We start from the raw sequence: 288,358 nt of genomic DNA, 5'->3' as shown, positions 1-288,358 counted from the left end.
GTGAGAGTCCAGATGGAAGGTGGAAGCAAGATGAGAGATGACCAGAGACTAAATTGAGGCAAAAATATGCATGTGAAGAGGTCAGGAGAGAACTTGAGAGCAACTGAGACACAGAATAGAAGTATTTGGCATCTGAATAATTCTAGTTTTGTCACTTAGGCTTTGAAGCACAAGCATTAACTGAGTTAGGGATTCAGGGGCAAAGTGGTCATGGGTGAAGGTGGTATCTTTGCACTTAGGCATGTTGAGTTTGAGATGTCCTTTAGATGGTTGCTTGTGTAGTGTTCAGGAAAGAGGTGGAGGCTGAAGATATAAATTTAGAGCCACAAGTATGTGGGGAATAGTTGAGATATGAAAGTGGTTAGGATTTCCTGAAGTGAAACTGTAATAGATTAGAAGAAAATAAAACCATGTGGAGTAACAATATTTAAGGTGAACAGAAGAAGAAATTCTGTAAGAAAACTCACACATGATTGAGGAAGGAGAAGAATCATGTTCAGCAATTTGGGCTGGGATCCCTGGGGCAATTCCTCTGCAAGCCTCACATCTGCAATCAACTAGGTTCAGTTAGGCACTCTATCTCTGCAATGCTTTACAACCAACTGTTTGTGTCACATTTGCCAGTGTTGTTGGACAATGCAAGTGAGGTGTGAGTGTTTCTCAAAGGATGAAGAAATGGATTCCGCCTCTTCCAATAGGAGTATCAACAATATTGTAACACAAAGGCATAGATGGGAGGAAGGGAAGAATTTGTGGTCACCTACTATGGCTTAAAACCAAATATGGTTTCCTCCCTCCCTTCCTCACTCACACAGGAATTTAATCCCCAAAGTCTATGTCAATAGCATTAAGATGATGGAAAGCAAACTGACTAGTGTTTAGAGGTAGGACCCCCAGGAAGTGATTAGATTAGATTAGGTCATTAGAGTGGAGCCCTTATGATTGAATCCTAGTAGTGGCTTTTTAAGGAGAGAGAGAAATACCACACAAGTAGGAATATATGCATACATCCACCATGATGGGATGCAGCCAAAGGGGACCCTTATAAGGGCCTGTGCCATGTTGTGTGGACTTCAAACTTGCAAAATTTAAAGCTAAATAATTCTCTCTCCTTCCTCCTAATTAATAGGGATTGAACCCAGGGATACTTTACCATTAAGATTTATCCCAAGCCCTTTTTATTTTGAGACAGTCTTGCTCAGTTGATCAAGCTGACCTAGAACTCATGATCCTCCTGCCTCCTGAGTGGCTGGGATTACAGGCATGCACCACTATACTTGGCAACAAATGTCTTTTCTTTAGAAAGTAACTGATCTCAGGTATTTTGTTATAAAAATGAAAAATAGACTAACACATCACCTTTCAACTTATAAGATGGTTTTATTTTCCCTATTGTATAGATGAGAAAACAGAAAAGAGAATTTAAATAACTTACTTATATTTATAGGGATATGAAATGATAGAACCAGAGTTTAAACTCAGTCTGTCTTATTCTGTGTGAAGGGGCTGCAGGAAAGATGAACCCTTCCAGGGTATATCCCCAGTGATCCACCTCCACCAGCCATCCCCACCTGTCTAGAATTAACACCCTATTCTAACTAGGATGGACTGATTCAGTTACAGCTCTCATAACCTCATCATTGAAGCTCTGAATATTTCTGCATTAACATGGGAGCTTTTGGGGGACACCTCATATCTAAACTATACCCATACATAAAGGTAGGTATAGTATTTGTAAACTACTGATCAATTTCTGCTGTGAAGTTTTTATTCCAAATTAAATTGAAAGGGACTGTGTATTTTAAATTCTGTGATCCTAACTAGATGGAGAAGCATTCAAGGTTTTAGATTGTGTTGCCTTCACAGGATATAGGTACATGTTTATCAAAGCACACATGGTTAAACATGTATTCAAATATCCCTTTGTAGGAAAGTTGTGGTATAAGTAGAAACTCTTTTTTCACTATTCTTGGGAGACAGAGTTGATTAATGGTTAGGAGTATTGACTCTATAAAGCAAGACTGGCTAGGCTTGATGCAGCTGTGCTAATTGTTAGTTGGACAATCTTGGGCAAATTAATTAATCTCTGTAGGTCTCTATTTTCCCATCTGTACAGTGAGAATAATAATATTTGTTTCTATGAATAATTATACCTACCTCATAGGATTGTTGCAAAAGGTTAAAAGTATTTTAAAAAGTAATATCTTTAAATACTTAGAACAGTGTGTGGTATATATTAATAAGTATGCACATGTTTGCTATTGCCATTCTATTAAGTCCTAGTAGATCAATCAGAACTGGAAATTTCTGGAGTCACACTTGTAGTTCATTTATTATTTAAACAACAGAGAGTATTATCCTGGATGTGTTAGGTACTAGCTAGACTCTGGAAAACTAGAAACTGCCCATTTACATTTTCCGTAAAAAAGAAAAACTGACTATTCACATTTTCTCAAGTTTGTGACTAGGGTCTCTAGGTCCTTTGATCTAGAGCAGGATACTTGAGAGGGTGACCATGTTCTGTGGCTTACCCACAAAGAGCTCTGTCCCTTAGCAAGAATGAATAATGTGGGGAGCACACTGAGATTCCTCTACGCCAGCTCCTCCTGAAGCATGCGTGCGTGTCAACCTGCAGTCGTCAGAACTGCCAACACTGCTAATTGGGGGCGTCAGGAGAGGACCTGGTGAGGGAACATGCAGGTCCTGGAATTTGCTGGCCCCACATGGGTAACTTTTCTTCCTTTCCATTTCCTCTAACTAGTGTAAAACCAGGGTAATGAGGTTGCAAATTATTTACTCTGAAAATTCTGACTCTATTCCAGAGTTAAATCTTTTGTGCATGTTAAATGATTTGCATTATTAGAAGGACCAAGGAGCTCCTGTAGTGCATTCACTTTCATTTTACATGGAAAGAAGCCATGAACCCTTTCACTTTGCATTAAGGATAAAAACATGGAAGAGGGAGAGTGGGGTGAGAGAACTAATAATTACCGAGCACTTATTCTATGCTAGTGAGTTTATATATATATATATATATATATATATATATATATATATATATATATATATTGCCTGGGGAACCTAACCTAACTGAAGTCTGCGAGTTCAGGGGCCACATTTTTATTTATCTGTCTCTATCTCTATCTCTATCATAGCAACTATCACACTGCCTTGTTATATGGTAGATGCTTCGTGTTGTTGAATTATATGAATTTATACATGTTATGGGTGCACATGATCTTTCAGCTATTTAATCTTAGCTAAAGCTCATAGAATTTAAAATTACAGATTTAATCAGAGGAGATTGAGTAAGATAGTGGCTAAGATCCTCCTGCAACTCTCTTCCCACAGACACACCATTTTGAACAGCTGTTCATACACCAAAATACCTTCATAAGAGCTAAGGAAGCCAGCTGAGGGACGGAAGTGCCTGGTCTTAGTATCATAATAAGACAAGGCACATTGAAGAAGGCAGGAAGGAGAGTTGTCTGCATCATCTCTCCCATAACTCCTAGCATCTTGGTGAGAGACATCTCCCACTTGGGGGAGGTAAAAGGAATTAAGTCGGAACTGTAGACTTGAAATCCAGTACCAGGCCTACCACAGTGAAACTAACTGCCAGCCAAAATCCCTTGACCCTCAGGCCATTACCTGCAGACTGAACCCCTGAACTGTGTTAGAGGTGGCCAAGGGACTGCCTTGCCACCTCTCTGCGACCTTAGGCAGTGGAATAGGAGTGTTACGATTTAGATGTGGTGTCCCCCAAAAGCTCATATGTGAGACAACGCAAGAAGGTTTGGAGGAGAAATGACTGGGTTATAGCCTTAACCTAATCCGTGAAATAATCCCTGATGGGATTAACTGAGTGGTTACTGGAGGCAAATGGGGGTAGCTGGAGAGGTGGGTCATTGGGGGCAGGGCCATGGGGTACAGTGGAGACTCTCTCTCTGCTTCTTGATCACCATGTGAGCTGCTTCCCTCTGCCACACTCTTCCACCACATTGTTCCTGCCTCACCTGGAGCCCTGAAGAACGGAGCCAGCTATCATGGAGGTCCATGGTGAATCCTGATTGAGACCCCAAAATAGAGGCATCCATACCCAGGCCAGAACTTGCAGATGGACCCTACATGTGTTCCAGTGTGAGACCTGCACCCCAGGGGGATAGATGCAAATTTTGGCCTTCCTGTTGCCAAACTTGGAGTGCATCTGCAGTGCATACATCTTCTCCAGACTGCACAGGTCCCTACATCAGATGCAAACCAGCCTTGTCAACCAAGAGACTGTCTCCACTACCCCTTCCCCGATCTTGGGCTACACAGCTGTGCCCAGACCAGTATTTGCAAATTGAGCTCTAGACCTGTCCCAGAAACAGGGCAGAGACCCTAGTGGGGTGGACCTGTGTCTTGGCCTACATCACTTCCAGATTTGATGTAAGATTGGTTATACCTCTGAGACTGTGCAAGTCCTTGTGACTATAAGAATCAGGTATGACCTAGCTTACTATCAGCCTTGGTGGCCAAGGGACTACTTTCACTAACACTACCCCAGCCCTGGACAGCATAGCATGGAGCAAGACTTCATTCATTGGGGATAGAATAGGGCAGTAGTAGTCACAGGACTTTGCCTTGGAACTCAGTGCCAAGACAAGGAAACTTAACACTGGGCATGCCCCAGTGGCCCCCATCCCTAGGCCAGGGCTCATGGATGGAGTCTCTGAAGTAGCCCTGGTGCTGGGTGGAGACATATGCCTAATGCTATAAGACTATTTTGTTTGCAGCATCACCTGTGACTGTTTGCAGCCCTCTTTTGCCATGAGTCCACCTCAGGAGTAGACACCCCATACTAACATAGGTCCAGTGCTGCCCTGGTCTCAGTAGGCTGTAGGTTCAAGGTATGAACAATATTGTGGTCACAATCATGGTATAGGAACCCGGGATTTGTTCCTCTGCAGTTAATTAGGAGACTGGAGCTATTCCCTGCATAGTTCCTGACCATGGGCTGGTGACTATAGATGAGGTGTCTGGGCCTACCCTGCTCCAGGGAGAGGATTGTGGGGATTGACTACCCTTTCCAGGTTTCCCCTCAGTTCATGCTGAGTGAGATACCAGTTATGGCTTTGGTACCAGGATGCTTGGAGCATCCTCTAGCATTGAAACAGTGAGAACACACCTACATCAGATTCATATCAAACCTTGGGTTGAATGTGGCATCTTATGCTAAAATAGCAGAAGTGAACACAGGCCCAGAGAAAGTAAGCAGGCTGCTTAGAATTTTAGAAAAGACAGGCACAAAAAAAGCCAGGTTATGAGGACTGGAATAAATACCTAATCCTTCAATGCACACACAATGTTGTACACCTACAAGCATCAAGAACTTTCAGGAAACTGTTAACTCATCTATCCTTTAAAATAAGGTGCCCCAAACCACTCAGATAATAACCAATATGAGTGAACTCTCAGAGAATTTACAACTGCTGTTTTAAAGAAACTCAATGAACTTCAAGAAAACAGAAATGATTTAATACTCTAACAGAGAAACTGTACAGAGGGATAGAAATGGTTTTTAAAAAATTAAGTGGAAATTCTTGAATTAAAAAAATACATGGGTGATATTAAAAATGCAATAGAAGGCACTGATAGCAGAATAGACCAAGCAAAAGAAAAAAAAATAGCTCAAAACCAGACTATTTGAAAATACACTATTGGAAGAGGAGAAAGAAAAAAAGAATGAATAAAGTTGAAGAAAGCTTGTGGCAACTTTGGAATAGCATTAAAAGAATACATATTTGGGTTATGGGGGTTCAAGAGGGACTTAAGAATGCCAAAGGGGTAGAAAGTTTATTCAAAGAGATAATACCAAAATTCCCCAAACCCAAAGAAAGTTACAAATATCCAGGTACAGGAAAGTCAAAGATAACCAATAATCATTTTTATCACAATGAAGTCTACCCCAAGACATATTATACTTGAGCTCTCAAAGGTTAAAGAAAAACAGAAGATAAATAAATAGCAAAAGAGAGAGAGAGAGAGAGAAAGAGAGAGAGAGGGAGAGAAACCAATAACATATAAATGTATTTCAATTTGCCTGATAGCTGATTTCTCAGGAAAAACAAAAAACAAATACAAAAAAAAAATCATATGGGCCAGAAGAGAGTATACCATATTTTCACAGTACTAGAAAGGAAAAAAAAACACAACTGCTAACTGAAAATACTATACCCAGAAAAGCTATCCTTTAGAAATGAGGCGAGATAAAGACCATCCCAAACAAAAGCTGAGAGAATAATCTCCACCAGACCTGTATTATCAGAAATTCTAGAGGGAGTTCTTTAAACTGAAAGACAGAAACATTAATGAACAAGCGGAAAACATGAGAATGCTCTAGTTTTATAAACATGGCACATAAACCATTTGTTGCTTTAGCAGGAAGCCTAAAAACAAAACGATTAAAAGTAATAACTCTCCTAATATGTTAAGAGATAGATATAAAATGGGACATCAAAAATTCAAAATATGAGAAAGAGTGGGGTGCAAGCATAGAGATTTATTAGTATATTTCCACCTCCTTTCATGTCTTTATGATCATGTTACATTGATATCACTTTGAAATAGCTCATTATAATCAAAAGATATTTTTCTAAACCTCATCATAACCACAGAGCAAAAATCTGTGATAGACCCATTACTGTAAAATAGTACTTTGATCTCAAAGTTGTTTGCATTAACATGGACTGTATAAGTCTGTGAGTCTGGTGAAAAATAACCTTTTGATTATTTTTACTTACCCATAAAGAGGATTCCCCTCTTATCTTATGGTGGAATTTTGGCATTGAAGAGGAGTTGAAGAGAAAGTCAAATATTGGAAAGTTGGATGTGGAGGGGGACAGATGAAGCTATAGGACACAGGAGAAAGCATCTTGGCATCTCATGTTTCACCCCTCCCTATTATTCTTAGATATTTCAGGTCAGGAAATAGAATTGAGGTTAACTGATTGGAGACATCATCTTCTATGAGTTATTTGTGCCTTGTAGTATTTTGGAAATACATTAGACCAGTGATTCCCAAAGTTCAGTCACTTTTCTAATACGTTCATAATTTTTGCTAACACCTTAGTATCACCTGTATTAGTATTGATTTTACTTATTTATTTTGTGTTTTGTAACTTTATTTGACAATCAGTGATTAGTTTTTATCCACACTGACTGTAGATTTTTGGAAGTAGTAACAGGGACGTAAGTTATCGAAGTATAGAGCTTGTTTGGTGACTCTTTGTTCTTACTATGTTTTCTGAATCACTGCACATGGACACAATATGGGATATTCCTTATTTTTTTTGGCCCAGACGTCTGTGTTGAGCCTGGAATTCCATGCACACATCTGGAATCCTTGTTTCCTTCATGACAAATTTCCAGATCTCTTTGAGTGCCCAAGGACTTGTTATTCTAATTAGTTATACATGACAGTAGAATGCACTTTGACACATCATACATAAGTGGAGTATAACTTCTTATTCTTCATGTTGTACATGATGTGGAATCACACCAGTTGTATATGTGTACATATACATGTGTATATGTATACATAGGGTAATAATGTCTAATTCACTCTATTGTCCTTCCTACCCCCAGACTCCCTCCCCTCCCTTCATTCACCTCTACCCAATCCATAGTAACTCTATTCTTCCCTAGTATCCACCCCACTTATTGTGAATTAGAATCCACATATCAGAGAAAACATTTAGCCTTTGGTTCTTTGAGATCGGCTTATTTCCCTTAGCATGATATTCTCCAGCTCCATCCATTTACTGGCAAATGCCATCATTTTATTCTTCTTTAAGGCTGAGTAATATTTCATTCTCTCTCTCACTCTCTCTCTCTCTCTCTTTCTGTGTGTGTGTGTATCACATTTTCTTTATCCATTCATCTGCTGAAGAACACTAGGTTCTTCAACTCAACTATTTTGAGTTGAGCTGGTATAAACATTGATGTGGCTACATCACTACAGTATGTTGATTTTAAGTCCTTTGGGTATAAACTGAGGAGTGGGATAGCTGGGTCAAATGGTGGTTCTATCCCAAGTTTTCTGAGGAATCTCCATACTTCTTTCCATAATGGTTACACCCATTTGCAGTCCCACCAGTAATGTGTGAGTGTACCTTTTCTCCCACATTCTCATCAACATTTGTTGTTGCTTGTATTCTTGATAATTGCTATTCTAACTGAAGTGAGATGAAATCTTACAGTAGTTTTGATTTGCATTTCTCTAATTGCTAGAGATGTTAAACATTTTTTTCCATATATTTGTTGATTGATTGTATTTCTTCTATGAAGGGTCTGTTCAGTTTCTTAGCCCATTTATTGATTGGGTTATTTGTTTCTTTAATGTTAAGTTTTTTGAGTTCTTTATATAACCTGGAAACTAATGCTCTATCTGAGGTGCATGTGGTAAAGATTTTTTCACATTATATAGGCTCTCTCTTCATGTTATTGATTGTTCCTTTGCTGAGAAGAAATTTTTTAGTTTAAATCCATCTCATTTATTAATTCTTGATTTTTCTTCTTGCACTTTAGGAGTCTTGTTAAGGAAGTCAGATCCTAGGCTGACATGGTGAAGATTTAGACCTACTTTTTCTTCTATTAGGCACAGGGTCTCTGTTCTAGTGCTTAAGTCTTTGATTCATATTGAGTTCAGTTTCATGAAGGGTGAGAGATAGGGCTTTAATTTCATTTTTTAAATGTGGATTTCCAATTTTACCAGCACCATTTTCTCCAGTGAATGTTTTTGGCACCTTTGTCTAGTATGAGATAACTGTATTTATGTGGTTTTGTCTCTGTGTTTTCTATTCTGTTGGTCTATGTGTCTATTTTGGTGCCAATACCATGCCATTTCTTTTTACTATGGCTCTGTAATACAGTTTAAGATCTGGTATTGTGATCTGTCCTGCTTCACTCTCCTTGCTAAGGATTGTTTTGGCTATTCTGGGCCTCTTATTTTTCCAAATAAATTTCATGACTGCTTTTTCTAGTTCTATGAAGAATGTCATCAGAACCTTAATAGGAATTGCATTAAGTCTGTATAACACTTTTGATATTATGGCCATTTTGATAATATGAATTCTGCCTGTCCAGGAGCATGGGAGGTTTTTCAGTCTTCTAAGGTCTTCTTCAATTTCTTTCTTTAGTGTTCTGTAGTTTTCATTGCAGAGGTCTTTCACCTTTTTTGTTAGATTGATTCCCAAGTATTTTATTTCTGTTTTAGTCTATTGTGATTCTAATTCAATCGATGAGTTGAGGTCCAGGATTGGGAATGGGGTGTTTTTCCTAATTTCTCTTTCAGTGGATTCATTGCTGATACATAGGAACGCATTTGATTTATGGATGTTGAATTTATATCCTGCTACTTTGCTGAATTCATTTATGAGTTCTACAATTTTCCTGATGGAATTTTTTTGGATCTTCTAAATATAGAATCATGTCATGGCAAATAATGATAGTTTGAGTTCTTCTTTTCCTATTCGTATCCCTTTAATTTCTTTCTCCTTCTAATTGCTGTGGCTAGAGTTTCAAGGACTATGTTGAATAGAAGTGGTGAAAGAGGACATCACTGTCTTGTTCCAGTTTTTAGAGGGAATGCTTTCAACTTTTCTCCAGTTAGAATGATGTTGGCCTTGGGTTTAGCAAATATAGCTTTTACAATGTTGAGCTATGTTCCTACTATCTCTAGTTATTTTAGTGTTTTGAACATGAAGTGGTGTTGTATTTGTCAGATGTTTTTTCTGTGTCTATTGAGATGGACATATGATTCTTGTTTTAAGTCTATTGATGTGATAAATTATGTTTATTGATTTCTGTATGTTGAATTAACCTTGAATCCTGGGATGAACCCCACTTAATCATGGTGAACTATCTTTTTAATATGTTTTTGTGTTTTGGCTATTTGCCAAAATTTTATTGATAATTTTTGCATCTGTGTTCATCAGAGATATTTGTCTGAAGTTTTCTTTCCTTGATATATATATTATATATGTATATATATTATAATTTATGTACAGTGTGCATAAAATGTAATTTTATATATTTCTATATAATTTATATAGAATATGCAATATATTTCTGTGGAAATATATGAATTGTATCATAAATAAAATAACTATGTGTATTATATGCATAATTTTCTTTCTTTTCAAGTTTTTAGATTGTGGTATAAGAACTCATGAACTTAACTAGTTCATCTTGCCTTTTCTGATGCATGAATAGAAATTGATGGGGGGAATCCAAATAAGTGACTAATGCAAAGAAAATTTACTGCTAGTAAATTGTTTGATACTGTTGTCATAGCAAAACTCCTATAAAATTTACGATGATTTCTCAAGGTTTCAGAGAACAGGAATATTTTATTACAGAGTGCTTTTCCACATTAAAGAGGTTTAATTTAATTTAATATGCATTATTTACAAGCTCCTTGACCTTCTGGAACTCCTACCAACATTAATGGATATTTATGCCAGCTATCAATATGTACTAGGTCAAAAAACAAGGCCCAGGTAGGCTAATAAGTTGCTGCCCCTTTGAACTATTATTGTTTAAACTTGAATTAAACAGTTGAACATTGTGGAACAGACTCTAGGAAGGTCCCCAATGATCCATATCTCCTGATAGTCAAGAAGATATCCCGTCTCCTTGCAATTCCCTCTCCTTGATTGTGGGCTGGCTTACTTACTTCTAACCACTATAATATGGCAAATGGATGGGATGTCATTTCTATGTTACATAAAATTTTTATTTTGGTCTTACTAACAGACACTCTCAATGCTTTCTCAGTTTGTGCACTTTGATGAAATAAGTAGACGTGTTAGAGAAGCCCACATGGCAAGGAAACGAGGGTGGCCTCCAGCCAACATCCAGCTGGGAATTGAGCATGTGAGCTTAGAAGCAGGTCCTTCCCCCATCAGGCCTTCAAGTAAGATCCCCAGCCCCCCGCTGACACTTGATTCTGTCTTGTGATAGCCCTTATAACACAAGTGCATGATAAGCCATGCCTGGATTCCTGACTCATAGAAACTGGGAGGTAATAAGTATATGTTGTTTTAAGCTATTACATTTGTGGTAATTTGCTACACAATGATAGATAAATACAGGTATGGATGGGGCAGGGCTGCATGCAGTACCCAGCCAAAGCTTTGCTGTTAACTAGTACTATGGTTTAGATGTGTCCCCAACATTCATGTGTTGGAAGCTTGATTTGCAATATGGTGGTTAGTATTGGTAGGTAGGGGCCTAATGAGAAGGAATTGGGTCATGGAGGTAGAGCCCTCAAGAATGAATCAATGTTGTTATTGTGTGTTGTAAAACAGCTTTTCCCCTTGTACTTTGCCTCTCCTACATGTACCTGCTTACCCTTCTGCTTTTCTACCATGATACAATGCTGAACAAAAGTCCTCAGCAGATGCTGTTGCTATGCCCTGGGGTTCTTGGCATCCAGAATCATGAGCTTAATAAAGTTGTTTTCTTTGCCAATTACCCAGTCTGTGGTTTTATGTTATAGTAACAGAAAACAGACTAAGACAACTAGAACTACCTACCTTAAAAGATAATTTGGCTATCAACTGTGATAGCTGAACATACCCATCAGAGACCTCACCATCTGTACAGTTAGAATTCTTTTTTTTAACAGTCCAATTCAGTTTTATTTTTCACGAGAACATGCTAAGATAAGAATAAGTCAAATCATGTCAAGAAGTTATCCAATATAATGACACGGATAAGTTTCACAATACCAATTTTAAATTAATATTAATTTAAAATGAAATATAAGAAAGCTATGAATTACTGTACATACAAAGAAGGTATAAACTCATTACAAATATGATTATTCTTTGAAGTGTCATGCAAGGTATCAGCTATATTGTTAAATTCAATAAGGCTTTCAATCCACTTTTTTATTGGTTCTTCTTAGTTATAGATGAAAGTAGAATCTGTCTTGATAAAATTATACAAGCACGGAATATACATATTCTAATTAGGACCCCATTCTTCTGAGGGTACACAATGGTGGGATTCACTTAGGTATTTTCATATATGTACATGGAAAAATTATGTTACATTTATTCTACTGTCTTTCCTATTCCCCTCTCCCTTCTCCTTGTCCCCCTTTGTCTAATCTACTGAACTTCTCTTCTTCTCCTTCCCCCCTTTATTGTGATTTAGCTTCCACAAATCAGAAAAGCATTTGACCTGTTTTTTTTGGGGGGGGGATTTGCTTATTTCACTTAGCATGATAATCTCCAGATCCATCCATTTACTGGCTGATATCATATAAGTCATTCTTCTTTATGGTTGAGTAGTATTCTATTATGTATATTCTTTAAGCTCAAGTGAAAGAAACCCACTCACACTAGTTTAAATAAAAACAAGATTTATTGATTTGTCTACTTGAAAGATTAATAGTGTAATAAGCACCCCCAGTCTCAGTTCTACTAAAAAGAATTCTCTTTAACACTTTCTGGGATACCTGCAAATATTAGGTCCAATATTTGCATCTGTGAAGGTTTCTCCAAATTATTAACTTAAGATGCATGCCTACCCATATAGTGGGGAAGGAAGAAGGATATTACATTTGTAAGCTTCATCATATAATAGAGAGCTATCCAAACAAAAATTGGCATTTTGTCTTCAAAAGAGCAAGATGGTATACAGGGAAGGCAAAAAAACCCCAGCTGTCTATTATACTACTTTCTTCCCAGAATCTCATGAAAATATTACTTCCAACTGTGTACACAGTTCTATCCAAGAGAAATTTTGATAAATGCAGAATATAGATTTCTTTATAATTCCAATGACTTAAAATTTTATTACTACAATAAATAAATTCTATTTACTATTATAATGTTGCATATAAGAGTACAGTAGGTGAATTTTATTAACTAAGTTGTACCTTATAATCAGCAGGTCAAGAAACACTAAGAACATCTCAAAAGCTCTGCTTTGTGCTTGTTTTCAGTCATTATCCACATTCTCTACCTCTATCAAGGATAAATATGGTCCAGGGTTGATTAGTTTTGCCTATTTCTATATTTTACACAAAGAGAACAATACCCCATGCTCTCTTTGGTGTTTGGCTTCTTTGTCCAACATCACATTTCTAAGGTTCATCCATGTTGTTGTTATTATAGGTTGGTTGCACTTTTACATAGCATTTGTTGTGTAGATCCAGTCTACTGTGGGTGGGCACCTGGGAAATTTGCTTTGGGGCTATTATTTAGAGTTCTGCTAGAAACATGGTGGTGTTTGTCTTTCATTGAACACATGTGTGCATATTTCTGATGGGTGTTTATCTAGAAACACCATTGCCGGGCCTTGGGCATCGTATATGTTAAACTTTAGTGGATACTGCCAAACTGCTTTCCAGGGGGTTCTATCAATTCCACAAGTGGTGTATTTGGATTCTGGTTACTGCATATCCTTGTCAAGACTTAATATTTTCCATCTTTTTCATTAGTCATTCTCTTAGCTAAGTAAGATAATATTTTTTAAAATATTTATTTTTTAGTTATAGGTGGACACCATATCTTTATTTTATTTTTATGTGGTGCTGAGGATCGAACCCAGTGCCTCATGCATGGTAAGCGAGTGCTCTACCTCTGAGCCACAATCCCAGCCCTCTTAGCTAAGTATTAATATCACATTGTGGTTTTAATTTGTAATTCCCAGATGACTGAAGAAGAGGAATCCTTTTTTGATAAACTGGTTAGCTATTTGAATTTTTTTGGTCTTTTGACCATCATTCTATTGAGTACCTTTTCTTTTTCTTTTTTTTTTCCTTTTTTTAATTCATCTTTTTTCCCCTTTTTTCTTTTTGATTGGTAGTTGTTCTTCATATATTCTGGGTAGGAGAGATTTATCTACTATAATTGGAAATCATTCTTCAACTTTATGGTTGCTTTTCCACTTACATTTATGTCTTTTGATGAACACAGTTCTCGATTTTAACATCTTCTGTTAATTCTTTTTTTTTTTCATTTTATGTTTAGTGGGGCCGTGTGTGTGTGTGTGTGTGTGTGTGTGTGTGTATTCTGTTTAAGAAACCATTGAAAACTTAATTCCAGTGATCTTTCATCATACCTCGGTGATATTTTGGTGACATATGTCCAGGTGACTTCTCAAGTTAGTATTTTAGTTTCTTCTGAAGGAGTCTTGGTTTTCTCATTTCTGGGTAGAACTCAATAATCAACAAATGTGCCTTGGGCTGCTACATTTTAGTAAAACATTGTTTTTGTATTTTTTTTTTTTTTTGAGTCACTTCAACTCCCCTGTTTAGAGGAAACTCAAAATTTTTTCCCCCAACCTTTTTTTTTTTTTCCCAGAGACAGCTTAGCCTAAAGAATGAAACATCCATTTAATATAATGGGCCTATATTTAATGCTGTTTAATGGCAAATCTCTTACTCTGATCCACTATAAATGCATCTGCAGCATTGGAGAATAATCCCTTCCATACCAATATCGTGGTGCTGTTAGGCAAACAATAACAGCAATAATAACAATGAGATGATACAGTGGCCATGACGCCCCAGTACTCTATAGAGTAGCCACTGCCAAGAACATTGGCAAATAAAAATGAGTATGAAACAGAATCTTGAGGTGTACTGCCTATCAGAGGTGACAGGAAAAGTGTCACAAATGATCAAAACATTCTCTGGAGAGAAAATTAATTCACTAGGGAATAAATTAATTTGTTATCCCTGGAGAAGTTTCCTTTCTTATGCATTTCTTCCGAAGCACTGCAAAAAGCTTTGTAAGGTTATATGCAAATGATAGAACCAAGCCAGGAAGCAGAGCCAAATATGTAAAAGGTTCGCTTGCTGAATGTCAGTCTTTAATGTGACACATTTTATACAACGTACAAATTTATGGCTCTCTTTTGTTAGTTTCTGCTCAGAATCTGAGTATCTTTTTCACTATTATGAGAGACTAAATACTCTTTCAAATCCTGCCACTGATTAAAACTATCTTGGAAAACTTTGGAAGCACTTCTGTCAGCACCAGTTCACAAGACCCATCAGAAAACCTGTCTGCTTACTTTATAATGTTATTTTTAACCCAAAGTGACTCTGTCCTTCTTGGCATCAGACTTCATTTTGAAAGGTTTTAAAGTGTGTCTAAAATCACAACCACCTTCCAAACAAAATTGACATCATTCAGGTTGTTTATTCAGAAGTGCCTGGATATAGGGTTGCCAGTAAGAAAAACAACAACAAAACAAGAATATCCAGTTAAATTTGAATTTCAGAATCGACAACAAATATTTTTTAGGATGAGTATTTCCCAGGCTTATACCACATTCCCATTTCACTGAGCACCTGTATTTTGTCTGGTTCTGAGCATAATTCTAGAAATTTCTTCTGCAGTAGTCAGGTTCTGAAACCACTTTGAATCATGAGCACAACTGAATTAGAATACAGTCTCTACTATCTTGAAGGAGATAGCCCTCATTCACACATCTAATTTATGAGGTTCCTTTTTTTTAAAAAAAAAAATAAGACTTCACATTATCTTATTGTCAGTTTAATAACATGATCGGCAAGAAAAAGCATGCAATTACAGGTAAGAAACATAAAAAGTGTGTGGATTTCCTCAGCATTCATTATTTATTGCATATTGACTCCTATCTTTTAAAGTTAGCAAAGAAACAGTTCCTTGGAAACTTTTGAACATTAACTTATACTTATTTAATATGAGCCAGATCAACTATTTTTTAATATTTGGTTTTTTTTTTTAGTTGGATCAACTATGGTATTTATTCAAATACCATAAGGAACATAATGAGGAAAAATAGAAAGGTTCTATTACCACAAGTGAAAAGGGAAATTCCCCCACTGAAGACTGGTTTATGAGGCCCTGGCCCTAACTTTGTTTCCTCTGGCTACAGTGGTGAAAAGGCATGAGATTTTTTTCAGGGCAGCACCTTAGTTCCTCATGGCTTTGTTGTTTAACCATTATCTAGCAAGGACAACCTGTCTTTACATTATAACCCAAGCAATAAAATACCAGCGATACACACACACATGGTTTATAGAATTGAGAAAGTTGAGGCTGTAATGCATGAGAACAGGTTTTTTCATTTCAAGTATTCTTAGTAAAGCTCATTATTTACTCAGTGTTTTCCTGGCACAATACACCTTCTGTAAGAAACATGAATTTCCCTGAAATTCATTTTTCTTTGTGTTTTCAGTAATCTCCAGTTTTATTTTAAATATGGAAAAGTTACTTTTCCTTAAAAGAATATCAATGGAAGAATTTTGACCAAAAAGAACCTTTTCTCTTTCTGTCAACAAAGTTGTTTTTTTTTTTTTTCTTCAATACTTAGGCTTTCTTTGAGTAACCATTCTTCCCCTCTCCCAACATCAGGAATTATATTTCAGTGAGTAAAAAGTGAGGTTTTTAAACTTGAAAGAAAGTTGAGAGTTGTTATTGCTTCGGCAAATCTGAGTCGTGGCCTGTGGGTTGAGGATAATTAGGACATTAAAAATGAAAGACTTGCTAAGAGGTTCAAAGAATACAAGCAAATGGAAAAGAAAAGAGAAAGAATTATTAACTCTAAGAAAAGCAAAAGGTTAAGAAAGTTAATTTCTTCTTAGAACACTCTGTGACTTAACTGTGAGTAATATTTCTGCAATCAAAATGAAATACATGCAGAAATTTTCTCCAACAACAAAAAAAATCTCTATTGTGGATACTGGGAATGGGAAGTGTATACGTATGTATGAAGGTAGGGAAATCAGGGTGCTGGGTAGGAGATCTAAATTCTTAGTTATCCTAGTAGGAAGTTAATGAACAATATCTAAGTGTTTAGGGGCTCAAAGGCACCAAATGCAAAGTGATAAGGAGATGGAAAAGTTAATTGCTGTGTTTTGATCAGTTCTTGTTGCATACTTGTATTGAAATAGCACACGGTACCCCATAAATATGTGTGATTATTATGTGTTAATTAAAAATTTTTAAATGTTTAAGGAGATAGGTTAACTACCTCAACTTGATTATTGCTCACTATATATATGTATTGGATTATTACATGGCATTCATACATTTGCACAATTAAAATAATAATTAAAAAATAAAAATATAAAAAGAAAACACCTAAAGTTTAAAACATCAAGAGTTGCTAGTTAGAAACATGGAGGTCAAGACTAGAAGAAATAGCTAAAAGAATATAGTATTTTCTCTGGGGAGTAGAAATCAGAGGTTAGGACACTATTGTGTTATCTAAAAGTCTTACAGTGTCAATGAATGGGCTTTTAAATTCATGTACATGTATTATCTTAATATAACTAAAATTTTCATAAAATCATGAGTCCCCCAAAACTAAGATCACTCCAAAACTATCACATTTAAATAATAATAATAATAATAATAATAATAATAAAGCAAAAGCTAATTAGTTGAGGGCAGGGTTTGGTTTATATTTTTAGTTCCATATAAGTATTTAAGTGAGTAAACTTTAGGAACATAACTTGTTTGTAAAGGATGGAACTTTCTGTATTTCATATTCAATAATGGTATGATATCTGCCTTAGGATCCTAGGCATAGCCTCACTTTCGCATCTTACCTCATTGTTCAGCTCTTTCCCATTACATGTTTGAGTGAACTGCATTGCCTCTTAGATCACTTTAAAGCTCTGGCCTTTACAGAGCTGACATTTCTAGATCTATCTAGCTCAATTTTCCTAGAGATAACCATGGGAACTAAGGCCTCTTGGGCCCTTTCCTACGGAACTTCAAACCTCCTTCTTTTCTTTGGACTGTTCCTTTCAAGGATGTGAGAGGTTTGTAATGGCATGCACTGGGGAGAGATTTGCCAGATTAGGCAGACAGGGTGCCATGGAAGATAAATAATATTGACAATAGACTTGGCATAATCGAATGTTACAAACTTTCTGAATTCTTCAGTCAAGCCAAAAGCTTCCTATTTTGGGAGAAAAGAAAATACTAGTCTACTGATTTCAGTTCAGTCTGTCTCTGCTTTCCACTTGGGTAGCAAAATCCCTCCAAATGCTAGAATTTGAAAAGCAATCTGGGCTAATCTGGGAGCATTTGTTCCATTTGTGCTGCTCCAGGTTTGTACCCGGAGCCAATTATCCTTTGGCATCAAATGCCCATTAGTCAGTGAAAGTTCCAACAGATACCTGGTCCTGGTGGCTTCCCTCAGGAGACAAAAAGGCAGAAGAGACACCCACTGTGCCAGTGAGCAGAGCTCCTACTGCGAGGGGAGACACTCTTTCTCTTGCACTGCTAGAGAAAAGGAAATTCTGAGTGTTCATTCTTTGCTGTTGGCCTTCTCATTTTAGAAGTTCTGAGCCCATTTGCTTCAGTAGAAAGTTAGCTCCATGTTAGTTTTGTCACAGAGAGGATTGGACTGGACCCTTACCAGAATCTCCAAAGACAGCTTCCTATGCCATGTAGAGCTCAAGAATCAAGCGCATCTTGCTGCTCTGGTGTTGCCCTGATAGGACAACTCCCTCAGGCATTTCTTAGTCTTAAGTGCTGTAGAAGCACAACTTACCTTACACCTGAAATGCAGAAATTGAATCACAAATTAAATTAAAGAACAGGTAGGAATCTTTATAAGGCTTCATTACAAAACCTCCTAAACTATTAGAGTGATAAAAAGAGGAAAAAAAAGAAAGAGGGAATCTTATCAAAATAGAGGAAAGATCAGGACAGTAGAGGAAGGGGATTGAGGAGGAGGAAGAAGGGATGGGGAAAGCCAAGAACAGTGGGATGAATATGGCCAGACTTTGGTATGTGCGTGTATGAGTGCAGCTTGGTGGGTCCTGGCATTGGGTGTATCCACATGACACTTGTTGTGACACATGACTAAACCAGTCAGGGTCCCTCCAAGTGAATTTGGGGACTAAATAAAAACATGAACACAGAAAGTACCTTTTCTTTGGGTTCAGTGACTACTCCTCAGCTGCAGCTCCCACAAGGTGGCAAGGCAGGCAAGAAAGAGAGCGGGGAGCAAGTGCTGAACCCTTTTATTGGAGAGAAGCCATTCAAATGAGGCAAGGGGTCAGGTTTCAGGGGGTTGAGTCTAGCTTCGTGATGTCTTGCTGTCAGCAGATTGACTGACATCTTGGAAGGCCATGCCCATCTCATGTGCTGTGTGGGGATCGTAGGCAGAGCAAGCGAAAAGGACACATAGGTTGCCAGCCCAAACAGAGAGGCAATGTCAGTGCAGTCCATTTTGTGTGCCCAATGTTTATCGTTCACACACAGCCCATGGCTGGCTCGCCACATACGTAGCTCCTGTCCAGAGTGGCTCCCGACAGACACTGATTTAAAAAAGTAGAATGTTAAAAATTTAATATGCAATGCATCTTTTTCAGATATGTATTGTAAAGAACAAAAATTCAAGGGCTGAGTATATATGCTAACTAAAACAAAAGACAAACCAAAACAACAAAACAATTACTCTTATGGATGATTTTTCTGCTAATATAGTTTTTTTAAAACTTACCTCATAAGTCCTGTCTCCACATCTAGAATATAAGATTCTCAAAGTCAATAATTGGTTGTGTGATATATTTCTTTTTATCTCAGTTCCTAACCCAGAACTTACATACAATAAGTATTTGATATATAGTGCATGTTGATGACATTTATAAATACCTTCCTCTGTTTATATAAAATAACAATAAATATATATCACAGAAACCTGAGTTTAACTTAGGGTGTACTTATAAGTTTTCTACAATGATTAGACAGGGTAAAAATCTCTGTCCTGAACAATACTCTCCATTGTTAGAGGGAAAAGGAGCCACATATGCATTTAAATATAATAATAGTAATTAATAAAACAAGAAAAGCTAACTTTTATCAAGCACTTACTATATACCAGGAATCTCTTTAAGCAACTGATACATGTTAGCTCATTTCATCCTAAAATGTATTTTTTCTAATCACAGATATGTGAACATTGTCCTACAAAACTCATCCTGTGTTCAGACACCTGGTTATTTATTGATTTTGTGCAAGCAGATTGACATACTTACTCTATGACCCTAGTCAGAATGGTGCAGTAACACTTGTATGTTCATTTGAAATACATCCAGGAAATAGTTGATACATTGGCACAAAGGTGTGGTGTCTTTATCACAAAATTGGGAATTGTATGTATCACACATGAGGTGCAGAGGAACTAAAGAAACTCTTTTTTTTCTGATTAGAGATTTTGAAACTGAGAGGCCACTGCCTGTGTGACATGAAAAAAAACTTGCTCATTAGATGGGAATTCTCAAAGTACCTCCTGCCTAACAAAATCATCTTATAAAGCACAGAGTGATCCCACATGCAAACTTGGAATGGCTCTATTGAAAGTGAAATACAGCCTGTGACGTACAAGTTTAATGGGGCTGGTGGTTTAGCTCTGTAGATTTTCCCATCAGATGGGCAGCAGAAGCTGGCTTACCCCGTCTGGTATTCTCTATTGTTCCAGGGAAACAAAAGTCACACATAAGGAAAGCAAAGAGAAGTCAGCACCAACTCAGGGCCACCCATCACCCCACCCAAACCAGAAGAGCAGGAGGCCAGTGTGATGGAATATGTTGTTCTTTCTCCCACGAGCTGGACTCGGGGCTTCCTGACCTGTCCCTGAAATCCAGAACAAATGAAATCTGGAGAACAGGTCCCACCACCACAACCAGTAAAGAGAGCAGTCGCTGCAACTACAACAGAATCTATTGCTTTAAAGAAAATAATCATAAAATCTACAGGCAATGTAAACAGTCCCACCTATTTAGATTGGCCTGCTGACATTCTAGAATGTCAGAGGGAAGAGGAGAAACCACAGAGGGAAGGATTATTAGCAACTGATGTTGCCAGGAAAGGAGAATAAGTATTTTAGAGCTGAAGAGTCCAATGACCTGCTATTTATGAAAGAGACAACAGAGGCTTAAATAAAGGTTCAGAAACTTACCTAAGGTCACTCAACAGGCAGTATGAGAATCCAGGTTGTGACTTCTGGTTCAACATGCTTTCATTTATGGCTTTACTTTTTTTTCCCCCTCTCTCTCTTGATACAGGGGATTTAACCCAGGGGCATTTTACCCCTGAACTACATCCCCAATTCTTTTAAAAACTATTTTATTTTTGGACAAGGTCTCACTAAGTTACCAAGACTGGCCTTGAACTTGTGATCCTCCTTCAGCCTCTTGAGTAGCTGGAATTATAAGCATGTGCTACCATGCTCAGCTACTTAGTAAATAAATTAAAAAATGAAACAAGGCAATTATTTTTTAAATAAAAAATTTAGCAAAATCAAACAAGTACCACCTTCCAATAACTATTATTATTTTTTATATTTTTCCCTCCAACATTTATTTATTTTCATACATTTAGCTTAACCATGATCATTAACCATACATTTCTGTTTGGTTTGGAAACAAAAGTTGATTTTCTCACTGACAATTTAAGTAAATTCTTAATGTTCATTCATATTTATTTGTTGAACACCTACATGCACCAAATATTTTCAAATAAAACAGTGTCACTATCCTTGTAGAACTAATATTCTTGTGGAATAGACAGAGGATATATAAATAAAGATGTAATGAATAATGCTGTCCCATTAATGAGGATAATTTGTTCCTGAATAAAGGCCCCTGTGGTGGGGAATTATCATAGGCTAAAAATGTACCTAACATTAATTTTGACAGGAAAAATATATTTTTTTTCTTCTCAAGCCCTCATATCAACACCCATGTATCCTGAAACAACACCAACCACATTAAAATAGTGAAAATTACCTCATAGGTCTGAAGTTACCAAAGGATCTACGTCTTTATTCCCAGAGCAACCATATTACACTTAGTATGCATGGTAACATATGCTGAATGTGCTCCATGGCCTCCTGAGCCCAGGAAGTCCAACTCCCTCCTCTGAAATGTGAAGAATACCTCATGAATTAGGTTGAGGTATGAAGTCAACTGATTTGACAAAATTCTTGTATCACTTAACGCCCCCCCCCCCCATCCCAACACTCCTACCAGAGCAGAACTGAATAATGTAAAGGAAAGTTAAGACAGTGGTAGGAAGATTAACCAGATAAACAGATAAAGAAGATGGGGTAAAATGAGGACAGGCATATCTTATACAGAATAATCAGAGAAAAGAAAGGCCTGAGACATCAAAGCGACACTCAGGACAACTGTGAATGAGAGAGGAAGCCACTGGAACTATCTGAAAGAAAGCATTCTAGGAAGAGAACAGTAAGTACAAAGGCCCTGTGACAGAACTTGCTGGATTGCTCAAGTAATGGCAAGAATTTTGGTGTGAGAAGGCCCAGTGAGGAAGGACAAAATGGAAGAAGGTGAAACTTGCCTGGTGGCCAGGTGCTAGATTACAGAGGACCTTGGTTGTTATGCTCAAGACCTGAGTACTTTGGAAGGAAGTAGAATATTTCGAGCAAGGAGTGACACAGTCAGATTCATATGCAAAAACAGACTGTAGATCAGGGAAATAAATTAGGAGACTATCATTCAACTGACAGAAGATAGATTGAGTCAGGGTTACAGTGGTGCAGAGAGAAGTAGTAATGTTGCAGTTGTACTTTGAATATAAAGCCAACATGGTCTGTTTTGAGTTACGTGTGATACGTGAGAGAAGAGGAAGAATCAATACTATTAGTAAGCCTTATGCATACTTTGTGCCAAATCCTGCACACACACACACACACAGAGAGAGAGAAAGAGAGAGAGAGAGAGAGAGAGAGAGAGAGAGAGAGAGAGAGATATCACAATCCTATGTTTTTATATGCTCTTCTGTCCACTGAATTAAGGATAAATAAACAATGGCCTGGACATTTCTGACCATGTACCAATCATATATAAACACCTATGATCATGATTTCTAGGTGAAGCATGTGACAATAGGGGGTTATTTTGGGAGTATGTTTTCTTTAATTTTCCTCTTAAAGTGAGACAAAAGAGGCTTTTTATTTATTTATTTTTTCCTTAGAGGAAAGCACAAAAAAGCCTAGATATAGAATTCAATAAGATCACTCTCAGATTTCCAAATTTTGCTTTTAGAAACTTTGGGAATTTCTCAATTTCATAGGTTGTGGCAACACACCCTGCTACTATGTGGGGATTTAAAAGGATGAGCAAGCATCAGTCCCCTTTCCCAGGGAGTTTCTCATCAATCACAGGAGATGATAAAATGATACCAGTGATTAATAGAGACACCTCTCAGTGTCTTGCCAGCTCATCGCCCTCCTACCTGGATATCTCATCCCCCTTCCCCACCCTCACAGTCAATCTGGTCAGCCACAGTGAGAGCTCTCTCCTTCTGGCCACTGCTAATTTGATTAGTGGTCCATGAACATGTGACTTAAACCAAATCAAGAAACCAGATTTCTTCTCCAAAGGATTTAGAGTTAGACTCTAAAGTGATAATCAGCTTCTGCTGTCCACTGAATTAAAAACATAAGCACTGACTTGGGCATTTCTGTCCATATATCAATTGTAATGGAGAGAAAACCCATCTGGAAAGCCAGAGGGAAAGATGAAGCAGGCATACAGAGTGGCTCTCAAGTTCTGTTTTTGGCTTCAGAGATCCATGAGTTAATGGAGAGTCTTCAAACAAGTACTTTTATTTTATTTTTTATTTGTTTAAATTAGTTATACATGACAGTAGAATGCACTTATATACTTTGATGTATCATACATAGATGGGATATAATTTCTCATTTTTCTGAGTATACGTATTGTAGAATCACATTGGTCCTACAGTCACATACATATATACAGTAATAATGTCTGTTTCATTCTACTATTTTTCTTATCCACACATGCCCTGCCTTCCCTTTCTTTCACTTCCTTCTACCTAATCTAATGTTATTTATTTATTTTGCATTACAATTCTTTTTTTTTAATATTTATTTATTTATTTTTCGGTGGACACAACATCTTTGTTTGTATGTGGTGCTGAGGATCGAACCCGGGCCGCATGCATGCCAGGCGAGTGCGCTACCACTTGAGCCACATCCCCAGTCCCTATAAGAATGTTTAATAGCATTTTTTAATAGTAAAGAAAAACAAAGCTCAAATGCCCAACAATAGTTATGTCTAACATTTGGTATACATACTGAACAAAGATAAAAGGCTGCTGAGTAAACACTGGAGTTAAATAAAGGCATATACATATAATCAACTATAATTTATTTTATAAATAAATAAGAAAAAGTCACTGGCTGAAAAGGATTTGGTTTCCAGTATTATTTAATTTGCAGCCCCCCCCCCCCCCAATCAAATCTCCCTTCAAGCCAAAATGACAACTCTCCGTGCCAGGCAATCACAACCACCCTACTGGCCCCACAGATTTGGAGGAAAATGTTTGGTCTGCAGTTCTACAATTTTTATTTTAACCTGGTTCCAGTTTGAGGAGCCAGCAAACCCTTGCTTTTGGTAACCTGACTTTTTGGTATTGGTGATTGAATCCAGGGGTTCTTAACCACCAAGCCACATCCCCAGTCCTTTTTGAATTTTGAGACAGGGTCTCAAGCTGATTAGGGCTTGGCTAAGCTGCTGTGGCTGGTCTCGAATTTGCTATTCTTCTGCCTCAGGTTACTGGGATCACAGGCTTGAGCCACTGTGACCAGCTTACTTTTCAATTTAAGAGAGAGGGAGGGAGAGGAGAAACTGATCAGATTTAAGACCCACCCTAGGAATGTGCTTAACCTTTTTATTCAGCTTTGCGCTGATGTATGCAACCACAGAAGAAATATAACCTTCCCACAAAGTGGTTAAACCAGCAGCTACTGGTCTAGCATTCAGAAAGACGTGTTGCCTAAAGAATAGACTAGTGATGTGGCTCCAGTGGCCTCTGCAAAAGAGGCCTTGACAATCACCAGTGGACAGACACATAGTATCCAGCACTATCCTTGGGTCCTTCTCCTGAATTTCATGGGCAGGACCTGTGTGAGGGGAGTAGCCCGTACTTCTGTTGGAGAATGGCTGTAGTGCTTTCCAGGGCACAGCCTGGACGAATGATGCCAAACTTTCCAGACACAGATAAGTCAACCACAGTAGAACCAAGGCGACACTCAGGGCTCTGACCATCCCCAATTGGTCCCCCATCAATGACCAGGGACAAATGAGGCCAAAGGTCTTGGAACTCCTCAACATTCAGAGAACTGGCCTGGGAGCTGAGGTTGGCACTGGTGAGAGCAAGAGGTCCCCCAAACATCTGGGCCAAGTCCAGCATGAAGGCATGGTCAGGAATCCGGATACCTACAAGAGGAGTAAAGGGGTTCAGGTCACTGGACCTGGCAACAGGTCTTTGAGGAGTTCCTCGGGTACTCTCACTTGGCAATATCTGTAGACGTCGGCCATGCGGCCCAGGCATACGGCCAGCGGCTTGCTCTCGCTGCGGCCCTTGAGGCGGTACACAGCGTCCAGTGCTGTCGAGCAGCTCGCCAAGCAGGCCAGGCCGTACAGCGTGTCTGTGGGGACGGCCACCACGGCGCCGGCGCGCAGCTCGGCCACGGCGGCCCGTAGCGCCTCGGTCCAGCCAGCGCGCTCAGGAGCTGCGGCCGCAACAGCCGGGCCCCGGCGCCGCTAGAGCGGGGCTTGGCGGGCGGAGGAGGCGTCCGCTACGAGCGGAGCCCGTCGGCCCCTTGCTCAACCCCACGCTGGCAGCCACTGCGGCCCTCAGCCTACAATTCTTAATACACATAAATACCACACTTTTTGTATTTCTGTTTGTATATAAAGTGTGTTGACATCCAATTCAAATCTTCATACGTGTACTTTGTATAATGATGACCAACAAGTACTTTTAAAGGATATTTTTCCCCCAGTGTTGGGGATCTAGCCCAAGGTCTAGGGTACGCTAGGCAAGCACTCTACCACTGAGCTACATTCTCAGCCCTAAAACAAATGTAATACTATCCCACTATCAAGGCCAATAAATGACTATAAACATGCTAAGGGGACTCAAAGAGGGGGAGAGAGTACATCTGGTTGTGCAGCAGGTGGGATAAGGGATAATAAAGTATTTGTGTAAAATTTTAACAATTGAATCTATCTTAAATGAAAGGTTGAGAACATTAATTTTAAAACAATATTGGGGAGAATAATAAAATTAATGAAGATAGCTGTTTTCTAAAAAAGTAAGAGCTCTTAAGACAGATCCTATCCTTGCATGAGCTATGGCACAAATCAACACAATCTAGTCCATTTTCCACTTGGAAATAGTTATGACCAACTACCAGTCCATTTCCATTGTTCTCCTTCTAACTCCTTTGTTTTAAAATTAAAGAGGACATCCAGAAAAAGTCCTGTATTTCTACAAATAAAATATCTTCCAAAATAACATGAAATAATTTATAGTAATAATAATATATAAAACATAAAATAATAATATATAAAATTACAATGCTGTAATTTTCTATGTAAACTTCATCCCTATTTTCTTATTATGGGAAAAGTGGTAAATAAACATTTCCAACTAATGAGACTTGATTAAGAGGAAATGCAGGGCTGGGGATGTGGCTCAAGCGGTAGCGCGCTCGCCTGGCATGCGTGCGGCCCGGGTTCGATCCTCAGCACCACATACAAACAAAGATGTTGTGTCCGCTGAAAATTTAAAATAAATAAATAAATATTTAAAAAAAAAGAGGAAATGCAAACCTAATTTCACTCCAGGAAAACTTGTTTGGCTCTGTTGGCCTTTTCAATGTCTGTATCTTGACTTTCAGATGTAGCAAAGGGCCACAGATTACTTTTTTCTGGGAGAAAAGATGTTTTGACAAACTTTAAAAACATACCAAAACATGATATTTGAACAAAAAATTTGGTTTAATTTGACAGTTTTCATATAATATTAAATGTGAATATATCTGAAACTTAGGAGAACTATGCATTTAGAAGGTACTACATAAATAGGCATATGATGTTGTTATATATGTTTATAAGTACATTGATTAGTAAGAGAAATAAAGCTAAACTTAGTGGAAAAGTTCTGGAAAGAAACAAAAAAGTGAGCATTTATACCTTATAGCTAATATAATCTACCTTATTAAGGGAAGATATAGTTTTTATAGTATAATAAATTTAGATAGCAAGTCAATGAAATTTTACATTTGAAGGCAGCTCATGTTATTCATTTAGCTGTTGATTTATTAACATTTTGAAATACTAATTACTCCCAAACCAATTTTTATTATATCCTGGCATTTAGAACTTCTATAATCTCAAAATCTTGTCCTTCTTTCACTTTTCAACTTGCTTATAATCCCTTTATTTATTTATTTTTTTTAATTTTTTAGTTGTAGTTGGATACAATACCTTTATTTTATTCATTTAATCCCTTTATAATAGGTATAATTGTAACATTTTCTGTGTCATGAAGTGATACTAGCCATGTTTCCTTTTTTTAACTTTTTGGATTTTTTTATTCTAATTTGTTATATAGGAAAGCAGAATGCATTATAATTCTTATTACACATATAGAGCACAATTTTTCATATCTCTGGTTGTACACAAAGTAGAGTCACACCATTCGTGTCTTCATACATGTACTTAGGGTAATGATGTCCATCTCATTCCACTATCTTTCCTACCCCCATTTCCCCTCTAGTGCCTTTGCCCTATATAGTGCTCGTCTAATCCTCCAATGCTCCCCCTCCAACCCCATCACGAATCAAATCCTTTTATATCAGAGAAAACATTCAGCATTGGTTTTTTTGGGGGGATTGGCTAACTTCACTTAGCATTTTATTCTCCAACTCCATCCATTTACCTGTAAATGCCATTTTCAAAATGCTGAGTAATATTCCATTGTGTATATATATACCACATTTTCTTTATCCATTCATCTACTGAAGGGCATCTAGGTTGATTCCACAGTTCAGCTATTGTGAATAGTGCTGCTATAAACATTGATGTAGCTGTGTCCCTGGAGTATGCTGTTTTTAAGTCCTTTGGGTATAGACTGAGGAATGGGATAGCTGGGTCAAATGGTGGTTCCATTCCCAGTTTTCCAAGAATTCTCCATACTGCTTTCTATATTGGCTGAATCAACTTGCAGTCCCACCCACAAAGGATGAGTGTGCCTTTCCCCCCACATCCTCACCAACACTTTAATAAGTTTGTATTGTTTGTATTCTTAATAGCTGCCATTCTGACTGGAGTGAAATGAAATCTTAGAGTAGTTTTGATTTACATTTCTCTAATTGCTAGAGATGTTGAACATTTTTTTTATTATATTTGTTGATTGATTGTATGTCATCTTCTGAGAAGCATCTATTCAGTTCCTTGGCCCATTTATTAATTGGGTTATTTGGTTTTTTGGTGTTAAAATTTTTGAATTCTTTATATATCCTAGAGATTAGTGTTCTATCTGATGTGCATATGGTAAAAATTTGCACCCAAAGTATAGGTTCTCTATTTACCTCACTGATTGTTTCTTTTGCTGAGAAGCAGCTTTTTAGTTTGAATCAAAGGGAAAATAATTAGGGAAATCACAGGCTGTGTTTAACATCAGTACTTCCAAGCTATAAGTTGTACCAACCCCATTCTCAACAAATTGGAAAAGCAGCTAAATATGCAATGCCAGCACTCAACAGTGTCAGGGGCTATACACATATCATCTTATTTAACCTTCTTCGGCTCTGTGAGATGAGAATCAGTACCCCCATTTTAGATAAGAGAAACCAAGAAATAGAGGTAAGCATTTGCTTAAATATGGCTAAATAGGTGGCAAAACCAGAGTGTCAGGTTTAACCTTAAGCTAGTTGGCCTCTAATGATCAGAGAGTGTATTGGTCCTTAGCTGTGTGAGGCTCTGCCCTTAGTGCTAGGTGTCCAAAAGAAGATAAATTTTGTTTCTTCTATTTCACAGATCTCCTGGATATAGGTTGCCTGAAGAAAAGGGTTTTGCAAAGATGGTGAATGTTGGTTTATGTTAGAGAGCTAAATGGGAAATTGGGATAAAAGCTCAAGGGAATGGTAGGACTGGTTCCCCTTTATCTAAGCACTGACCCTCAGTGTCATGAGCTTCTTCTCAGCTAGGCCATTATCCAGAGATCTTGGTGACCAACAGTATATAAAATATTTGCTCCAACCCAGGACTATTGGCTTTAAAGAATTTTTCAGAAGCAGATTCAGTTTCTATAAGAGTTGAGCTGGACTTCTCTGTGTATTACTCTTACAGGTTCTTACCCACACACAGAGTAAATAGTTAAAGGTGTAGTAAATTTCACAAAGGTGGGACATAATTCCAAGCCACATATTTGTTTAAATGATTGGATTACTTGGATTTAGTTTCTATTTCCCTCTTTATTTCCTTCTGAAAATGATATAGAAAAAAAATGCCAGTTTATTAAAAACTAGAATTTGATACAGATTTCTTTACACACTACGTTAGGCTAAAGGCATTCTGTGATTGTTGATCAATCCAGCCATTCTGACTGGAGTGAAATGAAATCTTAGAGTAGTTTTGATTTGCAATGTTAAATTATGAAGATGTATTAAAATGGACAAGGACTGCCTGAAATAGATCAACGACTGGGCACATTTGGCTGGAGGGCTTATTGTAGGAGGAAAATCCAAGTCATATTACTTTATGATCTAACACATGTGATGCTAACAATTTTTCAAGGCAAGACACTTAAAATATGTTCCAAGTGTTGGTACCCAAACAAATATTTTCTTCCATATGCTTTCAGGTGTCTTCATTTAATGTGCACATTTGTGCCTACCTTTAACTCATATTTACATGTGGACTTTGTACAAAGCATTGTGATTAAGAGAACAAGCTTTGAAATCCAACCTGCATTAAGAATCTTTGTCTCCACCATTTCCTTGGGCAAGTGACTTCACCTTTCTAAAGCAGTTTTCCTCCTTTGAAAAGTGGAGATAATCCCTATCTCAAGGGTAATAGTAAAAATTACACTTGTTAATGGAAAAGGTTTCAGGCATGCATGTGTCATATCCTAAGTCTCATTTAAACAGCTGTTATTATTAATGTTGGAAATTACCATTTCCATCACAGGCTGCACGGGGATGGGAAGTGTTTGTTGAATAAAAACGCAGGTGACCCATCTCACAGACTTCTTCCTCTCCTTTATAATTGCTTACCTGTCCAAGGACTATGATCTCAGCTCACGCACTGCAGTTGTCAACTGCATCACCCATTAACCTGTCAAGTAAGACAATCTAAAAACTCCAGGCATACTTTCGAATAAGGATCTGGACTGTTGAACTGGAAAGCTAAACCTAGAGGCGTGACAATTGCCCTTCGACCCGTCCCCTGCTTATTTAAATGGTGCGTCCCTTCAGGTGTCGCTTGATAAAATTTGTGCTGAGCGCTCCTGGTGGATTCGCTGGACGCGGCAGGGCAGGAGGCTCCAGTTCTCACCTGCCCGAGTTCCCTGGTGCGTTGGCTGTCCTGGCCACCCGGTCGCGCACCTGGAGAGCGCTCAGCGCTGTGGGCAGATTCCCCAAGTCGCAGACTTCGGGCGCAGCTCGCAGTGGAGAGTGCTGGGACCATTACCAGCTGGTACCTCCGCTTACCTTCTTATCTGCTCTAAGGCTCCGGACTGCGGGAGACACCTGGAGGACGCCTCTAACCGCCCTAGGACACCAAGCCCGCGGCGCTCAGGAAATAGAAGAGAGCGCCGCCGGCAGCTGAGCTAAAACGCTGGGCGCGGGCTGCGCGTCGCGGGGCCACCAGTTTCCGCGCAGAGCACTGGCCACCGCCAAGCCATGGGCGCGCAGCGGGACATTGGCACCTTCGTGGTGTGGGACTATGTGGTCTTCGCCAGCATGCTGCTCATCTCTGCCGCCATCGGCATCTACTACGCCTTCGCGGGGGGCGGCCAGCAGACCTCCAAGGACTTTCTGATGGGCGGCCGCAGAATGACCGCCGTGCCCGTGGCGCTGTCCCTCTCCGCCAGTTTCATGTCAGCTGTCACGGTCCTGGGCACCCCCGCAGAGATCTACCGTTTTGGGATCATGTACAGCATCTTCGCCATCACCTATTTCTTTGTGGTGGTCATCAGCGCAGAGGTCTTCCTGCCGGTGTTCTACAAACTGGGGATTACCAGCACTTACGAGGTAAAGGGGAAGGTGGGGGACTTTTCAGGCTCCTGGAGGTATTTTCTTGGGGATGAATGGTCACTATCACATCAGAATCTTTCCTTGTCTCATCACCTGTCACCTTTCCCTTGAGGGAAAAGTGTTGTAATGACTATAAAACCTTGGGATTTATTCTCCTGAGCTCAATGAAAAAAGAGCCTTCCAAAGTAAACGGAATGATTGGACTTGTTGCTCCCTAGGGTCCTTTTTTACCTTTAACGTCTTTGATTCCCTGTCAAGGGGAAAGATTTTAAAACTCTTTGGGGCAGGGTGGAGGGGGCGTTGGGGAGGTTAAGTTGGTAAAGTCCCAGCTCCTCCATCTTCAAATAAATCTTCTAGTTCCAAATCCTTGTTCAACCCCCATTTACTTTTCCAGGATGACTGCTAGAGAATTTGCACCAAGTCAGAGAGGCAGGTACTCAAATTTTTAAGGTCCTGTTAACACTTGTCCAAGTACCTGCAAGGAGACCAAATTTTACCACCTACTAGCCCCGTGACCTTGGGCCACTTATTTAATTAGCCTCTTAAAACTATTTCCTCATCTCAAAAAGAAAATAATACTATCCACTTCATCCAGTTGTTGGAAGGATTAAATAAGATGATGCAAAGTATAGCATTCAGAATAATACCTAGAGAAGAGTAAGTGCTGGGGAGATGTTGGCCATAATTGATGTGGTGCTGGTAGAGGTGGTGGTAGTTTTCATGGGATCACTAGAAAAAAATACAGCTGGAAGAGTTTTAAACAGCTTTGCCATCTCTCTCTATGGAAAAGTGATTAAGGAAAACCATTTCTTCTATTTCACAAACCCTCTGGGTATAGGTTTCCTTAAATTGTCTATAGGAAAGGGTTTTGCAAAAAGATGAATGTTGGTTTATGTTAGAGAGCTAAATGGAAGGTGGGATAAAATCTCAAGGGAATGGTGGGACCCAGTTCAGTACCTTCAGTGGTTTCCTTCACCCAAGCACTGACCCTCAGTGCCATGGACAAGGCTGAAGTTTCTTCTCTGCTAAGCCATTATCCAAAGAGCTTGGCTTCTCTTCTCAGTGGCCTCTACTGTCTTAGAATCTATGAAGTGTTTGCTCCAACCTGGGATTTCTGGAAGGTGACTTCTCAGTGAGGCTGGTTCAACTGGTGTTGGGACTGGGCCCCAATGGCACAAGAAGTATTGGTGACAAATTCTGCCTGAGCTCTAGGGATGCCATCCACATTGAAGCACCCCATGAGAGCATAGCCTACTCTCTGTGGTCACTGTGTTTGGAAAAGCTGAAAGGGCTCAGTCATCATCCCAGAAGTGAGCAGGGTGGACTTTCTGTTTTGCTGGGAAGTGACAAACTGGCAGTCTCAGGACAAATTCAGTCCTCTGTTTGTGTATATATTGTTTTAAAAATTAATTTAGCATTTAATGATGAAGAAGAATTCAAAAATTCAAATAAAATTCCAGATTCTGAATTCTTTTGAAATTTCAGAAGACTGATAATGCTTGCTCAACCTTCCCTATGGCCACAAGAACTCCAGTAGGCAGTCGTTGCTCTAATTCTCTATACTGAGGCCTTTTTGTGTTCGCACAGTTATTTTCTTATGGTAGAGAAATTCTTATCTGCATTTATGTCTTTATCAAAAATCTAAAAAGAGAAAATGATAAAGGTATTGTTTTCAAATACAGTCATGAAAGTGCATTATTTCTTCAAGATTATTTCTTCAAGATATAAGAATATTCTGGAATGTTAAGCTTATGAAAAATTGGCCTATGTCACTCATGCATGTGCCTGATGGTACCTTTTCACATTCAAATCTGTGAGCTCTGACCTGTAGTTGACCAACTTGAAAACTTGGAAAGAGTTTGAATAATCTGGCAAGAGGATTTCTGTCTTGGCAGATGGATGCTGCTCTCATAATCACTGACCCATGCCTCTTTGGGGCTACAACATTAACTCAACCAGAAACAGATTTCCCACACATTTCTAATGATACAAGCTAAATGAGCAGGGATTCCAGCTTAAAAAATGACAAAAACTAACTTTTATTGAATATTTAATTCATGCTAGGCACTAGGCTACACGTTTTATATACATTATCTGACTCAACACTCCAAAAATCCTTACAAGGGAGGTACTCTCAGATCCCTGTTTTGCAGACAGAGATCCAGAGTAAGTTAAGCTAGTAAGAGAGTATGAAACAAAATGGACACACATCTAGCAGCGTACTTACTGGCTGTTTCTGCAGGCTCTAGTTGGTCTGTTGTAACTCTGAGCAGGGTTTATACCAGTGCAGAGAGAACCAGGGAAGCAATACAAGACACATGAACTAGTGAGTACATTGTGAGTGTCTATACTACTAGGCAATCAGGGACAGGAAAGTTAGACAAAATGCTGTGCTCCTATCGATTGATCACATCATAGGTTTCCTGTGGAATACTTTTTAGTTTAATGCTGAGAGGTGGAGTTACTTATACAGAATGTGCAGTGTAACATTGAGTGATGGTTACCTTGGCATTCTTGCTCAGATATGAAATCATTCCCTATTTACATTTCTATAGATAAAATTGGTTGTTACCAAGCAATTCTAATCTCTATTTTATCACTGCCTTCAAAATATATACCTGATAGGTGTTTAGCAACTTCCAGAACCATAGACAAGCAAGAAGTAAATTTGAGGAATCTAATTCAATCGATCACTTCTGTAGTATCTTTTGGGATCTAGCTAAATCTGAGTGTCCTAGACTCTATTTTGTTTTTTAATCATTTATTTCTACTAAAAGAGGTTGGCCAGGCATGGTAGCACATGCCTGTAATCTCAGCAGCTCAGGAGACTGAGGCAGAAGGATCACAAGTTCAAAGCCAGCCTCAGCAATGGTGAGGTGCTAAGCAACTCAGTGAGACCCTGTCTCTAAATAAAATACAAAATAGGGCTGGGGATGTGGTTCAGTGGTTGAGTGCCCTTGAGTTCAATGTCCAGTACCAAAAAAAAAAAAAAAAGGAAAGAAAGAAAAAAAAAAGAAGAAATCATAGTGTCCAAAGTTAGTCTGGAAACCCTAGAGCAATTCTCTAAGCCTACTGCATAGTGACTTGGGCTCCTGATTGGGTCTCCAGGTATTTCCTCTGCAGTCTAGTAAACTACTGGTGGCTGACCAAGACTATTGATGGACTTCTTGGTTTTGTCTTGAGTTGGTCACTGAGTCACATCTCTCGCACCTTTTATTTTTTATTTTGAGACAGGGTCTCACTAAGTTGCTGAGGCTGGCTTTGAACTTGGGATCCTCCTGCGTTTGCCCCCTCAACTTCTGGGATTACAGGTGTGCAACACTGTGCTCAGCTTGAGTTGGTCTTATATGGGCTTAAGCACATTGATTTTCCTGGATCAGCTGATTTTAGGGGAAAAATTACTATATATATATATATATATATATATATATATATATATATATATATATATATATATCGCACACGTGCGCATGCACACACGCACACACACACACACACACACACACACATAAGAGATTTTACTAAAATAATTCTGAAGAAACAATGCTGCCCTGTTTCCAGTCTCTAAATGTCTTCTAAAAAGTCCTTGAGTGAATTTGATACATGTAATTGACAAGGTTCATGGATTTAGATTCCACTAGCTTCTTAACATACTATTTTCAAATGCATAGTTATTTCACCATCCATTTATATCATTGGATAGTCTCCAAAACCCCACAAACTAAGAAAGGAAAGATGAGTTACTATAATCCTCATTTTCAAGAGAAAGAACCAGAGATTTGGAGAGTGCTTGCCTCAAGCTCATGAGTTAGGAGTGGGACTGGATCAGTAGCTGGAACTCTGTTCCCAAAGTCCTTGCACATGAGCTGTGTATTTGTTACCTTTTAAAAGGTCCTATTATGTGTCAGTGTCACCTATTTACCTAGAAGTCTTAAACACCCGGTCAGATTGCTTACTTAGTGTGGTTATCCCAACACTGAGGACTATAAATTTGTGCATTGGTCCTGTCAATAATTAGGTTGCAGTCTTGGTGTCCTTTCTGAGCCCCAGTGTCCTCTTCTCTAACATGGGCTTATACATAGTTCCTGCCTCACAGAGTTATTGGGAGGAAAATGTACACAGCAAGTCTCTGTAGTGTTAGCTGTGATTATGGAGTAAAAATCTCAGCTGTCTTTCCTCTGATTATTATCTAATGCTGGTTTTCTTTCCTCTTTTTGCCCCCTGTATATGATAAGACTGTTGTCAGCCTTAAACTTGTCTCTGTGTGTAGTCATGTTATTTAGGTTAAATATATTGGACTTCAGCTCTGCATTCTAATTCTGTAATATACTACATAGTATAGAAAATAAGCAGATTATGTTATAAGATATAGCAGATTTCAAGGAGGGTAGGAGAAATTGGCAGGGTTGTTGGCTCTGAACAGAATCTGACAGGTGCTATAAGTAAAAAAAAAAAGGTGTGTGTGTGTGTGTGTGCGCGCACGCACACAAGGACATGAGGGTAGTTCATTAAACAGAATAAAAAACAAGAGTAAGTAGGTCTTGGTAAAGACAGAAACAGAAGGTTCCTTTTGCCATTGGCCCCACCCCACCCTTAGGATCAGTCTGCTCCAATCACTTTCAGTCTTTGTTTCTTCCCTTCCATTGAGAGGAGAATCTCAGAAGCTGTAGTGGCATCATGTGACTTCTTCTTGCTCAAAAGAGGCTGGGGACCTTACCTGACAGATCCATCACAGTTATCTACTATAGGAAAGGGTTGATTCCCCAAGTGAATCAAAGGAAATGTACAGATCGGATGCTAAGAGAAAGGAGAGAACAAGATTCCTTACTCTTAAAACAAAACAAAACAAAACAAAAAAACAACCAAATATAATTTCATTCTTATCTTTCCAGGCTAATCTAGGGATGGAGAACAGATCAATGGTTAATAGAATTTAGAGATTTGAGAAGGTCTTGACTAGAAAGGGGCAAGCATGAGGGAGTTTTCTGGGGGTGATAGAGCTATTTTTATTCCAATTATGATGGAGATCACACAAATATGTATGTATTAAAAACCATTGAATTGTACTGTAAACCAAGAGTTAATTTTGCTTCATGAAAAGAATATTAAATAAAATAAAAACACAGAATACAAATCAGTCATCATAAATTTGCTTCAGATTTCTAACTGAAATCTTCTTTACCTCTTAAGCTGCTGATTTAAAAATAGTTTTCAGAAGATTCACATAATAACTATTTTTCTTTTTCTGGCAATAGTATTTAGAACTTCGATTTAACAGATGTGTTCGACTTTGTGGAACAGTCCTCTTCATTGTTCAAACAGTAAGTAGCTCTCCATTAATTTATTTTCTCTCGTCATATAAAATATTTTTTATCCATGGCATTTGAGTTAGCCTTACTCAGGAAACATGAGAATAAAGAGATGTTGAAAATATGAGAAAATGAAAAAGAAAAAAACTTTACTAGTATATAATATTAAACCTAAAAATTATTAAACGGTGTTGCAGCAAATGCTTTACTTTATGGAAAATGGGAGTGATTTAAGTGAATTTAAATATTGTGTTGATCAAGCAACAGCTATATTGCTTTAGGAAAACATGCTTCCCCTTTCCTGCTCAACCAAGCCGACAGTAAGGGCATTACTAGATGGCAAAGATATTTGAGGGAGCTGTGGTCAGTGACAGTAGGAATTCTAACAGAGGGAAAACAAGTTGTATGTTTCACAGTATTTTTTTTCAACATGTTGTGCAATAAATATGAAAAAAACTGATAGTAAGACATTAGGAAACAATTTTATTTGTTTGAAAGCATACTTTAGAAAAGGATCAGTGCTCTTTAAAATATTGTACTATAAGACCCAACTGAAGCAGTCCCTCAGAGTGCAAAGCAGTAGAATCACAAGCTCTGGAGGAGTTTTTAAAGACAGATACACAATCCAGTAATTCAAGACTATGCAAGTATAGATTTACTGGTTGACACAAATGGAAAGCAAGGATTTGCCATGCAGTCAGTGATATGTTTTTACTTCCTACTCTACATCCGGTTGCTGGAGGATTTTCATAGTCATTGTCTCATCATTTACATCCATCTTCCTCTTGGCAGTTAAGCACTTTAAAGCCTGAGTTCGCCCATCCAGATTGAGGAAGGAGTTTTCATTCTTATTCCTAATAACAATACTCTTTCTCCAATCAAACGTTTCTGAAGCATTTGCTCCAGCAGTTCAGAGTGTCTTTCTAAGTTATTTAACTCCATTCCATTTTATATCTTTGCAAATTATGTCACTTAAAATTTATCCATTCTTAATACTTGCAGAGTAAAGAAGTGCTTTTTAGGATCTAGCAGGGATTCTGATACAGAGCTGAAGGCTGGTAGCTTGCATTTGTCAACTGCTGAAATCTATGTATTTATGTTAAAAATGTCAACAGAAATAAGAAGTGGGAACCATTATTAGGAAGGCAGCCTGTCTCATTCATATCTTCAGCTTGGACAGAATAATGACTTTGGAAAGCTGGCTCAGTCTTGCAAAAAGAAGAGATTTATCACTTCCCACTTAAAGGACTTATTTCCGTATACCTACCCATGCAGTATGATCAAACATTCAGATGGTACATAATATGTTTTTACTATAAAGTGTTTTTATGGAATACTCTTGGAATTAGCCTGTGTGTGATATACTTAAAAGATCAATGCAATGAAACTGATATTTTGAGAAAGACTGAATTCATCCAACAAGTGTACACAGGTCAATAAATATAAGTTGAATGCATGAATGAAAAATAATATAAAAAAGATGGATTGTGGCTTTTGTTGGCTTTCAGAGTTTTTAGTGCAAATTTACACTTGGTCTAATTTATGTACACACAAACTTAAAACTTTAAACTGGATACTTTTTTAAAATGTTACTTTTTAAAACATCAATTAGATGGTGATTAGCAATAGTTTGGAGATTAAGAGTGTTCTCTTCTAAAGTTATAGTTTTTATTCGTTATTAATTGTTTTAAATCTAGGGAAATTTATTTCAAGTTTGAGTTGATGGGTCAGTGAACATTTGCACAAATCACCACATGAAAAATTGTATTTTTATAAAAATCTGCTCATAAATGATTTTTGTGTGACTATACCACCAAAGAACAATTAAACTTACTTAACATTTTTCAAGTTATTTGAATTTTATTAGATATATTGAAACTGCTGTTTTAATTCATAATTGACTTTACAGGAATAATCAATATTTTATTTTGTAGTTAATATGTAATTCATTTGAGTTTCTTTTTTTTTTTCCTCTTAGATCCTTTATACTGGAATTGTTATTTATGCTCCTGCCCTGGCTTTGAATCAAGGTACATTTTAGATCACCCAATCACATAAATCCCAGTTTAGGATTCATTTTCAGTAAGCCCTAATTTCTCTTTGGGAAGATGGAGAGATGCAGAAATATTTCCAGTTACCCATATTAGCTTTATGAGAAGAGTAGGGTGGTTTAGTGCCTATACTAGCTTCTTTGGGTTTCTGGATGAATATCTCCAGAATGTCTATAATTAGTAACAGGGCAGCCTGGCACTGGGTGGTGTCACTCTGGGATGTGTCCAGCAGCCATTTCTTCAGAACAAACGCCCCCTATAGGTTACATCATGAATGACTGAACTCTCTCTTTTGTGTCTATTACCTGGCGTCCATTTCCAAGAGTGTACTGTTCAGGTCCATGGTAAAATCTGGCAGGGAGGGCAGCTTTTCTACTCATAATATGGAAAAGAAAGCTCTGTGGTTGGAAATATCGGGTTCCTAGTGACAAGAAGACAGACGGTTACAGTATTATCATAAAATACCTATGAAGATCATATTGATCAACAGATTCCCTAGATTCTAGATTTGAGTTGACAAAAACAGAGAGATTGGGAGAGTTTATTAAAGCAAAGGTTCATATTTTCAAAAGGCTTTGGGGAAACCCCATGTCCTTTGAATTCGTATCAGTTGGAAGGGAGTTTATCTCTAAAACTTCCTTGTGAAATGGACAAGTGGACCTTGTGATGGTTAAGAATGTGGTGCAATTCCTGGAGTTAATATAATATAGAGGAAACCTACTAAATCCCTATTTTGTTTTCTTTGTTTTATGATGAATCTGATAGTTATTATCACCTACACTTACAAAGTGCAACAGTATCAATATAAAAGAAGAGTTTCATTATAGAATATGCTCTTGAACTCCGAATGCTAGGCATGTTTAGTGTCAATATTACCTACATCAGGAGTGGATTATTTCCAATGTCAAGAACTGAGCTATAAACGTCATAAGTTACCTATTGATTTTAAGTGTAATTAAAGATGTTAGAGTTTTAAAGACATAGTCACAGTATTTGGTGTGCAACAGAAGCTAAGTAAAAAATCATTTAACTGAATTGAAATTAAATATTCTCTAGGTGAAACCTTTTTTAATGTTCTTTTGGTGTTATGAAAGCTTCAAAAAAATAGGGAGAATAGTGCATTGAATCCTAATGTACCCACCACCCTACATTAATAATTATCAACTCATGGTCAATTTTAATTCACTCCCTATTTCCCTCATTAGATTATTTTGCTGTAAATGGAAATCTTATTTCATTTATACTTCAGTATGTCTTTAAAAACAAGGGCTTGTTTTTAAAAGAGAACTGTACCATCATCATATTTAAAACATTAAAATTAATTTCTTAATTTCATATTAAGTCAGTGTTTAGATTTCCCTGACTTTTTTTCAGTGTTTATTAGAATCAGGATCCAAATAAGCTTGTATAATTGCAATTAATTGATATATCTGTTGAATATATCTTTTTTCTAAAATTGAAAACCAGTTTTTTATTGAGGTATAGTTTATATGTAATAAAATGTATAGGGCACAAGTATACATTTGGGTGAATTTTAACAGTTGTGCATAGTCCCATAACTACCATCCAGCTCAAGATCTAAAATATTTTCATCATTGAATCCCAGAAATTTTGATTTTTATTAATGCTTCCTAATTCTAAATGATTTTTATGACCATAAATTAGTTTTCCCTGGTATTAGATTTTATCTAAGTAGAAGTATATAGAACCCTTTTGTATTTGTTTTCTTCAGTTAGCACAATGTTTTGAAATTAATTCATGTTGCTTCATGTATTGATAGTTCATTCCTTTTCATTGCTAGTGGTATTTCATCTACCAAAATCTGTTTATTTACTCCCCCACTGATGGACATCTGATTGTTTCCAGTTTTAAGGATGCCAAGAACATTCTGGCACTGTGTGTGGGGCGTGTGCTTGTGTGAGTGTGTGTGTGTGTGTTTTGTTTTGTTTTTAGACATCTATTTTCATTCCTATTGGAAAAGAAATACGTGAAAGTGGTGTAAAGTTAAACATACATCTATTCTGACCCAACTCAGGTTAGGTATATGTATGAAATTTAGGAGAAATTGACAAATAGCTTTCCAAATGTTTGTACCATTTTACATCCCATTCCACACTATGTGAGAATTTCAGTCATTCAACCTACCTGCAAACATTTGGAATTAATTTTTTTTCATTTTAGCCATTCTAGTAGGTATTATATGTTATTGTATTGTAGTTTTAATTTGTATTTTTCCTGATGACTACTGTTGTTGAGCTTATTGGCTCATGAATTTAAAATGACAAATAATCTAGTAAAAGATGGACAGAAAACTTGAACTGACACTTGACAGAAGCAGACATTCTTTCAATAGGTTATATGGTGATCCAACAATTTACTTAGGTCTTTTAAAATTTCTTGCAGTAATGTTTTGTAGTTTTTGATATTTAGGTCTTGGGCATAGTTTTCAGATTTATTCCTAGGTAACTGATTCTTATACTATTACAAATAGTATGCTTCATAATATAATTTTCAACTATTTATTGCAATTATATAAAAAGGCAGTTGATTTTTATGGTCTATCATAAGAACTTGCCAAATTTACTTTTAAATTCAAGTTCATCTGTGGAGATCCCTTAGGATTTCTTTTGCTGCTGTTTCTTTCTTTCTTTTTCTTTTTCTTTCTTTTTTTTTTTCTTTGATACCAGGGAATGAAACTCAGGGGTGCTTAACCACTGAGCCACATCCTCAGCCCTTTTTAAAATTTTCTGATTTTTGAGACAGGGTTTCACTAAGTGGCTTAGGGCCTTGCTAAATTGCTGAGGCTGGATCTAAACTTCAAATACTTCTCTCCAGCCTTCCAAGCTGCTGGGATCTCTTAGGATTTTTATGTTGTTCATGTATAGAGACACTTTTACTTATTTTCTAATCTTTCTGCATCGTAGTTCTCTTCCTTTTTTTTACTGCACTGTTAATGTTGGAAGTTACATTGATTAACTTTTGATTGTTAAATCAGTTTTGCCTTCTTGGGATAAACCACACTTGATCATAAGGTATTGTCCCTTTTACATATTACTGAATTCAATTTGCTAATATTTTGTTAAGGATTTTTAGAGTTCATGAGAACTCTGAAGTTTCCTTTTCCCATAATGTCTTTGTCAGATTTTTGTTTGTTTGTTTAGTTGTAGTTGGACACAATACAATTTATCTTTATGTGGTGCTGAGGATCGAACCCAGGGCCTTGCACTTACTAGGCAAGCAGTCTACCGCTGAGCCACAACCCCGGCCCTCTTTGTCAGATTTTTGTATCAGTTATATTAGCTTCATAAATGAGTTGGGAAGTGTTCCCTCTTATATATTTTTTGGGGATGGTACCAGGTATTGAACTCAGAGGAACTCAACCACTGAGCCACACCCCCAACTCTGTTTTGTATTTTTATTTAGAGATGGGGTCTTGCTGAGTTGCTTAATGCCTCATTTTTGCTGAGATTGGCTTTGAACTTGAGATTCTCCTGCCTCAGCCTCCCAAGCCATTGGGATTACAGGCATGCACCTCCATGACTGGCTCCTTCCTATATTTTTTGAATGAATTTGTATAAAGTTGTATATTTCTTTCTTAAATGCTTTATAGAGTTTACAGAGAAGGCATCTGGGCCTGATGTTTATTGGTTTCTGTGGAAAGATTTTGATTTATGGATTCTATTTCTTTATTAAATATAGTTATTAATGCTTCCTAATTCTTAGGAATAAAGTTTGATAAATTGTGTTTTTTAGAAAATCCATCCATCTTTCTAATTTACCAACTTAGTTGTCACTAAATTGTCTGGAATATCCTCTTTTTATCCTTGCTTATATATTTAGTAATGGCCATTCTAATTATTCCTGTGACTGTTAAGATACATTTTAAATCATTTTTATGGATATATTTTTTCTTTTGCTTATTTCAAGTTTAGCTTTTATAGCTTCCTAAGGTAGAAATTTATGTCACTGATTTAAAAATTTTCCTATTTTATAATGTGAACAATTTAAAGTTTGCATTCTTTTTAAGCAGTGCTTTGTCTGCATCCCACAGATTTTTAAGGCTTACATTCTTATTGTATCATTCAGTTAAAAGTATTTTCTAATTCCTCTTACAATTTATCAATGAATTATTAAGAAATGTGTTGCTTGATTTTCAAATACTTGGAAATTTTATAATGTATTATTTTGTTATGGATTTCTAAATTAATGCTGTTTTAGTGAGAGAACTATTATGATTTTATTCCTTTGGAATGTATTGAAATTTGCTTTATGGCTCAAGATATGGTTTCTCTTTCTGTCATTCCACGTGCTCCTGAAAAGAATATGTATATTGTGTGATTGTTGGTTAATAATGTTCTTCAAATATTCTGTATCTTGGCAGATTTTTGAAAACTTGTTCTGTCAATCACTTCAAATTTAGAAATATAGCTACTGATTTTTCTATTTCTCCCATTCTGTCAGTTTTTACTGAATAGAGTATGAAGCTCTTTTTCAAGTCTCTCTAATTAATAACCTACTTCATCTTTTTTTATCCCCTTGATATTTATCTTTTGCAGAAACTATGTTATTTGTTCTATCAAGTTTTCCAGGATTTTTATTTTACTGATTGCTCACACATCAGGTTTAATGTTTCTCAAGTCCTTGGCTTTTCTTGTAAATAGTAGTAGTTAGATTTCAGACTGCATTTTAGACTGCAGTGCAACCTTTTGAAAATATTTCCTAGGTAATGTATATAAACTATAGTTTTATTAGTTAATTAAGGCTTATAAAATGGGACATTTTAATTCTATTATTTCTTCTTTATTAATTAAAAGAAACACTTCTCTAAAGATAAACTTTATCTTGGTTTTTATTGGGTTATTCTGAAAAATAGTTTGTACAGGAAAGGCAGAAAAATGTCTTATTACTTGCTTATCAATTTTAAAATTAATAAGCTGCAGGGCTGAGGGTATAGCTCAATGGTAGAACACATACTTAGCATGTACAAGGTCCTAGGTTCAATCCCAACATCCCAAAATAAATAAATACAATAAATTGGTTTCCTACTATCCTCCTAAGGGCTTAGATTTAAAAAATATTATCATTATGAATTTATGACTTAAATATTGGATGTTATTTCATACCATTATGGATTGGTATTATTATAGATGCTGATACTGTCCCAATTTTTTTTAGAAGAGGCCTCTTCAGGTTGTCTCTTGATTTCTCAACCTTGATTGTGCATTGGGCACACTCTTGGGGAGCTTTTAAAAATATTTATCCCTGGGTTTCTATCCCCAGAATTCTGAGTTAATTGGCCTATTGAGTGACCCAGTCATTGGGATTTACAAATTTCCTTCGGTGATTTTATTGTGCAAAGTTGAGAACTATTGAGGATTAATAGAAATTCCAATATTGTAACTAATAATATGATGGAAAAAATGGTTAAAATTTTGTTCTTTGTAGTTTGTGTCCCAGAAGGGATTTATAAAAATTACTGTGTTTTAAAGTCTTGTGTGTTTATGCCACAAACTTGATATACAACTAGGTTCAGTTTATTTCATTTTGTTCTCACTTTGAAGGAGTTTATTTTTTAATTTCAGTTTTTAATAATTATATAGAATATGTATGCAGTTCTAAAGTTATATCTACACACCAAAATATGTTCAGAGAAGTCAAATTTATTTATATTCCTGTCTCCTCTATCCAGTTTCCTTCCTCTCTCATTGGTAGCTAATTTTTCTGTTTGTTTTAGATTTATCCTTCCATTTAAAAAATGTAACAAAGACTTCACTTCTCAGATAAATAGGATCAAACTATATATACTTTTCTCCATCTAAGTCCCATTTTAATAAGCATGTATCTTTCAAGGATTGGCAAAATCATATGTCTATCTGAACCACATCTACTGGGGAAAGATAGTAAATATCTTGACCCCTTTCAGTCTGAACAGCTACTTCACAGAATCAGTTTCTTAGATTAGATACAACATACATGCTTTTCTACATATTAAATTTAGCAAATGTTGGATCTGGGTATGGTGTCTGAGAGTAGAATTTACAACCATGTCCATTAACTCATCAAATATAATTTGTGTGACATGAGATTTTTTTTTCTAGTTTTAGGCAAGTGAGTATAGAGGTAGGTTCTCAGTCAGTGAGATCATGTTCCTCCATGATAATTTTTGAGAAGTGTTGTTATGCATATTTCAGTTATGTATGCATGCTCTTTTCTTCTACAGTCACAGGATTTGATCTGTGGGGTGCGGTAGTGGCAACTGGGGTGGTCTGCACATTCTACTGCACGCTGGTATGTCAAATATATTATTTCCCCTTTTAATCTACTTACTTGATTTGCAAAATTGAAATTTCTAGTAGTTGTGTACTGCAATCTGGTTGTTCATACTTACTCTTTTGTTCCTGAGTACCACAGTCTAACTTTGGTAAGAAACATTGGCTTGGGGTAAAATTTGATTCTTTGTAGAACATGGATTAAACTGAAAATTTTTTCTTTCATATGACCTGTGGCATTGGTTCCTATTATCTCCTGATTTTCCTTACTGCTATTAAGTTATAGCTTTTCTCATCACAGAAAACTATGATAACTTACCATTGTCCATAGGGAAGAGTGACAAAATATGTAAAAAAAAAACTTTATGGTAGGACACTGGAATTAGCAGAGGTGCTGATCCTTAGCACTGGTACAAATCTTATGGGATCTTGGTATTCCAGGTATCAACCCTTTAGTTGTTGGATATTGTAGAAGATGTGGTCCTCAGGCAGGGGCTTATGAAGCTCAGGTCATAGGAGCTAGAAAGGCTTGTGAAAAAAAGATTTTAGTATTTCAACAACCAATATGGGTGCATACTGATTGGAAATCAGCCCTGCTTATAGGATAAATTCCACAATGTTGACTTATGCAATTCAACTCTGAATTTGCTTCCTAACAATCTGCCCATGCCACTTCACTCCATTCTAAAATACATATCTCCCCACATTCACAGGCCATGTAGTATGCTGGTCAGTCTATGCTTTTGCCCAAGCTATTTTCTGTACTGGGAGAACTTTCTATCTTTGCCTGTGCTTATGCCTGAAAGCTTGGCTTAAATAGCTCCTTAATTTTAAAGATTCTCCCAACCTGATCATCTCTCTTGAGTGCATTTCTTGTTCATGATCCATGTTTGCTTCACTTTTGTACAGCACAGTGTATAAGTACGTAGACACTTAATGATATTTTACAGAAGCATTAATCCCAATACACTTTTCCCTTGAAGGGTGGTCTTAAAGCAGTTATCTGGACAGATGTTTTTCAAGTTGGAATCATGATAGCTGGATTTGCATCTGTGATTATACAGTCTGCAGTGATTCAAGGTGGCATCAATGGGATTTTAAATGATGCCTATAATGGTGGAAGATTAAACTTCTGGAAGTAAGTTGCTATTTACCTCTTGGTTAACAGTTAACAGAATATACCTTTTGTTTTCCCTTTATTGAAATAGTAGGTTTATGTTAGAAAGCAAGCTAACAAACAACTAATGATTTGATGCAGCAAGTTGAAACTGGTGAGTAAATGTGTGAGGATCCCACCAGCTTTATAGGTGGTTAAAGTAGTCATACGGTTCTTAGTTGCCTGGTGTTAGGATAATACTTCCTCCTGAAAAGAAAAAAGAAATTATTTTCTTGCAGACAACCAAAGTCTGGAACAGGTTGAAAAGTGAAATAAGGTGATAAGGGAAAAGATATTGGAAAAATAAGAAAAGAATGTCTCTTGGGAGACAAATACTTAAAGGCAGCGATTCCTTTTTGATCATTCTTCATTTCAAACATTGCCAAGGATTTCTCTTTTGAATTACCTTGGCAATATGTAGTATGTTAATATGACATATTATTACTATACATTATTATTTTAGGTATGTGCCCCTGTATATTATTTCTGAAAATCAACTAGAAAAGTTTTGGCTGATGCCTCAAGTGACAGTGTAGCACAGGATATAATGTGTCTTAAACAGCTGTGCTGTTTAAAAAAAAAAAGTGGAAGCCAGGTGCAGTGGCACATGCCTATAATTCTAGTTACCTGGCCGACCGGGGCAAGAGGGTTGCAAGTTAAGGATATCTTGGACAACTTTGTGAGACTTTGTTTCAAAAATATTTTTAAAGGGCTGGTTATAGCTCAGTGGCAGAACAGTTGCATAGCATGTGCAAGGCCCTAGGTTTGATCCCCAGAAGCACACATACACACATGAATAAAAATCATGGAATGAAGAAAATGAAGATATTTCAACCCACCTGAAATCAAAACAATGGCTATTTTGACTGATAGATAGCCATTTAGACTACAATGGAGAACTGAGAGTTTCCCCAAAGTAAACCTGGGTTGTGCTCACCAGAAGAGGGGGGAATGGATGCCAGGAGCTAAGCCACACAGCACCAGCCCTCAATATGATATTTTTAAAAATAAAATTAGATGTTTTTGTGACCTTAACTTGGAAGATTGCCAACCATTAAGTAATAATGAAAAGTCCTATTGTAATTCAGAATTCTCAAGTGTTTTCCTTCTTATTCTGAATTGTTTTGAGAACATGGTGGACAAAATGTCGCTCTGAGATGAATGAAGAAAAGGATGAAAATCACAGAATTATTAGTTGGTGATGGACCTTTATTTATTTATATATGATGCTGAGTATAGAATTCAGTGCCCCACACATGCTAGGCAAGTACTCTACCACTGAACCAAAATCCCAGCCCCAGGTTAAGCTTTCTTTATAACAACATTTTGGACTTATGTACATGTCATTAAGTAGTTCTAAACTATTAATATTTAGCTTGTGCACACAATAGTTTAAGAAAATATGATTATAAGGACATGTTAGTTTTAGCAAGTGAAAATCTTTAAACTATTTCTTGAGCATGAATATAAACTAAAACTATGACTGTACATGTACAAAAAAAGGAATTATATACACAAAATCTGTTAGTTTTGTGTTCACTTCAGTACTATATTTATTGCTGTGGTGCACTTAGGAATACCTCTGTCTCTGTCTGTCTCTCTCCTGTGATTGCAGTATGGCACACTTCATTTACAATAGTTTACTAAGACCATGGGAGAAAAACTTATCTAAATGCTCAGAATGATCAGAATATTCATTTCTCTATAATCCTATCTTGAATTTCCAAATCTCTTAAAACAACAATTTTTATTTCATGGAATTTAAGTTAGAAATATTTCTATCTTTTATATTACTTAATAAATTTGTACATCCTTGGTATGTCTAGAGATATATGATTCCAAAAATATTCTAGAAAGATTTTCTTTAGTCCTTTTTCAATAGTTCAGCTTTGTTTTCTGCTTCTTTTCATTTAGCTTTAATCCTAACCCTCTGCAAAGACACACGTTCTGGACAATTATTATAGGAGGGACTTTCACATGGACCAGCATCTACGGTACCAACCAGTCACAAGTACAGAGATACATTTCCTGTAAAAGCAGATTCCAGGCAAAGCTGTAAGCCAAACTGTGGTGTATGAATCATTAATAACTATTAATTGTGGGAACTCATTTCATAAGTCAAATTTAGCTCAAGTTGAAATCTTAAGTGTCATGAAATTCCAGGAGATAAATTATATACTTGATTACAAAAGGACCAAGCAGAACAAAGTGGTACTGTAGGTTTAAAATTAGATATTTGAAAGTATTTATGTCAATTATTAAGTAAAACAAGCTTTATCAAATAAATAATCAGTTCTTATGCATCCATTTATATAAGGATGTATAGGGAATAAAATATAAATATATGGCCCTTGTCATAAGGGAACCTAATATCAAGTATATAAAAATGAAATAATATTAGAGAGATATAATAGTTCCATGAAATAATATAACAGAAGAAATGTTCCAAAGTATATATATGGTAACTTATATTTTATTTTCAAGCTCAGTCATGACTTTATAACCCTTCTCGAATTGTTGACTGCTTGAATGATCCTAGAAAAATTACTTATTCTCTCTGAGTCTCAGTTTCTAATTTTATGAAACGAATGTAAGAAATACCATAATTCTCATGGAAAGTTTTAAAAAATACTGTGCTTGGCACATGTATGGTGGGGTCTAGTAAGTGTTAATTCCTTTTTCTACTTCAGCTGTTTTAATGTGAAGGCAGAGGGTGGGTGGAGATTCCTGTTGACTTGGCAGAATGGATGATCGTAATCTGGGCAGGTGGAGAAGAGTGGGAAGGTGTTACAGGTTGATGGGGGGATTTGGACAAAAGCACAGGGTAGTAAGGCCAGCAGGGCCAGGGTCTCTTAAGCCCATCTTAGCTAGAGCAAAGACTATAAGATGGTAGCTGGCCTCAGATCAGGTTGGTGACCCTCATTCCCCATGTTGGCAAATAAGATTGACTTGCTTACATGCATTTAGGGACCTAAAAATTCCAAATAGATTAAAAGCACAGGGTAGTTGGGGTAGTGGGAAAAAAACCTGGCAATTCTATTTTACTCAAAGGAGTCAATTTTTCAGAGTCAATTGGTTTAGAAATTATCTAAGTCTTTGGAAAACTCCACAATGAAAGGTCTATGTAAATGTGGATTTAATAACTGGATATGGAATTCCTCAAAGGTGAGCTTAGGAATTCTGACATTTTAAGTCTTGAAATAATATAATTTATATATAGATATGATAGTCTGTTGGACTTCTAATCTGTGTTAAAGCCAAGGTTGCTCCTAAAGTAATTGTATCAATTATTTATGTCAATTATTAAGTATAATTGTCCACTTTCTTGGACAGCCAAGGAAGTTTTTCCTCTTTGGTTTCTTTTAGAATATGAAACAAATTTTATAACTGAATCAAGTTCCTTCAGATAACCCAATAAGTCTCCTAAACAAGAAGACTATCTGATCCCAGGAGACCCGTTTCCACTGATTTCTAATACTGCTGCCTAGGCCTACTGCTGTTGATTGATAAGGGACAATAACGTGGATAATCAAGCTATTTGAATACTATTAAAGTTTAATAAAATAATTTTGTTCTAGCAGCTTTGAACTCAGATATGAGTGAGGGAGGTGTTTGAACATTAGAGTGAGTATAATTTTGATGAATTGGAGATAAGATGCAGTTACTTGCACTTTTTAGACAAAAAAGAAAAATGGTGAAACTAGTGAATTTAAAGGAAAAAGCTAGCAATCTGTTGCTTGGTACCTATTGCAGCGTGGGTTCTCTAGGAAGCAGACTCTGAGATGAAAGTTAACACGGCAAGAGTTTATTAGGGAGCCACAACTTATATAAGGGAAGGCTTAGGAAGCAGGATTGGCCAGAGGGAGAGGGTAGACTGTAATGCAGTCTCAGTAGAGGCCACAAGGGGAGCTCTGGTCCTGGGGACTTCAGATTGGTCCCAAGTTAAAGAGTGAGGGAACTGGGCCTTTAAACCTCTGAATCCTCTAGTTATTGGATACAGGCTCCCTTTAGAGAAGGAGGCATGATTTTGAGGCACATACTTATTTTCAGGCTAAGGTAGTTCATGATATTTTCCATTCCAGACCCATTGGGAAAGATAACATAGCCACCTTGAGGAGAGAAATACTTACTAGTCAACAGATTATTAAGACAAAGCATTCAATGACATTTACAGCAATAATAGCTATAACCACCATTTAACAAGTATTTATTATATGCCAAGTATTGTGCTATATGAAATATACTGTTTTGTTTAATCTTGTAGCTCTGTGACAGGGGAAGTATATCTCCAGATGTAAGGGAAGAATCTAAGGATCACAGAGTCTAGGTTACTTGTTCAAGATCCCATATGCAGAGCCAGTGTATGCTCAGGGCTGAGTATAAACTCTCCTGGAGCATGCAGTAAAAGTTATAATGCTGAACTTGACTTGGGAAGAACCTGTTCAGGGAATACAAGGTTTTCTTTCATACTTAAATGGGCAGTCTTGTGAACTACTTTGAAACAAGTTTGGTGAGTAGCTATATAAATGCTAACCATACTTAGTAGTTTATAATTACATTACTTTTAAAGGGAAAATAAGTAACATTTACTGCTCTGTTGCCTATTAAAATACTTACTTCATGACATGAGGATCCAAACTAGTATAATTAGATACCATTATAAAGCTACCAATGCCCGTGGAATTCCAACCAAGAGGCAACTCTCATTCAATGGAAAACATCAACTGTTATAAATATTTCCAGGTATATGTTGAAGCAGAAGATTAGACTAGACTTTTAAAAGTGTAATTTGGTAACCCAAAATTAATGTACATTTGTTGAATATTATCTTGAAGCTCTCTCCTGTTAGAGCAACAGTTTTCTTAATCTTGGGAATAGAAATTACAATTTCAATTTGAGGCTTTGTTTTCCTTTCTTTAGGTCTCTCTACATCAATCTTGTGGGACTCTGGATAATCCTCGTCTGCTCAGTATTTTGTGGGCTTGCCCTGTATTCCAGGTACCATGACTGTGACCCTTGGACAGCCAAGAAAGTGTCTGCAGCAGACCAGGTTTGACGCCATGTCTTCTTCACACATGCATTAGAGACATTATAAAAGCATATCTGTCAGGGGGAGGAAGAGTCCTTGTCTTCATAGGAAAGAGCAAATGTGCACAGTTTTACCATATTTCAAAAGCATTTGGCCAAAATGTATTTTAGCAGATAGAGCAAAAATGAAGAGTGCTGTATCTAACATTAAAATGTTGAAATACCTGGAAAAATTTCAGGCCAGGTGTTAAATAGAAATAACTCAGGGCTAGGAGTAGAAATGTAAACATAGTTGAAAAAAAGTCTACATACAAACTGTGGTCCTGTGGAACATTTGGTGGGAGATGTTAGATTGCTCACTTATAAACAATTTATCTTCTGGTTTTTAAATCAAAGAGAAACAGATCTCGTAAGTAAACATGGGTTGAGTACTAACTATTTAATGAGATTCTGTGTCCAGAGTTTTTCATGCTTCATTTAATTCTCACAAGCCTGTAATCCTAATTTTATAGATGATAAAATGAATTTCAGAGAGGCTAATAAATAAGAATAACTAGGAGTGCTTAGCAGATACCATGGGCCAGGTACCATCACGGGTGCTTTATATAAATTTTAATTTTTTTATTATTTTCACAGCTGTGCTCTGAGTTAGGGACTATGATTATCTCCCTTTCAAAGATGAGGAAACTAAGGTAGAGAGGAGTTAAAGTAACTATCTCGTAAATCTGGAGCCAGGATTCAAACCCAGACAGGCTGCCACTGGAGTCCTGTGAACCTCTGTGCCATGCATTGTCTTTCAAAGAGTGTAGCTAGAATTCAAACTCGAGAGTACCTGACTCCAAAAAGCCTGTGTTCTTGCCAAAATTACTAAGACTTGCTTATACATCCAGCATCCAGGGGCCTCATAGGATGAAAACAAGACTCAATTTTTTGTGGATGCAAATGCTTTATTTACTTCAAGAAAAATAAATCTTTGTGGGATGATTAAATGACAGCTTCTTGAAGCTGCATGTCTCAACCCCATTTTAACTTGATCTGTTTGATAAACATTCCCTCTGAAGTTCTCATATACCCTGAAGATGGAGGCACTTTTTTGTTATATTCTTTCAAATCAAGAACTTTTTGATTTTTGTAAGTATTTATCATCTATGGTTTGTATCATTAAGACAAACAAGGATTTAAAGAATGTTTTCAATATGTATTTCCCTTACCCTGGGGCAAGAAACAAAATAAAACAAAACAAAAACAAACAAACAAAAAAACTCCAGAACATCTTACTTTTGAGACTCCTTGTTATACACTATATTCAAAGCATCTTGCTTCTTGCATCTAGAGAACTCTTGCTGAGACCACCCCTCCCATCACCACCACCACAATAGATGCTTCTAGTACTGTGTTGTTAGTTAAGAATGAATTCAACGAGGACATTCACTGAGGACACAATACTAATTAGACAGAGTCAGTGGATGATCAGATCAAATGTTATCCTCAGAAGTGCAAAGATATGTCTCCACTACACTGATGGTACACAGCCCAGGCAAGCACATCTAGTGTCTAGATATAATTTTACTATTTTCTTGCCTAGCAACCTTATCTCATTGATTCTACCTATACCTGAGGGAGTCATTCAGAGTATGAAGGAATCATACTGGTTATTTTTTGGGGGAAATTGATCATAAGGTAAAAAATTTTGGACCTCATTATGATACTAATGATAGATATTTTACTTTTGCTAATGATGGAATACTATTTAAAGTTAAACTTTTAAAAGTATCTTGGGAAAATTGGGTCTTGATTTCATTTGGGAAGAAGTTCTATCTTTTTCTTTCTTTCTTTTTTTTGAGAGTAAAGAATTTATAAGCTTCAGAGAAGGTGAAGAAAGTATTTCTAAAATAACAGAGATCTTTTCAATAGTGGAGAAAGGTCTTCCATCTCCCATCCATACATTGTTGCTAAAAGAAACCATAGAGGCTGTAGAAGCTGATAATACAGAGCATGACTTCTATTCTTCACTGTGGGACAAGTAATCAATAAAGGCTCAATGCAAATGAAGCATACTTTCTATCAAATTGTCCACTCAGGACTCTTTTGATTAAAAAAGTAATGTTTCAGAAAGATGGCCAAGTAATAAATATAGTCTTAAAGTCATATACCTGCCCATCCTTATTTAATATTTATTTTAAACATTTACATTATCAGAAAGCACTTGGTATCAATAACTCTGTAAAGAACACATTTCAGAGATTTCCTGATGTCACACTCTACCCATCACTATGTGCAAGTCAAATTTGGTCTTTAGTCTTGAGCAGTGACTGAAGTTCATTAAATAGCCTTGAGGTACCAAACAAAGAGGATGCTACTTTCTTAAACACAGATATGTGTAAAATGTTTCCTTAAGAATGGCTCTTACCAGTTAGACAGACGAAAGAAATCAAAGGCATAAAAATAGGAAAAGAAGAACTTATCACTATTGAAGAACTTATCACTATTTGCGGCAGACATGATTCTATACCTAGAAGACCCAAAAGGGTCTACAAAGAAACTACTAGAACTAATAAATGAATTCAGCAAAGTGGCAGGATATAAAATCAACACGCATAAATCAAAGGCATTTCTGTATAACAGAGACAAAACTTCTGAAATGGAAATGAGGAAAAATACCCTATTCACAATATCCTCAAAAAAAAAATACTTGGGAATCAACCTAACAAAAGAGGTGAAAGATTTATACGATGAAAACTATAGAACCCTAAAGAGAGAAATAGAAGAAGATCTTAGAAGATGGAAAAATATACCCTGTTCATGAATAGGCAGAACTAACATCATCAAAATGGCGATATTACCAAAAGTTCTCTATAGGTTTAATGCAATGCCAATCAAAATCCCAATGGCATTTCTTGTAGAAATACATAAAGCAATCATGAAATTCATATGGAAAAATAAAAGACCCAGAATAGCAAAAGCAACTCTAAGCAGGAAATGTGAATCAGGCGGTATAGCGATACCAGATTTCAAACTATACTACAGAGCAATAGTAACAAAAACAGCATGGTACTGGTACCAAAACAGGCGGGTGGACCAATGGTACAGAACAGAGGACACAGAGACTAATCCACAAAGTTACAAGTATCTTATATTTGATAAAGGGGCTAAAAGCATGCAATGGAGGAAGGATAGCATCTTCAACAAATGGTGCTGGGAAAACTGGAAATCCATATGCAACAAAATGAAACTGAATCCCCTTCTCTCGCCATGCACAAAAGTTAACTCAAAATGGATCAAGGAGCTTGATATCAAATCAGAGACTCTGCGTCTGATAGAAGAAAAAGTTGGCTCTGATCTACATATTGTGGGGTCGGGCTCCAAATTCCTTAATAGGACACCCATAGCACAAGAGTTAACAAGAATCAACAAATGGGACTTACTTAAACTAAAAAGTTTTTTCTCAGCAAGAGAAACAATAAGAGAGGTAAATAGGGAGCCTGCATCCTGGGAACAAATTTTTACTCCTCACACTTCAGATAAAGCCCTAATATCCAGAGTATACAAAGAACTCAAAAAATTAAACAATAAGATAACAAATAATCCAATCAACAAATGGGCCAAGGACCTGAACAGACACTTCTCAAAGGAGGACATACAATCAATCAACAAGTACATGAAAAAATGCTCACCATCTCTAGCAGTCAGAGAAATGCAAATCAAAACCACCATAAGATACCATCTCACTCCAGTAAGATTGGCAGCCATTATGAAGTCAAACAACAACAAGTGCTGGCGAGGATGTGGGGAAAAGGGTACACTTGTACATTGCTGGTGGGGCTGCAAATTGGTGCAGCCAATTTGGAAAGCAGTATGGAGATTCCTTGGAAAGCTGGGAATGGAACCACCATTTGACCCAGCTATTCCCCTTCTTGGACTATTCCCTAAAGACCTTAAAAGAGCGTACTATAGGGATACTGCTACAACGATGTTCATAGAAGCTCAATTCACAATAGCTAGACTGTGGAACCAACCTAGATGCCCTTCAATAGATGAATGGATAAAAAAATGTGGCATTTGTACACAATGGAGTATTACTCTGCACTAAAAAATGACAAAATCATGGAATTTGCAGGGAAATGGATGGCACTAGAGCAGATTATGCTAAGTGAAGCTAGCCAATCCCTAAAAAACAAATGCCAGATGTCATCTTTGATATAAGGAGGGCACTAAGAACAGAATAGGGAGGAAGAGCATGAGAAGAAGATCACCATTAAACAGGGATGAGAGCGGGGAGGGAAAGAGAGAGAGAAGGGAAATTGCATGGTAAAGGAAGGAGACCCTCATTATTATACAAAATTACATATAAGAGGAAGTGAGGGGAAAGGGGAAAAAAACAAGAGAGAGAAATGAATTAAAGTAGATGGGGTAGAGAGAGAAGATGGGAGGGGAGGGGAGGGGGGATAGTAGAGGATAGGAAAGGCAGCAGAATACAACAGACACTAGTATGGCAGTATTTAAAAAGTAGATGTGTAACCGATGTGAATCTGCAATATGTATAAGGGTAAAAATGGGAGTTCATAATCTGCTTGAATCAAATGTATGAAATATGATATGTCAAGAGCTTTGTAATGTTTTGAACAACTAATAATAAATAAATAAATAAATAAAATTCATTTTGATATAGAAAAAAAAGAATGGCTCTTACTATTTCATAAACTAAGAGCTGCTTTTATTGAGCATTTATTATATTCCATGTTCTATTCTAAAAGATCTACCTAGATTATGTAACTTACCTTTTACAGTATCTCAATGAGTTGTTATTATATTACCCTTTTTAGAGATGGGGGAACCTAGGTTCGGAGAAATTAAGCAATCGAAACCATATCTACCTGACTCCATAGCTTGTGTACTTAACTGTCTTTTGTTTCTTTAAGTGTTAGCAATTAAAGCTATTAAAGTTTTATGTGTTTGAAAATTTTAGTTATGTGAAGTAGCTCCTTCTGTTTATGAAAAAACACAGATACATTAGGTATTCATTGATTTTATTCAATTACAAATAATTTTTAGGCGTAAATTTTGGAATTTTTCAGCTCATGCCTTATCTGGTACTGGATATTCTGCGAGATTATCCGGGAGTTCCTGGACTTTTTGTGGCCTGTGCTTACAGTGGAACACTGAGGTATGAACTATGACCCTGTGAGCATGTTATTTCCTATAGGCATCTTTCTTTTCTTGTCGGTTACTTTGGGTGAAAAAGCTGCATTCTAGACATGACACAGATGACCCCAAACAGGCAAACTTCTCCATGTATCCTCTCTTGTTGGTCTGACTCTCTTATCTCTGTGGAGTAGCACCCTTTGTCATCAGACCCCACTTTCAACCTGGCTTCTGATCTCTAATATACCATAGCATATCCTATAGGGTCACAGAAATGATCACTTGAAGGTTCCTTTCACTGATCATCAAATATGGGTGCCTCTAGTCATGTTTAAAACATGCATGTGGCTGAAGCATAGTCAACTAACAAATTAGATTTCTTAATTGAATAATATTCACTGTATATAGTCTTGTGTTTTATTATTGAACTTACTCATTGCACTTTCTTCTTATGTTTGCTCCAGGGGATTGTTATCATCAACATGTACAGTATATGTTAATAAATTGATAAGATTGATATTTAGGGCATATATTACTAAGGATTGAGAACAGTCTTTTCTATGTACAAAAATATATTTTAATATCGTTATAAGATAAAACTGAGTAATATATGTAGATTCTTTTTATAGACAGAGGGTTAACTGGAAAGTAGAGGAAACATTAACTTATCCTTTCTCTTTTACTATTTAGCCTGTGGTTGTTGTTTGAATCATTCTTGGATGATAACAGCTTCCAGATAGAGGATGCTGTGATCACTGAAGATAACTTGGCAATCTGGTTACATTTTAGAAGTGTCAACTTGCTTCCTTCTTTTTTATTCCCACCAAAAGTATTTTTCAAAATTAAAATATTATGACTTAAAATGTTTTTTCCCCTTTCAGCACAGTGTCTTCCAGCATTAATGCCTTAGCAGCTGTAACTGTGGAAGATCTGATCAAGCCTCGCTTCCGGTCACTCTCAGAAAGGTCTCTGTCTTGGATTTCCCAAGGAATGAGTAAGTTTTTATATTCACAATTCCATTTTAGCTCGGAGATGACTTTTTTGAGGTACTAGAAATTCTTTTCCTCTGAAAAAATATAGTACCTCTGAGTGTGTGTGTGTGTGTGTGTGTGTATTTCCTATGGCTTAATGCAGACATGACCGTATTTGTAACCAAGATTTGGGAGATACTTCTAAGGTTTAATTGTTGGTGGATCATCCAGAACAATTCCCAGGGATCTATTTGGCTGTCCTTGATGATGATTAATAACAAATCAGCTTGCTAACATATGTCAGATTTTCATTCTTTTTTTCATTCATTTTTAATGGTTTTATGAACTCATTATGTTGATAATAAACTTTAAGGACATCATAAACAAGAACAGGACAGATAATTTGAATGTTTTTCCAATAATTTTGACCATAATGGTGACTGTTAATAACCTATCAAATGGAGAAGAATCAAGCTAAACATATTGGAAATACTATTTATATCAGGACTGAGAGGCACTGAAAAATCATTGCAATAGAAACTCTTTTCAAATAATTAATGTACTTAGCAAAGGAGTGGGTACTAGTATAAATAAGATAGGATAACAAAACATAAGGAATGTATTAATTTTACATGATAAGAAATTTCCCATTCATTTTTTCCCTATATTTTGAATTTCAGCATGGGAAATTATATGGTAATTTCAGGTAATTTTTGCTGGATGGATTTTTCAAAATAAAAAAATTGAGGGAATAATAGTTTCCTAGTTCTAAAAGCAACAGATGTACGTGGAGAAAATATGGAAAATACCAAAAATAAAAAAAAAAAAAAATCCCATGGTCTGCACAGCCTGACACAACTGGTGGTGGCTGGAGAATTTCCATAAAGAAATTTAGATAAAATAAGTTGGTAGAAGAGGAAATATATTTTTCCTGAAGTGACCTTGCTTTGCAAGTTTAACAAGAAAATCTTGGGGATGCTAATGGAGATTATGAGGGCCTAAGATTTCAATCCCCTGGTGTGGATTGCCCTTCCCAGGAGAAATGAATGCCGAAGGTAGGCAGAGTCCAATTTCTGATGTTTTATGAGTCTCCTCTCCTGCCTGATTGTCTGGATCAGAGATCTGGCAGGCTGAACACAGAGACCTGAGCCTTCCTTTATAGACAAATGTTTATGGAGGATTAAATTAATAACACAATAGTTCTTAGTTTTAAAATCCCTGTAGTTAATTCTAGGGATTCTTTCCTTATGTAATCTACTGATATAACTAATCCTGAGACACAATAGAAGGGCTTTATTTGTCCTGTTTGTACCCTGCTGACCTTGTAGGAACATACCTCTTTCCTTGTTTTGCTGGACCCAAGGCGTGTGGCCCGTCTTTCCTGAGTCATATTGTTCACTTTGATTCAGAAATGCAGTAGCCTATTCTATTGACAATTCCAATTCTCTGGGTCGAAATTTTACCCTGCCTCTTAAATCATGCATCTAGGTGTGCTGTATGGGGCTCTGTGTATTGGAATGGCTGCTCTGGCGTCACTCATGGGAACTTTGTTACAGGTAAGAGCTGACCCCCAAAGGTTAAAGTCTTAATCACTAAATTCTTTTTTTTTTAATGTTCATATGATCATCCTTCTGGACTTTTCTCCAAATATATATCTACACATGGATGTATCAAGGGATAGAGATGACTAAATTATTTAATTAAAAAAATTGAAATTGAACTTTTTATTTTGAGATAACTGCAGATCCACATATAATTGTAATACATAATTCAGAGAGATTGCGTATATCTTTCACTGGGTTTCCCTCAACGGTCACATCTTGCACAAACATCTTGCAATGAGAACTTCTTGATTGGACCACATCACAGCCAGGATGGTGACATTGGTGCAGTGAAGATACAGAACAATTCCATCACCACAAGGACCCCTCCAACAGAGGTCACCTTCACAGCCACACCTACTTCTCTCCTGTCTCACTTCCTCCGTGACCTTTAGTAATCGCCATTCTGTCCTCCAGTGCTATAATTTTGTTAGGTCGAGAATGTTGTATAAATTAAATCATATTGTCTGTATCCTCTGAGGTCTTCCTGGTTCTTGGTCTCAAAAGTGAATGTTGATAGAAACCTGGAAATTTTCGTACTATATGATGCGACTTTGGATCTTACAACGTCTATCTCAGCTGTCTTTCTCTGATACCACTTCAGTAGCATGAGGGAGAGTACTGCATCATTGCCACTTGGAGGTAGAAGTCCAGGTTCCCCACTTGGCCCAGTTAGCTCTTCAGGGAGCTCGTTGATATGCTGGTGTGTACGCTCCATAAAGCATACGAATGTGGTAGCATTAAGATTAAAGATAGCCATAGGCACTTAAGTGTCTTGCAGGGTGGATACTATGTGTCACTTAACAGTGTAATACAACCTGTCCCTGGGATTTTCCAGTCCTGGCTCAGGGACTTCCAGCAGACAAGGCTACCTCAGCACAGATGCAACTCTCCTAAACCTTAGGAAAAAAACTTACCCTTGCAAGAGTAGCTTAAACTCCCTTTGTGAAAGAAACACCCAGTAAATGATCCGGACTGAATACAGATAGAAGAAGGGGGAGATGATCTCCCAGACTCTGAGAATGGTCTCTGGATGGACACTCTCCCAATTGGTCTGACCCCTGAGTGTATTTGGCCCATGCCACTGGCTGGCTTTTGCTATCTTTTTTTTTTTTTTTTTCCCTGCTATCTTGTAAGAGCACTGTAAAACCCTTCATCACCTATGTCTTGTCTTTTCATTATTTAAGTCACAAACAAAAGAGATAATGGGGATCAAGATGTGCATTCTTAACATTCTTATTCAATAGAATCCCAATTGAAAAATAGTGTAAGTGACATATTGCATTTTATCTACCTAAAAGGGTTTTTTAAAAAAAGGCCCAAACTTCAAATTTAGTATTTATACATGAAAAAGAATTAGACTATGTAAACAGGAAATGTGTATTATGGTGAATTTCACTACTAGTAATAAAGTCCTCAAAAGAAAAAAAAAAGCACTGTAAGAGAGTACTTAAGACCCATCTTTAAGGCAAATTGAATAGAAGGGGAGAACTCGCCCTTGAAGAAGTGGGTTAACTAGGACTACCCACTGGCAATTAGGATGGAATAACTAAGTGAGCAGGTGAGTACTAACACTCATTTCTATGGGAGAATAGAGAAAGAGTAGCTGGGTACTGTCTCTGATCAAGACATCTGTGAAACCCTGTGGAACATTCACAGTGAGTGATTTTTATTCTGCTTTCTGGTCTGTTGCTGCCTCCTGTGCATGCCTTTGCTGTGGAAAGTGCCACCAGGCAAAACCTGCCACTGTTGTTACTAAGACCACTCTGGATCTAGTAAGGGCAGACAGTCTCCAAAGAGGAGGATGGTATTTATGCCAGGAGGATGTCTTGAAGCTGGAGTTATAACACCAGGGTCCACTCTCCAGCCTCCCCAGGCCCATTGCCCATGGAATGAGACCCATCCAGCCATGTGAAATAAGGACAGAGCAATGTCTTTTGGCAGTAAAATGTTGAAGGGTGCTCCAAGATTGGCTCATCTCCAACAGACCTCATGAGTTCTTCCTGATGATACTTAAGCAGACAGGGCCCATCCACCCACCGACCCAGACAGCTGAGCACCATTTTTTCCATCTACTAGAAGGATGACTTCACTGACAACATTGCTGCCTTATACCTGGGAGGGTGGCACAGACCAATCCATCAACCCTGACTACACTGGCACCTGGTAAGGCCTTTACTGGTGTATTTGCCCAGTAGTCTCTTGAGCCTCCTCCACCACTGTTTGCATAGCCTCCAACTCCTAAATAAACAGCTGTTGAGACTGGCAGCCATTTGAGATGGACAAGGCTCAAACTTTGGCTTGGTTGGACCATACCCAAGGTCAAGCATCTTTGATATCACCCATAGCACACACAGTATCTCCAGAGCTTATTGCTTGGTTTCAAGTCCTCTTAATCCTCCTGACTCACTCCCACATGCCATTGCTTTGTAATGAAGCAGTTCCAAGCCTGTTACTACTAGGTCTGTTCAACTCCTTCTACATCCTCATGTGGCCATTTTTCCAAGCCCCAGTGTGCCCACTGCCTTTTCCAGTTCCATGCAGTCTGATGTTTCACATCTAATTGTGCCTTCCCAGACTATTCATTGATCACTTGGAATTGAAGTTATCGTCATCTTCCGCCATGGGTCATTTTGGTCACCTACCAGGGGCCAACCTTTCAGCTTGCTGGATATGACTTCACTGACCTTCTGCCACTCATGCATACCCTGAAACTACTTTTGAACCACAAACTTCCCTCACCATTGGCGAGTCTGCCCTAAGTCTACAGCTGAACCCCCTCTCTCCTTATCTTAATGTTCAGTTAGACACTGAACCTATTCTATGCCCTCTGCTGATAATGCAGTTTGGTTCCTACCAGATTATTCTGAGGATGCCACTGACTCCTCCTCAATGTGCTAACAGCAGATATGTTTGAGACTTGAATGGCCATGGAGTATACTTTCAAGTTTAGGTACTTTCTAAGTTATTGACCTCTTCAGGGTCAGGAGGTGGAATGTAGTATACTATGAGACTTATCGTGGCTTAATAACAGCCATAAACCCACTCAAGTGTCTTGCAGGATTAATACTGTGTGTCAATCAGCACTATGATGCAACCTGGCCTGGGGATTTCCAAGAAACAAAATCCCCTCAGCAAATACAACTTTTATAAACCTTAGAACAAAGGTTACCGTTGCAAGAATAGCTTCAACTCCCTCTGTGAAAGAAATACCTAGTAACTATACTGAATGCATTTTGTATAAGAAAGAGAGAAGAATCCCCCAGATTCTGAAAATGGTCTCAGGATAGAGAACCTCTAGGTCAATTAATCATCTGACCCTTTAAATATTTCTGTCCCATAATACCAACCTGCTCCCACTACCTAACTTGCAAGAATGCAGCTGGAATGAACGGCTTGAGGTGGTTTCTAAGACTCATCTTTTTTTTTTTTCTTTTTTTTGGTGGGAGGAAGGGTACCAGGGATTGAGCTCAGGGGCACTTGACCATTGAGCAATACCACCAGCCCTATTTTGTATTTTATTTAGAGACAGGGTCTCACTGAGTTAGCATCTCGCATTGCTGAGGCTAGCTTTGAACTTGCAATCCTCCTGTCTCAGCCTCCCGAACCTCATCTTTAATGTATAATGCAGTCAACCTCGGGGAAGCTGGTAAACTAGGACCTTCCAACACCCCAAAACATGATAGGAACTTGTGTCCACTGAAACCATGAGGGAGGTGGCTTTGTTCCTGCTGACCCTGGTGAAAGTCCTGATTCTCCACTAGGCTTTCTGTGACATTATTTAACGTAGGAGAACCCTGTTATAGGCAACCTACTTGGATTTTACTGGTATGGTTGTGGGTGGGGTGACAGTTTATTCTGTGGTGTTTGGATGGATAGCAGCCCTGTTGTCTAATTTTTCTTTTTCTAGGTGATTCCCTTTCTTGTCTTGTGTTTACAGAGGGCAGGATTTTATTTTGTTGGAGTTTTTTTTTTTTTCCTGTACCTAGAGCTCTTTCTGGGTTGGCTGATTTCCTTAGCCCTAAGACTGGGTATATAAAGCAAAAAGAAAACCCAGAGAACTCACCAGGTTGCTTGTCAGGCCCTGAGGTAGCCTGTCTGCCTTTCCTCACCCTTCAGATTCCTTTCATGTTCTTCTTCTTATGTTCAGTTTATGTGTAATGTCCAGGATTTTTAGCTTTATTAGCAAGTGGAATAGAAAAGAATATGTCCACTCTATCTTCTTGGAAGTGAAAAAACCTATATTCGTTTTTGTTGTTGTTGTTGTTGTTTTGTTTTAACCTAAGGGTCCCTCCCCTCCTGCAGCATTATTTTTTTGCAGGGAGAGAGTACTGGGGATTGAACTCAGGGACACTCAACCACTGAGTCACATCCCCAGTCCTATTTTGTATTTTATTTAGAGACAGAGCTCACTGAGTTGCTTAGCACCTTGCTTTTGATGAGGCTGGCTTTGAACTCAAAATCCTTCTGCCTCAGCTTCTGGAGCTACTGGGATTACAGGCATGCACCACTGTGTCCAACCTTGTTAGCTTTATTTTTATGGAGAATTATTTTAGGTTGGAAAGTTCCCTCCTGCTTCTGGAAGTTGTTGGGATGGAGAAGATAGCTGATCTTTGGAATGGTTTCTTGTGAACTTGGTGTGTACTTTGCCATCTTTAGCACATGTGCCCCAGCACTGGTCCCCTGCTCTGCCTAGAGCAACCTTCTTTTCTATCTCAACTGCTTAAGTTCTGTTTATCCTTTAACTTAAACGTTTTTTATTCAGACATACCTTCTCTGTTACCCAGCTAAGTTTTGAGTTTGCTTATGCTAAATGTGACCAGAGTGCTAGCAATTCCTTTATTATCTCCATTATCATGCTTTATTGCAGGTATGTGTTTGACGTTTGTTTTACTAAGTGGTCTGTAATTTCATGAGAGGGAGGATTATATCATTGTAATTCACCATTGTATGGGACATCTGGTGCCTACTGCAGTGCCCAGGAAAAAGTAGACAGCAAATTCAGCTTGAATGTACCTATTTAGCTATTGGCACATAAATACCCACTTCTCTGATCACCTTGGGTACTTTTTGACTCTATGGGCTCCTCCTCTGGGACTTTTGCACCTCTTAATGATCTAGAAACAAAGGTTAATGATGAGCAAAGTTGGAGCCCTCCAGAATCTTGCTTCAATCCTCAGGCTTGGGTCTGTTCTGATTGGTTGCTGCTTTGAGCATACAAGTTGTCAAAATAGTTTGATCTTGTCCCTTATTATATGAGAAAATGAATTGGTACAGAAGTTCCAGGCCTATCAGCACACCTAACCATAATGAAATAAACTGATTCTGAGTGTGCTTTTCTCCAGCATTACTGCTGTTAGCTCTTATTGCGTTGCCCACTTTTTCCAGTACTTTTGGCTCTGTCCTGATTGTATGCAATGAGATGTTGTGGCAGAACCATTATAACCCCAAGCCAGTTCTTCCTGAATTCATTGCAAACCACCGTCTTATTCCTCTATCAGATTCTTATTTAAATATCTGCCTTTATCCTGTCATAACTGGCTTCGTGGGTTGTGTGCAAAAGATGCAAAGATCTTTTGCATCTTCAGTGGAGTCTGTCTCACAGTCTAATAGATTCTGCTGTGAACCCACTCCTGATTGCTTCCTTGAGTCCATATCCCCTCAAACACCACTTCTCTCTCATCAGTTCCCACCCTTCTTTCTCTATCTCACAAGAAAGTCTTTAAAATTTGCTTTAATCAAATACTACAGTCCATAACTTTTTAGCATTTCCTTGACTTGGTATTTTCTCTCTTTGATTTAGTCTTTTTTTTTTTTTTAATTCTCCTTTCCTGTAGACAAACCAAAATGTCCTCAGTTCTTCTTTTTATGCTCTTGTCTATTCTTTATTTCTAATTAATATGTAAAGTTGTACATACTTATGGGGTTTCAATACATGTACACATTATGTGATGTTCAAATGAGGGTAAATATATTTATCCTTTCAAGTATTTACCATTTCTTCTAAGCTTTTTGGAAATATACAGTCCATAGTCATATCATTATCGATGGTCATTCTTTTTCTGTGCCACAGGATGCCAGAACTTATTTTTCCTATAAAACTCTAATTTGGTGCTTACTGACCAACCTTTCCTTATCCTCCCCTCCCCCCTACTGAGAAACACTATTGGGGACATGCATGTCTTGGAAGCTTCAGTTATTTGCATGTCTTCATGCTTCACATTGTCAATCTTTTTCACTCTCGTGGTTTTAGCATCTCTACATCAAAGGAAATGTTAGTTATCCAAGTAGATTTTAAATATATTTCTGCCTCATTTGGTTCATCTTTGTTTTAATCATATTTTTCATTCTAGTCCCATCCCTAGGGAACCGGATGAGGAATGGCACATGAGTTTCCTCCCCATCACTGCTCAACAGCAGTGCTTATCCACAGTCTTGCTTTGAGGAGTATTTTGAGACTATCAGAGCAAAGTGAGCGCTGCCCGCCATCAGAACATCGTGTTCTGATGAAGCCAGTTACGACAGGATGATCTGTGACGTGGGCATCCATTCGAGGGCTCCCACTGTCTCGTGACTCTGTCTTCTTGCTTTTTGATGCCTTTTTGGAGGATGCCTGAAGGAAAAGGTGGACAACTGAATTGAGAAGCAGAAGTTTCCAAGTCCCAGTGACCTTTTGCCAATGACAAGGCTGCCGTGAATCTGATTCTGATTTTCAGGAGGGGTTGAATACTTCAGATCCTCATCGTGATGAAATTACTTTGAAACATTTTTGTTTGGATTTGAAGCTGCTAATTGCTAACTTTATATTATTTTTGTAGGCAGCGCTCAGCATATTTGGCATGGTTGGTGGACCACTGTTGGGCTTGTTTTCTTTGGGCATTTTGGTTCCCTTTGCCAACTCAATTGTAAGTATAAAAAAATGAATATGTGAAAAGTTTACTTTTCCAACGAAAGAGGCAGTTTTACATCCCATTCTAACCGACCCCCATTATAAATATATGGTTGCTTTGAGATCTGTCATTTGTTACTTGTCTTGGTGACTGAAATTGCTCACTTGACTTTGATGCTTTGATGGAGGGTAGTGAAAGGCTATGCATTGTTGGGACCTTGTGTGTATAAAGCTGAATGGAAACTTCAAGAATCATACAGTGAAAATTTAAGTATCCATGATGTAGCTAAAGGAGAAACAGTTTTCATGCATTTATATTCTTGCCCTTCTTAAGAATTAATGGCTAGGATTTAAGGAAGGAAATCAGTAGGCTTAGACATGAGAGTTTTAAGAACAATAAAACCGAGGATATCTGTGAGTAGCCATAATACAGGAAAGAGAAGTAATAAGATTTTCACCACTTTTACCATGAAGATTATACACCTGATATTTATAACTCTACCATCAAAACATGGTGTCTAGCTCATAAGCAGTGATTATAATTAAGAATATTTATCCAGAAAGAGGTAATATCTCTGTTATCCTACATAGTCATGTCTGGGCTTAGAAAATCTAAATTTTATTTGGAATAAATAAAATACACATTATTTCTCTTAAAGCTACTTCTCTGAAAGGAGAAAGTTCACTGGTTCAGTTCTGCTATATGATGAAGTTCAAGAAAAAAATAAGAATGTATGTGTAGTTATTGCAGATATTTGTAGAGTGATTATTGGACTATGACTCAACATACAGAATTATATTTTCCTTATAAGGCATGGGCAATTGGCAGATATTAATAGGGGCTGTTATTAATTTTAATAAAATTCTCAATGAAGTGTCATGAAAAAGCTAGTTTGGTAGAAATTCACACAATTAAAGAGTATTTTGTCTCAGAAAGTTGAAGCTTTATAAGAGTCTTTGCAGTATGAAATGAATAATGGTTTGTTGAGTGTCTGAGAAAAAAAAAAAAGAAAGATCAGCTTTTGGTTCTTGACATTTGTTGCTACCACAAATGTCCTCCAAAAGAGCTGTAGATGATTAGGTCCTATTTGCCTTTTTGAGGAGGAGGTGGGGAGAATAACATACTATTTTTCTTCTTACCATAGGTTATCTGCCTTCCTTTTTTGGAGAGGCTTTATTCCCCCCCCCCCCCCGGCTTCCAGCCCCCTCCCTCATTCAGTGAATATTAATGGGCTGAACACTATCTTGGGAGTAGAGCTCTGGATATTTCTCCCTCATGAGTTTTATAATTTTGTGGATCCTTGATCAAGGGTGTTAGCTATTTATTGCTGTGAACAAAGTGTCTGACAAAAATAACTTAGAGGATGAAAAGTCTATTTTGGCTTACAGTTTCAGGGGTTCAGTCCATGGATGGCTGATTCCATTCCTCTGGGCCCAAGGTGAGGCAAAGCTCCATGGCAGAAATGTGTGGCAGAAGAGCCACTCTGTTCATGGCAGCCAGGAAGCAGAACAGGAAGGGACTGTAGGGCATTTAAACACCCCCAGTGACCTACTTCCTCTAGGTAAGGCCTACCTGCCTAATCACTCATCTAATTCATTCAAACCGGGGTGGACTGATTAGGTTATATTTCTCATAATCTAATTATCTCACCTCTGAATATTTCTGCAGTAACACAGGTGCTTTTAGGGGACACCTTATATCCAAAATATTACATCAAGCCATGTATCCCACTAAAAGTAAGCTAAGTCTGGCCTGTCCACAGATGGCCACCAACTATGCTAACCTCATCTTATTAAAGAAAGATCTGGGCTGGGGATGTGGCTCAAGTGGTAGCGCGCTCGCCTGGCATGCGTGCGGCCCGGGTTCGATCCTCAGCACCACATACAAACAAAGACGTTGTGTCCGCCGAGAACTAAAATATATATATATATATATATAAATTCTCTCTCTCTCTAAAAAAAGAAAGAAAGAAAGACCTTATGAAAATCCTTGTCCACAACATGGAATCTCCTGATCTGATCAACAACCCTCCCACTCTCCTACCAATACACTGTTCTGTTTCCTACACTGTGATTTCACTTTTATTTTCCCCCTAACTTCAGGTGCTCCTGCCTTTCCTCTCCATGTAGCGCCTAATGCTCAGGCCACCTTCATTGATCATGATTTCTAAATTTCACTACAGAAGGAGGGCCTTTCCAGCTCAGGGTTTACTTTTTCCCTGTCATTTGGAACCAGGGCTGAAATCATTCAAGAGCTAACAGAACCACTGGATTTCTGGTGAAAAGGGGGTACCCGAGTCTTATAACTTCAGAGGGCACAGATGACCAAATTCTCCCCTCTCTGTCTCCATTTACCTTTATAAAGTCTTGGTTTTGTTGAAGGCACTATCACAGTCATTTGTAAAAACTGTTTGCTAGCTTCTCCCTAGTTGTCCTACAGCTCAGTTACAATCATGCATGTTGTTAAATGTAAGGATAAACCTGATATGCTTTTTTGCACATGTGGAGTGCCATTTGCTCAGATTAAATGAATTGCTGGTGACAATTACCTTGCAGCCAATTATGTGACTATTTTCATTTTTTGGATATGAGAAAAAGAGAAGGCCAGAGAAGAGTACTGGCCACGGGAATAGTGGAAAAAATGAAAGTATGTGACATTTGAAAAGAAAAATGGGTAGGAATTCATGATTGGTTAGAAGTGATATGGAAAAGGAAAGGGGTTACAGAGTCTACAAAGGTCTGGACTGAGGGACCAGGGGCCAATGGTACCCATGACAAAAGGCAGCAATCCTGCAAGGAAGTCGAGTTTTAGAAAGGGAGCTGGTGAATTGGGCTTTGGATCATGTTGAACTTAACTTCTTAATGTTAATTCCCATTTCAAAGCACTCTGTATTTTTCTTTCAAAAGCATTTTCTTTCTCTAGGGAGCACTTTTGGGCCTCTTGGCTGGATTTGCCATTTCCTTATGGGTTGGAATTGGAGCTCAACTTTATCCTCCGCTTCCTGAGAGAACTCTGCCATTACCTCTGGAAATCTATGGCTGCAACAGCACGTACAATAGGACAGATTTGATGACAGCCACTGCAATGCCATTTTCTACAAGTGCTTTTCAAGTACACAACATTGAAAGGTACTAAGTTTTAAAATCTGTCTTTAAAATTTAAATGACAAATAGAGAACTCCAGTTGCTTTTTGTCTAGCCTGTAACACTGTGTTTTTTCTGATTCTGAAATGGGTATAGCCCATGTCGCTTTCTGGCTGTAACATCTTATTCAGCAATCGCAAAAGAAAAATTGGTATTTTCCTAATTTGTACAACAATTTCTGTCTTACCGAAAGATCTAAAGGAGACTTGAATATTTTTTTAATAACTTTATTTTGTTTATTTTTTTTTAATTTGGTGCTGAAGGTCAAACCCAGTGCCTCATACATATGAGGCAAGCACTCTACCACTGAGCCACCACCTCAGCCCTAGACTTGAATATTAATTTAAAAATTCTGTTATGGATAAACTCTACCAAACACCAGCTCTATCTGCTTAAAGAATTATCTCTCTTTGAAAAACTTTACAATGAAAAACTCAATTATAAAAAAATATTGTTTATACATCTTTGAAATAGATCCTTTACTGCTGTGGTTTAGATAGTTGCCCCCCAAAAGCTCATGCACAATAAAGTTTAGAGGTGAAATGATTGGGTTATGAGAGTTTTAACCAATCAGAACATTAATCCTCTGATAGGGATTTAACTGGGTGGTAACTATAGGCAGGTAGGATGTGGCTGGAGAAGGTGGGTCATTGGAGTGTGCCTTTGGGGTATATATTTTGTCCCTGGTGAGGGCAGAAGTCTTTCTCTGCTTCCTTATAAGATGTCCTGAGCCGCTTTCCTCTGCCACACCCTTCCACCAGGATGTTCTGTCTCACCTCAGACTCAGAGTAATGAAGTTGGCCATCTATGGACTGAGACCTCTGAAACCATGAAACCAAATAAACTTTTCCTCTTCTAATTGTTTTTATCAGGTCTTTTGGTCATAGTGGCAAAAAAGCTGCCTAAAATATCTATTTACTAAAGAAAGATTGTGAATCTTTAACACACTACCAATGAGTTACAGATGTGACCTTCTTGCTGGAGTTTTTAGTTGTGTGTGTGTGTGTGTATTTTTTTTTTTTTTTGGTACCGGAAATTAAACTAAGAGGCACTAGTGAGCCACATCCTGAGCCCTATTTTGTATTTTACTTGGATACAAGGTCTCACTGAGTTGCTTAGCCCCTTGTGGTTGCTGAGGCTGGCTTTGAACTCGCAATCCTCCTGCCTCAGCCTCCTAAGCCGCTGGGTATGTAGTATATTTTTGAGCCTATGAACACTTAATGAAATAATACACACTGTGTCTTATTTGAATAGACAATAATGTGAGGGCTAGAATTTGTAAAACTACAGGCTTAAAGTGCACAAATCTTGTGGATATGTTTGAGGAATGCAAAAATAAGGCCACTGTCCCCAAAGTGTTGCCACAGTGCCAGTTTGCATAAAATAACAATACTAGAGAATCATTGCTTAAGTGTCTAGATAAGGTGTCTTATTCTTAAAATGGACCCACTCCTGGAAGAAAGAACTTTGTTGTACAGCCATTATTAGCAAAGCCATTCTTGTCATGGAGGGAATTCAGCTATGAGAATGCTTGCTAATGGGACTACCAGGGGAGTTCAAGGCAGGGAAGCTCTTCATGTATAGAGAGAAAAGGTATTTCCAGAGTCTGGGGCACATTTGGCTGTCAAAATGAGGTGCTATGTGGACAGAGGCAAAAAACTTGGGAGGGAGTCTGGACAAGGATGAAAGCACTAATGGGAGGGGCTGGAAAAGTCACTAGAGTCAGAAAGGGAGGTGAGACTACGGGAAGCTAAAGAGGACATCCTGAATTTCTCTTAGCATTTTCCCCAATTCTGTAAGTATCTCCTTTAGTTTAAAAGTCTAAGGCAGAATGGTCATTTGGATTACTGAAACCAATAAACCAGCCAAGGCTTAATATGTGACTGGTACCATAATAATCACTTTTATATAGAGGAGGAAAAGTTTATTGGGGGCTCATGGTTTCAAAGGTCTCAATCCACAGATGGTCGACTCTATTGCCCTGGGCCAGAGATGAGGCAGAACATCAGGGGGTAAGGGCCCAGTGAAAGAAAACTACTCAGCTCATGGTGAGGGAAGGAAGCAGAGAAAAAGAGGAGAAAAGGGGTTACAGGGAAGATTGCCCTTCTAGGGCACTCCCCCAGCAACCTGCCTCCTCCAGCCATGCCTACCTGCTTACGGTTACCACCCAGTCAGTCCATTCAAATAGAATGGACTGATTAGGTTACAGCTCTCATAACTGAATCATTTCACCTCTGAACATTCCTGCATTAGCACAGTTCGGGGGGGGGGGACCTCATATCCAAACATAACCCCACTAGGTTTTACTACTAGTATTACATAAAATCATTGTGCATGCTAGGCAAGTGCTCTGCAACTGAGCTGCATCCCCAGCCCTACATGAAATCCTCAGATATGCTTTTGCTATCTTTTAGGACTCCACTAATGGATAATTGGTATTCTTTATCATATCTGTACTTCAGCACTCTTGGAACTTTGACAACGATAATTGTGGGGATGCTTATCAGTTTATCAACAGGTAATTATCTTAACATTAGTATTCTTGTATTTGCCTGTGTATCAGTTTTTCCTGTATCTGTTTTATAACTGTTAATGTTATTGTGATCTTGCTAACAACTAGTTTAATTATTTCTTCCATTTTACTCATGGGAAATTTGAGAGCCCAGACTTGAAATCAAAAGACTATTTGTGTTTGAATTTTGGATCTTTCACTTAGTAGCTGCATGAACCTAGGCAAGTCACATAACTACCTTGAAACTTAGTTTTCTTATGTGCAAAATGAGGATAATAGTTAACCAGGCTACTTCACAGATTGCTATGAGAGAAAACTAAAGTGTTTGAAGAAAACTATATAGTAGCTACTACAAAGATAAGGATTCTGTACATTATTTTTATAGCAACCCTATGCCAGAATCTTTTCATTGTCCCATACCAGTTCTTTGTAAGCTATAAAAAGGTATAAACATGAAGGAATAATAATTATAATCTTTATTCCTAAGCATAGTATAAAAGCTTCCAAAAAATGTTGATAGACTTTAAAAACTACATATGTTTTTTTTTTTTAAATCCAACTGATAATACACAGAGTATAAATTGCTATGGAGCTTTTATCTTGGAAATTTATTTTGTCTTCATTGTGTGAATTCTCTTGGCTTCCCTCCTATGTTGGGTTTGCTGGTGCTTATATCCCACTAGTTCTAATTCTTATTTACTTCCTTAATTGAATAAGCATAATAGAAGAGGTTTTGGAAACTTTGCATGTCTGAAAAAAACCCACTAAATTGAAAATAATGCACCTGTGTTCTGAGAGGACGTCTTAATTTTCTTGTAGGTTACTGGTCTTCTGTGGCTTGCCAGTGCCACACTACTTCTGACCCTTTGCCCGTGACCCATTTTCATAACTATTGACTTGCCCTCAGCCCTCAGCAAGGCCCTTTTAATCTGAAGACCCATGTCCTCCAGTTTGGGGCATTTTCTTGTCTTATTTCTTTTGTAATTTCTTATCATTTTCTGTTTTCTCTTTCTGGAAACTCCTGTTAGTCAAATGTTTGAGATGGACAATTCCTCTTATTTTCTTGTCTTTTCTCTCGAATTTTCTATCCCTGTGTCTTTTAGGTCTACTGTGTGGATTTTTTTTTTCAATTAATTTTCCAGTAATTCTCAAAGGTACACTTGTTCCAGTTTTGAGAATAGTCTGTGAGGAATGAGGCAGGCAGGAGGCTATTGCAGTAATCCAGGTGAGACATCACAGTGACTCTGGCTGGGGTAGTAGTTGGAAAGGGATGGACTCCTTAATTCCCCGCATCCCCTTCCACATATACATCCTTAGCACCCAAATTAGGGGAAGCCTGCACTGCCTTCTTTATCAAGGTGTTATAAATACTCTGAAATATTATACTTTGTCCAGATCTGTCTGATGTCTTTGCTTGCTTTATGCTACAAAGCTGATAATGCTGTGCCACTTTTTAAAACATACTATCGACTGTTATTTTTTGACACCTGGATATCACTGTCTTTCAAACTTCTGTGACATTGTATTAATTATAAAGTTTGTTACTACCTGTTACTCCTCGATTATTTTAAAGTATTCTGTTTCTTTTCCCAAAGTATTGTGCTTTTTCTAAGTAAAAACCACTAGCACGGTAGGTTTATTCCTTACCTCCTTTGATATTTATTATGACATATTTTAAACTTTTCTTACTAATTACCGTTATTCAGACCTGGAATAAACGTATCTCTCTTCTTATACTACTTGACCTTGAACTTTAGTCTACCCTCACTTTTAAAAAAGGAAATGGAATATTAGAGTACTCCCTTTGAATATTCCCTCCCCACCTTAAATACATTGATTCTGTACACAGAATCCCTCCCCACCTTAAATACACTGATAACTGTACACAGGTATGTATTTTATTTTAAAAGCTAATACTTTATCCAGGTGAGCAGACATCCAATAATAAAAAAAATACCTTCATTAATTTCATAAATGACTTATTCCTACTCAACACCAGCAGTGAGCACCTTGGAAAAACCTGGGAACATATAATTCTAAAATTCCTTAGGAAATATATTTTAAAACATACTGTTCATCAGTTAAATGTGGACAAATATTTTTGTAAATAGCCCACGAACCCTGAAGGCAGTGATTGTCTTACTCATCTCTGTCTCTGCAGCAGCTAGTAGAATCTTATCACATAGTAGGTACTCAGTAATGTTGAATGGATGAATTTAAAGCTCATCTTATCTCCAAAAATACATATTCTCATAATTTAAAGTCTAGTACTTATACAAAAGTGGTGGTTCACACACTTTAAAGGGCATAAAAATTATCTTGGAAACTTGGCAGAAATCAGGATTCAGTGGCCCTGGCAACAGGGGTTCTAATTTGGTCAGTCCAGACTGGAGTCTGGAAATCTGCATACTAAGCACATCTCCTAGATGATTTGGATAGAGATTATTTGAGAACCATAGACAGTTTTTAAATGCATCCTCTTGAGCCATAAATAAAATACCAAATAAAGAATTATTTTTCATGAAGCAAAACCTTAGGGAAGAAGATTTAAATCAAACATCAGTAATTATATCAATTTTCAGTTAATTTTTCAACAGTTCATAATTTCCTGATTTCTTTTTTTTAAAAAAATATTTTTGTAGTTGTCAGTGGACTTTTATTTATTGATACTTGGTGCTGAGAATCGAATGCAGTGCCTCACACATGCTAGGCAAGCGCTCTGCCACTGAGCCACAACCCCAGCCTGTTCCTGCATTTCTTCTCACACATCAGTATTTGTAGCCATAAAATTGGGGAAAGGCAGCTCTGCTAGCTCAAGCAGAGACAGATGGTTTGATATTTTATTGGTGGATCATGAAGGATACTTGTAAGCCAGTTTTCCTGTCAGAATAGGAGCAGATGACTTTCTTGTTGAGCACTAGCTGAAGCAGTTGCCTTAATTTTAAGAGCTAGTTATAATTTTTTTCTCTCTCCCTCTTTCCCTCCCTCTCTCTTACCCTCTTACCTTACAAGGCTCGTATTTATCATAGTGAGAGACTGACGGGGAATGGTGGGCTGAATCTTCAGCATGGTTTGAAAGTTTCTTTTTCTCTTCATGGTTTTTATGAGTCCACAGAGTTGAATGTATATAAATTAAATGCCTGTATGATGGGATGTCAACATGTAGTTATAGGTATCATTTTAGCAATGTAATCATATTTTTTGTTTTCCCTCCAGGGGGAAGAAAACAGAACTTAGACCCCAGATTCTTACTAACCAAACAGGACTTTTTATCCAATTTTGATATTTTTAAAAAAGTAAGTTGACTTTCATTTACCTTAAATTAGAAAACTCGGCTTTATCCCCTGAACAGAACACTAGTTCTCAGCTTTTTTTTTTTTTTTTTAACAGAAATGGACAGGGAAGGTATTTATCTTATCCTCTGATAATTCTGTGTGTCTGTGTCATTGTATCATCTGCTGGTTTATATCTGTTGTACATCTCTCCCTCAGTAGATTACAAAGCTGGTTTACAGAAATAGAAACCGTAGTAACAATGATTTGTCATTGAACAAATGAAGTTTCTTGTTTTCCTAATCACCATGTTAACATTTTCTTTTAGAAGCAGCATGATATAAGCTATAAATCTCATCCAGTGGAGGATCTTGGAACTGATAATCCTGCCTTCAACCATATTGAATTGAATTTCACAGATCAGAGGGGCAAGGTCAATGGGACTCGCTTGTGAAACACCTCCAAAGCAAGATGATTTTAAATGATGCCTCGATTCTGTGTTTTCTAGGATATTTAGATCAGATTTAGATCTATCTGTCTTTCTTTTGTCTGTCATGTTATGGGGCAATACATTTTTTGTTAAAGAGAAGTCCTAACTTTCTTCTCTTTCCATACTGATTCATTGATGCTACTCTGGAGTCAAGAGTTTCAGCATCAGCATTTCTCACTTTTATTTCAATGAAGATACGGTTGTGAAAGTTATGACTACATATAGGCTGGAAGGCTAATACACACATGTACCTGTGATACTTGTTGGCCAAAGGCATGTTTTTGGGGCATTATTGGGCAATATTTTCTGTGCCTTTAGTGCTAGCATGTAAGCTTTGTATTCACCAAAGTTGTAATTAATATTGAAAAGAACTATTCTCTCTTCTACCACTCTATTTGTAGAGAGCAATGAAGTGATAAATCTGTCTTGTCTAAATCTTTGCTTTTTATCCTGGTTCAGCCCAGAGCTCATAGTAGCTTTGGAACTGATTTTGGCTCAGGAAGGTGATCAAGAAGTGACCTGTCTGGGACAGAACAGGGACCCAGTGATCAAGGTCTTCTTGCATCTATTCTTGTGCCTTTAGGTTTCTTTCTGAGATTCTTGGCCATTGGCTACTTCTCTCTATTGCTTTTCTTAAACTATAGCTTTTGGATTCTGAACCTCTGACTGTGATTTTGTTGGTGGCGTCACTGGTGCCTGCCTTCCTGGATTCCTGTTGGGTCTGTTGCCCTGGGCTTGGATTATCTTGAAACACCTAACATGGATTATGCCACCCCAGCCCGCAGTTCAAAAAGTCCTAGCCTATAAATTATAAACTCCCATGAGCCTGGTACTGACTAAAGTACATTTGACATAGGTACTTTGGGATTTGATAATCTGAGAATGTTATATTTTTAAAAATGATTAAATTATGTGGAGTTAGATAATTACACTTCAGGCTATTAAGTTTTGAATTTTTGACTATCAACTAATTTGCAGTCAATTAAATTGATCGAAGGCACATATGCTTAGAAATCTCAAAATTCTAGTATATAGTTAAAAAGCTAAATTATAGATGACTATGACTATATTTCTAAGCTACGAATCTCATCCATCCAGTTCTAGACTTACTAAATATGTCGTTTGCTTTATGTTTTAAAATTTCAAGTAGAGTCTTAAAGTTGCTTAGCTGTTTATTTTGCTATGTCTGGTTACATGATTTCATCAATAACTTATTTTTTCTACATTACCCATATCAGATACTGTTTAAAAGTTTAATTTTTTTTTCAATTTTTTTACAAAAAATGAGAGAAATATTTAGATACATACAAATGTTTTTTAATTCAATAATTTCATGATTATTTTCTGATCTATCTTGTTTAGGAAGCCATGCCCTGTAAATTTAGGGTTGCTAGCTGACATTGAAATATGTGTAAAATAAGAAGTAGCATTTATCTAAAGCAAAAGAGGTTCATATCACATTTAAATTAACTATACATTCATAAATCTCTTATGTATTTAGATACTCTTTTTTAATTCCTATATTTGAAAGCTAACTTCAAGCTTTGTGAATCTATAATGTTTTAAGGAGTAAGAAGACATAATCTTGTTTGTTTCATGCAACTTTGATGGTTATTTAAGAATTTTAAATGCATATGTATGCAGAGTGCTTCAGTTTTGGAAATCAAAATCGGATTATATAAGTAACTTTTTCTTTTCTCTGACTGTGCAGGGGTTATGCAATATATTCTTAATAAGAAATATAATATGTCCATTCTTGTCCACTTTCCTTATGGCAAAATATATCTTGTGATATTTGGAACTTTCACTTTTACTTGCACAAACACATAAGAGTGCCAGATAAAATTCTGAAGACAATAAAGTGATATTATGAATTTAAAATAATTTATCTTAATTTCTAAATTTTAGAATAGAACCAAAAAGGGGGAAATGTTAATATATTGTAATATAAAGTAAGTAGTGTTTTACTCTTAGTTATTTTGAGTCACAACCTTAATGGGAGGAAAAGCCACATGGGTTGTTTGTCAATATATGTTGCTGTTGTCAAGTTGCATATCTTTGAATTTATACTTCACCCCATCAAATGATGGTACATAGCATTAAACTTCTGCCTACCTCACAGAAATAATGTGAGTGTAAAAGATCTGCTGGATCTCTTTGGCAGAATAGCACTTTTATTAATTCAAATAGTTACTTAATATTTTAATATTTGGGGGCATGAAATTTGAGACTAGAGTCATTTGCCAGGTTTTTTTTAATTGCATTGCTAATAATTTGCATTATCATGATGTAGACACAGGGCCTTCTTTAAAAAAAATGTGTACCAGAGGAATATTAAAATATATTTAGGAATCAGCAGGATTATTCCAATAGATAGAACAATGTAGATAAGTCCTATTCACTCTGCAGAGAAATGGAAATTATACAGGGTAAAATGTGAAACAGCATAAATTCATATTCATCTGTTTAGTTGCTTATGCAATCATTTTCTTTCTGTGCCAGAAGCTCTCAACCAGGGCCATTTGAAAATATCTGGAGACATTTTTTTTTTGTTGGCCACATGGAGGAAGAGATGCCACTGGTATCTAGTAGGTGGAATTCAGGGATATTGTAAGCATCCTAGGAACTAGGGTGGCTTCTCTCCCTTCAAACAAAAATCACTGAGCCAAAGATGTCCATAGTGTGTGGTTTGAGAAACCTCACCATGGAGGCTGACATTGGCTTTTCTGAAGTCCCAGCCTGGTTGTGCTGCTTCAGGAATGTGGCCTGACATTTCTATCTGAACATTCTCCTCCACAGGTAAAGTTGAAAATACCACTAGCATGTGGAACGTTATAATGCAGAATAATGACCTCATATTTTCACAGCATTTAAAAAATTTTAAGGACTATAGTATTGTGAATAGCTATTTAAACCAGTCATATAACAGTTTAGCTCCTCTCCATGGTTTCTCAAATTTTGACAAGCATCAAGATGAAGGAAATATTGAATGTATGAATAAAAGAATTTCATTATTTTATTTTATTTATGAAAACTACAGAAAACATAGTTTGTTTGTTCCTTTTCTTAAAAAAACTGAGTATTCATGATATAGATACATGGGATAGGGTGGGGTTGAGATGGGTTGAGTAACTCTGAATTGTTATGGGAAATTCTGAGTTTTCCCAAAAGATTATTGATAAAGAACCAATTGAGAGTCTGGGGCTGTAACTCAGATGTATAAGGCATGTCCAGCATATATGACACCCTGGGTTTGATCCCCAGCAAAAAGAAAAATGTCAACTAAGTGCATTATCATTTAGTTACTGAAAATTCATGATATGCTGTTAGATTTTATACCCATTGCTTATGACAACCTTGAGATAGTTGAATATTACACTGTATAACAGTTGAAAATATGATTTTTCAATTTGCTTTTTGAACTCTGCCAGATTGAATATAATTAATCTTATCAGCCTTTACAAAAAGATTTTTTTCTACTCTATTTATCACAAAAGGGCTTTTCCTAAATGCTGTACATAAATTATAAAAGTGTAAGCAAATAAACATGGAGGACTTTTGTCATTAAAGAATACTTTATATTTTAAATAATTAATGCTGTATTTGAAAATAAAAGTGCTGTTGGTTTGGTTATTCTTCAGAGAGGTCCATGATTGAAATTTTAATCTGCAGGGTGGCCCTATTGGAAGGTAGTATGATATTTGGGAAGTGGGTCTTAGTGGTGATCCTTAGGTCATTGAAGATAGCCCTCAAAAGGGATAGTTAGATGCCACCTTTTACTGTCCTCTCATTCAAAATGTGACCATTTGCTCCTACATGTACTCCCACCATGATGTACTACCCTCACCAGAGGCCAAACTAATGGGACTATCCAAACTTGAACTTGAACCACCAAAACCAAACTGAGCTAGCTAACTCTTTTTATAAAGTTAATTACTTTGGGTATTTCATGGTGATAATATGAAGCAGACTGATATAAGAAAGTACAAGATAAAGCACTAAAATAGTAACATTTTTTTTCTGTTCCCATTCAGATTTTTAATTGGGGGTAATTTAAAAATGGATCCAAATAATTGCTGATGATATCAGGACTTTGCACTAGAAACAGAAACTCTTAATCTGAACATTTTTCTTCCTCTTGAAAAAAAATATTAACTTGAAGTTTCAAATTTACATTCTTTTAATCTCAAGATAAAATTTGTTTGTGGGGTATAAAATCAAAAGGAGAGCTAAGCTAATGATTCAGGTACCAAAGATGACCATGTTTCTTTCCAATCACCCAATTTGGAGAAGTATAATAAAAGAAGCAGTTGCCACATTTCCTCTTTGGCAAGAAATGTTCACTTCTCTGATTTGCCTATTGTTCATATAATTAAAAGTACCTATGAACCTGTAATAATCCCACCATTATGTATAATTATAATGCACAAATAAAAAAAAATTAAAAAGACGAACTCAAAACAAAGTACCCATTTATTTCTTACCTATTCTATTCTTGATAGAGCAAAATGCAAATTCTCCATATGGAGGGAGTTCTACATGACATTTCACTGTAAAGGTCAGATCTCTATAATTCAAATTTATCAAAGAACAGAATGAATATTTTGGAAACTGCCTCAAACTTTCCTACTCATTCCCATTTGTAATCACTTATTTTTATTCATTTCCTCATTGTAAAGGCTATCTTACTAAAGTCTTACCCTTGTTAACGCCAAATCACCACCAGGCATTGGATTTTGTATCAGCTACAATTTACTGCTGGAACTCCACATCCATTTCTGTATGTTAGTATCAGGATTCAGAGTTCTCCTCATTCAGTTCTACTTTCCTTGGCTCTCTAATTCAGGGGCCTTATTCTCTTCTGGACAATGATATGGTCTGACACTATTTTTTTCTCATTATATTCTAGAATTTCTCAAACTTTCGTGTACATCAGAATTACCTGGAGGAATTGGTTAAAACACAGATTTCTGGGCTCCACTCCCAGAGTTTCTGATTTAGTAGCTCTGGCATGGGACTCAAGATCATCTCTCATTCTTTCCCCAAGGATGATGTGGTCTTGGAACCACATGTTTAAAAACTACGGTTTCACTTCATAGTTGTCTCTTTGAAAATTAAATCTGATGATTTATACCTCTGCTCAGAAATTTTTATCTCCTTATTGTCTAATAAATCCCACATCCTTTCACCTGATGGTCTTCTCAAGAATACATTTTGTCACTCTTTTTCATGTTAATAAGCCTATTACATGGAGCTTCCTGGGATTTGCTAAATATATAACCCACTCTCTTGCCTTCTTATTACTTTGCCTGATATCCCTTTTATTTAGATGCCCACCTTGTGTTCATATCTCAGATCTTTGAAAACATCTGCTCAATTGTTAGAACCTAGCTTATATACCACTACCCTTACTTCCTTTTTTTGTGGGTGATTTATCTTAGCTCCATTTAGCCATTTTGATGTGCCTCACATTTATAAATATGAACAACTACCTCTTCAGTGTTTCATGATATTCAATCCTGATGTTTCTGTCTATGTGGAGGGACCATCCAGTAGAGTCACAGTCCTTTGTCCCTTTATTCCTTTACTCTTCATGGAAACAAAGAGGGACTCTTGTGTCCAGTAAATTTGAGAGAGGAATTAGACATGGGACTAAAGGATTAAAATAAGTCTTTCCCACTTTGGGGTCTGCCTGGTTGAAGAATGTACTACTCCAGTCCAGCTATACTGACCTTTCTATTCCTTGAATTCAAGAAAACACACCCCTACTTTTTAGAAAGCTCTCCCTGATATCCACCTGGCTCCCGCTATGGACTTCCTGGTCTTTACTAAGATGTCACCTTCTAGGTGAGGTATTCTCTGATCTGTGTTTAAAATATTGATTTCCCTTACCACAGACATCTCAGAAATGCAGTGGATCATTAAGGAGTATTTTGCAAACTTATACTCCAATAAATTGAAAAATCTAGAAGATATGGATACATGTATAGAAGAGTATGATCTGCCAAAACTGAATCAAGAGGACATAGAAAACCTAAACAGATCAGTAACTTGTAATGAGATACAAGAAGAAATAAAAAGGCTTCCAACAAAGAAAAGCCCAGGACCAGATGGATTTTCAGTTGAATTCTACCAAACCTGTAAAGAAGAACTAAGCACTCCTCAAATTATTTGATGAAATAGAACACTTCCAAATTCATTCCATAAAGCTAGTATCACACTCATACCAAAACCAGATAAAGACACATCAAGGAAAGAAAACTATAGCCCAATATCCCTGATACAAAAATACTTAGTAAAATATTAGTAAAGTATATTCAACAACATATTAAGAAGATTGTACACCATGACTAAGTTGGTTTTATTACAGAGATGCAAGAATGGTTTAATATCTGCACATAAATAAATGTAATTTATTACATAAACAGAATTAAGGACAAAAATCACTCATCTCAATAGATGCATAGAAGGCTTTCAACAAGATTCAGCACCCATTCATGATAAAAACACTGAATAAACTAGGCACAGAAAGAACATACCTCAACATCATAAGAGCTACATGTGAGAAAAACAAAGCCAACCTCAGAGAAAACGGGAAAAAGCTGAAAGAATTTCCTTTAAAATCTGGAACAAGACAAGGATGTCCACTCTCATCACTCCTATTTAATATAGTGCTAGAAATGCTAGCCAGAGCAATTAGGCAAGAGAAGGAAATAAAAGGGATTAAAATAGGAAAGGAAGAAGTCAAATTATCAACCTTTGCAGATGATAAGATTCTATACCTAGAAGATCAAAAAACTCCATCAAAAGACTGCTAGAGCTAATAAATTTAGCAAAGTAACAGGTTACAAAATCAACATATAAAAATCAATAGCTTCTCTATATACCAACAATGAATCTCTTGAGAAAGAAATTAGGAAAACAATTCCATAATTCCATTCACAGTAGCAAAAAAACAAAATAAAACAACAACAATAAAAAAATAGGAAGAAATCTAACCAAGGAGGTGAAAGACCTCTACAATGAAAACTATTGAATGTTGAAGAAATAAAGAGGACCTCAGAAGATGGAAAGATCTCCCATGTTCATGAATAGGTAGAATTAATATTGTTAAAATGGCCATATTTCCAAAAGCAACACACAGATCTGAGGCAATCCTCATCAAAATACCAATGACATTCTTCACAGAACTAGAAAAGGCAGTTCTAAAATAATTTAGAAGAATAAAAGACCCAGAATAGCCAAAGCAATTTTAAGCCCCCAAAAATCAATGTTGGAGGTAGCATTTGTCTGACTTCAAATTACACTACAGAGTTATAGTAGCAAAAACTTTAAGGCACTGGCATGAAAACAGGCACATAGACCAATGGTACAGAATAGAAGACATAGAGACTAACCCACACATCTACAATCATCTGATCCTTGACAAAGGTGCTAAAAACATACCTTGGAGAAAAGATAGTCTTTTTAATAAATGATGCTGGGAAAACTGATTATTAATATGTAGAAGAATGAAACTAGACCTTTATCTCTCACCCTGTACAAAAATCAATTCAAAGTGCATCAAAGACTCCAGAGTTAGACCAGAAACTATGCAACTTCTACAAGAAAATATAGGGTCAACACTTGAGCTTTTAGGCCTAGGCAATAAAATCTCAGGAAATAATGCCAAGAGTTACTACACAGAACAGTGTCAAAGTGAAAAGCTTCTGCACTGCAAATGAAACATTTAGAAATGTGCAGAGAGACCCACATAATGAAAGAAAATCTTTGCTTGCTACTCTTCTGACAGAGGAATAATATCTAGAATATGTAATAAAAAATTATAAATGGAAAAATGAATTAAACAGACACTTCTAAAAAGAAGAAATATGAACGACCAACAAATACATGAAAACATGTTCAACATCATTAGCAATTAGGGAAATGCAAATCAAAACTAAAATGAGATTTCATCTCACACCAGTCAGAATGGCAGTCATCAGAAATACAAATAATAAGCTGGGTGTGGTGGCACATGCCTGTAATCCCAGTGACTTGGGAGGCTGAGATAGAAAGATCATGAGTTCAAAGCTAGCCTCAGCCATTTAGTGAGGCCCTAAGCAACTTAGAAAGACCCTATCTTAAAATAACAAATAAAAAGGGCTGGGGATGTGGCTAAGTGGTTAAGTGTACCTGGGTTCATTCCCCTGTTCAAATAATAATAATAATTTATAATAATAATAATAATAATAATTATTATTATTATTATAAATTATTATTATTATTATTGTTGGAGAGGATGTGGAGAAAAAGGAACAATTTTAGACTGTTGGTGGGACTGTAAATTAGTGCATCCACTATGAAAACCAGTATGGAGATCCTCAAAAGACTAGGCATGGAGCCACCATATGACCCAGGTATACCACTCCCTTGGTGTTACTTTCTGGGTTCTTCCTCCCTTCCCCTCTCTAATAACCATTTTAACTTGGGTGAGGTGGGTAGTATCTCATGGTAGTTTTGTGTGGCATTTACCTGATGGCTAATGTGTTGAGCATCTTTTTCATGTATTTATTGGCCATTTGTATTTCTACTTTTGAGAAGTGTGTTCAAATCATTTGCTCATTTTTAATTGCATTACTTGTCTTTTTTGTTGTTGTTGTTAAGTGTTTCAGTTCTTTATATATTCTTGATATTAATCCTCTGTCAGATGACTAGTTGGCAAATATTTTCTCCCATCCTGTAGATTGTCTCTTCACTCTGTGGATGGTTTCCTTTGATATGCAGAAGTTTTAAAATTTGATGTTAATTCATTTTGCTTTTGTTTCCTGTTGGGGTCTTTATCCATAGAAGTGTTGCTGGTCCCTATCTTTTGAAGTGTTCTCTCTATGCCTCCCTATAGAAGTTTTAGAGTTACATTAAATCCAGTTACATTTGATCCACTTTGAGTTTATTTTTGTACAGGGTGAGAGATAGGGATCAAATTTCAATCTCTGCATAAAGGTATCTAGTTTTTCCAGCACCATTTGTTAAAGAGACTCTTTTTTCCAATTTGTGTTTTTGACAGTGTTTTCAAGAACTGTAGTTGTAGTTATGTGACTTTATTTATGGGTTCTCTATTCTGTTCCATTAGTGTTAATGTCCATTTTTATGCCAATACTGTGCTGTTTTGTTACTGTGGCTTTGTCGTATGTCTTGAAATTGTGACACTCCCAGTTTTGCTCTTTTTGCTCAAGATTGGTTTGGCTGCTCAGGATCTTTTGTGCTTCCATATGAATTTTAGGATTGATTTTTTTCTAGTTCTGTTGGGATTTACAATTTCACATGCTATCCTGGTGGTAGTTATCTTTCCTATACAACTGAGTGTAGAACTCCTTTTTGTGTCCTTTGTATGTCTGGTCATGAATTTCCTTAGTTTTTGCTCATCTTAGAAGATCTTTATTTCTGCCTTGCTGGATATAGTAATCTTGGTTGGCAGTAATTTCGTTCAGGGTTTGAAATGCATCTTTCCATGCCCTCCTGACCAGTAGGGATCTTGCAGAGATATCTGTTAGTCTTATGTGGTTGTCCTTAAGTGTGACTTGTCACTTTTCTCTGGCAGATTTTAAAATTCTTTCTTTGTCCTATGCTTTTGACAGTTTGACTATAATGTGTTGCTGTATCTTTTTGGTCATGTCTATTGAGTTCTACAGATTTCTTGTACCCGAGTGTTCATGACTTTCCCAAGATTAGGAAAGTTTCCCACTATTATTTTATTGAATAGGTTCTTTGTTCCTTATCTTTATTTTTTTCCCATTTGGGTATGCTAATGATACAGGTGTTTGATTTTTTTTTTAATGGAGTCTATTATGGTTTGGATTTCAGGTGTCCCTCTTTGTTAATGCAGGAATGTACAGAGGTAAAATGATTTGATTTTGAGACCTGTAACCTCATCAGTCCATCTTAGTTTGAATGAGTGGTCAGTAACTGTAGGTAGACGGGGCATAGCTCAGGGAGGTGAGCAGTGGGGCCATGCCCTGGGAGAGTGCATCTTCCCTGTGACCCATTTATCCGCCGTCTCTCCTCCTAACCCTGCCACGAGCTGAGCAGCTTTCCTCTGCAGGGCCCTTCCTGCAGGATGTCCTGCCACACTTTGGACCCAAAGCAATGAAGTCCACGGACTCTGAGACCTCTGAATCTGTGAAGTCCTAACAAACTTTTCCTCCCCTAAGCCATTCTGGTTGGGTATTTTGGTCACATTGATGCAAAAACTAATTAAAATAGTGTCCTAAGAATCTTACATGCTTTCTTCATTCTGTATTTTTTTTTCTTATTTCTGTATGAATGTGTTATTTTGGAAGATGTGTCTTCAAACCTCTGATATTCCTTCTTCCACTTGACCTCATTGTTGTTGAGTCAGTTGAATTTTTTTCTCACTTATTAAGGTATTCATCTCTAAGATTCAAGATTGGTTCTTTATCAGAAACTCTATCTCTTGGCTAAATTTCTTTTTTTTTAAGAATTTTTAAAAAATATTTATTTTTTAGTTTTTGATGGACACAACATCTTTGTTTGTATGTGGTGCTGAGGATCGAACCCGGGCTGCACGCATGCCGGGCGAGCGTGCTACCGCTTCAGCCACATCCCCAGCCCCTAAATTTCTTATTCATACCTGCATTGTCTTCCTAATCATTTAGCAGTTTATCTGTATTCTCTTGGATTTCATTGACCACTGAGAATTGAACCCAGAGGTCTTCTACCACTGAACTACATTCCCAGCCCTTTTTATTTTTTATTTGGAGACAGGGTCTCTCTATATTTCCCAGGCTGGCCTTGAACTTGCCATCTTCCTGCCTCAGCCTCAAGAGTCACTGGTATTACGGGCATGCACCACCATGCCCAGCTTCATTGAACTTTTAAAAATCGTTCTTTTGATGGCAAGGTATTGGCATCAAATTAGCAACAGTGACATAGCCAAATCAATGTTTATAGCAGCTCAATTCACAATAGCTAAGTTATGAAACTAACCTAGATGCCCTTTAACAGATGAATGGATAAAGAAAATGGAATATTACTCGGCCATAAAGAAGAATGAAATTATCACATTTACAGGTAAATGAATAGAACTGGAGACTATCATGCTAAGTGAAATAAGCCTATCCCAAAAAACCAAAGGTCTACTGTTCTCTCTGATATGTGGATACTAACACAAAATAAGGTAGGGGGAGGGAATAATAAAAGTCCATTGGATTAGACAAAAGGGAAGGAAGGGAAGGGAAGAGAGATGAAAATAGACAAGACAGTATAATTAATTGGACATATCTTTCCTATGTTCATATGTGAATAGACAACTAGTGAAATTCCACATTATGTATAACCACAAGAATGAGATCCTAATTAGAATTAGTTATGTATAATATGTAAAAATATACTCTACCATCATGTATGCTTAAAAAGGACAAATAAAGGTAAATAAAAATGTTCCTTTGAATTCTGTGTCAGACATTTAATACACTTTGATATCTTTGTAATATTATGAGAAAGTTGTACTCTTTATGAGGTGTCATATTGCTTTTTCACATTTCTTGTGTTCCTGTATTGAGATTTGTTCTGGTAGAATGGATATCTCTGCATTTTTATGGGATGGCCTTTGGGGTATTGGTTTGCTATGTAATGTTATATCCATCCAGGTACTGCAATTTAATCTTCCTGTAGCTTCTTTGGCTGTGATTAGAGAGTTTGGGCACAGTGCATACTATATTGGAGTTTGTTATAGTTTGGATGTGAGGTGTCCCCCAAAAGCTCACGTTTGAGACAATGCAAGAAGGTTTGGAGAAGAAATGATCGGATTATAACATTAGCACGATTGGTGAATTAACCCCTGATGGGATTAACTGAGTGGTAACTGGAGGCAGGTGGGATGTGGCTAGAGGAAGTGGCTCATTGAGGACTCGATTAGGGGGTATATATTTTGTATCTGAAGAGTGGAGTCTCTCTCTGTTTCCTGATAGTCACGTGAGCCGCTTCCCTCTGCCACACTCTTCTGCCATGATGCTCAGCCTCACCTTCAGCCCTGAAGAATGGAGCCTGCTGGACTGAGACCTCTGAAATCATGAGCCCCCTCTTCTACAGTTGTGCTGCTCGGGTCATTTAGTCACAGCAGTGAAAAAAGCTGACTGAAACAGAGTTGGAGAGACACACTATTTCTGTGAATTGTGAAAGAGTCAGGACACTCTAGCAGTTCTGGCAGGTGTGGTGTAGACAGCAGAGTGTGTGGGGCACGCCCTGTGTGGGTACTCCTACAAAGAGGGTGACAGCCCCTGTTGGGTGATGGGTGTTTCCTTGGGCATTACTGATGTTGGCTCTTTACTTGAGTGGTACCTGGGTACTGGCTGCTCCGGTAGGAGAGGCCTGAAGCATTTGTTTGCTGATTAAACACTGTGTGGGTCCAGTTTCACAGGGAATGGGTGGAGGGGGAACCACAGCACCTCTTCTGTGGCCTTCACATTCAGTGCAGCCATCAGTGCATAATCAAAGTGTGGGGTGACCAAGGCAGGAGCCCTGCATAGATGCAGTGGAAGCAAAAGTTCTGTTATTTCTCTGCTGCTATTTTGAGCATGGTCACCCAGAAATGGGACCTCAGACTACCCTTAGCTGGGCACACCTGGGGATAAGGCATGGGCAGGGGGCTTTTCTCCCCTGATTCTTTCAGTTTCAGTGACCACCAGGACTTGAGTAGAGATGGGTTGTGGCTGGAGCCGGGTAAAATTCGTTTCAGCTGAGGTGCTTGCCAGAGCAAGTGAGTCAGGATGAGGCTAGTATTGGGCAGCGTTTCTGGATCTCTGGCTACAACAAGAGCCAGAGCGATATTTTCGGGGACTCCCCAGCAGGCCTCTGGAAGGAACCTCATATTTTTCCTCTGCCTTGTTAGTGACGGGTGTCTGGGCACCATGCTGGGAGATGGGTGGTGGGGACTGCTCGGTCAGCTGCTCTCAGTCTTGGCACCCATGTGAGACCACAGATAACCAGCCCCCTGGTCTCCGAGGGCAGGCTCCCGGATCCTCTGTTCCCCTCCATGTTGCAATCCCCCTTCCCCATACTGTAGGTTTGCGTCAGAGTCGCTCCTCAGTCTGGCTCACGAGGCAACTGCCCACCAATGCAGTGGGGTCCCAGATCTGGAATATGCAGGGGTCTCTGATCTCAGGAGTTGTTCAAACTCAGACAGTCATTCCTTTCTGAAGGTGTTTCCAGGCTACAGCACCCTGGGGGTTTTCTGGAAGATGCATTTCTTTCCTGAAGCCAGAACACTGTGTAGATTTCAGGTCTCATCTCTTTAGGCTGTGAGCCTGCAGGGCCATGAAGATTTCTGCTGGTGTCTGTCTGGTAGAGTTTTCTGGGACTCTCACTGTTACCTCTGCAGTGTGGAGACTTCCCCCCTTCCCTCTGTGGAGCCAGGGTGGGGCAGCAGGTACTGGGATTTACAAGGTTTTCACTTTTCTGCTGTTGAATTCCAACATTCTCCCAAGGTCACTCACCTTAATATGCAACTACACACACCTGTTGCTTTCTTCTTGGAGGACGAGCAGTTGAGTGCTGGCTACCTCTATTTGGCCATCTTGTTGAATCCCTGAAAACCTCAGACTTCTATCACTCTCTGAACTTGATGGTAAATATCTTCATTGTAATTTTTCCAGGGTTTTACACATCTGTCTCCCTTAGCTCTTGTGAAGGTAACTTGGTATGTCAGTAGCTGGTCAACTTTGTGTTCCCATGGGGGGACCATCACCAGAGGATCTTAGCTGCCATCTTGTTTGGCCTTCCCATTTATCAAGTGGCCCCACCTCTTAACAGCTCCACCACCTTCCAAGAGCACCAAGCTGAAGACCAAATCTTTAATAGGTGGGTTTTTCCAGATTGAAGCTATAGCCGTTGCTGTTATTATTGAATAATTATCATTTATTACATATTGTCCTCCAGTAAAACAAAAGCAATAAGTAGGGCAAGATTTTTGCAAGCTCTGTTTAATAGTTTCTCCAGTAGCTGGAATAGTGCTGATACCACAGAGGGTACTCACTGTGAACCCAAATGCATGCTTTTTGCCATGTGATAAGGCTTGGTGATATAAAGAACCTGCTTCCATAGGGACACCTGGGGTTTCAGTGCTAGTTCTGGCTAGATGTATATAATATTGAGATGTGTTATTAGGAAAACCTGTTCCTAAGCAGTTATCTGTGTCCCCCAACCATCCATAACCAATAGTATCAGTAATATTGTAATAAACAAGAGACCCAGTTTCTACCATAAGGGTTTAAAATCTAATAAGAAGATAGATAGGCAAAAACTGAGTAATTACAGTAACGTGTGATGAGTATCACAACTAGAGTGTTGCAGCATGTGTACCACACGAGATAAGCATTGAAAAATGAGTGATAGCAATGTACCATAAAGAACCTGACCCATTCACAGAACACTGTCCTGACCACCAGAGATAGAAGCTGAGATCTGAAAGACGAATAGACATTAGCTAAGCAGAGGGAAGGAAGGAGTAGTTTAGGTGGAGGTAATGGCATGTTTGAAAGCCTGGAAGGCAGAGAGGTGCATGACAAGAGTATTTATAAAAGAGTCCTAAGAGGTGAACAGTAACCTGGGCAGTGACCAGACTGTGGAGTATCATGTTAAAGATTTTAGAGGTTATGGGAATAAGAAGCCATTGAAGAATGGCTAGAAAAAACTGGCTAGGAAACCTAGTCACAGCACTTTGTATTGAATGATATGATCAGTTGATAGTTGCTACTGTAACTAAAATCATACTTGGGAATTGCTGCTCACCTACCTTTCTGCCAGTAATAGTCTCTAAATATTACATAAATATAACAGATTAAGTTTAGCTTGAATTATAGAACACATTAAAGTAATTTAGTTTCTGATCATAAAACATTAGTCGAATAAATGGTTAACAGTGTGTTCCCCATCCAACAGAACCAACGCCACTTGGGTACATGCTAGAATTAAAAACTCCCAGACCCACTAGAGACACCCTGAATTAGAAAAACTGATGTTGGGGCTCAGGTGATTCTAATGCATGCTGGTGTTTGAGAACGACGGGACTAGAAGATAATAATAATTAGTAAGAAAAACAAACTTAATTTACAATTAGAAAATAAACTAGATATAAATGATTTCATAAAAATGGTTAGGATATTTCTTCTTCTTTTTAGCAATATTTTGCATATTGAACCTCAACTCATCAAAATGACCACAACTTCTTAATTAGTGAAGTCTGAATTAATAAAAGCTGAAGATTCCCTCCTCAAGAGCTAATGTCTGTGCATGCAGAGTACAGCTATGCATAGAATCCCACCCAAAACTGCTTTAAGTAGTTCTCCTCCCAACCAGGAGGTTAATGGGATCTAAATTGAAGCCACTCGTGCAATTAAAACATTGTTAGCAAAACTTCCTTAATTTTTGGTTGAAAATATTATTCAATTGGTGTCTAAATCCTGACTGGAAAGATCATAACCAACACATATGATGTGATCACAGTCACTTTTAACTCCTTCACTAGGGCAAAAGATTGTATGAAGTTGAGTCCTTACACTTGGTTCTTTCATTTTGAGATAGATATTTATAGGAAAGTGAGTTTAAATTGATTTTATGCTATAAGCAAAAGTGTGTCTTCCATTTAGATTCATTTATTTTAAGAAGCACTGAAAACTTGACTGCATTACATTCTTTTAGGCAGTGGGGAAGGTGAAGGTGGGTTTCTGGACCTCCATCACTTCCAAGCTCCCTGTGGATGTAAGATTAGGCATGCATGCACTAGGAATGGTGCACAGGGAAAAGTGGTGAGTGGGCCACAGGGTGCGATAGGAAGTCTCCTTTTGGGGAGGAAGAGCCCTGTGGACAGGACTTAACATACTTACTGAAAAATTGGAATTTTATGGTGATGACATTTAATCATCAAAGCATGAATAATTATATTTCCTTTGTTTCAGAAAACTAGAAAGTATATGGTACCTCTCTAGGAAGTTTCCATTAGAAATATCAGCTAACATAAAATTTTGACACAAAGATTTAACTCTCCTTGCTAACTACTTTTATAACTTTATTTCCAGAATCACTACTTTTTTGGAAGAATGCAAAGAGCTAATTTAATGAAAATCATAAAACTGAATTAGGATATTTCTTATATTCTTAGGAAGACTCTTAAGATTCATTCAACACCTTCTCAAACTATGGTATATACTCATTTAGGCCTTATTTTTAAAATGTTCCACCATCAAGATAGAGAAAAAAGTTAATCAGAAATATTTCGCTGGCTATATTGTTTATTTTTGCATGCATTCATCCAATAAAGATTTTTTTATTTTAGAAATAAATTTGTACATATTTATGGGGTACAGTGTGATAATTTGCTATATGTGGAGTATGCAATCATCAAATCAGGGTAGTTTATATTTCCATCTCCAACATTTAAAGAAAATTTTTGATTAACATGTAATAGTTATACATATCTGAGTTACAGTGTGATAATTCACAATAATGTATTATATATTTTATAAATAATTAGAAGAGCTTGAAGACTCCAAACACAGCATAATGATGAGGAGATGGAAACATTAGTTACTGTGATTTGATCAGTGCACTCCATGTATGTGTATTGAAATTTATGCCTCATAAATATGTCTACAAACATTTTATTTCTTATGAAGTTTCTCAGAGATTATAACCTCTCTAACCTGCTTTGTCTTTCTCACCCCCAACACCTAACAGCATTTAAAGGTATTTGTTACATGTTCCTTGTACCACAAACAGGAAAGGGGGATAAGTGCACTCAGTGGGATAATGGGAAGAAATGAAGAAAGAAAAGAAATGAAGGAAAGGTGGGAGGAAAGGATAAAAGAAGGAAAGAAAAGAATTGTATGCTAGATACATATCATATCAGGAATTGATTGCCAGAGACACTTTGAATAACAAAGGTGGAATTCCACAGGCACAAGATATTTCTTGCCATAGAGTTGCCTAACATTCGGTTTATGGTCAGACCAGGTAAAAGGTAATACTTAATAAACATTCACCTATTTTTCCCGACTAATGCCTTGAATGGTCCTATACCTACTTCTGAAAGTTTATTGCCCACAAAACACGAGGAGGTGCTCATAAGTCCTCCATTGCACTGGGGAGCAGGAGAGCAGATGTGGATGTATCAAATCCAAGGACCCCTCTCCCCACGGCCATGGACATGGGGTGGGGCTTTAGACACTGTAGTCAAAAGTTGCAGTACTGAGTCAGGAATACAAGTTGTCTTTTTGGAGCTTCTCTTTGTATTTCTTTGGAAATTGCTCTCCTCAGGGTTGAGGAAGAAATATTTTACCCAATGTCTGAACATAAAACCCTGTTAATAACCTCTTGTCTTTCAGTGTCCATAAAGTACATGTCCTTCATTTGGGCCCTTCCCTGTCTAGTATTTCACTCTCTGGAACATCAGGTCAGAGGGAGTGCAGAGAGATGAAAGTAAGAAACGGTTGAACTTCAAGTCTACCCAAAGCCACGCTGGCCAATGATTCCCATCTCAAGGGATGGGATCCTTGGGAATCAGCTCAGGTGAATCCACAGTTAAGGTGGGACAGTGTTAGTGGACATTGTAATGGGGGCACTCTCATCTTTCCCAACTGGTGTGTAGTTAAGGTCACACACACACAGAAGTAACTAAGGAAGGTAGTTGCTCTGGTTTGACTGTGTGTCCCTCAAAGTTTCATGTGCTGATAGCTTGTTCCCAGTTATCAGTGTTGAGGCGGGTGGGACCCTTAGGAAGTGGGGTCTGGTGAGAGGTGGGTCACTGGAAAGATCAATGTAGTTCTCATGGGATCCCAGTTAGTTCTTGTAATAGTGGGTCATAATCAAAAGAGCAAGCCTGACTCCTGAATCTCTCTGGTTTCCTGTGTCAGCATAAGATCTCACCTTCTTCTGTACATGGCTGTTTCCCTTTTTGTTTCTCTGCCATGTCAGGTTGCAACCTGGGTTTCCTTCACTAGAGGACAAAAAAAATACCCAATCTTGAATTTTCAGCCCCAAAACTATGAGCTAAATAAATTTCTTTTCTTTATAAAGTACCCAGTTTCAGTTATTTTGTTAAAGCAACATACATATATTAATGTGATGGAACTGCAAATTTGTTTGACTGTAATAATCATTTCACTATGTGTATATATATCAAAATATCATGTTGTATAGCTCAAAAATATAAAATAAAAATAAATTTTGAACACTTTAACAAGACAGATTCTGTAGTTCCTGAAGAAGACAGTAATTACAACATATTTCCTCCTCCCCAAATAGGCAGCTCCTTCCTAGAATAAGTTAGAACGTGCTAGTAGGCAGGGTCATAAAAGTAACTATCGATTATTATATTCCAATATCCACAAACTGCATTTTCAAACTCTTCATAGTGATTTCTAATTAATCTGTTTGATATCCCAAGAAGATAGATGGAAAAGGTGACGAAGAAAATAATATAGCTTCTCTGGAGGGTGAAGTAATTTCTCAGGCGCGTTGCGGGTTTGATAGACCTCACATTGAAGGTCGTACTCTGCTATGATGCCTCTTAGTCTATGAGAAGAAAATACAACAGAATTTAAGGACAGCCAGCTGAAAATATTCCATGTGCATAAATTTATTTTAAATTTTATTGCATCACATTATACAAGCATTAAACATGGCTTCATGTTGATGACTATTTAAATGTGAAAATTCATCATTCATGTCAGTACGTTTTGGCTATTTACAAGTAAGGAATTTCTATGTACTTTATATATCTCTGTATTTGTATGTACATATGTAGGAATATATGACTATACATATGTACACACAGAAATACATCTATGGCCATACACATAGCTATAGATATGTCATATATAATAATCTCCTCAGAAAGATCTGAAATAAAAAAAAAAGAAAGAAAGAAAGAAAAAAAGTTGTAAACAGGGTCTTGTCTGTGTCATTTGGTGACAGGGAATTAGGACCACATGATGATATCCTAGGAATGTGTGTCCAGGTGTCCGAATACCCTTTTTAGCCCAGGGTCTGTAAAATTCACATGGAATCGAATGCAAAAAAGGTAGCAAACAGGCTGAAAAACAGGTCCAGTATACAAGTTCCCCTTGGTTTTAAAAACTTGAGAATGTAACTGCCCGTGACGTGCATGCTTGCTTGGTCGAGAATGGTCTATGGATAGACAGCAATTGTGTGCTGGACTGCAACGTGATCTCACAGCAGCGGGACTCCACCACCCATCCTCACTGGGCGCCCAGCCGCCCTGCGGCTGCCAGTGTCTGCAACATGCGCTGCGGTTGCATTTTTAGTCATTCACTTGAATGTGCTTTTGCACAGCTGGGAGAAGTAAACAAAATTCAGGTCCTTGGCCTGGAAATGAAGTATAACCTGGAAAGGGAAAAGAAGGCATCAAGATCTGCTGTACCCCATGGCTTCCCAGGATGTGCAATGCTTTGTCCTGAGGAGGCATTCAAGGAATTTGTAACCCCAAACTGAGTCAGGTATGGCATCAACATTATGATGCCTGCTTTACAGAGGAGCAGACTGAGTCAGAGAACACAAGTGAAGCAACATGGCAACTGTCTTGGGAATGGTGACAGGCACGATGCTTTCAAGAAAAAAATGAACAATGGTCCCTGTGGGAGGAAAGCAGCTGGTAGGAGTGAGGCCAGAAGGAACTGCAGTGATTGATTGCCAGCCAGCATAGCATCAAGGTGTGGATAATGCCACTCAATTACACCTTGGTCTCTGGCCACTGGAGCTCTCAGGAGCAATTCTCTTTGGTAATGTTTGTCTCCCACCAGACCCAAAGCCATCCGCATACAGTTGACCTTTCTCCTCCAAAAAAATGACCAGATCAAGAAAAGAGGTGATCAGAATGGGTAGACGGCCAAAGGCTTGGAGCACATCACAGAATCCCGGAAGGTTAAAGCAAGAATGTCTCCTAAAGTATTGTCTAGTCCAACTTCTTAACTTTTGAAAATGTGGAAGCTGAATCCACATGAATGCTCTGTGCAAAATCACACAAAAAGAGAAAGGAAAAGCCAGACAAAGACTCTGGCAGACCACAACATGATGCCTAACAACAATACAAATCCTGGCTGGTATTCTATAGACTTTATTGCTTAGCAAATTTCTTATATACATTGCCTATTTGAGCTGCATACTAATTCTGCTCAATAGGCAGGCTCAGAGATGTTAACAATCTTCCCAAAGTCACATAGCCATATAGCAGACATGGTAAATTATGGACTAGCAAAACCTTTCTTGCCTTTAGTGTAGCCGAGTGTAGTTTGGACTTGAGTATTCAACATCTATGTACCACTTTTATTCCCGTGGGCTTGGGTCTAGGCTATTTTCTCCAAGTCCATCCTCATATTCAACTCATAATAACCTTTTGGACAATTAACATGGAACTGGGTTGATACACATTTATTAACTTAACAATAAATGCCTGAGCAGGTTATCTCCTACATCTTAGCCTACAGGGAAAGTAAAGAACATAATGTTCCCCTATGTATGTTGTTTTTCCTTTGGAGGCCAAAGTTGGAAAATGCCTTCAAAATCAGTTTTCAATCACACGAAGGAGAGAGAATGGAAAGGCAAGGAAGACAAAAGAAATCCTATAATAATACTAGGCTCATGGAGTATCAGAACAGAGAGCTGCTGTAAATATCTCATCACTGAGGACACTGAGGTCTAGAGAAATTGACTTATCCAAGGTTACACAGCTAATAACTGATTGGTCAGGGAGGAAGTTTCAGAACCTTTTGGTAGGATGTGTGAGAACATTATGGAGTTTTCTAACAACGTATTCACCTTAATCCATCCTACCTTCATTAATCGAAGTGCATTTATTAGGTGCCCTGTGTCTAATATTACGTTAGCTAGTTGGAAGAATAAGGATTATATTCCATAGAGATTTCGATTACTTAAAATTGTGTGGAAGGAGGTTGAGAACTATTTGAAGTCCATAAATTAACAATACAAATCAGTGTATTTCAATACATGTAGTACTGATGGCATTAAGCAGAGAAGTTTAGGAGGAATGTCAGTGGGCTGACAGTCTGGGGAAGCCTTCTTGGAGGTATGGGTGCCGTGGATCAGGAAGCACTGCATGGGTGGTGGAGGCAAGGTCATGCTGGGTGAGATGAAAGGCTGACTTCAACCAGAAAACGGAGTGTGTTGCCCTGGATGCTAAAGAGAACCTCCTGGCTGGAGTAGAGGGAGAGGAAGGCTAACTCAGGGAACACCTGGGCCAGCTCGTAAAGGCCCTGACTGCCAGGCCAGAGTCTGCAGGGAGGTGAGAAGAGCAACCAGGAGGTGAGAAGCAGGGGAAGATCAAGTTGCAAAGATTAAGGGAACAAACTGGTTTTGGAAGCTTCTAAGGAGCTTATTTTAATCCCTGTTACTGGAACAATGGTGAGCTTTGTTTCAGCGTTTAAAGCAGCCCCTCCCATCCCCAGGCTCCTGGCCAGGGGCACACCTCTGCCCTACCTGGTCATGGCCACTCATTGTGATGTGCTTTTCCATTTTTCTTCCTCTCCTTTCGTTCCTTCTGGAGGCGCTCCAGTTCCGCCTCGTACATCATCTCCTGGATCAGGTACTTCTCTCTCCTCATGCGATCCCTCAGATCTTTGGGGAGGTCTGGGATCAGATAGGAAATGAGGTGCTTTATACAGAACACGAGGTGCTAGAAACACAACAGAGGAGAACACAACAGAGTCAGGTGTGTGGTCCATCCCTCTCTGGAAGGAGCTCCAGGGATTGGCTCAAGCAAAAGCCTGTGGGGTGTGTGGGAAGTGGGATGGGGCTGGGGAGGCAGCGGAGAAAAGACAACTGATGGGTGAGACCTGAACAGGGTCTGAGCGCTCTACCCAGGGAAGAGGGAGAGCAGTCAGGGGAGAAGGTGTGGAAGGCACCCCTGGAGAGTTCAAAGGAGAACCAGAAGATCCTACACCCTGGAATCAGGAAACCTAGGAGTGGGTCCTGGCTTGGCAGCTCTCACTATCTCACAGTATCTGTCTATCTGATAAGTCATTTAACTGCTCTGAGCCTCCATTCACTCATCTATAGAATATGTGGTACAGTGAAAATTATAAGAAGACATTTAAAAATGCTTTGTAGATGGCCAAATTTTTTATGAAACTTGGTCGTAAGAATTATCAGTAGATCCAGGGAAATGCTCCTTTCAGTTTTTGGTAAAACTGCCCCAAATTCTTTATCTGAAATACAAATAGGTGTAACTTTAGAATCATGGTGACTTCTGTTCATCTATATCCTGGAGACCAATAAAGTACCAGATGACAATGTAAAGGCCTTTAGAGTTCTCAAGTATTTATTAATGACAAAAATCATGTTCAATGGTTGTGCTAACGATTCTTCATTTTATTTGAAACTTGATAAACTTGACACATAGATTACATACAATTCTGCCAATTAAGAAACGTTTCTGTGTGTCTCCGGTATTTTTATTTATTTTTTCAATATTTTTTAGTTGTAGATGGACACAATACCTTTATTGATTTATTTTTATATGGTGCTGAGGATGGAACCTCATATGTACTAGGCAAAGTGCTCCACCACTGAGCTATAACCCCAGTCTGCTAGTATTTTGAAATAGTTAACAATGACATGTTGAGAGGAAAGGAAAAGTTCTTGAAAAGTTGAATACTAACCGAGTGAAGCTCCCTCTTTATTTTGTCTGAAAAACTGTAAGACTGTTAGGTTAAAATATCTTCTTCAAGTTGGGTATGGTGGCACATACCTGTAATCCCAGCAACTTTGGAGGCTGAGGCAGAAGGATCACAAGTTTGAGGCTAGCCTCAGCAACTTAACAAGGCTCTAAGCAACTCAGGGAAACCCTGTCTCAAAAAACATTTTTTAATAAGGGCTGAGGATGTGGCTTAGTAGTAAAGAGGCTCTGGGTTTAATCACCAGTACCCAAAACAAAAACCAAAATCTTCAAAAAGGAACTGACCCATCGAGAAGCTAATTTTCAGGAAAAAGCTGCTTAATATTATCTTTTCTTGGTTCCGTGGAGTGGAGAAAATAACCATGATGGAATAGTCTCCAAGAGTATGATGAAATTTTACATTTATGACTAAAGTTGCAGGAATGCCAACTATTTTAATAGCAATATTCTAAAAGACTGAAAGGAAATAGATGATATATTTTTATTGACACATAATACAAGAAATTGCTAGAAGATTATACTTTGTAAGTCTATTTTTAATCTTAGGTAATGAGTACTTATTTATGTGTTTGAGTATAAATAATTCCATGATGACATACAATCAGAGGTACCACTTGTAATATTCATTCATTTCAATGCTTCCGAACTATGTTCCTTGAATTCCTGCAACAGAATCATCGTGGAGGGCTAGTGAAAAAAAAAATCTTAGTCATGAAGTACCAGCATCTCTATAAATAGCAGTGGGAAACATTGTATTTTTCCTAAAGTTTAAGAATCACGGTCCTGAAATATTAAATTCAGAACCAATGATTTCTGACTTTTCCATTAACAATCAATCAGTAATGGACTTGCAAATATTTCTTGGAAAAATCAAACATTTCAATTAAAGAAAAAGAAAAGATAAAAAACACAACATACTATGATGATGCTACTTTTGGAAGTAGATAGTCACATTGCAAATACTCATCACTTAGCCTTTTGGATGGCTACTAGTGACTTCATTAGGTTAAAGAAAACCATGGAAATGGTTGAGAAAACTTACCTCAAACACAATGATAAAAGCCAATCGGGCTGCTAGAACGTGCCAGAACTGCAGTGTGTAGCCATAGGGCACAAGTGAATGAGGAGGGTCCCGGTAGTCTCTGTATCTATAAATGCACAAGAGAAGGTTGCATTCCAAAGTATGATTTTTCTGACCATCAGATCTCTCCCAGCCCCACTATATAGTCCTCATTCACTGGAGCAAAGTGTGAAAAGCTTTTCTATACTAGATTATCTGTTGCTTTGCTTGTCCAGCATTTCTTCTTCTGGTAAAATAATATCTCTTCTCCTCTGGGGAATCATCCATGGGATTGGACAGGGCTTGCCCCTCCCGCTCTCAACTCAAAGATGAGCCAGACTTCATCAGTAAGACGCATCATCAGTACATCTGTTAGAACCATGTGGATTATCACTAAATCCACCAGAGGTAAAAGCCTGGAATTGCTGGTGGCCATCGTAAGTTGTGTGGGGAGAGAGAGCCTGTTTGAGAATGGAGTAACTAAAACAAAGTGGAACCAGCAGTGAGGTAGGGTCCTACTGACCTCACTCATGTTTTGAGATCCAGTTGTTACTAAAGCCCATATCCCCTCTCTACTTTCTGATTTTTCTGAAACAATAAATCACTTTGTGCTTAAGTCAGTTTACACTGGATTCTTCCACTTGCTACTAGAGTCTTTCCTAAAATATCCTCCAATAGCTTTTGAATCAGCATTAAATTACACAGATGTTTGTTGAGCACCTATTTGTGTTCAGGCACTATTCTAGGAACTTCAATTCATGTCTCTATTTTATCTTCACCATTATCGTGGCTATCATAGATGGGAAAACTGAAAAGTGACTTGTCGATGTCATAAAGTTTCCATGCATTTTGAACCCAGTATTCTTTACATTATCTCTAGAAATTTAGAATGATTTGGAATTATTGGTTGTTTGACAGTTTTGCTATGTAGATATACCAAAATTCCTATCTCAATAAAAAATTATGATTATTTGGGTTCTCATGTGAGACAGTCTCTAACTTCAAAGTCAACGCTGATTTCCATATGAGGATACAGAATAATGTACTCTGAAGAGTATCTTTGAAACATATCAAGGAGAAAAATAAATTATGAGCTGTCACAATTATCATCATCACAATTACCATCTTAATTAGTATTAGTGTCTATGGATGGATACATAGCAATATGTATCATGATTATTTGTCATTAGAGTGATACTTGTGATGAAGAAATTAAGAAGGAATTGTGTTTTCTGCAGTATAGAAAACAAATGTTAATTCCTTTGCTTTAGTTATCTGCATTTCAGATACAGCCCAAGTAAATATTCTAGAAGTAAAGTAGCAATATGCATTTATCATACATATGTCTGACTATTAGACAAAAGTACATAAAAGAAAGGATCTTAAACTGTTTCTAGAGTTGTCTCGATTGACAACTTAAGCTTTTATACAATAGTGCTTACTATGGCTGAGAATTCTTTTTGATATATCAGTTTTCCTTATATATAAAATTGGAGTCTGTCTCACACATAACTCTACAATTCTTTTATTATATGCTTTTGCAGAGTATTATTGCAAATGCTTTTAGTTCCTGCTTCAACCTAAGCTTACCTCTGACTCTACTGATCTTTTCCATTAGGCAGAAGTTTGGAAAAAGGCCATGGGCAAATGCCATCTGGGCCTTTTATTTTGTTTGTTGCACTGGGAACTTAACCCAGGGCCTCCTGCATGCTAAGCTCTTGTACTCTACCACTAAGCTGCACCTCCAGCCCTGTTTCTCTTCTTTTGATGTGGTGCTATGTATTTGCAAAATGACTGGTTTCCTGTTCCCTGGCACTTGTACAAAAAAAAAAAAACACTTCCTTCTGCCGCTGTAGAAACAGCCATGAAGACGAGTTTCAAAGCTCATAAAATCAAAGTCATACTCTTTTAATCTTCAAAGACATTAGGTAGTCCAGTGGCATTAATGTTTGGAAGAAATTTTTTGAAGGGACTCAGAAATGTTTTCAGAAAATGACTTTTCAGTTCTTGGCTTCATTTTTACATATAGAAAGGCAGACTATTCCCTTTTAGCTTAAGTTGATGCATTTCTTAAAGCTGCCTCTATTTCTTAAGAAATGGATGACTGGCTTGTAAACAACATTTTTCTAGCACCAGGTATAGTTACTTCATTCCCATTTTCAAACTGTGAAAATGAGAGTAGATATGTATCAGAAAGAGTGAAAAGTGAACCTCCTGGGACCCCCACCCAAGTTAAGACGTAGAACGTGATCAGTGGTTTATAAATTCTTTGCTCCCATTCCCAGCCACCCTGAGAAGTCACTGCTATTCTAATTTTTGTAACAACCATCCTCTCGATTTTCTTTTAGAGTTTTGCCACCTACATAGGTTTTCCTAAATAAATAGTGCTTGAGTTTTCTCCTTGAACTCTATATAGATGAAATCATACTGTATACATTTTTCTGCAATGGCATCTTTAGTTGTGCAATATACTTTTGAGGTCTCATTTTATCCCATTTTCTATGTATCTGATAACCACAACAATATCTTTATCCTTTTCATTTCTATACATCATTAAGATCCTCAGGTACAAAGAATTGGCCCAATCATAATTCTTAATTTTTACAACATGAATTTGTTTCATTCATGGTCCTCTTTTAATTAATTTTTATATTGATTTATTTAAAACTTTAATCATATAAAGAACTCTCATAAATCCAACATGAAGCCCCCAAACTAAAACACTACCAGGAACTTACAGATACCTCTATACTCCTCCTTCATCCCCTTCCTCTGCCTCCCCTCTGCTGAATTTCATTTTGATCAACACATATTTGTGTGTGCGTGTATATATGCATACATTTGTCTGAATATTATACTGCTTAGTTTCATTTGTTTTGAACATGACCAAAGGACACTATACTGTATAGTTGTCTGGGGCTTATTTTTTACAGTACCACATTACAAGATGCATGTAGCTAACTTTTCACTTCTGTACAACAGATTTCTGTGTGCATATTGTACAGTCGTTTATATAGTATATGTTTAGATTTACTCATGGAGTGGTCACTTATGTTTTCCCTCAGCTTCTCTAACCATGGAAGGCCTAGAAACAAAACTCAAGTCCACCCAGTGCAACAAGTTCTCTTTGGGTAAAAGTTGGCTGCAACAATCTGCGTACTACTCTGGGTTCTGCCTTCATTTAGTTTTGGCTAGAGGATAACAATTTTTCTTCCTAGGTCGTTAATGTACTTGAGAAGACATTTAAAAAATTTTATCCACATGTTCAGAAGTTTTCAGCCTGAGAGCTGTTTCAAGTACACCTGTTACATGACTAAAAATAGAAGTCCCATGTTTCTATTTTTCAGGATGGAATATATACATCCAACCCACCTCTGTATTCCATCCCATTTCCCTGCTTTCCCTCTCCTGAATTTCATCTTTATCATTAACACACACATACACACACACACACATCAATAAATATATACATATTTGTTGAATAAATAAATAAATAAATATATACACACACACACACACAAATATATATAACCCTCAATTTAAAAACTTTGAATAAATCTGAAAATACTATTTTAGTACAGTTTTATGCTAAATAATGCTAAACAAAACATCCATAATTTAAATTAATGATAACAGCATTGACAATCCCATTCATATTAGTAATTTGTAGAAGGTATTTTATGCTATTATGTGGGACAAATAGGAAGAATTATGAGTCAGGAAGCAAAACATGAAACAAGCTCTCCATTTTATCTTATTTATTAATGACTGAAAGGTTCTTAACTTCAAAAAATATTTGGTGTTTTATTTTGAACCGTTTTATATTTGGACTCCTGTATGCCTCTAACAATCCTTGCTCGATCACTCTATGTATGAAACGGTCTCATGAGCACATGGAATATCTATTGAAGCAGGGAGGCATCAACTACTGTTGCTTGGTTGCTTACTTCCCAACCAGCTTTCAGCAGGGAGCAGGACTGTACTATTTTCCAGCCACTTTTCCTCATTTGACTTGTTCATACATGTGGAAGGAGGAAAGAAGTCATCTGGTGTCACCTGGCAGTCATTGGATCACCCGTGACGTGGTATGAGTATTTAAAGGGGTGGACTATGTGGTGTTGCTGCATAGCAATGGGGCCCACCTGGCTTCTCTTTTGATTTCTTGTCCTATTGGAGCTAGCTGTTCATGTCCAAGGTCATTGGACATTCATGTCTCCATTGTCTACATGATGAGTATAGAGTGTGTCACTTGTTCTTAATAGGCCAAACCAGTTTCCGCTCTCTAGGGTCTAGCTTCTCAGACTGGGACCAAGTAAACAAATCTGGGCTTCTGTAAGTCCCAAACATCTAGCTTATATGCCTGTGCCCATTTCACTGAGAAGCCTGTGCTCATTTCACTGAGAAAAGAACTGTAGGCAAAAGAAAGAGAACGGGCGAGTATACTTTTCAGAGTGTAGTTAAGAGGGTAACTTATAAAAGAAGGGTCATCTCATTTGGGCTCACAGAAAGCTGAAAATTCCTATCCAAGGGCATTGCTTATTAACTCCAGAAAGAACTACACTGGAGCCTCAGTATTACAGCTCTTCCCAGAGAGTCCTTTGCAGGTCTTTGCGGCATGTGGGAGAGTGTTACAGAGTGGCATGTGGTCCCTTTGCTAATGAATCTATTTAAAAAAAAACAACACTGTGATGAAAGTTAGGAGCCTTGAGTTCTACCTCCAGTCTTGTTGTGTCTTTTTAGACAAATCAAATACCACAACTGGGTCCTCTGCTTCCCATGCTGTCAATGAGGGGTTGAAGTGGCTCATTACATAGTCCCTCTATCCAAGGGTCCTCATGTTTTTGCTATTGGGAAAGCACAGAATATCATGATGGGAAATCCACAAAATTCTCATAACATCAACCAAAGTAGTAGGAGAAAAGATGCATTTGAACTTGATTCATTAAGCTTTTGATAAGTGATTTTTCTCATCTGGGATAATACTTCCTACCTTTGAAGGTTGATGTAATTATTAAATAAAATAACAGTTCCTGGCATATGGTAGGTGCTCAACAAATTCTTGTTCACATAATAATGAATAGGTAAATATCAAGAGGAACAGCTTGATTTCCTCTTAGAGGGGGAGACAGAGTGACAGTGAACATGTGTTGCAGAGGCTACTGAGGTAAAATCTGCAATCAGCTGGGACTCTGCTCATACATCTGAGTTGTTGAACATTTGGATGTGTCATGTTTTTCAGTATGGACAAGAGGGAGAAATGAACCAGGACAAGTGCTCTCAACAGCTGTCACTCAAACCACCTGTTCTTGGATCAGCTATGTAAGTCCTCACCACTATATTATCAGTTTTCCCCTTTAAACCAGAAGTTCTCTAATTTCAACTGCACCTGGGTGCTTTACACTACTGATATCTGAGTTTCAGCTCCTGAGAGTCTGTTTTAGTTGGCTTGGTTAGCACCCTGACAGGAGGTGTTTTTTAAATTCCACAGGGGATCTATAAATGCACAGTCAAGGCTGTGAACTACCATTTTAAACCCACTCAACCAGAAAGGGGTATGGGAGCAAAATCACCCCTTGGGAGACCTAGCCCAGCTCTGGAAGAGCCACTCTCAGAGTTCTGCACTTACCTGCAGTACTTGAGAGGAGTCCCTGAGAACTCACTGCCATCAGATTCAGGCTCAGACCGGTTCTCAAAGTCAGAAATTTGAAACACAGACAAGCTGGCATTCACATAGCCAACCATGCACCTGAAAGAGAATACAAATGTTATAATTAGAACACTGATCAGCCCTCCACCTCTAATTCACTCAAGGTTTTCTTCATAGAAGTCCCTGCAGTTGCAAGTGCCTTGAGCTACCCCTACCTTGTCGTAAGAACTGAAGCTGGGATTTGCTGAAAAGCCCTGGGCATATTGAATCAGGAGGGAGTCATTTCTTTTTTTCTAATCCCTTTGGCGCAGAATCATCATACAGAACATCATGACCCCAACCAATGCTTCAGCAAAATAGGTGAAAGAGAGAGCCCATGATGGGCATCAATCCGCATGGGAGTCACAGCCCCTCTTGTTGAGGATAAACACATACACAAATGCATTCCTTCTTTAAAAGTGAAGGAACTCATTCAAAACACCTAGAACATGATAGGGCAAACACGGTCCCCCTCCCACCCAGAACTCGCATCATATGCGCCAGACATGCTGCACTCTGAATCCATCCTACACGGTGTTTGGGCCTCTTTTCTGTTGGAATTCCTCACCCTTTCTTACTTATTCTTCAATGGTCAGTTGAAACACCATCCCTTCTGGAAAGACGTCCCCATTGAGAACCACACATGACTTTCACTCTGTGCTGGGAGGCAGTACGCTAGAATACTAAAGTCTTGGGCTTTAGGGTCAAATCTTAGCTCTGCTGTTTTCTAGCCACATAATCTTGGCAAGTTATGTGGTGTGTGTGTTGGGGGTAGAGCACAGAGGCATAGGGGATTGAACCCAGGGCCTTGCACTTGCCAGGCAAGTGCTCCACCACCGTGTTACACTCCCAGCCCTTGTAACTTCTCTCAGAGACAAAAGCACCTGCCTCAGAGGGTCATTGTGAGTATTAAATTAAATGAAGTATGTCCAGCATGTGCTCCGGTGCTTAGCCTCCAGCAAGATAAATGTGAGTGGTGATTATTCATGTTATTTATTTCTTGCACCTAACGGGAAGGCCATAAATAATTACTGACTGAATGAATAAATCATAGTCTTGATTCTCTTCATTAACATGTCTGATGTGATTATCCTGAGCTGCTGACATTAAGCCAAAATGGTGACGTGAGCAGTTCTACATGTTGTCTTGCTTGAGACAAATCACTGGATTTATCATGGCCTTAAAGAAATAAAAATCCAACGGAGTTCAAAGCCCCATCTGTCTAGTCACTTACAGGTTACACAAAAGGTCACTGGGTGTGTGACATGCCTCCACCCTCCCCTATTTTGATTCTGAAGAGCTGTTAGGACTGATGGCTCCCTCATCTATGAACTGCCCAGAGCTTGACATGAAAATAAATCAGTGCCTTGATGGCTATTAGATGTCACAGAGAGGGGGCTGGATTTTATGAAATACAGACTCTAGCAGAGCATTCTTAAGAGCTGAGCAGCAGGAAGAGAAAGGCGCTTTAGAAACTGACCCCACACAGGCCCAGCATTGAAATGGAATATTCCTGACTTCTCCTTCACTCTTATCTCACAAAGCAGCCCTGAGGCTTGATTGAGATTAAAGCTTCTGTCTGTTGCTTGCTCTCTTTAAAAACATTATTGACAAAATTTAAATTGAACACCTGTCCCATGGACAGTATCCTTCATTTTTCATCCCCAAGAATAAAGAGGATATATCTGTGAACCTATATATTAAGTATATGCACATAAAGCCAGTCACAAGCCCATGTGGAAATTGCATCTTTAATGAGTGGTCATCACCCTATCTGAGTGCAAAGAATCAAATGTGGGCCTAATATAGGAATGTGTAGTCTTCCCAGAGTCAGAGAAGAAGAGGGGCTGCTCATGCTGAGCTCTCGAGGCATCTTGCTAATTCTTTTCACCCCAGTAGAATCTTAGCTATTGCCAACATCAAATCATTGAAGCTATCATGATGATACGGTTTAGATGTGAGGTGTCCCCTGAAAGCTCACGTGTAAGACAATGCAAGAACGTTCAGAGAAGAAACGATTGGGTTGTGAGAGCCTTAACCCTATCAGTGATTTCATCCCCTGATAGAGATTAACTGAGTGGTAACTGAAGTGGTAGGGTGTGGCTGGAGGAGGTGGGCATGGCTTTGGGTATATATTTGTATCTGGTCAGTGGAGTCTTTCTGCTTCCTGATCTGTGATGTGAGCTGCTGGCCTCTGCCACCACCCTCTAGTGCCTTGATGTTCATCCTCACCGGGAGCCCTGAGGAACGGAGCTGGTCTTCTATGGACTAAGACCTCTGAAACCATGAGCTCTCAAGTGGACTCTTCCTCCTCTGAAATTGTTCTGGTCAGATCTTTTAGTCACAGCAACAAGATTTCCCACCCTTTTTCTGTATTTAGTCCAGTTGATGGTCTCCATGGGTCAACTCACTCAGGTACTGTTAGAGTAGGAGGGACTCAGACATAGCAGATCCCACAGGGGAAGTGAGTGGTACCAAAACAAGATGCGGCGGTAGGGGGGGGGGGAAGAGGTATCAGGTAAAGGAATTGCTGCAATGATAAAGTCAATTTTCTTAAAGGGCAGGTAGGTGGGCTCTGATGGTATTATCAAGAAAAGAAATTCAGAAAATGTCTTATTTATAAGAATAGCATTGTTTGAATTAGGAAACATCTGTTTCAACTAACTTCTAAAAACATCAAATTCATTTTAATGTGAGAACTAGAGGTTTAGATCAGGGCTAACGTACTTGCCTAGCATGCACAATTTTCTGGGTTCAGCACCCCAGTACCACATACACATACACCCCAAACAAAAGCAAAATGAAAACTTCAAATGTAAGAGTTCTGCTTTTAAAACCTTCATTACTAATTGTTTTCAATCCTTTAATATACAGGAAAAGGATGGACCAGTGATCATTATCACCAGTTTTAAGAGAAAGAGCAGAACCAGAAGTTGACTTTAAAGTTTGTGGATTTCAGAAAAAAAAACTCACTGAAGAATGTTTTTGAATTATGCTACCAAACTTGTCTTTGAGATTCAGGATATTGTGGCACCAATGCCCTGGAGGTAGGAATCAAAGGCTGAAAAAGCTAAGGGAAATTTGATTGGTTTTATACATTTAAAATCAAGTATGCTTTATAGATAAAGGTTCTCAGGCTAATAAGATGAGGATAGAAGAAAGTTCTGATTTCATTGCAACTTCTGATTTGTTGCAATAAAAATGTCCAGTATTATGAATGAGATGAAAAAGACCTCTGCACAGTAAACTTTACCTTTAAAAAACAACTTTGCGAATGGCGATGGTATCAACTGATTTAAGTGATTCTGACTTTGTACAAATATGTTACTTATTATTTATTAAGCAATATATTTGTAGGCAATTCTGTGCACATTTGAGCACTGAGTTCTTGATCAAGGTTTAACCCCTTATGAACCGCTGTTTTTATGGAAACATCAGCTTTGATTTATATCACTAACTAAGGTCATCATTTTGGGGCATATACCTCATGAGAACTTTAAGGCCTGCATGTGTCTCCATGGAATGTTTCAAAAATCATTACCTCATGTCTTCCTGATAATGAAATAATGACTTTATTATATTCAGTGGGAGAAAAGTAATCCAACTGGTTATTTGGGCTGCCTGGAAAAATATTTAGTTTGTGGACTGAAATTTTAACTCTCGTCGGCAGAAAAATTTTATAATACACATCTTCATGTTTTTACTTCATAACTTTTGTCTCTTGATGCCTGCTCAGAATTCTCTAAGCTTCTTTCTAAAGAACTCAAGTGAAGACACCCTGAAAGAGGAGGTGACCTCATTTGGCAAATAATGAGTAATCTGAGGTCGAATCAACCTAGCTAGAAGAGAATTAATATGTCTGGGGGAGAGAAAAAAAACATTTGAAAAAAAACCTTTGTGTACACAATGTGTAGAGGACATTGTTTCAAACCATTTATTTTAAGATCTGACTGAAAAAGTGAGAATGTCTCCCCCCTTCCCTACAGTGATGCTACTGAAGATGTGATGGCTGAGTATCTGTGACAATAGAGGGGCTGTGCTTGGAAGAAACAGGTGTAAACGACGTGGTCCTCATTCTCAAGTAGTTTACACTGTGGTTGGAAATGATACCCACATCACAGCCAGGAACAACCAGAGGCAGACCGAAAGGTGCTGGCACAGGAGTAGGTAAAGAAAGGCTGTTGGAAAAAGGAGATTCTATGCCAGGAAAGGCCAAAAGAACAGTAAGGAGGAGACACGGATGAACCTTGGAGTTCTGAAGAAGCAAGGAGATTGGGTTTGGATGGAGGACTTTTGCTTGAGGTTCAATTTAAACTGAAATATGGCATTTCCTTAGCTGGATTTAAAACATAAGTGGATTTGACGACCGCATATCCTGCCCCACCAAACCCATGACCTTGTAAAATTTGACAAAGTTATTACTAAGTTCAATCATTTCTAAAGCATTTCTAAATTGGAAAAAGAAGAAAAAGTCCTGAAAAGTAATAGAGTTACTGCTGGGGCAGAAAATAAGATTCATGAAGAAACATATGTAAATATAACTCTTTGAAAACAAGAAAAATGACCAATGGATTAAAAAGGCAGATCTATAAATCCAAAGTGGCAGAGGGCTCTTAAGTTAAAGAGCAAGGTTTACAAAGAACATTAGAGCCCCGAGGAACCCAATAAAACTGAAATAAGGAGGCTATTAGGTAAATTTTAATCATCATGAACATAACCTAGCAGAATGCTAAATTCTAAAAGCTTTGATTTACTGTCTGCTATGCAGAAATGTGTCCATTGTATTTTTTAGTTCTCCAAAAACCAAGACAGGTTTCACCATTATTGGAATTAGAAAGAACTGAAATAACTGTTAAGACCTAAATCCCAGGGGTTAGTTGAGCCAGATGACCATGTCCCCTTGGCTCCTGGGGAGGGCCGTGCAACTCTGAACGGAGCTCTATGAGTGTGCTTTAACTCGGTGTGGCTCCAACAGCAACTCTGCCTTCTGATTCTGGATTTAGCCTCCCTTAATCTTTTCCTGCTCCTCAGAGTGAGGATAATTATGCATGTCCCAATCACAGGGCTGTTTCAAAAATCAAATGCAAAATATGTGACAGTAGCTTGAATAAAGGTAAGCTTTTTTGGGTTGAGCCAAGCAGAGAATGTTGACAACGCGTTGTGATTAGAAAGAAATGCTGGGTGGTATAGTCTAGGTCTTTCAAATTTCTCTTAAAATGGGACGGTATGCTCACTTAAAGATGCTAGATAATTAGTATTTCATGGCCACATGATTATGGGAGTAAAGAAACTCACAGAAGTCTCTTCAAATAGCTGGATTGTGAGTTTTATTACATTTCTCAATCATACATGCCTTAGTGCATTTATGCAGAATTAATAATAAAATTGGACCCAGGCCAGGTATGCATAATTCAATGGGCTTGATTTGGTGGCACTTTACTCCTTTGGGCTGATCAAACTACAATGGCTACGTTGGACACATTTATTTGGCTCAGACTAGTGAACCAGTAGTAGGCAGCAGCCCACGTGAGACTTCTGGGGCATCCAGAAGACCTTGTAATCTTAAAACATACTCCACTCTGACCTAAAGTTCCACAATTAGATTATTATTTTGACTTTATGGATTTTTAAAGTAAGCTAAGACTTCTTGAACTTTTTTTTTTAAGTACAGAAAAGAAAGTGAGGTAACTTATTACAATGCTGCCTAGGTTTCTATCTACCATATATATAGATAGAATATATATAGTGGCTGACTTTGCAAACAGAATTGTGCCCCAATTTGACTGAAGAAATACAGACACTGTCTGACTTGTTTGATCCTCAACCCTTCAGTAGATCTGGGATCTGTTGTTCTCCTTTTTGGCTGGAAGTATCATTACATCATAATTCCCCACCCCCCACCACCGTAGGCCTTATTATCAGGCTTATGTGCCACATACCCCAGGCCAAAGGCTTCTCCCTCAGTGCCCAACACCACACAAAGGCTAGGAAATAGAGATTTCAAAATGGTTTTGCAGCCAACTTACTTTTGCCCAGCTTCTCCTTGTCCTGCACAAGGTCCATATTTATAAGCATACACCAGGCGAGGGATAAAGTCAGATGTAATCGCTATGACAAATGCGTTTGTAATAACAGAGAGAATCCCAATGCCTTCAAGAATTCCATACCAAATTCCTATTCAAATAGAAATGTGGTATTAGCTCCATGTACATCAGAGGTGGTAAGAATGAAAGCAATGAGAGTAACTTGTTTTCAATGTCCTTTCATATTTCCAAATACAACTGAAATTAGGAGTAAGAATCTGTGCTTCCAAACACCTTGGCATTTAAGGAATTTCTGAGAAAGTGCCCATGTACTCATGATTTAATGATCAGGATCAGACATAAGTCAGAGAATTCTGGTCAACGATAAGGCACCAAAACAATCTGATAAGATGAGCTCAGACAATGTCAAACTGCCACTGCCGCAGTCTAGCTGGGCACAAAAATCACAAGCCACTCAAGCAGGAACAAACTTTATTTTTGAAACTGCCGCCAATGCCCCATACGCTCCCGGGCAAATTGCCCACCAACTCACGCGGTGTTCTCCCGGACCAACAGGAAGTCCCTCCCCCGGAATTCCCTCCTACCTCACTTCCCCAACCAATGGGAACTCTCCAGGAGTCCCCTAGCAGGCCGCGGTGGACAGCAGGAGTCTAATATCCATATGAATGCAGATCTTAACATAATCATATCATCTCAATGGCTTGCTGGCCTCACCTTTCAACCAAAAATGCCATGCATCATACTACTTGGATATGGCTCTTAGCATGCCACCAGACTGGGAACTCCTTAAGAGTATGGACAGGGTCTCTCCTGTTCATCTTTGGGAGCCCAACCCCTGAGACATGGCCCTGAGTAGGTGCTCACTAAATGTGAGCTGGTTTCATATGGAGGTTAAAAGCCTACTGTGAGCAAGAACATCTATATTCGATTCTCTTCCACACATATATTGGCTGAGCAACTGCCTACTCTGCCCTCAGCACTGGATGCACAAATGAATAAAAGACAGTTTTTGATCTTAGCTCTCAAGAGAACTGCACCTGATTCAATTCAAGATCTTTGGTCAAATACCAATGCTCATTTCTGCTTTTAGAAAACTAGATTATGTTTCATGTGAATCAAGAAAACACTAGGAAAATGCAAAGCAAAGTTAAGGAAATGGAAGATCAATTTTTTTTTTTGCCCACATTTCTTTATTGGTGCATTATAGTTGTACATAATGGTAGGATTTGTTGTACATATTTGTATGTGCACACTATATAATAATATAATTTGGCCAATCTCACTCCTTAGTACTTCTCCCCAGAAGATCTATGTTAAAAATTAGTGATGAGAAATCAAAATTTTAGTTTCCAAAGTTTTAAGCTAGAAATAACCAAATTAAGAATCTATTTAGGCATATATTCTCTAGCAATTAAAATGATAAATTTCCAAATAGGGCAGCTTTACTTCTTATCTGATAGTATTTAAAACTAATCAAACTATTCTTTGCAAAAATTACACTAAGTATTAAGTCATTTTACATGGAAACCATAAGAAAAAACTAATGTTGGGTGGCTTTTAAAATTTTATCCACAAGATGGCTCATAGTGCTTTTAAAAAATGCCTGAATCCAACTTACCTATGTCTTTGGCCCTTGAAGCTAAAGGTCTCCTCCATTGTGTGACAAATTTGTAAGCATCCAGTCGAATTTCAATGATGTTATTCAGTAAGGCCAGAAGTGGTGCTAGGGGAAAAGCTGCCACAAAGATAGTTGTGAATCCAAACTGAAGAACTGGGGAAGAGAAAAGGAAGGAGAACAAAAATGTTGGTTTTCCATTACTGTTTTCAAAAGGAAATGATCTGAATGTGTCATTGTCCTAAGTGATATTTTTCTGATATTGTCTTAAGTGATATTTTTCTGATCCAGATGCACAGGGGACATCTCTTGCAGAAAGATGACCAAGACGATGGACCAAAGGGCACTACCTGGGGCCGGGAGTAAAGGTATCCTTGGGAACAGAAAGCATGCTTAGGACCCAGAGGTTGTTTTCTAAATGCCATTCTCAAATAAAAAGAACCAGGGCTCCTTGGATTCCCAAATAGTGGTAGAAAAATAAAATGTAAGACTAAGATATCTTGTAATGCCAGAAAGTAAAGAAGCATTCAATAAATGATGGGGACACATCAATAGGACACAGAATGAACTTGAAGGCACTCTCTATGGTCAAAGCCAGAATCATTTGTGAAAAAAATAAATGATAGCATTTGATTGTAACTAACATTAAGTCTACATTGATACTGATATAAATATAAATAGATACACATAAATAATAAAGGGGGGGATTTGTGTAGCTGTTCCTCATGGTAGAATTCTAATTCATAAACATAGAAAGAATGATGAAAATAGAAAACCCACCACTCATTAGATATCACAGTAATACTGTGGCAGGCAAGAACCATCAAAGAATGCTAAAATTAGTGGGGGCAGGGGAGGATACTGAAGAAAATAGGACATTTCTTGATTCAAATAATTGCAAAGGGAAAAAGAGTATCTTCACAATACAGCAACCTAGTAGACATCACCTTACCCACATGATCAAAGTTAACATCACCAGCAATAAGACATATTGCTGTCACACACCCCTGTTAGGATGCACCTTTTCTTTCATGTTCCTCCTCCCCTCAGTCCTCTTGCATTAAAAACTAGATCTTGGCTAGTTCAGCATTCAGAACCATTGGTCTCCAAATCCTATCAATTACTCTTAAAAAATCTCTCTCCTTTATTCTTCTTATTCACTGTCCCCACTTGAGTTCAGACTGATTTTTGTTTTAATTGTAGATGGACACAATACCTTTATTTTATTTATTTATTTTTATGTGGTGCTGGGGATCAAACCCAGTGCCTTATGAGTGCTAGGCAAGTGTTGTACCACTGAGCCACAACTCCAGCCCCAGAATTCAGACTGATTTTTTAAATTGGCTTCTCTACCTCCAAATTTTCACCTATTTTCCCCATCGTGGCATTTTACGTGTGCCTAAAATATTGGACAAGCCCTTTACTCACCATCTCCCTACATGAAAAATTTCAGTAGGTTCTCATTGCCTACAGAATAAATCCCAAACTTCCACCATGCCATTCAAGAATCTCAATAATCTGATTCCATACAAACTTCCAAGTCTTATGTCCAAAGGTTGTACCCTATGCCCAGGCGAGGTTCCCAAATAGTCCTTCACTCTGGCCACACCACACTTCTGGTTTTGTGGAAACACATCATATACTCAATGTTCCTGTCTATGCTCAGATGAAAGTCCATTCTTCCTTTATGGGTAAGCTCAGATGTGCCCTCTTCTGGAGCCTTTTGGTAGTACTGCCTCCTCTATGGCTCCCACAACTCCTCTCACCACCATATAAAGAACTTCCTCTCGATTTCATGGCTTCTTCTTTGTCTTTTCCCCACTGCACTGACCTTCATGAAGGTAGGGATGGAGACTTTGTGTTTCCATTTTCCATATGTTCACTACATGGTTTTGTGTATGGGAGGGACTTAACAGATACCAAATAATGCTGGTTCAGTGACTGACATGTAATTACAATGAAAAAAGACCAGGAAAGCAAAAAACCAACCAAACCAAACAACACACACACACACACACCTTATTATTCAAGTGGAATAATACCAATAAAGATAATTCTTATAATCACTGAGGGTACTAGATATTTATTTAGACAGAAAAATACAAGTCTCACTAAAAAATAGTTCTCTAAGATTGAGTTTATAATGAAAAATACTACCGGGTTAAGAGGAAAAAGGAAATGCATTTAGTTTATTGGTAACTTTCTTTTATCTGACATTTATCAAATTTAACTAGTTAAATATTATGACCTATAATTAAATCAAATAACTGCTTTCACAAAGCTCAGGTGTGACCTATGTGATATTGGTCTTGAAGTGATTAACTACAATGTCCAGTGTCTGCTGCTTTCTCAGGAGGTTCAGGGGAGAGGTTTATTGTACCATAGTTAGATGGAATTTTGTAAATTTTTGGAAAAACCTTTATTACAGAAGTAATATAATAAAAAGCACAGAGAATTATTTTTATTAGAATTATACGGACAATACTAGTGTAACTAGGCAAGAACAACAAAAGTGCAATGATTAGAAAAGAAAATGTAAAATTATTATTTGTAGATGACATGATTGGGTCATCTAAAAAAAATCTAGGAAATCTCAAAAAAAATCTAGAATCTGATATTATACCTTGGCATATTTGTGTGGTACAAAGTTAACATAAAACCAATGATAATTTTATACACCAGCAACATAAAAGAAAATAAAACTAGGGCTGGGAGAATAGCTCAGTGGTAGGCTATGTGCTTAGCATTGCAAAACTGTGGATTCAATTTCCAGCACCCAAATATAAAACAACTCCCCAAAACAACGCACAAAAGAGCTATAAAAACATCATTGCAATTGCACTAAAAATTCATAAACTGCATGTGAATACATCTAACCTGAATTACCTAAAACTTGTACAGTAAAATCTATAAAATCTTGCTGAGAAAAAAATGTAGAAAAATAAATAAATGCAGAAATAGACCATATCTATTAGTTGGAAAATATGTTTTCCTCAAATTATTTTTAAGAGGTTCAATTCAATTCCAGTCAATATCTTGATAAGATTTTTTTTGTAGAAATTGGAAATCTTATTGTAAAATGTATATGGAACCAATTTTGAAGAAGAACAAAGTTGAAACTTCTGTAATTTAAAAACACAGATAAGAGAGTTAGAAGTCAAGTCACTGATAAAGCAAGAAAGAATATTTTTTTGCAACTTATATATCTGACAAAGAACTTATGTCTATAATGTGGCTTCCACAAATCACTAAGAAAAAGACAGATTCCCATTAAAATTATGGGTTGGGGTGAGAATTCACCAAAGAAGATATCCAAATTGCCATAAGCATATGAAAAAGTTCCCAGCATCATTAGTCATCAGGAAATTTCAAATTAAAGCCATGGTGAGACACTATGACATACAGACCAGATAGCTAAAATTTTGTAAAAATACCTAATGACTTTTAGTGAGTACATGGAATAACTGGAGCTCTTACTGTGCTAGTTGAAATATAAATTGGAACAACCCAACTTTGAAAAGCTTGAAAGGGTCTACTGAAGATTGACAAATGCATATTTTATGGTCAGGTAACTCCAATCCTACATAAATTCCCAACAGAATTATTTAACTTATGTGACTGAAAACACATGTTACAAATATGTTCACATAAGCATTATTTAAAAGAGCCCAAATCTGGAAATAAATATCTATTACCAGTAGAATGAATGGATAAATGTGGTACATTTCTATTTTCAGGAGCCAAGAAGATGTGCAAACTCACAATACTTCATCTATTGGCACACTGATGCCTGCACTTCTACAAGAAATTTTGCCCGTTTTGGAGAAGCCTAACAGAGGCTTTGACGCCTCTTAAAGTATACCTATCCAATACCTCAATTCTTATTTGTGGTCAAAAATACATTCAAAACATAGGAGAGACTTGATTAGTGATGTGGGAGTCAGTGTGCTGGATGGGGGCAAGGTAGCAACTTGGGGCATATCTGAAAATAGAAATGCAAACAAAAAAATCACATGACTAAAAGGAAAGATGGGATGAACGTTAAAGACAATCTGCCTGTTTCATAATTTTGCTTCAGGTTTGTATATCTTAGGAATACGATACAGCAAAATGAAAATGGAATTCTACTACCAAGAGCAACAGGGAAGAATGTTATAAATATGATATTGAATGAAAGCAGCCAGTTACAAGAATATGTTCTCTACAATTCTGTTCATGTGGATATCAAAAAAAGAAAAACTAATCTATGGCATTCAAAGCGATCACAGAGGTTGTTATGTATGGAAGGGGGGGGGGGCAAAAGAACTTTCTTAGATACTCATAATATTCTGCTGCTTAATCTAGTTCACAGGATAGCAAACTATTTTTATAAGGATTCAGACACTAAATATTGCTGGCTTTAATGTCAAGGACACAACTATTCTACTTGGCTGTAATAGTGTAAAAGCAGCTGTAGATAATATGTAAATAAGTGGGTATCATTGTGTTCCAATAAAGCTTTACTTAGAAAAAGACACTGGACTGAATTTGGTTTGTGGGTAGTGTGTAGTGGTTAGCCACACTCTCATCTATATACATGTGTGTGTAAACTTGTAAAAATTCATTGATCTGTACACTTATGATTTCTATATTTCTCTCTACATATGCAATTTGGTGAGTTACAATATTAAAACAACAACAAAGCCCGGAAGTGAAAAGAAAAATAAAACCAGCAGGAACAGAAGTAAGCTGTTGGAATTCACCCATCTGCTTGCAATGCTTCTCATATTTGTTTTATGGTGAAAAGATACTGCAGTATTTGGAGCACTACCAATTCTAGCCACATAAATGCCTCTCTTCAAGAGCTCGATATACTCACATTATCGTTCATTTCCTTCTTTATGGGAGAAAGAGTCCATTAAGAGATCTAAAAGTGGTTAGTTCTTATAATGAATTCCCTTTATTAAGTTTTATTATTAATGATCCAATTGATTTCTTTTCCAAGTTATATCATTCTGCCATTTTATAATTGAAACTCTGAAAACATCAGTGGATACTTAGGACATAAGCAATCTAAGAAACATTAAGTGTTAATTCTACTACTCCTTTAATTTTCAGAATTGCCTAGAAAGGATGGCTTCCTTCAGAAGTAATGTATCTTGCCCATTCCTAATCCTGTTTTCACTCCAGTGTAATAGAGCTTAAAAAATAATAAAGAAAATGTATATATAATCTATCTGCTAAGAGATGTTACTTAATATCTTTTGGTCTCTGTTTTCTCTTCTCTAAAGTAGGAATGAGAGTAAGAGTAACCCTTGGTGCAGATCAAGTGAGTTAGTGAATGGAAAGCTCAGAACAATGCCTGACTCATTAGTACATGTTTACTATACCATTATTATTATTTTCCTATATTTCTTATCTCCTAGAGGGGATATAATGATACAGTTAACAAAGAGGTTTCACTGTTCATAAATTACAGGTTTGCTTCCAAAGTCCATGCTCTGAGATACAAGCTAAGAGAACTAGCTTGGGTTTGAATCTAGATGATCTGATTCCATAACTGTAAAGTGCAGCATAGGTTAAGCATTCCCATCTGAACACTTTTCTCCCACAGCAGAAATGACTGCTCCCCACTGTACCTCCTACTGATTCATGTCACAGAATCTATGACACTTTATTGCAGTTACTCTTTTCTCTCTTTATCAGTGTGTGTGTGTGTGTGTGTGTGTGTACTGGGGATTAAACCCAGTCTTCATGCATGCTGGGCACAAGCTCTCCCATTGGGCTACATCCCCAGCCCTTTTATCAGTTTTGAGACAGTCTCACTAAACTGGCCTCAAAATTGTGACCCTCCTGCCTCAGCTTCCCAAGTAGCTGGGATTACAGGTGTGCATCACCATACCTGGCTGCAGTAACTCTTTATATCTCTCGTTCTCTCTCACTAGCCTGTGCACTCTTTGAAAGCTGGGCACTGTGCCTTACTCTTTTTTGTATCTCTGGTGCCAGATACAGTGTTTCCCTGGCATTTCATGAAGTTCAAAAATATCAGCTGAATGAGGGATCAATCACTCCATGAATGCTAACTTCTTTACTTTGATGCACCAAATTTACCAATTCATTTTGTGTTCTAGTGACTCAGTACAAGGGACAAGACAATGTCATGAAGAGTTTGAATTGGAATAGATTTTGGGCACTATCCCTGTGGATTGAATTTCTTTTTTTTTTTTTTGGATTGAATTTCTTAAATGATGACATTCTTCCCTCTGTATTTAGCTTGGGAGACCCACACACAGATGGCTTCCATGATAATGGGTGTATTGCAATTGAATATAGCTAGAGATCTGTAATTAAGAGGGTAAAAGAGGACATTTCCATACTCATTTCCAAGTACTCATCGAAGAGACCATAGGCATTCATTGGCTGAAGGTTGTAGTCTTTTTCCCATTGTGGGAAGTTTACTTTCCTTTCAGTCCCATGTTCTTGTCGTACTTTTCTTCTAGTCCACCAGTTCTGAATTAACCTGTACAAAAAGATAAATTTCTTACCAAAAAAAAAAAGTGCAACTATTCATAAGACTTAATTAATAAGAAAGAGAATAGTTAGAATTTAGAGCCATGTTAAAAAAAAGAAACTCATGCATGTAAGCAGAATGACTGATGAACTTCTTTCAAGCGTTCATGCTTTGTGCTGCCTAGAGGGTTGGATAGAGGACTGAGTGTATCTATAAACTGACTTCTCTGCAACACCCAGCCAAGTGATAATAGGCCTAGGTTGCTTAATGAGCAGTCTTCTTATGTGAGTGCTGACCTGCAGATTCTGACTTCAGGGACCCAGAAACCCTGCAAACCCACAAAAATGCTTCCTCTCTTGGGAGATGGTCGCCTGCAATTTGACAACTGGACTGGGGTGCTTGGGCTTAAGCTGTCAGGGGCTCTAACTTCCAATAAAATGCATTTCACATTGGTGAAATTACACATTAATCCTCAGCAGTGTTCGGGAGTACACTTCATAATATGGGTAAGGAAATGCATCAGAGGTATGCAGATCTGTGTGCTCTGGGGTACAAGGAAAAATGAAAAAGTTGAAGAGCACCCAGGAGTTCAAATGCCAAAAGAAAAATCATGTGAAATAAAAGAGCATCAAAGACAAACTCTGCCCACTTCACAATTATGCTGTATGTCTGTCTTATTAGAGGTCAAAATAGAGTTCCCCTGATGCCTAGGACATTGTCATTAATTATGGCTAATACTGTGTAGTAGAATATCATACTCCTATTTTTGTTTTATGTTTTATTTTATTTATGTTTTACAGAAACATCAAATACTTGGAATATGATTTCTAAATAAATTCAAGAATAGAAAATTACTGATATTGATTCTGACAGGGAGCTAAGGGAAGATGTTTTGAAGTGAACCAAATTCCAGCTAATCATTCTAGAAGAGTGGTCCTCTCTGAGACCTGTGGATCTTGATGTCCCCGCTAGAGACTCAGAGCCAACATGGAAACCAATAGGTATGGAGTTACAGCAGACATAGAAGTGTTGCTGAATATGTTCCCTTAAAACTAAACTGACCAGAACTGAGCAAGCACAGCAGAGCTGAAGTTTATCTTTGCAAACATCATGCAAGTTTTGCCCAATGCCATGGACAGAAAAATATTATGTCCAGGTGCTAATGCCTTAGAAATACACCTATTTATTTTGTGAATTCTTGAACTTTACTCCTTTCCATAAGTTCTTTTTTCTGTAGTCTGAATTTAGTGTAGTTTTTAAAAATTACATTCTAATTTATCACAGGAATGGTGAGGTGGTGATCTTATTAATAAGTAAAGAGCTATGGACTTAAACAATGATGGAGCCTAAAGGGTCAAAAGCATCACTTAAAGCATCTCGCAGGCCAATATTTAATATTTAGGGGACTACAGAGACTTCATAAGGAACATTCACTTTCATTCACGTGACCTGTGCTAAATCTCCCCATAGAGCCAATGTGTGTTTTCATGACTGCCTTTGTATCTAAGTGTGACGCTTGCTTGATTGCCAAGTCTGCATTGCTTATCTTACTTGCCACACCCAGAAATGCCAATAAGGAGCAATGCTGCCTGTCAATGATAGACATCTAAGGTACTTACGGGTAGCCAAGTTCCATGAAATTATTCCAGGTCTGCTTTAGCACCATTATAATACCCATTTGCATACAGAGATCAATAAGGCATCCACTAGGGTGGCACTGCAAGGTAAGCAAACACAGAAATTCAAGAATCAATGGTGAGGAAGAAAGGGTGTCTGCTTCTAATTTGCATAAAGTTTCCATAGGGCTGTTTCATGTGAGTATGTAGGAACAAAGGAAGGAGGGGAGAATACAGACCTCTTCTAGTCTCCACCTGTTTATCAGCCTCAAGTAGGCACCTGGGTGTCCTGTGAACCTTTAACACACAGAAAAACAAGTCATTAGCATTCTGTAACTCTAAGCTTTCAGTGAATATTATATTCAGTTTAGAACATCCTCCAAAGTAAATTATGGGTGCAGTCAAGTATCAGGTTGAAGGAATTAGGAAGCCCTCTAGAGCTGTCATAACTATAGCTCTTGGAATTCTCCAGGGGACATTTCTCTTCCGGCTTTCCATCCAGTTGCTAGCATCAGGGGCCAGTTCTTCCTGCTTGCTGTAACTTTTAACATTTTCTTCTGAATAGCAGGTGCTCTAGTTGGGTGTAAGCAACAGTTTTACTGGTTCTTTTAAACATATTTGATGCTTTTGAATAATAGTCATGCTTTTTAAAATAAAATCAAGCTGTTCAGAATTTCATGCTATTGGAGTAGCTAAAAAACTAAGGAGATGCTGGTGATTGCATCTCACTGAAACCCTATACCTGACCCCTTTCCCTGTTTCCCCACTCTCCTGAAATGCTTCCAGGTGGGGTGGAATTCATGAGGCATTACCACTAAGCATAGAATCTCTCCTAAATCCTCATAGCTGCTAGATTTAAAGTTACACAGTAATTTCTGTTATTCATTTCTACCCCCTTTCCTGGGCGGCGGGCAGGATGTTCTTCCCTCTTAGAGATTTAGGATATGCTGTGGGATTATACCCCTATGCCACCTGCTTTCACAGGTGTGAGTCTCTGGGGCCTGCTGCAGGTATGGATGTTGGTCAGATGTTTTCAATCCATCATTCACAGGTGCAAGTAAACCATTTTCATTAGCAATAAAAGGTATAGAGCACTTCTGAGGGGAGACTATTTCTTGGGATTCATTTGGAAAGGGAAAGGAAGTCAATGTTCTCTTTTTACATTTTACATAGGTCACCCTGTGAGATGGGCTTCTCTATCACCTTTGGCTAGTGACCTCTGAGTGTTCTGTCCCCGCCTGGCATAAGTAGGTGTGGAGGGGTCAGGTTCTTACCTTCCAAGGAAGAATGCGATGTAAAACGTGGAGCTATTCAGATTGACAAACTGAAAAAGAAACATTTTCAAGGTGAAGCTGTTCTCCCATTCAGACTCTGTGCGAGGCTGCTCTGTGGACAAAAGAGGAGCAGAGTTTGAGAGGCTGAATCTGACCTCTCTCAACTTCTTGCCTCCCTCTCTCCACACAGGAGATACCAGTTTGCCTACAGCTGACATATGATGGAACAGACCATGCATGAGACAGATCCTCAAACTCACAGACCAGCCCCAGTGAGAGTTCGGTGGGAAGTAACAACTGATGTATCTGAAGGATACATTGAGTGTTCAGAGTGTTCTGCTGTTATGGGATCCCTGGAGAGTGTGAAGCAGGGATAGGTAGAATGAATGGGGACTCATCCCCAGACCTGGCTCTCTCCAGTAGCTCTGCGTTTTCCTTTTTGTTTCTACCTTCAGCATGGGGCCTATGTGGGGTCAGGTAGCCTCCCAGCTCCTAATGATTCCTTGGTCTCCACTCCTAGATCCAGTGCTGCACAGGCTGCTGCATATCACGGAATACAGAGTATTTGACTTGGATGTCTTCACCCGCATCTACCATTTTCCATTCTCACAGGCAAACATTAAGATGACCTCTTTTCTAGAGCTTTTCCTGTATATATCACCACTGTGTCTTATAATTTTCTGACCTCAGTCAGGGGTTGATTGTCATCTCCTCATATTTCAACTTTCACAGACCAAAGGCTTTTTGGACACTCTGATGTGAACCAAAATATAGCTCTAGTTGCCCTTAAGGTCAAATCTCCAACTTAAAAATCTCATGTCAGATGCCCTTATCCTTTCCTAGGAGCTCAATCCTCACCTCAAGGAGGGTCAAAGAAAATGTATTTAATGCAATAGCATTTTATCTGTTTCTACATTCCCTGAGCTTCTAATTACTCATTTAACTGAATTCACCCCATCATTTCTTTTTCCATGAATTACAACTCAAAATGCTTCCTGGAAGCAAATCTGAGAAGGAAAGGGAGGAAAGAAAGAAAACCTGATTTAAAGTGGTTTAAAATGTCAACTTTAGAACAAGGCTCTACTGGTGTCGAGGGCAGGAAAGACAAAGAATTCTTGGAGGGTTTTAGTTTCTTTTCACTTCTGCTGACTGAGTCCTAGTTACATGTGAAGGTTTTCTGGGTTGTCAGCCAGCTGAGTTCCCAGATGTTTCAACGATGGATGGACCAGGGCTGTATCTCCACATGCATCGTCCCCAGCCAGGGTCAAGCTACCACCAGACACAGCCTACCAACGGACAGTTACCTCTTCCATGAAAATAAAGCTCTTTCTATCTTTTTGGACAAGGTGTGATGGTGATGGAAGATGTCAATGATATTAAAGGAGATACAGTAAAATGGCTAGATGTGTATCTGGCATATAGACTCAAGAAATGGCATCTATTAGTAATAATGACTGTTATAAATAAAAACAGTTTTGTGATCTTCCCCCTTCTGGACAAGCTACATAAGGGAATATATTAAAACAATTACCCATGGGAGCTTGTAATTTTCCCAAACTGCATAATGACTAAAATCTCGTCAATATCCAGCAAAATTAAGCTTCAAATTTGATGACAAAATAAAAACCTTCTATGATAAACAAAAATTAAAAGAATTTACAATGAGAAAGCCTGCATTACAGAATATTCTAGGCAAAATATTCAATGAGGACAAAATGAAAAACAACAATGAAAATCAGCAAAGAGAGGAACTACACAAAGGGAAAATCCAATCAAAGAAGAAACCAACTCAAGTTAAAAACCACACATAATCTAAAATGACCAGGAATACAAACCTTGTCTCAAAAATAACCCTGAATGTTAATGGCCTAAACTCATCAATTAAAAGATGTAGATTGGCAGATTGGATTTTTAAAAAAAGATCAAACAATATGCTTCCTTCAAGAGATTCTTCTTCAGAAAAGACATCCACAGACTGAAGGTGAAAAGATGGGGAAAAAAAACATAACACTTATATGGGCAACGTAAATAAGTAGGGTTTCCATCCTAATGTCAGATAAAGTGGACTTCAAACCAAAGTTAGTCAAAAGAGATAAAGAAAAACATTTCATACTGCTTAAGGGAAACATACATCAACAAGACATAATAATTATAAATATCTATGCCCCAAACAATGGAGCATCTATGTATATAAAACAAATCCTTCTCAATTTCAAGAAGCAAATAGAACACAACACAATAATACTGGGTGATTTTAACACACCTCTCCCACCACTGGATAGATCTTCCAAATAAAAACTAAACAAAGAAACTATAGAACTCAATAATACAATCAATGACTTAGACTTAACACACACAGAGTATTCCATCCATCATTGAGCAAATACACCTTCTTCTCAGCAGCACATGATCCTTCTCTAAAATAGACCGTATATTATGCCACAAAAAAACTCTCAGCAAATACAAAAAAATAGAGATACTACCCTGTATTCTATCAGATCATAATGGAATGAAACTAGAAATCAATGATAAAATAAAATGATAAATGATAAAATAAAATAGTAGGTATTCCAACACCTGGAGACTAAATAATATGATATTGAATGAGCAATGGATATCAGAAGACATCAGGAAGGAGATAAAACAATTCTTAGAGGTAAATGAAAACACTCTAGAACCTATCAAAATCTTTGGGACACTATGAAGGCAGTGCTAAGAGGAAAGTTCATTGCATTGAGCTCATTCATTAAAAGAATAAAAAGCCAACAAATAAATGACCAAACATTACATCTCAAAGCCCTAGAAAAAGAAGAATAAATCAACACCAAAAGTAGTAGAAGACAGGAAATAATAAAAATCAGAGACGAAATCAATGAAATCAAAAGAAACAATTGAAAAAATTGACAAAATGAAAGTTGGTTCTTTGAAAAAAAAATAAATTGTTAAACACTTAGCCATGCTAATGAAGAGAAAGAGAAAACTCAAATTACTAACATTTGTGATGAAAAAGGAAATATCATGATGGGCATTATTGAAATACAGAAGATAATTAGCCTTATTTTGAAAATTTATATTCCAATAAAATAGAAAACCTCGATGACACTGTCAAGTTTCTATAAACATATGATCTACTCAAACTGAATCAGGAGGACATACACAATGTAAACAAATCAATTTCAAGCAAGGAAATAGAAGATACCATCAAAAGCCTACCAACCAAGAAAAGCCCAAGACAGACAGATTCTCAGCAGAGTTCTACAAGACATTCAAAGAAGAACAAATACCAATATTCCTCAAATTATTCCATGAAATAGAAAAGGAGGTCCCTTCCAAACTCATTCTATAAGGCTAGTATCACCCTGATACCAAAACCAGAAAAAGACATCAAGAAAAGAAAACTTCAGACTAATATCCTTGATGAACACAGATGCAAAAATTCTCAATAAAATCCTGGCCAATCACATACAAAAACATATTAAAAAGATAGTGTACTATGATCAAGTGTAGTTCATCCTAGGAATGCAAGGTTGGTTCAACATACAGAAATCAATAAATATAATACATCACGTCAATAGACTTAAAGACAAGAATCATATGATTACCTGAATAGATGCTGAAAATGCATCTGACAAAATACAGCACCTCTTCATGTTCAAAACACTAGAAAAACTAGGACTAATAGGATCATACTCAACACTGTAAAGGCTGTCTATGCTAAGCCCAAGGCCAACATCATTCTAAATGGAGAAAAATTGGAAGCATTCCCTCTAAAAACTGGTACAAGACAGTGATGTCCTCTTTCACCACTTCTATTCAACATAGTCTTGAAATTCTAGCCAGAGCAATTAGACAGAAGAAATTAAAGGTACACTCAGGAAAAGAAGAACTCAAACTATCACTATTTGCCATGACATGATTCTATATTAGAAGAGCCAAAAAATTCTTCCAGAAAACTTCTAGAACTAATAAATGAATTCAGCAAAGTAGCAAGATATAAAATCAATACCCATAAATCAAATGCATTTCTATATGTAAGTGATGAATCCACTGAAAGAAAACTTAGAAAAATTGCACCATTCAAAATAGCCTCAATCTAAGAAAAGAGGTGAAAGACCTCTACAATGAAAACTAAGGAACAGCAAAGAAGGAAACTGAAGATCTTAGAAGGTGAAAAGATCTCCTATGCTCTTGGATAGGCAGAGTTAATACTGTTAAAATGGCCATACTACCAAAAGTGTTATACAGATTTAATGCAATCCTTCTTAAAATCCCAATGACATTTTTATAGAATTAAAAAAGTAATCGTGAAATTCATTTGGAAAATAAGAGACCCATAATAGCCAAAGCAATCCCTAGCGCAAAAAAAGAAAAAAAAAGTAGAGCAGGAGGCATCACAATACCAGACCTTAAACTATACTACAGAGAAATAATAACAAAAACAGCATGATATTGGCACCAAAACAGAAATGTAGACCAATGGTACAGAATAGAAGACACAGAGACCAACCCACATTAATACAGTTATCTCATACTACACAAAGGCACCAAAAACATACATTGGAGAAACTATAACCTCTTCAACAAATGGTGCTTGGAAGACTGGAAATTCAAATGTAGCAAAATGCAATTAAACCTCTATCTTTCACCATGTACAAAACTCAACTCAAAGTAAATCAAGGACCTAGGAATTAGAAGAAAAAGTAGGAGACCCTGCACCTAACAGAAGAAAAAGTAGGCCCAAATCTTCATTACATTGGATTAGGCCCCGACTTCCTTAACAAGACTCCTAAAGCACAAGAAATAAAATCAAGAATCAATAAGTAGGATGCATTCAAACTAAAAAGCTTCTCTTGAGCAAAAGAAACAATCATTGAGGTGAAGAGAGAGAGCCTACAGTATGGGAGCAAATTTTTACCACACGCACATTAGATAGAGTACTAATCTCCAAGATATATAAAGAACTCAAAAACTCAACAACAAAAAAACAAACAATCTAATCAATAAATGGGCTAAGGAACTGAACAGGACTCTTCTCAGAAGAAGATATACAAATGATCAACAAACACATGAAAAAGTGTTCAACATCTTCAGTAATTAGAGAAATGCAAATTAAAACTACTCTAAGATTTCATCTCACCCCAGTCAGAATGGCAGTTACCATGAATACAAGCAATAAGAAGTGTTGGAGAGGATGTAGGGAAAAATATTCACTCATACATTGCCGGTGGAAGTGCAAATTGATGTAACCATTTTGGAAAGTGCAAATTGGTGTAACCATTTTGGAGATTCCTCAAAAAACTTGGAATGAAACCACCATTTGATCCAGCTATCCCACCCCTCAGTTTATACCCAAAGGACTTAAAATCAGCATACTATAGTGACATGGCTGCACCAATGTTTGTAGCAGCTGAATTCATAATAGCTAAACTGTGGAACCAACTTAGATGCCCATCAATAATGAATGGATAAAGCAACTGGTATATTTACACAATGAAATATTCTTCAGCATTAAAAGAGAATAAAATTATGGCACTTGCAGGTAAATAGATGGAATTGGAAAATATAATGTTAAGTGAAATAAATCAATCCCCCTAAACTAAAGGCCAAATGTTTTCTTTGATTGGTGGATCCTCATCTATGATGGTGGGGTATGTGAAGAATGAAGGAACTTTGGATTGGGCAAAGGGAAGGGGAAGAGGGTCTATGTGGGTAAGAAAGATGGGGAACATGTATGATTGCATGAATGGTGCGTCTTTATATCATGTACAGACAGAGAACTGAAATGTTGCACTCCATTTGTGTATGATGAATTGAAATACATTCTGATGTGTGTTCAATTATGTAGAACAAATAAAAATAATAATAATAAAAAGTTAAAAAAATTAAAAGCTCATTAATAAAATTTGATACAATTTCTGTCTTGGAAATGTGGTAAATGTACTTATGGCTAGCTACCAAGTACTTTTAGAATCAGAGAAATGTTCTTAGAAGTGACTTGTCCAGATGAATGTTATTTCCAAAAATGTCAGTGATTGTTGCTTACCTACATTCCTGATTAAAAGGCTCTCCATCTTCAAAGCAACTAACTTTGCTGTGATTTCATATTGTTTTGGTTTATATGTGAGGTGTCCTCTGAAATGTCACATGTGAGAAAATGCAAGAAGGTTCAGAGAAGAAATGATTGGGTTGTGAGAGCTTTAACATAATCAGTGATTTAATCCTCTAGTAGGGATTAACTAAGTGGTAATTAAAGTGGTAGGGTGTGGCTTGAGAAGGTGGGAATTGATGCATGGCTTTGATGTATATATTTGAATCTGGCCAAGGGAGTCTCTCTTTTCTTCCTGATGACATGAACTGCTTCCCTCTGCCACACTCTTCGACCAGGATGTTCTGCCATACCCCAAACCCCTGAGGAATGGAGCCAGCCTTCTATGGATAAAGACCTCTGCAACCATGAGCCCTCAAATAAACTTTTCCTCCTCTACAGTTGTTCTGGTTGGGTCCTTTAGTCACAGCAGCAAAAAAGCTAACTAAAATACATATACTATAAAAGTCTGAACTTTTGCTAAATTGCCCAGGCCAGCCTCAAATTCATTGGTTCAAGCAATCCTCCTGCCTCAGCCTTCCAAGCAGCCATGACTACAGGAATGCACCACCATGCCTCAATCATTAAATTTTTAATTAAACAATAATTGTAGGTAATAGCAAATGAACACTTTTCTAATTATACTGGACACTTTATACACATATACTTTAATGATGCTATTTTGTGTGAGTGTGTATGAAGAGAAAACTTGCTTTAAATCACATTAGCTCATGATACTGTGTTTGTGATATGTTTCAAAGGTCTAGATAGAAAAGATCCTCTAATTATAAAAATGAGGGTGAAGAAAAAATTCTTGCATACAATTATAAGTGAAGGGTATAGTTCTTATCCACAGAACTTGAGAATGTACTCTGAAAACTTACTTTCTAGACCATAACACTATGAAATAAAATGTTCCACTTACCTAAATTTGTCAGAAGCAGTGCAACTTTTTCATAGAGCTGTAAAATAAATTTTATATATTTAATAAATGAATGGTACATGTTCTAAAATCTATAATTATAAAGGAAACAGATTATCAAGTTATGAGTGAAAATAATTTTACTACTATTTACCATTCATTGCTCAAACAATGAAAACATTGTGAACAACTGTGCTTTTCCTGGGCGAGTCAGAAATGTGCAATGTCCTACTTTACTAAATTTTAAAAATCTCACTTCTTATTTGGGATGAAATCCTGTGCCACCTAACTCCCAGCTTCCTAGGTGAGTCTCAGCATACTGAATGTAAACTCTGTAAGACTGCTTGTGATGGTAAGATTCTGTAATTTGGTTATTTATGGAATACTGTAAATTCTAGATTACAGTATTCAGACATGCTGAAGTGCTCAATAAAATTGGATATTCCCAGAGTTTAGGGTACTCTGCTCTTCCATTTGTATACTAGATGTACCCTGAGCTCACCCAATCATCTGATAGATGGTCCTAAGAGTGAACTGAGGGTGTGTGTGTGTGCGCGCGCGCACGTGCATGCACACGCACGCACACACGCAGAAAGTATAGTTTAGGGCAAATTCAGTTGTAGGAGATTCACCAGAGAGGGTATGAATTAAATGGAAGAGCAAGTGTTCTCTCTAAAAAGAAAGATGATAAATGAAAAATAAAAGGAAAACTAGTCTAATGGATTTGAACAACATGAAAATTAAAACCATATTTAGATTAAAGTTGTTGAAGCACACTGGTTACAATTTCCCAGGCTGGTATTACAACTTTACCACCCAGCAAGCTGTAGGACTTGGACATGTTACCACATTTCTTTAAACCACTGTTTCCCTTACATTTAAGTGGCATTTAAGTGGGATGGGAATTGAATTGACTTTCAGGTTCTTCTTAATTTCTAAATTTTCATATGTGAGATTTCTGCTAACTACAGAAACAGGCATAAAATTGGGAGCTTTTGACTCCAACTTTCAGCAATGACCATTTATTATAGTAAGGTTTATGGTTTTCTATATTATAATGAAAGTAATATGACAATAAGATCAAATTTTATATAGAAACCTCAGTCTCTTGGGTCCCAATGTTAAAAGAGATTGGTATAATTTTCAGTAAGAAGGTCTGCGGTATAGATTGGTCATACTTGCTAGATCAAAACAATAAAATTTTTATAAATGACAAATTAGAACAGATGTTTTAATCAAACATTTTAGTATCTCAAAGGCATTGTACTATTAAAATTGCTTAATTGCATAATTATCAAGGAACATTAGATTTGACTGGTGAGGAAACTTTAAAAAAAAATTTCCAATTCCTAGTTTATCCCTTTTCTTTTTCCTATTGACATATACTTGTCAAAGTGGGTCAATGTGCATATTTGTCTCAAAGGTCTTGATAGCCAATAATATGCCATTGTGATATGAGTATGAACATTGGAAAACAGAGACATAAAAAAGGAATAATACACAAGTCAACATTTGAAAAATAAGGTAAAGTATACAGGGACACAGTAGGGACCCATAGCATTTGTGAGCACCTTATTCATATGTTGAAGATACAAACTAAAAGACAGTGGAACGTTGGGCAGGATACAGCAGAACATTCACAGAGAGGCTCATGTCCAGTAAGGGATCTTCAAATGAGTAGTTTAAGGAAAAGGCCTGATTTCTCACTAAGCAGGTGAGATAGAAGCCATGGATGGTTGATTCTGATAAGAGCCACAGAAAAATCTTGGTTTTCAAACTTGATACAAAAAATGCTTTCATTTTCCTCTTGCTAAATTAAATCCCTTTATCATATATAATGACCTTTGGGTTCTCTTTATTACTTTAAATTTAAAGTCTATTTTATCTTATATAAACATAACTACTCTTACTTTGGATTCCACTTGCATGGGATATCTTTTTCCAACACTCCATGTTTAGTCTGATCATCCTCAGAGATAAAGTGAGTTTCTTGTAAGCAACCCATATGGTTGGATCTTGCTCTTTTCTATACCTTCAGTCACTCTATGCATTTTAATCAGAAAAAATTAATCCATTTACATTTAAGATAAATGTGAAGTAAGGTCTTACTTAAGTCACTTTGACCTTAGCAACTTAGCAAAATTCTGTCTCAAAAAGAAAAGGGCTGGGGCTGGGATTCAATCCCTAGTACTAATAATGATGAATGACAACAACAGTCTGATTGTTATAGCTATAACTAATAAAAAGCTTTCTGACCTTAAGGATATGTCTAAAGTTATGAGCACTTCTAATTTGAAGCACTTTTTATTTGAGCTTGTTTGCCTGAGTAGTGTATGTGAGCTTGTCCTGATCTAAGCCATATTTGGGGATTTCCTTTTTTTTTTTTTGCAACAAGACATTGTGGTTTTTCACTGTCTACAATATAATGAAACAAGTGATTTGTATTGGTATGACTGAATAAAAAAGCACAGTAATAACTTCTAGTTTCCTCCTGGGACATAGTCCATGTTGTTCTATTTGTCTGACAACCACCATATTGAGACATTCTTTGGTCACTAGTGAAGCGGAATGAAACAGTACGATAAGGAGGAAGAAATTCCATCCTAGTCACTCTATCTTTGAAATATTTATTTTTTCATGATATAAAAAAAGTGCAAACCAGTAAATATCTCTTAGTTAAGAGGCATAAAATTGTATAAGGATACAGAAAGCTTTTGTAAAATAGTACGAATTTTATTTTTAAAGCACATACAAGTACATACAAATAATCAGATCCAGAAAATAGGTGTCTCAATACAGATCTGCTTTTTCATTTAGAATTGGACAAATTCAACAAGAAGTCAGAAACAGAGTATATGATTTAAAATTATTATAATGTTTAAAAATTAGAGTCTTTAATGAATATTAATAAAACACCAATCTAATCTCAAGGTTTTTATAATCAGTTAATGGAATAGTATTAATAATGAACATCTAAATGCTGTTTTTTTTTTTTTTGAAAGACCATACTGGGACATTAAAATATCTTAAATTGAGTTATTTCAGAAGCCAATGAAGATTTTAATTCTGATCTGTTCAAAGCCACATTATAGTTATTAGTATGCCATCCAATATGCAGATATTTGCTTTCTAAGGATTTAAATTTTTTGATATTCTGATGAAAATTCTTCCAAACTTTATTATGCATGTGGTTACCTTCATAATGGAATTTGGAAGGGCATATGATAGGAGTGTAAAGTGTGTGCTGGGGTGGAGATTTAGAGAGGGTCAAGTTGGATCAAGCAATTGGCCCCTTCACAAAAGGGTACTGGCTGATGCTGCTTTTAGAGTTCTGATATATACTTTCTCTGTCTTTCTTCTCTTTGTTATGGCTTATCATTTCCTGCTAGCATCACTATCCTTGACGTAGTAATTTTATGTCATTCCAGTTTGACATTAGCTAGGAAATCAGAACACAAAAAGTGTTTACATTGTACCTAAAATTGATGAAAATTCCTAAGAATTTCTAAGAATAAGGGGATTCCTAAGAATAATACATTTTAGTTTCAGTGTGTGGACTCAACCTCATCTTGGCCATTCTGAAACTTTGTTAGGTAAAATAAATTGAATGCACAGTGGCCTATCTTTCAGTGTGTACTGGTGCTTTTTAATGTCAGCAACTAAATACTTTAATCACCTCTTATGCCCTCTTATGTTTATTTCCTTTTGTCTTGGTTGTGTCTCTTGACATAGAGATTGCTGGGTCAATGGTTTCCTGCTAACAGAGATACTGCTCTGACTACGTTGAAACATGCTCAATATGCACAGGGGCAAGGTATTATTTATAGACCCACTCTGTGTATACAGAAGTTTATTTCATAAGAAGATGTATAAATTAAATTATGATGATGATCCAAGGCTTTGTCCCTATTAAGCATGTACTCTATCACTGAGCTAGAATCCCACCCCAAAATTAGATTTTAATAAGATATTGGAGTAAAGAGATGATAAAAATACAATAAGTATTATTTCATTTCATCCTACCTGAGCCCAGAACCTTTCAGTGGTCTGGCTGTTTGGTTAATTTTACTATGAGTTACTCTCCTTCATAACATGTATTCCTTAGTTAATATGGAGACTGAGTTGTATGTTGGAGGCAGGGTTAGAATATCAGAGCTGCCAAGATCTACTTTCAATCTCCACTTGACCAAGCAGTCACACAATCATCATGTCAAAATAATCAGCAATTGTCTCTATTTTCTTTTTTAAAACAACTTCCGATTTGAAGTTTTGTTTTCTGAAATAAAGAAGTTTCTACACATTTCAATACTACTAGTAATGAGTTACCTGTGTTTCACCAGCTCAGTAATTACTATTAAAGCTCTTTATTATTGGATGCATAGGATTCTCTTAAGAATCATTCAAGGTTTATTGCTTATGGAATTCAGGAGTGTTTAAAGAGATAGAGCTGGGCATGGTGGCACACGCCTATAATCCCAACAGCTCAGGAGGCTGAGACAGGAGAATGGCAAGTTCAAAGCCAGCCTCAGCAATAGTGAGGCGCTAAGCAGCTCAGTGAGACCCTTTCTCTAAATGAAATACAAAATAGGGCTGGGGATGTGGCTCAGTGGTCAAATGCCCCTGAGTTCAATCCCTGGTACCAAACAAACAAAAAACTGGACATGGCAATATTCATAGGTATAATTGTAATAATAATAGTTTTAAATTACTCGGCTTTTAGAAAGTCCAAGTCCTTTTCTAAAAATGTGAGTATTTCAGCACTATGGCCCAGACTTAAATGCAATATAAATGAAGATGGAGGAAACTATAATTAATTGAACGTCTGCTCCATATCTAATATGGTGCTAAGTATATGTATAGTGTCATTTATTCTCTATTAAAAACCTCCAAGGTCAGTATTTTTGTATGTAGTTGGCCTCAAAGTCTGACAATGTCAGCTATTACCTTTTATTCTGCAAATAATTCCAGCAATGGTTCTTTAGTGTCCCCTGAAAAGCTTATGTGTTAGGCAATGCAGGCATGTTCAGAGATGAAATAATTAGATTATAAAAGACATAACCTAATCAGTAGATTAATCCATTGGATTAATTAATAATTTGAAAGGACAATGGGTAGTAACTGTAGGAAAGTGAGGAAATTGGGGTGTGAGATAGAAAGAGAGAGAGAGAGAGAGAGATAGAGAGAGAGAATGAGAATTTTAATATTTATTTTTTAGTCTTCGGCGGACACAACATCCCTATTTGTATGTGGTGCTGAGAATCGAACCTGGGCCGCATGCATGCCAGGCGAGCACGCCACCACTTGAGCCACATCCCCAGCCCTAAGCTGAGAAGCTTTTCTCCTCCATGCCCTTCTGCTATAATGTTCTCCCTCACCCTCAGGCGCAGAGCAATGGAGTCCGTCAATTATGGACTGAAACCTCTGAAACCATAATCTCTGTGTTGTTCTCATCAGGTAATTTGGTCACAGCAATGAAAAGCTGACTAACACACACCTACTAGGTATCAGGCCCTGTTCTAAGCACTATGGAATACCAACAGTAAAAGTCAAAATGGAGAAATGGTTCTGCCATGATAGACCTACGTTCCAATGGAAAAGACAGACAACAAACAAAATGAAGAAAATACACATAGTGCGTGGTGAAAAATGCTATGGAGAAAAAATAAAGAGGCAAAATATATGAAATTGTCAGATGACAGGAGTGAGTTGGAAGTTTAAATAGAACAATGAAGGAAGCCTTTATTAAAGAGGTAATATTTGAACACAGATCTGAAGGAAGTGAGGGAGTAAGTTAAGCCAACCCTAGGGAAGGGGGTGTTCCAGGCAGAGAACAGCAAGGAAAAGTCCTGGGGTGACAGTATGCCTGGCTAGAGCAGGTGAATCAGGATGAGGTGGGAGGAGATAAGAGATGTCCCAGGGGCCAGAGGAGGGAGAACCTGAAAGGCCACCACATGAATTTTTACCCTCAGGGAGAAGGGAGCCACTGGACCTCGTGAACAGAGGGGAGATGTGAGCTGATGTATTTGTAAGATGCTCTCCCTGGCTTAGTGTTGGGCCTAGATTGAGGGGAACCAACCTGGAGGCTGGAAGCCCAGTTAGGAAGCCACTGAAGTAATCCAGGAAGGAGCCAGGCTGGGAGTCCAGCAAGTGTGCAAGGGGGAGGCTGCGGGAGGAGCTGATTCTGGGAAGAGGGGAGTCCAGTTTAAAGTGTTGGAGATGGCGGAGTAGAGGCAGTTTGGCCTATGAATTTGGGGCTCAGGGATTGGAGAGAGGTCTGGGTTGAAATGTGCAATTGATAAGTGTGAAATCATCCTGATTTTTTCTTTGCAGGGTGATCTCAAGGAAATGTTTTAGACACTAACTACCTTCTCAATCCTCAAAATAAAAAAGAAACAGAAACTAATACCGCTGAGCTATGTCACAGGTCTGAGCTGGGTATTCTAAATGCATTCCTTCTCTAAATTTCTCTAAAGGGAAATCCAGTGTTATCTCATTGATCAACAAAGGAACTAAAGTTCTGTGAGGTTAAGTACCTGGTCTAATCTTACACTAAGAAAATCCTGAAGCCTAGATTTCAATTAAGCCTTTTAAACCTCCAGATCTGAGAGCATCTTTATGCCAGACATTTTGCTACAGGCCAACAGTGCTACGTAACTAACCCATCTTTTTGAGATCAGGTCTCTTTAGCAACTGAAAACTATCATTGCAATCCACCTATTTTGATCCATGAGATTAGTTACCTTGCGGTTCACTTACCACGTTCAGTAACATAATGATACAAAAATTGATGCAAACGGCAGTCCCTGTGGTTGCAACCTGAGAGTTATTCCTGATTAACGCCCACTTAAAGGCAGCAAAAGTGCTGACAGTCACCACCCGGTAAATGACAATTCCGAATACAGCAGCGATCACCACACAGATCTGGCAGGAAGACAGAGGAGACTCAGTGAGCCCTTTGGTGGAATGTTTCAGGAAGGCGATTCATACTCTTGGAAAATTCTCTGATTTGAAAAAAAAAAAAAAAGAAGAAAGAAAGAAAAAGAAATAAAGCAAGGGTGGTACTGATTGAAGGGAAATGCCTACTTTTTTATTGTGGTTTATACTTTCTCTTTTCTGTATTTTTTTCCTTCCTTATTAAATAGAAAAACCACACTGCTTAACAGTTGAGGATTTCTATAAACTGTGGGATTTTTTTTTTTTAAAGCGGAATATCTAATGGAGCAGACCAATAAGTATTTATTATGGAAATCATCTCATGCCTCCATTTAAAATTGTTTATTCTTTCTCTGTTATTCTAGGATTAAAAAAAAAAAAAGGCCTTTACTGTGGTCTGCAAGATTCCCTCCAGCCCCACAGGGCACCATTGTCCCTGCTCTCTGGGAATCCCATACCCTTTTCTCTTTGCTTCAGATGAGCTAAGCACCACTAATCTTCAAGACTATTTTCTTTGCCTACAATGCCTACCCACCCATCTCCTGCCAGACATTCATGCACTTTTGTGCACACACATGTACATGGCCTAGTTAACACCTACTCATCCTTCTTCACATCTCAACTCAGACACCATTTCACCAATACGTGTTTTCATGACTCCCAGATTATTTTCCTCGTTGCTCTTATATGGTACCTATAGAATATGGACAGATCTTCTTTCAGGATACTACTTAAAATTTCTACCAATATCTGTCTGATTATTGTCCATCTCCCCTACATGAGCTCCGGGGGCCAAGGACAGTATTTGCTCACCACAGTTTCTACAGCACCTTGACTTAATTGCAGGTGCCTAGATCATGCTATTATTTGTTGTTGAATAAATCAACCACGTGAAGGGAACACATCTTACTAATCAGATGTACACACAGATTGAAGCATCTTTCTCTGCAGATTTTGTGGTACTTGAGAACAATATGGCATATTTTTTTCTTCTATAAAATAATGGATATCTGAGACTCCAAAAAGTTTTGGACTTTCATTAGGTGCCTCCCCTAATCTGTTTTCACTTAATTGCCAAAGCTGGACTTTAAAGCCAGTCCTCAGGGTGGCCTCTCCCAATTTGGAGATTCCTTTCTTCATAGTCTATTTTGCACAAGCTTGATTTTCTGCTCACTTCTAAGAGTGCCAAATTCTAAAACTTGAATATAAGTCCTAGGTAGAACTGACCAAATAATAATATAATACAACAAGGCAAAAACCTGCCCACATCTTAATCCTAGAGTTATCCATAGGGAGCCAGGTGAAATCTACACTGATGGTTGGCCTACTGGACTTAGGATCAGAGGACAAAGCAGAGCGCTGGCTCAGCTATTACCCAGCAGTGTGACCTTGGCACACTTGTCCTCTCCATGGTTTGCATCTTCTGTGCTTCAGGCCCCCCATCCATAGAGCAGGAAAGCTGAATCTATGTCTTTAGGTCATATGTGAGAAACAAGATAATAACTATGAATGTGTGTGTAGAAGAAAAATCAGGGCACAATTGCTTGCAAAGCAGCGTCTGTAAAAGGGTTTGAGTTTTCATCTGGAGATCTGAGGACCTAGACAACCAACTTCACCATTCTTCTCTCTGCTCTCTTCCCTGGCACCAGGTGGGTAGGTGTCTGGATTTGCAGTAGTCTTGTCCTTCCCACCCTAGGGGTCTAGGACATATATTGAAATACTTGTCATTTGAAAAGAGAGAAAATGAGGCTCCTAATCAATCATCCTTTATTATTCTAAAATGTCCTTTCTGACAAATTTGTGTGTTTTGTTTAGCAATTAATGGTGTCAAAGTTGATTACAAAACAGCTAGTTTTCAGAGAAAGCTAATGACTCAGGTCGAAGTTAATATTTTTCAAACTGATGTGACCATAGTGAGTTGGCAAGTCAATTTTAGGAGGTTATATCTGGCATTAAAAATAGACTATACTAAAAAATAATCCGTGTTTATTACATATTATAAAGGTGAACATTTTTTAGTTCTTATTAAGTTTTATAAATCTATCTGCATAGCATATACAGGTTTATGACAGAGTATGGATTTCCTACTGGGTGGGCAAGGCAAAAGTTTAAAAAACAATGCTCTTGGGCTGGGGTTGTAGCTCAGTGGTAGAATGCTTGCCTCGCATGCATGAGGCACTGGAATTGATCCTCAGCACCATATAAAAATAAATAAATAAAATATGTTTTTAAAAAACGCCACTATTAATTCTATCTCACATTTTTAATTCCTTTTAGCAGGGCATAGTGACATGACAAGTGGAAAGAACATCAGATTAGAGTGGGGGTTATAAGCTCTTAGCTACTTACTGGTGGGCCCCGAGCAAGCCCCTTAAACTTTTGGAGTCTCAGTTGATCCATCTGTAGAATGGAAATAGCAATACTATCTCTGACCACTTAATGGAGTTGTAAGGATTAAGTAACATAATGTGTAATACCATTTTGTATTACTATACCGAACTATCAAGTGCCTAAAATTATTATTATTGTTACTATACCATAGGTCTGTGCTCTATAAAACAAATAAAAGAGTTTTTTTTAAAAAAGTTTCAAACCATAAAAAATATCCCAGATGCAGAAACAATAAGTCTGCTGCATTTATCGGCAAATGCTTGATAAGGTTCTGGCTTTCCTGAAATGGGATTCATCCGTTCCTTCTTGGAATACTTGGCTTCAAACTGTGGTCGTATTTCTTCCTGAGGAATGAACAGACACATTTTTATGCACTGAAGAGGTGCTCACATAATAAGAAAAAAAGATCCCTTTACCCCCATCGTAAAACAGCAGCTGCCACACTAATCAACCAACCAATGAAGTGGTTTGGCAACCTAGGCTTAAATGCTTAGAAATTGACTACTTGAAGAATACCTATAGGATTTAAATCAAGATTTACTGTTATCAAAAGCAATGTAATTTAGACCAACAGTAATGTTTTTTCTGTCATCTTATTAAACTATGATTGAAGAAAGAAGCTGAGAATAATATTTTAAAAAGGGACTATCTGTCCTGTCTGTTGTGGTTTGAAACAATCAATAAGCTTTTACTTTTATTACCAGGCAGTGACATGAACACCAAGACAAAAAGGGTTCTGAACAGAAAGATGTTCAAAACCAATTTGGTGAGGTATCATAATAATATAATTGTTAGTTTTCTCCAATTATTTTTTTTCACATTTTTAGACCGAGGTGGCTAAAAACATGTGTGCCTACTTTTTAATACTCTCACAGAAGTTATTCACCTTTAACCAATGGATTTTTAAATACATTCTTAATTGTTACGGAAAATTAGGAAACACCTTTCCAATCAAGCTGAAATCAAGGCTTCTCCAGTTCTAAATCAAGCTGAGATTTTGTTTCATTTAGCTGAGCTCCATCCAAATGTGACGAGCTTCTGACTGAAAAGCAATTATGGAACTAGGAAAAAGGTAATTGGCAGGTGGGTACACTGGAGTGGTTCTGGTTAATTAAGTACATGTTCTAGTTGAGTGCCTTGGAAAACGATGGAAAATGAGTGGAAACTGGTGAAATGGAGATAGGAGTTCATCCAGGGAGGAAGACGGAGGACTCAGATGAAGATCCTGAGAGAAAGCAATAAGGAGTTGATAGAAGACAGGCTCTGAGAACAGGTGACAGTGCATATAGGGTCCCTGTGCAGGAGATGAAGTTATAAAAAGAGTTTACCCTCTTTCACTGATATCAGGCAGTTACACTTCAGGATATAAACATACCTAGAATCCTCTGCTTCATTGGGAAACACTTTCAATTCATTAGGCTGTAAGGGCTGTCAAGAGCCTTGGGCCAGTCATCCAAGAACTGAAGCCAATCATGGATCCAGGCCTGTGTTCCTCGGTGTTATGGGCTGAATTGTGTCTTTCCCCACAGCCACCAAAGTCACATATTGAAGTCAGCCTTCAGTACCTCAGAATGTGACTTTATTTGGAGTTGGCATCTTTAATTAAGTTAAAATAAGGTCATTAGCATGGGCCTTAATCAAATATAATTTGTATCCTTATAATTATGAAGAGAATAATTATACACATTGGATATTTTATCCATTTGGATATTGGATACACACATGCACAGAGGGAAGATGATGGGAAGGCCCAGAGAGAAGACGGCAATGTACAAGCCAAAGAGAGAGGTAGGGATCATTTCCTTCCCTCAGGGCCTTCAGAAGAAAGCATCCATGCTGACCTTATCTCAGACTTCCAGCCTCAGGGTTCATGAGCAAATAAATTCCTACAGGTTGTCACCCAGCCTATGGCACTTTGTTATGGCAACCTTCATGAACCAATATTCTTGGCTCCTCCTAAAGAAGAATGCAGTGATCATGTCTGAGATTTTCTATATTGTGAAATGAGAGCCATGGGCTAGAAGTAAGAGGAATTTCCACAATGAATCCTAAACTGAGAACTACAACAGCCCATGACCACGAAGGTAGGCAGGCTCCTGAAAGAAGAAAGTATGCTAAGTAAAAGCTAACTGAAAGACTGATCCAGTGTTCCAAGCTTTCTAGCAGGGACTGGAAGGCAGGAGGCTCCGGACTTATTCTGGATATATGTACTATAAATCTACCCACATCTTGGGCCTACCACAAGTACCCATGATGACTTTAGACTGGTTTGGTTAAGGCTACTTAAAATAGTGCCATACTTTATGGCTGAAAGGGGAAAATCTAGGAACACCTTTTTTTTTTTTTTTAGAAATGAAAAAGTGTTCAAAGGTGAGCAGTGGCTTAGTGTGACTTAAATGTGGGAAAAAAATGTTCCATCCCATTGGGAATTGTACCCATGAATATATATAACCTCAAACAACAGAATAGCCCACCCTGGAGCAAGTCCTGAATGCAGTCTGGCTGCTGCCTGTCAACTCCATAGTTTGCCTGGGCACCTTCTTCAAACCCAGATAACTATTTTCTGGAGAATATTTATAAAAACATAAAAGGAGGCCTTATCAGAAGAATAAGGATGAATGAAAATTTCATATCATATATCAAAACACCATGTTGTACATCTTAAAAATAGAGGACAAAATCAAAATCAAAACCAAAACCAAATCAAATAAAAAACTACCTAAGCACATTCATGTGATCAAGGAGAAAAGGTAGCTATTCATGAGGCATGAATTGAAGGACAACCCCCACCCTGCAAAAGTCTCCCAAAATTATATCACCACCAAGCCTACCACAGGACTAATATTCTAATCATTGACATTTCTAGAAGATTCATTTTAATATGCAAAAATGCATATACATTTCTCTTGGAAAGAAAACATACATTCAACAGCTTTTAGCATATTATGTAATTAATTTATCTGACTCACAGGTACAGCAAAGCTCTGAAGAAATGGGACTGAGAACAGGAAAAAGATAATGATGAGGGGAGGGAAAGAGGTGTTGAAGCCTCCATCAACTGTCCAGGGAAAGCTGTGCCCAATGCATGAATGTAGTAATCAAGCCCAGCATGAACAGGGCAGAAAAGAATATCAGAACCAGTCAGAGTTAGGAAAGAGCACAGCATAATGGCCTAGATGGCGGTGAGAAAGACTGATGGGTTAGGGAGCATGGTGAGGAAGTAAAGTCTGATGCATCTGCAGCTGGCCCTACACTTAGCCAAGTTCACCAAGGAGGCTGCAAAGGAGTGGTTTCTCCTAATCCTTTATCATTTGATGTAATCCAGAGTACTGTTCTGCCTAGCTCGGTAGAAACACCTCCTTGGAATAGTTCTCTTTTGAGGTTTGTTTCCACATGCCAAGAGCTATAAAATGAGTAAGTGCCTTCTACTAAAGTAAAGAAAATGGGTAATATTTAACAATACTAAAAAAAAATCTGGTACCTCTACCTATAAGTGAAATGCTTCACTATTCATGGAATTTTAATCTATTAAGGAATCAAAATGTTGTCTTAAAAAATTCTGCCAGATCCTTTTTATATAGCTTGAGACTTTCTGTAAAAATAGTTATGGAGGGTGAGTGGACATGACTTCAGTTACCCAGTGAAAAGTGAAGATTCAAGGGGGAGTGGAAGGTGGTGTTATTTCTCAGTGATTTGCTTTGTAAAAAAAGAAATTTTGAGGTAAATTATACAAACCTCCTCTTCTTCCCAGTCTATCAAATCCCAGTCATAAGCAATTACTGCTCGACGTCTTTTCCAAAATTCCAGGAAAACTGTTGCTGAAACAACCAGAGAAAGATGAAGAGATATTCAAATAAAAGTAAAATGATATTATTAACCATGTCACTGGATAATGAAGCCATTGCAAAGGATGACAGTTGTTTGTGCATCATAATTTCTTGCTAAACTTCATTTAACAAGAACCTTTTTCTGAAAATTACTAAGCTTGTATAAAACATAATGAAAAATTTAGAGATTTCATTTAGAATTAAATTAAGCTGGTTTGCAAGTTGAGGCAAAATAGACTCATTTAAAATGATAGAACTCCTGGGATGTAAGTAAACAGAAAACTTGATTATCAACATGTTTCCAACTGATAGAACATTTTAAAAAATTTATCTATTAATTTATTTTTAAAATTATTTTTGCTTTTAACTGGCACATAGGAACTTAAAAAATGTACATGTTAATAAGATAATAAAATATTTTGATCCACCTGTAAGTTGCATAATGTTTAAATCAGGTTACACACATCTTCCACCTGAAAGGCTTTGGTAAACTCTTTCAAAATCCCTTCTTCTGGCTTTATTTCAAAGGTGGCCTAAAGAGGTTAAATATCCAAATGCTGCAATGAGCATAGCACATTGTAACTATTCACCATCACCATCCGAAGACAGAAAGAATAATAAGATATCTTCAGGGGAAAAGCTATCTGTGAACATTGTAAATCATGTGCAAAGAAACTGCGATATAGTATGGTTTTGAAAAATTGATAGAGTTATCTGACTACAGGAGTCTATTTATGTTCCAGTACCAAGTTAAGTACTATTCTTTAAAAATATTTTTTAAATATATGGTGGGATATACTTCCGTTAATATTACTTTCTTGTTTTTTTCTGGATAGAGCATTTGTTTTTAAAAGTGAAGAGGAGACAGGGTCAGAAAACCAAAAACAAAACTTAGCAGTTCTCATGAATTTGATTGGCAGTGATTTTCTGTCCTTTAAATCTCCTTCACAGCAAATATTCATATATGAAAATATATTTTAGTATGCATTTAAATATACATTAATACATATGAATATATTTATATTTAATGTAAGTATTCTTTTCATATCCTAAGTGAAATTAAAATGCTTGAAGAACATGCAGATATATTTTCTGGCTTATCCATCAGTGCCAGTTAAATAAGTACTGATAATATCAAAGTTTGAAACTCACTATGCTTTTCTTTTGTCTTGCAGTAAAAGCATGATTCTGTTCTAACTACCACTTTCTTTCTTTGATTGCATGGACTCTACAGTTGACATTACCAACTGTCTTCTAAGAGCTATTTTTGCCTTCTTCCACAGTGAAAGAATTGTGGCATGAAGCCTGTCTGCCCAACTGAACTGTATTTCCCTGTCACTTTTGTAGTTAGATGTAGACAAAAGACAGTTCTCACCAGTATAATATGAACAGAAGTGATGAGGTATGTACTGCTCACCTGTTGACTTTTTAAGGCACTTAGGAATGATTTTTCCACATTCTTTCCCCCCTTTTGGATGGGTGGAGCCCAGATGATCCAGTGAGATCATGTAAGTGATGACCAGATCTAAGAGTCTGGCAAAAACCTCTTTTGTAGGAACATAAGTCCTTGGATGACCATATGGAGCTGGAGTTGTCCACCAGCCTAGAATACTCACCTTAGACTTTTAAATAAGAAAAAAATTACTTTTGGATTTTTAATCTACTGATGATGTTATATCTTTGTGTTAGAGTAGCCTGATCTTATCTTAATTAATATAGACACTTAGTCATAGAGAAAAGAAATTTCATTTGGTCACTTAGACACCACAATGAAGGCACAAAGACAGAGCAACCTGTATTTCACTTTCCTTACAGATCTTAGAACAATCTCAAGTCACAGTATTTAAAACTTTAATAATTTCACTTATAAGACAGTTTTGCATACTTTTTCCTCCCCCTTTTCTATCTTCATCTCTACCCTGTATTATTACCTAATCTTCTCATCAACAAGGTTCACCTGAGGTGTTAATTTCAATCCCAAATAGCAATCCTCTTACAACTTTAGTTGACACATTGGGAGAATCTAAGCCTTCTGCCCTCTAAATATGGGTGGGATCAAAAGTAGTGTTCAGGTACATTGGTATTTAAATGCAGTATTTCCCCTCTTATCTTCAGGCATGTACATTCTAAGACCCTCAGGTAGTTGCCTAAACTTACAGTTACTACCAAACCCTCTATATGCTATGCTTTTTCCTATTTGTTCTTATTATAGATATAGCAACCTAGGTATATATTTTTCCTTATTAAGAATTTACCTTTTCACTAAAAGGAAGCATTTTATAGCATCTCTTTGGCTTATCCAAATTGCGCACATCAATACTCTTTCAGTTTGGCTTATTATGAAGCACCATCATTTAGTAAAACAAGAGTTATCGGAACCCAAGCACCGTGATACCATGACAGCTGATCTGGTGATGGAGATGGCTTCTCAGTGACTAACAGGCCATTGGGTAACAGATGAGTAGCACATACAAAGTGGAGATGCTAGACTGGATGATTCATATCCTGGGTGAGATGAAGATGGACTGTGCAAGATTTCATCTAGTTACTCAGGACAGTATCCAATTTAAAACTTATGATTTGTTTATATCTGAAAATTTCCATTTAATATTTTTGGACATGGTTGACTGTAGGTAACTCAAATAATGGAAAGGAAAAATACAGATAAAGACTACTGTATCATGGCACTCTTGGCTCAGAATCATACACAACTGAGAACATTGTCCCATACAGTTCATAAGGGATACAAAAGGGACATGACATAGAATGTGCAGCAAGTCACAGTCTAATTATTTTCTTAAACAGAACAGTCATTGTCAGCTTCAAATAAATTTGTAGTAAACTGTTATGCATTTACTAAAACCATTTCTCATTCTCTTAAACATAGTTAGATTATATTTTCTACCATTTATTACAATTAGAAATGGCTATCATCCATATTTGGTCAATGAAAAGTGAGCAGAAATGATGGTTTCCATTCTTGGACTAAAGAATTAAGAAGTAGGTATATCTTCTTTGAGCTCCCTTTCTCATTTTGCTGGGTGAATAGAGAGAACTTGAGTATTCGGAAGAGGATGGAACCACAAAATGGAAGAAACCTATCCATTCATATGAATGGTCATATGGGAAATTGCCTTCCAACCAAAGCCATCTTATTGGATTCTATTGAGTGCCAGGTATTGGGATTTGTGTATTATAGCAGTTTCTACTTTACTCATCCTAATAATGTGGATTTCTCTTCAAAAAACATAACCTTGGTTAACATACTGCAAATAGAAAGGAAAAAAAAACTCTCCACTGAGTTACTATCTTTCATCATCTCATTAAAGTATTTAGAGAAAAACTCCCTCTCAGATAATATCCTAAATTCCATGGCAGGCTTTAAATGCTGTACTTCTTAATTATCATCACACAGGTAGAGAAAACAGAGCTGGAATTTGGTACTGATTTGCCTAAGTTTTAACTAGAAGGCTACACTGTAATCTAGGAACTCAATTTTTCATCCAAATGAGAAGAGCCAAAAAGGACGAAGAAAGCCTATTTTTCCAACTACCTGGGGGCATTTGCTGAAACTGGTTATAAATATGAAAGGATTATGTCCCACAGTTGTAGGTTCAATGTGAGAGCCTGGCATTTACTCTCTACCCTTCCTTCCATCTGTAATCTTCTTGCAGGAGGCCTGGAAGAGCCCATACTTACTCTCAAAGCTGCTAGAAAACACAATGCTACCAATTTTTGCCTACTGGTAACATAATAGGTTTCAAAAATCTTAATTTGATGCTTCACTTTAAAATGTAACTGATGTGATTCTGCAATCTGTATATGGGGTAAAAATGGGAGCTCATAACCCACTTGAATCAAAGTGTGAAATATGATATATCAAGAACTATGTAATGTTTTGAACAACCAACAATAAAAAATTAAAAAAAAATAAATAAAAATAAAATGCTTACTCTGGAAATCCAGATGAGAATAATGTCTAGTTTTAGAAAATAATTGCAAAGGCAGTTTTTTCTTATTTTTGAAAAATTAAGAAGCTTTAAGGTCCCGAGGTCTAACTTTACCCCTTCTTATCAAAAGATTATGTTTCATTTGTTTGTATGAAAATAAGAATCGAGTCTTGGCCAGTAATAAAGTGGGCAGTAAATATGGAAGAAAAAGCATGATTTTTATTTCAGAATGATAACCTACCATCTGATGACTCAAGCATTTTCAGAAACTGGCAAAGATGATTCTCTTATTTACTAAGAAAGTAGAATGACTTGGTTCACATATATAATCATTTTTCTACCAATACTAAATTCCTTTTACAAAAAATGAAATTAGCAATATTAGCAGATTTCATTTTTCCATATATATATACACTTTCTGAAAATGAGCATTTGGAAATGGACAAGGGAGTTATAATGATGTGCTTTCCAAAACACAGAAATGGAGGGATGAAGTTACCACCTGAGAGCTTAACTTATAAAACCTACTAAAAATGAATGAGCTTAGCTGAGAGTCATAAATTCAAAGCTAATAGGCCCAGATAGTACAAAACTGAAAAGAAAAAGCCCCACCATAAGGTGTGGTGTAGATTGGAACGGATGAGAGATCTGTGCATCATGTACAATGGTGGGCACATTCCTCTGTTCTCATTGAATATACTATGGAAAGATCATCCAGTTTTTCAAAAGAATCCATAAAAAATGCATTTTAAGGTGAACCATCAATAAAAAAAATAATAACAGTTTATTCAGATATTTTTAAAATCGGTGGGGGCCAAACAGTATTTTTAAAGGTTGTTAATTTACAACATCTGAGATAGGCCATGGTCACTAATAATGAAAGTGAATGAAAATGAACGACTAGAGAGTTTGTGGAACACTGCAGAGTGTGAAAATGAAGACATCTTAGGGAGCAGGAAGGCCAGGGATCTTAGTGTATTTTAAGAGATGAAACTTAATCACTGATATTGCAACGCTTTCAGGCGAGTCAGTGTTCTACATGGAGAATGGCCAAATCAGGACTTAGAATGAAAGTCTATAAATACAAGTTTGACAGTTTTATCTAGTATAAGGAATTAGAAGGATATCCTGACATAAATCCAGTCTCTCGGGTTGTTCTATGTAAAATGGTAAAGAAGACTGATTAATCAAGCAGAAAGAAATAGTTCTCAAGACTTGCTGCCTTCTTTCTATTCACTTAACAAGTATTCATTGCAATTATTAGTCTCATACTTTTCAAGTGCCAAGGACTTTTCCAGATGCACTGATTTCCATCTTTGAACAACATATGGTGGTTAATTTGGGTTCCTAAGTATCCTCCCATAGGAATAAGGTATTGTAGGTAGTAATTTTGAAATAATATTCTCTATCATACACTTTCATTTTTTTTAAAACATTTTGCATCATGCATTAGTGTTGGAAAAGTTTTGAAGAGGAGTCTCTTTCTCTAAGTTAAATTAGCTCTGGGTATTCCAGCCATGTTTCTGAACTGGTAATGCTGAGGGAATACCATGGGTCATGGCAGTTTATTTTCTGGGATCCTGTCTGAGAGCAGGCTTTCCTTCCACTAATATCATCAAACTGAAGCAGCCAGAAGCTTTTCACCTCTGGCCGTGAGGGGTTAACTGCTGCAATATAGTGTAACAACTTTTATCAGTACTGGACAGGAGACAGTGCAGGACCGTGATCCCTGCAAGAAAGGAAATTCTTGGGGGAAGTCTTAGGATTGTACCAGTTCGTTGCTTATAGGCAGTTCCCAGGATACAGTTTAGGCAGGCGGAACAAAAACACTGGTCTCACTGAATGTGGGAGACAGAATTTGGATCAAGTAGGCTAAGTCACCATGAATTTGTGAGGAAGAAAAACAACAGGAGAGGGAGTTACATGAAGGGAAAGCTATAGACATCAGCAGCAAGGTCTCCTCTAATCTTGACATACATAAGGAAAACTGCTGTTGGTAGCTAAATAAACTTTAGAGAGTTCATAGAGGGAGGGAAGTAGTTCATGATCCCACTAGTCAGAGGATCAGAAAGGTCATGATAGTTGGGTTTTAGACCCACCCTAATAACCTAAAAACAAATCTCAAAAGGATCAAATTGATCTATGAGTAAGGTAATTGCAAGCTGAGCAAAGTCCCGTACTAAAGAAACACAACAAAAACCAGTAATCACTTTCTAGAATTTAACGAAAAGTTATCAGGTATGCAAATAAGCAGGAAAATAAAAAGTATAACCAGAAGAAAATTCTATCAACCCTAGATTGAAAGCCCAGAACTGACAGAAAGAACAGAATAAGGATGATAACACAACTAGTATAAATATGCTGTACATGTCAAGAAGATAAACAACAATGTGAACTCAATGAGAAGACTAATTAGGAATATAAAAGGACTGCACTAGTTGAGATCTGAGATTAATAATGTGAAAAGCAAAATATGCTAGGTAGGATTAATAGAACATTGGATTTTTCAAAGAAAAAATTAGTGAAACTGGGGACAAATCAACAGAAACAAAACAAAACTGCTGAGAATAAGACCTAATGTGGAGAGCGGTGACAGAATGTGAGAACAGTGACTGAGACTGAAGGTCTCCAAATGACTTCATGGCTGTGGCGCACCTGCTGCCTGGGAATGTTTCTGTGTAAGGGCACAGGGTGCCCAGTTGCTATGGTAACACCCCTGCCCCGAAGAAGCTCTGTGCAAAAGTCTTAGCAGCTTCGATCTCAGGCACATGCTCCCAGGGATAAAGGGATTCTCATCCAAGACAACCACAATGTTTCACCAGCTCTGCTACTCCTCAGTCTGCCCACTTCATAGTAACTTTAAACAATGGGCCTTCTTGAGTGCTATACAAATCTAACATTGTACGTTGCAACTATGGAAAAACTGCGAAGATGTTTCCAGTTCTGTAACTTTCCTGAGTACATAGAATAATGCTTGCATAATCTTTAACCTGATAATGAGACATATATAAATAAAGATTGTTGGCATAACTCTTCAGATCTGCTTTTCTGAGACAGCAGTACTCCACCGGATCCCAGCTTAATCTTCATATTTGTGTGTGTGTGTGTGTGTGTGTGTGTGTGTGTCTTTTTCTATTCCCCCATTGCCTCTTGCCAGAACTGTGAGTTTGGCTGTGCTAGTTGCAGCACCTAAAGACTGAAAAAAAATGTTATCAGAGCATAAGAGACCTGTAGGACAATATTAAGCAGTATAACATACGTGGAATTGAAGTATAATTGAATAGAATTGAAAATATGATGATGGAGAAATCCCTAAGTTTGATGAAAATTGTAAACCCATTGATCCAAGAAGCTCAATGAACCTCAAGTACAAGAAACAAAGAAAATGCCACTCAGGCACATTTCCAATAAATGTGAACTGAAAAGAAGAAAAAAGAAAGAAAATTCAGAGAGGACAGAGGTGGAGAAAGCCATCTTATGTAGAAAGGAATAAAGATAAGAAATATTAAACATATCATGTCAAAAACTATGCAAGCCAGAACAAATGGAACAGCATCCCCCACACAGGACTTTTCAACCTTGACACAACTGAAATTGTATCCAATGCTGTAAAAGTATAGGCCATTGTTCTGAATCATCAAATGCTAGTGGTGCTTAACCCTCCCATGTAGATGAGAATGCTCCAACAGAAGTGTCAGATGACTCCCCTAAAGGGACTCAGCAAGACCATGTTACTTCAGGAGGATCAAGATTGCAACCTTCATGAGCAGTATTTCTCAAATCCAACACTCTTGACATCTTAGGCCAGATAATTCCTACTTATGGTAGAATGTGCTCTGTGCATCCTAGGATATTTAGTAGCATCTGTGGCTTCTATCTATTAGATGCAAGTATTCTCTTTCCTTCTAGTTATGACATCCCAAAAGACCTCCAGTTCAGTATCTCCAAAGAGGCAAAAATCATTCCTGGCTGAGAATCTCTGTTCTACAGTGTCGAAAGCAAAAACTTCAACCTAGAATTCCACAGCCAGCAACAATATGTCTTCAAAATTTAAAATGAAATAAAGATATTTGAAGTCTCAAACTAAAAATTTCATACTAGAAAATCCATGTTACAAGAAATTTTAAAGGAAGTTCTTAAAGGAAGTAAATGATACCAGAAGGAAGTTTGGATATAAAAAGGCAGGAAGAGCTCTTATAATGGTAAATACCAAAGTAAATATAAAATATTTTTCTTCATTTCAATCTCCCTAAATAAAGGTGACATCTTCTTAAAGCCCAAATAATAACAGTGTATTGAGAGGTTTATAATGTGTATAAGGAAAACATACCACAACAATAAAAGCAAAATGTATGACAAAATAGTAATCGAATGTAGGACAACAACAACACAAAGAACAAAAGAGAGAAGAATTACAGCTTTTTAATTTCTTATACTACATGGGATAAAACATTATATTATTTGATAGACTGTGATAAATTAAAAGTATATATCATAGATCCTTGAATAAGCAATATAAGAATAAAATTAAAAGGTAGAGCTAATTAGTCAACAGTGCAGGTGACTCTGAATCATGAAGATATCCAATTATTTAAAAAAGACAATGCAACAGAGACCTAAGGGACACATATAAAAAATAAAATATGGCATATTGAAATAAAATGGTATTTTAAAATGTCGTATACTTTGGAATGCTATAGACATCTAACAAAAAGAGACCTTATTAGATTGGATTTTTTAAAAAGAAAATATTTACAATTGCCTGTCTATAAAAAACCCACTTTAAATATAAAGACATGGAGAGATTAAGTGTAAAAGAAAGGAAAAAAATAAACCAGGCAAACCCAAACCAAGAAAGATCAGAGTGGAAATATTAATTTCAGACAAAGTGCAATTGAGAACAAGAAATATTACCAGGAATAAAGAGAAAAATTACATAAGACAAAGGCATCTATTCATCAGGAAGACATAATCCTAAATTCAAAACACACCAGGTAAAAATTACCAGAACTGAAAGGCAAAAGAGAAAACTTACAAATATGGTTGGAATTATCACGAATATAGACTACTAGAACAAAATAAACAAGCAAGTACACCCAAATGAACTTTATAGACTACCTAATGACAGTAGAATATATGATCTTTTCAATATACTACATTTGCCAATATACTACAGTGTGGCCATAAAGCAAATCTCATTAAATTTAGAAGAATTGAATATGTCTTCTGAATTAAGTTAGAAATCAATTTAGTAAGAAGACACCTCAAAAACCTCCTAGGTCTTCAGCAATTAAACAACGCACATGGATCCTAGAAAAAAATAGCAAGGAAAACTAGAAAATATTTTCAACTGATTAAAAATGAAAACACAATTCGGAGGATGCAGCTAAATGGGGCTAAAGGGCTATTTATGGCATTAAACTCTTAAATTTGAAAATAAAAAAAGATCTCATATCAATGAACTGAGCACTCACCTTAAGCACTTAGAAAAAGGACTCTGTGCCAGAGCACTCACCAAGCATGCACAGGCCCTGGGTTTGATCTCTAGCACCAACCATGGGGGTCGAGTGGTGGGTGGAGAAATGCCTCAAATTAAACTCAAGTGTGAGAAAGCACACAAAACAACAGAAATTAATGAAAAATAAAATGTATAATAGAAACACATTAAAATCAAAAGCTAATTATTTTTTAAAAAGTCAATAGAATTGCTTAACTTCTAAATAGGATAGGAAAAAAGAAGATATGAATTCATGAATTCCAATTTTAGGAATAAGAAATGTGATATCATATAAACTTAAAAGAAATGAAAAAAATACAAGGGAATATTATTATGAACAAATTAACATTAGTACCTCCATGAATTTGGATGAAATGATACTCCCCCTGAAAGACAAGAATAGATAACTTGGAGAACCCTATATCCATTAGGGTTCATTAATGGCATGAGATAAGAAGACCTCCACTCTCAACATGTACATGGCAATGGCGGAATAGTGTCCCTTCAAAAAAAAAAATGTGGATGTCCTCAGCTCTAGTACCTCAGAATATGACCTTATTTGCAAATAGGATCATTGTAGATATAATTAGCTAAGACAAGGTCTTAATTGGCATAGGATGGGCCCTTAATCCAATATGACTAGTACCCTTATAAGAAGGCAGCCATGGAAAGGTAACTTCTCTCACAGGGAGAATGTCAGGTGAGGACAGGCACAGACTGCAGCCATGCAGCTTCAAGTCCATGAAGGTCCAGGGCTGTTGGCCATCCAGAATCCCCTCAGAGCCCTCAGAAGGAGCCTAACCTGTTGACCTCTTGATTATGTACTTCTAATTTCCAGAACTGTGAAAACTAATTCCTCTTGTTTTAAGCTACTCCATCAGTGACATTTTCTTGCAGCAGTCTTACGAAACAAACACATACTGTGTCCCTGTCACAGCAAACATGCAACCTCCCCTTTGTCTTTGCTAAGATGGCCTCCACACTTCCCCTCAACCCCACTCCTTTGCCTGGCAAAGGGAAGACTTGTTTCCAATGTATCTTTTTGAGTGACTCTTTTTCTCCTTTTCCTTTTTGACTAAAGGAAACCTCGCGGACCCATTATAAGTTGGCTTTACCTTGTGGATTATAATAACAAACTCTCTTGTAACATATTATGAGATTTTTGAGGGCAGAGATGGTGTCGTTTTTGCACACCCAGTGCTCAGTGGCAACAAATATGCAGTCTGCTAAGATGATGAGATTTTTGACTGATGTGCCTTATTGAAGGTACATGACATGGGGCACTCTAAGGTATGACTTTGGAGTTAGGCAGATCAGATCTGTTTTAAAATTCAGATTCTACCACTGATCAGCTAGCTATTGAGTAATCTTGGGTAAAGTGGCATAACCTCTCTGGGCCTCAATAGCCTCATCTATAAAACGGGGCTAGAAGTTTCTTTCTGATGGGTTATGAGAAACTGATAGGGTACTATATGCAAATGTATTTACACACATAGTAGATATAGTAAATGTCTACTATTTAAAATATATAATCACCATTTTGTTGGATTTATTGATGAGATTATAAAAGATAAAATTGGCACAAATATCCAGGAATGAAAGGCCAAATATAATAAAATTAATTTTAAAAATGTGAGACAATACTTCATTTGCCAATTACTAACAGAATCATAGAGCATCTGAATTTTCACTAAAATAACCATTATCTTGTCATTTTGATTGGAGAGCTCCGGGGACCTTGTTTTGTTTGTTTATTGGGGATAATTTAGTTTTTGGCAACACTAAAAATGAAAGGAAAAAAGGAGGAAGAAAAAAAAAAGAGAAAGAGAGAAACCAGAAACAAAGAAAAAAGGGAAGTAATCTGCTTCCTGCCAGGTCTCTGCCAATATCTAGTTCCCTAATGACTCACCATCTCCCTTCATACTCCAGAGAGAAGCTAATTTGGTCCATAATTATTCTGTCCCCTGACTCTTCCTGAACAGAAATGAACACTGAGGAAAGAGCTACACTGTAGCTCAAGCCCAGAGCCCTCGGTTCACAAAAGAACTTTAGGGTCCCCAGGAGTCCTGCTATCACACACGTGTGAACATGAACAAAGTCAACCCACAGCGCCCCCCCACCCCCACCCCAGCTGCTGGGAACTGGTTCCAAATGAAGCCTCAGGGTTTCCATGGCAAACACACACAGCAAAGGCAACAAAACAGACCATCAACCTAGTCCAAGGTCTTGTAAACCACTTATATCTGCTCTCATCATCTCTGTATCTAGCAATTTCCTGAAAATAGAAAGCATTTGTTTTCTTAAATGGTGCAACTTGCCAATCAAAAGAGATGATCCTTAGGCCATTAAACTGAGCTCCATTAGAACGCAGCACATGCTTTTATAGACCATCGCCATCTCAAAACAGCATAAATGGGGCTCTGGACAAGCATAAAAGCCCTTTATCTGAAAGTGCAGATCTCCAAAGTCAAAGCAAATGATTACTAACAGTACCTGAACCTAGAAGGAGAGCAGAGAAGCTAAGACTGTCCAGTTTAACTTCTGGCTTTGCCAGTTTCTAGCTTCTGCCTCAGTTTCTTCATCTATCACATGAGGAAAATAATAATACCTTCCTTAGAGGTTGCTGGAGAGATTAAATAAGATGATGCATATACAATACTTAGGAGAGTGCTTAGCACATAGTAAGTCCTCAATAAATATATGCTACTAGTGTAACTGTTATTATTGTTGGTGATTCTAGATTTCTACAAAAGGCATATCTATCCCTTTCTAAAAAGAAACCCCTGGGGTCAATCATTCTTTTCCTCAAAATGAGCACATTTCTGGGACTAATACCAGATTTAAACAGTAAATTTTCAACCAAGCCAAAGCAATTCGGAGGGTGAATTTGCCAGGTTTGCCTGGGGTGGAGGGGCCCTAAAATGTTCCCTTGGGCTCAAAGTTTATTACAGAACATCTATCAGAATCTTACTGAGTATACTCCAAAGCACAGGGCTGTCCAATCTCCATCCACCCACTTGCAACCTTAGAAGCTTCTCAACTCCATGCTCCAGGCAGCCACCACTAGTCAGCTGAGGTTGGCAAAGGGAAAAATAAAACCTATTTGCCACGCACAGTGTAGGTCTCTCCCACTTCCAAAAAAAAGGAGGGGGATACAATCCTTTAAAATGGTGTTACTGGGGGACAGATGATAACCTCTGCCTAATAGCCAATTGTCACTGTTTGGAAATTTTACCTCTATACAGTCTCATGGAGTAAACTGTGGGAGAATAAACTATTATCACAGTCAAAGTATATCTAAAATTGGAGAAATACTGAAGTGGGTGAGAGAGTTTAGTGTTTTAAGTTTTTCTGAATAATGCCAGGGTACCACTGTCTACAGAAGAGCACTAACTCATTACACAGTAGATTAATAGTAGGAAAAGCTAGCAGATAGATATATAGGAATAATAACAATCCCTTCAGCTTTGGGGGGTTTCTGGGCTAGCATGTTTAGGGAGACCTATCCATGGCTGTGAGCAAGCTCTTTCATGCCCATCCGTATGCCGTGTACTTATTTTCATTTACTATATATGCTATGACCCCAAAAAGTTTGGGAACCACTGATTTAAGAAATGAATACATTTTCCAAAATCCCTTTATTTATAGTGGTGGCAAAGCTTAGTAAGCACTGGATATCCTATTATATTTCTTGATCATGGGTACTAATGCTGATATGTTCTAGAAAAACAAGATTTACATTCTTGATCTGAATGAGAACTCAGTCCTATAGCCTAAGCTCAATTATGGTTAGCCTGCTTTGTTTGCAAGGGACACAGTTGCATTAAGGGGAACACAAATAGTGAGAGCTTTTCACAAAGTCCATCAAGGACTTTGCAGGAATGACGCAGGACTCCTACAGGAATGAAGACTTAAGTGATCTCAGCCACAAGAGACTGGATCTTCAATCCCACACTCCACTGATAACATAACTTGATAATACTTTTTGTTTACCTTCGGAGGATTGTCTGCATTTTCTATCAGTTAACTACCAGTTGGCTTCTGCATCCTCTATTCTTTATCTTTTCCACTAGTTCTTTGCTTTATCCTTTTTCTAAGTTCTGATTCTCATAAATTCAACCTTCTCATAATTCCTCCTGGTTCCTACTTTACCTTGTTTGTCAATCTCTTCCCCTTTTTCTCCATTCTTTCTGATCTCTTACATCTTTTACTGTCAATTCCTGCTGCAAACTCCCTTGCTGTATATAACCCAGTTCGTACTCTTGAGAAGAAGAACCTGGGTGGCCCTACAAGTCCCTGTCTGGTTAGAACCTCAGGCCTCTCGGGCCACTCATCCACCTGTTTTGACTGATCTTGGGTCAAATGCCTACTTGGCTGAAAAGGGGTTAATCACAAAACATGTAACCTTTAATAGATAGGTAGAATGATTTTCTTTTGACAATCTCTAGAGTAAGCTCACTCAAGGGAACAAGGTTTTACATTTCCACTTCTCAAAAAAGACCATTTAAAGTCATTCATTGTATCATAGATATATTTTTTGTTAACTTCTTCAATTTCCTCTTCTCTCTTTTCTTCTTTCCATCCATCCATCCATCCATCCATTCACCCTCCCAAGAAATACATATTGAATCCTTTTGTCTCCAAAAGGAATGCATGAGGTCTTCAATGACAATAATGTTTCTCTAGGACTAAGAACCTATTAGGTAAGAGAAGTTGTGCATTCAAATAATTATAAGTTCCTGAGAATGACATAAACAAAATCCCCTAGAAGTTCAAAGGAAGAAGATATTGCTGTTTATTGGAACAAATTTCAGCTGGGCCTTGAAAAATGGACAAGATTTTGATATTCATTCCAGACACAACTAAAACATGAGACTAATCTTAAAAGTTAGTAGGATTTTGTAATATCATCAATTTTCAACATTTTAAGTTGTAGAATAAATGCATGATAATTTAAAAAATTCAAATCAAACTGAAAATATATAGGCTAACATCACTTTACTTACTTTTCCATGAATTTCCCACTGCAAACATAACTGATATTAACTGTTTTCTATTAATTGTCCAGACATTTTTCCATACCATTTATAATTATTTGATAATGTAGATATTATTAAATCAACTTTATTATGAAACAGGGTGAAAATCTGACTCTAAATAATACAGCCTAGTAAGTGAAGGAATTAAGAGTTCAAATGAGTCCTGCTTTTTAAAAGGATTTGAATGTTTCCATTACATCTGGTGGATTGGTGCTAGTAGCTTAAACAGGTATCAAATGACTCAGTTCATTCTTATGAATAGCTCTTGTTTAGAGAGGGTCATTTCATCTAGATCTGGAAGAAAGTCAGAGGTGGGCACTTGTACGTTAGTTACTTCCACTAGAAAGTCTTTTACATACTGAGATGGGTGTTCATTATAGTATAGTATACCTTTTGGTATACTATAACCTTAATTTTTGTCTCCATCAGAAGGTGAATTCTATCCTAAGAGAATAATGATGAAATTGTTGAAGATTTAAGAGAAGAAAAATCAGACATGTTTCTCCTCTATAATATTGCTTTAAAAATTAAACAACTGAATTATTGACTACTTTGTTGCTAATAGAAAAATAAACCAAATCTACTTAAGCCTCTTTCTTTCACATCCAAAACAAGACTTCTAAAGGAACATATCAGAGACTATATGGGGGAAACTCAAGTATTATAGTTGTAGAACACTTACCCCAGACTGCCATGAAAACAGCAAAGAAGACAGTGGCTCCATTGTCAAAAAGGTGGGTCACCTGGAAATTATACAATCAGAGTTAGGCTAATTTCTCATGTATGATATGGAAATTTGCATTTTTTCAAATTATATAAAAATAGTTATGATGAGTTTAGCAGGGATTCTTCAGTGGATATTTCCTTTGGACCATAAAAAAGAAAGGGGTTCCTTTAAAACTGAAATGGTTCTGATGTGGAAGAGAGAATGTGTTCCTTTATGTGGGGAATCATGTAGTTGAACATATATCACCAGCCCCAATGGTGCTACTAAGAATTCCCTTTTGTGCACTACAAAAACTCTTATACATGCATATGAATATGAATATAGCTATATTTAGGACTAGGAAGGTATTGCTATTGCTGGTTTAAAGGTTTCCAGCTCCCCAAGCTCTGTTTTAATGCTTCATTTCTTCACTTCAAAAACATGGCTATTTTGTTTGTATAGTTTTGAACAAATGTTTTCTGGGTTTCTCTGTGGATTTCAGCATTATAAAGGCAAGAGACCAGAAACATTAACAAAATCCATTTCCACCCTTATTAAAGCCTCCAGTAATCACTATATTTACCTACTGCACACAACACAAAGACAGTTAGCAATACTTTATCGCTAGAATAATATAGTCTACTGCAAACACCACAGCAGAAAAGCAAAAAAATATCTATTCTTACTGCGTAACTGCCAAGCTCATTTCTGCCTCCAGTATAAATCACACCAATGTCCACGCCAAATTGAAATGATAACTGATAGGTTCATAAAGCATAGCCTTTTTAAAAAATATTTTATAGTTCCCTATAAAGTATACTTTACTGTCCCTTGGAGAATGTGCCAAGTATTAGCAGCTCTTTTCATGTTTTCAGAGCATAAAGTATTTCAGATTATACCAAAAGTTTAAACTTTCTCTTTCTTTGAACACAGGAGAGATAGGAAGCATCCAAACACCTAATGTGAGACAAACATCTAAAGCCCATGTATTTCATATTCCAGAGGGATGGATATGCCTGAAAGTTCTGGTGGCACGTAGTTGGTTTATGCTCTCTATCTGATAAGTTCGTAGAAGTGGTAACTTGTACCATTATTTTAGGTTCTGGAATGAAGTGTAGCTGTCATTGGTTTTGGCTGCCCTGATCATTTTGCCTCTATTCTCCTTTCTCCAGGTAACAGATCTCTCTCATACTGGTCCCAAAAGGCATGTGGCTCAAAATAGAACCAATCGGAATACTTCCTCAGGACAGAGATGCAAACATTTGGAGGGAGACAATTTTCTGCTTGTGTTATTAATTTGATAGTAGGTAAATCAGAACGGGTGGGGTACTAACAGGGGCTTCTGTTTCCTAGTAAAATGGTAAGCTAGCTATGCTGATGCTGCCCTCTGCCAAAATAGACCACAGAAAAGCAGGATAGTAGATTCCAGATGCTAACAAAAGAAAACAAACAAAGACCTAGGGAAAACAGAAAATTGCCTTGGAAGGATGTTGTGTGTGTGTGATGGTAGTGATGTGGGGGGCAGTAGGTGGCAGAGTGAGAGCACAGGTTAGAAAAAATATGTATATTATGCTCTTGCCTCCAAGTGGTCCTTGGACAGTTAGTTTCCCTCCCTCAGATAAGTTATAATAAGCCAAACCTCCTGCTTGGCTGGGGCATTGGGAAAATAGGTGCTGCCTGGTCAGCTGTCCATTCTCTCTTAAAACCCAGGGATGGTGGATCACAATCAACCAAGGGAAAGGGCTTATCCCAATTCTTCTTACATTTAAACAGGTTTTAAAATGAAACGGACCATAAATGTTCTCTGGTAGAGAAGCAGCACACAGTGGTACCTGGGCCACATTGTCCTCTCTGTAACTCACCAGGACCCACAGACAAGGGCATGGCTTTTGGCCTTCAAAGTATTTACTGTTCTAGATGTATTAGCCCACAGGCCAAAATAACAGAATATTTGGGGAAGACAATTGCCCCCCCCCAAAAAAAATTCTCAACTAGGCAATATACACTTTCTGAACTAGCATACATTCTATAACAACAGATTGAGGATTTAAAACAGCCACAAAAAATAAGCACAAAAAATATGCTTAAGGACATAAAAGAAGAAACCTAGAATCACAGCAGTCAGCTGTGTGAAGACAACTCATCCACAGAATGATCATATGCACGGGTGGGCAGAGAGAGACCCCTGGGGACCTGGGTGGCCAGTTCTAGGCTGAGAGGCCCTGTGTTCATAAAAAGCTGCAACCATCTTCTTGTTCCATCCAGTATTCATGTGCACCTAAAGTCCCATCAAACCACTCTGACATTTCTCTTTTTACAATATTTTTAGTTATACATGGACACAATATCTTTATTTTGTTTATTTATTTTTATGTGGTGCTGAGCATCGAACCCAGTGCCTCACATGTACAAGACAAGTGCTCTGTCACTGAGCCACAACCCCAGCCCCACTCTGACATTTCTAATAATATTTTTTTATACCTGGGATAGAAGTACATCTCCAACAACAACCCTCCCCTCCCCTTTATTTATTTATTTATTTTTTGGAGAGAGGATCTTGTTTAATTGCAAGAGCTCACTGGGCTGCTATGTCTATCCTCAAATTGCAATCCTCCTGGCTCAGCCTCCTGAGTCACGGGGATTATAGGCCTGTGCCACCACGTCAGGCTGTAATAAAATGTTTCTAAAGGAAACCTAGGACATCTCAATTCTGCCATTCTTCATTTTGTTATGTTTCAAGGCAAGAACACATGTTAGATTCAGAACCGAAACATCTTACAACTCAGTGAGGCACAGAGGTCAAGAAGATATGCTTTCGGGTCTGATAAACCAAGGCCTGACTACTTAATGTAGTATGCCCACGGATGAATAGTTTTTACCTCTCTGGGTCTCTGAGTAAAATGGGGATAATAATAATTACCTTGAAGTTCCTATGAGAATTAGAAATAATAAATGTGGGTTACCTAGTTATTATTATAACTATAGACTATTGTTAAAATTATTATTGTTCTAGATAATTTGTTAGGCAGAGTAACTGCTAATAGAAGCCCCTATATAATTTAAGTACTCTAAACTATTCATGATGGTCCCTTTAAAGAATTATTAACGTTTTCTCCTAAAGAGAACTTCACCCAAGCATAACTTTACATTAAATAAATAATAAATAAATAAAATCCTAAACCAAAGAAACTCAGCTTCTGTTTCTGAGATTTCCCCAAAGCAGAATTTTAAAACCTGAGTCATTCAGGGTTATCTCATGACCTTTAAATAAAACTCTATTACTGAAAGAACTTCTGATCCTCACCAAATCTCTATTTTCCAAGGTTACTCTGTTAAATTTGTTCTCATATACCAAAGATAGGAAAGTGTCTTGTGCTTTTCTGGTTCCTAGTGACACATACTAAAAGCCTAAATCTTTCTAAAATCACAGCTGACTTCTGTGGTTCCCTGAACCACAGGGACCAGCCACCTGCAGTGCTAAAGACATCGTGGATGGGCGGGATCTGGGCTCCCTTCAAATGTTCTCATTTAAAAGGAACAAAAATGTGCAAGACCAACAGAGTAATTAGATAGATCCAGGCTGCAGTAATTGCAGAGGTTCAATAAAATCTGCCAACTCTTTTATATCTAGAATTTGGGCAAATCCATATGCAGTGATTCTTGGAAAAAGAGTTCATTAACCCAAACTCCAGCTAATTTTTTTTTTCCATTAGTGACATTGCCCCTAGGTAAAAAGCCTCTTGGGATTAGATAAATGTGTCCAATAATAAAGTAAGGCATAGCCTGAGAAAGGGACATAACAAAAATCTGATGGAAATAATGGTGCCATGTTTTTTTTTTTTTCAAAGCACTTTCACATACACTGTCTTCTTCAGTCATGACATGCCAATGGAGTGGAAAGAAGATATGTATTACTTGCATTTTATACATGAGAAAACTCAGTTTCAGAAAAGCTGTATATGTACAAGGTCAATGAGGTAAGCAGCTGAGCTGGCTGTGAATCACAGTCTTGTTCACTATAATGATGAGAAAGGGGGAAATGATGGCAGCTATTATTTACTGACATTATGCTCAATATATATTTTACCTCACTTCTTAAAACAAACCTGATGTTCTTCATTTTATAGATGAGAAAGCTCAGCTTCAGGGAGGTTAAATAACTTGTTCCCAGATAAGTAGCAGAGAGCGGTTAAAAATCCAAACCTATGTGTGTCATGTGTCCCTGTGGAGAGCAGGCTGAGCCCTCCCTGAGTTATTCCATGATGTACAGAACAGTTTTTAGGCTGTGTGTAGACCTTTGTGACTCCATTTTGTAAAGCAGTAGTTTGCCATTAGCTACTCCATTCTGAGTTTAAGTGCTGAGCTGGGATAATTCCACACTTCGTTTGTACAAGTAAACAACCACCATCTGCCTGGCACAACCATAAGGCATAAACTAATAAATCAATCAATCATGCTATTAAGAATGACCCCCTGTGAATTTATCAAATTAGTCAGGAGCACACAGTTGCATGGGTATAGCATATCAAACTCACATTGGAAAAAACCAGTCCCACAAGCTTATTGAACATACCAGACCACCAAATGATACAAACCCCTCACTTGAAACCCATAAAAGGAGAGACACACCAAGACTGGATAAGGCAGCATCTTGACCCATCACCTGGCCACTGGTCACAAGTCTTGCCTAGGAAAATTGCCACAGCAATGAACCTCCATCTCTGTCTGGGCTTTAGTAGAAAGTGATTTCTCCTGCCTGTGATGACCACACATGGCCCACTCCAAGCTGACACTGCTATTCATCTGGACCTTGGCCTAGAATAAGTTCTTGCACTTTGACAGCTCTGCACCCTGAACAAGTTCTTTGGCTAGTTCCTAATCTTATCTGACCCTCTACGGTGACTCTTCACATTTGTATCTCTCTCTGCCTTTGCTCTTAGTTCAGCCTCCTGAACCCCTGTGGTACCCTTAATCCTTTCTTAGCCTTTCTTTTATATATCTATATCTATAGATACAGATATAGACATATAGAGAGATATTATATATATAATATACACACATATATTTGTGTAAAGTGTAATGTGTGACTTGAGTGTTAATAGATATTAGAAATTAAAATTGGAGTAAAAGAACCTGTGATTGCCCAGCTTATGATTACCAGGTAAGTCTCACAAGTATTCAGTGAACTGCCACTGATGAAAATGGTGTAGCTTGTAAATTTATTATTCAATAATTTCTGACATTGTAGAAAGACACAAATGTGTTTGGTCTATGTTAATGAAAAGACTTGCTCATGACAGTCTCCAATAATAACACAAGAATACCCAGGGTCCTGGATTAGTAAAGGAATACTTAGAGAATGGGTTTTAGTCATGTTTGCTGTCATGGATCCCTTTGGCAGTCTGGTGAAACCTGTTCACACCTTCTCAGAATAATATTTTTAAATATAAAAAGAAGTAGACAGGATTACAAGAGCAAAACAACACAAAACACACCAATTCTCTCAGAATTTACAATATTATGAGAGACCTATATCATTGCTCAATGTGTCATGAATAATACAAATAATTTACTTTAAATAACAATAAAAATTTGAACTTTTCTCTTTGCACTGTGCCATGCTGTAGCTTCTTGTGATGATACCTAGAAACATATCTTTTAAATACATGTTGTTTTGGTTTGAATATGACGTATCACCTGAAAAGTTCATGTTAGGCGAAGCAGGAATATGCAGAGGTGAAACAATAAATTATCAGAGCTGTAACCTCATCAGTGGACTAACCCATTGGCTGGATTAACAATTTGAATGGATTACTATGTGTAACTGCAGGCAGGTAGGGCATGGCTGGAGGAGGTAGGTCAAGGCGGGGGGGTGTGTGCCCCTGGAGATTATATATCTTATCCCTAGATTCTGCCCCCATCCCCCTTTCTGGCTGCCATTAGCTGAAAAATGTTCTTCCACTATGCCCTTCCCCATGATCTTCTGCCTTACCTCAATCCCAGAGCAATGGAGTTGGCCAACCGTGGAATGAACCTGAGACACTGTGAACCACAATAAACTTTTCCTTCTCTAAGTTGCTCTTGTTAGGTATTTTGGTCACAGTGGCCAAGAGCTGACAAATACATATGTCCATTTAAAAAGATGTTTGCATTAGACTACTGAATGATGGCGATAAGTGTATCCTACAACATTAGCTTGCATATGAAAGACTGGAAATGACAGAGAATATAGTTACTCACGGTCCCTCAGGGAGGTGTATGTCAAATTCAATCCACCTAATATGCTGCCTGTTTGGATTTACCTTGGCATAAACACAGCTGTCGGACAGCCTCATGAATGGACAGTATTTATCACACACAGGACACATGATGATATCTGTAGCTTGGCAGACTTCTTTACTGGAAAAGAAAACAGGAAAATACTGCTTTTTGATGACATGGACCATCGTTTTTCTCCTGCAAATTCAATAAAATGTTCAACTGATAAAATTCAGTAGATTAAATTTTTGCTCTTGGAACCTTCTTAGTCTTTTCTGTTTTTATATAAATAAGTTCCTATACAGTTTAATAGTTTGATAAACCTACTTATTTATGAAGCTGTTTCTTGGCTTTACAAATTAATGTTACACTTGGGAAAATATATGAAACAAAACATCGGTGGTCATACCCCAAATTATATAAAAGTTCTTCACAAAATTTCTTAGGTCTGAAGCAATTTCATAATGAATTATGGAAGCAACAAGATACCTAAAAGTGCCTAATTTAAACTCTGTGTGCATGACAAAACTAAAAATGGAGGACTAAATAAAAATAACTTGGGACCTTAATCCTGGGAGAAAATTATCTCTCATTAATAATTTCAGTAAGTAAAATATTTCAGTAGGGAGGAGACTCAATCACTCACTTTTATTTTTGTGATCACTTTTAAAAGATACATTTATTATTTAAGGTCACCATCCAGTTTTGCAATAAGATTTTTGTGAATATCTTAAACTATATTCTGGTGAGAGAACCAAGGAAACAATGATTGACCGTGAACCATTCCCAGGACACTGGTAAGTTGGTGAGCTGTATTTGTGATCTAGGTGTTTAAATGGTCCTTATAAAAATCAGAATTCATGAAAAAGGATTGTAAGGCCATTATTTGAAGTAGGTAAAAGTTTTAGGACAGGTAAAAGAAGGAAGAGAGCAGTTTTTAGCCAGTGAATGAAAGTGATTTGCTCCAGGTGTGTGTATTTATGTCTATAAAGGCAACTTTTGCTTCCTTAATCGCTGAAGACCATCGCAACAAGAACAATGGGTGGAGACAAGTAGTGAATTGAGCCTTTTGAGGTTTTCCATCAAAGATTGGGAAGGAAGTTGGAATGAAAAGCTGTGCTTCCAGTCTGTGAATACCCCCAAAGCATAAGGAACCATTTTTAAATACTCAGCAAAGGCAGGCCCACCCGAGAGCTCCCCGTACCTGACTTGGCAGTGATCCAGGGTGGTGACTCCGTACAGAAAGACGAACAATCCGATGAAGGCAGCTGGGAAGAGCATGCCGGTGTACCAGCCCAACCAGGCAAAGTACAGCCCGATCTTCTCTCCAAAGTACCGCCTGTGTGAGGCACGACAGACTTAGAAATTACAGTCAAGTGTGTGAAGTTCAGCACTGGAACACTTTGTTCAGTCATTTTACACTGTAGTGGCCTTCCTGATAAAACGCAGAGAAGGTAAGCGAAGAGAAGGGAACATTTGATCCAATATAGGCTTGGGGTTTAATTTCTTCTCCTTTTACTTTATATCAGAAATAGAATTGGCCCTTCCATCCAAGAGTGGGATTATACACAAGCATGTTCTGAGAACACAGATTGGATTGGAAGGGGCCAGAGTAGGAAAAGGGAGGCAAAGTAGGGGATGCCTGTTATAATAGGTAATAGGTGGAGGTAAAGGGAGAAGCAGAAGAGATGCAGGGATCTTAGGGGGTGGTTAGACTCAAGAGGTCTGGAGCAAATACGATCTACAGGACAAGAAGTATTTAAGAGATTAGATTCCTGAGACGCTCCACAAATCCATCTACTCATTCCTCTTGTTTCTGCCGACATAAATCCTGCTGCTCTTCCAGGACTCAGTTCTCAGAGATTTCCACATGGGTGCTGACCCACATCCATCCCTTCCATTTTTCCAAATAGTAAAACTTAGAGCCTCCCTCACACACGTTACCTCATCGTGGACGGTCTGGTATTTTTCTAATTATCTCAAGAGTGCAGGGCACGTTTGCCTGAAGGAAAATGAGTTTCTCAACACTAGAGACCATTTATCTTTGTCAACAGTACTTAGCACAGTATTAGAAATAAAATGAACAGCTAATTAATACTCATTGAGTAACTGTAAAATCTTGATCAAAACACTGTCATGGGTGGAGATAGTAATGATCTGTAATTTCTAATCAATCTAATTCTGTAACATGGGACTGAGATTGGGAAGAGAATTTTTTTTTCCTTTCTCACTATTCTTCATGCATTGAGTCTGGTCAAAGGAAAATTATCTCATCTCAGAAAATAGTTTCAGCTCATCCAGATCATCTGGATCATTTGTTACCAACACAAAAAAGAGTACACAATTCGTCAATGTCCTTGGAGCATCAGGAGTAAGCACTTGGCAACAAGGTAATATGGGCTCTCTTAGGAAGAACAATTACTCAGGGGGATGAAATGGTTATCTTTTTGTTTTTCCCACAGAGCTCACTTTTTAGGGCCCCAGTGTAAGTGAAACACATCCAGCTAGTCTAGGAAATGAGACATGACACTCTCATTAATGAGGAATCCATGAAGTGAGGATGGTCATTAGTCAACCTTAATAACCAGTCTCTAATTAAACAATGAGATGTCAGAGAATAGGGCTGTTATGGCAGAAGGTTGGGAAGATATGATTTTTAAAAACATACATTTTCACTTCACAATTATCATATATTAAAAGCTGATATACTTTCTGACCTGTAATTAAAGCAAATTTTAAATGCTGGTAGTTTTCAATTAAAATTAAAATAGGGCTGAAGTGTATTGGAATGTGCTATTTACATGGTAAAAGTTGAGTATCCCTTATCTAAAATGCTTTGGATCAACAGTGTTTCATATTTCGGGTTTTTTAAATTTTGGAATGTATACAAATATATAAGTTAATTTGAAGACAGTACCTAAGTGTAATATGAAATTCCTTTGTTTCATATACACCTCATAAACATAGTCTGAGGGTAATTTTGTGCAATCTTTTTTTTTTGTATGCCTACATTCTGGGTGGTAGGTACCAGAGATTGATCTCAGGGACACTGAACCTCTGAGCCACATCCACAGACCTATTTTGAATTTTGTTTAGAGACAGGGTCTCACTGAGTTGCTTAGCACCTTGCTATTGCTGAGGCTGGCTTCGAACTCACCATCCTCCTGTCTCAGCCTCCCTAGCCGCTGGGATCACAGGCATGTGCCACCCCACCCTGCTCCTATGCCTACATCTTGACTGTCTGTGATGCATCCCATGAGATCAGGTGTGGAATTTTCCACTTGTGGCATCACGTTAGTGCTCAAAGAATTTTGGAATATGGGCCATTTTGGATTTTAGATTTTTATATCAGGGATACTCAACAATATTCCATTTTGTGATTAATGCATGTAAGCAGTATTACCTCTCTATAGAACGATTTGTCAATGGCAGTCACAAGGGTAACCTGCTCCTCAAGTGGTCTCCCAGGCAGCCTTGCCCATCTCCTGTGCCCTTCCTGGGCCCCAACCTTGTCAGAGGGAAAGTCAGTTTACGCAGAAAACCAGTGTTCTCTGTCAAACTACCCTCAGGGAAGAAGTGCAATTGCAGCAAGAACTCTGCACTTCGGAACCTTTTTTTTCCCTCCGTGATGGCTCATCTTTCAGTGAAGACTTTCTATTTGCAGCTGGTTAAAAACTCACCTGACAAGATCCAAAGGCTGGTATTTATACCACACGCCCCAGGAAGCCCAGCACTCATAGAGTAGATGCCGGTGGTTCACAGCTCCGTGGGTTCGAATGGAGTTCTTACTTCTGTAACTTCCCTGGGATAAAAACACCATTGCCAATGAGGGGATATCCACACAGCCACAAGGAAACGCTGAGGGTAACATTAGCAGGAGTAGCAACAGGGGTGAGAAGAAGGAAAAAGCAGCCCTCTCTGTTAAAAGGGACATAGTTTGGTTAATCTGGATGTCATCTTGCTGATAATGACATCTGGTAAACATCAGGCAGGTTTCAACTGAGCTCGGATTCAGTCCCACTGCTTTTTATGTAGGAGATCATGGACAAGCCCCCTCAATACTCTTGAGTCCTGATTTCCCAATGTCTTAGAACCAAGCGTGGTTAGATCTCTTCCCTGTTTCACTCAAGGTAAAGTAATTGGTATCAACAGCCATAGCCACAGCCTTTTCACAGCCTGATCAACAGGAAAATCCTGGAATGTGAAAGCTGGAAGCCACCTTGGGATTCTAATCATTCAAATCAAATTCAACGTCCTCATTCAACAAATGAGGGAACCAAGGGCCAGAGAGCTGGTTGTTTTTCTGAGGTCAGTTGTGGCAATGGTAGTTTGACCAACAGAAAATAAACTTTTGGAGGCAAATGAATTATTCACATTAGCCTGAGAAGCCCATTCTTTATGGAAAGAATAAAGGGGTGGGAATAAAGGAAAGTGGGTGTGTCTCAGTTCAACCACCAACTCACTGTGTGATTCCAAGGAGGGTGAACTTTTCTCTCAAACTCTATTTAAATAGATTTGTAACATGGAACAAGGGCAACAATACCTGTCCTTCCTGCCTGTGAAGGTGGTTGTGAGGCCGAATAATATAAATGAATTAAACTGAGAGCAAAAAGTTAAAAAGGGAGCTGGGTGTGGTGGCGCATACTTGTAATCCCAGCAGCTTGAGAGGCTGAGACAAGAGGATCACAAGTTCAAAGCCAGCCTCAGAAAAAGGGAGGCGCTTAGCAGTTCAGTGAGACCCTGTCTCTAAATAAAATGCAAAATAGGGCTGGGGATGTGGCTCAGTGGTCAAGTGCCCCTTAGTTCAATCCCTGGTTACCCTCCACCCAAAAAATTTAAAACAGTAATGGTATTATTACTGTGGTTGTTATTACTAATTTGGAAATTTTCTTTTCATAGAATATAGGGCTTTACTCTGTAGAGACTCCCACAAGTTACTCTGTGGGTTTTTTGTAGTTGCCTCTGCTTGGATGTCCTCATGCCAGGCTATCTACTCCCCTGCCATTGTACATCTGCCCACCATTACTTGGATATGTACCAGGGGTAAGGGCTTGGAGTGGGGAGAATGTGGTACCCATAGAAACATTCTCTAGGCAAAGCCAGCCTATAACCACAGGAAGCTACACAGAAACTTTTGGGGAAAATCTGTCTTCAGAGTTCAGAAATACATGCATGTGGCCTCTGTAAACCTTTGTGTCAAAATGATTGCTTTGGTCAACCTAAAAGAAACATTAAAAAAAAAATGTCTCTCAGTCATCTGTAAATAGCATTTCAGACCACAGCTTCTAGTTTTCTTAATAATTATGGTTCTAAAAATTCTACCTCACCTTTGACATCCTCTTAGTGTTCAAAATCAAGAGAAAAACAATTATAAGCCAAATAAAAAGTACATTTTGGGAAGACTTGCCATTTATGGAGAGGTGGAATTGTCCTCCAAAGTTTATTGGCAAACAGTTTCAACCTGGTTAATTTGTTTGCACAGAATTGGGGCTAGGACATTTGTCTTGTAGTTTCTGTGTTCTATAGTGATGGTACATGGTAGAGCTTAACACTGTGAAAATGACAATAACCTCTCAATAATCATGAGAGAACTCAGGTATAGAATTCTGGGTTAGATAATCCAAGATCTACTGGAAAACCAAATTAAGCATGCTCACCATTATGCTTTTCAAAGTCATTATGTATCACAAAGACCAGGAAGTAAATAAGGAAAATATCAACATCTATACATATCTTATAATGATGAATACAATACTATTAATTTCCTTTATCACCCTTTGTTTATTGGAAACTTTGCAAAATGACTTCCTACCACTCTTTCAAGGAATACCTACAAATTTATTTATTGCAAAGACTATTTCAAAAACATTTCCCTCTCTGTCTGGTGCCTCATGCAAATTTTCAATGACTTTTAAATTGCATGATTTATAGTCCCTAAGCCGTTCCTCTGAATTCATGCTGAATGACTCTTAAGTGTTCTTTCAATTATAGAAAAAGACATAGAGAAATAAATCTATGCTGAGGGAGAGATAAAAGAATGCAGATAGACCCTCCCCAATTACCCATTAAACAAATCAAATTCATTCTAAGCAAATATCTACAGTTCTGAGCCATAGCAACAAACTCAATTGATGACTGTCCCTAGAAGCCAGTTTTAGTAACAAGTTAAAAGGAAGATAAGAAGAAAATGCAGCACAATACCTCATGCAGGGGAAAAGCAGCTTCATAGGAGCCATTGGTAAGCAAGCGATTCAGACCTAAAGCAACAAATAAGCCCATTCCAGTTAATAGTGAGTTTAGATCCTCACAATTCTCAAGACTACCAAGATCAGTACTTTCTGGAAAAAAAAAAAAAGAATCCAGGCTTTAAAAAAATTCAAACCTACTTGGGGTGACCAACAGTTTAAAAAGAAAACTTTGAAATCTGCTAGGTAATTGGGATCAATTGCTGGGAAATCTGTTTGTTTGTTTGTTTTAAATATTGAGTTGTCAAGAATGAATAGATTCAAAGTGTACAGTGTGATAATTTGATATACATAATACACTATCATGATTACAACAATCTAATTAATGAATATTTCCATCACCACCTATGCTGTACCTTAGGTCCCAGAACTTATTCATTTTATAAGTGAAACTTTGTACCCTTTGACCAGCATCTTCCTGTTTCTCCTTTTCTATTTTGCTTCCAAAAGTTTGACTTGTTTAGATTCCAATAAGTAAAATCATGCAGTATTGTCTTTCTGTGTTTGGCTTATTTCACCCAGCAAAATATCCTCCAAGTTCATCTATGCTGTCATAATGGCAGGATTTTTTTTCTTTTTATGGCTGAAGAACATTCCATTGTGTATATGTACAATTTCTTTATCCACTCATCTGTCCATAGACATGTAGGTTGTTTCTGTATCTTGGCTATTGTGAGTAATGCTGAATAAACACAGGGGTGCAGATGTCTTTTCAACATACTGATTTCACTTTCTCTGGACGTGTACCCAGAAGTGGAATTGCTGGGTCATATAGTAATTCTATTTTAAATTGTTTGAGAACCCTCCATACCTTTCCACAATGACTACACCAATTTCCATTTCTACCAGCAGTGTATGGGAGATTTCTTTTCTCCACATTCTCACCATATTTAACTCTTTATCTTTTTGATAACAGCTTTTCTAATTCTAATGGGTGTGATATGATATCATTGTGGTTTTTGATTTGCATTTCTCTGATGATTAGTGATGTTGAGTGCATTTTCATATTCCTGTTGGCCATTTGCACATTTTCTCTAGGAAGATGAAAAATGTCTATTCAGGTCCTTTGCTTATTTTAAAATTAGGTTATCTTTTTTTTTGCTATTGCTATTTGTAAGTTTCATATATATTTTGAATATTAACCCTTTATCAGATATATGGTTTGCAAATATTTTTTTCCCATTTTGTAGATTGTCTTTTCAATTTGTTGATTGTTTCCATTGCTATGTAGAAGCTTTTTGGAAATCAGTTTTCAAACAAAAAACAATGAAGCACATCTAGTACAGTGCTTGGCATAGAAGGGAATGCACAGAGAGAAGCAGATCAATGTGTCGTTTAAAAGAAAAAAAGGATAATTTTAAGTCAGAAGCTCTTCTGTTTTGACCTAGAAGCTTCATTGTAGAAAAACTTAACTCTTCTGCATTAGACTAATGGTCCGACTTTGGAAAAGTTCCTTTGTCCTCAGGCTTCAATTTTCTCATCCATAAAATAGGAGTGTAGGTAGATACATAGATCTTTTAAAAGAATAGCTTTAATGAGTTATAACGAAGATATAATAAATAGAACACACTTGAAGTGTATAATTAGATGTATTCTGGCATATATACTCACGAGACTATTAACACAACCAAGATGTTCATCAAACTTCCAAAGTTTTATCATGCCACTTAGTAGTCTGCCGTTCTTCCCCACGTTGTCTCCATGCAAACGTTGATCTGCTTTTTCTCACTATCAATCATCTGCATTTTCTAGAGTTCCACATAAATGTAGTCAATAAGTATTTGCTATTTTTCATCTGACTTCTTTTACTCTAAATAATTATTTTGGGATTTACCCATACAGTTATAAATGTCAGTAGTTTCTTTCTCTTTTTTGCTGTGTAGCTTCCATCATCTGGTATATAACAATTTGTTCATGTGAGTATGTAAGAGTTTTTTATATATTTTCCTGATGATGGACATTTGGGGTATTTCTAGCGTAGGACTATTACAAATAGAGCTGCTATTATACTCATGTAAAAGTTTGCATGGATGTGTGGCTTCACTTTTTCTTTGAATAAATTCGTAGATGTGCAATGGCTAGATCATACAGCAGGTATGTGTTTAGTTTTTTGAGAAAACACCAACTGTTTTCTTGAGTGTTTGTACAGTTTCACATTTTCATTAACAGTGGACAAGGGTTCAAGTTCTCCCACATCCTCATCAACACTTGGGAGTGGTGAGTCCTTTTCATTTCAGCCATTCTAATGTGTGTGTTGTGATTTTCATTGTGGCTTTAATTTGTATTCCCTCATGAATAATGTTGCTAAAAATATTTTCATGTGCTTGTTTGCCACCAACATATCTTCTGTAATATGTGTTTAAATCTTATGCCCATTGCAAATTTTTTATAACAAGTTTTTTTTAATAGTTGTAGATGGACAGAATGCGTTTATTTTATTTGTTTATTTTTATGAGGTGCTACAGATCAAACCCAATGCCTTACATATGGTAGGCAAGTGCTTTGCCACTGAGCTACAGTCTCAAATCTATAACAAGTTTTGAGAGGTTTTGATATATTTTAGATACTGTTAGATATATGCTTTGGAATTTTTTTCCTTAGTATGTGGCTTCTCTTTTTATTCTCTTAAAAATCTTTCTCTAAAGAGCAAACTTTTAATTTTGATGAAGTCCAACTTATCTATTTGTTTATTTTATGATTTGCATCTTTTTAATGAATTGAAATAGATTAACTTTCTTTATCATTATAAAATGAACTTTCTTTGTCCCGGGTGATATTCTTTGCTTTGAAATCTACTTTTCTGGCATCAGTATATCCACTTAAGTTTCCTTTTCATTATAGTAACATATCTTTTCCAATCCTTTTACTTTTAACCTATTTGTCTCTTTATATTTAAGGTGTTCTTCTTGCAGGAAGTAATAACTTAGACTGTGTTTTATTCCATGTATTAATCTCTGGTGTTCGGATTGAGGTCTTTAGACCACTTATCACTGATAGTTTTAGATGTACATACAAGTCTGTGACCACACTGTTTTCTACTTGTTCCATTTGTTCTTTTCTTATTTTATGGGTTTTTTTTGGGGGGGTACTACTTATTTTTCATGATTCCATTTATCTGTGTCGGCTCTTTAGCCATCACTCTTTGTTCTTGCTCTGATAGTGGTTGATTTAGAGTTTAGAGCACATCTTTCACTCATCACAGTCTACCTTCAAGTGAAAGTCCCATGAAATTGGAGGCTGCTTTTCTTCCCTTATAACCTTTAAGCTATTGATAACATGTAGTTTACTTTGACATACTTTATAAACCTCACATTACAGTGTTATTATTTTGATTTAAGTGGTCAGTTATCTACTAATGATATTTAAAGCATAAGAATATTTATATATTTTTTCCTGAAGTACATCTTTAACATATCTTATAGGAGAAATCTTATAGTGATGAATTCTTTCAGTTTTAATATGTCTGAAAAATTCTTTATTTTACCTCCATTTTTGGGAAGATTTTTTTCACCCGTATAGAATTCTAAGTTGACTTTTTTTTTCTCTTAATATTTTAAAGATTTGCTCTATTGTAATCTAATTTGATTATATTCAAAGTGAGAAATCTGCAATGAAGTTAACCTTTGTGCCTTTGTATGGTCATGTCTGCAGATCTTGGAAACTCTACTTTCTAGAACTTTGTTCTGTGAGCTATAGATGCCTGGGTCTCCCGGGACTCTCAGCAACATCTTCTCAACTTGAAATCTCCCCAGCTTTGCCTGGATTCTCCTTCCTTGTCAATTGAAAGGTAGTCAGTTGTGGGGCTCATTTGTTTTCTGTTTCCAAGGATCCCTGATTTGGGTTTCCTAATGTTCAGTGTCTTGAAACTAACTGTGTCATATAATTTACCTTTTTCCTTTTTTGGTTGTTTCAGATGGGAGAATAAATCTCATGCCTGTTCTTTCACCTTGGCCAGAAGTAGAAGTTTAACATGTTGCTCTTTAAAGTTACTTTCAGGTCAAGATTTATGTTACTTCCTAAAGCAAACCTCAAAGATGATGGTTAGATTGATATCTCTCAAGTGGCCTATAAGAAGAATGGTCTCTATATTTTAGATACTGACCAGAATCCAGGGGTTTTCATAACTGAAAAGTCCTACAAGCATGACCCCCCTTCTTATTGATGGAGGGTCAATCAAACGTTTGGGTACTTTAAATTACAGCAACACACTGATATATTTAAACTGCTTGACAGTAATAGTACATATCCAAAAAAGACAGTTGAAAGATAAATATTGGTGGGGCTTTGTATTTTGTCTAGCACAGAGGAAGCCCTCAAGAAATATCTTTGTAATTAATGAACTAGTTATTGATTATGTATAAAGCTTTGATTTCCTGGAGTATCTATTGAATATTCTATGTATGTCCTTGATACATTTCAAATATCCCAGATGTTAGAAAAAATAGGATCACAGAGACATAATAAGAGACTCTGATGATAACCTTTGTGTTTATCATAACTTACCAAGTTCTGCAAAGTGATAAAGTAGCTCATATTTAAAGTTTACGACTTTACTAACTTCACTTTTAAAAACACACATTTTGAAAATACAAATACCTTTCAAGATTTATTGTATGCACACATGTTGCTCAATGAATCTTTGTTGAGTTATTAATTGCTCTATTTTAAAGTGAGCTTTACCAGGTTTGATTTTCACAGTTGCAATAAATTCAGAGTAAGTTTGAAAAACTTACATAGTGGCAGTTTATACTCCACTAAAACACCCTTATGAATCATGTCTACAAATCAATATTTTTGTGTTATTTCTAATCAATGTTGGCTCATGCAAGATGACAGAAAGTTTCAGGCAGAAAATAACATTGGATAAACATTAATTCTATCAAGAAATTGAATTTTTTTCCAACTTCCAGGTTGTTAATTTATGAAACCAAAGATGACAACGAAGTAAGTAAAGAGACCATTTGTAGTTTTACTCTACATTTTTAATCATAATGCATAATCTTGGCTTAATAATTTTTTCTGTGAATGGTTATATCTAATTAGTCATATTTCAATTTCATCCTTATTGAAGTGCTGAAGGTTTTAAAGAGAATCCTTCACCTCATTTCATCAAATCAGAGAAGCTTTTAGAATCTCTTTACTATACTTCAGTGCTCCTTCAGAACACTGAAAAAACACTGTCTCTGCCCTTTTATCTCCTTTTGTCTAACTGTAAAAACAGCTCCCAATTTGAGATGCAAATATTATTATACCATAATAATTGCTGTATAGCCTCACAGTACAGTTGGCAATTGTATAGGATACTCATAGGGAGACAGCAATCATTTAAAAAATATTTTCAGTTCAGTTCAACAAGCATTTTTTGAGTTCTTTCTAGAAGCCAGACACTGTGCTAGATCATGATAATGAAAAGATGAATAAGACAGCTTGTTTATAGTTTTGGAGCTTTTTATCTAGACCAGCAGTTTTCAGTAGTAACTTTTCAGCATACTAGTTTGGCACATGAATTGCAAGGTAGACTGCAAATGCTAATATCAGTGTTAGTAAAGGTGCTGTCTTTTGAGTTATTTGTGTTTTATGAAATAATCCAGAATAGCTACTGCCATAATAATTTGATATTCACTCACTTGTTTTCTAGTATGTTCATAACTAAAAAAAATAAAGTATGGTAGAAAGGTATACATGCTATCCAAATTTGTTGAAAAAAAAAGTGTAGGAGTTAATATTTAAATTACTTTGGATGCAAAATGTTGGCAGTGGTTCTTTTTAGGTGGTAGATTTGCATAATGTCATTGAAAGCAATTGTAGACAATAAAAGAAGAGTTGTATAATATTAAAGTCATCAAATAAACACTCCAAAAATAATTGTCATAGGAATTCAGAAGAGGGAAGAATTCATTTAAGTTAGATAGGCACAGAGGACTTTATGGAGAGGGTATATTTTAAGGATGGATGAGTTCCATAGAGAGAAAGTGATGTGTTCAACTACAACACCATCCAAGTTATGAAAGATCTACATTAGGTTTATTTCTCTACATGCACCTGCACCGACTTTCTCTGAATATATATTCCAGGTGTATTTGGATCTAGACCAGGTAGCTATCTATTTCTCCCTATTCTATTTTAATTTATGCAGCTTGGGATCAAAGTAGATTTTTTTTTTTTTGGCAGCTTCATTATTCTAGTGACTCACACTGAGCTTGAATTCAACTTAACTCTCAAATCTGTTCTTCTCATGGTGTTGTTGAGAAACATTTCTCCCACACTGTACTGGGGCAGTTGTTTTGCTGATCTGAGTGTAGGACTTTACATTTACAAACTGTTAAATGTCATCTTGCTAGATTTGGCCTAGAGTACCAACCTGCTGAGATCACTGAGGTTCCTGATTCCAATGTATATATCCTTCAGCTTTGCCCCATGAGAGCATTAGATTATGTATCAGTTATCAATGTATTGTGCCCTTTAGCCCCAAATGCATCTTGATTGTGTGCTTTGCAGTAATGGAGCTGGACCTTGTAAATATTTCTACTTTATCAACTGGTAATACCTCTACGTGTTAACTGATGGAGGAAGGAGTTCCTCTTCCTGATACTGGTATCTTTCACCAGGCTTTTGCTGCACCCATTTTTATAGCACCCAGCTCCTGTAGTATGTGGTGACCAACAGCACATGACACTCCTCAAGGGAGTAGCTCTGTGGGTGGCTTCACAGAGCAGCGCGACTGGAGCAACATATGCCAATGAGCAACTTCTCTTTGACCCTTGTAGGTAGATCCCCCAGTACTCCAGACAGCAGACCCCCCAACAGGTCTCCACCAGACTCCTTTGCCCAGCTGCCCCCCTGCCAATAGGGTCTGGATTTCAGTTTTGTCAGAGGAAACTGCTAATCTCTACTATTCTTCTATTCTTCAGCGTTCCCTTGACCAGCCAATCTTTCATGACTCCAATCTCTGGTCATAGTTAATTATTTATATTAAACTTTCCCTGTCCAGATTATATGTGCTTTTGCTTCTTTATTGAATCCAGACGGATATAGGTCATTATTAAAAGTATCAGTAAAATCTTTGTTGGGACTAAGCCTCTCAAACCTTTCTAACACACAATTCCTGTTTAATAAGGCAGGAAATTTGGTAATTTAATATGGGAAGATTCTCATAAAAATGCCTAAAATATAAATTGTGGAGGCTGTTTCATGGGGAAGGTGATTATTTGGAGAATTAACTTAAGTGTGACAACTCCCTCAGCCTGGAACCTTCCATCCTCCCATGCTGCCTCCTTATCACTCAGACCTCAATTCAGATTTCAGGTCCTCAGGAGGTTTTCCCTGACCACCCCAATCTCAGTTAGCTTGGCCAGTCTATCTCTGTAACCACCCATTTTAATTTCTTCATGTTACTTACTATATTTACCTGTTTGTTGTTTTCTCCTTCTACCCTCTTGGACAAAATCTCCAGAGTAGAATTGTGCTCATCTCCCTAACTCCTTGCTCAGTGCCTGGCACATGGTAGGCACTCCATAAATATTTGTGGAATTGAGAGAAATTCTCCATGATCTTAGATTAATGACATGATGTGCTTTTTAGAGAAGATACATAAGGATGCTAGGAAGATTTTACACTTACGAACAACTCATCAAAGTAATGGAGGTTTTATAAATGATAAGCATTTCTAGAATTGACTCAAAAATAATGACATCAAAGGAGGAAAACTAATCTCCAAATCTAAATGTAGTATGTCATACTCCATATGCCACTCACCGATTTTGTTTTTTCCTTCTTCGTACTTTATTCTTTGCAGAATGTGATGTACAATTCTACTTCTTGTGGCATTGTTGAAGAAAGTGTCTTTGTTGTGGATGATGAAGCTGCACATACACATTGAAAACACAAAGCTGAGGATTAATTGGCAGTGAGAGATCTCATGTGTTATCATTGGGTGCTGCTCGGATGGAGGTATCTTGAAGCCATCCTAAAGGGTATGTCTGGAACAGCAGGAGAGAGCCCAGAGATGGCACCAAAGCAGTAGGACCATGAGTCTAAGCAGTTTTGGTTCTCAGAATTCTGAGCAGTAACAGCATTAAGCCAGGAAGGAGCTGGAGATATATGAAATTATAAAACCTTAAAACGAACTAATAACAAATATAGGTCTTATTTTTTCACTTTTGCTTAGTAAGGTCACGAAATAAATTCAACTAAAGATTTGTTTGGTTTTTATCTCCATGTCCTTTACCCCTGCCTCTTCCCATGTCATAATCAGGTGGTTCTCCAGGAATTTTTAGATTTGAAACTGGCTTGAGTGGTGGATATAGAGGTTCGGTAATGAACTCTGGTCTGGCTCAGGGGTGAGGTGAGGGGCCAGTTTTTGGAAATCACCTCTGTCCCTCACTCTCCCATGGTCTCTACTGGAGGGAACCCAGTAGCATAAACTTAAGTATAAACTTAAGACATGTTTTTAACCATTTAACCAGTGGCCTAGCCAGTCTTTAAAGCTTTCAAATGGCTCATAGGCCACACATACACACACACACACACACACACACACACACACTCATATACACAACACTGGACTGTCTAGTAGGTGTGCCTACCCTACTAGGTAACAGACAGAGTTTCTAGGGTCATGTAATCTAGCATAAAATGGCCGTGTCTTCTCGTCCCAGAAATGCAGAAATGTGAAATATGGTAGAATATTAGCAACACTAAGTGTAATTGCATCTTAAAATTTAAAAGTTTATCAACTCAGTAAATTTTTATTGGGATCCGCCTATAAGTCAGACTCTATGAAAAGACATACAAATATTAATAACCACCACCCCAGAATCCAGCTTTGAGATCATCTCCTCTAGCTTTCCACCGCTCCAACTGTTTTCCTGTCCCTCACAGAATGCAGTGTTCCCTCCTCTGTACTATTTATTGCCTTGCAAGCACATTGATTGACTGGTCATTCTATGTTGTCATTTGTATTCATTTCTTCATCAGATAGTTACAAAGGGCACTCCACAAGGTACTGATGATACACTGGCAAGCAAAATAGAAAAGCTTACAGTCTAACGGGTAAGACAGACCATAAACAAAATTCACATGCGCCTATGGCAGAGAAAGGTAGACTTGACCTCCTTTTTCATGCCTTTTCTCCCACATAGGACTGTGGGTTCACTCAGGACAGCAAGCTGTAGCCCTGGGGTCCAGTGAGTAGCTGGCACATGGATATGTGAGGTCTTGGGTTTACGCTGAGGAAATAGCTGTCACACATTTTTCTGGAGAAGATGGATGCTGATTAATTGTAATTGATGAGATAAAACTGGCCCAGAGGAAGGGTGGTCCAGGCATGGAGCTCAGTTTGGGGGAACAGAGTTGAGAACATGAGAGTGGAATGACAGATAAAGGGGAGAAAGGCTGGAGAATATGAAGACAAAAGGACATCTCAAGAACTGATCCCTGGGAGAAGTATTTTCCTCCCACTTTTGCTTCTCTTGGGTTGTCTTAGAAAATATTGCCCTCAGAGAAAGGTGATTTGACGTGGTGGGTGAGAGATGAATGCTGTGTGCGTAAACAAGGAAGCTGCAGCATTTATCTCGTATTTTCTCTTGGGTTTTCTGAAGACATTTTATGACATCAGAAAGGAAGAGGAAAAAAAAAAACAAACCAAGAGTTACATCGAGTGCAGTTCCTTTTATTTGATCTTTCTCTGCTTTTGCACCTTATTTGGGATAGGCCATTACCTTTTAATACCAAATAAAGATGTCATAAAGAAATAGACAACAAATAAAAAGCCCATTTTGACTAACAATTTCAGATGATAACTGAAAGCTGATAAGCACGATTATGCTTGATGAGACAATTTGGGGCTAAAAGCCTATATCTCTCCTCCATGAAATGTTTTTCTGCTTCCTTCTCTTTTTATAGTACCACTTTTCATCTTCTGAGCCCATGTGTGATGGTTCTCCATAATAAGAACTAGGGGCCTGCTCCAAAATCTTGTTTCAGTTTCCTTATATCTAGGTTGTACCTGGAGCCTAGAACACATATAGGGGACATGTGCCAGGCACTATTCTAAACACCCTAAATGCACAAACTCATTAAATCCTTACAACTATCCACAATGTGAGGCTTATTTGTTCCATTTTACAGGTGAGGAATCAGAGAGGTTATGGGATGTGCTGAAAGACACTTATCTGCCAAGGGGCAAATCAGGATCTGGTTGCAGAGGCTGCCCTCTTAGTCACCCCACTTGCCTGCTTCTCTCTATACATCAGAGCCTCCTGCAGGTTGGCTCTGCTTGAGGTCAGCCCAAGAGGAACTCTGCCTGGAATGCTCTTCTTGTTTCCATGCATCCCTGCAACCTCAGCTCAGGGTATATCTCCCTCCAAAGCTCTTGCTCCACACCCCATCCTCACCCTGAAATGCAGTGTGGTGCTATGCCAGAGGAGGAAGAAGAAACCATTGAATGGATGAAGAGGGAGATGTGCTTAAAAGCCTTCAATGTGTTCAACATCATCATTGCTTTCTCTTAAGCCTCTGAAGTGAGACAGACCTCAGTCTATGCTTCAGCACTGCCACTTACTCTGTGGTGTTGGGGTCATCCCTCAACTTTCCTGGATCTTGGTTTCCTCATCTGTGAAATAGGTATAACACTATAATTACTCTTTGGGGGTTTCTTATAATTAGGTGAGACAACAAGCAGTGCTGTGCCTTCTGACTGGCATTTCTAGGCTCCCAGAATTAGCTGTCACCACTACTGTCGCTTCTATCATATTATATCAAAATTATCTGCCTATATTCCTGCCTTGTCTGTATGAGTATCTTGAAGGCACATATCAGCCATGCCCATCTCTGTATTATAGCACTAGCATAGGGCAAAGTACAGGACAAACACTTAAAGTTAAATCAAAAGAGCTGATTTCTGGAGGACACTAGCCAGTCTAGGAGCTATGGAACTGTATCTCATCTCCTTAAATCTTGACCCTATTCTTGCTTCTTGGAGCCCTTTCTGTCCTCTCCATTTCTTTCAACTTCCAACAGAGCCATTCCCTTAACATTGCACATTTAAGGCTCTTCTGGTGGGGCATGGAGCAGTCTCATTTTCTCTGTCACTGTTTCCAACAGGAGGATTATGAGAAGGAGCACTGAAGACTGATATTTCCCTATATCATATTCTTATACTTTTCTTAGCCACAAATAACACAAATGAGATTGCACTTATATGCATGCATGCATACACATGATATAAGATGAAAAATTCTGGCCAATATAAGACTTGGAGCCCCAAGATTCTGAGCAGGGCTCAACGTGGGCTGATAAACTCAGTTCTGTGCCTATATATTGCTGAGGAGGAAAACTTGTACAAACTATGGAGGTCATTTGACCAGATTCACCAAAAATCCGCATGTCCTCATTATATATCCTCTGACCCAGAAATTAATCTTTTAGAAATTTACAAATATACTTACCCATGTGGGAAGTGACAGATGTGCAAGAATGTTCACTATGGCATGGGTTATAATAGAAAAAGTCTTGAAATAACCTAATAATTCATCAGTGAAGAGTAGGATAAACAAATACGATACAACTCTACAGTGAGATACTTTAAAGAGATGAAGGATGCTCAGTGAAAATATTTAAAGTCTCTCAGATAGTACCAGGAGGAAACAAAATTCAAAACAGCTACATAGTTATTTGTATCAGAGGAAAATATCCATATAAGGAAGCACCCAGATAGAAATATATTGACATACATATTTTCTGGTGCATACATAGAATGACCATTGAAGGGTATATACACATCTGGTTGCCTCTGGGAGAACAAAGTGGCTGGAAATTTGGAAAGGAAATCTCATTGTGTACACTTAGGAAATTTTTATCATGTATACTACCTATTAAACTGAAAAAACAATTTTTTTAAAGAAAGCCTAAGAAGAAAATGTGTTTATATTCTAGGTCTATCCTTACCATCCCTCTGAGGGATAAAGAAGGAAATCATCTGAACTGGTGGAGGATCGACTCTGAGACCACAGCTTGGTACACACATCTCCTTGTTCTACCCCTTTGGAGGGATGGTATCATTTCCCCAAATTCATACAACCAGCAAGTGGCAAGAAGGGATTCAGAAACCATCTTCTTTGTTCCAAATCTCTCAATTCTTTGAAAAGGAAACCCCTAGGAGCACAGGGCTGCCTTTGTGCATAAATATGTGAAGGGGATCTTCTGGATGCCTCACTCATGCCCTGGGAGGAAGGACCCCTTGACCTGCTCAATAAGTAACGGGCAGATTGGAGCCTGAAGCCCCCAGAGTCTCAGCCAGCCTTCTGCTTCCTATGGTGGTGAGAAGCCAGGGCTTTCACTTGGGGTGCTGGGGGACTGGGATCCCCATATCCTCTAGGCTAGGAAAGAAGGAATAGGAGGAAATATGCCTTGCAAATGAGTGTTAGCTACTGACCTCCTGGAGTTGTGTTTGCTCTTTACTGATAGGTTCTTCCTATATCAACTGTTCACAGCAGGGCTATAAAATACTGTAATACGCTGGGTTGTTTAACAAGTAAATATTATGCTGGCACTGTCCTAAGCACTGTCACTGAGTGTGTGTATATATGGAAGAGGGTGGAAAACGGGAAGCTTACAGGGTGGTATGCATTCTGAGGGAGGGATTGCCAAGGTGAAACAAACCCAGCTCCCCTCCTCAGAGAAGCCTCTGTTCTTAGTAGAAAAAATGAGAAACACAAACCTTCAAGGTTGTGAATTGGGGAAAGGGGCTCATTAGTGCTAGATTTAAAATCAGCCTAGTATGAAATGTGCCACTTTCAAAGCAGAAAACAACTCAATTCTTTTTCTAAACTTTCCTCTTAGACTGCAGTTATTAGGATAAGACTCCATTTTCATCATATTCATAGAACCAAGGGACATTTTATAATAGTTTGAATTATCTAAAGTTCAACACTCTTGGATAGAAATTTCTGAGATAATGAAAACATTCTGGGTTGGGGAGGTAGCTCAGTTTGTAAAGCTCTTGCCTAGTATGTGCAATGCCCTGGATTTTTAAGTCCCAGCATTGTTTTAAAAAATTCTCTGTGCACTATGCCCTATAATACTGATCACTTATGCACAGCTACAGAGCCCTTGAACTATGGCTAGTGCATCTGAGAAAGTTAATTTTAATTTTAGTGGATTAAAAATAAAATTTGAACAGCCACATGTGGCTAGATGATACTGTATTGACAGTGCAGGCAAACGGTTGTCTAAGTTGTGGGTGATATTTTGAGCATGCAGGCAGAGACCAGCTACTAACTACCTAAATAATGGAATCTGGACCTTGTACCTTACTATGGCTACAGTAACTTAAGCAGGCAAGCATGAGAGGGACAAAGTGTGCCCTATAAGACCATGTATAATTGCCCGATGACCTGGCTTCAAGTCTTGCTCTCCCACTTAAGTTGTGTGGTCTCAAGAAAGTCATCAAATCTTTCTGGGATGCAGTTACTTTTTAGGAAAACACAGGTCATAAATCTTTAATTGACCAATAACAGGGTTACATAGTATCCAGAATGTATACTCCACCTTTATAAAAGAAAAAAATCCCCTTTCTTCTATTCTCTTCCATCTTAAAAAATATGGCATTGCTATGCACCCAATTTCATAAATCACAAACTTGAAATTCACCCTTGACTCTCTTTCTCTTATGTTTGACACCCAATCCATCAAGTTCTGCAGGTCTTTTCCAACTGTGATCTTGAATCTGGTCCTTTCTTACCTTCTTAAAAGTTCTTCCCAGGAAAAAATTACAGTATGTAATAGCCATTTGAATGTTCTTTATAATTTCACTCTCCCTCTAGTTCATCTTCTATAGAACAAACACAATGATCTTTTAAAAGAATGAATAATTATTCTTAGGCTTTAACTTTCCAGTGAATTACCATAGATTTGGAATAAAGGCCAAATTCCTTTCTCTGGTCTACACAGTTCTTTCCAACATTTGGGTCTCGAATGTCACCAGCCTAGGTAAGAAAGTCTCCCTTTTACCTGAAAATCACTGTTCCTAACCCATTATCTCATTTTATCTTATTATAGTTTATTCTCTGAAATTTTTAATTGGGGCATGAGTGGGAGACACCTGTCTGCCAGTCCACTGTTGGACTCCCTCCCTGTAGAATGCAAACTCCTAATATGAAGGTAGGGCTCTGTCTTATTCCCTACTCTAGGGCTCAAGTGATTAATAAACCATGTTCCTTATGACTCCAAGGCCCTCTGGATGTGTCAAAAATTTTCAGATTATTTGGTAGTTAAATTTTGCCTTTTTATTCCCCTAACTTGAAGTTTCTCAAAATCAGTTTCATCCTATAATAATGTTTGTATGTGATTCTGCTTTTTGGGGGAAATAAAGGCAGTGAAGAGGATTTTTAAAGTTTTTTTTTTTTTTTTTTTTTTTTTAAAAAAAACATATATTAGGGAATTTTGGAGACTGATAAAACAAGTAAGTTTTCTCAAAAGTTTGAAAATTTTAAATCTCTGTGGTTTATAAGTTCAAGAGGAAGTGGTAACTTTATCAAGAAACACTTGACTATTTATATATGGGTCTTTAGGATTATTTTAGAATTTTAGACACATTATTGGACCTCCATATTTAAAAATATAAGACATGTGACAGGAAACAAAGCCAGATAATAGATGAAAGCATTTTTTTTTTCTGGGATAAAGGAGAATGAACCAAGTGTCAGTTGAATTTCTGAATTAATCTGGGGGAATAAAAATGACATGCTTCCTGTTGCTCCCCATTTTGAATAGTAGTGCCTATTGTCACGATTATGTCCTTGTTCCATCACTACATTTCGAAAATGTAGGAGGCAGATGACTTGTCTCTTTGGTTTACAGGTCTCTGGCCACAACCATAAAGCTGTATCCGAGGATTTTCATCTCCAACTAACTTGATGAAGAATAGGAGATCCTGGACCTTTCGAGCCTGATGCAATATTGGGATGGTATCCGTAGGGGACCTAGGATGGGAATGAGTATATTTTCTCTGAGGGAAAAATATGAATAAGTTACAGCCAGAGGGCGCTGTGGTAGATGGCAAAAATGGCTGCAAAGCTCCATGTCTGTGATTCCTCCCTATTCCTTTGTGATGTTAATTTCTTGCTTCTACCATCAAGAGGTAGAGGCAATCTTTCTACCTCTTGTAACTGCAGGACTTGTAACAAGCTTTAATCAACAGAATGTGGGAGAAATTATTTTTATGATGGTTAGACCTAGCTTTCCCTCTTGCCAGCTTAGCCTGCGGCCCCAAGACTGCTAGGCTAAGGTAAAGAATCCTGAGCTAGCTTTTCTGAAGATGAAACCCCATGGAGAGAGAAACCCAGCCAAGAGCAGCCAGCTGAGTAGAGAAAACTGTAGCTACATATTGGCTCCAGGAGGAACCGGTAGAAGATCTGCCCAGCTGAAGCTAGCATAATTGCTGGGGAAAAAAAGAATCACAAGCAAATAAGATGAATGCAATTTTCAGTCAGCAATTTTTGTGGTAGATTGTTAGGTAGCAATAGATAACCAACCTACCTACCTTTTCTGATGGCTGAAGTTGTATTACTTGACAACACAGGAAGAAAAGTAAAGGTTAATAACGCCTTAGAAATAAATATTCAAGTATCCTTCCTAGTTCGACTTTATTTTAAATAGAGATTTCTTTTTTAACAAGGAGAAGCAAAATGATAGTTAACTGTCACTTAAATTATATCCTCATATTAATGAAAGTCTAAAGAGGAACAAAGCAACCAATTAATTTTTTTTTATGTGGCAAGGCCTATTAAGAGTTTTTGAGATTTAGGCAAGTGCAATGCAAAAACTAAATTTTTAATCTTAAATACACTTGTTAAGAATAAAAGGATGAGAAGATTATGGGACCAAATATATAATATTCAAAATTCTGACTAGTGAAGATTTTCAAGCCTACTTTTAGGATTAACATGATAAATTATTGGAATATAAAGCAATGTGAGACATTTTTTTTAAATCCACTCATTTCTAATTGTATTTCATGATATCATCTTTGCTATCTGAGAGTTAATAGGAATTTATAAAATACTTGCTCTTCAGGCTTCCAGGTAAAGATGGAAAATTAATCACTTGCATTCAATTTGTCTCTTTCTCTAAACTCCATGAAAATAATAGTGCTTATGTGTGTGTAATTCAATAAAGGTATAAGTAATAAAGGGAAGAAACAGCAGGAGAAAAAACAGCAACAAAATGTTGGAATGTGCAAACAGAGACGTGGTAACAGTTTTAGATCAGGAAATGCTAAATCTTCAACCAGTGCCACAAAAAAATCGTGAATGATCATATTTATATTACAAAATTCTGTAAAGACTTAGAATTGGGGCACCGGTGACCTCTAGAAGTTGGGTAAAAAGGATACTAAAGTAAATATTTGAAATCTGTTAGGAAGAAATTAGCTCTCCAGATCTTTGCCTGTACTGTAGCAGAAGACTGGAGGCTATTTTACATAATTATTGAACTGTAAGACACCATGCATAGTCAGAGGTAGGGACAGCATGTGAAAACTAGAGGAGCAAGTGAATGTTTGAGGACTGGAAGCTGAGACTCAGCAGCTGTTCCCATCCTCTCGGGCTCTAGAACCCTGGCAGCCTGACCTTAACTTTCCAGGCAGGAGACTGGAAAATGTCCTCTGGGGAATCTGACCAACCTAGGAAAGAGATCTAAAGATACTGATAGTGAAGACTCCAAAATGAAACCATCCAGCCATGTATGAGGTCCCACCTATTATTCAGAACTTTAACTTAAGTTTTGATTTCTTTTTCTTAAATATGGACCTTCAGTCAAAATTCACTAGATATCTGAGGAAGCCTATTAACATAAAAGATAGAGGATAATACAAAAAGACAAACAAGAACAAACAGAAAGAAACATGTTTGGGGAAAACAGGTTATATAAAGTGATAAATATTTTTTTAAAAATAATTAACCCCAGAGAACTGAGAAGATATTTGCAACTTTGGGGAAAAGAGCTCAAAATATGTTTTGAAAAACCAGAACATCATCAAAATACAAATAATCCTTAAAAGTTAAAAAAAATAGAAATGTAAAACTCAATAGAAGCATTTGAAAATAAATTGATGAAATCTCCTAGTGCAAAAAGATATAGATTAATAAAAAAGGACAGAAAGGATAAGAACATTAGAAGATCAGTTCAGGAAATATACTATTTAAAACAGGAATTTCAGGAAAAGAGATAAAGGAGAAAATTATCTAAAACATTTTTAAGAATTATTCAAGAAAACTTCTCTGAACTGAAATGTAAGGGGGCATCCATGTTGAAAGGGTTCACTGAGTATCCAGTAAAATATGTGAATATAAAACCACATCAAGGTACATTACTATAATATTTTAGAATATTAGGAACAAACATATTAACATAAAAACTACCACAGATGAGAAAAGTTATACAGCATTAGGAATTGGAGTGTTTCTAAAGTTCTTAGCAACAATATTGAATTTTAGAAATAAATGGAATAAGACCTTCAACATTCTGAGGGAAAAGAATTTTGGCTAGATATAGAATTCTATACCTAGCCAAACTATCAAAAGAGTGAAGTATAACAAATGTGAACTGGTATACTCCAGTTGCCATAACAAAGTATCACAGACTGGGTGGCTTAAACAACAGAAATTTATTTCCTCACAATCCTGGAGGCTAGAAGTCTGAGATCAAGTTGTCAGCAGTATTGGGTTCTTCTGAGGGCTCTCTCCTCGGTTTGTAGGTTTATAGTAATCTTTCCAGTGTATCTTCACATAGTTTTCCCTCTGTGCTTCTCTTTTCCTCTTCATATAATGGTATATATAGGCCCTACTTCATTTTCAGTTAACTACCACTTTGAAGACCCTGTCTCTGAATAAGGTCACATTCTGAGGGTTAGAATGTTAACATGTGAATTTTGGGAGGATGTGATTCATCCCATAATAGTGTGCAAGGTTTTAAAAAAAATGACCTGTCATGCAATCCTTCTATCAGGATGTCACTAAAGGATGTGAAAAGAGTGGAATAAAAGTCCAGGAAACGGAATAAGCATCACAGGCAGGAGACCCAGAGAACACAGGGATATTGATAAAGGGAAATTCCAGAACAATTTGTACCAGGAGTAGAAGGCAAGAAGTTTAGATTGGAATTTGTCAGAAAGCTGCAGGGTGATTTCCCCAAGAAAATGAAATAAATTGATTATCTGATGCATCTGAACATCTTGAAATTGTGACAACTAGCAGTTTAAGATGGAATTAATGGAAAGTAGAAATAAAACTTTGAAAACTAAAAATCAAGAGAATTTGTTACTTTAGTTTAATCAAAAACAATACTGTCATGTACATCTAAGAATAACAAAAAAAATTTAAAAAGAATTTTAAAAAATGCAGAACAGGAAAATAAGTCATACTGTTCTATGTGACAGCTCTGAGTAGCACTTATACAGTAATAATGATGTAAACACTAATATACATTATAACAATGCTTCTAATTATAATATAAGTACACAAAAAGGATAAGGAATAGGTATCCATTGTAGTGGGAACTGGCAGGAATAAGCTGAATCTTATTCCCTATAGCAGAAAGGCAATAGATTCTGCTATAACTAAAAACCCACAAAAACTCACAATAAAATAATTTATTTAGATATGTGGAAGTAATTACCAAAAGAATCAGCTAAAAGAGTGAAAAGTGGTTGTCCCTTTAGATGAGGAAAGATAAAGAGTTGGTGGGGGTTCCTGTCATTGATGTTCTTCTAACCAAGCTTGTAGGACTATTTGACTCTTCACACTGCATACATAAATAATTCAATTTTTTAAAGGATGATAGGAGAAGAAAGGAAGAATGAGTGGACAGAATGAAGGAAGGAAAGAAGAATGGAAGAATTTCTCTTGAATAATATGTTTGCCAAGGTAGTTCAAGTTTTTTAAAAATAGAATTGTTTAAAAAAATAAGACATTTATTTCGAAATTAAATCAATATCTTTATAATGATTCTTATTGCTTTTAGGGCTCAGTATTTTGTATACTAAATCAGATAGACTAATACTGATATTCCAATTTGGAGGTGGACTTTATTGAAAGAATCTGCCTCGTGGATAGATAGAATTTACTTTTTATGAGCCCTAGAGCTTATAAAATGTTTTCCAGCTTGCAATAGTTTTTTAAAATTTCTGAGCTCCTGGTGATTTTTTTTCTTCCAAATAACATAGCTGGGTTATATCTTATTGATTGGGATGACAACATCATGAAAGAATATAATATCTACTTTATTTGGTTAAAAATAAAAACAAATTTAGGATAAGATCTTTGTTCTGCCAAGCGCTATTTGAAGTTAGAATAGAAACTTCTCTAAGCCTCGGATTCTTATCTTTCAAATAAAGACAACAAAAATGTTTAAATCAGAAGGATGTTTGATCAGGAGATACTGAATGCAACATGCTTATTGCATACATGTACTCGAAAATGGTGATTTTGTATTATTATTAGATGGCTATTTGTCACTTTTTGTAGGGATTTCTGACCCTCGAAGTTTAAACATGTCCCCAGGTACCTGTAATTTGAACTTTGGTCTTGTGAGGATCTTTCTCCTTTAGTGAAATATTTTTACACAAACAAAAATGTGCCAATAATAATATCAAGCCCCAATGTGCCCACTAACTAACTTAAAAAGTAAATACAGATGGAGTCCCTCTGTGTACATCTCTTCAACTGTATTTCCTTCAGAGGTTACCGCCATCAGGGGTTTTTCATGATCTCCAATATGAACTTATTCCTAAAAATACAGTATTATATGCTTTACAACTTCACTTATTCTGCTGCAACTTGCTCTGCTTACTCAATAGTAATGTTGATTCATATTGATACAAAGAGCTATCTCCCCTGCTGCTTAGAGGACCACTATATGAGGACAGCATAATTTGTTGGCTCATCTCTTACTGGCAGACATTTAGGGTATTTTCAATTCATTATCATTACTAATGATAATGTGGTGAACATTCTGTATGATGCAAAGTTGGAAGCATTTTAAGGAAGTACATACCAAGGGATGGCATTGCTGGGTCTGAGGGTATAGTGTACTTGGATAGGTCTCAGGAAAGAAGTGTCAATCAAATTGGGGAATCTAATTCACTCACATGACACAATATCCTGAAGTGATGTGATCAGTGGTGAGCTGTGTGAGCTGTGCAACTAACTTGATGTAAGAATGGTTAGAATTGCTAGATTTGGGGATGATTGATGTAAAACCTTAGAATGGATTCTAGGCACCTTTACAATAACCTCACCTTACTCCTGCGCATTCTAATGTGCTTTCTAGCAACACAGGAAAGCACGAGACGGTATGTGACATAAGTAAACATTACCACCTGTCATGTAGAAAAAGGTTGGCAAATCATTGGTTGGAATCAATAAACAATTTTAAAAATCAGCTACCTTACAAGAGAATATACATTAATGGGGTCAGAGGTTGAAAACCTGCTGATAAGATTCAGTAGATCAAACAGTACCTTTGACATCAGGTAGATGAACACAGAAACAGAAAACCTGGGGAGAGGAATGGTAATCTGGATAATTAAGGAAGATGAGAAGGAGACTGGAAGAGGAAAAGTGTGGGGAAAGAAAGGAGAAAGAATGCCGTAAGAAAGAGGAGAAAAGAGGAAGAGAAAAAAGTGATACCCTGAAACTGACAATACTCCAGACTTAATCTTTAAGACTAGGCCATGAAAATCAACATATAAAGAGTTCACATGTTAGTAAAATCACCTAATTACTTATATATCAGATTGCATTGATATTATTAACAAAAATAGTACTATTTTTATTTTTACAATGTTATTATTATTATTATTATTATTATCATTATTTATAGAACAAAAAAATTAAAGCTAAGGACCACATGCTTTATGAGATACAGACCTGGGATTTGGGGACCCTCTTCAACTGACCCCAGATCCTGTGTTCCAAACAGAGTTCATGTGAACTTAACCATTAACCCTCAAGGGCAGAAAGTGTGATTCATTTGCCTTTGTCCAGGCCTGTCTAATTCTTATTACTCACTGAACTGAAATGAATATTTATAATGAAAACATTGCAATATTCAAATTTATTAGAGATTCAAATTTATTAGAGATTTTATTTGGTATTTAAAAGTGAGCCAGAATTAAGAGGATAGAGGTTTTTTTTTTAAAAAAAATCTATAAACAAGTTAGAAACAATAATGTTTCCTAATTAATCCCCAGATCAGAAAATTCCCATTTAGAATAAGCCATGCCCTCAACCTTCCACTAATTAGGGTGCTACTATAATTCAGTCAATAGTAACATTTTTCTTGAATTACCCAGTGACTGTCACTGCATAAATTTATTATTCAGTGACTCATTCACAGCTACTGCTCAGTCTAGTCTTGGCCATGGGTCTTGTTTTCATATTCTCTTCTAGGAGCTGAGTTGTCCTGTGTGTGGATGACGAGACAAATCTGTCTGCTTCTCTCTAGTTCCTTTATATTGCAGTGAGCAGCAGAGTCCTAGAAACTTCTCCATGCATCTGCAAATTTTGGAAGGAAGTTGGTAAAATCTATCCTCCATAATCTCTCTGTTTTCATTTTTGGCCCTTTTCCCCCTCTTCCACCTTTACGGCTTCCTCTCTCCCAGCTACAGCTCAAATATCTCCTCCCCATCTTTGACTATTCATAATGGGGTATACATAAAGAATAACATTAAGTTTTTCACCTTTGCAAGAGACGTTTTGATTTTAATTGAGGATGATATAAACCAAAGAATTAAAGTCAAATTATAAAAGTCCGTGTATCCAGGGAAAGTGTTGTATATGAAGTTATCTCTTTCTCCCTTGTTATTCTTTTCTATGGCGCTATAACACATCTCTAAAAATGACATTTCTGCTCTGCTGCCCATCTCTCTGACATGCTTTGTCAGTACAGGACTCTAGAAGGAGACTGGGAGGAAATAAGAGGTTATGGGACTTGGTCCTTCTAGTTCACCTGCCTGTTCCTGACAATGTTCCCCTTGCAGTGATCCTTCAACTTCACAATGACAGTTGGTTCCAGTTTCCAGCTTTAAAAGAGAAAACCACTCCCCAAGATAGACTCCCTGCACTGTCTCAGTCCTGGGGTACTAGCATCAAGAGATAGCATCTCATCATCAGAGGTCTAAGCTCAGCTCCACTGGGACAGTCCTCTGGGCTTCTTGATTCTGATTCCTCAACCTTTTCCTTTAGCTCTACCAACCCTGCGTGCAGTAGGGGCTTCACTTCTTGTGGTTATTATCTATGTGACTTTATCATTTCCATTGTGACACTGTGATTCTTCACTTTCTCATATTGCTTCTCTGTTAAAGTAACCACTGAGTTTCTATTTCCCTGAATGGAACCTAAGGGATTCAGGGAACTAGAAAATGAAATGGTCTTTGGGAAGGAGGTCTTCTCTCTGTCCTAGGCATGTACACAACAAAATCTGACAGAATATTGCACAAGATAATGAGGGTTTCTAAAAGTGACTTCTGAAATACTCTAAAACCAAGCCTGATTTTAACTCTACAGAAATTTCTCTCACTTCTACTCAGGTCCTTGTTAACCTACACAGATACTTCTTTTTCTATACATGTAGGGGTTTTAAAACAAAGTAAAAATATATATATATAAGATATCATCTAAGTCCTAGATGAAGTCACAGACTAATGAGCTATATAAAGTAACAGAACAAAAATAATTAACATGGGGTGTCCCTGGGTATATTGTATTGATTCCAAATTTGCTGCTTGTCCTTGTGAGGATCATGGGTCCCTATCCATTATCATGTGACTTATAATCCTTTCCCTGGAGGATTAAAATTCCTCACCCCACTAATACCACCTCTGGCCTCAAGACTTATTTTGACCAATGGAGTATGAGCAGAAGTGATATGCAGCACATCTGAGCAGATACTAGAGTAGCTTTGCTATTACTTTGTCCTCTGCCATGAGAATGCATGTCCTAGGTACAGGTTGCTTGTTCAGCCCAGATCTCATAATAAAGAAGACAGGTGACACAGATCTGAATTGATTCACAGCTAATATATTATGTGTTAAGAAACAAACCTTTGAGTAAGCCTCTGAAATTGAGGTTTGTTTTTGTTCCTGAAGCTGAATCTAGAAGGATCTGACTTCCATAGTCCCAAACCCAAGAAAGATAATCCTAGCAGTTATGGCCTAAAGAGGATGGATTTGTTTTTTCTTGGTAGAGAAGTTATGTCAATCCATATAACAAAGTAATGAACAAGAGGGATAAAATTTGGGGGTGAGGAGCAACAATAAAAAAGAAGAAAAGCTATACAGGTTGGGGTGGAGGAAAAATGTTATTGCCAGGGATAGAGAAAAGACTCACCTGTGTAAGGCTCACCTGTGAAGAAAGGAGAGGAAAGGATGATAATAAACAGTTGCCAAGAACCATATATGTGAATCCCCTTTGTGTCCTTTGAAAAACTCAAATAAAGACTAGAACTGCCTTCTAATTACTTTTGGCTACTGAATCATGCTTTGCGCAGTACCCAGACATGGAAATAAATAATGGAGGTACAACACAGTCGGGGCCATAATCAAAGCATTTACAAAGGCTAATGAGCCCATAAGTCTAACTCTGTCTGCATGAGACATAAGAGATTTCATAAATAAAAAAATCCCTGAACTTGTTCCTAAAGGAAGAACAGGATTTCACCAGACAGTGAAAAAGAGAAAGAGTGTCCCTTAGGCAGAAGGAAAGATAGTCGTGGAATGTTTAGGCAACCTCCATGGCTGTGTGGTAGGTGTATCCAACCCAGGAGGCCGAGAGACAAGGGGAAGAAGCTGAAAAAGCAGTTTGTGTGCCATGCTAAGGAGTCTAAACTTTATCCTAGAGACCCCAGGGAATCACTGAAAGCTCTTAAGAAAGCAATACTACTGCATATGGGACTGTCGTCACTCACTGCCAAAAGTGCATGACCAAAGTGATGAGGAAGGGTTGAAATCCTGCCCACACTCTGCTTGCTAACCTGTGGGCTGTGAATACTGTAGAAGAGTACCTTTATTCTACTTGAGCAATGGTGCTCTGTGAATCCATGGTAGGAGCCTTGGACATGACCTTCAATATGAGTGTGGTGGACAGACTTGCAGTCAGGAGAGAGAGAGGAGGGGAAGACTCTTATGGTTATTCCAAGAGTTGGTCACCACTTCCACTAAGTCAGTGGCAATGAGGTCAGAAAGGAGGAAGAGGACCAAAAGGAGGTGGTGGTGACAGTGAGGAGGAAGGTAGTATCTAGTCAACAGACAGCAGTTATGTCAATAATCTGGAATAAGAAACATAAAAATGATGGTGTGATTGCAGTTTCACAGGTGAGGAAAGTGGAAAGTAAGATAAATCACATTGATACCCAGGGATAGAGACATTTCTAAGATATGGTCCTAGATCAGTAGTCATTTAAATAAACTACTATCTATAAAGCTTACAGATTTAACACCTTTTCCTTCACAGGGCCACTCTTAGATATGAGTAAGGAATGCCCTGTCCAGGCCCCAGCCTCAAGAGATCCCATATATGACCCTCCCTCACTTGCTCAGGATGTTCTCCTACTTTTACCAACTGTGTGACTCAGGCAAATGCCTTACTTTCTGTGTTCCATTTATCCATCTCTAAACAGAAATGAAAATACTGCTAGTCTCATGGCTAATCCAGTGTCTAGGAGGCACTCAATGAATGTTTGATATTGTACTATGAAAGGAGCATGAGTTTGCAATCAGACAGATATGGGTTCTAACCCCAAAGTGAATTTATAACATTGTGGCCCTGGATAATGTACATAATAATGTCTATAATACTCTGTTCTATGTTCTATAAAATGCAGATAATGAATTTTTGTTGCAAGGGCCAAGAGAGGTGATGATGAAGGACATGCATTACAGAGCCTGCAGGGGTGCTTGCCTGTGAGGAGCAACTGTTCCCTTGCCCTCTGCTTGGGCCTGTTTCTTCTGATCACAATTGGTTCTGATAACAGAATGCACTATGTGATTACACATGTCCACTTCACACAATAGATGTGGTCTGGGTTCCTTTCCTTCCCCTTTGTGTTAACCAGTCATTATTTTATTATACCTAAATTTGACAAATCTCTTCTCTTATATAGGTGCTTTAAATTGTCTTTAACCATCTTGATAAGGAAAATAACCTCTTGACCATCAAATTTAACATTTTAAAGTCAAACATTTAAATAAAAATATCTATACATATGATAGGTCAACACACAGATGTGAGCAATGGGAATGTGAGGTTAAGGAAATAATCCTTTAAACTCGGCCCACTGTGCTGATCTCCACATGCTTTCTTTTCAAAAGCAAGGTACATGCAGCCCTGCCTGGCTGAAGTCAATAGGATAGGCTGCATTCCTCAGCAAACAAACTCTTATCTGAATGAGAAATGCAAGCCCGAAATGCCAATAAGAATACAAGTTACCTTGAACCAGGGGGTGTGGGGGAGATAATTTCTGTGACTCTTACACAGATTCCAGAACTAGAGAGATAAGAACAATTTCCCCTAAACATAAAATCTGTAAGAACAAGTCCCAATTAGAATGGCTCAGCGTGGGCCAAAGTGACCTAGAGTTGTCCTGGACATTTACCTTGTGCAGTGGAGACTTGGAAATCTGATGTCATCTTGCTTTAAGTAAAGAATCAAGAGGTGGACCTGGGCTGGACTCTCTGGAAACTTCCCTGTCATCCCCAATAAAACTGGAAGCACATGATCCTTCTCTTCTCAGAGAGGATTCACTGTCTCCCTTGAGAGTGTCCCTTTTTTCCTTTTCTTATCTCTTCTAATAAACTCTTGCCTGCTACTCTGAGTGATATGTTTGAAATCTTTCTGGCATGATCAGAAGAACTGGTGAGAGAAGACTGCTGTGTCTGCCTCAGCTCCACAATGGACCCTTACCCTGTAACACATATACATATGAACGTATAGAAGTATATTTACCTACCACAGGGCAATACTTGGCACATAATAGACACTGAAAGTATTTGTTGAATAAACTGAGCTGATAAACAGAAGAGTTCTTATAAAAAGATGGATAAGTATGAATAAAATATTTCCTAATGACTTATCACAGAATGTCTCTCAAGTATGAAGACAATATGCTAACTACTAACTCAGACACCAAAGGGTTTGCTTTCCCTTAAACTAAAGTCATTTTGTCTTATTGAAAAGGAGCCATATGATCTTCAGAAGCTCAAATCTTAGGATTTCTGACTTGTTTCATTTTCATTTCAGTTTAAAAATTTCCAGAACATAGATATATCTCCCCTGACTCTAGAGATCAATACAAACAACCTGCATATCAAGGATCCTGATGCCAATAAGTAACTGCAATAAAACAAGTGTCCTGAGACTGCTCTAAGTCATCGAGGCACTAAAAGAACATTAATCCTACCTAAATCAATCTTGGTATCTCTTTGCCTAAAGAATCCTCTAAAGATTTTAGATCAATGAAAACAACAGACAACTTCAAAAGAAAATACAATAAAAGGTACATGCTAAAAGAATCAGAATTTTCAAATATCTATACTGGAAAGGTTTATAGAACAAGTTGGAATATGTTACTAATGCACAAATGTGAAATAGTAATGCGTCTGGAACACTGATCATCATTTACTTTAAAAGTAACGCTATTTCAGTTTAGGCCAGAGATTCTCCAAATGATTCCCAATTTACCCCTGGCTCAAGGTAAAAACAACAGTCATCATTTATTGACTTTTTAACTATGGGCTGGATACTGAACTAAACAGATAAGTGATTTCACTTAATGAAATCAAATAGCCACCTCCTTCCCTTTCCTCATTTTTTCTTTTTTTTTTTTTTCCTATTAAAATTGTCCTCTGTTGGGACTTTGTGGACTGGCAAATTTATATGGATGTGCTAGGCAGAATAATGACCCTCCAAAGATGTCTACATCATAACCTCTGGAATTTGTGAATATATTATCTATAAGGCAAAGGGAAATTATGTTACAGATGGAATTAACGCTCTTAGTTAGCTGACCTTAAGATAGGGAGTTTTATGGTATAGATGTGGTTTGACCCTATCAAAACTCATATTGAAGCTCGTCACCAAAGTAAAAGTGTTGAAAAGTGGTGGGACCTTCATGAGGTGGTCTTGTGGAGTGGGTTAGGTAGCACGGGAGTGGATTAGTTCCTGCACAAGCAGGTTGTTGTCAAAGAGCAACCCTGGTTTCTCCCAGCTTTCTCTTGCTTTCCTTCTCACCTTGTGACCTCTGTCTCTTGAACTTGCTCCCACCAGGTGAGGTTATTAACCATGAAATCTTCATCAGAAGCCAATGTCAGGGCCATGCTCTTGAATCTCCAGAACTTTGAGCTAAATAAACCTTTTTTTAAAAAAATAAAGAACCTAATCTCGGGTATTTTGTTATAGCAACACTAAACAGACTAAAAGTTTCCTGAATTTTTCAGGTGGGTCCAGTGTAATTACCAGGGTCCCTAAAAAAGTGAAGGAAGACAGAACCAGAGAAGAAGACACAATGACAAAAGCAAAGTCAGAGAGAATGTGACACTCACTTTAAAGATAGAGGAAGGTGCCATGAACCAAAGAATGTAACAGCCTTTAGAAGCTAGAAAAGGCAAATAAATAGATTCTCATCCAGAGGCTCCATAATGGAAATTGGCTCAGTGAGACCTACGTTGGATTCTAGCCTCCAGAACTCTAAGATGATAAATTCTGTTTCTTTAAGCAATTAAATCCATGGTGATTTGTTATAGCAGCCATAGAAAACTAACATGTAATGTTAGGAGAATAAGAATGGGGCCAGAATGACTGGCTTTGGAATCCAAGCCCTGACACTTACCCTCTGAACTTGGATACGTTATTTACCCTTTCTGTGCCTTAGTTCCCTGCTCTATAAAAAATGTAGGATAATGACCATAACTTACTCATAGGGTTAAATGAATTTGTAACTGCAAAGAACTTGGAACCTGGTAAGCACCACACAAATGTTATCTATCATAATCCTGCAATAAATTCCATGGGGTACTATTGAATTATCTTTTCTGAAATTGAGTTTTGAGAGGAGCCTTCTGAAAGTATAATGATCCAATAAAATGACTGACTAATGCTGAAAGCCTGTTTCTACAGCTGGCTAGTAGTAGAGCGCTCTCTGTGGGGTCAGATGCGAAGGTGGCCAAATAACCATGGCTGGTAAGCAGCCTCTAGCCTCATCTCTGGTGATAACATATAAAAGGGCCAAATGGCATCATATGTTGATGTTTTAGAGATGCATATGCACTGGTTTGCTTTTATTGCCTCTCAAACATAGGTACACATTCTAATGGAATTGAGGTTATTTGCTATTTAATCAGTTCTCAACTTTATTTATTTATTTTTTGTGTGGAATAAAGCTCGAACAACAAAGACAATTAGTTCAGGGGTATACTGCAGTACTTTGCTGGACACCCTGCCTAAACTCCTGCAGAAGATTATGATCATGAGCAATTAATTCTATAGAATCATGTTGCCCAACCTTCCAGAAACAGACTCCATAAAAGCATTTGCACTTAGGAGGTTACTGATAATGATGTTCACTGTTTCATTCAAAGCCCTCAATACTACTGTGCAAGAATTTATTTCAGAGTCAAATGCTACAAGAAGCATCCCTTTATCTAAGGAATTGATACCTCTCTGACAATCAGAATCTTGTGACTTACTATATTTCTCCCTTCTACTCTGCCTACTAGTCTGAAAGTCCAATTCGCTGAGTCATTTGTCAAGAAACGTAGTTCAGTGAGGGCTGCAAATGTGAGCCCACTATTTTTTTCTGAACTTGAATGCCTACTCTAAATGATATTCTTTAGTTTCAGAACATTTCATTAGATTACAAGAGGTGTAACCTAATCAGTGGATTCATCCTCTGATCTGGATTAACTGGGTAACTGTAAGCAGGTAGGGTGTAGCTTGAGGAAGCAGATAACAGTGAATATGATTTGGGGTCTTGTATTTTGTCCTTAGTGATCAGAGCTCTATCTGATTTCTGGGTTCTATGTGCTGGTTCTATGTGCTGATCTGTTTCCCTCTGTCATACCCTTCTGCCATGATCTCCCCTTGGGCCCTGGGCTATGGAGTCAGCTGACCATGGACTGAAGCTCTGAAACCATGAGCCAAAATAAACTTTTTCTCCTCTACATTGTTGTTGTCAGGTCTTTTGATCATAGCAATGAAAATGTTAACTAAAACCGTCTTCTTAAGGCACCTCAAATGCTTTAACAATAAATTCCAAAGGCAAAGAGATATCTTAATGCCCACAGGCTTCTTCCTAATGTAATGTTGCTAAAAAATTGTACTTGGGCTCCACTCATGTGGCAGCACTGTGGAGAAGGCACGCTTTGCTCCCTGCCCTGTTCATTAAACTAGCATTGACCAGGGCAATCTTGAGCAAGCCACTCAGTCTCTCTAACCTTTGTCATTTACCTACATGCTCATGGAGTTCTAATGTGTCTGTGGCATAGCCCTAGAATATAGGAGTTGCTTAGTAAATGGTGTTTGCTCTCACTTTGATTATCGCAACTGTTGTTACCACTACTTGATGGGCTGATCACTAATGTTTACAACTAGCTTCCACAGTCAGCTGGTTTATTCCACTGAGAACAAAGTCAGAGGATAGAAAGGCAACCAAAGGGGGGTTACAGAGAATTTTTCACTGCGGTCTTTCCAGCAATTTTTCCCCTTGATGACCTCAGCACCAAGATTTCTGTGGTTAGTATGTCTCTAAGGGATAATAGCTATGCTATTTTGTTATTAAAGACTTTGTTATTCCTTTATCTTTTTTTATTATCACAGGATAGAAGGGAAGAAAGAGTATGTAAGCCAACTTCATGTCATGTGGTGTTTATGTCATGCCCATTTTGTATATGGCACACGATACATGAATTAAAAGGTGTAATATATGAATTAAATATCTTGGGATCAGGCATTATTCTTTTTAAAAAAAATTGTTGACATTATTCTTTTAAATTTTTTTAAGTTGTTAATGAACCATTATTTTTATTTATTTATATGTGGTGCTGAGGATTGAACCCAGTGCCTGAAACATGCTAGGCAAGCACTCTACCACTGAGCTACAACCCCAGCCCTGATATTATTCTTGATAACAGAATTTAATCACCACAAAATCTTTGATAGAGAAGATGGTTTATCAGCAGAACTGAGGCCAACAATGAATCAACAAGTCAAGGGAAAATTAAAGTTGAACAAGGAGACCACAATTGAGTGTACTTTTCACTTTCCATTTGTATGTCTGGGCTTTAGAGAGATAGTCACTGTGATGAGAGGACCTGCCTCTGGAGCCCTGGCTCTGTCCTTCAACAGCAGCAACAACGCCAACTCTGCTTTACTGCTTTTCTATTGTGTCGGGTGTTACAAATTCCCTAGGTGCCATTCAATGCCAGGTACATAGTTCCTTCCTAGGTAGGAGATCTCAATCTACTAGAAGATTCAGGTAGAAGTCTAAAAGCATGTGAGCAGACTTCATTTCAGAAGACCATTTTATAATGTCTATTTCATATGTGCACAGGATACATGAGTTAAAATATTTTGTGCATAATCACGCTTTGCAAAGAAATGGGGCCATGCTGAGCTATATGTGGCACATATTTTCATTACATATTTTGAAAAGATAGAAATTTTATATATAGATATATAATATAATGTTATGGTTTGGATGTGAGGTATCCCCCAAAAGCTCAAATGTGAGACAGTGCAAGAAGGTACAAAGGAGAAATGATTAGTTTGTGAGAGCCTTAACCCAATCAGTGATTTAACCCCCTGATAGGGGTTAACTGAATGGTAGGGTGTGGATAGAGGAGGTGGGAATTGGGGCAGGGCTTTGGGTATATATTTGTATTCAGTGAGTGGATGCTCTCTCTGCTTCCAGATCATCATGTGAGCTGCTTCCCTCCACCACACTCTCCTGCCATGATGTTCAGCCTCACCCTGAGCCCTGAGGAATGGAACCGGCCTTCTGTGGACTAAGACCTCTGAAATCGTGAACCCTCAAATAAACCTCTCCTCCTCGATGGTTGTTCTGGTGGGGTCCTTTAGTCACAGTGGCGAAAAAGCTGACTAAATATATATATCGACACACACACAAACACACATCGTCTCTCACTTGGATGACTACAGTAGCCTCCTAATTGGTCCTTGCTTCTACCCTCGTTCCTATAATTTGTTCCTAACAGAGCCATCAGAATGACTTAACTAACTTTGAAAAGCCAAAGTCCTTACACAGGCCTCTTACCTCTCCAACTCCCCCTATTGCACTTCTCCTCGTCATTTCTGCCCCAGCCACATGGCCTTCTTTATGCCCCTCAAATACCCAGACATGCTCCACACTCAGGTCTTTGTTCTGGTCTTCCCCCTACTTGGAGCTCTCTCCCTCCCCTTGAGACCTCCTGCAAGTCCAGTCACACCTTTTCCATGAAGCCTAACCTGAAGAATATAAACCCTGTCTTTAAATATGCAACTTGCACCCTCATCCTCAGGCTGTTATTACTCATTTCTTTTTAATTTTTTTTGTAGTAGTAAATGGACAGAATGCTTTTATTTATTTTTATGTGGTGCTCAGGATTGAACCCAGTGCCTCATACATGCTAGGCAAGCGCTCTGCCACTGAGCTATAGCTCCGACCCTACCCATTTCTTCTACACTAGTTATCCACAGCCTAAATCACCTATGCGCTGGATTTCAAATTGACTTTTTAAGAACACTGGCCTTGTCGCTATTGACTTGGACATCTGGATAGTTCTTCATGGTGAGGGCTTCTCTGTGCATTATAGGATGTTTGGCAGCATCCCTGGACAGTGGCAATTTCCACACTAGAGTTATGACAACCAAATATGTTTTTAGACATTGACAGATCACCCCTGGATGACAACCATTGGTTTGTAATTTATGGCCAGTCATCCCCAACTAAAACATAAGCTTGAAGAAGGCAGGGGTCTTTGTCTATTTATTTACTCTTGATTCCCAACACCCAGAACAATAACTGACATGCAGCATGTGAATTAGTGAGTATGTATTTACACATAAGCATATACTATATAGCACAAATTTCAGATTCTTCTATTGGGAAGTAGTCAGTATTCAATTTTACCTCACTTTTTATAGTTTTATAAAAATAAGTAAAACAATAGTAATGATATAAATAAGGAAAGTACAGGGAGGAAAGTTTTTCTAGCTGTATCTAGCACATATTTTTTAAAAGGCAATTCAAAAGTGATCTATTTGTTGAAAGAATATACGGCATATCTAATATAAAAAGTGACATGAATCTCTTTCACATTTTCCTTTTTTTCTATTTACCGGCAGCAGAAAACCTTTTTTATGGGTATTGACCTTAGAAAGTAATTGCCTCAAGGGTGTTTCTGCTAATGTCATTTTAAGAATGAAGAGCGGTGATACTTTAGCAGGGCAACATTCACGGGCAAGAAGGTGAAGAGGAATAAATTAGTGTTTAAATGGACATGTCTATCATAGTCTTCACAGAGTTTAATTTATCAAAGAGAGTGGAGTTTAATTTATCACAGAGAGTAGATTATCCTGCTTGAAGAGTGTCATGTGACGAAAGACACTAGAACATTGGTTCTCAAGGTGGTAGGGAGAGGTATAATTTTGAGCCCATATCAAGGTGGTAGGGAAAGGTACGATTTTGGTACCACCACTAACAGAGGAAATTTGGCAATGTCTCGACAAATTTTTGATTCTCACAACTAAAAGAGAAAGGGACACTACAAGTATCTAGTGGGCAGAAACTAAGGATGGTACTAATTATCTTAAAATGCACAGAGCAGTTGCCCCACAACAAAGTTATTCAGCTCCAATTGTCAATAGTGCTGAAGTTGAGAAATCCTGCAGTAGAACAGAATGGTTCACAGTGTGAGATCTGGAGCCTCCCCATCTGAACTTAAATTCCTGCTCCATCACTACTTGTTCAGCAAGCCTGCTTCCCTTTTCCTCCTGGGCAAACAGGTAGATGGTTTTCCCAGCATTCCTGAGTCAGGAGTGAGCACATGCCTGAGCTCTGGCCCCTGTAAAGCCGATGAATGTGCTGTATACTGCCTCTATGCCTGGCCCATAAAAATAGAAACTTCCTTTAAAAAATCACCTATCTTTATTTTCTCTTGTCTATAAGGAATCTAGGGGCTGGTAGAATTTTTAGATAGAAAGAATCCAAAGTATTCTTTGTCTTCATGTATGAAGACTCGAATTGGGTGTCAACATATTTTATATACAAACAGAGATATGTAAAATTGTAGTATACATGTGAAATAATAATTATAATGTATTCCGCTGTCGTTTTTTAAAATCAATTTAAAAAAAAGAATCTAGGCACCTGAGTGACTACATGGAATGGGAACATTGTGCCTTCTTCCCACAGGGAAGCCCACGTTAGACAATGATATGAACAATAAAAAATTTCTACAGTGTTTAACCACTGGTATTCGGGATTAGGCAAGTCATCTATCCTGGGTGTCTGACTTATAACAGGTTGCTTAACTTTTCTGTGCCTCACTTTCTTCATCTGTAAAATGGTGATAACAGTAACATCCACGGCCTTACAGGGTCATGTGAGGACAGTGAAGTTCTTTGAACAGTGTCTGGCATATAGTAAGAGCCTTCCCAACTGTAAGCCCACTTTTTGTTGATATCACATAAAATAACCAAATGGCATTATTGACTTATAGAAATGTCTACCACTGGTTTGCTTTGATTGCTTCTCAAACACAGATATAGGTTCCAGTAGAATGGTAGACTATTTGTTTTTTAATGGATTCTCAATTTCAGATTTTTTTTTGTACAATAGAGCTTAAAAACAAAGATTTGCAATTAGATTTTTCTGTGTTGCCTTTATTACTTCTATCCTTAACCTATTCATTTACTAAACAAGTAATGAGTATCTACTGTATGCTAGGCATTGTGTTAGGTGTTGGAGATGAGAGTGTGAACAAAACTAGACACGTCCTGTGCCTCCACAGAATTCAGAATTTACCTAGAAAGACAGGCATTTCCCATTTAATGCTCAAATAATCATAAACTGTCAAATTTGAAAATTTTTATGTTGGAAATATTCTGCTAAAAGTGTACAGAGTTAGGAGACCTGATCCTTGGAAGAATTGGCAGGGAGGGAGAGACTCTGTGTGGGGGGAAGGGGCTTCCCAGGAAGACTCATTAGAGTTGAGTTCTGAAGGATCAAGTCGGCATGATCTTACCCATATTTGAAATCTAAAAACACTGATCTTATGGAAGTTGAGAGAAGAATAGTGGTTACCAGAGACCAGGAAAGTAGTGGAGGAGGTAGAATGAGGAAAGGTGGGTCAACAGGTACTAAATTAAGTTGGATAGGAGGAATAAGTTTTGGTGGTATTTGGCATAGTAGGGTGAATATAGTTAACAATAATCCATAGCATATGTCGTAATAGTTACGAGAGAATTTTGGAGGTATTTCTCATAAAGAAATGATATAAATTTGGGATGACTGATATATTAATTAGTCTACTTTGATTGGTACCCATGTTCAAATTCATCAAAACATCACATTGTACCTCTTAAGTATGTATAATACCCCCCCCCCCCAATTATAAGTGCTGAAAAGTAAAAGGAATAAACTAGATGAAAGGGAGGAGTATTCCAGGAGAGGAAAAAGAATGTATAGATGTCTTGAAGCACAGTCTGGCCATAGGACTAAGAGAGGGTGCATGTGTCTGGACCACAGTAGTGCAGGATGGAAGGCCATAAAGGCAAGTGAGGCTGCGGGGAGACAGCCACGTGGCAAGACCACAAAGACTTGTAAGCCATAGCAACAATTCTGGTGTTAATCTTAAGTTTTAAAAATAGGGTTAGATTGAGGCTGAGGATATAGCTCAGTTGGTAGAGTGCTTGCCTTGCACACATAAGGTCCTGGGTTCAACCTTCAGCACCACCAAGAAAAAAATATATAGAATTAGACTGACATGATTAGATAGATATTTTGAAAACACTCAGTATTTCCCAAGAGAATGGATGGGAGATGAGAAAGTCCAGAAATGGTGAGACCTGTGAATATCTCAGTTTCAAAAGTAAGATAATGGTGGCAAAGGAGGGGGAAAGTTGTTGGAGTAAAGATTCATTTAGGATATAAAGCCTTCAGCCTGGAAGATGCACAAGATGTGGGAAGCAGCACTTGTGGGGCCTAAAATAGCCTTCAGGCTCCAGTTTCAGCAAATGAACTAGTGCTATGTCCTGATACAGGGAATAATGGAGGTGGAGGTGGACTCCTCAGAGTTGGTTTGAGGTGAGCGTGCAGTCAGCTAACTTCACCTCATTTCTATTGTCTACTCACATGATCCTTATAATTTCATTTCAATGTACTCATTTTTTTTTTAACTTAGCAAATGTTATTGTACATCATTTAAAAATGGTGGGACAGACACAATCTTTCAAGGAGTCTTAGAGATGGCAATTAAAAGAGATGGTACTATTAATTATGGAAAATTTAAAAATATTGCCAAGACATAAGAGTGCATTTTACTCAAGAGTTAGAGATGGAGACCAGGAGTTATGGAAGGTTTTCTGGAAGAAGTGTCTCTGATGAATCTGGGCAGACGGGAGTCTAAGGGAAAAGTTATTTCATGTAGAAGGAAAAGCTAGGATAGAAAGGAGACAAAAGAGCCCAGGGTGAGTTAAGGAGGTCAAAGAGCTCAGTATGGCCAAAGTATATAGCAGAGGGAATGGAAGCAGGAGTTAGTGACCAACTTAGGAGTCTGAGTTTTATGCCGAGAGCAAGTATTTAAGGTACTTACCCATTTTGATAATTATTTATTAAAATTTAAAATTTCTCTATTCATGGCCCCCTTTAATTATTAATTAAATTTAATTAATTAAATTTAATTAATTTACTTTAATTTCTATCATTCTCTTTTACTCCAAAACAAATATAATATCATTCTGCAAAGCCAAGAAGTCACATGAGAGTTTGGACTACATTTGCAAAGCCAGGATATCATGTCACAACTCCCAGAGCTCATTAAGCAGCTACTTCTGATTAAATTAAACCCATTAATAACATCCTCAATGCATCCTTAGGGAATATTTTTTTCTGATTATACCAATAACTGTTTACAACTTGACAGTCAACATTCTTCAAGTCTTACTTTTTTACTACAATCAAAAGGATGTCACCCATGTGGTATAAAAATTTTCAAACAGAAAGAAATTCCCACCCCTTGGAACAGTCTAGACACTTTATTTTTCACCTCTCATTTCCATAATAGAACTGCTTCTGTTCTCTTGGTCCCAAGAGGCCGGGTTTTTAGGTTTGCCTTATTTCATCTATCCCTATGGACGTATGTGTTAAACAAAAACAAAAACAAGGCCTCTCAAATGTGAGATGGTTGAATACCTCTATCCATAACTCCCTTCTTGGTTCTCCTGTCTTGAGAACTCATTTCCACTGATCTCTCTCCTTTATCCAACAATAATGCTAGATCCTCCTCATACCGTATAACTCCATTCACAGAAGACTATGAGTTATTCCTCAATATCACCTTTTTATCCTTTGTTCTTTTATATATTGCTCTGTCTTCTTAGGTAACCTGCCCCTGCTCCCTCTACCTACCTGGGCAAGTCTTATCCTTCTAAACCCTCATCAAGCACTTTCTTCTCCAATCTCTTTCCAAATCTGGACCACTGAGCACTTCTACTTTTAGGTCACACCCATCATTCTATTTAAAATAGTTTGTATCAGCATATTGGGGTAAAGACTTTATTATTTGTCTTTATATCCTTCATATCCAGACAATGCCTGGTAAGAAGTAGATACTAAATTGGTGACTGTTCAACTATTCAATTATTCAGTGAATCAATACCCAAGTGTATTTTTTTTTAAAAAAAGGCCTCTCAAATGTGAGATGGTTGAATATCTCTATCCATAACTCTATCATCTCTCATTTGTTAGATATTTTAGAAATACTTGTAAAAATATGTTTCTCAGTTCTAAATCTCTAGAAATCCTAATGGGATCCCAAATGCTTCCAATTTTGAGATCCATGCTGAGAAGTGTTGTTCTAAAGCAAGAACATCAGGAATATAACCAGCATGAAGTGGCGATAGTGTGGGAGAATTTCATCTTTCATTTTATTATATTCCATTGAAATAAAACAAAATCCTGGTATAACATACACACCACTGATTCCTCTATATACATATCCATCTACCCATCTATCTTTCTGTCCTTCCATCCATCCATCCCTTCCTCCCCTCCATCCATCCATCCTTCCATCCACCCAACCAACCATTGCCCCACCTATGCATGTAATCATTTACCCATCATCAAAAATGTTGAGACCCCCTTGCACTGTGCTAGTCACCCTTCCAAGCAGGTGACAAGCAAAGGGAAAATCTGCATGTAAACCAGACTCCACATTAGAAGGATTTAAAAAACAATTGTTCTAAAAAATTTCCAAGATAAACAACATCGATGCAGCAAGGATCTAAATTAAGAGTGGGAACATGCCAGGTTTCATTGCTCTTTTTCTCTTAGGAAAACACCCAGAGGTCCTGAGTTCTGAATTAACATTAAATACCTCTCAGTTCCCATTTTCCATGGAGATTTTAACTAGGGTTGTGAGTTTCATGTTTTAAATGTTCACACAATGTGAACCATGGGGATCCAAGGTTTGGCTATTTTAAAAGTTTTGTGAGTTGCTTCCTTTGTATTAGATTGATTTTCCTGAGCATGGTACATTTTGATGCAGAACATCTATTCTTTCATTTTTTTTCTCTCTCTCCTTTACCCTCTATAGTTCCACAGACTTCAATTGATTTTCTGTTACTGAAACATGCGCCCACCTTGCACTTCCTGTAAATTCTTGGCAACTGTCATCTGGTTAATTTTTTTTTTCTCAGAATTGGCAACTTATTTTTTTTTTTTAATCTGTCAGTCCTTTTTCCCTCTCAGGTAAGTCATTTTTGACTGAAATTGTCACTATGGTTAGAGCAGGGAAGGCCAGGAATTCCTGAGTCTGGTTGAATGTGAGGCAGGGCTGACCTGATTTATATCCCTTTGGGGAGACTATTTTTCCCTAGTTGTTTATAGTCTTTGGCATGCTTTTCTCTCCCAACACCTACCCTGCCTTCCAGCAAACATTTCTTGTCATCTCAAAAACTTTAGAGTAAATTCTCTATCACTTTTGCAATTCTTTACAGGCACCTCAGTTACTTAGCCAACTTTTTTTTTCTTCCCACATGTCAAAAGTGACAAATTACTATTCTGAGACAGTCTGATGGATGAGTCAGCAAGTGGGCTGAGAGGTGATGTGGCTTTTCCTGGGACAGTTTGATGATATGCTGAAGGAAGGGGAACTGAGAAGCAAACTGAGTTGAAAAACCAAACAACAACAAGACAAAAATCCTCTAAGGAGCCAGAGGTACCACTTCCCTTGCCTGCAAGCAGGTGAGCCTTTGGGACCCTCCGAGCACAGGAAATTGGCAGAAAAACATAAGACAGACAGAGCCTGGGTCTCCTGATCACCAAGGAGAAGACCAAACCTACAAAGAGCACCGTAACATTTTAAGCCACTGAGATGTGGGGATTTCTGTTATAGCCATCAGCTTCCCCTGGCTGATATAAAAGAGATATAAATGCGACATTTTTTAGGGGAGATGGACACTATGCTGCTCCTTCTACGAAGGTAGGCTCTGCCACAGCTGCACCTCCTTAGTAATTTGGGGGTTTTAACACAAAACACTCACTGATGGATCCTTTGCTGGCTGAAAGGGGCAGTGTAGCAGTCGTTCTCCTCCAGGTCGGGCAGTGTCTCCTTGTCCAGCCTCATTGGCTTCTTAGGTAACCATCTCCGAAACCTGCTTATCTGTTTATCGATCCTGTGGTACATGGAAGGCAGGACCAAAGGGGACAGCATGTTAGTCAGCATCAGCCCGAAACACAGGGGAGACATCTCCACAGAGCCATCATGGTGACACACACACACACACACACACTCCTGGCACTCACTGCACTCATGGCAGCCCTACTTCAGAGATGGGGCAGAGGAGAGCTGGAAGCCCAGTGTGGTTTCCATTTCACAGAAGAGCCTCCATTTTATCACCTTTGAAATAGCAGCCATGAGCTCCATGTCCACCCACAGGCCAATAAATGTTCAAGTAGCTATCAAAAGGATGGAAGGCTCTAGAAAGGAAGCCAATCGTCCCTAAGTAAATCAGCAGAGACCTGAACTTCCTATATTTTGTAGGTGCTAGAGATTTGTTAGATGTTTGGAAAACCTCTGATGTCAGAGAAGAGCTCTAGCTATGAACTTTCTCTGGGGGACAAGTGATGGACGGCACATCCCAGTGGATTGAGTTGTGGACACAGAGCCTGGTGCTGTGGTTTGCTTCCTGTCTCTCACACCATCTCTGTGCTGCCTCTCAGCACATAGCACACCTGTCAGTCAGCTTTCATTCCCTTTTCTAGCTGATTTCAGGGTTCGCATGATCCTGGGGTATCATGTCACAAGGTGTCTCTCTGACCAGTGCATACAATGGTGCCAAAGAAACAACTGTGCTGCAAACATGGTTTTTAAGCCACATTTTTCTCCCCAACTATGTCCCTGTTCCCTTAGTCCTACTGAATTCCACTGATAAACACTTCTGGCTTCCAAATGGCAAGTTCTCAATCATTGTTCATGGTAAACCAATAGAAGGAACAAAAAAAAAAAAATGCCAGATTTTAAAACACCATTGCCTTCCCCTTCCCCCAGATTAAACACCATCTATATTAGGTACCAGTTTCACATTACTCATCACAAACGGGACCACTGAGAGGAAGATTATCCAGCGTACATTATCTAGCCAGTGAATAAAGCCAGAACCAAAATGTAGATTTTGGACTTGATCTTAGGGATCACTACACAATTGATAACGAGGATATTTAAGGGATCTAGAGGAAACAAATTCCTCTGGAGAAGAAAATATTTTAATGACTCTATAAACTGAAAACATATACAGTTCAGTCATGTTTCTTTTTTTTTTTCAAATTGAAAATGTTTCATGGTAACTTATCACATTCAGTGACTGCGTTGGCTAATTTTATGTGTACATTTGATTGGGCTAAGGGATGCCTAGATAGCTGGTAAAACTAAATTACTCTAGGTGTGTCTATGAATATGTTCCCAGAAGAGATTATCTTTTGAATTGGTAGACTTGGTAGATTGAGAAGCTGGCCATCACCAGTGAAGACTGACGTTATCCAATATGTTGAGGGCCCAAATCGAACCAAAAGGCAAAGGAAGGGCAATTTGCTCTCTACTTTAACTTTTGGATTCATTTCCTTTGGCCCTCCAACTTTGGTGCACAGAGAGCCTTCAGACTTAAACTGGGACTCATACCATGAGATTTCCTAGGCCTTCTCTTTGCAGACCACAAGTCATGGGATTTCTTGGCCTGCATTAATCTTAATCCAATGGTGTAAGTGCTGATGCCAGAGGGCAGGACAATGGATGTTCAAGTTCCAGCGGACAGCACATTTTCACTTCCTCCATCTTTTGGTTCCATCCTGGATCTTGATGAACTGGATGGTGCCCACTTGCATCCGTGATAGTCAACTTCTTTACTCAGTCTATGGATTCTAATGCTAATTCCTCTGGAAACACCCTCACAGACACATACCTAAATAATGTGGTACCAGCTATCAGGGCATTCCTTAGCCCAGTCAAGCTGACACACAAAAATAATGGTAATTCCTCTTACCACCTCATTTATCCTCAGCATTAGTCCAGCCTCATTGTGACTCTAACTCTGCCTTACTATAGTGGTCCTTTCTCAGAATCCCTGAATGTCCCAGCTGGAAAGAATCTCACAGCTGCCTCAGACCCCGAAAGGAATTCTTCCCATATCTTCTCCCCAACATACAAAGAAGTAAAGATTCTACCCAGGGTCATACAGCCAAAAAATATAGTAGATTAAAAGGGTCCAAAGCTCCACCCCCACCCCCACAAAGGAAAAAAAAATCTCCATCTCCTCCATCCTTCATCCTCTTTGTCCTACCCTGACCTTAATCATCTCTTTTAAGATACTTAAACTATAGCGAGATGATGGGCTTCAGAGTAGCAGCATGATGCAGTGATTGAGAACATCAATTCTGGGGCTGAAGTGCCTAGATTCAAATCCTGGCTCTGTGAATGAATGTGAGCAGTGCAACTTTGGGCAATTCACCTCACTTTGCTGAGCCTCAACTTTTCCCATGAGCCAAATGGGCATGATTATGATACCCAGTTCATAGAGCTGTGATGATGAACTGATTAATGTACACCTAAAGTCTTCAGAACAGTATCTGGCTATGATGATCAAGATTTTTCTTATTCTTTTTTTTTTTTATTTTAAAAGTAAGGATTTGAGCAACTGGCTTGCCTCTTAACATTTCTTTTTGCTTTCAATTCAGTTAATTGTGCTTTGCCAGCCTCTATTGCCTGCCCAAGCTCAATGATTTAGTCCTTAAATGGACTCATAAATTAGACTTCCTACACTAAGCTGGTGGTCTTCCCCATAGTGCCTTGCCTTTTTTTCCCCATCTGATTGCCTTAAAACTGATTCGAGAAAGAGGACATTGGCCCAAAGGTTTTCCATAATAGAGCTTTACCTCCCACACATCTCCAGTATGCAGCACTAATCGGATTACATTTTGCAGAATCTGGGCTCTGCATGCAATGACTATGAATTCAATGCAGCTGGGTACAGTGCTCAGTGTGGATAAAAACAAACAAAGCTGTAAAAAAAATCAAGCATAAATACTCCATGGGAATGAAATGGCAGCTTTTAGCAGCCAGCTGTGGCACCACAATTTAAATGAAATGTGGAGATGGCGAAGAGAGAGTAGAACAGGGTAATGAAAATGATTAATTAATTGGAACATAAGGGTAACAGGAAGTGAGAAAGGAGCAAAGGGAGATTGACTGGCATGGTAGAAGACAGATGGGCTTTGCCATCAGGTACCTAAAATCTGCTTCTATTGCTTATTAGCAATGTCATTCACCTTTCTGAGCCTTGTTTTCCAGGGTTATAAAGTAGGCTGACAGTAACAATAGTCATCATTATCATCACCATCTTACTGATCCTCCAGGACGGTTAAGGGGCTCATAAAAGATGGTGTGTGTGAAATGCTTTGGAGAAACTGTGAGGCGGATATCAAGCATTACTAGTGATCTCTCGAGGACCACAGAGAACAAAGGGGAAAGTGATAGAAAGCTAAAGAACTGGATTTTAAAAAAACATGATAGTGGAATAAAGACATGCAAAAGAACATCTTAAAAACAAAACTCCCAAGATACTAGCTGGGCTTGCAGGGTGGTGGAGATGGACTGGCCATCCCTGGGGAGCCTGAACAAAGGCGGTACAAAGCGTGGACCCTCCAGGCTTCATCCCACTTGCCTGCTGATGCTCTGTGTTTTTCACAATAATGGAAACAAACACTCAAACATGTTCAGAAGTTAATTTCTTGAGGTTGGCAGGATTGCTCTCCAAGGATGCCCACACTCTAATCCCCAGAACTTGTGAATATGTTAGGTTACATGGCACAAGGGACTTTGAAGATATAAACAAGTTTCCAGACTACGGTAGAAAGAACATCCTGGATCCAGTTTAACCACATCAGTCCTTTCAAAGCAGAGATTATTCTCTTGTGGGAGGCAGGTTACATGTGGAGGAAGGAGAGGTCAGAGAATATCAAGGCATAAGAAGGATTTGATATGCCATGGCTATCTTAGAAGATGAAAAGTTTCACAGCTTGAGAATGCAGGTAGTCTCTGGAAGCTGAGAGTGTCTTTCAGGCAACAGCCGGCAAAGGAACAGACTTTAGTCCTATAATTGTGCAAACTAGAATTGTGTCAGCCACCTGAATGAGCCTGGAAGCAGATTCTCTTCCAAATAAGTTTCCAAACAAGAGCTCAGATTGCCTAATACCCTGGTGTAGGCTTGGGGAAACCCTGAACAGAGAAATCAGCTGAGCCCTCCTCCACAGGACTTCTGAATTACAGAACTGTGATAATAAGTTTGTGTTGTTGTAGGCAGCTAAATTTGTGGTAATGTGTTAGGACAGCAATGGACACTGATACACCTCTTAATAATAGTCTTGGTCTGACCCTCGCCTTGAGGCCTGGCCATGGTGAGCTGGGCTCTGGAGGTACCAAGGCTGCCATTCCACAGGCTGCTATTCCCACCTCGCAGGTAGGGGACTCTGAGAATGGGAGTCTTTTTCTCTGTGGTAGGGACAAGATATGTGATGCTGCCCTGGGCTGCTCTTCACAAACACATTTCCGTTTCCAAACTGCCACACTGAGACATTGCTGAGGACTGACATTGCTGAGGATCTCCTTCAACCATGCAAAGGAGAAACACACCATGCAAGAGCCACTGGGCTGGGAAGCAAGAGGCTCAAGCTGGATTCTCAATTCCACCACTGTACACGAGTGTGACCTGGGACAAGCCTTAGTGCCATCATCTCTAAATTGATGATCAATAATATGCTCTCTCCATATTACTTGCTGTTGGTGACTTGGGCAGGATTTTGGTTGTATCATTTTAAAGAAACAACAGTGAATGGAAAACTTTCCATATACAGCAGTGGGTTCTGGAGTCAGCTGGGAGCAGGTTCACAGCCCAGTTGTACAGCTTGTGAAGCATGAGAGGTTGGGCCAGTAACTAAACCTCTCTGAGCTGATAGAGCCCATCACATTAGGAAGAGTGGGGACTAAACAAAACAATTAATAGCAAGTATTTGTACAAGGCCTTAGATGTATAAAGGGCTCAATGAAGTAGTGGTTTCCTGGATGAAAAAAAAATGATGATGATAATGACAGAAAACTTTTATGTAGAATTCTCTTCCTAACAGAAATTCAAAAGCTACGATTATCCCTTGTATACTGAGGTCGTTGATATCATGCTGCTTCTAATAAACATCCCTAAATGGGCAAACCTGAAATTTACTCTGATGGGTTAAAGCTGGGAACCAAACTAATCGGAAATCATCCCGTTTGTCTCTTTAGTGTTAGAGTGAAATTTAACTTCCTCAAGTCTCCATGGACAGAGAAAAGAAAAGAGAACACATTGGATTAATGATTTCACATTGATTTTGGTTGGATACATTTATTCCATTTCCATTTACTGAGCAAAAACCCTCTTATAGACTGCACAGGCAAATCAATAAAGAGAGGATGAACTGTCCACTTGGGCATTTCTGGCCTTGACTTGTCAGGTTAATATCTGGACTTTTACATAGAAGGTTGTACTGAGACTGAGCTTGGGTACCTCTTTCAATGCTGGTTCATGGCTGGTGAGGTTCTTGGAAAAGCAGCTGGAGAGGCCTGCCAATGCAGTGCTAGCACATGGGTAGGCTTGCCTGGCTTCCCAAGGTGCATCTTAGGAAGCTTCTGCTTAACCCTTTTGACCTGGTTTTCTCAGCTGTAAAGGGAAGATAATCGTACCCACCTTATGAGTGGTGATGATTAGAAAAAAGGCCCTATGCACAGGGCCTTCTTCCTAACATGCTGACCTGTCAGTGGACCTTTATAAATTATATGCAAAGACTCCATATGCAGAGTCCCCACTCAGATACTGCAGATGTACCCTGAGGAAGATGAAAAGAGTCGTTTCCCTTGAACTCTAAAATCCAAGGTGGAGTTTGTCCTCATGAAAACTTGATCACGGTTGGGCGTGGTGGCACACACTTGTAATACTAGCAGCTTGGGAGGCTGAGGCAAGAGGATCAAGTTCAAAGCCAGCCTCAGCAATTTAGCAAGACCCTAAGCAACTTAGTGAGATCCTATCTAAAAATAAAATATAAAAAAGAGCTGGGGGTGGGGGTGTGGCTAAGTAGATAAGGTCCCCTGGGTTCAATCCACTGTACCAAAAAAGGAAACTTGATCATATTGAATGAAAGGAAACATGTGTACTTTAAAGACATGTTTAAAATACACATTGCCAGGCATGGTGGCATATGCCTGTAAACCCAGCTGGTTGGAGGCTGAGGCAGGAGGATCGCAAGTTGAAAGCCAGCCTCAGCAATTTAGTGAGGTCCTAAGCAACTTAGGCCCTTTCTCAAAATAAACAAATAAAACAGGGCTGGGGATGTGGTTCAGTGGTTAGGCACCCCTGTATTCATTCAATCCTTGGTACCAAAATAAATGAATACATACACCTATTTTTCCCCAGACCAGATTAGTCTCATTTTTCTAACAAATAACATTTTCAGAAATGGTATGTCTAGAGAGAAACTACAGATAAAATTTTGATGTTATTGTTGTTGTTGTTGTTGTTGTTGTTGTGTGTGTGTTTAATGGAGGCAGCAACAGAAAACAGAAGGCTTGAATTTCTTTCTTTCTTTTTTTTTTTTTTCTTAGAGCAAAGTTCACCACATTTATAGCTTCTCCCTGGATAGGAGTTAGAGATCTTTGCAAGTTAATATGATTCTTTTAGGCCACAGGACTATAATTTGGGGCATAGCTCAAATACCTTGCAAGAGTCCAAAGACTTGGAACAACTTACATATATTAATTTTTTTTAAAAAAATGGGAATGGAAAAATACAAGCCATTTTGTCATTTTGCTTGTATGCTCACCTGCTGTGATTGTGATGCACTGAATTTACAATGCAATAGGGCCTGGCATTCACTCTGTCAAGTATCATAAAGGATAGAAGTCTGGCAGTGGTGGGCGGAGGGGAAAGCAGGGAGTAGAAATGAGACTTTAGTGGTAAACCACCCACAGTAATCAGATTTTGCTCTATAATCACATCTTCTACGGACTATATTTGTACTATTTTGTGGTGGGAAAAAAAGGCAGAAGGAGGATGATAAATCCTCCTTCTTTATTGGATAGTTAATTTATAATGCCTATAAGCATCGCAAAGACAAGATCCAAAGCATTATTTAATAGATGAACTAGATGGATAAGAAGAATTTTTATTCCAAAAATACAAGTCTGAAATATTTGAGTGTGCTTTGGGAAGTCAGGTGACATTTTGAAATGAAGATACTGGAAAAATAAAAAGAAGAAGAAGAAGACGACATTTTATTTCTCTGCCTGTTTAGAAACTTCAGAATTTTTAATTAATTTATCTTATCTTTAAAGTAGATAGATTTGTTTCAGGGATGCTTTTATGGAACTATAAAATTAAATATAATTTAACATAGATGAAATTAAAAGCTAAAATTAAATATCCATATTTGGCATGATGGGAGAGATTGAGAATGCTAGATGTCAAGTCTTTCATTACTGGGGTGGTATCAAGATCAGAGTCAGAGATGTGCCCTTCAACTTGGAATACCAGAGCTAGCAAAAAGGGACAGATCCTCTTTATCATCTCAGTCAGTCAGTTCTGGGACAAAGCCTAGATTTAAAATTGAAGCAAAAATTTTCTACTTAACTACATTTTAAAATTTACACAAGACTTTGGGCTTCAGAAAGTCACATCAGTTCAGTGGGGTTCATAACTTAGTGCTATATGGCAAGCAATGGAGCCTGTTTAAGAGGCCATTCTAGATCAACATGTCATATTACCGTTGTTGGGATGTGGTTTTCCTTTATTTGTCACACAGTCTTCCAGTGCCCTCCAATGCCTGAATTCTCCCACAATTGTGATTTATGCACTTGAATGAGCATCTACTTTCTCAGGCTAAAGATCAGGTTTAGTAAGCTATTCTTCTAGCTCTGAAAACAAGGACTTCCCAAGTTTTCATTCATACAAGACGTCTCCTCTGCACACGTGGAGAGTGAATGATCATGTGCTCATGGTCTACTCTGCTTCCCTCCTCTTGGTTCCTATTCCAAATCATGTCCTCTATTTCTTCTTCTATCATAAAACTTATTAAGTTGTAATGAACCCTCACTGCCTCTGATGAATCAGGTCCTCCTTCTTTCCCTATCAGCTGTAAAGAGGTTTCCCATACCTTCCACTCTAAGGTCATGGTTTGCAAATTGTGGTCCTGGACCAGCGACATCTGCATCAGTTGGGATTTTGATAGAAATGCAAAATTATCAACCTATACTTTAAATCTATTGAATCATAAATTCTGGATATGGATCCAGTGATATGTTTTTAAAAGTCCTCTTATAATCCTGACGCACAATGAGAACAACCTCTATGGAGACAGCTATCATGGAGATAATCAACATTTTCTAAATATCCCTAGCAGATTCTCAGCTCTCATCATTCAGAAGCTGAAGACTGCACTTCCTTATGGAACCTCATTCCTAGTGCCTTTGATACTGCTCATTCTTTGTTCTCCTTCTATTCTCAAATTGTTCTTTCTCAACCTCCTCTCTCCTCTGGTTCCCTTAACATAGTCTTGCCAAGGAATTGCTATTAGTCTTCTTCATTCTTTATATCCTTTACCAGGAAATTCCATACCCTCCTCGGGCTAAGGTCATGACTTCTATGCCACTGATTTCCAAATTAGATTCTTCTTGCTTTGACTACTTTGCCATCAGTTCCAAAGGCTTCCAGGACACCAGCACATCAAAGACCTTCTGTGAGTTATAATGCAGAATTACTAAAAGAAAAACCACCATCTTCCTCACCACACCTCCATTTCTGATGGATTTCCATTCTTATGTTACCTTCAAGAAAATTTTCATAATCACTTAACTGTGAAAACCTCTTTCTTCCCAACTTTCAATGTTTCAATGCTGGCTAAGTGCTAAAATCTTTTTCCTATAATGTTACAATCTCACATCTTTTGCATTTTTTGCTCTGTAGATTAATTTTTGTCTCCAGTTTTGACAGAACTATGATCAAAGAGAAGAAAAGCTACAGAGAGAAAAATTGTGGCTTCCTTTAAGGAAGAACTTTCTGACTGTCAGAACTGCTCATGGATGGCTAGGGGAATCCCCATCTCCAGAGCTGTTCAAACATGGACTGATGAGTGACTGGGCTTGAAGACATTGACATTCCATTAAACTTCAAGAATCTGTTTCTTATTATTACCATTTTCTTTCAAGCACTCATTTTCTATTCATCCCTCTTTCATTGTTTAGGCAAATGTTTCTGTTCTAAGTGTATCTGACACTTTAGGCAGATGTAGTTTTTCTATGCTTCTTTTATGATTTCCTTTTTCTCTACTCCGTTTCTCATGCATGTATATGGAGATTCATGAATTCATTCATCCCACCTACTACATCTGAGGTACAGAAAATATAGAATTGAATGGCCATCCTTGCCTTTAAAAACCGTCTAAATGGGGAGATGGATTCCACATCACAGAGTACAGCACAAGGTGGTGATGGGGACATTGGGTGCCAATGGGACAACAGAAAAGAGGCATTATATACCCTGGTCAAAAAATCCCAAATGCATAGACAGAGTTTTGAGGACAGAGTAGATGCTACTTTAGTGAACAAGTTGGGAAAGGGCTACCAAGAAGCACCATATAAGCAAAGATATGTAAACCCCAGTAAGCATAATGTCTTTGGAAGCTATGAGTAGTTAAGAGTGTTGGGAAGGTAAATATGGGTGAAGGCAATTTATCAAGTGCTGTGTTTAAGTAAGTCTTTTCAGTTTATTTTCATTACTGTAGAGCAACCACCATGAGATTAGATCAGATTTGCTACTTGAGGAAGATGACTGCAGTTTGGAAGAGGGTCAGAACAGAAGCAGGAAGATAAATCAATGTGAAATAGGCAATGGTAGTGGGAATGAAGGGTGATGAGTGGATTTGAGAAGTTTTCATGGGGGAGCATATACAGAACCTGAGAGGCTGATTGAGTGAGGGGTGGGGGTAGAACATCTAGAGTGACCCTGAGGTTTAAACTGTATGACTGTGCAAATAGTGGAGCCTGTATAGAAAATATAAATGGAGAGTATATGGAATATAAATGGAATACAAATGACCATGTGGCACATAAAATCAGAAATTTCCAGAGAGTTAGTAGACTAGTCACAGGAGAGAAGAAAGGAGAAACAGCTTAGATGGATAATAATTCAGAAGCAGAAAGGGAATAGGAGGTATGTAAAGACACAAGATCATTCTTATGAATATTCTAAATAATAATCACTAATAGATACCATTTTTGAACAACTACTATATGCTGGGCATCAAACCTCATATTAACCCTATAGGGTAGAAATTAGTATCTTCATTTTATAAGTGTGGAAACAGGCTCAGAGATGTGAAGTAACTTGCCCAAGGCCATACAGTGCTAATGTAGGTTTTATGATCCCAGAGGAGGTGATCTGTCCCACACATACTGACTCTACTGAGTAAAGGTTACTTGGTGCACTTGGACAAGGGTAAGGCCCACCCTCCATTCCTTTCAGAATTTGGAATAGATTTCATCAACAGACTGAAACAATATCTGCATGGACTTGATATTTCCATTGTGCTCTCAGGGTTGGGAGGAACTTCTGTTCACCTTGTGTTTCTTCCAGGTGTTATTTGATTTGGGTTTTCATTCCCACCATCTACAGTTAGTCAAACCCTTAATTTAATGGGAATGTACAGATCAATGTGTCATGTGGATCAGAGGTTTTCAAAACATGGTTCAGGATCAACAGCATTAGCCTCAGCTAGGAACCTGTTAGAAAAATTCTTTGGTCCCACCACAGACCTACAGAATCAGGAACTTGGGGTGGGCTGGGGGCTCAAAATCTGTGTTTTAATAGCCTTCCAGGTGATACTGATGCCAGTTGAAGTTTGAGAACTTTGTACCAGGCTGTACAGAATATCATTACATGAAAAGGCACTAATCTGAATTGTGGTAAATACAAATGCATGTCTACTGCCTAATGAAAGAAGAACTGCTAATAAGATTGTTGCATAGGAAAATTTTGAGAAACTACAACATTTGAGTTTTTTTTTAAAAAATGTTAATTCTCACACCATACCACATTGAGTACATGTGCCCTGGAGAAAACCCACAAAACCACATCAAATACTCTTTTACTTACCACTCTGCATAGCATATGAATGGAGTGAACCTGAATCCTAGATCTCACAGAACTGAACTAACCATAGGATTTTCAGAGAAACTCTATGAATCCCTGATTTAATCATCAATTCAACTCAGGGTGAATGGAAATATAAGGGCAATTAAGAATTTTTAAATTAGATTTACCAATGATCACCATGAAATCCAATTCAGGGACAATATTGTTCCCTTTTTCCTTGGCCTCTCATAAAACAAGGAAAAACAAACTTGAGAAGGATACAAAGTACCATAAATTAAATCTTCATTCAGTTCATGTTCTCTCTCTCTCTCTCTCTCTCTCTCTCTCTCTCTTTCCAATATAGAAGGTTAGAAGAGCTCCCAAGTTCCCAAGTAAGGTTATACATTTGCATATTTTATTAATACAATGTTAGTAACAGGGAAGGACCTCACCCATTCGGAGGGCAGGGGGAGCAGTCATTAGCTTTGTAAAAAGGTGACTATCTATACTTGAAGCTTTCTGGGAGGGAGGGATTTATATGAAAACAAAATACAAAAAATAAAAAACTTCCAGGCCAAAGATGCTCTAAATAACTGGGATTTTTTGCAATTTGTCCAACAAAATGGGCTTAAAAAGCAGCACAACACACCTAGGGATGAACTGCATCCTCTCAAGTGTGAAGGGGTCATGGAGAAGCCTCTGAGAGGGGGATATTGTCATCTTTGTATGTGTGGAGGGAGTGTCTAACTCAAAACAGCTGCTTTTGGACCATGCATGGCAGTATATTCCCATGTGACATCTTTCTAGGTTTGTAGCTCCTTGTCATTGTTGGAGTACACAGGCCAGCAGACAAACACCCATCGTGACAGAACATGCTACTAACCTGCTCATGAACTTGTACCGACGGGGCAGGTAATAGATTTTTCTCCTGGAAGAACAGCAAAAATGAAGCCAGTCGAGAAGAAAACCCATCGTCAGTTACAGTTTGAACTAGCAAGGAAGGAAAGGAGATTGAAGATAGAAGCCTGTAAGAGGTGAAGAAGAAAAAACTAAAAAGAGATTAACAGTGAGAAATGTAGTAGGAACATGGGGCATGCTTTTTTGAGTTATGAAATCTTAAGAGGCATTTTCATTGCTCCTTCTCCCTTTCCTTATAACTATAATTATTTTATGGTTGCCTTTTCCCTACAAAACATGTGCACAGAGATGATTTGGAACAGACGGTATTTGCACAGATTTGGCTGAGATCAGCTTTTTTTCTGGGGAAACACAGAGATGGATACATAATTTAATGGGCACACTATTGTATTAAATCCATGTTGGTACAGCTTTTAAGTTTACAGAACACTTTACTCATGACTTAGATTTGGGTAATATGAGAAATATATATTTCACAACCAGTACGAGAAGGACATTAATTTATCAGAATCAACACACACTTGAAAATAACCACCTGGGGCATTCTGACTGACCCCTGGCTCTTGTTAAAGGTGAACTGAGCAGATAAAACCAAGAGATTCTATAAAAACAATTTTAAAAATCAGATTTAGTAAGGCTCTCTTATGTTGCTGTATATTTACATTTTTTAAATCTTAAAAACAATCATTGTGGTTGGAGGGAAGAATATATATGTGTTAGATGTATTATTAAAATGAAATTTCTTTTCAATATTTCAGGCTTCAATTGATAAAGTAGTAATGAAACTGTTGTGGCTTATATGTATTCTGAACTATTACTGAGCTTTTTCAATTTTGGAAGAGGGGAAATTTATATGTTATAAAACATTTGTCATAGTTGTGACAATAACTATAGGGACAATAAAAAGATCAGTGGTTGCCACGGGTTTGGGCCAAGGATGAAGGAAGGAACAGATGAAGTTCAGGAGATTTTTAGGACATTGTTTGCCTTGTTATATTGTAATGGGAGCTACATGGTGGTATGAATGTATCAAAACCCAAAGAACTGTAACAAATGAGTGAACCTTAAACAAACTATGGACTTCAGTTAATAATTAGGAATCAGCATTGGTCTATTAATTGTAACAAATATACTACACTAATGTAAGATGATTATAAGGAAATTGTGAGGTGAGGAGGTGTATATGGGTATGTTCTACATTGTTTGCTCAATATACTGTAAACCTGTAAGTGCCCTAAAAATAAAGTTTATTAACATTTTTAAGCTATATCCATAGACAGGTATTATTGGCAATTTCCCCTAAGAAGCCAATTCTTCAATTTCTTTTTAAACATTGTTGGGTAAAATATCCAACCTGAGATTCAGAATTATAGTCCTCAGAAAATAATAAAAACAAATAAAATTCTCTGGGACACTGAAATTATGTCAAATTGATGTTTTTATATTTTATTGAAATACAGCAGGAAAATTCCTCCTTTGGAAATGCAATTATCTCCTTTGGCTAGAGTTACATATTTGAAACCATGGACAAGATAACAGCAGAAATTTTAAATGCATTAGATTGTAACAAATGAACCTTTGCTTAAGTAAAATCACATCAATGTTAATGAGGCCAATTAGTGCCACACACATTAACAATATTTTTTTTCTAACATTGTTTTTCTTCAGGAATCCCGACATCTAAAAGAAAATTATTATTTGCATTCATTTTCAGTTTGTTTGCTTGGATAATATTCTCTTAATGCTGTTTCAGAAAGGTATTCATGCTGCTTAGAGGTGGCACTTTTCTGCTACCTAACGGGCATGCAGAAATTGTTCCTATGATGAGCCAGTTCTTTCAGATGTGAATCCTTACAGGTACTAAGGGTTGCTTTGCACAAACATTGCTCAAGTTTTCTGGTTTTTTTTTTTTAACGTTCTTCATTTCAGGAGTGTTTGGCAGAAGGACTTGTGAAATTTAGACTGAGGAAGGCATTTCAATTTCTGTAAGTTTATTTTGTGGCAGTTTCTTTCCTTTTTGGCTCTTCAGCTAATATGGCATTAATCCATATTAGATAGTTGTGATACCATTGATAAATAACTGGATTTAATTATTTTAGTATAGTAGTTTTTAATTTTTTTCTCAGTGCATGTATGATTTTTTAAAAAAATTTGAGTGTAAAGATTTCCTTTTTAACACTTTAAATAGAAAAATAAATCATAAGATCAAAACTATATTTATCTATTTTGAAAATTTTGCCTCCAGGAAAACAGATGCTAGTCCCAGTCTTTATTCTTACTTGATATTAGGACATAAAGACTAATAAACAATGAGAATAAGATGCATCTGGGAGATACATTACAGGCCTATGAATGGAAATTTTCCTTCTCTCAACATGTCTAGTTTCTCTCTGTCTCTGTGAGTGTAACTGATTCTTTGTCTCCATAACTTTCCATGGTCCATTAAGAGTTATTTGTAAAACTCTTACAGTTTGCCTAATTCCTGTACATGACTTGGACTTACTGACAAAACGCAACCCAAAGTACTTAATTCAACTTTGGAACTGTCCTTGGTACTAAATTGCTCTGTTTAGAAGATTCCATTTTGAATCCCCTCACTAGTACACACATATCTTGGCATTTAAAATTTCAGGTTTAATATCTTATTTTACTTCCATCTAGCAAATTAAAATCAATTTTTTCTTAATCCTTAGGGAAAGTAATGATATTCACTGTGAGATGAAGGTAAATAATCCTCTCAAATACCTCCGCAATCCACATAGAGTATATTCTATTTCCCTTGGAACAAATATTCACACTTGTGTTTGCACAGTATTTATGATGTCTTAAATTTAAAAGTAGGCTATTTTAAAAAAAATAGATCACATTTTCATGAAATTCCTTGACCTTGTTTATCTGGAAGCAGATTTTAATGTTTTTCTGGAAGGGACTAGTCAGTAAGGAGCATGTGCCTAGAGTCTGGCTGTTTAAAGCAGCAATTCATAGGACTCCCAGAAGTAGCACTTTTAAAATGAAAATTCCTCTTGGAAAATGCTCTTTTTTAATCACAGGCACTTGAAATATCCACCTGCCAGGGACTGAATTATCCAGAAATTGTCACCAAAAGCCATGAAATCATTACTGGCCATGAAAACTGATTTGTATTTCCTAAACATTTGAAGGATTTTCTCCTTGAATAACTTTCTAGTCTGCACTTCAGTTTTATTTGTTCTGAGAGAAGAGAATATTAGGTGTACAGTGCAGCAGCAGGAGTGGGGGGAAATACATTTACACCTACCTGAAAGGCATCCTTACATTCATTTGTTCTGCATATCTTCCAAGAACTTCCCATGGGGCATGCAACTTCACAAAGATAATGTCACTATTTATTAGAGAGGACTGAAATAGAAAAAAGAATCTAAATTGAAACGCATATCCAAATCTCCCACAGTTTAAATTGAGTCAGAACTCAGAACACATGAACTTGAATGGAGTTTATGATTTGGGGCATTCTTCAGCTTTGAGTTAGCCCCTTAAATGTGCATACATTCATTCAACAAATATCCCACTGTGTCAGGTACTGGAGGCCCAGCTGTGAACAAGAGAGACAGACAGAAGGCATTTATATTCTACAAAAAGTATTAGAAAAGACGATGGGAAAAGTCAAGTTTAAAAGAAAAATTCAGATAAAGATGGGGGTTCTGAAGATAAAGGACAGGGAGGAAGAGTTATAGGGAGGAGAGCACTTTGGACAAGGGGTCAAGGAAAGGCCTCTCTGTGGAGGTGACCTGTGAGCTGAGACCTAAAGGAATGTGGGACACACGTTCTGGGTGCTGAGGGAGTGAGCCGGGGAATTGCTCAGAGTGTCCAAGGGGCAGAAAAGAAAGAAGAATGGCTGCGGTGCACGAGGTAGGTAGAGAAGGGGCTGGAAGAGTGAGCAGAAACAGAGCAGGCAGCACTTCTTAGGCCACTGGGCTTTATTTTCAGAACTCAGGGAGTTTCTAAAGTGTTCAAAGATCACTGGGGCTTCTTTATGGAGAATAACTTATAAGGGGGAGTTGTACAGAAAACAAGAGGAGAAAAACTCTCAATCATCCAAGTGAAAGTCAAGTTAGTGGAGGTGGAGATGGAGGGACCAGTGAGACGTGTGATTTCAATCTGGGTTGGAGCTGGATTAGGCAAAGCTTTTGCAAGGGACTGTGCTCTTTTGCCCAAAGCGTTTGCCTCCTTTGGGGCTTTTTTTCAACACAGAATTTGGAAAGGGAAGTAAACTAGGACTTTATACCCTGATAACCACCCAAGAGGTTTTGGTCTCTGCCCCTAGCAGGAGGGACATGAAAAACCAATTAGGAAATTTCTTTTTCGGTGCCACCAACCAGGGGAAGAAGTGGATTGTGCAAGGAGAAGGAGGCAACAGTGAGCCAAACCAGTTTAGATTACTAAAATGGCTGCATATTTCTCCAGATCTTTCCCATATAGACCACAGGTCACTTAAATTTTTATAATTTAGGACTGTCATTTTTTTTTTCTTTTTGCACAGGTGACAAAAATAGGTGTTCAACTTTGTGGTCTCACTGAGGCAAATCTGCATTCCAAGGATTTTTTTTTAAATTGCAGATGATATGCAATTGTAATTCATGTCTAATACTTTAATTCATCTTCTTCTTGCTGGGTTTATAAGTGCAGTACTTAATTTATACAAGCTAATCAAGATATTATGCAAATCAAACTGGTATCAACTACAGTGTTAGAGACTCTGGTGTGATGCCGAAATTCCGACGGGTAGAAAAGCCACTGCCCATGTCCATAGTAGTAGTGGGCACCCTCTGATATTGGCCTAAAATCTTTCTGGCTTCAAGCTGAAATGAGGTTTTTACTTTTTAGTAGTGTACTGAGTACGTCCCTTTTGAGGACAAGAAATGGTCTGTAATTCCAATCCTAGCACAGTGCCTAATACAGAAGAAACATATACCAATATTTGTATGTAATCCATGAATGTGGTTAGCAAGATGTGAACAGTTAGACCTGGCCCAGGTGAATGCTGTTGAGTCCTGTGAAACAGAAGTGACTGTCACTGAAGCCAACATAGCAGGTTATGATGAATGAGGCATCTGCTCAAAAAATGGACAAGCCAGCAACAACTGAACCGAGTACTTTGTCTCTATAAAACTGACTTTTTGTTCATTAAATTACTACATTCAATTCTCCTTACATAGGTGTTTCAAGTTAAGTGGTCAAGGGGGCACCAATAAGCTCATAGGCTTCAGTGCCCATAAAGAACATATAAATACACACACACACATACACACACACACACACACACACCCCACCACTGATGCCTTGGTGATCTCCAATGATCGCCTAGCTTAACAGAAGCATTTTGGCTTTGGAAAATACCTAATACACAATTTTCAAAGTTATAAGGCAAAAGGAAGAATAAATAGAAATATATTTCCCCCCAATTTTTTACATTAAATAACAAAAAGAGTTGGTTTTGTGGCTTATTCAATTGGAAATTTTAATCAAGGTGGTGGAATTCTTTAAATTCACCTAGGTCTAGAATTTGGATCTGGAATGGTCCTTAGAAGCTCATGTGTTGAAGTTTTTGTCCCTAACATTTGACAAAGTTGGGAGGCGATGGAACCCTTAAGGCATGTGGCCTATTGGGATAAAGTTAGGTCATTGTGTTCTTGAAGGGATCTCTGAGATGCTGGCCCCTTCCTATCTCTCTTTTGCTTTCTGGCTGTCATGGAGCAGCTTTGCCCTACCACTTGCTTCCCCTCATGATGTGCTGCCTCATCATAAGCTCAAAAGCAATGGAATCAACCTACCATGGGCTGAAACCATGCACCAAAATAAACCCTTCCTCCTTTAAAGCTGATTATCTCAGATATTTTGTCATAGCCACATAAAGCTGACTAACACACTAGGTTTCCTTTAAGTTTTTTTTCATCTTGCTTTGAAAGAATAAAATTGTGTAACAAAAGAAGACAAAACATAGGAATGTGATTGACTGAAAATCTGATTGAAAAAAAATACAACAAACCTGGATATACAGCAGAATATATTTCTTAGAGTATAATCTCTCCATGGATTTACTGTGACTGCTAGTTCTACAGAAAATAAACATTGTAGTGGAAAAAAATTATCATTTTGGACATTCTCCAAGAATGTATGAAAACATTAAAGAGAATACATTAAAATATTCCACTTAAGGGACATTTTAAATGTCACATTTCTATGTATGGAAAAGCCAAGTTCATTATCTTGAACACATACTGTGTCAACTAAAATTCTAACGTGGGATCCCCTATTTTCTGCATAAAAGCACACTTTATTTTTATTTATTCAGCCTCACATAAAGAACTTCATTTGCCTTATTCAATAATAATGACAAAAATTATGCCATCATTTTACTTATTTATAGTGCTTTGTAATTGTCAAAGCACTTTCACATGTTGCCTTGCTTTATTCCCAAAGTTGTGAGGAAGGCTTTCCTTCGATGTCTTAGAGGAGGAGAGAGAGACAGGATAAATGACTTGCTCGTGGCCACTCTGAATGTTTGTCCCAGACAGAGATGATTCCACACCCACATGCATTAGTCAGCTTTTCGCAACGGTGACAAATACCTGAGAAAAGCAATTCAGAGGGGGGAAGAGAGATATTTTTGGCTCACAAGTTTCAGTGCATAGTCACCCGGCTTCACAGCAGAAACACCATGGCAGAAGGGTTTGGTGGAGCAAAGCTTCTCACCTCATGACAGCTGGAATGCAGAGGGAGAAGAGGCTGCAGACAAGATCTTTCCTTCCAGAGCACACCCCTAGTGACCTCCTTCCTCCAATGAGGTCCCACCTACTGGGAAGTTTTACTACCTCCCAATAATGCCATCAATCTATTAATCCACCAATGGATGAGTTTACCACGAGGTCAGAGCCCAATCACTTCCAATCACTTCCCAAAAGGTCCACCTCTGAACACTGTCGCACTGGGGACCAAGCTTTCAAAACACATGACTTTGAGGGACATTATATCCAAACCATAACATCACATCTTTTGATGGATTTGTGAGTTTTATCTAATAACTTCTGAGGTAAGTCTATAAACATGCATTTTAAATGCTTAAATTCTCTGAATTGTTCCATTACCAGATTATATAAACTAATCTTAAGAGAATTTCATATTTTAGAAAACAAAGCAACAAAAACAGGGCACTCTTGCAGTGCAAAGCAAATTTAAGCTACTCACAAACTGGGATTAGATTGGGGGCTAGTAATTCATTTTTATAATCTTGAGAAAAAAAGGTTAAATGAATTCCTTTGAATGATATGATTCATGAGGTGTGTGTTTGTGTGTGTGTGTGCAGGTGCATGTGTGTGCATGTGCACATGGATGCATGCTCATACATGTGTGGGTGTCCTTTTTACATGTGTGTGGGAAAAATTTAAGGTGTGGAGCTTATTATTCATATTAAAAATTTCAAGGAGGAACTGAGAAGGTATGGCCTATTGCTTGTTACTGCACACTGTCTGAACTTCAGCCCTGAAAAATAAATGTGAAACAGATGATTACTAATTACATGGCCCATGTATCATTTTTTTCTTTACTGCTAAATGATTACACTGCTGTTTCTAAATAGGTCTTTTCTTGCTGTTAAGAAACCCTTTCCACATAAATCCAAGTGTGCAAGTGCCAAAGTGAAGAGAAATAAAAATCACTTTTATGAAACACAGAGCTATTTCATTAACATACTGCAATAAAAGTCCTTTAGGTTAGAACCCTTGGAAAAGAAAAATGACAATTTAGTGAAGTTTGGAAAAAATATGCATAGACTAATGAGTAGAGAAATTTACAAATAGCTTGGAAACTATCTGAAACAGAAAATATTGCCTCTTTCTTTAATTCAACAAGAATATATTGACACCTTCTATGTGCTAGATGCTAGAAATACAAAGTTATATAAATCACAGTCCTCACCTTGATATGTAACAATTTCATAAAGAACAGTTAGATAAGACAATAATTTGAAAAGAGAGAAAAAAATGGCACACAATAAGCAAATCCAACCAATTAATATATATATAGTATGTGTGTGTGTGTGTGTGTGTGTAACCATACATTGAGAACAGGAAATTGAGGGAGACTGAGTTTGGGAATGGAGGTAAGGAGGCCGATCATGAACCCAGTTTTGAAAATGTTAAAAATGTCAATGAGAAGATATCATGCAGTAGTTTAATAAATGAGTCTGCAGCAGTCTGGGGCAGAGATACAAAGTAAGTGTGGCTGGAATACAAGTGGTATTTAAAGGGCTGGTTGGGATTATGTGGAAGAAAGTATTGGTACAGAGCCAGCTGGGAAGCTGTAGTACGGGCGCCATTTAAGATGCCAATTCTGAGGTTTGAAAGCACATATACAAGTTCATATTCTTGTTAACCTCTGTGATCTTCATAAGCCATTTGACCCCTCTATGCCTCAGTGTATTCAATTGTAAAATGAGAAATGATAGCAACACCTATTTGGCTGAATGGTATTAAATGGCACAACATAGGTAAGGTAGAACATCTAAAAATATGTTTGTTCTCATTATCTCCAAGTGAGACCACACCATGCATATGTGATGGGAAGAGCACAACATTCTTACTCATCCAACTTACAACCTGGGAAGGTGGAAAATAGGGAACCAATATCGGAATGGTTTACTAGTCTTCAGCAACAAGCCTCAACTAGAAGAAACCCTGAGAGTAAATCCCCAATTCCTTACACTAGTCCCTTCAGGATTCTCAGGGTTTCCTAACAGGTTCTTGTATGACAGTTTCCTGTATCCATTCAATAGCACTCAAAACATTCATTAGCTTACTACAATGCATCGGGGATTCTGTTAGGTACTGAATATACCACGGTAAACAGAATTTACAATCTAGAGAGCAAGAGATAAACATTAAGCGACACATGAATGTATGGCTTAAAATTACATTTGAGAGCCCTTGCTTCAGACTGGCTGTTGCTCTCTAAAGACAAAGATTCAAGATGGTATTAGCCATGGGAGGAGCCAAGTGAAAAGCATTCCAAACAGAAGGGACAGCAAAGACAAAGGCTCAGAGACTGTACCAGGACCTAAAAGGCCAAGGAGTCAGGACATTGTATAGTGAGAGCTACCTGAGAGGTGGCTAGAGAGGAGGGTTGGGAACAGACCTTGCCAGTCCAGGAATCATGAGGCAGAGAATATTTTATTTTCTAAGTCTCACAGAAAATCATGAATGGAAGGGATCATTTGTTTTTGAAGTGTATGCTGACTATTTTGTGGAGAATGATTCAGAGGGAATACAGGAGTGAAAATATGAATAAGAAAGTTATCTCAGTAGGTCAGGTGAGACAAGATGGTGACAGGAAACAGTGGATGCAGAAAGAAGAGGAGAAATGAATAAATTTGAGGTTTATTGGAGGTAGATTTTGAAGGAACTTGGGATTGACCAAGTGAGAAAGATGAGAAAAAAAATCCAGTGTTTAGAATGATGTACAGGTTGTTTTCCCTGGAAACTGGATGGTTTCCCTGGAAATTAGGTGGCAGGTGGAGGGGCTGAAACCATTCAGCCTGTACCAAGCTTATGCAGGTGGCAAAACAACTGGAAATCACAGTGGTCTTCGCAGATGACCATGTGTCCTGTCATACAAGTTGTAAGGTAGCATTCACTCATTTGTCCATTCATCAATCCCACAAACCTTAGTGAGAGCCTACAATGTGCCAGGGGCTGTTCTGGGTGCTGGGAATCCAGCTTTGAACAAAGCAGACCAAACCCCTGCTGTCACAGAACTCAAGCTCTGTTGGGGTGACAGGCTGTCAACAGACATAAAATATTTCTGATGGTGTGCTTTGAAGAACAGAGAGGGTAAGGAAATAGTACTAGTGGGGAGGAGATGGCACTGCAGATAGAGTGGTGTGGATAGGCCTTTTGATAAGGTGATATTTGAACAGAAATTAGAAGAAGGCTGTCTCATCACATAGGGAGAGAACATTCTAGGATAAGAGAAAAGTAAAGGCAAAGGCCCCGAGGCATAAATATGCTTGGTGTTTTAATTCATTGAGCATAAAGGGAAAAATACAGGTAGGCACTTGCATCTCTGGTCTGTATCCCCTAAGATAACCACCTGGATATCACTTTCTCACAACTCTGCTATTATAAGAACAAAGCAAAACCTTCAAAATCTGGGGTGAAGAGGAGATATTAACTTCCAACTGGGAACTCAAACAAGCCTCTTGGATGACAAAAATCACAGTGAAATGAGCAAAGAGAAGTGGTAAAAGCAGGAGAAGCCACGCGGTGCTACTGTGCATTAGTGCTTTAGAGCTTTTACATATATTAAATCATTTCATCTTCACACTACCTATGAGGCAGGCACTATTCTTATCCTAAGCTATCACAGATGAGGAACTAATGCACACAGAAGTGTGGTGCTTTGGCTGAGGTCACAAAGTGAATAAGGAATGGAGTCCAGATTCTTATCAATGCACTTGGCTTCAAAGTTGGTCCTCCACAAGAGGAAAGCTGAGGCTCACCTGAATTTTGCATTTTCACATTTTGCTCAACTACTTGATTCCATTGGCATTTTATTCTTTGGAGAAATGTTTGGTGACATATTGAAATTCAAAGCAGAGCATATACAGTCCCCTCTAAACATCCTATAAGAAATTTAAGGCCAGTGGTAAATGCAATCTTCAAGTCTGGTCCTCCCACTCACTACCAGGTATTTCTGGGTACACTGCAATTCCTGAGGCTCAGTTTCTACATGTGTTAAGTGGGGGGAAATACCTACCTTGCCAGGTTGTTCTGAAGCTGGTACAGTAGTATGGTAATAAGTCTAATAAGTGAGACTGTGCCCTTCTCCCCCCAGTTACAGAATGCTTGTTGGACATTCTGGTAACCATAGGTGATGCTATGATTTACTGATGTATATGGAATCTAGTCTGTAAAACTTGGAGAAATGTACTTTCCTGGAGGATTGAAGATCTGGAAGAAATCACTAAGCAATTTCCACTCCTCTCAGGGTGCTACTATCTTACCAGCTGTGTGTCACTGGGCAAATGACTTGCACTTTTCTGAGCTTCAGTTTTCTCTGAAAAATGAAGACAAATGTTTCCCAAAAGGCTTTATTTTTCCCTTTCCTTTTCTTTTCTGTTATTCTTGATTCTCTTGGAGATACATCAGAGTTTGTTACAAAAAAAAAAAAAACCCAAAAAACAAACTCTGTAGCTGATTCCAAGCAATCTTCCAATTTTCTCTCTGTAGCACTCCCTCCCCCGTCTCCCCCCATCTCTCTCTCTCTCTCTCTCTCTCTCTCTCTCTCTCTCTCTCTCACTCACTCACACACACACACACACACACACACACACCTCTAATGTGTTGTGGTGAGAAGCCTCTGAAGTATTGTACTGTCCTAAATGGTCATAATATTTATTCCTTTAAGATGATATTAGCATCAGTCACTGGAAATAGATCTATGAAATGGCCGCCCCAAGGACCCCATCCAGGCTCTAATATAATTTTACCTGTTCTCCCTAGAAGATCTCATCCCTTCCCAAAGATTTGAGACGTCACCTATAATAATCCGATGTCTCCCAAAATTCTTATCTTTGTCTTAGACTGCTCTTCCAAGTTCCAGGTTGTCATAGCCTACCTAAGTCCTTGGTTGTTTCACTGGTACAGACTGAATATGTCCCAAATGGATCCACTTCTTGGCAAAGCTGCTCCTTCCAATGGCTCCTCTCAAAGGCTCCTCTCAAATTCAGGAAATGGTAGAATCTTCCACCCAAAGGCTCAGGGGCCAAAGTCATACTTGACTTGTTTTTTCCTTACGCTACATCAAATTAATCACCAAGCCTTATTTATCCTACTTTTTACATTTATTTTGACTCTGCCTACTTCTCTATCTGCTGCCACCATCCTCCAAGTCCCCATCAGCTGTCTCCTTGAATATTGTAACATAATCATAGCTGGGCTCTCTCTTTTCATCCTTGCCTATGTATTCTCATTGATGTCAGAGATATCTTTAAAAATGCATTGTGAGCTGGTTCCCAGTGGCTCTCTGGAAAACTAGTAACATAGCCAGTGCATTCTCTGGCAACTCCCTTATCTCATGCCATTTTCCCTATCTCTCTGGGCCCCAGACACACTGGTTTCTTTCTTCTTCTTTCCAAATTTCCAAGCCCCGAATTGTCTCAGAGTCTTCTTACATGCTGGTTCTCTTCCAGATAAATTCACACTCCTTTAAGTCTCAGGTTGTGAGGCATGGACTTCTAAGAGAACCCCCACACATAGAAATACTGAATAAGCCCCTGGGTGCTGGAGTGTGGGTGGAATCTATGAATATGAAGGTTATCACTACTGTAATTAGGATACTACTCAGTTGACTGAATTCATCAAAACCGATTATCCTGGATTGCCTTGAACTGATCAGATGAGTCCTTAAAAGAGAGCCCAGAGATCAGAGGGATTCTCCGACTGGTTTGAAAGCAAGAAGCTGTCATATTATAAGAGGCCCTGTGAGGACAGGGAGTTTTGAGCAGCAGCTAGAAGACAAGAAGAATCTCCCGCTGAGAGCCAAGAAAGTGGGGCCTCCACTCCTACAACCACAGGAACTACATAACTGTGGGAGAGGACCTTAAGCTCTGGAAAGGAGAACAAACTGGCTGACTCCTGGAGGGCAGCCTCAGAAGAATCAAGCTGAGCTGTACCCAGATTTCTGACCCCCAGAAACTAGGGGAGCACAAATATGCTGATGATTCTAAGTTTGAGGTGATCTCTTCTGCAGTGATATAAAACTAATACATGTCACGTACTAATTATTTAATGCTGTAATTATATAGTCCACTGTTATCTGTGAGACTTTACAACTTCCCCCACAGCTCTATTCCCAACACCCTGGATGTTACTACGCATACGTGTATCGAGATTGACTGTTTTCCAAATTAAACATCTTGGGATCTAGACTTTGTGTAGCTTTCTCACATTACTGACTACCTTGCTAAAACGGAAAGATGTTCATCTTCTTGACACTGCAGAGGTCAATGTGGTTAAATTTATGAGAAACTCAAGTGAACTCTCTCCTAAGCTTCAATCAGGAGATGTCCAGTGCTGAGGAACTAAGCACAATCTTCACTTTCAACACAGGTTCTCGGTATTGCCATTAAGTGAATACAATGTAGCACACTCTTGGTTACACTTCATCACCCCTGGTGATCCCCACATCAAGCCTAAGGTTATACTTCATCACCCCAAGTGACCCCCACATCAAGCCTAAAGAACCCTGCATCCAAGGTATCTGAGGAAAATCAATTTTTGGTGTAATAGGTTGGAATTTGTTATGCTGCAGGAATAAATAATCATCAAACATCAGTGACTTAAAATGATATCTTAACTCTCTATAAGATAGCCACTAGCCCCATATGGCTATTGAGCACTTGAAATACAGCTAATTCACACTGAAATGTGTTCTCTGTGTAAAATATATGCCAGATTTTGAAACTTAGTACACACACATACACAAAGAATATAAAATATCTCAATCATTTCTACACTGATTGCATGTTTAAATAATAGTACTTTAGATCTTTTGGATTAAATTAATTTTGTCAGTTTCTTTTTAATTTTTATATTTGACTACTAGAAAAATTTAATTACATTATTTATATTGATTGGTGTTATGAAAAAGGTTTATTTCTTGATTTCCTATTCATGCTACTTATCCATTATAGGTCAGCTCACTTTAGTGACTCAGTGGTTCATTCTTATAGGGCACTCTGACAGAGGGAAGGCAGAGCTCAGAGGTCCTTATAATAAGGCATACAATTTTGTGTCTAGTTAATCAGATAGTAGTCAAATGGTCACATCTGTCCTCAAGGTCACCAGAGAGGAGGAATTCTATCTGATGCACAGTACCAATTAATACACACTGGCATAGAATAGCCTCTATGTCATAGATCACTTGCTTAGGGAAATAGTAGACTGATCTATTATACAAAGCAAATATTTTCTCTATATCACCTCATAGCCATTCATAAAGTCACTCAACAAAAATGTAAAGATAATCTTAACTTCTATGGACTACATTGCCTAGTTTATAGGTTCTATGTTGGAGCCTAGAGATATAAAGAAGGTGAAGATCCAGAGATCTCAGAGAACTCTCAATTCAGCAGAGCAACTATCACATTAGTAATAATGTGAAGAATATGAACAGAAGTTAGTCCAATATCCACTGGGAGAGGAAAGTCTGCCTTTGTGGATACTCCTCCCATGCAGCTCCAAATGTCCTCTCATAAGCAAGCAATGTCAGTTCTGATCCATTAATCTCCCCAAATCCTTTCACTTGTTACAGACTATCACAACGTTTTCCCTATTTCATCAAGATGGTATATGAGATTAATTTGAACTTGGGGACAACTAGATCATCATAGCTATGCTTTTCATTATCACACATGATCAATCTGCTGATGGCTATTCACAGCTATGATCCATAACCTGTGTGTCTTTATGCCCTTAGAAAGCTGCTGCAATTAACAGCCATGAAATAAGCATGACCCAGAAAGGACAGAAACTTTGGTGTCTGCTGCTAGTGAAGAAGCAATTTAACTTTGGAAACACTTTCTAATGCACTTGGAAAATGCTACAAAATCTCTCCTAGGCTTTTTATATTGATCTCTTGGTAGAATACTGACCAATATTAGAAGATGCTACAGTGCACATAGTGGTATAGTTTACCTAGTGTTTTAAATGAAAGGTTATGAAAAAAAAAAAACGTTGAGAAACATGGCTCATATGATTTTTATAACAGAGAAATTATACCACAATTCACATCAATTCCTCATTGGCATAATGTGTGTGTGTGTGTGTGTGTGTGTGTGTGTATGTATAAATAATTTAAGCCATACTGTAGTGATGTTTATATGTATGTGTGTGTGTGTGTATGGTAATGCACACACACACATATTCATCATACATTCAGTTCATCCCATCCGACATATTTAAACCATGCTGTGGTGACCACTGGTATGCTCCTGGCACCTGGTATTCTCCCCTGGGACACATGGAAGTCTGAGCTTCCTGGCCCACAACAGAGACTGGAGCCATATGATAAGCTCCAAGCCCTGAGTTGTGAGCACACCTGTGAAGACTGGTGTGTAATTCATGCTTCCTGGCCACAAAGGCAGGTTTCTGTCCTGCCACCCTGAGATCAAGTAAATCCTGCTGCCTGAAGCCTCTGAAAATGTCAAAACCTTGAGTCACGTGAAGAAGTTTTACATGTCACTGGAAGGATAAGGTCACAGGGAGATAGTGTTACAGAAAGAAAGGGGACCCAAGATTAAGACCCCCCTAAAATTTAGAGGTTAAACAGAAGAGAAAGGGGCTGAGAAAGGGCCAGTGAAGAAGGGAGACATCTAGGAAAGCACGCGATGTCTCAAAGCCAAGCAGAGAAGGCTTTTCCACGGAGGATACAGCCTACCACGTGAAGGAAAGCTGCTGGTAAGGCCAGTGAGATAACAGGATGGAGGAACACTGAAGTTGTCCCTAGGTGATAGAGATGAAAGTGGTTTCTGTGGAGAAAGGAATTGGAGACAGGACACTAGGCAAATCTTCAAGAATTTTTTTCTTTCTTTCTTTCTTTTTTCTTTTGTGTGTGTATGTGTGTGTGTGGTGGAGAAGAGAAAAGGGGTCATCGTTACAGAAGAACATGGGGATGCAGGAGTTTTCTTCTTAAGATTCAAGTTTCAGAGGCAAGTGTGTAATGACTAAGAGGCCAAAGTAATGATGCAGGGGAGAAGGGACAATGGCAGCATCAGAGTCCTTGAGAAGGTGAGCCAGAAAGGGATTCAGTGGATATTAGGAGAGCTCCCGGGATGGTGGCAGACCCTCCACACATAGTAAGGACAGGAGAGGTGGGGAATGCGGAGAGCCATGGAAGATCCTGTCTTAGTGCTGCTATTTCCTATCATAGTATAGGCGGTGTGCTGTGGAGGGGGCTCAAAGAAGGAAAGGTGAGAGGGTTGAGAGGCAAGAGGATAATGTGAAATAGCCGTGGACCAACTCCCTCAGGTCCTCCTGGCTGCTGTCACATGTCATCTTCAGTGAGCCCCCACCCAACACCCTATTTAAAATCACCATGCCTTCGGCTCCATACACCCCTGCCCATTCTCTGTTGATTTCTCCTTTGCCATCCATTTACCACCTTCTACGACACCACGTTGCTTATTTACTCATTATGTATATTGTCCCCCTCACTAGAAGTTGAACTCCATAAGGTCAGAACTCATGGTTTGTTCACTGATGGATTCCAAGTACCTAGCACCATTCCAGGCAGTGTATGTTTACTGAATGATTGACATTAAAAAATAAATGAATAAAAGAAAGAAAGAAGCTAGGAAAGAAAGAAAGTGATGGAGGGAGACATAGAAGGAGGAAGGCCAGGAGCAATGGAGTTACTCAACAGGTATACAGGATGGAGGCAAAACTCTAAGGCTGCCTGGCCATTCTTTGGTACCATCTGAGACTATAGTCATGATTTAAAATAAACCAAATGGTCTGTTTTCTTCAGCAACATTCAACCACTCAGATGCAGGCAAAGAAGATGGGGCTTAAACAAAGTCAAGTCTTTGCCAGGCAAATAAGTCTAAGGAATAAAGGAATGAAAGAATTCAGGGGCTTGAGAGTGAGTGGTCATGATGATGGACAATGGAGTCAGAGAAATAATGAAGAAAATGACATGATGGCTAAAAAAAAAAATGACTGGTACAATTAACCAGGGGCTCATTCTCACTGTCAGTGTGTCTTTCAATGATGTTTAGTACAATATTTCAGCCCATTCCAAGCAACTTTCATTCCCATCTTAGATCAAAGTATGTAAGAGTTATAACTCTTTCCCTTAAGAAACTTTATTTCATAGGGGGATTAAGGTATACTCTTACCACATATAAATGGAAAAAAGGAAAAAAAAAGGAAAATCACAAACTAAGATTAGTAATTACTTGCTGATTGCTTATCTTTGTATTGCCAACCAAATACAGACCAAATACAACCAAATATAGACCAAATTCTTTATGTCACCTAGTGAGGCACTAGGTGACATAAAGAATCATGACTAACAGTTTTTCATCCAGTTGGAGTTTGTACAGAGAACTGTGGGGTGGGAGATCCCTTCCGGCAATCAGAAGCAACAGAGGCCACCTTAAACAGGTTATCCTGTTATAACTATTCTGAACTCTGCATAAGTCACTGAATGAAGAACTGGTTTTCAGAAGACCCAAAGGCACTTATTAGGGTCAGAGAGAAACTGAATAAAGACAGCCTCAAATGAATGCCAAAGTGATTTACTGCTATACAATCCAAAATAATATCCTAGCTGAGCTAAGAAAACTTTAGAGGAGGAGGAGGAGGAGCCCCAGGGGCAACATAATGCATTTCTGAAACACTAATGGACACAAGTGTTTCAGAAATTACACAAGGTCTCCCCATGTGTAATTTTCTTTCCTTCCTGCTGGCCTGCTAAGGTCAAGGAAATCATAGTTTAGTATAGTTTCATTCTTTAGCCTGCTCTACTCCTGGTCTTTTATAAAGTGTTATAAGCTCTTTATGATTCCAACATATATAGAAAGAGTAAGAGTGGAACTTGGAACTGAAAAACAAAGGACCCTAGAGAGCAATAGATGCCATCTTCCTGCAAGACCACCAAGATCATGATAGCAGGTGCAGGTGGTTTAGTTGAACCCTGGTCCAAAAGAAATCTACCAATGATATGACTCTTTATTTAAATAGAAGTATATGGATTTGGTTGTAAAGAAACTAAATCATATTAAGCTAGAGCATTTGGGGGGAAATTAACTAAAATATACATACCAGGCTAAGCTGGTCACTAAGGGTTAGAAGAACAATTTCATCTGTCATGCATTATACTCAGGGGAAATTGCTGAATGAGAATAAACACTGTGCTAGTTGAGAGGAAGAGGTGGGCCAGGCATTGTGGGCAAACCCGTGGGGTCCTCATGGAATTCTCTCTCCAACTGGGAAGAAGAGATGCACACAGGAGCCAGGATGCCTCAATCCAGAGCTCATTGTGCCTTTGCTCATGTTTGCCATCTAGAATGTCATGCCCTTGTACCATCCAGCAAGGTAAATACCTACTCATCCTTTAAGACCCATGTCACCTCCTTTAAGCTTCTGGAAACCTCTGGAAAAAGCATAAAATCATCTTAGTGTCTCTTAGTTATTTTAGAGTCTTCCAGACTCTGTTCCCGTTTCATGTTTGCTTTCATTGCTGATCAGTGAGCTCCTCAAGCACAAGGAGTACATTGTGGCCAGTTGTATTTTCCAGTGATGGCTCCCACATTATCTCTTATCCCACACATCATATAGAATCTTACCACTCACTCCCCATTAAGTAGTGGGATCTATGTCCCTTCTCTTTTATCCAGCCTTTACCCATGGAATGCAGCAGAAGACACTGCTTCTGGAGCTAGATCATAGAATTGAGCATCCCTCTTGGAACCCAGCCACCATATCATGAGGAATGGACAAGACCAGGTCTGCAGCCCACAGCCCTGGCTGGGTGCTCAACTGCCAGCCAACACTGACTTCCAGCTCTGGGAGTCAGCCACCCGGATAGCAGTTCTCCAGGCGCTAGTGGTGCTGTTCCACCTGATACCCCCAGAAAGAAGCTGTCCTATTCAGTCTTGCCCAATTACAGGTTTGAATGCAAAATAAATGAAGGTCATTTTAAGCCACCAAATTGTGAAGTTTTTTGTTATGAAACTACAGATAACTGTAACACTTATTCATTTTTGATTGCCTAGTGTCTGGCAAAGGGGTGGAATATAACAGAGATTCAAAGCACCCTTGAATAAAAATTGATACACTAACACAGCAGGGGCCAGAATTGTGGAGGGAACCTTTCTTTATTTCTTTGTGGGCAGTTATAGGGCAAGGAACTTTCACCTTGCCTTTCCTTTCTTCTTTCCTCTTTCCCTTCATCAAAACACAAGATGTTTCTTTATGCAGAGTGATGCTACTAACTCCCCAATTAAATTTTGGGTCTCAATGAATGTAGCTCTGCTTTAAATGAAGAACCACCTAACGTTGGTGTCAGAACAAAGGTGTGAGTGTTGGGGAGGAAATCTGATGATGGAAAACCTAGCCAGTCATGCTCACATGAAGAACCAGGAATGGTTGCTCCTCCATCATCTTGAATACAGGTGTTAGAGTGCATGTGTTACAATTGTGAAACCATTAGGGTTTCACAGGGATGGGGCAAGCACAGTCTTCATTGAAGGGATAGGTGGTCAGTCAAATCTGTTAGAAGGTGGGTTGGTAGCTGTACCCTATACTGTTTGTTGTTAGCTTGGTATCTCTGACATCTCCTTCCGAGGCCTCCTCTGCTTGACAAAGAGAAACTGGTGCTATACTTTCCAAAATCTCCTTCCCCATGGAGTTAGGGTTAGTGTTCACAAGCTGAGGTGCTCAGGTAAGATCTGAAAGGTGGAAAAGGAGAGGCCATTTCTTCCTTTAGGAAGGCAGACAGAGGCAGTCGTATGGGCAGATGCAAGGTTCTAAGCAGCTTCAGGTAAGTTTCTGAGTGTTGTGTCAGATACTCTTGGGGTTCCCAGAGGCTTCATGCAACTCCTGAGACCTCACTTCCCTATTCTGTGGTGCTTTAATCTGAAGTAGCTGGAGGCAGCTTCCCTGACCTTCACTCTCAGTCTTTCCAGCAGGTTGTAAACCTGTACACTAAACACTTCATTCTTGGAAGACACAGAGTAGCTGGTTTTCCTGCACAATTTCAACTGAAAGAGGGGCCAACCAGTTATATGCACTAGGGAAGAATTTCAAAGAAGAAACTTTGGGCATATGGCAGGCAGAAGTGAGGAGGTAGCACCTAGAGTGAAAACTAAACTGATGAATGGCAAAGGACAAGTAAGGGAAGGATTACAAAAAGGTGGGTCTCTCCAAAGGCCCCAACACTAATCAGGCACTTGATGTCTGCCTAGCTCTGTGCACTGTAAGAGTTCTCCCAGACCCCAGTCAAATTCAGCCAGTTTCCCCTTCAATAGCCCTCTCTTCCACCAAGGGGTTCTATTTATTCTTCCTACATGCAGTCAATGTAAGAGAAACACAAGGCAAAGATAATCCTAATAGTGTCGAATACAAAGGATTAATCCCAACAGCAGCCTTACAGAATTGGGCTTAGAAATGCAATGGGATGCTTAGTTCCCCATTATCACAAAGACTCCGTATGAACAAAAAAATGAAACAGTATTCTTGCATTTTTCTCCACAGCAATTCATCCCATCTGACATTTATTAAATGCTTCTCTTTCCTCAATAATATCTATTAGATATTTGATGAATGTATGAATGAATGTTTCCATCCAGCAATGGAGTCCAAATATCACTGACTGCTCCTAAAATACACCTGAGTCTAACCTATGTACATATATGAATAGACCACAGTGAATCTTACCTTCATGTACATTCACCAGGCACTAATTTAAAAATCTATAAATCAATAGCAGAATGATGAGTAGAGAGAAGGGAATGAGGAGGGAAGAGAGGAGGGAAAAGAGAAGTATTGGGGACTGAATTAGAGCAAATTATACTCCATGCTTGCATAATTATGGAAAAATGAACCCTGATGTTACATATAACTAAAGGGGACCAAAAAATGCCTAAAACCCCACTGGAAGTGAAAGATGCCTTGGTCCCTGCCTCAGGGGACAGTGCTGTGTTATCACTTTCACATCGATGGTATGTCAGGTTTGGTTGGTAAACTTCAACTTGCAATTCTTTTTTCTTCCCCCAATTTTCTACTTGTAAGGATTACAAACAAGAGACCATGGACTTATAGTTCTCTGGACTGCTTTAAAGTTTCAAAATCTTTCCATGTCATCAATGAATAATTAGTGTCATATTCATAGTATATGCTTTGCATAATTACCAGCACTTTAACATAACATGTGGTTAAAAGACAAAAAAGGAACAAAAATAACACCATAAAGAGAAGACTTCAGTTCCTTTCAAAGATACAATAATATGATGCTGACATTTGGTACACATTTGATGATAATGCAAAATGTGCTTTATATCAGAAAAGTTCAACTTAGACCAGTGAGAAGATATTTCAGATTAAGCTGCTTCTTGTGGGAAGTAACAATAGTTCACAGTTCTTCAGCTGTGCGCCATACAAGGGATTTTTTTTTTCTATTTTAAGTTGTTCTGTCTTGAATGAAGAAATATGAATGGGTCAAATGAAATATGCATTGGTTTAGAAAAATCCTTTTAATATATTAGTTCAAAATAACTTTGTACTGGTCATCTTGACATGGCAACAGAAATGGTCTGATTAAACTTTGTCTTCTTAAATAAACAAAAGCAGCTGAGATGATGATAAGGCCTTTGGATTTCAACTAGTCTCAGAAATTAAACTGGGAAGGAGAAAAGAAAAAACAGGAGAGAAAACCTCCTCCACCCAACACCATTTTGCTAAAAGCTGTGTTGATAACCAGATAGTTAAGAATAATGTCCTGGTTCTATGGATAATATAGGGCAGTGATAGGTAAACCGATTCCTGGTGATGAGTTGGGATTTACTATTAGAATCTCTTGCTTTTGCAACACCAGATCTCTTGGGCTTTCCCTAGACACAGGCCAGAGACCCTCAGTTCAAGAGGTGATAGAGACAAGGTTGAATTCCTGAGACTAGAAAACAGGATGACCAATGATTGAAGCCACTCCCTTCTTTACCAAAACCATAAACAACCATTATTGAGCACTTAATATACGCCAGACTCTTCTAAGCACAGTAGAATGTATTAACTCATCTTTGTAATAGTTCCATGAGACAGGAATTATTTACCATTTAATAAATGAAGAAACTGGTGAACAGAGCAGTTAAATATCTTTCTCAGTTATTTGGAAGTGGTAAAGTAGAAAGCAGATGTAAATCCAAGTCGTCTATCTTGAGAGTCTGATGTTAACAGTCCTTAAGTCGGTTGGGCCATATGAATAAAAGAATAGAACAGATGCCTTTAATTCCTCTGGCTACCTCATGGACACAGCAACAGACAATATAAAGTTGGATCAAGGGTCTAATTGGGGGATTGCCAAATGGGAATGACTCCCTCTACCTGCCAGGACATGTAACAATGCTTGGAGACATTTTTGGTTGTCATAATTTGGAGTGGGTGTGTTATGGTTTAGATATGAGGTATCCTCCAAAAGCTATGTGTAAGACAATGTGAGGAAATTTAGAGGAGAAATAATTGGTTTATGAGAGCCTTAATCAGTGTATTAGTCCACTGATGGGGATTAACTGGGTGCTAACTATAGGTAGATAGGGCATGGCTAGAGGAGATAGGTCCCTGGGAGCAGGGCTTTCAGGTTTATACTTTGTCCCTGGTGAGCAGAGCTCTCTCTCTTTCCTCCTGATGCCATGTCCTGAGCTACTTTTCTTCATCACACCCTTCTTCCTTGATGCTTTGCCTTACCTTTGGCCCAGAGCAATAGAGTTGGTCATCTATAGACTAAGACCTCTGAAACTGGGAATGCCAAATAAACTTTTCTCTTCTAAAATTGTTCTTGTCAAGTCTTTCAGTCACAGTGGAGAAAAAGCTGAATAAAACAAGGTATTACTGGCATCTGTTGGGTAGAGGCCAGGGATGCTGCTAAATATCCTATAATGCACAGGACAGCCCCCTACAACAAAGAATTATTCAGCACAATATTTTAATACTGCTAATGTAGAGAAACCATATGAGTGAATTGATAGGTGTTACTTAGACACAGCCAGGGCAATTAGCTACTCGCAAGTAGCAAACTCAAAATTCTATAAGCTAAGTAGAGGGGTAATTCTCTGGGATATAAAAACTAGTAAGACAGAGTCTCTTCCCTCAAAGTGATTATAGCAGCAACATGAAATCTTTGCCTTTAAGATTCAGTATCTTAAATGTAGAAAAACAACTTGGTGAATCAAAACAGAATAAATGCCCATGTGCACTAGTTCTTTCTTTCCTCACTCTCAGCAAAGACTTCCATGAATTCTGTGATTGCTAGGATCTCAAAGTGGGCTGCTTGAATCCTGCAGATTTGGCATATCTCTGCTACTAACTCAATGCCAGTGGTAATGGATACTGAGGGGGCCAGTCCAGAAGGCGAGCCACCTAAGTGTTGGAAAATCACCTTCAGTCAAACAGGAATAATGCCCACTTCCTACAACCTTCATAGACCTCGACCAATGACCAACTGCCAAGGGGACCCTGACCTTAAAGGTGGCCCAGGTCTATGGTGTGCTTCCTGCTCCACATCTTCCCTCTCGGTTCAGGCTGAAATTAATGTTGAGCTGAGGCCACATTCTTGGCTTAGCTTTTCTCTTTTGCTTCTCTCTTCCCCTCTTCTGAGACTGGACCACCAGTCAACACCTTTAGCAAGAGTCCTTGCTTCAGGATTGACTTCTGCTTAGGAAATCCCACCTCAGATACTAGTTAAGTGTGGCCCAGTATTGGAATCCCCTGAAAGACACTGACGGAATTTCCAGAGCTTTGAGATTCAGAAGAAAATCTATTTTCTTCACTCTTTGGTTAGACTGTGTTTAATTCTCCTTTCTCTTCCCTCCAACTTGGGATTCTTGCTAATATATATGTGGAACATATAAGGACTATAAAATTATTGAGTGGAATCAGATCATAATTTATTTCTTTTGAGACCAGGAAGCACTAGAGAACAGGAACTTGGGTAGTTCAGGTTGTCCTGACATTGATTTATTCTAGAAACTCATGATTAAAGTTTTAATCAGGCAGGAAGGAAGGAGTCTATGGTGCCCCTCTCCTCATATCCTCAGAGGTGTGGATCCTGGGAGAGCAACAAACTAGACGTGGTTGCAGAACATAAACAGGGATGAAAAACAGAAATTGACAGGAAGCCAATGAAGACAGAGACTAGTACTTTAAATGGAAGAATCTTTGTGACATTTTCCCTGGAAGGAGGGTAAAGCAAGACTAGAATGGACAATCAAAAAAGTTGTTTTAGCTCTGAGTTGATCTATGATTTTATTCCAGATGAAACCAAAGCCAAATTCTGTTGAAGCAGACAAATGTCTGAACTTTGAAAACACCCGAGTTGTTAGTGAATATATTCTGAGCTAGTCCAAGAGCATTAAAGATAATTATAAATCTCATTAATGCATATACCATATATGGTCAAATGATGCCAATCAAGGTTGCTATTCCTAATGGTTACATCTTAAAAGGTTTGTAAACTGTTTGAAAATTTTCAGGGTAGGAGATGTAGCTTAGTGGTAGAGCATTTGCTTAGCGTGAGGGAGACCCTGGCACCTGATCCATAGTATTACAAAAATAAATAAATAAATAAACATTTTCTGAAAAAATTTGCCTTAAAAATTACTTTAAAAGTAACAGTGTTAATCATTGTAGTTAGCTATATTGATAACTATGAGGATGATAATAAAGATTTACTAAATGCTGACAAGGACAGAGATAAGCACTTGATAAAAATTATCTCATTTAATTATAATAACTTACGAGATAGATCCATTATTAGCTTCACTTTGAAGATAAACTAACTTTCCCAAGAGCACATGGCTTGTAATGATAAAACTGTATGAGCATTCAGAATGCCTAAATCACTGTATTAATTACCTATTATTCCATGACAAATTACCACAGTTTTATCAGTTTAACAAGACACACATTAATTATCTCACAGTTTTTTCTAGATCAGAAGACAGGCATAGCTTAGCTGGGTCCTCTGCTTCAGGGTTTTACCAGGCTGCAATTCAGAACTTGGCCAGGGTTGTGCTCTCATCAGAGGCTTGATTGAAGAAATATCTGTTTCCAAGAGCCCTTGGTTGTTGGCAGTATTCATCTCCTTCCAATTGTGGGACTAAGGTCTCTCTCTGTTTGCTGCTGACTGTCAACCAGGGGCCACTCAGCTCCTAGAGGCTGCCTCACTTTCCCTTGCCAGGTGTCCCTTCACATTACCATTATTTTCTTTGAAGCCACTCAGGTAGAATCTTTTCGACTCTGGTCTATTGAGATGGAGTTTCGTGTACTATAATGCAATTATAATAGTGACGTTCCATTACTCTGTTATGACAAATGTCACATCCTATTGGTTTAAACAAGCCACAGGCCCCACCTGAACTCAAGGGGAAGGGAGAATGCAAAAGTGTGTAAAGGAAGCTGGCATCACAGACTTAGGGTCTATGTTCTGTGAGTTCTAGAAATTTGTATACCATCCACAAAATTTCAATTGCATTTATACTTTAAATTGACTCACTTTGAAAAATAATAATTTTATCAAAACATTTACATCACAATCATACATGAGAAATCACTAGCACTTGCCATAAATAGAAGATAACTGAAAAATATCCTGAAAAAAACAAACAATGAAATAAAATAAAAACTAATAAAAATAAATAATAAAAAACAGATTCAAGTCTACTACAAATTCACATATATGGGCTCACTTAATCCTCATAACAATTAGTGGCAAATAATCTTATTCTCCTTATTAAATAATGGAAGCAAAAATTCAGAAAGTTTGGTAAATTGCCCAAGACCACTCAGTTCTTAAGTGCTAGTACCAAGATTCAAATCCATGACTACTGGGGGCCAAAGTACATGTGAACTACAGCTTAGGGAGCACCCAACTTCATAATTCACCCCAATCTCCCCATTTCCTTTTCCTTCTCATAATTTTACTCAGTTGCCTCCTAACCTTTTTAATCTTGAGATGCACCACTAGCAATCAAGAATCAACACAATTTAAGGTAAAGAGCAAGTAGGCTTGGGCTTTGGTCCTGAATTTATTCTCTCTTACTGCTATGTCACATGCAGAAAGTTACTGCTTTGCCTCAATTGTCTCATCTGTAAAATAGAGATGATAATAATAAGTGCTTAATAAATGTCATTGTGAAAATATTGAGGATACTATTTCTGTAATCATCTTAAGGAAAAATGTACAAGATATCCAACACTGAGTATGGATGTATGTGTGTGTGTGCATATATGTGTATACACACACACACACACACACATACACTGTTATTTTAGTTAGATTTTTAAAGTCCCTTAAGACTTGTGAAAACCAAAACAAGCTGTTTTGATTAATTGCCTAATTTTATGCATTTTAGTTTTTAAAACTTACTATTTTTACTTCTCCAGGGGTAATGTATTGGAGTGGGGCTGAGGGGATGGGATCTTCTGCATAAATGTGGGCCTTAGTTAGAAGCATGAACAACAGGAAGACATCCTTAGCCCAGGGGAGAGTAGCATATGTGGGCACAGGCACAGGTAAGGAGGTCTGTATGATGAAGAGGTTGTGGTCATTCTTCCCCTACTGCTTCAAGGACATTGCTCCAAAAATTCTCCCCTTGCTCTTCCCCAACATGAATTTTCTATTCAAGTAGGTAATTTCTATTAGCATGAAAATATGCAGCTATTTTCTCTCATCTTAAATAAATAGAACCCTTTCTTGATCCAACTCCTCACCTCATTTCTCTCCTTCCCTTTCCTTGAAAGAGCAGTTTCTCTTTGTTTTCTGCAAATTTTCTGTTTCTCCTTTTTCTCGGTGCTTTCACTCTGACTTTTCCACTGAAATTTCTCTTTACCAGCTCACCCAGAACTCTCCACATTATGAAATGCAACAATTAACTTTCAGTTTTCATCTTATTCCATCAGGAGTATTTGGTACAGTATATTATTCCTTTCTCCTGAATCACTGCTCTAGGCACCATACACTCTAGATTTTTCTTCCTGGCTCCCCAATGATAGATGGCTCCTTCTCAGTAATGAAATCTCATGCAGATAAACATATCTCAGATCTCTTCTCAAATTCCATACTCTTCTACCCCACATCTCCACTGGGACACTTCAAAGTTAACAAGTCTACACTGAGTTCCACTCTTTTCCACATCCCTGGCAACTCCTTTCTTCTGATTGCTTGGTGAATACTGTGTGGCTCTTGCACTTCTTTCTCAATCCACCTGCAATTCCCATCAACTCCACTTTGTACCCTTCTCTACTACATGCTTGACCTCCTTCATCTCTTTTTTGCATTTTTGCAACCAATCTCCTAGTGCTTTTGCTTCTGCCCTTGCTACCTCTCCCCCTCCCACAGTCTGATCTTACCAGGTAGCTAGAGTAACTATAATAAAACAGAAATCAGATCTTCTCATACTTGTGGTCAAAACTTTCCAACAGCTCCCCAAGTCCCTTAGAGAAAAACTAGATTACCCTATTAACTATTAAGGTCCCCACGGTCATCTGGCTACTATTGCCTTGCTGCTATAAATTCTCAATATAAGAATAAGAACTTGATTTAAATGAAAGTGCGTCCAGTGGTTTCTAAATCTTAACACAATGTAGACCTCTTACAAATGATATTCTCTTCACTGTCTTATGGACTTACCTGGCATCTTCCTGTCTCAGGACCCACCCCCCACCCTCTGGAAGAGAGGCACACTTTTGCCAGATTTTATAAAATTGCAAGGTCCTCTCAATGCCTCCTGCTTTCATTTCTTACTTTGTGCTTTATGTTCCAACAAGGCAAGGATTTTTGTCTTTTTTATTCATGGCTAAGTTCCTAGTGCTCAGAGCAATGCCTGGCAGAGTGGGTGTGTGATAAATATTTGTTGAATGAATTAGCTATTATCCAGATGGTATGATTTATATAATTGTAGTTGTTTTATAATGGCTATAATGATAGGGTCTTTTCCTATGTTCCACATGATTCCAAAGGAGGTGGGGATCTGTTCCATTAGTACACCCACTTCTCACTCATCCCAAATAATTAAAAAGTCATCCATGATTTGACTGACTACAGAAAGGAAAATATAAACCTCTTACAAATGATAACAACTTCAAAATAGGGTACCAAAGGATTGAGAGTAGACATAGAGTTTAAAATGGGGGAAAATGCAAAATTTGAATTAATAAATGTGATCTCTTGAAAAAGGGAATCCCTTTAAATCACTTGGACTTAATGATGTTTTATTTGGCAATTTTGCTATGAATTGCTTTCTCTGGACTAATATGAAATCTGAGTTATAGATATTAAAATCCCAACATACCAAGGTAAGCACATACTTGCTGACTAATCAGGCTGGAACAAAGGTTTTAAGAAAGATTAAGTTTGACTGTGTCCTTACTTTTATAATGAATAAAAGATTCTCCTAATTGTGCTTCTAAAAATTCAATGTTAAAAGAGATAAGAACTTTCTTGTGTTAAAATGAACTACACAACCTGTCTCTACTCATTCAAAAACATAAAGCTCGGTGTGTTAAACATGTTTTCCATAACTGTCGGACGTTATGACACACAGCTAATGAAGAAGTCACCAGTAATTCATAAAATGTACTTAGTGTCAATCATGGTTTCATAGAATGCTCACTGGGGTTCTCTCTCTCTCTTTTTTTTCTTCGCAACCTTGAACTAAGGTTTATGTTTTGTGTCTTATAAAAGGTTGGAGTAATTTCTGGAAGCTGAAATAGTCATTAGAATTATTGTCTCTGTGCTGCAGCTTGTTTATGAAGAACTCGATTTAAATGAAAGTGCTTCCAGTGGTTTCTAAATCTTAACACAATGTAAACACAGATTTGTTTATTGTTCCACCAAGGGACATTTTAATTATTTGTGGCAGAGAAGAATTAATTTACCTATAATTTCCTGCTGCTTCCTAAGCAAGACAACCTGTGAAGGTCCCTTTTGCTGAGCTGGCAGAGGCCATGAAGATGCAAAGCAGAGCTGGGAGTCTGAGATAGAGACAAAATGTGCTGCTTATGTGAAGGCTGTGGGTGTGAGGGCAAGAGTGGAGCCAGGCAGTGGAAAGGCTGCATAGGAAAAATGTTCCAGAAAACGGAAGTTCTATCTGTTGTTGGTGTGTAGAGGACTGCAGGGAAAATCAGAAATGGAGAAGTAGCTGCTCAGAGAAGAAATCAGGGAGGAAAGGAGAGATGCTCAAACAATTGTTTTTGAAGTTTTACTGTTTTTTCCAATTGCTGTTTTTTTCTAATGCACATTAAAATAAATAGCTAGCTATTAAAATTCAAAAACCAAAATGATACTAGCATCCCACCTGCCACGCCACTGTCAACTCTGCACTGGGTAGCACAACTGCACGACAGGCAGAACTCTCCTCCGCAGCCTCCTGCTGCAATTCTGGTGGCTGGACAGATGATGTCTCGGGATACACAACAGGAGATTTGTAAGCTTTTCAGTAATATATATTATTTAGAAAAGTAGTAGGTTTGAGTTTAATGAATAAGTCAGGAGAATGACATTGAAAAGATCTATACAGAAGAAACCCTAGGAAGAGAGAGGTTAGTTATGAAGCTTAAAATAAAAAATCTCTCATTAATCGAACAAAGCTATCTATTATGATGAGAACCAGAATTGTGACAAAGTCAGAATGGACTTTGATTATTTCACATCATGCAGATGTTCAGATTTTTCATTTCTTCATGAAAGAATTCTGCCACTAAGGAGTAAGAAAAAATAATAATGGGAAAGATTTTTAAGAATAAATACCTTGATGTGCTATTAATGTTAAGAGAGTATATAATTGTCTCAATAAGAACTTAAAAACCAAGATTTATCAATGATATGCTCAACTGGCATAGGAAAGATTTTCTGGAATTCCACAAAGCTATAAAAAAAATACATTTAATACTGTCTGTGCTCTAAGGGAACCTCAAGTCGAGACGGTCCGCTGAGCAAGTTGAGATTAAGAACCTGTTCACTTAAGATGACACTCTACCCATGGTTTTTCCAGTTCTCTTCTTGGTAGTATTCCAGAAAAATACTGTTTCTGTCTTATAAATGTTCAAGGGTTGAGGTTAGTCTAACAGATCTGGAAAAATATCATTTATTTAAAGTCTCCCAAGATCAGCATAACTTATGTGGGCAAAATGTGCCTGTAATTTGATGCTTCAATACAACCTGCAGATTGCATGAACTGCAGTTGCCTCTACACCAGAAAAAAATCTAATGTCTGACTTCAAAGAAGCCATTTTTTTTGTCAATATGTTTTCCTTATTGATTAAGAAAAGCTAATAGAAGCTTTGCACAGTATTTAGGGAAAATTTGAGATGGATTAACAAGGCCAGGTTCTACAAATATGCACAGTATTTCTGGATACACAATAAGCCCACTGAGAATTATCACTGGAGGCCTGACTGGGCCTCTTGTTTGCTTAGTTCTTCCTTAATACTCCCTATGCAGAGAAGACAGGGAAGGGGGAGAGCAAATTGCTGGTAAAGTACTCTTGAGTTTGTGAACATGATAACAACAAACTGAATGTCTCTTGAAACTAGAATCATTCTGTAAATTCCAGCTGTTTTGTTTGGGGCCAAATCATCCAGTCTCTTCTGGTGTGCAAGGGTACCTGAGCCAATGGTGTTTCCTGAAATATAAAAATGGCTTCCAAAAGGGATGACAGCATTTCATCCTCCATTTCCATCTCCAGAGAAACAGCAAATATAGAAAGTGAAGTACATTATCACACTTTGAAATAATCCATTTAATTGGAACAGGATATTTTCATCATCATGGAATCATTTGGCATTACAATGCTCTCCATGGCAAAATATAATGCAAATGTCTAATTGCTGGAACATTCCCCAAATAGTGAAGATTGGCAAACTCTGACCAAACAAATGTTCTGTTAACATAATGACTAATTGCCCATTTTTAAAATCAACTTGATATGAATAGACGTATATATTTTTCTCATCCAAGAAAAGCTATTTACCTCTTTTTCCATTTGTAATCCTTCTGCTCTAATGTTTCTTTCAAATACTTCTCTCTTTTCAGTCTGGGGATTGGATTTTCTGTACACAAGAATGTAGTCAATTCGACACTTTCCATCTCTAAAGTAAAGTCCATTTGATTTGTTTCTTTCTGGCACTGTCTGGATACAAAGAGAAAGGGACCAGTTTAAGCCATTCATAAACTTGAGCTTCAGGTGGGTAATTTAAAGAAAAATTAAAGCTAAATGGATTTTATTCTTTGTATTTTATTAAAATTTCATTCTCTAATAAAAAATTTAAACAAGAAGAAACAAATAAAATTAAAATGGGGAAAACACAAGACATCTAAAACTACCAAACTCTGGCAAGGATGTGAAGCAACTGAGAATTCTCATATTTTGCAGGTGAGAGTGGAAATTGATATACTAACATTGGAAAACACACTAGCATTATCTGGCAAAACTGAACATTTGCAGAACATACAAAATTCTTGTTAAGGCAACGAAGAGATGTGTATACGAATATTCACAGCAACATTGTTCTTAATATAAAATTTTAAAAAGTTGGAAATCAACTCAGATGTCTATGGAAACACAATAAATGGATAAATAAATTATACAAAGGGCATACAGTGAAATACTACAGAGCCACGAAAATAAATGAGTCTTGCATCTACCAACAATAGGAAAAAAACGAATCTTAAAAACAACTGACAGGAAAAATAGTAAGTTCTAAATTTCATACCATGTTTTATAAAACACAAAATTTAAAAAAAATCTAAAAGTACGTTGTTAAAACTACATATGTATGTGATAAAATTATTTTTACAGCAAAAAGGATATAAAGTACAAAATTCAGGAAGATGGTACTTCTCTGGTAGGGTAGAGACATGGGATTGCAAGTAGTTTCAATGGCTTTAGCAATATTCTAGTCCCATGTTTCTCATTTTTTTTTCTCCACAATAAGAAAAACAGTTTACTGTGTTATCTTTGGATATCTACGTAAACACATATATACAAGTATTTGAGACAAAAGTTTCACACAATAACATTTATCTTTGCTACTTACAGACATGCTACTATAAATTTCCCATTGCATTAAAAAACAATCATTGGAGTTAGTAACCTATGATGAGGTTGTCACCAGTATTTGAAAAAATACCTTTCAACTTCATAAATTGGAAAATGGTTCAGGGTGTTCATTTTATTATGATACTGCTCTGCATAACTTACACTGAAGTTACAAATGTTATTTTGCAGTAATCAAATACTATAGATATTAAAAAAGTAAAACATTAAAGGAATGGGTTGAATTTTCATCCAGGCCCTTTCGGCTTGTAATATTTGACCCTAAAAGAGAATATCATATATGAGCTGGTCAGGCTAGAGTAGGGTGTGGCAGGCTAACAGATTTCAAAATTGTATTTATATACCTGGCCAAGTGAGAGTGGGGAATCCATTTTTTCTAGGCCACAGAATACATTAGTTTCAAATACTAACATGAAGGCGGCAAACGTGTTAGACCTCGAAAGCTAGAAACCACATTCTTGTACAAGCATCATACATGCAACCTCACCAGAAGAAAGCTCTGAGCCAGGGGAACAGAAGTGCCCATGCATAATGTCTCAACAGATGTTTTCAAACAGTGTCCAATCCTCACTAACCACCCTTTGGCTTTTGTCTTATGATGCACTCAGGAATCTACCTGAATAAACACTTCATTCACAATGATTTGCCAAGCAAGGAAAGTATCCTGTGGATTTAGCACATCAGCAGCTGCTTTCCAAAACAGGGCTTTGGGCTGGGAGGAGATCTCAGTGGTAGAGTGTCTGCCTAGCTTATGTGAGGGCCCTTGGTTCTATTCCCAACACAGAAATAGTAATAGTAATAACATAGCAATAAAAATAAAATAAATATCTACAGTCATGAGTAAGTATCGGGAGGACGGTTGCCCTGAGCAGAATGACAACTTGTGTACCTTCAGCAAAGCTCTGATCTTTCTGAGACTGTTTCCTCCTTTGTAAGTTAAGGGGATGAGACTAATTGCTTCCTGAGATCCCTTTCCCTGCCCCTTCACTATGTCACCTTATGGTATCCAAAGTATCTGTGTGAAGAGCTGATGACAGAAGAAATTTTTTCTTTTTTTTAAAAGAAAGAAAAGACATGGATAGTAGTTTAAGAAACTTATGGGGAGAGGTCTGCAAATCTTGGTAGAAGTTAACAGTTTCCCCTGCCTAGGCATCATTCTGTCCATCATTACATGTCTCTGGAATAACAAAACCTTAGCAATGGGCAATGAGTAAATGACTCTGATTCTGTGTGCTTATCACCTCTAATCGTGGTGCATGTACAAAGGAAATATTCAACTTCACCAAGACACAATCAGAGAAATAGTGAGTGCCTCTAGCACAATACTTTTCCCCAAATGACACACTAACAGATACGTCTATTTTCAGCTGCAGTGTTTCCAGATTACAGAAGCTAACAGAAACTCAAAGAGGCTCCAGCTCCAGACAATACCATCTATGGAGAGCTGGTGCACTTTATGCCACTATTCTGTGTGCTGGGGGATTTATACTTTTTACCACTTATGGCACCGGGAATATAGATCTTAAACCAATGGACAGTTTTAAGAACCATCCTTTGTATACATGAGATGCTTCTAGGTTTAAGAAAGTAAGTGTAAGATCCACTGGAAGCTCGTTTTGAGCATAGGTAGATTTAGGATCCCTAAAATGTGCTAGGCCCATGGGGGGCATCAAAGAAGGATAAAACCTTGTTTTCCAGAAACCTAGAGTTTGATGGACTATGACTTTAACAGTCCATTGGAACATGCTTCACATTTTTTTTTTTTTTTTAAGAAATCATTCACTCTTACCTCTCCCCCTGTTTCTAATCTGCTGGCATCATCTGAAGTACTGGTCAGGTTTCCGGGGTGAAGGAGGGAATCATCATCTTTGCAAGGGCTATTGACAGCTTCTAATTCATCAAAAAGAATATTGACATCCTTGGCCACTAGAACCAAAGTAAATACATTAAAAGCGGGTTTAAGAATCTGGGATCTTGAAAGCAACACTGAAAGAGAAGATATCTCCCTGTGACTTCGTATGTTCTCGTTATTTCAATCACACCTTCAGTGACGGGTCTATCATTTCCTAAGAGAAAAGATGTCAGATGTAAATCATAGTTGACCAGACAGTGACAGTGTATTCATTAGGCAAGATTAAGGAAACTGTGAGGCGAGGTGAAGTATGTCCATACTATAAATACAATTTCATGGTAACGGGAGGCATTTGTTTGGTTTTCCTTCACATCGTTGTTTAGCATAACGTACTTTCATTCCAGACTTCTGAGAACTCATTCTCTGAGTTGGAGATCTATACTTTTATATTCTGCTTTTTTAATTTCTCATTTAAGTGCTGTGCAGCTTATGAAGTAAATCCATAAAAGTGCTACTGAATGGCTTAGTGATTTTTTTTTTTTGTTCCTTTATTACTTCCATAAGGTCAGATAAAGAACTCCTAATGTAATCATGAAGCATGCAGTTAGGTTTTCTGCTTCCCTTCTTCTTCTAATGCTGAACTGAAATAATGAAGTGAGCCAAGGCTCTCTGGAATGCCAAGGCTCTCCCCAGAGACTGTTGATGTTAATAACACAGTGACAAATAAAAAGCTGTATGTCAGAGTTCTAGGTACAGACTACTTTCAAATTCACAATGCCTGTGGCACTCCAGAAAACAAAGAGCAGCACCAGTAGGAGGAGGAGACAAAGGGATTCCAGGTGAGGGTCCTCCTTTACTGACTCAAATTATGGCCACATTGCAGCTGACTTTTTCTTTTGTTGCTTTAAAAATGACCAAGGGCTTGTAACTTGTCAGAAGCTGCTGCACAAAAGAATTCATGGGAGATTGACTACTTCTTACCCAAGCACATACAGATTATTCATTCTTTCATTCGAAAACATTTTAGGAATGTAGACATTGTTTGTCAGGCACAGAGTACATGATAGCAAAACTTTGGTAGATAAAAGTCACGTGGATTTCTGCATTTCTGTTTTGAGGTAAACAAACCAAATAAATGTAAATTGTGAATGCTCTCAAGGAAAGACAGAGCTTGGATATAGAGAATAGAGATACTTAGGGTGACCAGGTTCCTAATCACTAAATGTGATTAGGCAATTCATTTAACTTTAAGTTTTTCATCTGTAAAATAAAATGCACAGAAGTAGAATAGAATTTACATTTATCGCTTACTATGATAGGCTGAATCACATCTCTCAAAGGTGATCTAATCCCTGGAACCTGTGAATATATTATCTTACATCACTATGGGTTTGTTGATGTGATTAAGCCAAAGATCTTAAAATGGAGACATTATCCTGGATTACATGGGCAGGTCTAGTGTAATTATAAGAGTCTTTAGAAGCAGGAGCTAGGATGGTAAGAATCAGAGAGACAGACTGGAAATGTTCTGCTGCTGGCTTTGAAGATGGAGGACAGGGCCATGAGCCAAGGAATGCAGGTGGCCTTTAGAAGATAGAAAAGACATTAAAGCAGATTTTTCCCTAGAGCCTCTAGAAGGAAAAACACAGACTTGCTGACACTTTGGATTTGGGACTTCTAACCTCTTAAGCACTACGATAACAAATATGTACTATTCGAAGCCACTACATTTGTAGTAATTTAGTGCGGCAGTAAATCAATACACTTACTATAGGTTTTTAAACCATGAAGCTACAGAGAAGAAAACATCATGGTATTTCCATAGAGCCATGGCTTAGGAGCACCTACACTGTGCCAGGTGCTCAAGGAGAGGAGCCAACACTTTTTGAGGCAATATAACATGCACAGTGCTTTTTAGATATAGCAAGACCAAAGACAGCTTTCCTGAGCACCCTATGTAATGAAGCCCCCTAATTTTTCTCCTCCATTTATCTCCTTCCCAGCACTGAATACCACCTGTAACTCCCTTGTTATTTGTCTATTTACTTCTTATTGCTTATTTGTTTATTTACTTTTTATTGCTTATTTATCTTATTAGGATGCAAGTTCCATAGGGCAGGGCCTTGTCTGTCTTGACTGATCTACAGAGACCCTGGCACAAAGTAAGCTCTTGACACACATTTGTTGAATGACGGAATGGGGATAAGCAATCCATTATTGGGTAGAGGGAAGTGATGCTAGTGGTATTCAGTGGGAAGAGGTCAGGGAGGCTGCTAAACATCCTATGATACACAGGATGTCCTACGACAAAGAGTTATCCAGCCCAAAAGGCCAATATAGTAATTGGCTCTTACTTGCAGTTTCCCTTTCTGTAGTTTCTAAATTAGCTGTGGTCAACCAGTGGTCACAGTCTAGTGATGTCTGAGAGTCCCTTCCCTTTAACAGCCCTAGGACTCTGAATATATATTTTTCCTAACATGATTCTCCTGCACAAACCAGGACTGTATAATTTCAAGTAGACAGTGATTGAATTTCAAGGAGATAATGATTAGATTTGAACAACGAATAAAAATATAGTTTTAACAAAGTCAGACAACCTGCTTGCTATTCCAAATTCTGCCACTTAGCCATGTGAATTTGCACTTCTAGTTCCTTACTGATAAGACAGGGACACTTTGGATCTTAAATATCCTCCAAAGGACTATGTGTTAAAGACTTAGTGCCCAGCTGGGCACTAGTGGGAGGTGTTGAAGACTTGGAGAGATGGGGCCAAGAAGGAGGTCATCTGGTCATTAGGGCATGTCTTTGAAGTGTGTAGGCAGACTCCAGCCCCTTCATTCCCTTCTCTTTTTTTCACCCAAGCCAGGAGGAGAGAGTGCCCCACACTTTTTCCTATGCTGTCTACCTTAGTACAGGACCAAACACAGTGGGGACTGAACATAAACTGAAGCCTCCAAAAATGTGAGCAAAATGAAATATCTCTCTGTGTAAGCTGATTATCTCAGGTCTTTGGTACAGGAACAGAGAGCTAACCTGGAGAACTGGCTCTGAGAAGTGGAGCCATGGCTGTGACTACACCTGATGATGTGGAAAAACCTTTGCAATTGGTTTGCAGGAGGGGTGTGGAAAAATTTGGAGAATCAAGCTTGAAAAAGACTAGCAAGCTATAAGTGAAGTTTAATGCACCATTCTGCTGAAGACTCATATGACTAGACTGCTAATAGGAATGCAAATGGTAAAGGCTATGCTGATGAGGTTTCACATGGAAACAAGAAAATCTACTGGGAATTGAACTAAAGGCAAACACAATGAGGAATTAGGATACATTATGCCCAAGCCCCAAGACTTTGTAGGATGCTGAACTTAAAGGCAATGGACAAGTTTATCTGGTAGAGAAATTTTAAGGCAGCAAAATACTCAGGCAGTGGACTGGGCATTGCTGGCTACTTTTAACCAAATTTACAATGAGAATCCACAGCAAAATAGAACAGAGTGGAAAGATTTGTGTAAAGGTGCAGCCAAGGAGGGTGCAATTGCTAAAGAGATTAATAATATTTTAACATAGCTAGATACTTTGCACACAGACATTAGGACAGATGCCTGGAAGAAATCTCAGAAATTACGTAGACTCTGTCCCTTGAAGGGTGGAAGGTAAAAATTGTTTCAAAGAACTTCTATGGAAGTCTTTTGTGAAGGGAGCTTTGGGATACTGCTAGTCAAGGACTGCCTAAGCTGGCGAAGCATGCAAAGGCCCCTGAAGCTGTGGCTCAAGTAGGCTGGGGTGCAGCTAACATTGGCAGAAACTAACTTGGCATGAACCACATGGTGCTGGTCAGAAAGGCTTGTACCAAGATTTCAATAAAAAGCCTGGGAGGCTAGTGAGTATATTGCAGAGTGGAGATCCTGCAAGAATCCATTATTGGGTAGAGGCAAGTGATGCTAGTGGTATTTAGTAGGAAGAGGTCAGGGAGGTTGCTAAACATTCTATGATACACAGGATGTCCTACAACAAAGTTATCCAGCCCAAAAGGTCAATATAGTAACTGCCCCTTATTTGCAGTTTCCCTTTCTGTAGTTTCTAAATTAGCTGTGGTCAACCATGATCCAAAAATATTAAATAAAAATAAATGACTCATAAATTTATATGTTCACTATTCTGTATAGCATGATGAAATCTCATGCGATTCTTCTCCACTCTGCCCAAGACATGAATCAACCTTTTGTCCAGTGTGTCCATTCTTTATATGCTACCTACCTGTGTCAGTCACTTAGTATTCATCTTGGTTAACAATATAGTATATAGGCCTTGTTACTGGCCATGGTTTCAGGCATTCATCTGTGGTCTTGGACTCTATCTCCTGTGGATAATGGGGAATGACTGTTAAGATTAAGAAATCCTACTCTACTATTTAATTCTAAAGGGAACAATGAATGGGAAAGAGAAAGAAGCCCTTGTAATGGACTATATCACCTCCCTTATACTTTTGTTCTCAAAAAGAAAAATGTTTGATAATTATTTGCTTAGTAGAATTCTGCTATTAGGCTCATTAAGTGAGAAATCGAGCCAAATGCTCTGGGGAGTCAATTAAGAGCAAGAGGGAGAGAGAATATAAAAATTCCATGTAATCCAAGTAAGGAATCTATATTGCATTCAGATTCAGGAAAGGCTGTGTGAACAAAGCTGGGCCAGCAAAGATGGGTCAAGCTAGGTAAATACCATGCATTTGAGGACTGTTATGGTTTAGATGTGAGATATCCACCCAAAACTCATGTGTGAGACAATGCAAGTACATTCAGAGATCAAATGATTGGATTATGAGAACCTTAACCTAATCAGTTCATTAATCCACTTGAATGAATTAACTGGGTGGTAGCTTTAGGTATGTAAGTTGTTGCTGGAGGAGGCAAATCAACAGGAGCCTGCCTTAGGGATATCTATATCTATCTACCTATCTATCTACACACACACACACACACACACACTGAGCTGAGCTTAGTCTCTCTCTACTTCAGATTGTCATGTCCTAAGCTGATTTTCTTCACCACACCCTTGTGCCATGATGTTCTGCCTCATTATGAGTTAAGAGCAATGGAATCAGCTATCTATGGACTTATACCTCTGAAACTGTGAGTGCCAAATAAAATTATTCTTCTCTAAAATTGTTCTTGTCAGGTCTTTTGGTTACGGTAGCAAAAATGATGACTAAAACGGGGGCAAGGGAGATGCCCATATAACTCTATTATAGAGATCAGGACTTTGTCTTTAAAAACAAAGCTTGGAAACATAACAGCAGAGACTTACATATAACTGAGCAAGGGTCAAGGTCCTCACATGGCCCAAGAGACCAAACGCCAGACAGTCTGCGTAAAGCTTCAAAATCAGCACAGAAAAGAGATTTCTTAGAGCAGCCTCTTTCTATAGCATCCCAGGATAATGGAAGAGCAGAGAAGTCATAGGGCCGGGAGTCAGGCAGATACTGACATTCTTATGTGATGAGAAAGTGAATTTACTTCAGTAGTACTGAATTGACTTGTCAAATATTTGCAATTATTTCAACTATTCCTCCAGTGAAAAATCACTTGGAATGTTGGATATTGTTTTAATTCTCCAGGGAAAAGAGATCACAGATGTATTGTAAGAACTCTAATAAAGAGATTAGCTAATCAAGTTATTTTCTGCCATGAGTTCATTGAGCCAACATTTAGTGTTAGGTGCTACAGGTGCAAACATGAACAATACATGAATGGGAAGCCCTTGCATTTTCAGGCAAGAGGATTAAATAGGGGAATCAGTGCTATAAAAGCTATAAGCAAAATAAATAATGTGCTTTAGAAATATTCTAAAAGAGAGCAGGACATAAAACTGAAAGTATCTAAGAATTTGATTTATTGCTCTTTATTTCTCTCCTATTTTACAAATGCAGCAGAATAACCCAACTTTGGTATTACAGCCTGAGAATATTTTAATGTCAGTATTTTTTTTGATGCAGCCAAAATGAGGCAAAATTATAGGTCATGGAAAAATAGGTAAGAGAGCATTGCAGTGTAATCCAGGTATTGATATTTGTCCTCCAGAATTCAGATTCATTATACTATTTTTATCCTGAGTTCCAAATTATTACATCTGATACTCTGAATTCTGAAAGCATCTCATTGACCTTAAAGCATCAGTAGGAAACAAACAAACAAACAAAAAAGGACACCTTTAGGAATAATTCAGAATGAAAGAAACATTGTTTATGTCTTAATTTCAATGCTACCAGATCATTTTACTATTTTATAACAAGTTCATCTTTATGTTTAGAATATGTTCTCTTTCAGATGAAAAGTTAATTGATACAAAGACTAGGAAATAAACTCAGTGTCCATTTTAAAATAAATAATGATTGTAAGATTATATCAATTGTTTTTTCTTATTCTAACTATCTTTATGAGATTGCTTTAAAGTATCAGTTTTTCTCTTAGAATCAGAGGTTAAATATGGAGGAAGTGGGATGGGAGACAAAGGCAGAGAGACTACAATTAAAGCCCACTGCTTGTTAAGGATTGCCAGGTCTATTTTCTCATTTCATCTCCAGAACAACCCATGAGACAGATATTAGAAAAAGAAGTCAGGTTCATAAACGCTAAGTATAGCCACACAGCTAGGCAGTGACAAAGATGAATTCTAACACAGTTCTGACTCCTGAATCCATGTTATTTCCAGCCGGCTTCTTGTTTTCAGAGAAGCATTCTACTGTTATTAAATCCTGTTTGGCTTTCAAGAACAGGAAGTCATTTAACTGCCAGGCAATTATCTTGTCACTGTTTTAACATTTATCTGCATAAAGCTAGACTTTACATCTGTAGCCCAACAGTTCTGACACTTTTTAAAGATTTAACAAATAGATCAAATTAAATGTTTTAAAAATGTTAGAGAAATATACACACAAGGCACAGATTTGAGTACCTTAGGCTGAGATCTTAAAAGCTTAAGACTATCTATGCAGCATTTATATGACACAAGAAAGCCCAGGACTCTCTTCAATGTTCATTACTCTTCAAATGAATCTGATAGCTTCCCTAAGGCACAGACTGCCTGGCTTACCAGTAAGAAACAAAGGAGGGGGCTGGGGTTGTGGCTCAGTGGTAGAGCGCTTGCCTAGCATGTGCAAGGTCCTGGGCTCGATCCTCAGTACCACATAAAAATAACTAAATAAAATAAAGGTTAAGAAAGAAAGAAACAAACAAACAAAGGAAGGACTAATTTAAAGAGCTCTAAATAAATAAAGTAATTGGGAAATACATAAATACTTTCTTAGCTAACTTTATTCTTTCCCCCCAATAAGGCTAGCACTTTTCAAAATGTGTTCCCTCCAGCCCAGAATCCTTTTGAGGAGTTTTTGGGGGCAATGGAAGGGGCAAAAAGGAAACTGAGGGGGAAAAGCTCACCCATACCAAAGACTTTTTTTTTTTGAGATTCAAAATATGTCTTCACAAACAAATAATCAAAAAGATAGAGATTTTTAAAAATGTATGGTCATTAAAGAAATAATGACATTGCCATTCTCTGGTTAAGTAATGGCAACATTTAGAAAACAGCACAGACCATGCATCGCAAGCAGCCCAGCACACACTGCCACAGGCCAAGATCAGTAACTTATTCCTGGCTGCTTGTTTTTTTTTTTTGTTTTTTTGTTTTTTTATAAAGAGCTTCTCTTGTTCAATCTAAAGAAAAGGCAGACACCTTGGCTGCTCCCAGGTGGGTAAAAATGGCACCTCCTACATCCCTGGGAATGACATTTAGAGAACTGTGCTCCTCATTCAGGCTTTGTTCCTTAGCCTTGGCCACCTTTTCACAATATGAAACGAGGTCAGTGATGTTCTGCATGGAAGACCTCAATCCTCTGATCCATGATTTCCCCTTCCTTGGATTCAGACAGATCTGAATTCAAATCCATCCCTCCCACTTACTAGCTATTGGATTGGGTTATTTTAGCTTATTCCAACTTTAATTCCTTTATCTTTTAAATAGGGATAATACTATTTCCCGGAAGGGAATGTTGTGAGGAATAAAGACAAAGGTGACCATGAGCACTTAGAGTGCTTATCATGCTCCAGGCACGATGTAAGGATTTTACATAGATTTATTATCCTTATTTCCATTTTACAGATGTAGAAAGTAAGGTAAGGCAAATTTAATATTAAATAAAATGAGATAGGTAAAAGGTCAACCACAGAGTTGCCAGAGAGGCTTACTAGATGCCAGTTCCCCCACTCTTGCCATCTTTCTCTCTGAAGCAGCATGGCATACAGGTTGAAAACAAAGTTGGAAATAAAGCTGCAAAACATTGAATCCAGAATGACTCACTTGATATTGCTGAGACATGACTCAGTTTCCCCAGCCACAGAAGCATAAACCACAGCAATGCAGGAGCAGCCACATGACTCTGTAGGGGCATGTGCAGGCACAAGGGGTCAAGCCTCAAAAACGACAATCCAGGCCTTCCAACTCTCTAGCTGCTCATTTTGAAACTATATGGTTTTCCCTGTTTCCTTTATTAGAACCCTGTGGTTCTAATAAAGGAAATAGGGAAAACCATGTAGTTTTGTCTTTTAGAGTATGAATGGTACTCAAGAATCGTTACGGTCTATCTCTGTATCTGCTTAGAATCAAGAAGAGGAAAAACTAAGAAAACAATAAGAGGAGCAAGAGACAAAGGATGGGACAATGATTTAAAGCAAGAATGACAATGTCCAGTATAATCTTTGAATGACATGTCTCACCGTGGTTAGCTTATACATATATATATGCCCATGCCTGATTGATGGATTGTTGTGCTTTTAAAGACAAGATACTCAACCTAATTTCAGAAGGAAATATCTAAAAATGTGTACCTCTTAAAAATGTTCAGATTTTGAAACTTTGATGGTTAAAAAGCAGGAGGTTATTTTGGCTTTAATTGATGTTATTTGCAGAACAAAGTAGATACTCAAATCTTAAAACTATGTATGGGAGGTCTGAATCTTACTAGACAAACTCTAGAGTTAAGAATTTGACCTGTGACTTTGTTATCATCACATCAAATTAAACCTGTCTCTAAGTTCACATTTCACTGCCTTGGTGCACAAGCCAGTCATTGGTGACATTTCCATTCTCCTGTCTCATGTATCCAGGATGGTGTAAAGGTCCCAGGAGTGTGGTAAAGACCTGAACATTTAGAGAGACTGCTCAAAAATTCCTCTGAACTGACTAGTCCAAGTCCACAGTGAAATGTATTCATTCACTCATTCATTACATATATTTACTTAGCACCTGTGATATTCTATGCTCTGTTCAAGGGTCTGGGGAAGATGAGATTGCCACCTTCCCAGAGCCTGCAACATCCCTCCCTGGGAAAGAATTCTGCTGCAGTTGGCAGTTCAGGTGACCCTGGAGCTGTCTCTCAGGCACAACACAGCCATTCCCTCCCCTCCCATCCATCCACTGGAAGCCACGCTATTTCTGCAGCACAGTCCAAGAAAGCTTGTCTCAGAAATTTCCTCCTGCCTGTTTCTACTTCTCTTATTTAAGTGTAAGTGTGAGCCTCTCGGAAGCTCAGGCTTTCAGAAAGCAAAAACCAGGATCTTTAAACACTATAAATCTCTGCTGAAACAAAGGAGTTCAAAGGACTAGTCTGCCCTCTTGGGATAGGGAGTGAAGGGTGAGAATAGAGAGGGAGGGAAAAATCACACCAAGAGGAAAACACACACACACACACAAATAAATATCTCCTTATATTATACTTCTACATATAAATACCTTTTTATCTAGAAAGCAGTCAAGTTGTTTTCATTTTGAACCATGTAATAAGACATGATCTGTAAATATTTTTATTTTTTCCTGAATTGGACTTGGTACCAAAATGTTCACCACTGTCTTTAAGTATTATGCTTAGCATAGTGTCTGACACATAACAGGTGAGACGGATGAGTGGAAGGAAAAAAGAATTCTTTTCTTTATTATCAGCTGTACATCTAATAAGGAAGATCAGAAAAGCAATTTGAGTATGGCCAAGGAGACATCTTTAGTACAAATGAGGCTATACTATACAAATGAGGGTACACACACTATGGGAAAAATAATATAAATCCATTTTACAAAGAAGCAAAGGAGGGAAAACTTTTGCATCAAAATGTGAAACCTTAAGAATAAAATGTTTAAACACAAAGTAGTTTCTTTTTCCTAATCATTTTTATTTAATTTTGTATTTAGCAGAACAAGGAACGACACACAATTAAATATTGACTCCATTGCATAATTAACCATACAGCTTGGGAAGCTATACTTAAAGTTTCATCAACTTCAAAATGAAGAAAATATCATCTACTATTGCCTAGGGCTCCCCACTTTCCACCCCCACCCCCACCATTTCTAGCGCTTGAGGTTATATAGACATATATACACACACTCATATATATGTATATATATGTACACACACACACATATCACCACAAAATTCTAAGAAAACAGTGAAATCTTTCTGTTGTCCTACTAATCTCAACAAAAATGTATGCAGAGGAGGAGACATACTGGTATTCAGAATTCTACATTCTTTTTTTATTTTTCAGTTTTTTTTCTGTCTTTTATTTTTATTTATTTATTTATTTATTTTTATTTAAATAACATGACAGCAGTGCAGAATTCTACATTCTTTACAGCATTACATTCTGGTCTCTCAAAGCTTCCTAGAAACCATCATCTAAGATATGGCCCCTTAAAGAACCAAGCTCTGCATTTTTATCCTTAGACATTATAATGAACTGGCTACACATATCAATCATATTGGGAACCTAGGGAGAGCTTGAATGTAGATGAATGGTCCAAATCCTTCCTGTTAGAAATGTCCCAGCCTGTACAGGCAGCTTCCCAAATCTACTTATCATGAAACTAGTTTTTGTTTTTCTGAACAAGAGAGTAAATAGATCAGTTCTGAGGTTATAAAATGTATGTACCTATAAAGATATCATTTGTATTTTAGACTGAAGTAAAATTTCCATTTTCTTATTTTGAATTCTAAAGTATTCATAAATTTGTATTCCTCTATCTGTTCATAAAGAGGTCACCATTTAAAACTATAGAAGAGTTAACATCTCATATAAAAGTGTCTCTACTATGATCTATTGTAAAAAAAAAATAGTCCCTTATTGGATCTCATGAACACAGAAGGGAGAACAGTGATGTTGAGGAAGGGGGTACAGCAGGAGGGTACAGGAGGGATAAAAAGGAGGAACTGTGGAATGAAACTGACCAAATTATTCTCTGTGCATGTATGTATGAATATATCACAGAGAATCCACTTTCATTTATAATTATAGTGTACCAATGAAAAATGATAAGTAAATAGATGGAAAGCCAGTAGAGGAAAGGGATCAGGGGAGGAGGAAGAGGTTAAGGCAAAGAACTGGGGATTGAAAAGGAGAAACGATGTTACATGCATTTATAAATATATCAATATGGGCCCCACTATTATGGATAACTATAATGCACTTACACAAACATAAATAAAAATAAAAATTCGTCCCTTTTAAAACCTTAGTTTATTTTGACATGAGTTGAGTTAGCACCAAAAACATTTTTTTAAGTTCATCTCTAACACTTTCATAGAAGCCAACTTTTATATTTTATTGAAAAACTTTAAATCCTTTTAGCCTTGCATAATCTATCTCCTTCAAATTAAATGAAATAATTACATTATTGTATAACTTTCTATGAAAAGTTTTTTTTCCAATGTCTATTAATTTGACTTTGTTTCTCCCGGGGAAAATACTTATCTTATTCACTAATCCAATTTGAAGGGATTTCCCAGCCTGAACAAAAAACTGGTCCCCTTATATTATTCACATAAAAAAAAAAATCTCTTTCAGAAGTAGCCTTGTCTTCAATTTTAGTATCTCAACCTCAGTATGATCACATCCTGAACTGAGCACATTCACAAAGGGGTTAAATGGCAAACAGGGCACCCTCCATTTTAGCCTGGTCTCCAATATTTATCCAGTTATTGTGATACTTAATTTCTCCTACCCTCAGTTGTCCCATCTGTAAGATGGAGATATTAATTATCTTATAAAGTCAACAATGTAATATAGCTGAATGGTAATTATCTGTAAAATGATGAAAATCATTCATAAGAAAATAAATACAGAGCTGAGGAGGTAGCTCCATGGTAGAACTCTTGCCTAAGCATGCACAAGTCTCTGGATGTGATTTCCAGCATCACAAACCCCTCAAATCCAACATTATATCATACTATGAAATATTATTCGAGGAATATCATCATCTAGAATTAGAACTCTGGTTAATGAAACATGAGTGGTAATGACTCCCTCAATGCTAAATCTGTAACATGGATAAATATACCAGTTCTTATGACATTCTGAGTGAAAATTATAAAACACAAATAACATGGAATAAGAAGAGCTAACCTTGATTAATCAAAATGCTCAGAAATGACAGGTTCACTTTTGAGGAACAGCCTGTCTGTCAAGTTAATGATATTAGTGTAAGAGGGTAAGTTCCTGATTTCAGTTTACTGCTTTGACATTTAATCCTTGCTTCTTGCATTTGAACAGAGAAATGGTATTTTTGTTTCTTAATAGTTTTTCCTTGATGGTAATTAATCAAGGAATTTAAAAAATTATAATACTTGAAGGCTTACTAAATATTATAACACACTAAATATAGAGAACTTATAATTCTACTATTGGCTTCTTCAAAGACCCTAAAATGAGATGGTTCTATTTCACAAATTAAACCTTCATTTCACTAACCGTCTCTTCTGGCCACGAAATTATTATGCATAATATCTCTTTTAAGACATCATTATATTGTTTTTTTTGTTTGTTTTTTTGTTTTAATTTTTTTTAAGTTGTCAACGGACCTTTATTTTATTTATTTATATGTGGTGCTGAGAATCGAACCCAGTGCCTCACACGTGCTAGGCAAGCACTCTACAACTGAGCCACAATCCCAGCCCAATTATATTGTTTTTTTAAAGGATGGCATCTGAGGTTCCTAGTTTTGTTACCCCCTCCCAAGTATTGCAATAGTTTCTCCTCTCCTGGTGAATTTAAAATTTGAGTGAAACTTACTTTCTTGTATTGCATTAAGAATCTCTGAAAAGTCCACATCACTCTTTGGGCCGTCAGGTAGTATTTGCATATCCAGCTGGCAGCCTTGCAAATCCACACCTCCTTCTAGAGAAATGAAAGATATTCATGGAGTTTGCACTGGTTATCAGAGAGCCCAGCACTAGTGTCCCAAGGAGAAGCAATATCAAAATCCAAGATGAACAACTAGCTGGTTTGACAATGATCCTCCATCTTGGACACATGACTTAAAAGAAAAAAAATGAAGAACATACACAATCCATTTATTTGCTTTCTGGGACCAAAAATGTTCTACTGCAAAAATACAGCAAATTTATTACAATGCAACATGCTGTGTGGTATATGGTTAATTTTATTTATAGCTGAAAAATATAATAAATTAGCCTCCACTCAAGGGTGTTTAAAAACATTTTCAGATTCCGCATGGATGAAAAATGTCAACACAAAACACTTTATAATACTATTTTCTTCAAAATTGAACTAATACATTCTTAAGGAAAGGGTCAATATTCTTGATGTCACATAAAACAAATATCATTTCCCCCCTTCACACTTGGACTTCTTCTGCATCATTTATTTTCTAACTAGGCCAGAATCCTTTTATTTATTCCATGAAACAATTAAACCTCTTGCACTAGATCTGTGTGATGATTTTGGCATGTTCTAAAGAAAGATTTTTATTCTGCCTCACATACCTATGGAACATTCAAGGAAGTCAAAGTAACCAAGACACCAAAAAGTAGCATTATCATTAGCAATAATGCACCCTCTAACTGCTTCTTAATTAGTAAACACATCACCAAAGGGAAGAGTCTGAGGTTAAAAGGCAGTGCTAAAATAAAAAGATATGATGAATAAAATGGGGCATGCCCTAGTTTTCAATATTTTTTGTAGAAATAAACCTATCATAAACTCAACAAGTATATTTAGTCTTACATAAAATTTCGGTTATTTTCCTAAGACTCAAGAATGTCTGCCTTATAGGGATGTTCATTCTACGAGGGAAATGCCCACAAGTGACTTACTAAAGTAGAAGGCAAGATTTAGAAAGGTGGGAATTTTTCATGCTGTAATCCTAGCACTTCGAACAGTGCCCGGCACAAAGTAGGCCCTGGACAAATGAAACATGGATGAATGAATGAGGCTCTGCAGTGCCGTGAAACTGATGCAGTAGAGCTACAAGTAAAGCTGCAGTCTCATATCTGAAGTCAGAGAGACCAGCATCCAGATTCTAATTAGGTAATGCTGAACCTCTCTAAATCTTAGTTTCCTCAACTAGAAAACAGGAAAGATAATTACAGCCTCACAGAATAGCCATGAGGATTAAAAGAAATAATGTTCAAAAAGCTCTTGGTTGTCACACAGTTGACAGTGAATGGAAGCTAGTACGATTATCACAATAACTTACTAAAGCAACACTGGCATGTACATACAGAATATCTAGCTATTGAAGAATAAAGAAGAAGCCATAAGTCAGTTCCTTGGGACTCTGGGACGCATATCAGGATTATCAGGAACAGCAATTTAGCACTGCGAAAACAGAAGCAAACTTTTCAAATTCATACATAAAGTGCTTAATGTAAAGTCTGAAGTTTACCTGTGGGACAGACAAAGATGCCTTTCTGTGGGTCTACAATTAGAGTAGAATTTTTGTCTTTTTTTTTTCCGTCATGGTTTGCTACTTCAAATGGGTAGAGGAAGGTTTGCAAGGTTTTCAATCTCTTCTCAGTCACCTTTATTTTGCTCAATAGCCAAAGACCTCACAATAACAATAACAACAACAAAGTAACAAGAATATCAAGACTGCCCATCTACCACACACTCTACTACGTACCTGAATACCTCATTTAGTATTTAATCTTAAAAACGAGGTTCTGGGAAGTAGAATAATTTGTCCAAATTCCATAGACACTGAAGTATAAAGATGCAGCACCTTCCTGCTCTTAGTTAATCCTCAATACCACTCACAATCAAGCAGTCACAGATGCAGACTATTATCAATAAGAAACTGAATTACTAAATAAATCCAACAGAAGCCAATATAATAACCCATGTTCTAATGCTTCAGATAAAGACAAAAGCTAATATATAACCTAAAAATTAATGACTTCCTAATAGACTAATAAATAGAGACCAACTTTGTTTGTCATAGTCAAGAGTTCATAACTTCATGGAGTAGTTATGACTACTAATTAGTTACAGTTTTTAATAACTAAAATTCCACAGTTTTAATAACTTTTTAAAGTAGAGCACAATATAGACATATAAAAAGTCAGAAAAGAAGCAACAGAAAGAAAGTCTGTAGGTCATTAAATTCTGTCTCTAAAGAAAATTTAATGATATAAAAATGAGGGAGGAAATATAAAGAAATGAAGAATATAGATATAAACAGACATTTCTAAGTATATGAAAAAGAATACCCATTTATGTGACTAGAAAAAAAAGGAGAAGAAGAAAAATCTTCAAATGGCTACATCTATCAGTTGTGAAATTATGTGTAGATTTGTCCTTATTCTCTCTTTTCTATGTTTTTCGCAATAAGTAGGAAATACTTAAATAATTTTAAAGACATTAAAAAACAGACTGGAACAGGGCAGATGAATAATTATTTAGAATTCAGAATTCAAGACTTAAAACTAAGATTATAGGTATTAACTATACAACTTAACATAAAAGATTTTCTAAATTAATACAGTTCATAAAATGTATAAATAGCTCCTAACTTGCAGGATGTAGCATTCTCTTCATGGTAAACATTACTATTATAGTTGGAACCCCTAAAGTATCTTTCTTCCTCTGCTTTAGAAGAAATATAGAATACACTGTCATAAAGTATGACTTCAGTATAAAATGTTATATGTCTACTTGGCTCTTCTGACATTTATTGTTATTCATATAGTTTTAATAAGATATCTAAAAAGTTGAGAAACTCAGTTCTTCCCCATAGGCACAGACATTTAAGACTTTGGGTCAAAACACAAAGCTATGAGGCATTATTCAAGATGGTGAAGAGGTCATGGTTTCAAACTGAAGACTCTTTTAAATTATAACACCATTGGGCCCCCATAGTTCACATGGAACTACATGTAATATAGGGAAACTAAACAAAATTTACATTAAAGAGGGAAGCTAGAAAGAATCCTCAAAGATGTGAAGAACATACTAAATAATTTTTCAAAAAACAAAAATTTCTATAAAATCCATATGACCTCCAAATTTGGCTGCAGCTTTTCTCACACTTGATGGACAATAGTGGTTATATTCAATTCTTCAGTGTGATTCTGTAGTAGGAGTAAAGCTGAAAATAGTTTCACTAAAAGTCACTTTGATAGTGGCATTTACATTTAATTAAAAGTCTTCAACCGGACAAACACTATTTTAAAAATTCATATTAGTTTTGTATCTAACTTGGATTTTAGCTAAGTGCTTATATATGAGAGGGGGAAAAAATACTCCAAACCTGAGTTTATCGACTAGCAATATGTCAATGACTCTCCCATCTCCTTTCTGTCTTTAGAAATCCCTTTCTATTTTAAGGCCCACTTCAAATCCTCTGCTTCAGGAAGTATTTCTTGATCCTGATAAGTAAATGCAATTTTTTTTCCATCCACTGAGTCCACATAGCTACTTATATTTTGTTTTTTTTTTCCTATGATCTGTTTTCCATAAAAAATAAGGTAGGTAAAGAACGTTGCACAGTATGCAGGAGACGGAGAAATGGGAGAGCCTCTTTCCTCCCATCTATATTTTCCCTAACTACTAGCACCTTCAACTAGACTGTAGTACATTGCAGCCAGACTGCGTCGATCTTTCATCTCCTATAAAATTTAGAAAAGGCCTTGAACTTAGTAGGTGATTGATTCATGCTTTTTAAACTGCATTCAGTTTCATATTACTAGTAACATAATGGATAGAGGCTGAGAAAACATTCCCATTTTTTTATAATCCACTATTTAAGGCATCTTGATAGGTATAATTATCAAAGACACACAATCATATATTTTTCCTCTTTCTATAAAATCTTTTAAAATTTTATCAAATAATAAATAAAATCTCAAAGTATCGAAGGACTTATAATGAAAGCTATCCCTTTTTCAATTCCAGTCTTCTTCCTCCAGAGTGACCATTTTTAAGTTTCTGTTCGATATTTCCATGTGTGTATTTCATTGTTTCTTGATTTGTCAATTTTCTATAGTACTTATTTTTTACTGCTATGACACATGACAATGTTACTTACATTACAGTAATTCTCCATTTGACATCTACTTGCCCAACAAATCACTGTTCTTAGTTATTCTTCTAGATTGCCTTAGTGTAATAACTTTAAATAAATTACTTAAAATTCCATTTCCTGTCCAATCAAATATAGGCAGATCTTATATTTGCAAGTTAACACAAAGTAGTGGAGAAAGTAGATTTTGGCATTAAAAAGTGACCTGGATTTGAATCTGACTTTTCTATGACTTTGAACCATTATATAATGAGCTCAAAAAGTTTCATTTTTCTCATTTACAAAGTGGAGAGGATGACATTTTTTGGAGGCTCTAGTAAAATTTACAGACAGTATATGCAAATAATTTGGCCCATGGTGTTAGATCAGGCAGATTCAATTTAAAAAAAAATTATGACATTTTTCTCTGCAAAATGAGGATTTAGTCTAGTCTTAGGACCCAGGCACAGTGAAAAAAATTTGGTAAAAAAAATCCTGTCACTTGAGACCCAGAATAGTTACTCAATATTAAAACAGAAATAAAGGGAATTCTGACAAGTCAAATCTTACCTTCCCATGTAACACAAAAGATGGGAAATATACAAAGTAGGAAAAAGGGATCAAATGATATTTTCAGCAATTATTGCATAATAAACAATGCTGGATCTGAGCTGATGCCTATATCCTATTTATATTTCACAAATAGAAAATGGTAGTTCCTACCCTGAGAAGTAGATTTAATGCAAATCCTCAAAGGCAACATTTTTTACAGGATAGGTAGCAGTGCTATTTCAAAACATGAGCTAAATATCTAAAATAAATCTTCATATGCAATGTTTTTGGACTTAATAGGTTGCAAAGATACCATATTTTAAATTGGGAGCTTTGTTTTGAACTCCCCATAGGTGAATTCAGTATTCCTATGACAGTGTCAAGATGGAGAACTATTAAGAAGGCAGAGAGGAACATTTTATCTTTACAGCCCTTCTCTGCATCAGTCAATGCTCAAGAAAAATCTCAAAAAAAGAAAAAGAAAGAAAAGAAATTAACACAATTCTTCTGGAGGATCTGAATTTTTTTTTGGAAATTCTAGATTTATATGTGGGATAGTCCTCCAGTTCTGGAAAGACTTTCCATCCTTCTATTTCTTTAGCCTCATTGATAATATCCAACAAAATTTATTCAGCATGCGATAAGCTAGAAAGGCTTCACAATAAAGCAGGTATCATAAGAGCTATTGTAAAAGACCCATAAGCCATGCTCTTTTACATTATTAGTGTTGTATAACTATAAATCTAGTGAGGTTGAAAGTTCACTCCCTTACAGAAGAAAGCTTGGTTTGTGTTAGTAGGAATAAACAGATTGATTCACCCACATTAATCACTAAAAGACCAAAGTTCTTCCTTCAGATGATTAACACTGAGTGGTCTTAATAACCCAATTACACTGGATCCTGACTGGAGTGCCACATTTGGCTAATAGCTGGGAGATGTTTCTCAACTCTAAAATGGAAATGATTCTACTGCGAAAGTCACCCAACAACGGCTGACCTTCAACAAAATTGCTTCCATGTTTCCCAAGAATGGCAAAATCATGATCTCCTAGGTTATAATACACCCTGCACTAAAAGCTCCAAATAGCAGGAATGACTTGAGAATCCCTGAAGGCGGGAATCCTTGGTGTCTTCCAATCTCTTGGATGCTAAGGTCTGTTGCTAGGATGACAAAGGACTCTTGTAGGTGAGAGGAAGAGAGAAACTCAGGATTAGGAGAAGTTACAGACCAGAAAGTCTGAGATTTTTAGCTTCACTCTAATGTTTACTCTCTTGATGCATAAGACTGGGTATACAGAAGGAGTTGAAATGAGTGTTCAACATGCATCGTGATAAGCCTCATGAAAGCCGGGACTCTGCCCACCTTGTGCCTTGGCTGCTCAGCTCTCAGTTAACTAAGCAGAGTAGAAGCTCACTATCAACCAACTGTTTACCATGGCGAAAGGCTCATGCTTTTAAATCTCAACTCCCTACTCGTTATAATTGTATGATCTGAGCTAAACATTTAAATCTCCCCAAGCTTATTAAGTGTAAACTATTTGAAATAGTCTTGGGTAAAATAAGTAATTTTAAATTTTACAAATAAATTTCTCTTCCCAGAAATTAATCATTTGGTTTTCTTTGTGGCTGCCTTTTGTATGACTTTCCCTCATTCACTTTATGTGATTCACTAATTCTCATTCAAATACTTGTGAAAAGATCCTCTGGAAAATTCTGTATAAATGCATCACATAGGTCAAGAGAATGTGCATGTGACCCTTGGCAAAGGAAAAATAAAATGCAAATAAGTGAAGAATTTTGGTATGTATTTTTAGAAAACACAATTTTATTACTCAGCAAATGATAGCAAGGAGCACTGATAACCAATGCCTGCATTTAGCTAGGCCCAAAATAGCTTCTTTTCCTATGCACACCCTTATTTACTCAACTCAAATCACACATTGAAAAGAACTCCACTTAAAGAGGAAGAGATCCAAATGAAGTATGATTTCTGTTATTTCTAAACCACAGCACTATTTTGAAAGGCACCACCTTCACCTTCAACAAAATGAGAAACAAAAGAGAAGTCTAAAGCAGCCCTTATGGATCTTCTTTCCTACAATTTCAAAGTCATGAAAGACTTTCTCTACTACCCATAACAAAAATCCATCTCACAAACTGGGAAACAGAGAATTCTGTCTCAGCTTCAGAGCTATTCAGTAGAGTATCCAGATTCCTTAGGTTCAGTAAACAAGCCTCAGTCTGTTTTCAATAATATCTGTTTGCAGAAAGGGGGAAGAGAAAACAACAAAGTTTCACACTCAACTAATTCTCATTTTTAAGAAACCAAAGTTGGCACTGTGGGGGAAAAGTCCCATAAGAAATTTAAAAATACAGGTTCTAGAGGGGAGTCCATCAATTACTAAATTTGCACTTTGGGACAAGCAATTTCATTTTCTGAACCACAACAGAATAAGGGTAATTGCACTCTACAGACTGCTGTAAGAACTAAATGAAATGTAAGAGAAAAATTTGTGGCTGCTCTTTGGAAAATAGAATATCATCTCAATGTAAGATGCTGGTATCATAAGTATCCTCCCAAAAATTTGCCATACATTTGCCTTTTCCTTATTTTTCTTTCCTATATAAGAAGTATCTTGAAAGGTACTTATTGAGTTCAATTTATTCCCTAATTTGAGACCAAATCTTGACTTTGGTTCCAGAAAGTAATCTTCAAAACTCAGGGAAATAGGAATAAATTTTATAATACCAGAACCAGAAAACAGGAGAATGAAAAATTAAAAGCCCAGTGCTAACTAGAAAAAGCAGAAAAGCTACAAAGTGGAATGTTACTTATATAGAAAAAAAAATAAGAAGAATTTATTCAAATGACTGCATTTGTGTTCAAAAGAATCTAACTGGACCTTTTTTCAGTTGGTTTTCTTATGCTAAGGTTTGAACTATTGCAGAGTTTTAAAATTAAATTTTCCAAGGCTTTGTTATGCTAACTTGCTAGAAATATTGCTCCCAAGTTGTTTGAAGGAGAAGATAACAGCACATTGAATGAGAGAATTAGGCCAACTGAGTGGGAGTCTTGCCTCCAGGACTTACTGACTGTATGACCTTGAACTAGACTTACTCTTCTCTGAGCCTTACTTTCCCTATCTCTAAAATAAGGACAATAAAATGAAGGTATAATGGGAATTAAATGAGATAATGAATACAAAGAACTTGTGTTTTTTGAGATAGAGAATATAGTGGTGTGTTTAATAAATTGTAGCTATAATTTTGTTCTTGTCAAACTATGCATTTAATGCTAGGTATTCAGACAGCACATTACTTGTTCTGGCTCATTGGAAAAACAAAATCCTAAAGTTTCTTTCCTATGAAATCTGTAAGTTTCAGCATTTAAATACCATATTTATATAAGGGGGAAATAATCATGCACCAAAGGGGAAAGGACCACTCAAGTTTATAAAAATACTTGTGTTAGAAATCGCTTTGGGAGGTAATGAAACATACCAGCAAAAGGTCACTTTACAAACTCTAGAAGAGAACAAAGGACATTTTCTGTGACTAATGAAACTTCTCCAGGACTATATAATGGGCCTCACTGATAAAGAAAAAGTAACAGTAGAAATATTTCAGAAAGATTCCAATTCTATTTGATAACATTAAGTTGGGAAAAATTGATCTACCCATTAAACTTTACAGCTTTAAACTCAAAAAACTGAAGTCAATGCATCAGTTCACTCTTCTCTTGAACCCTGAATTATAGACCCACATCTAGTACTATTTTATTCTTTATTAGTTACCTATATAAAAGTGAAATAGAAATAATATTCATTAATTTTGACTGACTAAAGGATACAGACAATACAAAATCAATAAGCAAGAGAAGCATCTGAAACAACCCAAAGAAGAAAGAAACCATACAACATAGAAGCAAATGGCTCCTTTGTCGATGCAGCATAATGAGACCCCATCTTATGGGTTCTGGCACAGGCTCACTGTGGAGCTGCTGTATAGTGGGGTGACTAAGCAGGAAATGATTCTGGGACATGTACACTTTAAGACTTCTGAATTTTGCTTATCATGATGGGGACACAAAAATGATCACTGCCATTTACTACTAAGCACCTACTAAGCACCAGGCATCATAGTGGGTATTTGACAGAAATGAAATTATTTAGTTGTCACAAAAAGGCTATAAAAGGCTTGCCAGACATAATGCATAAAAACATAGGATGTCCAGCTAAATTGAATTTCAAATAAACAACATAATTTCTTATTATAAGTATGTTCTTATAATAAGTAAGTGCAATTTGGGGGACACACACTCAAAAAGTACTAGTTTATCTAAAATTTGAATTCACTGGGAGCCCTGTATTTAATCTGGCAACACTTAATACTGTGAGATAAGTATTAACATTCTTTACTGATCAGGAAACTGAGATGTAGAGAAATTAAGTAATTTGTCCAGGGCCGTATGGCTATCAGGTTGACATATCTGGGTCTTAAACCTGACAGCAAAGCTTGCATTCATAACCAGTGTACTGCACAGTCTTATTATGCTCTTTCCTACATCTGGGTGGTCATCTCCCTTTCTTCCTATTGACAGTCCACAGTCAGAATGCTCCTGCATCTTTCTTTAAATCTGTATTCTAGCCCTTAATACCATTTGACTTCTATCAAAATAGGTTAAGTGCATGTTCCATAGTGGGTATTTTCCCACTTTCTTTCTTAATGTCACTTCGGTTTCCTTTGGGGAATATGCCTCTCCCTCACTCCCTCACAGTATATAATCCATTTGGAAAGAGACATTAACGGGTCCTAACCTTCCATTCTGAAGGCTGAAAGGAGAGCTCTCCTCCGGTACTAACCTTTGTCTCATCACCGTCAATCCAACCAAAGGAAAGGTCCATGGCCAATAGGACCATCTCTTTCAAAGCTTGAAAACATGGGCCAAGTGATGGAAAAACGTAAGAGTTCGTTTACTCCAGATAATCAAATAACTCATTTTTTGACTTTGGTTCCTTTTTTAAAGCTAGTTTCCTAAGCTTTCCTCATTCTCCAAATTTAAATTCCTTCTTTGCTTGAATTAAATAATTGGTTTGGTTTTTGTTTTTATAACAAAGAACCCTGTCTCTTAAACATGACTCTGAGCTCCCTGAGTTTGGTACCATTCCAGTTCTAAGGAAGGTGTATTTCAAATAAGTATTTGTTAGTACAAAGTAGGCATTCAGAAATGTTTGTAAATTTCAGGAGGTGGGGCAGAGACAAAGGAAGTGAAATCATCCAGGATGATAACATGAAGAGTCTACAACAGTAGCGGGCTCTTTCTTTCGGCCCTAAGCTACCAGTCCAAGTGGGCTTTTAGACAGTGCTTTGGGAACTGAAATCATTAACTTTGAGAAGAGTAGATGGATGACTTAAAAGGCCTCAAGATGACTAACACATCTGTGTACTTCTAAAATCTATGACTCACTATATAAGTAAGAAACTCAGTTTGAGAGTTCTTTCATAATCTTCCACCAAGAACTATGATGCATTAGTGCAAATACACTAAGAATAAAGAGGATGGAACTTAAATCACATACTACCTTGCCAGAATAAAATGATCTTTAAATATACTTTTAAAAAATGGTTTCTAATTGTAATTTTTAAACATAATTTTTCTTAATTATTATTCTGCACTAAAGGATTGGCTTTACTTATCTTTTCAACCAATAGTCAATGTATGTAGGTTTTAGTAACCTGTGACACCATGATAAATAGATAAATGTAGTGATGTGTTCTTAAAGTAAGGGCAGAGAACTTAAGACTTGCTAAATTATCCCATGTTGATATTACACCATTAAGAAGTGTCTAAATAACATTTCTTTAATTTTTATTATACTAATAGAAAAGAATGTCAATTAGAGGAAAGAACAGACTGATTCTACTCTGTCTGGGTCAGCTTATAACAGAATATTCCATTCAAGTCCAAGCACTGTATTTTCAAAGTCTAATGAAATAAGACTGTTTCCAGGAGCAGAATGGGTAAGATGGTGAAGAATTTGAATATCATGTCATTTAACAAAGCAGTAAAGAAACCAGGAAATGTTTCAGTTGGAAAATAATTCAGGATGAGTTTTTAAACAGCTGAAGGAGTGCATGAAAGTAAAATTAGATTTAGTCTGTAAAATTTCAGAATACAAACCCGAATCTGGCAGGTAGAATAGATTTTGACAAGAAACAAATAATCATTTATTAAGAACCTACTCTGAACAGTGCATGGGGTTAGTTAGGAGTGATAGAGGATACAAAGATTAATCCAGTATAATTTCTGCCTTCCAGAAGTGTGACACTCTAAATCAGGTGAACTTTTATCAGGCTTCCAAGTTCTGTGGAAGCATGGTGAAGTGAGACATCAATTCCAACCAGTGAGCTCTCAAAAGATCTCTTGGAGGAAGAGGAATTTGAATGACATATTGAGCAATGAAAGAGCTAGAGATTTATTGGGGAAGAGCACTCTAAAATAAAGGTGCTCAAGAAATGGCTGAGAAATGAAGGAGCAAAAGCCTAATAGATAAATTGTGAAAAGTGATGAAAAAGTGGGTAATGGGAATATCAAAGGAGAAAAGTTCAGAAAAGTAGGGAGAGTTTAAATTATAGAGGACTTGAAAAATGGGCTCCCAAGGCAGCACTTTCTTCTGGATAACCCTAAAGATTTTTAAAAGGAGAGCTAAGGTTAATCATCTTCTCCAGGATGGGACTTTGAGGTGGTTTGGAAAAATTAAATGGAGAGAGCCAGAAAAGGCAGTAAGATAACACCCAAACTCTTCTACTAAGCCCTCCAGAATTCTTGTCTATCATCAACCTCTTCTCAGATTGCTCCCTTCATCTGGATCTGATAAAAACCTAGATTTTCCTAGAGGCCACTATGTCCCAGTGGTTCTTTCTTTCTATTTTTTCCCATAGACCTGGCACCAGCTGGATTAGAAGGAGGAGCAGGTATCTTCCTTGAGTCTCAAGGCTACCTTTAACCATGATCCTTCCCTTTTCCCTAAACACCCCCAGCCTTGAATCTTACATTGTTTTATTGTGTCGCCTTCTATTCTTCATCTCTGCACTCACCTGCTATCTCCCAGGTTACATTCCCTTATTCCTTGATGCAGTTAACCTGGCTCATCATTCTTCCCAAAACTACCGGACCAATTCCTGACCATTTCAATTTAAAACTATCCCTCAGTATCCAAGGTAGATTGGTTCCAAGATCCTCCACTGATAGCAAATCCTGCAGATGCCCAAGTCCCTTGCATAAAATGCTCAAGTCCCTTACATACACCCTTGCATTTAACCTCCACACAGCCTCCAGTGTAATTTAAATCATCTCTATATTACTTATATCACCTAATGTGATGCAAGTGATATTGTTTTGAGAAAAAATCATAAATCACAAGAAAAATGTCTGTACACATTCATTACAGAAACAATTTTTTTTCCGAATATTTTTGATACACATTGGGTTGAGTCCACAAATGCAGAATAGAATCCATGGATAAGAAGGGCTGACTGCATGTATAAATGATCTTTCCCATACTCTTGCCTCTCAGTCCCTGGGAAGCCTTCAATAATCTTACCCCATGCCCCAGTACAGTCTCTTACTTTAAACTCTGGTCTAGACCTTGTCTTTCCCAGAAATAGTACCCACCTCTGCAATATCAGTGCTGTTTGTCTCACTGACTGACCATCTATCTATTCTTACTTTTCCAGCTCTTTCTTTCATTACCCTAACTTCAACACCCTTGGGACCCCTCTAAGACCTCCATCCAACTGGTCCTACCAACTTTTCAGCATTCTTCTCCTCCTTCATGTCTTTACCCCCCTGTTCCCTAGGCTTAAGTCACATAATCAATCATTGTGGTCACTCCCTTCCCTTCATGTTTGGTTTCATCTCTGGCTTCATTCTCATTCACAGTGGTGACCACATTAAAGATAAAACTTACACAATGGTAAAAAAAAATTTATACCCCCATCACACCTGCCCCAAACCATCTATTCCATCTTCCCACCTGTTAGCTACTATCATCAAAGATGCTATCTATGACCTTATTGTGCGTAATTCCTGTCCTGCCATGGACACCACCTCACAAATTCTCACCTCTCTTTAATATCATGCACTCTCTACTGGAGTGTTTGCTATTTTGAAAAGAAACTCTATCTGCCTCACTTTACTCCCTAGTAGCTTCCTTGTTCTTTTATTGTCCTTCATAGACAAAAAAAAGTTGTCTATATCCACAGCATCTATTCGTAGCCTTCATTCTCTCTTAAACCCACTTCAATCATGGCTTCATCTCCACCATGTCACCAAAACTGCTCTTATCCAAATCACCATTAACTTTCACTTTACTAAAATCAATGGCCAATCCTCAGTCCTCAACTTACTTGACTTTCAACTTGTAACCTGACGTTGCTAATCATTATTGCTGCATTTTTCTTGGCCTTTCTTACTGGTGGTTTATATCCTCTATGACCATTTATTACTGTGTTGAATTGCCCCAGGTCTTAGTCCTTCATCCTTTACCCTCTCTGTCTATACACTTATCTCTCAGTATTCATAGGGGATTGGTTCCTGGACACCCCATGGGTGTCAAAAACCCATTATATTCAAGTCCATTATATAAAATGGTATAGTATTGCATGTAACCAGTCCTATCCTCCTGTATATTTTAAATCATCCTATAATACTTTCTATAAGGTCCTTGCTTAGCATTTGGACAGCTATCTTAAGTGACAGCTGCCATTTTAAGAAAAATTATGCTTTCCCGCCCAAGGGTGTTTTTGAGAAAGGCTCACCACTCCCTCATACCAACCCAACCTTTCACTGTCCCCTGCACAGATCTAATCCCTGAGCCTGCCCCATAAAAGTCCCAAACCCCAAGCCTGTTTTGCCTCTCTCCATCTATGGAGAAATGTGCCTTTATTTGTCAGCTCTGACAAATAAATTCCCATGTATATCTCTGCCTGGTCTCCGTCTTTCATTTCTTGCTCGCCCATCTCTCAGTTTTTCACATTCCTTTCACTTGCAATACCTAATAAGATGTAAATGCTTTATGTATTGTTCAGGGAATAATGATAAGAGAAAAAGTCTGTTCATGTTCTGCATATATAAATGTATTTTCCAAATAATTTTGATATGCACTTGATTAAATACAGAGATGCAAAACTTACCAAAATGAGGGACCAACTGTATTTCTTCATTTAGTCATCTCTTTCTATACAATGACTTTGAATGTCATGTATATGACACAGCTGTCAATTTTAAATCGCCTTTGTGGATTAATCTCTCAACTCCAGACATGTTTATCCTCCCACCCACATGATCTTGCCACTTCTTGAATATCATATCCATGATCCAAATTCTGATTTCAGCCTTACCTTTGCCCTTAAACCAGACAAATATTCTTCCCCTGCAGCCTTCCCAATCTCAGATAATAGTAATACAATTTATTCATATCAAAAACTTTTTGAGTCATCTTTAACCCTTTTTTCCCTTACCCCACTTACAATCTATTGGAGAATTATGTTGGTCCAATTTAAAAATATATCCAGAATCTAAATTATCACCATCATATCTTCTACTCTAAGTCAGAACTACTATCATCTCTCAACTAGATGATTTTGGAGGTTTCCTATTTGACCTTCCTCTTTTTATCCTCTCTCCACTACCTCATAGTGTATCCTCAAATAACTGAAGTGATTTCATTAAGATATTTCAGGTCATAAGACTCTTATTCTCAAAACCTTCTAACATCTCCCATTTTAAACATCTCCCACTGTAAGTTTAAAGTACTTACAATGGCCTGCTACATCTGGTCCCTATGACTTCATTAAGCAGAGTTTTTCCTCCTTGCTCACTACATTCTTGGTTCATTGACCTCCGTATGCTTCTTCAAACTGGCAGATTGACTCCTACCCTAGGGAATTCAGTTGCCCAAATATCATGGTCCTCAGCTACTTCTATTCTTTGATTGTACATCTCCACGATGTAACCTACCCTGCCCACCTGATAGAATTATAACATGCCCACTCTCCACTACCTGATTCCTCTACTTATACTTTAATCCATAATGCCCTCATCATAAACACTACATATTTATTATGTTATATATAGTTAATATGTAACTATATACAGTAATTACAACTAAAAGATGGCTGTATACAACTATAATATTGGTTATATATTGTATAGTTTATCTATTTATTATGTTGATTTATTCTTTCTCCCACCTAGTAAGTGATCTCTCCTAGGGCAGGAATTTTTGTCTATTCTCTGATGTATCTCAAGTACTCATTAAAAGGCAGGCAGGCAGAGCAATTAAAAAGCTATCGTAATCTCTAAAAAACCGCTGATGGAGTTCCGTTTGGTTCTACCCTATAAATATTTATTGGGAGTACAAAGATGAACAATCCAAACTGGCCTTGAAGACCTTGCAGAAGACAGACAGGTAATATCAAAATGAGAAAAGATAATGGAGCAAAACCAGGGAATCCTAGAAAGAGCGGCATATGCAAAGGTTCAGAGGCATGAAATAGCACTACATATTTAAAGAACTGAAAGCCCATCAATATGAACAGATGTGATGGTCTGTTCCCCATTCCCTAACTAGTCATAATTTAGGGAGAATTGATCCTATCTGTTGAAAGGCCTTAAACACAGAACTAAGGCCTCCGGGAAGGAGTTCCACCTGTGGATAGCAGCTGTCGCTGTGCATGAGCGTTACAGCCCGCCCTTCCAGATGGCCTGCCCTATAGAAGTCAAACGTGCCTGCTCAGTCCCAACATGACAAAAGCCAATTTCCTACAATCAGTCTCTAGTACACCACTTATGTTTTTCCAGTTGAATCCTAATAGATACAGTAGGGTAATAAAATTTAAGGCAGAATCAGGTGAAAAATTGAAGGATGAAAAGTGCATTTCTTTTTAACGTACTAAGGCACTTGGGTTTGACCCTATCAACAATAGGACAAGCAAGGTGCATACAACGACCAGGGAGAGAGATGACTCTTTCAGGATTTGCTATAGAGGATGAACTGGGACAGGAGGCAAGAGGAAGAGAGAGAGATACTAGACATTGGGAAAACAGCAAAGCTACACATGGGAGAAGAGGAGAAGTCAAAAGTTTGTTACAAAAGCATAGGGAACAGTGTTCTGGGAAGAAGTATGTGGTCCAACCAGGTCTGCAGCATCCGAAGGGTGTGGCAAGCATCTACCACTTGTGATAAAAGGAGGTCACTAAGGTCCTCAATAATGGCCACAGTGGAGAGGAAGAACTGGAAACTAGATTGGATTGGCTGAAGGGTGACTGGAAAGTAGATTATTCTGCCCAAAGTTTTGTTTATAAGGGAGGAGGGGAAAGTGGCAGAAGAGAGAAGGCGACACAGTATCAAATGAAGATGCTCAGAATGGGAGAAGCTTGGGTCTTTGCATGGCCTCAGAGTGAATGGCCAGCACTGTAGGAAGGGAAACAAGAGGTGAAAACAAGGGGATACGTTTTCCTGAGCAAGGTTCAAGGAAGAAGAGGTGACTGAGGCTCAAAGGACACAGGTAAAGTCCTGTTCCAAGATGGTGGGAGGTCCCTCAACTTCTGAAAACTAGGGAAACAAAGGGAAGGATAGGAATCAATAATGATATATTTGAAGACAGAGCAAAAGGAACCTCCTGTAATTCATGCCTGGTGGCCTTGAGGTTTTTCGGAAAGGTTGAGAAACAAGTTTACCAACTCATGGGAGGAGATGGTATGACATGGCAAGAGGTTGAGACTTGGCTTCCCTGGGGATTAGGTCACCACCTGCTAGGACATTACAGAAAATAATTAAGATTGGGTGAGTTATTCTGAATGATATCTAAATTCCCTTGTAATTCAACATGTCCACAACATCACCTTCCAGGAACATTACCTTTTAAATGATGTTTCTTCATCATCCAAAACAATGACTAGCCTACTCAATAAGTATTTGTTGAATGAATGAATGAATGAATATTTAAATGAGCTTCTCCCCCAAACAAACACATACAACATTTTAGTTGGAATCACATGCTTTAATGTAGAATTGTTTTTAACATTTTTAAGAGACCACAAGTGCATCCCAGAGGCCATGAAACCTAATACAATGACTCTAGTCTTCTCCCCTGACCTCAGGAGGATGTGAGCAAGACAATCCAGATAACTTGGGTTTTTAAGTGGGTATTTTTAGCTTGAATTTTTTTTTCTGAGCTATTTTAGAGTAAATTATCAGGAAAAAGGCCAAATCTCTATTTTAGTATACAAGTTTTTCTAAACTGAGCAGGAGTTTATCTGTCTGATTTTCATTTAGATTCTACCACTGTAGGTGGAATGAATTCTTAATCTCTTCTGATATATCCATCTCCTGTTATTGGTCTTGGTGGCGATTTACCACTGACTGAAGTAAAGATAGAGAAAGAGTATGAAACAAGACTTCTGGGAAAAAAATAAAATAAACTTAATTGGACGTATAGCATAATGAATGTAATGAAGGTTGTATCGGGTTGCTGTAAAAATGGGTCCCTGTTGAACTTCCCCATGCATTACCTGCATGGAAAATTTTGGTTTTTCCATTAGTGATTCCAGAAGAGCTTGCCTCCATTTTTATTGACCTTCTTCTGCCTGGTGGGAGTGAGGAATGCCTGACCACGGGCAGGTGACGACGTGACCCTGGACGGCTTGCCACACTTCGCCGTTGATGGATTTGTAAACGCTTTTCAGCCCCATGAATAGATAAACTTAAACCTAGAACGAGAAATAGCACCATTAGACTAAAGAAGTCAGTTCCGAATGACTAAAATGTCAGGTTATGTTCTTGCATGAATACCAGCGAGCATAAGCCAGAATGTTTCAAATTCCTAAGAAATGCTAGTGATACTAGAATTGTAATATCAGTAGATTTTCATATAACGTTATTTACTAAACATTGCTTCTTTCAAAAATGGATGTCCTTAGTAATCACAGCAAGACTTTTAGGAATGTATGTTCAACAAAATCAAACAGTAAACTTTTATCAAAATTATTTTCAAAGTCCTAGGAAAATATGCACATATTTGGCACGCTGTTGTCAGGGGCTGTGGGGCTTAGGAACTGTTTCTGAAGTGACTGGAATTTCAGTACAAATCAAGGAACATTCTCTATGGAATGCACAGATAGTTAGAGTCATCCACATTTACACCTCCGATAATCTAGAATTATGTGAATTTTTAGAAATATTTTATTCAAGAGAATTTCAGACAGACGGAATGTAAAATAATAGTATTACGAAACCCATGCACCTATCCCCGGCAACAAATACCAAGACTTTTCCATTTTTGCTCCATCTGTCCCTCTCCCTTTGTTGTTGGTCTGCTTTTTTCATTGTTGGAGTAGTCTAAAGCCAATTTTAGATATCATGTCAATCTCATCAAAAGCATATATTGATCATGTTGACTTACATCAATTTCATCAAAGTGGATTATATCCACTGATATATATCAACTGGTCAAAAAAGTTCTGAGCTCAAAAGATGTATTTTTTAAAATGCTCACTGATTGCCATTGGTGTTTGTTAAAATACCAATTCATTACTCAGGAAATTGATAAAAGGGAAAAAGTAAGCATGTATCCTGCCTTCCCTTTACCCACAATATTTCAAAAGACACAAAGAGTTGCTGAAAGAAAGTTATTCACTATAGAAAATTTCCTGTTAATAAATGCTGATGGGAAAGAAAATTATAAAATCATTTTAAAATCCCCAGTAAAATATGAAAGGTGACAGGATTTATCCAAAGAAACTCTGTGAGGACAGAACTAGAATTCAAACTCATAGATGGCAGAATCCAGCTCTGTTTTTTAAAGAGAGTATTAGTCTTATAATGCCATCAAGGCAGTGGGACTTATCAGGAATCATGTTATCTGACAGAGGAAAGCTAAGCTTCACCAAATTGCAGAATTTTTCATTAAGAATCTTTTGAGCCGGGCTGGGTGTGGCACAACTGTATCCCAGTGGCTCAGGAGGCTAAGACAGGAGGATCTCGAGTTCAAAGCCAGCCTCAGCAAGGATGAGGCACTAAGCAACTCAGTGAGACCCTGTCTCTAAATAAAATACAAAATAGGACTGGGGATGTGGCTCAGTGGTTGAGTGCCTCTGAGTTCAATCCTCAGTACCCCACCCCCAAAAAGAATCTTTTGAAACCTGAAAGTATAAATTTAGAGTTGGAAGTTATTTTAGTATTTAGAGTTGATGCCTTTTACAGATAAGGAGACTGAAGCCTGGTAAGAGAAAACAATACATTTATAGATTATTAGTACTTGGAGGCCACTGTGAGAAGTCTACTAAAATCCCAGTAATAGAGGTAATAATAAACCTGCACTCACAGATAAACTGCAAAACCATCAATCATTGCTCATGCCAAAGACATGAAGAGTCACCTTAAATTCCCTTCCCCGGGGGTCAATTTATAAGTTCTAATGAACCTTAAGAAAGGAAAATTCAAATTAGAATGGGGTTGGCTAGCAAAGAAAACATTAAAACAGTGCAATAGAGACAAATATGTGCAGTGCCGGTCCAAAAAGCAGTCTTGAACTTTAAGAATTGGAATTGCACAGCCAGTCAGCCCTAATGTATGATTCTACTCTTCTTTATCACTAACTGTCCTCATTCTGACGGAGTCTGCCAGACGACATACGGAATGGAACTTGGCTCCTAGTACACGAAGAAAGTAATCACACCAGCATCACTGCCTACCAGCAGGCAGGGTGCTCAGTGTGAGCTAACCAACTGCTGTCCTGGGCTTTTACACATCTACCTCCTCATGAATTGCTTACTGTGAGTCGGTCCCCAAGATCTGGTTGCTAAGCCCATGATGCTGTAAGCTTGAGCCTCAGTTTTGGAAGACTCAACCAGGTTGGGAGACAGTCTGGCAGACTTTCTCACCAATGCCCAGACTGTGTGAACCTTCTAAACCTAAATGTCTCTCTCTGTGGGTATGACTGATACCTCAGTATCAACCTGTTTTTCTTCCACTCCACCCTGCTCCACGACACATTTATTATTATTTCCATATTTCCACTTATGTGCAGCCTGAGCATCTGTAAATACATCAAGACTCCAGAATAATCCAGATGAACTCGCATGTGACAGATGAAGGGAATGGGAGAGACATCTGAAATCAACATCAGATGATACACACAGTCTCAGCCTGCAACTATGAAATAAACCACTGTCCCCAAAATGCTGCTTCTTGACCCACTTGTGGAAGATTGGAATGGGATTATGACTCAGTCTGGCACTTCGAAACTCTTGGGTAACTCCCTTCAAGGAAGCACAAAATGACATCAGACAATAACTATTACACCATGGAAATAAATGACATAGCTACTTAGAAATGTTGAATCCTAGGTTAGAAAATATAATAATGTGTATTATGGGGGAAATGTCAAAAATAAAGAACAGTTAATGAATATCATCTGGAGAGGCTGGATATGAGGAAAGTGGGTCTGTTACACAGGAATTTGGGAAGAATCCCTAATGCCTGAGAAAATCCATTCCATTCTTTAAGAATCAAGAGTCCTCAGAGGTGCAGACAAAGGGCCTGGCCCATCAGAGCTCTCCTTATATGGGAGCTAAGTCCAGGGGAGACAGAGAGATGTATAAATGAATAGATAGTACGCCAGAGAGCAAATAAACTCCAGACATCTGAGAAGGTTAAGATTTGTAGAAGATTCAGAAGTCACATGTCTAGAAATGAATTGTTAGCCAATAAATTGCACCATCCAATTTGTTCTTAATTACTTCAGAAAAAAAAAATGTTGACATTGCTTATCTATTAAATGCCAGGCACTGTGCTTAATATTGATCATTATCTCATCAATGTCTTATCACAACCATAAAAAACCAGAGAATTAATATCTGCATTTTACAAATGGGAAACCTGAGACTCAAGAGTTACTGGTCCAAGGTCATACAGAGACTGATTCACTGGCATTTGAACCCTATACCGTGTAGTCTGACAAACTAAATACTAACACAGAGATAAACCGTTTAGGTCTGCAGTGGTTCTGGATAACTTAGAGATTTACCCAGGCAGGGATTAGAAGGTGCAGAATTCTGACACTCTATTATGGTTTAGATATCAGGTGTCCCCCAAAGCTCACGTGTGAGATAATGCCAGAAGGTTTAGAGGTGAACTGATGGGGTTATAGAGCCTTACTCCAATCAGTGAAGTAAGCCCCTGACAGGGATTAACTAGTGGACACTGTAGGCTGGTGGGGTGTGGCTGGAGGAGGTGAGTCATTGGGGGTGTGCCTTTGGGGTATACATTTGATGAGCTGAACTTAGTCTTTCTGCTTCTTGGTGCAACGTCCTCAGCCACTTTCCTCCAACACACTCTTCTGCCATCATGTTCTGCCTCGCCTCAGGTCTTGAGGAATGGAGTTGACCATCAACAGACTGAGCCCATGAAACCATAAGCCCCCAAATAAATTTTTCCTCCTTAAAATTTTTCTTGTCAGGTCTTTTGGTGGCAAAAAAAAAAAAAAAAAAAAAAAAAAAAAA

At 37.7% G+C, this 288,358-nt stretch overlaps 2 protein-coding genes and 1 pseudogene across 6 annotated transcripts; 1 reads left to right on the top strand and 2 right to left on the bottom strand.

Moving 5' to 3' along the window:
• Window positions 1–24,313: 24,313 nt before the first annotated feature.
• LOC124082997 (threonylcarbamoyl-AMP synthase-like) lies at window positions 24,314–25,730 on the bottom strand (annotated as a pseudogene).
• A 4,611-nt stretch (window positions 25,731–30,341) lies between these two features.
• Slc5a8 (solute carrier family 5 member 8) lies at window positions 30,342–78,590 on the top strand. The gene is made up of 15 exons (XM_046429726.2): window positions 30,342–31,113; window positions 36,372–36,437; window positions 38,404–38,455; window positions 44,697–44,764; window positions 45,729–45,883; window positions 47,816–47,956; window positions 50,822–50,951; window positions 56,005–56,093; window positions 56,953–57,065; window positions 58,531–58,598; window positions 65,462–65,548; window positions 68,456–68,661; window positions 71,091–71,194; window positions 74,405–74,484; window positions 74,789–78,590. The coding sequence occupies exons 1-15, from the start codon at window positions 30,763–30,765 to the stop codon at window positions 74,912–74,914; spliced, it is 1,836 nt and encodes a 611-aa protein (XP_046285682.1). The 5' UTR covers window positions 30,342–30,762; the 3' UTR covers window positions 74,915–78,590.
• Window positions 78,591–93,222: 14,632 nt separating this feature from the next.
• Ano4 (anoctamin 4) lies at window positions 93,223–284,562 on the bottom strand. Of its 5 annotated transcripts, XM_046429758.2 has the most exons (27): window positions 284,369–284,562; window positions 267,011–267,115; window positions 253,838–253,974; window positions 250,963–251,121; window positions 223,462–223,562; window positions 220,150–220,194; window positions 208,107–208,238; window positions 177,049–177,155; window positions 169,250–169,305; window positions 166,729–166,850; window positions 164,253–164,387; window positions 163,093–163,189; window positions 156,767–156,827; window positions 141,507–141,589; window positions 137,975–138,115; window positions 135,204–135,368; window positions 128,451–128,487; window positions 121,441–121,552; window positions 120,406–120,463; window positions 120,170–120,267; window positions 118,417–118,559; window positions 112,064–112,216; window positions 110,428–110,575; window positions 104,342–104,461; window positions 98,698–98,803; window positions 96,458–96,653; window positions 93,239–94,348 (listed from the first exon to the last, which is right to left on the bottom strand). In XM_046429758.2, the coding sequence occupies exons 1-26, from the start codon at window positions 284,421–284,423 to the stop codon at window positions 96,462–96,464; spliced, it is 2,868 nt and encodes a 955-aa protein (XP_046285714.1). In that variant the 5' UTR covers window positions 284,424–284,562; the 3' UTR covers window positions 93,239–94,348; window positions 96,458–96,461. The 5 variants fall into 5 exon arrangements, with proteins under 5 accessions (XP_058430214.1, XP_046285716.1, XP_058430215.1 ...); XM_058574230.1 differs by lacking the exon at window positions 267,011–267,115 and having other exon boundaries at window positions 93,238–94,348; XM_058574231.1 differs by lacking the exons at window positions 250,963–251,121; window positions 253,838–253,974; window positions 267,011–267,115 and having other exon boundaries at window positions 93,223–94,348.
• Window positions 284,563–288,358: the final 3,796 nt, after the last annotated feature.

Source organism: Marmota monax, unplaced genomic scaffold (assembly GCF_021218885.2).
Source record: "Marmota monax isolate L192 unplaced genomic scaffold, Marmota_monax_Labrador192_F-V1.1 WCK01_AAM20220418_F8-fsc00051, whole genome shotgun sequence".
Lineage (NCBI taxonomy): Eukaryota > Metazoa > Chordata > Mammalia > Rodentia > Sciuridae > Marmota > Marmota monax.
This window is presented reverse-complemented; position numbering and strand designations above follow the sequence as displayed.

Bases quoted from the DNA above. Each gene is read 5' to 3' on its own strand.
- Ano4 (XM_046429758.2), bottom strand. From the start codon at position 284,423: ATGGAGGCAAGCTCTTCTGGAATCACTAATGGAAAAACCAAAATTTTC. The intron at 177,156-208,106 runs GTGAGTGTTTTG...GTGTATGTGCAG, and splicing joins AGCCAGCAAAGGATCCATCA to CTTCATCATCCACAACAAAG. The intron at 118,560-120,169 runs GTAAGTACCTTA...CTTTTTGTACAG, and splicing joins TTCATGGAACTTGGCTACCC to GTTAATTCAGAACTGGTGGA.
- Slc5a8 (XM_046429726.2), top strand. From the start codon at position 30,763: ATGGGCGCGCAGCGGGACATTGGCACCTTCGTGGTGTGGGACTATGTG. The intron at 57,066-58,530 runs GTAAGTTTTTAT...TCATGCATCTAG, and splicing joins TTGGATTTCCCAAGGAATGA to GTGTGCTGTATGGGGCTCTG. The intron at 65,549-68,455 runs GTAAGTATAAAA...TTCTTTCTCTAG, and splicing joins TTCCCTTTGCCAACTCAATT to GGAGCACTTTTGGGCCTCTT.